This window comes from Chenopodium album, chromosome 26 (genome assembly GCF_948465745.1).
Source record: "Chenopodium album chromosome 26, dcCheAlbu1.1, whole genome shotgun sequence".
Lineage (NCBI taxonomy): Eukaryota > Viridiplantae > Streptophyta > Magnoliopsida > Caryophyllales > Amaranthaceae > Chenopodium > Chenopodium album.
In genome coordinates this window covers 10,715,645-11,004,002 of record NC_137859.1, presented here as the reverse complement: position 1 = coordinate 11,004,002, position 288,358 = coordinate 10,715,645, and the positions used below count along the sequence as shown (strand labels likewise).

Here is a 288,358-nt window from a genome sequence, read left to right as displayed (position 1 = left end):
TCACTTTTGATCTCTGTTCCTCTCTCTTCCTTCACCTTCACCTTCACCTTCACCTCAATTCTCTCTCCTAATTCATGCGATCATATCTCAATCTCTTTCTCTCTCTTTTATCTCTCACTTTTCCATTCAACCGCATTTCACGATCTCCATTGAAGAACCTTCTGATAATCTGATTTCAATCCTCCAATCACCAGCTTCCGAGGTAAGATTTGTAAATTCATGAAATTCGTTGTTTCTTTCAATTTTCATTTTTGATTTTCGTTTTTGAATAGTGAATTGTAGCTACGAGACTCTTCTAATGGAAGCGGCTTTGACCTCGGTTCTTCCGCCGTCGACCGTAGTTTTCCGGCTTAGTGAGAACTCACCGAGGTTGATCTTATGCGGGATGCTAAATTAGGGGAGGTAAATGCTTCTTCAATTTTATTTTTATTGTTTGTTGTAATTTCAACTAAAATCTTAATTTTAAAATAATTGATGTTGATTTTTGTAGTTGTTTTCTCGTTCATACAATTTTTTTTTCTTGTTTTCTTCAGATTTATTGATGGAGCGTCAGATCTGCTATTTCCAGATCTGCAAACTTCGCCTGCCATTCACGATCGGATCACCGGTTTAATCCCGGCGATTATAGCGTCAGTGAGCTCTCTTTAATATCCATTTCCTCAATTTTGTTTATTTCTTTTTCCTGAAATCGCAATTAATATTAGATTAAACGATCTTTTTATCACAAAGCCATTGACCATTGGGAACAATTCTCATATAGCCGAGGTTATCGCGGTGATGTTTTAGCGGTTTCAAGCTGAGAAATCTGTTTGCAATTTGGTTCTTCTCTCTCCTCAAGGTGAGTTATTTGATTTTCCCTTAATTAACGAAGTTAGTTTTTGGTTTCAATTTCGTCGATTTATGTGAATTTATGTGGATGATGCTTGTTCTTGTTGATTGAATCTGTTTCTGAAGTGGCTTTTAGGTTTTCACCCTCCATATAGAAATAGCTTTTGTGGCTAAATTATTTTCTTTTCATTATTAAATCATCGAATATGCGGCTTTCTTATTTTTCTTTATTGAAGCAGCTTCCGAGCTTTTTCTGTTCCTCCATTAAAGCAAATTCTGAGCTTTCCCCTTTATAGAAGCAGCTTACAAGGTAATGTGTTTTTCAATCATCAACTTTCCATTTTAAAATCGGATTTAATCTTTGTGAATTATTATCAGATTTACTTTGATCTTATTTCAGAAAAAAAAATGAAAACCGATTTTATTAATATTTGTGGGTTGAATATTGTAGGGTTCAATTTGATCGAAAATTACCCACCCTTGCCTTCTCTTTTTTGTTTTTTTTTTTAAAAATTTTATTTTTTTACTTTTGAATATTTTAGGGTTCAATAGAAGGGATTAGAAGGCAATGGCTACGTACGGGGGAAACTATATAGGTAATCCAACTTAATTTTTGCTCTGCTTCAACCAATAAGCCTGGAATCCTTCACTTGTTTTTGTAGAAAATCCAAAGTTCACGCTATTCTGATGAAAATTTAAGTTTTAAAGCTTTCCTTCTAATCCCCATTCAAAAAAAAAAAAAAGGCTTTCCTTCTAATCCCTTCTATTCTCCGTTCTGAATTTGATATTTTTGTTTTCAATTTCTTATGTAATTTTGACCTAATTCTATTTTTGATGTGTTATTTTCTGTTCTAGCTATTCAATTATGTTATTCATTTCAATTGTGTCCTAATCCTGTTGGAATTGAAAATATGATTTCAAGATAATTTGGTTGAGTTCATACAAAATAAGTTTTCAATTTTGTTATATTCCTCAATTATATCGCTATTTTGGTCAATAATATGTAGATTTTAATTTGAGATTAATAGAAAGGAATTTAATTTCTTTTTTTTTTGGTTAAAATTGCAGAGGTGGAGACGTTGAGTCAAGGAAAGCAAAAGGAGAAGGTGAACGCAAAATTGATTTTGGTTTTTTTTTTTTATTTTTTTTTTTTATTTTTTTTTATTTATAATTTTTGGTTTTTTTAAAAAAAAAACCTAAATGGATTATAATTTTAATTATTTACTCAATCTTGTATGATGCATATGCTTACATTCTATGATTTAAATTCTTTCTTGTGGCTCTGTGTGTTGTTGGCTTGTTGCTAGCAAATACGGAGTATATATTGTGGTCCATCTGAAATGAAGTATCATAGGCTTTTGTGTTATGACATATGATTAGAATAATGGGAACTGAGTAAGCAAATTAAAAGTTAATATCAATATTATTAGTTGCTTGACACAGTAGGACTCAAGAAAATTTAAATGTTTTATCACTTTATGTTGATATTGTAAATCTAGCATTATCCTGGTATTGGATCAGCTTTAGAGGTTGAAGCTTAATTATACTCATTTTTTTATGGTGTATATAAGAGTGGATAAATAAAACCTAATTAAACTTCATTCTCAAGGTTTGATGCTTTGTCTTCACCTTGGCATTAGGTAATTTGCTTTTCAAATCTCTGCTATATTTGGGCGTTTATGATGCTATAATTTATGTCGATTCCAATAAAGTTTATGGAAAGCCTATTAGCTCAAATGGTAGAGCAATGTGCTATTGCACGTATGTGTAGGTTCGAGTCCTACATAGGTTGGAACTATATATATATAATGATTTAACAGTTTGGACTTTGGAGAGTTCCATGCATGACATGCCCATTTTTAGATGTATAATTGCATAATAGTATAATACGGACTACGTCACAATCTTGATGGGTTAAATAGGAAATGGGGTGTACTCGGTTAGGGGTTACTCGAGAGGTTTAGTCATACTATTTTCTTAGGGAACTTAGAATAATTGTACTATAAAACATACTAATAGATGGGTAAATAAATTGTTATCTTGCAAATAATTTACAAGCTACCTTTGTTGGCATTTTTGAGCTTGTTAGGAATTGGTTACAGGGGGTAATCTCAGCACCCATTAGCTAATTTTAGAGGATTGCAATATTATTAATCTACTCAAATCATTTATAATCACAATTGAACTATTTTTTTTGGGGGAGGTATTATTATGAAGTGGTTTGCATACTGTAATTTAGTCTTCAAGCTTGACCGGTAAATCTCTTATTAGATTGAATTAAATCTTATGCCAAATATCACATTGTACTTAATCATTTACATTATGTTTCGGGGAAGCTTTCAACAGAAAATCAAAGATACCGCAAGAAAACAATTGGAAGTAGGTAAAACAAATCAACAAGAAAAGTTAGCAAGAAATTTGGGGATGTATGCCAAAAAGAGTTGAACAGAGATTATGTAATTTTTATTTTTGAAATGGAAAATCTAACTACTCTTTTGTACTCATATTCCTATAACATTAAGTAAACTCTTGTAATTTACCCTCTGTCCATCGGATCAAAGGACGCACTTTTGTACCTATATTATTCTAAAACCCTTTGTTTTAACTTGAGCATCATAACATAATAGTATATACCAATATTAGTTCATGCTTATTTCTTGAGTAATGAATCATGATCTTACAAAGTTAGTTTTGCCAACTTTCATGCCTTATTTACTAATAATATGCATCATGGGAACACAATATAATAAATTGATCGAGCATAGCAGTGAGCCAGTGATGGAACAAGATAATCTATACACTTATACTAACCCATGAATCTATGATACAATTACCAAAACTTGAGCTATGGAATCACTAACTAACAAACATTGATATCTTCATTATTTCATGAGTAAGTGATGTTTTATGTGTATACAACCACAATGAGAGGAGAGAAATATGAAGATAGAGGAGGAGAGGAAGGGGAGAAGGAGCAAAAGGGAAAGGGAGGTAGAGAAACAAGGGCCAAAATAGAGAGAATCATTGAGAGGGAGAGGGAGAGAGAGAGAGAGAGAGAGAGAGAGAGAGAGAGAGAGAGAGAGGGAAGCAAAGGGTTTGAAGAAAGAGACAAAGAGGGGCTAAGAGATAGGGTAGACCGAAAGATAGAGATATCAGTTCAAAAGAGATAAGGGGTAGGCTAGAAGAAGGAATAAAGGCGGGAGAAAAAAAGTTAGAAAAAATGGGAAAGATAGAAATATGGGTTATGAAGGAAAGAGGATGAGAGAGAGAGAGAGAGAGAGAGAGAGAGAGAGGGGGGGAGGGAACTAGGAAAACAAAGGGTTTGAAGAAAGAGACAAAGAGGGGCTAAGAGGTAGGGTAGACCGAAAGATAGAGATACCAGTTCAAAAGAGATACGGGGTAGGCTAGAAGAAGGAATAAAGGCGGGAGAGATAGAAATATGGGTTATGAAGGAAAGAGGATGAGATAAAAAGAGGCTAAAAAGAAAAATATAGGGATAGGAAAAATACAAGGGGGTTGGAAGAGAAATAAAGAGAGTGATAAATAGAGAATAGGACTAATGGAAAAGGACAAAGAAAGAGTTTATGATATAATAATAAAGAACGAAAGAGAAGGCTCGAGGAAGAGAGAATGAGTAAGTGCGGCCTATAATTTTCAATTATTGTTTTTATATTTTCTCGCTTATTTGAACTCAATTATGTCACAACATATATTATCACACAACAATTTTTTGGTGCAGCAAGCCACACCGTGTGGCAGGGGTTACCCGAGTTATTTTGTTAGTGGTTATCCGAGTTATGCAGTTAGGGGTTACTCGAGTTACTCGGTTAGGGGTTACTTATGGGGTTTTGATAGGGGTTATTCCAAAGTTTCATTCGGTTAAGGGTTACTTGAGGGATTACTCAATCAAGGGTTACTCGAATTACTCAGTCAAGGGTTACTCGAGGAGTTACTCGGTCATAGGTTACTCGAGTTACTCGGTCAGGGGAACTCGAGTTACTAGGTAAGGGGTTATTTAAGGAGTTCGGTCAGGAGTTACTTGAGTAATTCGGTAAGGGTTACTTAAGAGTTTGGTAAGGGGTTACTCGGTCAGCGTTTACATGAGGGTTCATTCAGGGGTTACTTGAAGAATTAGTCAGTCCGAGGTTTGTCGGTCAGGGGTTACTTAAGATGGAGGAGGAGAGGAAGGGGATAAAGGGAGAAAGGAAAAAGGATGTAGAGAAACAAGGGCCAAAATAAAGAGAATCATCGACAGAGTGAGAAAGAGAACTAGGAAAGCGAAGGGTGAAAAGAGAGAGACAAAGAGGGGCTAAGAGATAGGGCAGGCCGAATAATAGATATACCAGTTTAGAAGAGATAAGGGGTAGGCTAGAAGAAAAGATAAACGCGGGAGAAAAAAATTTATAAAAAATGGGAGAGATAGAAAAATATGGGTTATGAAGGAAAGAGGATGAGATAGAGAGAGGCAAAAAAAAATATAGGGGTAGGAGAAATGCAAGGGGGTTGGAAGAGAAATAAAGAGAATGATAAATAGAAAACGAATTGAGAGAAAAGGACAGAGAAAGAGTATATGATTTATTAATGAAGAGCAAAGGAGAAGGCTTGAGGAAGAGAGAGGGAGTAAGTGCGACCTATAATTTTCGATTATTGTTTTATCTTTTCTCGCTTATTTGATCTCAATTATGTCACAACATATATTATCACAGAACAAATTTTTGGGGCAGCAAGCTACACCATGTGGCAGGAGTTACTCGAGCTATTTTGTTAGGGGTTATCCGAGTTATGCAGTTAGGGGTTACTCGAGTTACTCGGTCAGGGGTTTCTTGTGGGATGTAGGGGTTACTCGAGAGATTCATTCGATTAAGGGTTATTTGAGGGATTACTCAATCAAGGGTTACTCGAATTACTCAGTCAAGGGTTACTCGAGAAGTTACTTGGTCATGGGTTACTCGAGTTACTCGGTCAGGGGTTAATCGAGTTACAAGGTAAGGGGTTATTTAAGGAGTTCGGTCAGGGGTTACTTGAGTAATTCGGTTAGGGTTACTTAAAGAGTTCAGTTAGGGGTTACTCAATCAGCGGTTACTTGAGGGTTTATTCAGGGGTTACTTGAAGAATTACTTAGTCCGAGTTTTGTTGATCAGGGGTTACTTAAGATAGAGGAGGAGAGGAAGGGGTGAAGGAGAGAATGGGAAAAGGAGGTAGAGAAACAAGGGCCAAAATAGAGAGAATCATCGAGAGAGAAAAAGGGAGCTAGGAAAGAGAAGGGTTTGAAGAGAGAGACATAGAGGGCTAAGAAATAAGGTAGAACAAAAGATAGAGATACCAGTTCAAAAGAGATAAGGGGTAGGCTAGAAGGGATAAAGGTCGGGTGAAAAAAAAGTTAGAAAAAATGGGAGAGATAGAAATATGGGATATGAAGGAAAGAAGATGAGATAGAGAGAGGAAGAGAAAGAGAAAAATTGGAGCATCGACCATACAAAAAACACAATTTAACCCAAATCTATATGCTCAATGATCAGATCCGGCTAAAACAATTCATAAATTGCAAATATAAATTTATCAATTTAAACATGTATAAAATTTACAAACAAATAGTAGATATGAAGTACAAATGTATCAATTTAAATATGTATATTATCAATTTGAACATGTATAAAATTTTAAGATAAGCTAGGCGAGGCCTAATTCAACTTACAAATCAATATCTTAATAGATGGACCATAAAATCATCTTTTGTTAATTTGGTACAACAAAAACCAATCCATTCCCATAAAAAAGAACGGCCCATAATTAAAATTCATGTTACGACATTACTAATCCATAATAACAATAACATTGTATTTAATTTGTTGATGCAACAAATATTATGTCAAAATACAACAAATTAATTACATATTTACCTTATGAGCTATGCAAATTTATTCCGATTCGCCAAATGGAGCGCGCGCATCGCGCGCGTGGGGGTCGTTAACTAGTGTATATAGAAAAAGTTTTATAATATATACTTCTTATAAGTTGTGCAATCTATATATAAATCAAGACTTCTATTTAAGTTGGAATTATCGATCTCTTACTAACTAATTCACAGACGTAGCAACTAAACTGATGTTTTTTTTTTTTTCTTTAACAAATGAACAACATTTAGTAGAGAAATATTATGATCCATCTTGGAAAGAGTCAAAAACTTCGTACTCCCTTTATGTTGCATTAATTTACAACTTTAATGATGAGATGGTATATAATTAGATAGAATACACTATAATAAATCACCTCTGACGTGTGCCAACTCATGAGGCTTGTCATATAGTATGGTGTTGAATTATCAAAAGATCAAAAGTGGCTTCTTTCAATAGGGAGTCAAGGGTTTTTAAAAAACCCTATCCAGATTTCGACTTGTATAGTTGTATGTATACAATAATTAAGTATGACCTAACTTTAAAATAGACTCGACTTAATCGAACCTAATTCAGATACACAATTTAACACCTTAGTAGTGTAGGGTACGTAGATGCACTTCAATTATCTACGTACCGAAAATATGTGGATTAAGGTCATGTTCTATACAAAGAACTCCACGTATAGGAGTAGAGAGAAGGGTAAAGGAATCCCTACCCACAAACACCCATATTTGGTAGGATTTGAACCCCAAACCTTTAGAATATCATGTAAGAAATAGTGAATTAACACTTTGTTGGTCATATTACTCATATATAGCTTTCAATTGAATTATAATTTTTGAATGTTTGTCCCACATGGTACTAGTAGGAAGAAGAGCTTTTCAACATCTACATGAATTGGATTGGGCCCTTTAAATGGACTTGCTTGAGTGTGTGCTAGCATTTTGGGGTTGTAGTAGTGATGCTTGCTTGTATGTTTTTGCCAGAAAAATAAATAAATAAATGTATACAACTTGAAAGTTGAAAAGCATCAGTCTGATAGGGATACAATTAGTTATCCTAAATAGCTATTACCAAAATAAAGTGTAACCATCAATCTTTGAAAATTTGGGTATAATTGAGAAACAGGTACAACTTGAAAGGCTTTAAGTAGGATCACTAGAACGAACTCCCATGGCGCATATGCTGCCTCTAGTCCAACGTAGAACTCGTGCTAGGCAGAGCCTGTACAGGGGGAAGCAACAGCTCAAAGGATCAGCTAGAGAAACAAGTGCTATGACTTTGAACATATAAAAAAAAAATAATGGAACACATCAGAGTAATAACTAATGGCATACCATTTGAATAAATTTGAGTGCCATTTTTATATGGCTTCAACAAGGCTGTGGCCTTTTCTTGCAAGATCTCCCATGCTACATCGATATGCCTCTCTTCCGTAAGTGGAGCTCCCACAGCAAAGCGTAATACATACTTGCCTGACAGAACCTAAATGTTTGAAGAGCAGTAGAGTTAGGAGCTTCACCAATGCTACCATTACATCTAGCTAATTATGCAACTTAGAGTGGGTGAAATAAGAGTCCTAAATAATCTTAACAAGATATTTGTAAAATAAAGTATGGCATATACATACTGTATGAGAAATGAACATCTTTCCAGTAGAGTTGACGGCTTCCAAGAGCTCACGATTGAGCTTATCACATTGGTTTTCATCTTTGGCAGGAGGCAGCAACCGGAAACACAGTAATGCAAACTTCCTAGGAGTAATCACCTGCCCATCCGAGTTTTTTAAGTTGTTATGTTGGAAAACATATGCTGTAAACATGCTCAGTAGATAATTTAGCACAAACTTGAAAATTTGATGCTAAACTATGCTCAGTGATTAAAACTTTGAACAGAAAAAAGAAGGTACAAAATCAATAATGTAACAAAAGGATTTGTAGTTGATAAAAAACAGTTAAAGAAAAGGAGCAACTTGGTGTAACAGATTACCTCAAATCTCAAATCTTGACGAACAAGCTCTTCAAACCGTTTTGCCAATACTATATGGTTTCTAATATATGATTGCAGACCCTCTTGGCCATATAACCGCATTACCATCCAAAGTTTTAAGGATCTGCAGAAAATTAATCATTACTGTAGTGAAGCCAAATGAATTAATCAATTGAATCGCCTAGCAGTAAATAATGATGCCAGAGTCTCATCATGGGTGTATGTACACTCTATTACCAAGTATATATACATATCTCATACAATAAGTTACAACAGATAAGCCTCATAGTTAATGTTTGAGGCTAACCTGAATCGACGACCAAGAGGAATTTGCCAATCTTTGTAATCTACAACTGTATTTGCTTCTGAAGCCTGGTATTCAAATAGTGCTTGTCAGAATTAGAAAATCATATGTACATCAGCTGAACGCTAGCTATATGCAATACACTATGAACACTAACGCTATGCCAAGTGACAATCCTCATAATTCTGCAACACATGAACTTACTTTGTTTCTCAAATACTCTGGATACGTGGACAAGGATTCAATCAGAGCGCTCCTGTCCTGTAAACATGAAACACTGTAAGACCCAAAGTGTGTGCTGAGAAGATATATACAGTGAAAAATCTTAATGAGTTGAGCAGATATATATGCAAAATACTCCGTATATGAAGCGACTTACCCTAATCCAAAGAGCTGAGCAATCAAAATTTGTAAGGAGCCATTTATGTGCATTCATGCAAAATGAGTCAGCTTCTTCAACACCATCAAGATAGTGGCGAAATTCAGGACATATACAGGCACTTCCAGCGTATGCACCATCAATATGAAACCAAATTCCACTACTCTGTCGACATTTTAAACAAGAATATCTTCTTAAGACACTATGATTAGAACAAGCCTAGTAAATAATTTTATTATAAACTCCTTTATCCATTCATAAAACCCGAGAATCATTAGTTAGTCATTTCAGTATTTTTGCTGATTACATACATTAGCAATCTTTCCTAGAGCAAGCAATGGATCAACTGCAGTTGACGAGGTTGTCCCAATCTATGAACAATCACAATGCTTATTAGTCTTGTGACCAGAAGAAAAATCAGGATATATGGGGTATCAGAGTAATAAGGATTGTTATAATGTTATTCTTACAGTAGCACATAAGAAAAGAGGTATGAGACCAGAAGCAACATCCTGTGATACCGCTTCAGAAAGTACTTCAGGAGAAAGAGCATATTCACTTGATGAATCCGTCTTCAAAATTTTAATGTTTTCAGGATATATTCCTGCAATCTTATACCAGGCAGCAAAGGCAGAACATCAAAATCAAGAATGAAACAAGTGATACATTGAAAATATTTAGTTATATGTTTTGCTAGTGATTACATTTAGTTATATTGTCAACTTTCTTCTTCACCTACTCGAACTTAGGTACTTGTGTTACATTAGGCAAGACTTGTGTATTTCATGTAAAGGATCCAAGTAACATAGCTATGTATTCAACTCTTCTTTAAACATGATCTTATGTTATCATATCGTAATTGCAACATTGACCCTTGAGATCCCGAAAGACAAAATGCAAAATGTAATGGCAATTCAAAGCATTCTTGTTACTAAATAAGATTTGTTTCACAAGTTCTAATAATTAATCTCATTCTAATAGGTTCATCTTTTCACCTACTTCCTCTGTTTTTCATTCTCGAAGCAGTAATATATTCACTGATCACATGTAGAACCAATTCGAAACCCTGAGCACATGACTTCAGACTAAATGACAGAAAGATGAGGATAAGAAAGAGTCAGTTACCAAATACCTGACAACCTTTCTGTACAGAAGCATGAGTTTGATCAGCAGTATAAACAACTAGTTTCCCCAAAGAATCTTTTCCTACTTTTTTTAACATCCGATCACGAGCAGCCACTAACGCAACCAGAACTGCTTCACTGGCAGTCCCCTGTATGACACCACCGCCTTTTCCTGCAATATCATCGGAAGCATCAGTTTACAATGCACCCCACTTTCATGTACAAAATTGATGTCACGTTCTTTAGATGGCCGTGTCTGACACTTGAACACGTATCTGAGTCCAACACTTATAGACGTGAATCAGTTACATAGCATGTAACAGCACTGCATCAGTCAGACTCACCTGTAGAAAGGAAGGCATCAGGTAGCTTAAGCAATTTAGCAAGCCAATCCAGAACAATTACTTCAAGTTCTGTTGCTGCAGGACAGGTAACCCAGCTAAATCCAACAATGTTGACACCAGCACTAAGCATTTCCCCCAGGAATCCGGCGATACTGCTGTTAGAAGGGAAGTACGCGAAATAGCCAGGGCTTTGCCAATGTGTTACCCCTTGAAAAATCTTTGATTTAATGTCTGCAGGATCAATATAATTCAGAATTCACATTGATACAGTCCATTATTATCTGCAAAACATAAGACAGTTTAAATTTGAAGCTGAAATAATGGCCTAACCATTGAGAACATCTTGTAAGGATTCCGGTTGAACAGGTGGAGAGTCCGGTACAAGCTCACGAAGATACCCTGGCTGCATTACACATGAACTCATTAGTCTTGCTGAATCATGCGAGCTCACAATTTTCTACTACATGATACGAGGACTAAAATGAAGACGAAGATTAACAGATATCACCACCATTATAAGACCAATGCAAATTGGCTTAAAGATTTCTCGTTTCGTTCATATTACCTATAAGTATTACTTAGAAAAAATGCACTACAATTTGTTTGTTTTATATACATCTTCATTAGTACTTGTTAGTTTTACACATCAATGCAAAAACACCAATGACTAACACCTAAAAATGTAACCTTATTGATGTCCTTGAATATAGTTGATAAAAACTTAGGGAGTATCATTTTACTATTGTTTTAATTCGAAATAGACAATCTTGAAATCCACTATAGATTTCAACTTTCAGGAACAAGAGACTAGAACAGTTAAAATTTTAATATCAAATATGTTACATTTTGCTCATGACATGTGACTGACCTTGCCATGAACTCATAGGTAAGATAAGATAGTACATTAATTTTACGTTCATATGATTACATACTAGTTATGCTAAAACCACAAAAAAAAAAAAAAAAAAATCGAACAATAATGCACATAAGGCCATGCTGCACTTACTTTAGATACATCCGGATATATGATAAAAGTTTTACAAAGTATAAGGAATTTGAAAAATGCTACATCACCAATAGTGGTACTTAAGTACTCACTAAGTAGTGGAATTGTGGGGACTAGGGAGTAGAAGTTTCAGTGAAGCCGTAACCAAGCCACTTAAACTGAATAAAGCTTTAACGTGACAATTCTTTATTTTTAATAACAAACAGATACAATACTTTATAAAGGAAAAATAATGTTGCAATTAATTAGAAATGAAAGGGAGTCATAACTCATGACTTGAAAATTAATCAGATACAATACATTTTTTTTTTTTTTTTTTTTTTTTTTTTTTTTTTTTTTTTTTGCAACAATATTTTATTTGAATAGAGCCCATTGTCGTGTTAGCGCAGCCCAACTATCTAAGTTGTAGTGCCCCCTCTCCCTATCCAAACTTCGTACAATAATTCATACCCACGATAAAATGTGGGACCACTGCCCACCTGAGCTCTACCACTTCGTACAATTATGGAATTCTTAGTTTATCTTGCACAGTATAAATTTCTAAAAACCAGTCAAATTTTACAATTATTAGCTGAGTAAATAAAAGTAAAATGATTTTAAATATTCTTCATTAATCCTTTTTTAATTGTAAAATATGAAGTTTTATGTTTGTTGATGCACACATCTTATACCATTGATATATAATTCTTTGTTAAGAAAAATATGAAAAAGTTGATATATTTTAAAAGTTTATATTGAGACGAATCCTACATGAACATGACTATATATTTAATAATGTACATATTACAAAGGACGGTTACAAGATTGTGTATTAATAATGTAAGGGTCTGTTCATATTTACTGAATTGAGCTGAGCTGAACTGAACTGAACTGAACTGATTGGAACTGAACTGAACTGAACTGATTGGAACTGAACTGAACTGAACTGAATTGAGCTGAAATGAATATTTTATGTGAGAGAGAAATTAAGAGCTGAACTGAACTGAACTGATTGGAACTGAACTGAACTGAACTGATTGGAGCTGAACTGAACTGAAATTAAGTAAATGTGAACAGGCCCTACATGTCCAAATGTTGCGATTACAAGAATGGAGAATTTAAATGTCATAAAAGCATAATATTAGAAGACAATTCAACGGATTATGTAGCATTTACATCATCAATCTAACTAAATTTAGGAGGTCATTTATTACTCACCAATCACTTGAAATGCAACATGTCAAGTAGATCAAGTTTTAAACAAAATTGGCATTCTCTATCTATCTTAATGCTCCACCTTCCAACAACTTCATCCCAAAATATGTGACATTTCCCCTTTGGTGGCAAAACTTACATATCACAACTTATTACACCAAAAAAAAAAAGGGAATATGAAGGAAATTATGAACATTGTTCTAAAAACGTTACTTTCATAAATTATATTATACAAGTACATTCTATCTAATACTATGTATATAGAATGAATTATATTATCCATGATCAAACAACAAAGGAAGATCTTTTTCACCATTAAGTTTTCCCCTTTTCACAATTATGTTTACTTATGAAAATTAATTTTTATTATTTTCAATAATAAAATACGGAGTCTAAATGTCCACATAGAGTAAGGAAAATAATCAAAGTGCAAATCTTTATCCACCATTAAATTTCCCCTTTTCACAGTTATGTTTACTTATGATTTTTTTTTTTTTTTTTTTTAAAATTATTTTCAATAATAAAAAACGGAGTCTAAATATCCACATAGAGCAAGGAAAATAATCAAAGTGCAAATTTTTATCCACCGAACCACCTATCCCTTTTTTTTTTTTTTAGAAATCTATAAACTTTTACTTAATCACCCTTCAAAAGAATCATTAATTAGCCTTTATTTATTTATAATAATTTAACAACGCTTCAATATTATAAACATGTATCCCATAGACAAAATGAGGATACTACCTATAAAAAAAAAAAAAAAAAAAAAAAAAAAAAAAAAAAAAAAAAAAAAAAAAAAATAATAATAATAATAATAATAATAATAATAATAATAATAAATGAAGGAATAAATTTGTAACTTGGAAGTTTACTGATTTATTGTTGCATGTATATAAAACCTATTTTCACTTTATTTATTTTATTTTATTTATTTTATTTTATTTATTTTCAATTATAAAAACACTTTCAATGTGAAGTCTAACTACTCCACTCACTCTTCCCCTCAAAAAAAAAAAAAAAAAAATAAAAAAAAAATAAAATAAAAAAAACAGATGAAGGCTTAATTAATTTGTGTATCCTTACCTTAAAAAAAGCAATTTAAAAAATTCATGTCCCCATTAATTAAATACATATGTGACAATGACCGAAGAGGAAGAAATGAACCTGAACTTGGCTAAGCACGGGAAAGTTTTCAATGGTCTTGTAGTAATCAGCTACAAAATCCACCATTTGATGTCCATATTCTCTCAATTGCTCTGCATCCATGGCCTTCAACTTTTCTCCCTCCCTATTATTTATTTTCGTATCCATCACCAAAATCGCGCAATCAACAAAACCATATATGTCGTATTACACATTAGTATACTAGTATTTCCGTAGATTAGATCAATGGCAAGAGATGATCAATGATATTCTTTACAAATATTACAAAAAGGTTATGCAAGATATAAGCATTGTAACGATTAATACTAGCTACCTCCGTTCTTTTTTGATTGACAGGTCGGATTTTAACAAAATATGTATAGGAAGGAAAAATAGGGACTTACATTTTAATTTGGTGGTGGACGCCTGGTCTTTTTACTTGTGATGGAATCGAAATTGATTGTGAGCGTTCTGACGCAGGAATACACTCACACCCTTGACACTTTATATAGCAAGATTTTTTTATTTTTTTTTATTTTAATTATTTTTTAAAATTCTTTTTATACAGTATTTATTTTTATGAAAACGATTAAATAGCAACTTAACATCCAAAGTACCAACTAATCCGTTACATGGTGTAACCAAGTCAACATGAATAAATAGTATGGAGTAATTATAATTATAATTGACATCCTTTGTAGCATATTTTTATAAGATCAAATACTTCTTTGATCCTCATCAAATGATCGCGAAAATTGAATAATACTTCGTACTCCATAGTTGTTTTTTTTGAAAGGATAATTATGTATTATGAAATACATGAAATTAATTACACGGTATCAATAATATTATAACTTGGGAGAATGAACTACTGAAGATACAAAAAATGAGAAAGTGGGAAAAGGAAAAAGAGAGAAGAAAAATAAAAGGTCTCCAGTTGCTCGTGGGAAAAGAAGATTAAAAAGTGAGAAATAAAAGGCAAAAAATTACCAGTACTCCGTATTTGTGATTTGTGAATTACAAATTCTTAAATGGACCTGGTTCACACTAATTTATTGTGGACCATTAACATTAGAGAAACTATGGTTGTTTTATTAATATAAAAAAGTCACTATGTTGAAAATAAAAGACATTTTGGTAATATATAGGCTATAAGAGGTTAATTTTTTTAATGAAATATTTTATAAGGTCTTTATAAATAATAAAGGTCACTATGTTAAAATTAGGGTCATAACGTCGTACTTCAAATTCACAATAGTATTAAAGGTTATACAACTTTTAATAAAGCTTACTATGTTAAAAATAAGGTTACTATGTTAAAAATAAGGGTTACTATGTTCAATATAATATCAGTTGCGTGTGTATAAACCTCGAGTCCACAATAATATTATTGTGGACCAGGTCCACGCAAGTATTTCTGTTTGTGAAGATATATAATTACTCTGTATGAAATTGTCGTTAATGACATGAGAAACAAAATTATGCGTATAATTTACTAACTCTGTTTTTTTTAATTATTTGTAATAAAAGGATATAAATTATTTGTAAGAGATATAATATTTCTTTATTGTAAATAATTAAAGACAGAGATAGTTTTTGCGTGTTTGATGAAGCACATAGGTGCGGTGCAGTCTAATTCAAAAAAAAAAAAAAATGACCGTGCACTCGAGCAGTGTATAAATTGTAGCCCGACTTCTGCCGTTATGTCTCATATCTTTCCATAGATGGATCGAATCGTTGACTTTTCTCATTGACTAATTTTGATATTTGTAAATAACAGGACTAATAGCTATCATGTCATGTCATCCTTAATATAGTATGTGACAATCCTTTAATGTATTTAACTATTTACGTACTCTCTTTGCTCCTTTATATTGTGGCTACTATGACGTACAACTTACAACTAACCATACCATTAATTAACTCCAAAATGGCTTGATCGATTATCTTCTAGTAGTTTGGATGAGTCATTAGGACTTAGAAGACATTTCAAATGCCTAATGGTGAGCCGCAAAGAATATATCTCATTTTTCTTCTTAAATCTCAATCAGTCTCTATGTTATAAGGGTTAATTATTTCGTGAATGTTATAGGGGTTAATTATTTCATGAGTGTTATAGGGATTAATCGGTCAGTGTTACAGGGATTACTCGATCAATGTTAGAGTTATTATTTTGTTCTTTTACAAGCGGCCGGAGTATTATTGAAAATTAGTCTAATTAATAACTCTAACATTGATCTTGGATTGTATCTAATTAGTTGAAAATTAATAAAGCAAAGTATGTAACACTGATACAAGTCTAATTAATAACTCTAACAATGATCTATGTAACACTGATACAACAGGGATTACTCGATCAATGTTAGAGTCATTGTTGAAAATTAGTAAAATTGAAAGAAAGGAAAAAAAAAATGTTAATACGGAGTATTATTGTTTGAATCTTGGATAATATTATTAATAATTACTTAATTATTTGTTCATTTTTTAAAAATGAATACTTCATATGTGTCTCAAATTATATAGATACTTTATCTACAATTTTTTGTATGCGACTTGATGTACCGTGCGGCAGGGTTACTCGTGTTTCTCAGCTAAGGGTTACTCGACTTGTCGAGGTTACTCGAGTTTCTCGGTCAGGGGTTACTCAAGTTGCCAGAATTACTTGAGTTTCTCGGTCAAGGTTACTCGAGTTTCTCGATCAGGGGTTACTCAAGTTGCCAGAATTACTTGAGTTTCTCGGTCAAGGTTACTCGAGTAGTTGTCGGGATTACTCAAGTCACTCGGTCAAGTAACCCCTAACTGAACCCTTTAGTAACCACTGACTCAACTCCTTAAATAACCCCCGATCTCGAATAACCCCTGACTGAACTCCTTAAATAACTCTTGACTGGGTAAGTCAAGTAACTCTCGACCAAGTAAATCCAGTAACCCCTAATCGAGTAACTCGAGTAACCCTTGACCGAGTAAACTCAAGTTACTCGAGTAACTCTTAATCAAGTAACCCATAACCGAGTAATTAGAATAACCCTTGACTAAGTAACTCGAGTGAAACACCTATATTATTTTGGCTGGGGTTAATCATACCCTTGATTTTTTAAGATTTTTTGTTTATTTTGGCGTCACACCATTAGAAATGGCAGTGTTTTGAGATTATTATCATGTTGTTCGAGTATAGGGGCGGGTCAGTGGAAGTTAATGAGGCAGAGAAGAGCTGAGAGAATGCTTGTGTCAGAGAGAGGTGGGTCTTCTCTTTTTGGCTTCGCTCCTCCATTGTCAAAGCTCAAAGTGTTATATGTCTTTATCTTTATTTAATTTGGCTCCTTTCCTTCATTGTTAAAGGATAGGAGAAGGTGGGTCTAGCTTCTCTTTAGATCATTTACAAACGTTATTTGACGAAGTGATGATGACATGTAAGTCCACGTCATCCCAAAGGAAGCTGTAATAATTTAACAAAATTTGCTCAAAATCATTTTAACGTTTTGACAGTGAAAATGACTTCGATTATTCCTATGATACATCTTTAAATTATGCTCTTTTAAAAAGTGTTAGTATAATCCATTCACCATGAGCTAAAATGGTCAGCAAAATACTCCACTATGATAACGACCACGTTGTGTGAAACGGCGTATAGTATAAAAAATCATAAAGTAAAAGAAGAGTAGATACGGATTTAGTTCTTGGATACTAATTATTTGTCCCATATAACCATATTCCAAATTTGGCTTGGGCAAATAAAATATCTATAACTCTCTAAGTATTTTTTTTTTTTTTTTTTTTTTTTTTTTTTTTTTTTTTGTGAAAATTCAACCGTACAATACAAACAACAATAAGGGCGTGTTCGGCGCTAGTTTTTCAGTAGCTTTTAGTGGTTTGGTTTGACCAAGTCAAACCACTACTTAACAAAAAATTTGAGTGTTTGGCAAAGTAGTGGTTAGGGTATCTTTTAGTGGTGGAGGTAGCTTTTATGAAAAGTTAGAAAGATTAGCTTTTGGAATTAGAGGTAGCTTTTGAGGTAGCTGTTGAAAATTTAATCTATAATTTTAAAAATAAAATATTGATTTTTATACATAACAGCTAGTCAACCGCTACTTTACCAAACAGTCATATCTAAATATCTTCACAGCTAACAACTTGTTGACAGCTAACAACTACTTAGCTAACAGCTGCCTCTAAAGCTACAGTTACCTTCACAGCTATATTTTACCGAACACGCCCTAAATATAATGAAGAGTGGATTTTTTTCCCCCCTAAACGTAACCTCTCCAATAGTTCAATACTACCTCCATTTCATAAAATCTGTAAGAAACTTGGTTGCACATTCATCAAGACAAAATTTTTTAAGCAAATATTAGTAAAAAAAAAAAAAAAGGAATAAAGCATAAATACGGTCCTTGAACTATTATATAAGGGTAAGTTTTAGTCCCTCTCAACTTTTCCTCTCAACTTTTTATTGGAGAGTTTTAGTCCCTCCCCCAACCTGAAAGGTGTTTTCTAGCCAAAAGTTTAGGACTAAGCTAACTAAAGGGACTATGAGTCAGCAAAATAGTTTAGGGATATTGAGTCATCAATAGTTTAGAGACCATGACTCATTTTTTTTTGTTTTTTTTTTTTTTTTTCAGAATTTTATTTAAAATTCCCAAAACACCCCATTAATAATTTTTTTTAATAAAAAACAAAAACAAAGTTTACTTTATGTTTTGTCAAAATTTTATTTTTCTTCAAAAATATTAAAGATGAAAAATCATATATTCTTACTTTAAAAATAAAAAAACCATGTAATTCAACTCATTTCTTCTCACTGAATTTAATTCAATAAGAAAACCCAGAAAATCTAAAACATTAAGAAAATGAAAAAGAAAAACCCACCCCAACCGCCGGTCTCCAAGTCCTCCCCCGACAGCGAGATACATCCCGACACTCCCTCGTTTGCTGCTGCTCCTGTTATTCCTGCTGCCCCATCCACCACCAAAAACCGCCCTCCACAACCAGCCAAAACCCCAACGAAATTACACAAATTAATCTGATTCGAACCAATCAAACACGGGCAGCAGGAGCAGCAGTGAACGAGGGGACGATTTGAGGGTTTGAAGAGGTTTTCGACTGTTTTCGGGGGGGGGGGTTTCAGCTGTTTTCGACGGTTTTGGAGGGTTATCAGCGGTTTCAAGGTGGTGGCTACGGTGGATTTGGGGGTGGGATTTGGTTTAGGTGGTGATTTCGAGGGTGATTTTAGGTTGGCGGGTTGGTTTTTGGTATTGGAGGGTTCCGTGGCTGGCCGTTTTCGGGGCTTTAGGGTGGCTTTCAGCCGGTTTTTGTGGGGCTAGGGTAAGGAAGAGGGGTTCATGGGTGGGTGGTGGCTCATATGTGGTGGTTTTTTTTTTTTTTTTTTTTTTTTTTTTAAGTTTTTTTCTTTTTATTTTAAAACCAATTATAAGCTGAATTAACAAATTATGTTGTAAAAAAAAGACAAATAATTTAAAGATTCATATTTTAATAAATTTTAAAGAAAAACAAAAAAGAAAAACAAAAAAAAAAGAGTCATGGTCCCTCAACTTTTGCTGACTAGGCTAGGTCCCTAAACTTTTGTCTGGAAAACACCTTTTTAGGTGGGGGAGGGACTAAAACTCTCCAAAAAAGTTGAGAGGGACTAAAACTTACCCTTATAAAATAGTTCAGCTAGGGATCGTATTTATGCTTTACTCTAAAAAAAAAGGGCATGCAACGACGACGACTTTAGAAAAGGAAAATGAGGCTGCGGCGGACTTGCAAGGGTGAGGTGAAAGGGGCGGCGGATTTGCAAGCTAGGGTGAGGTGAAAGGGGCGGCGACTTGATCTGAGTGGTGGTGGTGGTTTCGTGGTTGTGAGAGAAGACAAAATAGTGCTGTTGTTTCTGGTGGTTGAGAGGGAAGAGAGAAAAATTGGTGATGCTGGTGGTGGATGTGGTTGTGAAGGAGGAGAGAGAATGTGAATAAATTAATTTGGATTAAATAGTTAAAATGTCGTTAATTGAAGTTAAGTATAATTTATTAAGGGTTTAACTGTAAATTTTCACAAAATAATTTACTATATTAAGAAAGTTTTTTTTATTGCACATAATGTGTAGCTTCCGTTTTGGGAAAATGTGCATCGTCAAGGATTCTGATCACCACTCATCCTGATAGCAAGGGCAATAAATTTTTTGAGATTTTTTTTTTTTTTTTTTAATTTGTTCTATTAATTGTGATCGGTTATATTGCTATAAATAAATACTAAAGAGATTAAACATGTCACTTTAAGTTTCAATCTATTTTTCTAGTCACCACACACAATCTGGATCTATAAATAATCCACTTTGAATAATAAAACCGGAGATGATGACTTATAACTAACCCTAGTAATAGGCTAGCTACATCAGTTGCTACTAATTAATTTTATTATATCTACTTGTAACAAGCACTTGTGGCAATAATGCAATAGTCATTGTATGACGTACAAGTGGAACATTTGATCATATATACTTTATTCACCTATTAAATAAAAAAAAAAGAAAAAAAAAGAACATTAGGCAATTATTAACCATACTTCACAAAGCCAAAACTAAAACAGTAATAACTAAACCCTAAACTAAAGTTAGAGAGAGCTAGAAACTATTTGTTTACATGAGGAAGAGCAGCAGCAATGGCAACAATGGCACGGCGCCATTGCTGGAGATCGAAAGAGGCGGCAAGAGACAATGGTGGGAGAAGATGATGGACTACAAAGAAGGGAAGGAACAAATATTGTATTCGTTGCCATTGGTGCTAACAAATGTGTGTTACTATCTCATTCCATTGGTTTCGGTTATGTTCGCCGGTCATCTTGGTCAGCTTCAACTTGCTGGTGCTACTCTTGCTAATTCTTGGGCTTATGTTACAGGTTTCGCTTTCATGGTTGGTATTCTCTTATTCCCTTACTTTTTTTTTTTTCCTTTATAGTTGTTACGAAGTATTAATTATAAAAAAGCTAAATTTGACATACTTAGGGTCTGTTCACATGTACTTAATTTCAGTTCAATTCAACTCCAATCAGCTCATTTCAGTTCAGTTTAGTATGATACTTGAAGGTTTAATTCTCAAAATCAAACTTAGTAGCAAATAATTGTGCATTGGAAAAATTAGGAGATGTATATAAAATTTAATGATGTTAATTGATCGACTTTGGTGTTTTTATTTGAAGATTTGAGAAATTGATCAGATACATTTCAATTTTGGACCTTTAGGACAACATTAATTTTAACTCTTTGGAGCAATTTCTTTATTTTAAATTTTTTTCCTAACATCGTTTACATACTAGTAAAAAAGTTCTAATTAGTTAGAATTGGTTTAAGATTATATTTCAGCTGAAGTAATAATTGAGTTTGGATATCTAGGAAGAATGTTTGTCTTCCTAAAAAAAACCAACTAGGAATTAAGAACATCTAAATTATTACTGTATCATGTTATTATTATCACATTGTATAAAATGTGCATGTGCAATTTGTAATCATGTAGGCGGGAACATCCTATCCTATGATTTTTCTTTATCTTAAATTTGTTTGTTTCGTTCTAGCTTGTCTATTTTATGCCTTTAGAATTATACCTACCCCCACTTATAATTATTTGTTTTACGAGTTTACCCATTAAATGCTTATAAAAATCTATACGAGGTATTTCAATTGAGACTTAATTATATGCATCTACTTTATTAAAACTAGTCTAAACTTGTTTTTTTCCTAAACTGAGAGTATGATAACTGTTCTAGCTAGTACCCTCGATAAATTAATGTTTATTTAATTATATGAGAAAATCCGTGATCAATATATAAATTTGCTTAATTTTCTTTGGTTAAAATGTTAATTAATTACTAATTGCGACCATTTTATGAATTATTGTAGCTTGGCTTAAGTGGTGCACTTGAGACACTATGTGGACAAGGTTATGGTGCAAAACTATACAAAATGATGGGAATTTATCTCCAAGCATCATGCATAATAACATTCGTTTTCGCCATAATCATATCAATAATATGGTGGTTTACTGAACCAATTCTAAATTCCTTACAACAAAACCCTGAAATCACAAAACAAGCAGCTATTTTCCTTAAATTTCAAATACCGGGAATTTTCGCATTTGGCATAATTCAAAACATCTTGAGATACCTTCAAACACAATCTATAGTTTGGCCTACTGTTGTTTGTTCCGTTGTACCTTTACTAATGCATTTTGTTATCAACTATTTGTTGGTCTATTACACGACCCTTGGCCTTGGTGGCGCGGCATTGGCTACTTCCATCACATTTTGGATTTCCGTTATTATGTTGCTTCTCTATGTCAATTATAGTAAAGATTGCGAGCATACATGGACCGGCTTTTCTAAGGACTCGATTTGTTATGTTGTTGGCAATTTGAAGTTAGCGTTACCCTCTGCTGCTATGGTTTGGTACGTGGTACATACATACCATTATTGCTTAATTTAATTGACAACTATTTGCTATTGTTCTTATATACGCGATTTCTCATCAGTTTAGAGTATTGGGCATTCGAGATCTTGGTGTTGTTGGCTGGCCTATTTCCAAATTCGGAAATAACAACTTCTCTAATCGCAATGTGGTAAAAATCATCAAACATAGTACACCCTTTTTCTTGATTTTATGTTTACAATAATAATTAATCAAAAGAAATGTCTTTGTATGATTACTAGTGTTAATACAGAAGCAATTGCATTCAATTTTACATACGGCTTAAGTGCAGCAGCAAGGTACTCCCGTTACATGTACTTCGTATATATATATATATATATATTATATAACAGTACATCAATGTTCATTGTTTCTGTAAGTACGTGTTAACATAGTCTTTGATTCTTTGTGGTAGCACGAGGGTATCGAATGAGCTAGGAGCAGGGAGGCCGAGTGTAGCGAAACACGCAATGGGTGTAACATTGAAGCTATCAGTCTTGTTGACTGCTATAATTCTTCTTGCTCTTGGTTTTGGACATGATGCGTGGGCGGGTTTCTTCAGTGACAACACTGTTTTAATGCATTTATTTGCTTCCATGACACCTTTTGTTTGCATTACGATATTTCTTGACTCAATTCAAGGCATTTTATCAGGTATGTACTAAATCATCAATACAAAACTCACATATAATTTGCTTACAAAAAAATTTACATTTACCTTCATCAATTATATGAATTAATGGTTCGTTTTTGATATTGCATTGTGTTTTCGACGATAAATAGCGGTGTGTAGGGGATGTGGTTGGCAACATTTGGTGGTGTACATAAATTTGGGTACATTCTACTTCATTGGCATGCCCATCGCATGCTTACTTGCCTTCAAGTTTGATTTGTATGTCAAGGTAATGTATTCAATTCTCTCATTGTGCACTAAATTATTTGAAATCTCTAATCTATTAACTATTACTAAAACAGAAGATGATGACATAACCATTGTCCACGTGTCACTCTCTTGTTAAAAATTTTCCCGTCTAAATGCAATGATGATGTCATCTCTTTTTATTATTTTTGTTATAGCTATAATATTTAACATTTTTGAAATTTAAATAGTAGAAGCTTCTACATTACAAGTTTACAACTAAAAGCTATCAAATTATTGTAAGAAATTGAAACAAATTTAGCACACTAATAAACGACCTCTTACATTGAACTATGAATTAGACGACGTTGAACATATATTATATCATAATTTTGATGAAAATAAAAAATTTTAAAATTAAAAAGGTATGTAATTCTTATTTATATTCATGTATAATAGTCATTTATATTTAAAATGTACAAATTAATAATAGGTTTTATATAAAACGTGCATTGAACGGGTTCTAACCTAGTAGCTAATAAAGGGCTTGAACAAGGACATATATGTGTATACATTTGTTTATATAAGTGAATGGGTAAATAGCTAACTATATAGAATGAACTTTTTGATTCGTGATCGATGCATGCAAGTATGCAACAACATATTACGATATCTGTACAATATATATATAAAAATAATATAAAAATAAAAATATGAATCATTATTATAGAATGAACTTTTTGATTTGTGATTGATTATTATGAGGTGTGAAATATATTTTTAGAATCATTGAAAACTGAACAAGTTTTTTTTTTTTTTTTTTTTTTTTTTTTAGGGTCTTTGGGTAGGCTTGGTATGTGGGCTGACAGCTCAAAATGGTTCACTTTTTCTTATTACTCGACTTCGGAAATGGACAACAATCGAGCTTTCTCCTAATGTCGAAGATTCAACATTAGTACCTTAATCGGTGTAAATTAATTGAATCAAACCCAACGCATCAAGTAGAAGATGTGAACTTAGTTTTTAGCTCTCAACAATGGCTAGTATGTAGCATGCATTGATGCATACTACGGAGTACGGAGTAATAGTTAACGCACGCATACATATTTTCCTACTGTGATTTTTCTGGACATTGTTTATGCTTAACAGGCTATCTTACATCACTAATCTTAGCAAGTTGAATTTGATTTATGATTTGTCTTTTGCAATTCTCTTTGGTTGAAACAATAATGAAGAAATAGTTTCACGTTCCCTATGACCTGATTTGTTTGCTCCATTCATGAAGAAATAGTTTCATGCTCTCTTTTTAGCAGGTATTCAAAGATTGTTTCATGCTAAAAATGTCACTCTATGTATCTCTCTTTCTTTCTCACTCACTCATACACACACAAAAGCAGTTCGTGATTTGTACAAGCGGGTGTACCATACGCATGGTACATCCGCCTATAAATAAAAGAACATAACTTATAAATTAAAGAACATTACCTAAATCAAAGAACATTGCATATAAATATATTCTTTGAATTTATATAAGGAAATATTGATTTTTACCACCTCCAAAGAACATAACCCTCAAAACCCTAGCCACCACCTAACAGCTACGACCAACCCCACCACCTAACTGCTACCACCGCATCGCACACCATAGCCTCACCGATTTCTACCAATTTCCGACCTCAAACCCTAGCCAACACCCAACAGCTACGACCAACCCCACCACCATACAAACCCAGACGCGAAACCACCGCGACCCGAAACCACCAACACCACCCAAACGTGAATCCACCGTAATCCACCCCAGGCAACCTAACCAGAAACCACGCCACCCAGACGCAAAACCATCGCGACCCGAAACCACCACCACCCAGGCGCGAAACCCACACGAAATTCCGACCAACCGAGGTAGTTGATTTCATTGTTGGTTGGTCGACATGGAAGATCGGGGAAGATGAAGAAGAAACGTAAAAAATGTGGGCCCTACTAACGGATTCATGGACGGAATCCGTTAGTTGGTGGTAAAATCGAATATTTGGAAATTTTGGTGGTGGTAAAGTAAATCTTTTTTTTGGAGGTGGTAAATTCAATTAAGTGATTATTTTGAAGGTGGTAAAAGTCAAAATTCCCTTTATATATAATAATGGGAATATAAGAAAATTGTTGCTATAAAATTTATTAAAATAAAAGAAAATATCATATAAATAAAAGAACATTACATATAAATAAAATAACATTACCTATAAATAAAATAATATAATAATAAAAGAACATTACATATAAATATATTCTTTGACTTCATATAATAATGGACATGTATAAAAATCGTAGTTATAATAATTTATTATACATTTTTTTTTGAGGAAAATAATTTATTATACATTACAAACAAACATAGAGTAGAAAAATTAATATTAAATTAAATGAACAAAGTACAAGAACAAAAATAAAAAATAAAAACCCCTAAAATTTTTTTTCTGTTCACTCTCTTCAAACCTAGCCACCATATTGAAATTTAAGGGCTGCCATCGATATTTATCGATGGTAAGCCCCAAATTCTTCTTTAATCTAATGTTTTTGGCCAATAAAGATCACCATCAATATGGTAATTATAGTCAGTTCCTTCATGTAGGGTTTAGTCAGTCCCTTCATGTAGGATTTAATATTGTTTGTTTGTTTTGTTTTAGTGTGTGCAGGGATACAAATTTGGAAGATTTGTCTTGCAAATTTGTGGAATTGCGCGTTTGTTGGTATAGGAGATGCAGATTTAGAAGATTCGTCTTGCAAATTTGCAGATCTTGATGACCAATCAAGTTATATCTCGATCTTTTGCGACTATACATCAATGGAGCTCCGTGAAGAACGATGCAAATAAATCTAAAATTATCCAGAGCAGTTCAGAAGCGATGCCATTAGTTTAGGGGTATTTAATTCTTGTATTGAGAATTTAGATCTCTTAAGGGATGATTGTAAGTGCCGAATGGCTACGAAAAAAAAAAACAATACATATGAAATAAAAAACATTAAATATAAATAAAAGAACATTACAAAATATGTATAAAAATAAAAGAACATTATTGCATAAAAATAGAAGAGCATGAAATTTGTCCCAATGCTTTTTTTTATTTATATGTTATGTACTTCCGGTGTACCATGCATCTACTATAATATTTTCACAGAAGAGAATAAGAAAACAAAACATTCTATTACTTTTCCATTTTTCCCTTTCATTAATTTCATCCAATAAAATTTATACTACCTCCGTTTCGTATTAGTTGCAACTTTGGAATATTTTATATCTCACAAATAATATCCAAAGTTGCAACTAATAAGAAACGGAGGTAGTATTTATTTTGCTTGACGGATATTGCAAAATTACCTATTTGCACATATGACTTAGGTTCATGTGAAAACCATGTATATGGTGCGAAGACTGCAAACTATTCTTACAGTAAGAACCACACATATAAACAGTGGCGGATGTAGTATTTTTAGTGTGGAGGGGCACTAAATAAAAAAATAAATAAAATGCTTGTATAAGGGCTTTAACCTTAGACTTTTAGTTCAAATTCAATGCATTACTGTTATGACAAAGCTAATTTGATGTTATTTATTGCATTAAAATTGTATTTAACCTATAAATTTATACACACTTAATAAAAAAAAATAAAAAAAAAAATTTGGGGGGCCGCCGGTGCCACCCTGGCCCCTTCATAGATCCGCCAATGCATATGGTATGTGCAATAAAGCTAAAAAGTACATCAAAACTTTTTTTTTTTTTTCCTTTCATTTTTTAACCTTATTACATTCATTTCTATCTTTCCCCTCTTCTTAAAATCAGTGTTCACTCCTATGTTGCAATATTAGGAGACTGTAGGAACTAGAAAGTATATGACAAGTACAAGTATAATTTTATTTTTGTTGATCATGCAATTAAAGTCCAATGATTTTTTCTCTGTTTTTTTTTTTTTTTTTTTTTTTTGTGTGTGGCAAGACTAAAGTAAATGTGTGTCACATGACATGGAATAATAAAATGGACTAGGACAAGTAAAATAAAGAAACGTGAGCATCGTGAAGTAATATTCAATAATTGTTAATGCAGCAAAGAACATTATTAAAAGAGTAAAAGGATGGCAAGGCATGTTAGATACTTTCAATTAAAAGCCAAAACTTAAATGAGGTCTCTCTATAAGCTTTTCACCTTGGTAAGTTTGGCATCAGCAAAAGTGAAAAGCATGTTTGAAAGACTGAATGATTGTATGGCCGGCTTCATAAAATACCACTTCCTTTCACATGCTTGTTAATTAATGATCTTAAAAATTAAAATACCATATACTACCTCTAATTTTTTTTTTAAAAAAAAAAATTGACACGTTTTGACGTTTTACACTATTCACATAATCTATTTTGACTTCGTTTTAGTATTAGATAAACACATAATCTTGTGAGATCTTGTTAGATTCATCTTATCTCAATGTCTATTTTCCAAATATTAAAATTTTATAATTTTTTCTAATACGTAACTAAAGATAGTTACATTTAAAAGTATGTGCTTGCAAATGTTCCTAAATGAAATGTGGCAACTAATAAAAATAGAGGAAGTATTAATCTAATTATTCTTCTAATTTTTTTTCTCTTTTTTTGTTGGCTTCACCACACAATTGATAGTGCTATATATTGTGTATTACTAAAATTGTCACAAAACCACAACTACTTATATTAACCAAAAAAATCTTCATCAGTACTGTCTTAGAGTGTTCACATGGGATCTTTTACCAAAATGGCTATTTTGACAAAAGTATTTACCAAAACAGCTAATAATAAAATTTAATTCCCAAACTAGATAAATTTAATGATTTGAAAGGATATTATTTATTTTTTATATTCCTTTGAACCTATTCGGTTCACTTTTTTTTTTTGGGTTTGCATGATGATGAAGCATTGGATTGTAAGGGATAAAGCAGGAAGATTTATGTCGATGAGTACAAAGGATAATCAAATTAAATTTGGTTCATGTTAGCCGATCCTACTTATGGGATTAAGGCTTTGATTGATTAATCGATCTAATGGTCACTTTCATAATTAAAGACTTTTAAATATTGCAAACAACACCCTAACTATAACCATTAGAGTTACTTTAGATTGAATGAAAATTTTCTTAAGGCCAGCAGGTAATAAAACAATTATTTAATACGTGTAGAGGGAGTTTATACATTAAAAGAAAGAAACCACGTTTTTTTTAATGTTTTACTCTTGCGTTATCCAGGTTTTCTTTGGCACGACAAATAGGAAGTACTACCTCCGTTACAGGTTATGTGCGACGATTTGACATAAAGCAGAGAGGAAAAATGTCTAATCGTTGCACATAACCTGTAACGGAGGTAGTATATATATTGATATTTATTAGAAGAAGAAGTCTGTGTCAAAAAAAAAAAAAAAAAGAAGACAAATAGGAAGTATATATATTGATATTTAAATGTAAACGTAATCCACACCATATATTAATGATGATATTGAATTAATATGTAGAGTTATAAACAACATAATTGATGAAAAAATACAAAAGAAAAATGAAAAGTAGACAATTGTGAGGAATAAAATAAAGTTACAAACATTGTTTCAAAAAAAAAAAAAAAAAGTTACAAACTAATTTGTTAAAAGGAATTCATACAATCTTCCTTGAAAAAGAAACATATCTTACTGGATCATTACGTAAAGAATATGAGCATGCATGCTAAGATCCCCAGCAAGCTAAGGTAGTAGTATATATAAACATGCGAAGGTGAAATCAATTTACTAATCAACCAATTTAATTGCTTTTTTTTTTTCCCTTAAAAAAACCAAATAAACAAACAAACAATTATAAACTGATAATTCATCATGTCATCCATGGAAGACTCCGAGGTGATTGATAGGCGGAAGCTTTTCGTAGCCGCTGTGGAAGGCGACGTAGGCTTCTTCGAGGAAGCACGAAACAACGAGTTAGAAAATTGTGATGAAGGCTACTTTTTGAGGCAAACCTCATCTGATAAGTACAATATTCTTCACATTGCTATCAAATATCGGCAATTTGAGTTTATTGAGAAAGTGTTTGTAGAGGGGTTGTTGCCAAGAGCAGTAACTGATAAGCTGATTTATCAGCGGGATGTTGACGGGAATACCCCTCTTCATGCTGCGGCAGAAGAAGGCTACATCGAGGTATTCGAGAAGCTTCTTGAATATGGAAATGGGCAGCCGGAGGCCAACAAGGAGGCAAAGCCGTTGGATTGGAGAGTCAAGAATGAAGATGGCAACACACCATTGCATGTTGCACTTCTGAAACGCAAGTTTAAGGCTGCTGAATGGCTGGTGAAGCAGCATTCTGAGCTGGTTGTTGTGAACAACAATGATGAGAACACCCCCTTTCATGTCGCAGCAGCATTGGGTGACACCAACGTTTTCAAAGTGCTCCTTAACGAGAGTGTACAATGGCAGCCATGGAGGTTGAAGAATAAAGAAGGCAACACGCCGTTACATGTTGCAATTATCAATTACAGTTGGGCTGAGATTCCTGAATTGTTGCTGGACCAGGATTCTGAGCTTGCTCGTGCTACCAACAATTCTAAGGAGACGCCTCTTCATCTTGCAATTATCAAACTTCCATTTCCGGGTAACTACTCGATCTCTCATCTCTGCTCTTACTAATATAATGTTGGGAAGAAGAAATAATGCCACTGTTTTATGCTCCCTCCGTCTCTTATTGATAGTCCCTTATAGTGAAAGTTCACGGGAATTAAGAAATTTAAATACCTTAAATAAGAAATAGTAAAAATACATTGTTAAGATAAATTTTAAAGGATATGTAAAAAAGTAGAGAGAAAAAATAATAAGAGTATTTAGAAATATGGAAATGCAAAATTTACATAGGAAAGCTAAATTTGCACAAATATTGTTGTAAATAGAGGGAATATTAGTAGAAAATTAATATTAATAATAGATGGAAAAAAACAAATGGGACTATCATTTTGGAATTTAAATTAGGCCATAAAGTACTATATAAGGGACGGAGGGAGTTTTTTTTTTTTTTTTTTTTTTTTTTTTTTTTTAAAGATGCTACTGCTTTATATTAGAATAAGGGGCTGTTCTCACACGTTGAAATTCGGTTCAGTTCAGCTCTTAATTTCCTTCTCTTTAAAATATTCATTTCAGTTCAATTCATTTCAGTTTAGTTTATTTCAATCAATGAGAACAAGCCCTAAGAGGAAATATAAAGGCTACGGCTACCTTGCCTTTTTGTTTTTACAGATTTAATCTTCTTACTTTTCTTCAAGTTACAAGAATCATATATATAGCAAACCATAACGTAACTGAAGAAAATGCTAACAACTTGGCACATGAAAAGCTTTAAACGGTGGACTAATATAATGTCCACTTATTACCATTAATTACATCAAGTTGTGACCTTGAGAATTACTTTATTCAATTATTAATATATACTCTGTATGTTTCTATCTATAGGTCGTACCGTCTCTATATATTTGACATACTTCTTTTTCAAGCAATAAATAGCATAAACCTTGAATTGTCATTATTCGGCTTAGGGGTGCTAAACGAGTTGAGTAACTCGCGAACAACTCGAACTCAACTCAGTCAAAGCTCGGCTTGAGTTGGCTTGACTCAAACTCGGCTCGACTTGAGTTGTTTATGAGCACGAATTGAGCATACTCTGACTCACCTTGTTAAGCTTGTGAGCAACTCGATGATATAATTATTAATATATATAGTTTTCAAAAAAATTACCATGTTTAAAAAAATGATATTTAATAAGAGTTTGTTTGAATTATCAAAAAAGAAAGAGTAAATTTTTTTTTTTTAAAAAAAGAAAACTTATATAAAGTGAATAAAAAAATAATAAAGGTCTATTATTTTAGAAGAACCAAAACGTAAACGAGCATATCTTAAGCTACTCGACTCGACTTAAAACTCTAACGAGCAAGAGTCAAATAAGGCCGTATTGAGCTTAATTAGTAGTGAGCACAAGTTGAGCACATGTAAAAAAATTTCGAGTCGAATATAGCACTTCTAAACTCGTGATCGACTCGCTCGATTAACACGCCTAATTTTTAGCTATCTTGTATTTAATTTAAACTAGGGTAGCTAACGCGCGCAATGCGCGCACATAGCTAGTCAAATCTAGAGACTCTTTCGGCTTGGTCTTAAAATCATAAATTTAGTTGTTGACATATTTAATGACAAAAAAAATATGTAAACAACTATGTTTATGAGTATACTATTATTGGACCCTTATCATGGACCAAAATAAACTGGATTGGGCGTTTTTATAAAATAGAGTGGGTTTTCGAAAACAGAAAGAAGGATTTTAATAAAAACTAACCGCAACACTTGACTTTTCACACTTTCACCTTATTCGTTTATGGTTCGACGTGAAAGGTATTCATCACTGGGTTTGGTTTTGGGGAGACACAAATGGGTGTCTACAATTTTACTTGTATAGTAGTACACAAAACTGTACCAAAACAAAAGATAAAGTGTACCACCAAACCCCTGATTGCCTTCCTATGTGCATGTCAAATATATAGGCCCTACGCGCCTAGATGCACTCATAACTATGTACGCCATATGTTTTCTTTTTTAATGAAGATCATGAAGGTTGATGACGATATTATTTTGGGACCTCCTTTAATTTATTGATGATTGATTTCCCAACTTAATGAAGATTTTAAATATTAATAAAGAATATAATAATACTATACAATATATATAATTTATATTTACCCAGCACGATCTAATAAAGACAAAATTCAAAGAACATACATTTTAATATATATAAGCGATGAACATTATGTCACAGATAAAAGTACATTACACTTACAACCAAAGAACATGAATGTACATTTACAACAGTTTATCAAAAAGATATAATAAAAAATCATTATATGATATAATAGTAGACATATGAAGAAACACATGGTGTTAATAGTTTTTAGTAGTTTACAAACAAATATAGAGTATATCATGTTTTCTGATAAAAAATATTATGTAACAATGTGTTCTTTCACTCTAGGTATATGTTCATTTTGTTTTAACATTATGTTCTTTTTAATAATAGCTATATGTTTATTATATTTCTATAATAATATGCTCTTTTGGCATTTTGTTTTAACGGATGTACAATGCGCTTTGTGGAGGCGCCTTTTGAAACCGGACAGTTTTGCAATGGCTACAATAAAATTGTAGCCACCATAAGAATGAAATCTACACCCTTGATTATTATGTAAATTAGGACCGTTGATTTTAATTGACCATAAAAATATCCAAAAAAATTTCTAAAGTTTTTCATTAATACTCTATACTCCATTGATGATTTTCTGCAAAGTATGAATAACAAATCAATCCACTTAACATGAAATCCATCAATTAGTGCAAGAACGAACATGGAGAATTATGGAGAGGAATATTTAAATAATTACGAACTGTTGTATAATTATCCTATCTGATTTCCATTCGTAAATTATCCCATGTATAAAATTGTATTCGTTTTTGAAGGTCATCGGTTGGCAGTTTTCCATTGATTGTAATTGGTAATACTTTAATCCTATCTATAAGAATTGTTCCTCCATACAAATTTATTGGAGATTATTTAGGTTAATAGGTTAAAGGTTGAATACTTGAACTGCGTAAATGGCAGCGACAGTTTTTTTTTAAGAAAAGTAGTTTTAAGAAAAATTTTATAATTTAGAAGTCAATATATGAACGGACAAGATTAATAATTAATATTTAAACGGTTGAGATTAAAAGTAGTTACAATGGCTACATTTTTTATGTAGCCATTGAACAGTCTTCCTTTGAAACCACCGATTAATTGAAGATAGTGTCAGAGTGATGATAGTTTGTTTTTTATTTTTTTTTCAAGAGGCAATCGTACAAAAACTGGAAGACAAGATTAATCATAGATTCTTGGGGATATCTATGGAGCCGGATCTTGAAAATGCTGTTAAGCATGGAGACGTAGGGTTTCTTAAGGAAGCACGAAACAGAGAAATTGAAAATGGAAACTATTTTATGGGGCAAAACTCTAATGGAGACAATATCCTTCACATAGCAATCAGATCAGAGCAATATGAATTTATGGAACAAGTTGCAAAGATGTTGTTGCCAAGATCAATAATTGATATGCTGATAAATCAGAGGAACAACCACGGTGACACCCTTTTTCATGTTGCAGCTGAGGTTGGCAACGAAGCTATTTTCAAGCTGCTACTTGAATTTGATGAAAGTGGGAAGTGGTATGTCAGAAATTCAGATGGCAACTTGCCCAATCAGGTTGCTGTTTTAAATATTAATTACAAGCTTCAAATGTCAGAAAATAGGTTTGAAGTTCTCCCTCACATAGCAGGACTTATAGGATTGCTCTTAGAAAAAGATAAAAGTGTGGCATGTTGGCATGATGAAGGAGGTTTGACCCCGCTGCATAGAGCATCTTTCATCCCTGATGCTGCTTTCAGTCTGAAGCTCATCGAAATGATACTTGCACATTGCTGGGAGTCTGCAAAGGAGGTTGATAAAATTTTTGGGAAAACCATCTTACATTTTTTGATAAATAGGGTATATGGCTACCATGAAGGCAAAGACCTGCTGCAATTTATTCAACGAATTGATTCCCTTAAGGATGTCAAGGATAAAGAAGGAAACACACCACTAGATTTAGCTTGGATATCCAACTTTAAAATGGCGCGACTTCTATTCCATTCCTCCACTACAACATCTCACGCACAACAACGGATTCATTTTGATCAGGTTAGCTAGCTTTTTCGAGTACTAATATTGTTTCAACATTGCAAAAACCTCTTTTTAGGATGACTATTCAATGGCCACAATAAACTTGTAGCTATTGTAATTAGTTTTTAATCTTGGCCCTATATTTTGAATAATCAATCTTGTCCATTCATCCAATTGACTTTAATTTTTAATAAGAAAAAAATAAAAAAATAAAAAACAGTTTTCTTGATTATGATTAAAAGAAACTGTTTTCAGTTTCTAAAACAAAATACTGCACTTTGCCATTAATTGACGCATATACTTGTAATTTACAAGTTCAAACGATTCTCCCATCTCCATTAAAAGACAATTACTCACCATTATATATTAGTAGGTCCATAATATTTGCATCAGTTTATCAAAAGAATGAATTCCATCAAAGAAGAAAAAGGTAGCAAAATAGAAGTAGATCGAATTAGAAGATAAAAGTTGTGAGATTTGTCTCTAATCTTTAAGAATTAAGAAACCAATCATTTGACATTAAAGATTAAAACAAAAATTGAAAACAAGATAAATTATAAGTTTCATCAATTCATCCTTCGACCAAAATTTCTAGTATTATAAAAGTTGTGAGATTTGTCTCTAATCTTTAAGAATTAAGAAACCAATCATTTGACATTAAAGATTAAAACAAAATTGAAAACAAGATAAATTATAAGTTTCATCAATTCATCCTTCGACCAAAATTTCTAGTATTATAAAATTTGATTTTTTTTTTTTTTTTTTTTTTCTACTCCAAAGTTTATTTTAAAGTCAACTAAATGAATGGATACGATCAATTGTATAAAATAGAGGGTTGAGATTCAATAGTTACAATGGCCACATTTTTATTGTAGCCATTTGAAAACTGTCCCCTCTTTTTATAACAAATAAATTCAAGTTTTTCTGTTTTTTTTAAAACATTTGTACACCGCATAATTGTTTAAATTAAAGGAAATTTTGACAATTACCACCTTCTATTATGTCCATTTTAGCAATTACCACCTTGTATTTTTTTTTTTTTTTTTGAAAAATATCATCTTTTATTTTCAAAAATATCAAAAGTTACCACCTTCTCCACCACATGACGTCATGTGGACCCTACCCTTTACCTTTGATTTCCCTAATTTCAACCCTAATTTGTTGTTAATTTGATTTGCAAAATTACAATCATAAACCCTAAAACGCATTGAAAACCCCTAAATTAAGATGAACAACATGCCTTTCTTTTGGGAATCATTGTCATGTTGCAGCAACCACCAATAATTGTTCGTCAATTTGGATTCAGAAGAGTGAATTGAAGTGTTCTGATAATTTTGGGGGAAAAAAGTGAGAGGAGATATGAGAATCGAGGATAGAATGAGAAATGGGAGGGAAAGGTAAAGGACTAAAGGGTGGGGTCCACATGACGTCATGTGGTGGAGAAGGTGGTAACTTTTGATATTTTTTAAAATAGAAGGTGGTAATTTTTAAAAAAAAAAAAAAATACAAGGTGGTAATTGCTAAAATAGACATAATAGAAAGTGATAATTGTTAAAATTTCCTAAATAAAATTATCATACCTTATATATATTTTTGTTCTGTATTAATTTTTTGTTTATTATTGGTCAATTATTAGTCTAAATTGAAATAAATAGTATAACATGGTGATGACTTGTACAATGTAGATGAAAAAGAAAAGGAGGTGGACATTGGAAGAATACGGAGTAATAGATGGAGTAAATATCCAGACTATAAGGGAGAAAATATCTAAGTTTGGAATAAATTTTTTGTCCTCTCGAGATTCTAAGAGAAGAAATGTGCTTCATAACTTGATGTGCTTAGAAAGAAGAACTCCTATTGAATATGATGAATATTTGGATTTCATCAAACAAGTTGTTGGCATAAATCCGATACTTAGTGCTCAAACAGATATTAACGGGGACACTCCAATTCATATTCTCATGCAAAATTCTCCTGATACAAAGATTCATCGTAGCACTACCCAATCTTTAAATCGATCTGATGTTACATATACATCATTGACTAAATCATCTCTTCCATATGAGTTAATGGTACCAAGTGTGACGGCTTTTGTAGCTGCTCAAACTCTAGCCGAGGAATTTGGTTATGATTTTAAGTATGATGATCCATGGTTGGTACAGAATGTGGAAGGAAATACACCCCTTCATGAAGCACTCAAAGCAAATCATATTCTACCTGCTTTGCAATTGATAAATTTTTATTTGAATACTAGCAGATCAACTTTTGGAATGAGTAACAAACGTAAAGAAACAGTTCTCCATCTTCTAGTAGGAAGCTCCTTGGGTAAGTATTTAATTATTTTTCTTAAACCAAATTACAAATAAAGATTCATCGTAGCACTACCCAATCTTTAAATTCTGATGTTACGTATACATCATTGACTAAATCATCTCTTCTATTTGAATTACTACTACCATGCGTGTTCTCTTTGGACAAATATTATTGCAAATTGGGGAAATTTTGGTAAAAAGTTACCGAGTACTCCATAATCTTAATGGTACTTGAAAAAAGCAAATGAAACTAAATTAAAATTGACCATAAGGGACGAGAGAGTAATAGCCTTCTTTTTTTTTATTGGCTCAAAGTTGATGGTTTTTGTGACGCTCTAAATTAAAATAACTCCAAAAAGCCTAAATTATACTTCCTCCGTTTTCTTTTACTTGCAACACACCTTTTAGGCACGCAATTTTAGAACATGATTAGTGAGGGTAAATGAGCGATTTTATCAATATAATTTTTACACGAAGATTAGAATAGAGTTAAGTATCATTTGTAAAAATTATAATGAATAATTTATCCGTTTGCATTACATAAATTCGACCTCAAAACACGTGCCATAAGGCTGTGTTGCAAGTAAAAAGAAACGGAGGAAGTATAAGCATTAGAATCCATATTTGATTTATATACTTCGTATTCATTAATTAGAGTATATGTTTATTATTTTGCATTTGGGGCCTAATCAAACACGATGGATTATTCAGTGAAGTGGTCGGGAGATGATATAAAGAAAGTGCAAAATGTAAATGAAGAGGCGGCGATCAGCCAAGACCAGGATGGTCTAACCCCGATCATGAGAGCGGTTCAAGTTGGTCACATAGATGCAGTTAAGACATTGGATGATCTTAACCCAGAAGCGTCCAAAATTGTTGACAATAATGGTCAGACACTGTGGCACATGTTGGTGAATCAACCATCATCCAAGACAGAGGAATTTGTTGATGATATTGGAAAAAAACCTCATTTGATAGATCTGTTAAAAATCAAAAACAAGGAGGGGAAAACGCCATTACATCTGGCGCTTGAATCTCGACGCTTTACCCATGCACGTCTTTTTCTCAAGTGCTCATATGATGAATGGTCCCCTGCAAAAAAAAATAAAATGGATGAAGGAACTTCTAGAAATACAAGACGGAGATGGTATCACTTCCGGCGATCGGTTAGCATCTATTTCAGATCTTCCGCAAGATGTAAGTAAATCTATATTCTATACTATATGTTGTTGTTTTAGCATATCGTTGTGACTTGTGATCAACTAGTTAAATTTGGTTTTGAATTCAAGGGTGGTATGGTATCCAAAATAGTACGGAGTAGTACTTTTGTACTGAATTTTAAATAATACGGAGTAGTACTTTTGTACTGAATTTTAAATAAAGAGTATAGATATAATCAATTTGATTAATTGAAAACTATTTTTTTTTTGTTTGTATATTAATTGGTTGATTGTATTGAAGGACATAAATTAAATGAAGTATCCCCTCAAAAAAAAAAAAAAAAAAAAAAAAGTATCTTATCAATTTTTTTTTTTTTACATAATTGAAGTAATTGTTTGCTACTTTTATTTAAGTATATTTATGCTTTATTGATTGATTGATGTTTTTATTATATATATTTTAAGGAAAGGGATGTTTATATCTTTTTAGGCGCAAACCACAATCTCTCCCTTCACTCACCTATATACTTTGGGGTAATTCCAAGTTTCTCTTCTTGATAAACAAGAAGTGTTTCTCATAAGGGTAAATTTGGAATTCTTAGTTGACGGAGTGAACCTAACGTTACCCTCTTTTCAACTTACTCCCTTTTGCAATTCACCCCCTTTTGCAATTCACCTCTGTCGTGACCAAGTACCTAGAATATAGTTCCCACCTCCGGCGATAAATCGTCGACAGCGGGAGCTAGACCAATTAGAGGTGTCGATCAATTAACGGCCAACAGTAGGAGTAAGCTTCAATGGAGGAAATTGAGTTTAAAAGGAGGAATTCGAACTTGATGACGGCTTCAATGGAGGAATTCAAGCTCAATGACAGCTTCAATGGAGGACGGTCACCCTTACCCTTTGGGGTTGACCATGCCATAAATTTTACCCTTTCTTATTGGGTTTTTCGTTTGATTTTGGCGGCGAAGCCGCCTATGTTTTCCACCGATAATGGTGGTTGCCCCCGGTGTAGACGAAAGAGGAAGATGATGGTGTCGGTGGGGACGAAAGAGGGAGGTGATGGTGGAGGTGGAGGTGCTTGTTATCGGTGGAGGTGGAGGTACTTTTTGTCGGTGGAGGTGGAGACAAAGCTGTAATGGACTAATGGAACGCCGCTAACGTTACCGTCTACGTCCTCTTCAGTATTCCACATGACTTGCTTCAATGGAAGTCACAGTCAGCATTTATTCTGCTTTAAAAGCCATTTGTTTACAATTCCCTAGGCATTTTTATTACACATTTGCCACTAGAGAAACACTTCTTGTTTATCAAGAAGAGAAACTGGGGCTCCCCCTATACTTTGATCATTTAAAAGAATAACTTGGATCAATTATGTACATTTAATGCAGTTGGAAAAGCTTTTAAGTGAGGATCCTATAGAGTTGATGGGTTTCCGAAGTGTTTATGGTATTTCTACGGTAGAGATGAAAGACTATGTGAACACGATGGGCGTAATAGCAGCACTTTTGACAACAATAACTTTCACAGCAGCATTCACCGTTCCTGGTGGAGCGGTCCAAGATGATAAAGATGTCAAAGACAAACATGCTGTAGGGACTCCACTTCTTGTTAAATCGGTAGCATTCCAAGCTTTTATGTTCTTTGACATACTGACAATGTGCCTCTCAACAATGGTCTTGTTTTGTCTTCTTTGGATCTTCGCTACGGGAAGTAAACGCAAGTCGGTGATATTAATGGATTGGAAAATTTACATTAAACCACCTTTTATAACACTTTAATTGCAAGAAACCACCTTATAAAAATTTTTTCGCAAAAACACACCTTAATCGTAAATTTTTTTGCAATCACACACCTTTTCCCGGAAATTACCCATTGACTTGGTTTTCAGGGGTTGACTCGACCATGAGACGCCCTAAAACCGCTAACCCTCCCTTTTCCCCAGCCACCCACTTCACGAAGGTACGAGAATTGGGTTTAGGGCTTGAGGGTTGGGTTTAAGGACGGGAATTGGGAAAGGGAGGGGATGAGGTCGTCGGCGACGAAGGAGGGAGGTGGTCGCCGGCCACTGGAAGTGGGTGGCTGGGGAAAAGGGAGGGTTAGCGGCCCGGTTTTAGGGCGTCTCATGGTCGAGTCAACCCCGGAATACAAGGTCAATGGGTATTTTCCGGAATAAGGTGTGTGATTGCAAAAAATTTTACGATTAAGGTGTGTTTTTGCGAAAAAAATTTTATAAGGTGGTTTCCTGCAATTAAAGGGTTATAAAAGGTGGTTTAATGCAAAATTTCCTAATGGATTTTAGCATCTTACTGCTCTTAATATCATTCTACACAACTCTTGTGTCTTTCATGGCAGGAGTGTATGCTACAACCATCAATGTTAAACCTTGGATTGCTATCTACACTTTGGTAATGTGCTTGTCGTTGATGGTGCTCATGCAAAAATATCTTGTCATCAAGTTTCTTGGACCTGTTGGTCCAATTGTGACATCTGCCGCTCGTAAGTATTTTCGATATCTTCGTGATCTTAAATTGTGTAAGAAAGTGAAAGATATGGTTTGTCATGCCTCTAACACTCCTCATCTCGATTGAGCATTCAGACCATTTGATCCTATATGCATGTAACTTGATAGTATGTACATACTTATGCTACTTCTATTTGTTTTTATTTGGGATTGTATAATAATAAGTTTGTAAATTGTAATTGTATTGTATTGTATTGTACTTGTGATACAACATTATTGCTGGTTGTAATCTAAATGTTAGATGGCTTGATATTACGATGAAATTATGTTGCCTTCAATTCTTCTTTCTGAAAAACGTTTGAGCTAGATTAAATAGTAAATTAGTAATAATAAAGAGTAGAACCATAGTTAGAGGCCTTAGCGGCTTAGCCCATACACAAAAGTCATACTTACGGGGGCTCGATCATGACTAGGAGGATCAGCACTCCTTACAGTTAGTTGGTCAGCCAAGTTTAAAAAGTTTAGCACCAAAAATAAAAGTTACTCTTCCGTTTACTCTTTTTCGTTGTTGTTGCTCAGCACTCAACTCTTTATTATCTCCTCATGAGCCCCTTATCTCACCCACCTCAACAAAACTTACTCTTCATTTACTCTTAATGAACAAGCTAAGTAAATGAAGTTAATATCTAAACAAAACCCAAATAAGAATAATAATACGAGACAAACATAAAAGAAACCTATAGGAGTAGCATACATAATCCTTCTTTCATACAAGAAACTATTTTCTATCAATTGGCATGCAAATTTGTTACAATTATTACAGCAATGCTAAACGAAATGTGCTTGTATTTGATTTTTGTAGAATAATTTAGAGTATGAAGACTAATCTCATGGTTGTAAGATTAATTTGCTTAGGTCGGACACATGGCTTTACGTGTCAAGTATTAATGTAATCTTGTAATTTATCTTGTGTGTGTAATATCTTCATGAATCCTATATGTATTGCTTTTGGTTCAATCGGTTTACGACACCAAATGAATACGGGTTCTTGGAATGTGTATTGCACTAAGTGGAAGTTCAAGTCTTTGTACACTTTCATTTATGCAAAAGATTGCCTTTTATGATGATGATGTTTAGCAATGAGTCTAATGTTATGCTCTAAATGGGGGAGGATTGTAGAATAATTTAGAGTATGAAGGCTAATCTTATGGTTGTAAGATTAATTTGCTTAGGTAATGGTGTAGCAAATTAATTGACAATAGAGTTAAAGCAAAACTGACTGATTTGTTTCTCGATCGGGTTGTTGTCATTCGATCGGGCCCGTATGCAGTCATAAAGTAGAAAAGAAAGCTTGCCCGATCAATCGGGTGGTTGATAGCCCGATCGGGCCCGACCTTTTGAGGGGGAACGCTGCTAGTTTTTGGCAGTTACTTTTCTTAATTTGCTTTATGTATAAATCACTACTAGAAAACAGGCAAATAGCGACGGATTGGTTCCGACGGATACATTATTTCGTCGGAAAAGTCAAAATTTCAGACGGATTTTTAATTCGTCGGAAATTTCCGACGAATTCAACAATTTCGTCGCAAATCCGTCGCAAATTTCCGACGGAATAAAAATCCGTCGGAATGGATTTTAAATTCGTCGGAAATTTCCGACGGAATTTTCCGTCGGAATATATATTTTTTTTTAAAAAAAATAAACCCAAATTCTAAAAACCCTACCATCATTTTACGCCTCTTTTCCTCCTCTCTCCTCTCCTTATCCTTTTTCCTCTTCATTCTCCCTCCTGTTCTCCTCTCTGTCGTTCTCTCTCCTCTCGTTCTCCTCTCCTCTCTCCTCCTGTTCTCCTCTCCTGTTCTCTTCTCCCTCCTTCTCCATCCTTCTCTCTCGTTTTCCTTCTCCATTCTCGTTTTCAGCCTCTTCTCTCTGTTCTCTCTCCTCTCTTTCTCCGTACTTTCCCCTCTTTCAACCACCACACCACGGCGTCAACAACAACACAACCACCGTCACCAAACGGTCTTTTTCTAGTAGAACGTTCATGATGCCGACGAGTTTGGTTTGGTGGTGTTCAAGACGCCGGTGAGTTTGGTTGGTGGTGTTCAAGTCGATTTCTCGCCAATTTTTAGAAATAAATGGTTTTTCATGTCAAATTCGACCCTAAAACTTTAGATCTAGAGTTTTCAGGTTCGAATTTGACCTTTAAAACCCAAATTCGAGCCAATTTTGGGGTTTTTTGGGTGAAATTCAAGGTATGTACCTTTTTTCTTACTTATTTTTGTTTTTTGAGATTTTTTTTTAATTTTATAGTGAATTGTGGTTGAATTGCGGTGGTGGTGGTGGACTTGTCGGTGGCGGTGGTGTAGATCTAGGTTAGGGTTTTGGTGTTTTAGGTGCTTGGATCTGGGTATGGGTTTAGGTTAGGGTTTGGCTGTTGAAGTTCGGGTTTAGGGTGTTGGGATTTTAATTTTTTTTTCTTCTTTTTTTTGTTAATTTTTTCGGGTTTCGGCGGTAGTTTTAGGTGGGTTTCGGCGGTGGTTTAGGTGGGTTTCGACGGTGGTTTTAGGTGGGTGGTGGCGGTAGGTCTGTTTTCATTTTTTGTTTATTATTTTTCTTTTTTTTTTTTGTTCAGTTTTCAAAGAATTTTTTGGGTTTTAAGTTTTCATTTTAATTTTTTTTGTTTGTTTTTTGTTAATTTTTTCGGGTTTGGTGGTAGATCTGGTGGTTGTGGGTGGTGGGGTGGTTAGATACGGGCTGGGTGGTGGGGTGGTTAGACACGGGCTAGGTAATTGGGTTGTAGATCTGGTGGGTGGTGGGGTGGTGGTACGGGTTAGGTGGGCTGGTGTGGGGCGGTGGTGGCTGGTGGTTGGGGTAGCTTTTTTTTTGTTTTTTTTTTAAGCATTTTCCGACGGATTTTCCGTCGGAAGTTTTCGACGGAATCATTTTCCGTCGGAAAATTTCCGACGGACTTTTTTGTACCAGAAAACTTCTTCCGATGCAGGAAATCCGTCGGAATAGTATTTCCGACGGAAATTCCGTCGGAAAGGGTCGATTTTCCGACGAGCACTTTTCCGACGACACTTTCCGACGGAATTCCGTCGGAAACCCGATTTTCGACGGAAAACAGGGTGTTTCCGACGAAAAATTTCCGTCGGAATTAAGCTGTTTTCTAGTAGTGAATATACCCATGGTATATGATGAGACATGACGAATGAAAAATTAGTGGAACTACTCTTTTTCATTCTCTGATTTGCTTGTGTACTTCAAGAAATTAGTTGATGTATTTTTTCTTGAGAAAACTTTTGGGTTTGATCATTTTTATCATCATCATCATAAATAACCCAAAGTTTGGTTACATTAGATCACAAACATACTACACTTAGTTGTGATTGTCTTCGTTGTATCTCCTAGTAAATTTCGTGATACCCGGTGTGTAAATTCAGGGTCGAAATATTACTTTAGGAAATTAATTTCTTTCAGGCCTCGAAGTGTTAATTTGTTCAATTCAATTTCGTGTCATTTTTGTGACCCGGTAAACCAATTTCCCCAACAATTTTGGTACAAATAAAAACGTGTTTGCTTGGTAAAATGTGAGATTTATAAGTCTCACATAGACCTGTCAATCGGGTTGGTCAGATGGGGTTCGGATCAGATCACTTCGAGTCACGTGCATGTTATTTCGGATCGAGTCACGAAAGTTTCAGGTTTGGGTTAACCAACGGGTTTAAAACAATATTTTATTTAAATTTTTTTTTAGCCTTATTTTTAAATATTTTTGATTTTTCAAGCTTAGTTTGCTATTATTTTTTCCAATTTTTTAATCAAACATTTTCACCATATTATTTTTAGCCATTACATACTACATAATTTAAACTGTCACTATTTCACCAAAGCTCATCAATTCCTAACTAATAAAAAATGTGAATAAACTTTAAAATAAAATTTCTAATAATTACATCCCAAAATTTTAAGGAAGAGTGTTGAGTAATTAGGTTTTGATGATTGTAAACTAATGATGATTATCTATCTAATGTGTTTGTTAAGTTGTGCATAGAAAGAACAAGTTATACTTGGAATTATATATATATATATATATATATATATATATATATATATATATATATATATATATATATACATATATATATATATATATACATATATATATATACATATATATATATACATATATATATATACATATATATATATATATATACATATATATATACATATATATATATATATACATATATATATATATATATACATATATATATATATATACATATATATATATACATATATATATATATACATATATATATATATATATACATATATATATATACATATATATATATATACATACATATATATACATATATATGTATGTATATATACATATATATGTATGTATATATACATATATATATATGTATATATATATATATATATATATATATATATATATATATATATATATATATATATATATATATATATATATATATATATATATATATAAGGAACCTGAGCAATATATGATAAGCAATAGAGAAACAAGAACAATGATGAGTGTTATGATTGATAAACATGATGATGGCTAAAGGACCATGAAGGTAACTATGTAAATAGGTGTTTGCATATGTTAGCTTCATAAGGTAAGTACACTATGCATACATGAGTTGTATATGTGTAGGAGTATTTACATAAGCTTTAAGTTTAATTAGTTCTCTCACTTGAAGTTTGATTATGACAAACAAACTTCAATCTAATGTTTCTCTTAAGTGTTTATGTGAAGACAGGAACTGACTTAGGTGAAGTCAATGGGTTAGAACATAGAAGACTTCAAGAGGAACAAGAGAGAATGAATGAACCTAAAGCAGGTTCTCCCATGAGAACCAAATCACGAAGGAACCTGAAGGTATTCTCTAACAAGATCCAGAAGGAACTTTCGGCAGGCTTTCCCACGAAAGCCGGAGCATGTTCCCTAACAGGTACATGAAGAGTTCCCTAACAGGAACTTAGTTCCCTAACAAGAACTATCTAAGTTCCCTAACAGGAACTTGCCCCGAGATCTAAAATACTCAATACTACAAGATTCCAGAACAAGAGTTTCAAAGAAACAACATGAAGACGGAGAAATCGAAGCATATCGCTCTAGGATTCATGTAACTATGTTGGACATAAAAGTCAGTCTGGAACAAGTCTAAATACCAACGTGAACTCATGATAGTCAATGAAATTAGAATTACTGACTTGTCAGGAACTCAGAGACTGTTAGAGTTCCTAAACCTAATCGGAACTTAGGTCTGTAAGTCGTTAAAGGTTGCAGGTCGAATTTAATGATATAAATATTTACCTAATACGTGCATATCTTTTAGGGATTTGGTTTTACAGAATAAAAGTATTTATTTTCTAATAAATCCCTTTTGGAAAAAGATAAGTTATTTTTGGAAAATATTTTCAGTAAAATAAGTTTTAAATAAAATCTAATTTTATGGCAAGTATATCTTTTGTTAAAAGATATGGTAATTATATCTTTTGTAAAAAGATATGGTAAGTATATCTTTTATAAAAAGATATGACAAGTATATCTTTTGTTAAAAAGATATGGTAAGTATATCTTTTGTTAAAAGATATATTAGTATATTTGAAAAATATAAGATTTAGATAAAATCTGATTTTATGGTAAATATATCTCATAATTATTGATAGAATATATTCTTAACAAAAGATATATTTTTGGAAAACTTATTTTTGGAAAATATCTTTTATTTCTATCTTTTAATAAAATTTATCTTTTATGAAAAGAATAATTTGGGTGTACTATAAATATGCTCATATGTATTCATTCAAAGTTGAGGCTGATGAAGCTTAGTGGTCGTGCTTAATGGTTTCATCCTTCACCACAAAGCTAAGTCAAACCTCCAGGTCGAAGTTCCAGTTAGGTTCCAGTTATAGTTCGTTCAGTAAGTTCCAGACAGATCTTGAAGTGTCCAGCATATTAGTTTTATCTTTTTATTCATTGATATGTATTTAGAGTTATTCTTTGAGAGCTTGTAATTGGGAAAAAGGGTTTTGAGTGTTTTATGTATTGGGGTGTGAGAGTTCGTGAGGATTCTTGTTATAATTATATTGTAAGAGTGCAATGTGTGAGCTTCTAGGTGAGGCCGATTGGGCTTCTAGTGTGAGGCCGAGTAGTTTTGTACTTAGGTGGTACAAGTATTTAGTACTTTGGCAATACGTGTAGTACTTTGGTGGTACGAGTGAATCTAAATGTGGTGCTTAGACTGGGTAGATTAGGGTCCTATCAAGTAGCAAGTCCAGTGAGGAACTTGTGAAATAAAGGTCCGTGTCTAATAGGTTGTAATTTGGTGTTTGCCCTATTATATTGAAGTGTGTTTGAAATCCCTAAGGTAGGGTCGAGGTTTTACTTCCAGTTGGGCCCTGGATGGTTTCCTCGTAAAATCCGCTTTGCATTGTCTAAGTTCCTAACAGCAATCAGTTTTATATTCCGCGAAAAGTAGGCACTAGGAACATATACAATTCACCCCCCCTCTTGTAGTATATCATCCGAATTAACAAATAGGCTAACATAATTATATGTGTAGAGTATAATATCTCTTGTCTTAATATCAGTAGACCTGTCGATCGATGGTATGCGGTGATGTGAAATATATGGATGCAATTAGTGTGGGTTGATAAATGGTGTAGGAGCTGATTGGTATGGATTTGAACAAGAGTTATATGAGATAGATAAATGAGAAAGAGCTAAAATGAATGTCTGATGGTAGACAAACAATCAAACTTATAATCAATAAACTAAATATTAATTTTCAAATAAATGTATTTAATAAAAATTAAAAAAAAAATAGAAGTAAATTAAAAATAAATTTTAAAAAAAACCTTAAAATTAGGTCATCGGAACGGGTTCGGGTTTGGGTTGGATTTGAGCCACAAATGTATGGGTTTAACGGATTCGGGTTATGGGTCAAAAAACTTTGTTCAAGGCCTATAAAAACGTGTCGGGTTTGGGTCGGATTTGCGAGTCAGGTTGAAAATTGACATGTCTAATCTCACTCTCACATACTGAAACGCTAAGACTTCCCCCTTTAAAAATAGCTAATCCTCCCTCCATTTTTCTTTTATGCGATGTACTCCTTTCTTTAAAAAAAAAAAAAAAAAAAAAAAAAAGCTACATTACTATTTTCGTCGTTTTTTTTGAAAAAAAAAAATTACACTTTCTCTTTTGGAAATCTTTACAATTTCATACTTCGTAATATATCTTTACTCATTACTGGTCCGACTCATTTTTACTTTTCTCGCTCCTTTAATGGTGCTCACATACTTCCTATCACACCACTTTACTTTTTAATTAAGGAAAATTTGATTTGAATAATCCAACCTTTACGTGATTCATTTTTAATAATCCGACCTTTTGATTATACATGAATAATCCAAGCTTTATATTCCATTCTTTTTTATTAGGCCAAGATGACCGGTTACCTGTTCTTCAAGTAATTTTTTTTCTTTTCAGTTTTTTACATAATAAAGGAAAAATAATAAAAATAAAAACTCTTTCTCTCTCCTCCTCCTCCCAGCCATCCTCCACTTCCCCTCTGCCACCCTTGTACTCTTCCAGCCCTTCCCTTTCCTTTCCGCTCTCCTACTCGATCTCCCCATCAACCACCCAACCCCGCTGCGCGAGGGGTTGCGAAATGGATTGCAGTTGGTGGCGATGGTGAGGAAGCAGTGGGGATAATTTGTGACGGTTGCTTGCGGTTGCTGCCGAATGAGGGTTGCGCTTTGCGCTAGTGTAAGGGAAGGGAATTTCTAACAGTGCCAGTGAGAGGGGAGAGGGTTTTGGGTGGTGTCGATGTTTGTGGTGGGGGTTATAGGTTTTCCGGTTACAAGGTGGGTGTTTTGGGGGTGTTTGGTTCTGGGGTGAGGGTTTTTCGGTTTGCGGCCGATTTCTGGTGGGTTGTGGCTGTTTTCGGATGGGGTTGTGGTTGGTCTTCAACTTTCAGGTTGGTTGTGGCCGGTTTCAGGTGGGTTTTGGCCATATTTGGGTGGGGTTATGACCGGTTCCTGGTGGGTTGTGGCCGGAAAGGCAGGGTGGCTGCCTGGCTGGTAAGGGAGGGTGGCCGGAAAAAAGGTGGTGATGGCCATGGTTGCCGGATTTATTGGAGGAATGGGGAAAATTGAAAAAAAAAAACATTTTTATTTTAAAGTAAAAAAAATAAAAAATTTAAAAATAAATGGTTAGACGAATCAAAACACGACACGTGGCGAAGTAACCTAGTGTTGTAGGTTAGTGACCGGTTTGGCCTGATAGAATAGAATGGGATATGAAGCTTGGATTATTCATGTATAATCAAAAGGTCGGATTATTAAAAATGAATTGCTTAAAGGTTGGATTATTCAAATCAAATTTTCCTTTAATAAAACAATCACCCTACCATCTATTCATACACTTTTTATTAACGACTTAACGTATCTACAATCTACCTCACTAACATTTTATTTTATTAAACATTTTAAAACTCTGTGCAATCCCAACTCTAGCTTTAAAAAAAAAAGGAAAACTTTACTTTTTGCAGCCCTTTCTTTTTTAATGTTATATTTTCATTGTTTGACAACATACTCCAATCCATTTAAATATTAATTTTCTCTCCTCTCATAATCCCCATTCAAATCTATCACTACCTCCGTTTCACATTTTTTGCAACTTTTTGAAAAGTTAAAAAATGTATAGCGAACGTTTTTGCAAAAGTTGCAAAAATGTGAAACAAAGTTAGTAATTAAGAAAATCTTCTTCATTAACATAATAAGTTCTAAGTAAAGAAATGTATTCCACATGTTCTAAAAAGTACTCTTTCAACCTTATTAAAGAATTATTAGACTTGCTCTATGAAATTCAATACTCCGTATGGTTGTATGTTTTTCTTACAACCTTAAAAAAATAAGTGTATATATTAAACTTAACTTGGATTATATCTCAAACAATTTTTCTCTATATTTGATAGTTAATTATATAAATTAATAAACACATTTTTAAATTTATCGTGCATGATACGTACGGGTACTAAACTTGTTCATTCAGTATAGGAAAAAAAAAATGCAACAAAGAGAAATGAAAGATGGCATCATATATAGTAAAATCACACCACATAATCCACATCTTAAATAGAAAATACTTCAGTTTATTAATATTAGATCGAGTACAAGCTAGCCCACTTGGAAACCATAACAAAATACTAAATAGATTCGATGATATAAATATACTAAATATACCCCCCACACTAATGCACAAGATATATTAATTTCTTACATTGCAAATTTTTATTTATTAAAATATATTTTTTTTTTGGCAATGTAGAAATAAAGTTGTTGTCTTGTTGAGTTGGTTACCATCACTTATTATTAATGCATGTCTACTTATTTTGGGCATGTAAATTACGTACTCATCGAATAGACAAAGACGATTTTAAACAATTGTATGGTTTTGCCATGGCCACATAAACCTGTATCTCTTCTTCTTATCATGATACAGGGATATCCCATCCTCAGCCCCTTTCCAGATACAATGACGTCCACCACAATATTTATCGACAAAAGATTGATCATCTTCAAACGCTACGATACTTATCCCACCCTTTCTAGGGCTTGTCATGTTACATGTATAGGTAACAACTTTCCACATTTCACTTTTGAATGTAAACGTGAAATTATTCTTCACTTGAACATGTTGAAGCCCTAAATCTTGAAATTTCTTACCACCTCCAGCGCATTGTACATCTATAACATCGCTATTTAATTCATTTTGTATTACCACCCAATAATCTACTGGAAGGAAAAAACCCCAAGAATTCACAAATGGCTGATTTGTGACTCCTAAAGTTAGTATCATGCCGATTATTAGTTTTAATAGTGACATTGTTGAATTGATTTTTTTTGTTTTTGGTTGTGGATTTCTTTGAGTTAATGATATAACAACTTGAGAATATGTAGAATTATTTATAGTGGTTTAAGGCTTTGATTTAAGCAAGGACTTTAAATGGGAAACCAGGATATGGTGACATTTTGTACTACTGTTCACACATGGCATACATATCATGCAAGACTTTGTTTTTTTCAACTAATTAAAGCATAATACTCCGTAACATATTAAATAGAATTAATTTTACGAAGTTATTATGAGTCAGCATAAGCAAAACAAGTTTTAATTAATTAGTACTGTAAATATATAGCTTGATTACGTGTTTACGTCACATAAAAGTCATTTAGAATTAATAAAAATCAAAAGCTTCAAAGACGGTAAATAAAAGAAATAGCTAGGATAAAATAAGTTTAAACGGTAAAAATTAGAGTCGGTAGGTAAAATTAAATTTTAATCAAAATTTATCAAAATATGTTAATTCCTGTGAAATAATTTCTGCTATGTTCAAACAAATTAAATCAAAATTATTTCAATAGATCGGATTCTAAAATGACATTCCCTCCTTCCATATTTGTTCTTATTATGATTTGAATCTTGATACTATTTATAAAATTAGAGAATTCTCAATATATTAAACATATATATGTATAATATAGTCATGTTGGATCTTATGATTTTTTTTTCAATAAATAATTTATTAATAGTCAAATAGAATTTTTGTACTAATATACTACTGTACTAAAGAAATATATGATCATAGACTCATAGTAATACATCCGTATGGAGTAACAAGTATCGCATATGGAAGAAATTTTTAGGGGTTGAGGGAGTATGAAATCAACATTATGTCCATATTATGTATGCTAGCAAAACATTTCAATACTACTATGCAGTGGAAGCAATAAATGACAATTAATTTATAGTGCATCCTCCACGATATGATGACGTACCTTTTTGTTTATTTTAATTTTTTATTATTATCTTTTTCATAATTATCTAGTAGATTATCTTTTACCAAAACGACTAATTTGACAAAAGTATTTATCAAAACGGCTAATTATGAATTTTAATTCCAAAACTAGTTAAATTATTGACTTGGAAGTAATTTAGCGAGCTAATCTTTTTCCTTATTTTGCACCAGTTTTGTTCGGGGTTCACTTTATTGGTTTTTTTTTAATGGTCCGTTTAGCATCGTTGTGGTTTTATGTTTTTTGGTTTTTTGTTTTTTAAAAGTATATTACTTATGTTACATAATAGATCCAAAAATATTTAGATTTAGGGCCTGTTCACATTTACTTAATTTCAGTTCAGTTCAGTTCAGTTCAGCTCCAATCAGTTCAGTTCAGTTCAGTTCCAATCAGTTCAGTTCAGTTCAGCTCTTAATTTTCCTCTCACATAAAATATTCATTTCAGCTCAATTCAGTTCAGTTCAGTTCAGTTCCAATCAGTTCAGTTCAGCTCCAATCAGTTCAGTTCAGCTCAACAGTAAATATGAACAGGCCCTTATTAAAATCATGATAATTTAGAAAACTGACAACAAAAAAGTGAAAACACTTTTTTCTTGTTTCCTGTTTTTGGATTTTAGGGCCTGTTCATATTTACTAAATTGAGCTGAACTGAACTGAATTAAACTGATTGGAGCTGAACTGAACTGAACTGAATTTAGCTGAAATGAATATTTTATGTGAGAGGGAAATTAAGAGCTAAACTGAACTGAACTGATTGGAACTGAACTGAACTGATTGGAGCTGAACGGAACTGAAATTAAGTAAATGTGAACAGACCCTTAGTTTTAAAAAAAAAAAAAAAAAAAAAAAAAAAAAAAAAAAAACTGAAAACCAAAAATGATGTCAAACAAGCCCAGTATTTTATTTTATTTTAATTTTGTTTTTAGGATTTTTCTAAGTTGGAAATTTAACTTAATTTTTTCGTCTAGATCGTATCATCTAAATTTGGAATTTCAAGTAGTATTGTTCGATCAACACTACCGTAAATTTATACAACGATTAGGGTTTTTAAGGTATTGTTCATCTTTTTTATGCCTATTTATTGTATAATCTCTGTTAATGTTAGCTAAGTTGGATATTTTTTAGTTTCATGTGTATAATAAACCAAATTTACACATAGTTACGTGATATATAATGGTAGACAATGTATTATGTTCTCAGTTTTTTTTTTTTTTTTTGGTTAAATGGAAATTTGGAACGATTTTTTGAGTTTTTTTGGTCTTATTTTTTATAAAAATACTGATGCTTGCACCTCTTAACATAGAATTATTGCAAATCTATTATGTTGAATGTTATTTTTCAAATTAAAGGGATTTTTCTTTTTTGGGTGCAAAATAGGAAAGAACCCCTAACAAAACAAAAACACACTAACATAATTTAAAACAAAGAAAAGAAAACAGACATAATAGAAAACAAAAGCACACCCTACGAAAAATAAGCTAGCTACCCTCTCATCATTGGATATCTTAAACTATGGCATTAGATTTCCCCAAAAAAAAAAAAAAAATAAATAAATAAATAAAAACAAATAAACTAACCATTTTTTTTTTCTGTAAAAAAACCCATAAAGTGAACCAAACTAGTTCAAAGGAATACCCTTCAAAAAAAAAAAAAAAAAAAAAAAAACTAGTTCAAAGGAAAATAAGAAATAAATAATTTACTTCCAAGTTAATAAGTTAGCTAGTTTTGGAATTAATATTGATAAATAGCCATTTTTGTTAAGATATATTAGGATTAATATATCTTTGACTTAGTATATATGTAAATATATAGCTTTCCTATTTCGTATCTTAGCATTATTCTGATGTATAGCTTCTCCTTAATTAGTGGCTTTAGTTAAGGATTGTAATGTGTATATATTGACAGCAAGTATAATGAATTATTTACGGAATTAGTTTCCTTCATGGTATCAGTAGTTTAGGGTATTCTTCCGCTGCACCCTACTCTGTTTTTCCGCCCAAATTCATCTCTTCTTCCTCTTCTTTCTCTTCTTCTTCTTCTTCTTCTCTTCCCCTGTTTGCACAGCAGCCATGGCCGCATCCAAAATCAATTTTCATCCGGCCTTTACAGTGACAAACATCAAAAGCAATATTCCTCTTACTCTTGAAATGGAGAACGTCGAATACTCTGCTTGGGCGGAGCTTTTTAAAATTAATGCTCGATCTCACAAGGTTCTTCACCATATCATTACTCCTAAAGAGGAGGTTGCTGCACCTTCGACCGCAGAGGAAAAGGAGTTATGGTCGGTGTTGGATGCTACCGTTCTTAGGTGGATTTATTCCACAATTTCGAAGGACCTTATGCATACAATTATGGAACCTGATTCAACGGCGATGGAGGCTTGGAATCGGCTCCGTAACATATTCCAAGACAATCAAAATTCCCGTGCCGTGACTCTTGAACATGAATTCTCCAACACTGACATGGAGGATTTTCCTAATGTCTCGGCGTATTGTCAACGCCTCAAGAGTCTCTCCGATCAATTGAAGAATGTTGGAGCACAGGTGGATAATAACCGCCTTGTCCTTCAATTGGTCTCCGGTTTAACCGAACCGTACAATGGGGTTGCCACTTTGATAAGGCAAAGCAATCCCCTTCCTCAATTCTACCAAGCCCGCTCAATGCTTACATTGGAGGAGGCAGGCTTGGCGAAGAAAGCTGCTTCGGCGTCGGCTTCTGCAATGATGGTTACTGCTCCTCGTGAAGCTTCTTCTGGGGGAGATTCGGGTCATTCTCGTGGCAAGAACAAGAACCAGAAAAAATCCGGTGGTGGCCGCAAGCAGTCTGGCGGTGGTCGGAGTTCCAGCACCGGCAGTGGTGGCGGTCAGGGCACCGGTGGACAGCAGCCCAGCCGCGGTGGTCCGCAACAGCAACAGCAGCAGCAGGCCTGGGCTGCGCCTCCACCAAAGACTCTTTGTAGTAATAAAAGCATTGAATGTACTCGTAATTCTAGTGCTAATGTTTGCAATTCTTGTGTACTTGGAAAACACGTTAAATTGCCTTTTATGTCATCGAATTCTAGTACTTCTATGCCGTTTGATATTATTCACAGTGATTTATGGACCTCTCCTGTTTTGAGTTCATTGGGTCATCGTTATTATATGCTTGTGTTGGATGATTTTTCAAAATATTTGTGGACTTTTCCCTTAGCTAAAAAGTCAGATGTGTTTGATAAAATATTAGCCTTCCAAGCATTCATTCATACTCAATTTGAACGCCCAATTAAAACTTTTCAATGTGATAATGGTAGGGAATATGATAACGGTCCCTTTTGGGCTTTATGTGAGTCAAATGGTATGTCATTCCGTCTGTCTTGTCCCCATACTTCATCACAAAACGGAAAGGCCGAGAGAAAAATAAGATCTTTGAATAATATCATCCGAACTCTTCTTTCTCATGCTTCCTTACCACCGTCTTTTTGGCACCATGCTTTGCAAATGGTAACATATCTTCATAATATTCTTCCAAGTAAATTGCTGGAATATAAGTCACCTCTCCAAGTCTTATACCAAAAGGAACCCTCTTACTCTCACTTACGTGTTTTTGGGTGTTTGTGTTATCCCTTAATTCCTTCCACTACCATTAATAAACTACAACCTCGTTCCACACCTTGTGTTTTTTTGGGGTATCCACCGAATCATAGGGGTTACAAATGCTTTGATTTATCGACTAATAAAATTATTATTAGTCGCCATGTCGTTTTTGATGAGAGTATATTTCCTTTTGCGGATTTGCATAAACCCAATTCCCATACGTATGAATTCTTGGATGATGGTCTAAGCTCTTATGTTATTCACCACTTGCAAAACAGTTCTGCCAACTCCACGGCCCAGCCCACTCCTCCTTCTCCATGCTCCACACGAACTGGGCCCCTTACACCACCTTCTAGCCCAGTTCGGTCCAGCAGGCCCACTCCCTCTTCTTCTCCTTCTATTCGCATTCCATTTTCTGGTGGGCATAATAGGGCCACACTGGACCGTGGGCCTGTTCAATCAGCCATGGCCCAAGGTGGTCTTACCCAACCAGAAAATTCACATGCCGCTCCTCCTCCTACCACAGCTCCTCCTCTTCCACCGCCACCTCCTCCTAGGATTGTTACTCGTAGTAGAAACGGTATTGTCAAGCCAAATCCAAAGTATAAAAATTTGAGTGCTATGACCTCTAGTGTTACGATATCCCCTTTGCCTCGTAACCCCGTTTCTGCTCTTAATGACCCGAATTGGAAATTGGCCATGGATGATAAATATAATGCTCTTATTAATAATAAGACGTGGGAGTTGGTGCCCCGTCCACCTGATGTTAATGTTATTCGTTCTATGTGGATTTTTACTCATAAAGTGAAATCTGACGGTTCTTTTGAGAGGCATAAAGCCCGTCTTGTAGGTGATGGCAAAACACAACAGGTTGACATCGATTGTGGGGAGACTTTTAGTCCGGTTGTAAAACCGGCGACTATTCGTACTGTTCTTAGCCTAGCTTTGTCTAAGGCTTGGTCGATACATCAGCTAGATGTTAAGAACGCTTTTTTACATGGTGAGCTTCAGGAGACAGTTTATATGCATCAACCCCTCGGGTACCGTGATAAAACTCACCCTGATTATGTGTGTTTATTGCGGGGCTCTTTATATGGTCTTAAGCAGGCACCCCGGGCGTGGTATAAGAGGTTTGCAGATTTTGTTGCTACTATTGGTTTCACTAATAGTAAGAGTGACAATTCCCTGTTTATTTATCGTCAAGGGAAAAATGTGGCTTATTTACTTTTATATGTTGATGACATTATTCTTACTGCTTCTTCTGATACTTTGCGGCGTTCTATTATGTCCCTCCTTAGCTCAGAGTTTGCTATGAAGGACGCGGAGGAAATTATTGATAGAGCAGGGATGGCTTCGTGTAAACCTTCGGCTACACCTGTTGAGGTAAAACCGAAGGACAGTTCTACAGGTTCACCTTGTGCCGATCCTACACTGTATCGTAGTCTTGCAGGGGCCTTGCAATACCTCACATTTACTAGACCGGATATATCATATGCAGTTCAACAGGTTTGCTTACATATGCATGATCCGAAAGAGACGCATATGGCCGCTCTTAAACGGATTATTCGGTATGTCCGGGGCACGATTGATCATGGGTTGCATTTGTATCCGTCCTCTATTTCTTCTCTTGTATCTTATACGGATGCAGATTGGGCAGGGTGTCCAGATACTAGGCGCTCCACATCTGGATATTGTGTATATTTGGGTGATAATTTGATTTCTTGGTCCTCGAAACGACTGGCTACTCTATCTAAGTCTAGTGCCGAGGCAGAATACAGGGGCGTTGCTAATGTCGTTTCTGAGTCATGTTGGCTTCGAAACTTGCTTTTGGAATTACATTGTCCGATTAAAAAGGCGACTTTGGTTTATTGTGACAATGTGAGTGCCATTTATCTCTCTGGCAATCCGGTGCAACATCAACGAACAAAGCACATAGAGATGGATATTTTGTTTGTTCGAGAAAAGGTAGCCCGGGGTGAAGTTCGGGTTCATCATGTTCCTTCAAGGCACCAAATTGCAGATATTTTTACGAAGGGGCTCCCTCGTGTTCTTTTTGAAGACTTTAAAGATAGTCTAAGCATTCGTCCTCCTCCGGCTTAGACTATGGGGGTGTGTTAAGATATATTAGGATTAATATATCTTTGACTTAGTATATATGTAAATATATAGCTTTCCTATTTCGTAGCTTAGCATTATTCTGATGCATAGCTTCTCCTTAATTAGTGGCTTTAGTTAAGGATTGTAATGTGTATATATTGACAGCAAGTATAATGAATTATTTACGGAATTAGTTTCCTTCAATTTTGATAAATAATTTTGTAAAAGTAGTCATCATTTTGGTAAAAGATCTCTAAGTTTGTGCATGTTTTGGTGCTTTTAAAAAAAAAGGATACGTTCTGGTGGATAACCTTGTTAAGTCGAAAGATAACATCATGTTGATGTCAAGCGTGGAATTAAGTCACATATGAGAGTATTTTTGTAACCTCATTTGGATATATATATAAAAAAAAAAAAAAAAAAAAAAAAAAAAAAAAAGCATTTGAGAGTATAATCGAATCTAATTTTTAATGAATTGAATTTATTTATACTGTATTGAATACGAAGTAATTTTTAAAATTTAAAATTATAATAAATGAATTAAAGTATTTTTACTTAGTCTCTCTTAAATTTGTTTCAAGATGATTCTATGGTAGTCAACCTTAAAATGACTACCATTATACTCCCTCCGTTTCAAAATACCTGCTTCATTTCTCCATGTGCGGAGTTTAGGAGAATTGAAAAAAGTACAGTAATAAAATATGGAGGTAGTGAAGTTGGTGGAAGAATAAAAAATTGTAAAAAGCAAAAATAGTGGAGAAATTGGAGGAGAGAGAATATGAAATTATAAAAATTATGATATTTGATGGGTCCACTAGGTGAGAGAAATGAACTAAATATAGAAAAAAACTTTCCAAATAAGGAAATGGAGCAAGTATTTAAAAACGGCCGAAAAAGGAAAGTGAAGCAAGTATTTAAAAACGGAGGGAATACTAATTTTCAATGTCAAAATTAAGTATAAATCATTTCTCTAATTTTAAAATTTTAATTATTAATTTTGAAATAATTTTGAATTTTTTTAAAATAATTTTCCTAATTAATTTTCATAATTCACTTTTTATTATTATTGAAATTAAAAGAATAATTCATCAATTAATTATAATTTGTAAAAATATTAAAAAAAATTTAAAATATGAACAAAATTTATAATTAATTTTGACATAAAAAATAAATTAAAAATCAACTAATAAAAAATTGGTATAATAGTAGTCATTTTAAGGATGACTTCCATAGAATTTTCACATTTTCCATTATCTAAGCAAGATGATTTTCTGCTATTTGATTGTTTTATGTGTGTGTCGGGATACAAATTTAAAGATTCGTTTTGCACGTGTGTCAATCTTAGGGCCTGTTAACTTAATTTCAATTCAGTTTAGTTCAGTTCAGCTCCAATCGGTTCAGTTTAGTTCAGCTCAGCTCCAATCGATTCAGTTCAGTTCAGCTCCTAATTTCCTTCTCTCATAAAAAATTCATTTTAGCTCCAATCAATTCAGTTCAGTTCAGCTCCAATCAATTCGGTTCATTTCAGCTCCAATCAGTTCAGTAAATATGAACAAACCCTTAATGGCCGGATCAAATTTGGTCACTTTTATACACCAATAAAGCTCCGTCAAGAATGATGCAAAAACAGCTAAAATTATTTAGGAGTAGTTTAGAAGTGATGTCATTAATTTTAGAATATTTAATACTTGTATTGAGAATTTTTAGATCTGTTAAAAGATGATTATAGTGAAATCACCCCTCCCTATTAAAAAAATAAATGCTACTTAAATAATACGGAGTAGAAGTATCATTTTTCATTCGCACCAAAAAATAATGTATCTTATTTTCTTGAGACGCCTACTTTTCAATTATTCATTGATCTATTGTGAGACTCTAACACGAACTCCCATCGATTCCCCATCAATTTTCTCCCTTTCCCACAAGAAGGTAGATTAACTATTTCTATTTCACACTTCGGCAATCTTGTTGAAAATTTTAACGAACCAATATAGAACTATGAGACTCTTCACCATCATGTATATTTTCAACCATATACTTTGACTATCTTTTCATCAACCTAGTATAATGTATTATCTCTATATTTTTTTTTACTTGACCCTATTTATCATGTTTGCCAACGAATAACTTTAACCATCAATATTTCTAAATCTTAATAAATTAAAATCATAAATACGTAGTATAAGATATTGTTATACGAGTAATATTTTTCAAGACATAAAATGATGAAAAGTTTATAGAACTGTCCCTCAAAAAAAAAAAAAAAGTTTATAGAACTGCATTTTGCATTCAAAATTTAAAGTTCCTAGCCTCTTTTTTATGAATATATTGCCACGTATTTGATTAATAAAAAATGGATTTATATAATTTCAATTTTTAAAACAAAAAGTATGTAATAAATCATATCACGTATATGGTATATCACCCAAGAAAAAAAAAAAAAAAAAAAAAAAAAAAAAAAAGAGGCTACATGTAGATTTATAAAAAAAAAAATAATAATAATAAAATAAAATGTAAGCATTATTCCTCTAAACTATTTATATATAAAATGCCTCAAATGAAGTCTCTCATAGATTATTCATCTTGATTTCATTTTGGATCACAAAACTAAGCATTATTACTCTAAATTTTCAAGGTTTTACAATTGTTGGTTTGATGCTTGTATGAATTGAATACAAATATGACATAATTAACAATTAACATATATACATCATGTTAATTAGCTTGAAGATGGATAGAGTCTCATGTCATGCAAATCATTAATTTAATCAAGATGAAACAAAATCTATATGATTATCATCAAAATCATCAAGCTTCTTAAGATCCTCCTTATTAGGTGGATACTTACTCCATTCAAACTTCTTGTAGTATTTATGTTTTTGGATATGATACAAGTATATACCTTTCTCGGTTGCTTTCCAAAAACAATGTCTTCCTCCACATTGTCTATCCACAAATTCTACCATGTCTCTAAATGTGTCAAAAACCTTGAAAGCGCGACTAGGGATCATAAGCTCACAAAAGAATGATATCGTCTTGAACATTTTAGTTGTGAATCCGTGTGTATAATTGCTATTTACTGGAAGGCGAACAAGACCAAGATCATCATTCTCTGAATTACAATGGACATTCATAATGCCATTGTCCATTGCATTTTCAATGCTAAATACATATTTTGCAGGACCAATAGTCCATCCTTTTACAAATAAAGGTTGTTTGGATATGAATAAGAATAAAATTGCTACAAAAAGTTTTGAGCTTTGAAGAATTTTTGATGTTTTTGCCATTTGATTTATCAATTTTATGTGCATCATCTAGTCTTTAAAGATGAATTACCACATAGAGATATAGCTTTTATTTGTTGGTCTTTCATTTTTAGGGGAAAAAATTTGGGTTGATGTCTCTTATGACCTGTCATACATTTTATATAAGCACCCTATTTATACGTTGATTAGTAAATTAGCTGGCTAATTAGAAATTGGTGGGTAGCCTACCATTTCTCGTTTACTACTTTGCAATCAAATAGAAAGTTTAGAAATAAAGCAATAATAGGGGAAAAAAGCCCTAAGAACACAAGTATCCACCGAAATACATATGGACTTATGGAGTACTACATCTTCGTAACTTCGTTTCACAATACATGCAGCATTATGTATTCACTTGCTAACTTTGACTATATTTTTAATAATAACATATAAAACTAATTAAATCAAATGTCTATATGTAAAATATTGTTGGATTGATCTTAATGTATATTATCAAAATATTAATTGTTAAATTATTTGTATCACTTAATGTATACAAAATTTAATAGCCAAAGTAGCATGTTGAAAAGTAGAGTACAAAAGAGTGCATGTATGGTGAAATGAAGGTAGTATGAATGTAAAAGCTTATATATACAACGATTAAGCCAATTAGCTTCCGAAGGCCAAAACGAACGATAAATGTAGAACTATCGATGATCGCTGATACGACAGTTAATACCGATGTCGGGCTATTGAAAATGTCGAGTATATATCCGAAAAATGATTACAGTTTTGTTTTACAAAATACAGTATATTAAAAAAAAAAAAAAAAAAAAAAAAAAAAAAAAAAAAACATTATCAAGTTGCACAAGAGCTAATTAAGTCAAGTCAGAGCTTACTCAACATGTGCTCGTCAAATTGTCGAGTCAAGCCAAGTTTGATACTTAGCCAACTCATGTCAAGTTTTAATCCAATTAGTATTATGTGCACCATGGTGCACCTAGAAATAGGTGCACCTGGCCCAATATGTGCCAAACAAAGGAAGCCTAGATAAAAGAAGCCCACAAAATTTAGTTTTTTATTTTTATTTTTATTTTGTTCAAAAAAAAAAAAAAAACTGTCAAATCTATTTTTTTTATTTCATTTTAAAAATTTTCTCTTTTCTCATAAATTAAAAACCTTCTTTAATTAATTTTTTTGTATTTTCTCTCTCCTCTCACCATTTTGCTCTCTTAAAAACCTGCAATCTAACATGGCAAAAGACAAAAAACACACAAAAACACCTTCAAAAAGATAAACATCACGTAAACTTCTTTGATATTCCTACATTTATGTTAAATTTGCTAATATAATTCAACAAATTGTAAAACTGAAACTATATTCTCCTATATATGTCTTTTTGACTTATTTTTATTTGTAGAAAATCAAAATTATATGCTCATATTGAAGAGGATGAAGATGTGTAAGTAATTTATTGTTTAAATTTGCAATTTGATTTTTAATTTTTAGAATTGAATACTATCTTGAACCCTAAATTTTTTGAACAGTACAATTAGTCAAATGTTCAGCGTCTGAACACCAAAAAAGAAGAAATTAGATGATGTATTTAAGAAAAATCAATTGTTAAAAACTTCTGAACCCCAATTACAAACCACTGAACACCTTAAAAAAACCTATGAACCCCTATAAAACTTTTGAACCCCAACCACAAAGCATTGAACACCCTTCAAAAACTTCTGAACCCTTACAAAAACCTCTAAACCCCAACCATAAACTACTGAACACCCTACAAAACCTTTAAACCCTCTACCCAAAAATTCTGAACCACAACCACAAACCACTGAACACCCTACAAAAACCTCTGAACCCCCTACAAAAACTTTTGAACAACAACCACAAACCACTGAACACCCTACAAAAACCTCTGAACCCCCTGCTAAAACTTCTGAACCCCAACCACGAACCACTGAACACCCTTCAAAAACCTCTGAACCCCCCAAAACTTCTGAAGCCCAACCACAAACCACTGAACACCCTAGAAAAACCTCTAAACCCCCTACAAAACTTCTGAAGTCCAACCACAAACCACTGAACACACTTCAAAAACTTTTGAACCCTTACAAAAACCTCTGAACCCCAATCATAAACCATTGAACACCCTACAGAAACCTCTAAACCCCTTACAAAAAGTTCTGAACCCCAACCACAAACCACTGAACACCCTAAAAAACCTCTCAACCCCCTACAAAAAGTTTTGAACCCCAACCAAAAACCACTGAACACCCTTCAAAAACTTCTGCACTTGAAGACACTGCTCAAATTGCCAAATGTGCAGATTTATAAACTATGAAGTAGAGAATGCCAAAATTTTTAATAAAATTAAAAATACATAGATCTAAAACAAAAATAAGTTCATAAGTAATGTATCGCATGTTCAGAATTATAATAAAGATGTTCGTAATTCCAAATATACATGTTATGTATTTACAGAAAACACATCATACGTTCATATTTTTAACTTAAAATGTTCAAAAATACTAAAATATAATCAAATATAGAACTGTTCATAACAAAATACACAATTATCACTAAAAAAAAAATCAAAAGAATATGAAAGCTACATATTCCGAAATTCAAACCTAGGCATGGTGATTTAGATAATGATGAAATCTCATCGGAAAATAATCACACCTTTGCTTAACCACCTTCTCCTCGACGACGACGCCATTTTTAGCTTTACTACTTCATTGTAAAAACTCCATTAACAAAGCTTCAAATTGAAGGTTGAGAAAACAAAATTTGAATTTAATCTATTATAATGAAGGAATTCATTGCATGGAGATCAACAATATGAAGGAATTCAATTAAAAGGATGATGAACGAATTCAAGAGAATGAAAAATAAAATAGAGAGATAAATAGAGGAGAGAGAAAATAGAGGGGAGAGAAAATAAAAGAGAGAAAAATCAAAAATTAGGAAAGTAGAGGAGGAAAGAGAAGAGAGAGTATATTTTAATTGGGTGGTGCACATAGAACTATATGCACCATGGTGCATCTTATAATTTGCCGTTTTAATCAAGTTTAGATGGAGCTAATTTCAAATTACTCGCAAGCTGCTTGTAGTGCCCATAGTTCAGCCCCAAAAATTATGGCCTAACTAGGAAAGGCCCAACATTTCATTCTTTCGTTTTTTCTAAACACAAGTATTTTGGCTTTCCTTCTTCAAGCTTCTCTAATGGCGGCAAAATAATCCACAACCATATTACAATTTATACTCCATAACAACCCATCTCCTCCAATTCAAAGAAATCAAGCTCTCATCAATGGAGGATGAATCAGAGATATACGACGGAATTAGGGCACAATTTCCCCTTTCATTCGGCAAAAAATCAAAACCCCAAACCCCACTTGAAGCCATTCACAACACTACTCGTCGATCAACTTCCGACCAACAATCTCCGGCAGCTAATCCCACCGCCGATTCCTTCCCTTCTCTCTCCTCCTCTTCCAAAGCTTGGATTGATTCTGTCCGCCCAAACCCTAACCCTAAACCCCATGATTCTGAGTCTGATGAGAAATTAGTGGGCCCACCTCGCCCGCCGACTATTGAGGAGGATGATGATGATGGGGATTTGATTGGGCCGCCCCCGCCGCCTTCGGTGGGCTCAGTTGATGATGATGATGGGGAATTGATTGGGCCGCCGCGGCCCGATGAGATCAAAGGGAGGATTTTTGATGAGGATACTGAAGATGAGGATGAGGATGAAGAAGAGGGTACTCGACATCGGATTCCTTTGAGTAATGAGATTATTTTGAAGGGACATACTAAGGTAATGGAAGAAATAATTTTTCTATGCTTTAATTTTAGTTTGTTAATGTTTTTTTATTAATATTTTGATTGATTTTGGTTTGTGTAATATTGGCTAATTGTTATAGTAGTATGATGATTAATTAGCAGGTTTGTATTTTGATTACTTTGATGTTTTGTATGTGAAATTAAGCTTGTTTGGTATTATTGGAAAATTTTGAGAATTATAATTGTAGCTGAAAATGTAGTTAGAAATGGTTTATGGGCGTAGTCGCCTTGTAGCCTTAGTGTTCCAAGGGGGTTTACATAAATGCTGATTTAATTAGTCCATGAATTATTGATAAGTAATCATATTGCTATAATTTTGAGCTGTGTTTGTGGGGGTTTCTTGTGAATATGATTTCAAGATCATGCCTTATGGTTAGTTTACTGCTGGAAATTGTCAAGGGAAAAAAAGGATGTTTTATGGTGATAGTTCCATCAAGTTCCAAGTGTACTTAGAGAGGTTTTGTTTCCAATTTTGTATAAGAAAATTAATCTTTATGCATTTGCCTGATTTATGTAGCTGCATGAAACTGTAAGGGTTATAAGTGTGGGTGGCCTGTTAGGTAGAGGTGAAGGCGGAAGGTTTACTTTAATGAGATTTGAATTGCTATATGGTCGTTAGAGGTGGGTTTATTTTAGCATGAAACTATTGCTGGCTTTGCTCAACTTCAATTGTATATTTTTTCATTCTCCGTTGGCAGAGTAAGCATTGTCATGGTGTAGATCATATATTGATAAAATTAAAATTTATTGAATTGTTGGCAGGTTGTTTCTGCTTTAGCCGTTGATCATTCTGGATCAAGAGTTCTTTCTGGTAGTTATGATTATACAGTACGTATGTACGATTTTCAAGGCATGAAACGGGATTTAGCTTCATTTAGACAGTTGGAACCATATGAATGTCACCAAGTTCGATCACTGAGTTGGAGTCCTACGGCTGGATTCTTTTTGTGTGTTACCGGCTCTGCTCAAGCTAAGGTTTTACTTTGCTCTGCTTACTCTTAATTATATTGTCATTGTTTCTTATATGCTGATAACTCTAATGAGAATACATTCTCTTATGTCAGATTTATGACCGTGATGGGCTTACTATTGGCGAGTTTGTAAAGGGTGATATGTATATACGTGATCTTAAGAATACTAAGGGTCACATATCTGGTATAACCTGTGGAGATTGGCACCCAAATAAAAAGGAGACAGTCTTAACTTCATCTGAAGATGGTTCACTTCGTATATGGGATGTAAATGACTTCAAATCCCAAAAGCAGGTGCTAATATTTACTTGAATTCACGTGTTTGTGTGTGTGATTTCACGTGTTTTACTAGAATGCTTGTTAAGGTGCCTTTTAGAACCCGTGATAGAATATTATATGGTTTCCAACTTTTTGATCATTTTGTTGATATGAATATCCTAGTTGCCTTTTATTCGCACTTTTCCACTTATCGTTCACTCTGCTTTGTGTGCCTAAATTTTTATCAAGTGTTTTGAATCATATTTTACGTTAATAAATTATACTGTAACTTTTTATGTTTTTTTTAAAAAAAAAAAATTCTCATTGGTAGATCATTACTTTTGACCTTTTACATCGGTAGGACGCTAGCCATTTTTTTCATTATTTTTATTTTTTATTTTAGTCAGTAGCCTTGAACTTATTAAATTTCTCAACCATAGCATCAATGGTGGTTTCTTGGTTAAATGTCTGTTGAATTGAACTGTGACTAGTTATAGTTAACTCATTTTCATCCCTACCCCCTCTCCCCTCAAAGCCCAACTTTTCTACCATTAACAAACCTTCACATTCGCTCTACTCCAGCAGAAATACGTTATTTTCTTGTCCACCATCATCTCTTTCCCGTTCCATCACTTGACTCACCAATTTCACCTCCCTTCTTCCTTTGATACCCTTCCAACCACTATATCCACCACCACCCCAAAATCAGTTCTGACTCCTCAAAACCTCAATCTTCAAACTCTCACCACCCTCCTCTATCTAGCCCTAGAAGTCGGAGGCGTTGCCTTAGATTTTGGCATCGGCTTTTGAGTCTGAACTTCTCCTTTTTATATATTTATTGGGTCAAATCTAAAGCTCTGAATCTATTATACAAAAATCAAATGCAAAATCAATAAGAAGGGTAAATTTGAATGATCACTGTCATTCAAGAAGGCAAGATTACAAGAACATCCTCAACAAAAGTGACAAAAAATGGAAAGAACGATCTCCTTTTTTATCGCTCTTCTAGGTAGTACTTTACTTAGTAGTATCAGTCAATATGGGTTTTTTGTCAGTGTTTTTTTTTCTTTTGGTGAGAGATGAAAGTGATGATATTGTAAAGGAGAGGAAGATATGGATACGATTTTACGCATTAGTCTGCAATTATTTTGGCTTTTGTTGGGTGGTCTGACTAGCTAATTGGCTAGTGACGATGGGGGTTTCCAACTTGCGGCAAGGGTTCTGTTGTTTATCGCAGAGGGGTGGAGGTTGAGAGTAAAATGGTTGAATTCAGTGATGTTGAAGCCTGGGTATCAAATTGAGGAGATGAAAGAGAAAGAGCAGGAAGAAGAGAAAAGCTTGAAAAGTCAACCATGGTTAAGTAAATTATAAATTAACAGAACTTTGACCAAAAAACCATCTCAATCCACGGTTGAAAATTTTTATCAGTTCAGGGCTACCAAATATAATTGAAATAGTAATTGACTTCCAATGAAAAAAGTCAAGGGTCACCGGTGAGAATTCCCCCTATCTATTGTTTTCGATTTTGGCTCATTCCTTTTGAAAGATATTATTGTTAATTTTACCTCAATATACAAAAGTAACGTGTTTTAAGATGGGAATTTTGCTTCCTTTGTACAATTTTGGTCCCATGAATTGTTTTATCTGACTAAGAAAAACAACAGTAATACAAATGACCCGATCTCCTTCAATGACACTCAAATAGGAGTAAAGGGCTTATTTCTGATGCATTACTGAATTTCTGAAGCATTACTGTATTTCTGAAACATATGTTGACGGTGATTCTACAGCTTTTATTTGAAACAAGTCTTACCCTTCTGTGTTTTGACTGAAAGCAGATAAGCAGTGTTGGAACCTTTATTTTTGGGGGGGTGGGGGTGGGTGGAAGCGCTGGAGTCTAGAATTTTGGTTTTTGACTGTAATAGACTTTCCTCTGAGGGCTGTCCTTTCTAAAATTAATTGAACCATTATTAGTATTTCAACCATAATATATCATATAATTTGCAAAATAAATAAATATTACAGAACCTTATGTATCGATATCAAAATCTTTTCTTTTGGGTTAAGTGCTATATATCACCTTGAGTTGCCTGATGACAGTGTTATCTTTGCTGTTTTGAATGCCCACTTGTTCTGGCTGCAAAACTTCTAATTTCAGTTTCTTTACCCTCTTGTTGTATAGGTAATTAAGCCAAAGCTCGCAAGGCCTGGGAGAGTCCCAGTTACTACATGTGCATGGGGACGTGATGGAAATAGCATTGCTGGTGGAATAGGAGATGGATCTATTCAGGTACATGTCACTTGCTTGTTCATTTTCTTTAGTCCATAGTTGTGCTCTATGTTTCTGCTGCATTTAATAAAAAATAATAAATATTACTAGTAATTTTTTTATAAAAAAAATTACACTCCTCTTTCAGCATTGTTAATGCTTCTGTAACCTATAGATATGGAACCTCAAGCCTGGATGGGGAAGCAGACCAGATATTCGTGTTGAGAACGCTCATTCAGATGATATTACTGGGTTGAGATTTTCAAGTGATGGTCGTCATCTGTTTTCTAGAAGTTTTGATGGCACACTAAAGGTTATTTATGTTTTACTTGTTTTTATGAATGCTCACCTGCTTTTTCAAGCCTACTGTCTAATTCGTCTTATCCTCATACTTTGTCAAATCGTAAACTACAGGTTTGGGACTTGCGTCAAATGAAGCAATCTCTTAAGGTGTTTGAGGATTTGCCAAACCACTATGCTCAAACGAACATCACTTTAAGTCCGGATGAGCAGCTTATCTTGACTGGTACATCTGTAGAGAGAGATAGCCCTACTGGAGGGTTGCTATGCTTTTATGATAGGGATAAACTTGAATTAGTATCAAAGGTTGGCATTTCTCCGTCGTGCAGTGTTGTACAGTGTGCTTGGCACCCGAAGCTAAATCAGGTATGCTCACTTTCCCACACTTGTTACTTTAATTAATTACGAAGATTACCAATGGTGTGGAAACACTATAAAAAGCAAAACTATAATCTTTAAACCTCAAATATTTGTGCTTTAGGTTTTCGCTACAGCTGGAAATAAAAACCAAGGAGGGACACACGTTCTGTATGATCCAAACATGAGTGAAAGAGGTGCTCTTGTGTGTGTTGCTCGTGCCCCAAGGATGAAATCAGTGGATGACTTTGAAGTGCAGCCAGCTATACACAACCCTCATGCACTTCCCATGTTCAGAGATCAACCAAGCCGCAAACGTCAGAGACAGAAGATACTGAAGGACCCAGTTAAATCCCACAAACCAGAGCTCCCTATGACAGGACCTGGCCATGGAGGGAGGACTGGTACATCTTCGGGTAGCTTATTAACGCAATATCTCCTCAAGGTAAGGATGGCTTCTATGAGTTTAGTATTATTTCAGTCCTTGGCATTTCTGTTTGAGAATCTGACCTGAATTCCCTTTGCAGCAAGGAGGTATGTTGAAAGAAACATGGATGGATGAAGACCCTAGAGAAGCTATACTGAAGTATGCAGATGCTGCAGAAAAAGATCCAAAGTTTATTGCTCCGGCTTACGCTGAGACCCAGCCCAAGACTGTATTTGCAGATTCTGACAAGGAAGATGAAGAATGATGAGCTAATTTATTGTTCTATATCATCAAATGAACGTGAAAAAGAGTACCTTTATTAATCGCCAAATTTTAAAGGCAAATACAAGGCGCTCATAACAACAGGGGTGAAAAAGGGCTCGTGTACTTCCCACATTAACAGATTACATGTGTTCACATTCTGAAGCTTAGCATAGTGAATTGTACATGTTGGTCTTTCTGCACTTTTCAGCCTTGTAGTTGATGTTGTATTTGTTGTAAGAGTGATGAAGAAAAGCAGAGGGTATCATAAAAGCGTATAAATTTGAGCTGCCTATCATAAGTTTAACTTGTGTCTTCCTGATACATTTAGATGAAGTCGCGAATCTCCTCTCCAAAATGCTATGATCTTAAATGTCGTATAATTCAAAAAATGTCGACAGACTGTTACTAACTCTACCAAGTTCCTTTTCTTTATCATTAAAATTCCAATATCAAAGTGATACACTTAATTAAAGAAAGAGTAATGCCTTGTTTATTCTAATTAAGACATGTTATTAATTATACTTTTACAGCTCATGTGGTAGTGTTATAGTATTGTATACCAGTAGTGATTAATTTCAATGTAATGAAGCATCATGTTAATAATCAAGACCATGGTAATGCAACTCCAACTCCATATATGTGCTTCATTTATTTCTATTACCATCCCCTCGAGTGGTAATGGATGGTAATCAAATATTATGATAGAAAATTGGAAAAAAAAAAAAAAAAAAAAAAAAAAAAAAAAAAAAAAAAAAAAAAAAAATATATATATAGAGTTGGATTAACATTATCTAGGCATTGGAAGCAACCCGAACAAGCAGTTACTGTATATTCATATTCTGTCAAACTGATAACCAGGTGTAAGAAAAAAAAAAACCTCAAGATTGCAAATTACACCACATTCAATCACTAAAATGCCCAAAAGTATTCCTCAATCAGTAAGACAACACACCAATATGTGACAGATCAAATCAATTTTATTGGATGGATAAATATTAAATAACATTTACATTAGGTTGAACCACAGGCGCTTGATTGCGGCTCAGACAATTTTCCAAATGAATATAGGGATTTAACTTCCCTGAATAGCATATATGTATACTTGGGCTATGAGACTATGTTACAGATTTTCTTTCCTTTCTTTCCAAATAGCAATAGCTAGAAACTATGCAGATCTAGCTGTTTGTCAACCCCCCACCCCATCAAAAAAGAAAAAAGTGAGAATACAAGAGTAAACCTAACCATGTACTACCTACAAACACCAAGAGACCTATCTAACTGCAAGTAACTGCCTGATAGCTTGACAAGGGAGCATTCAGCATATTTTTCTATCTTGCCTGCTTTTCTGCATCTAAATTATGACGTCTCGTGCTCAAAGGTTGCCAAACGAGAGTCTGATAATACTGAAAACATTTGTGTGTCTACAAACAGCTGCAAAGCCAAAACCAAAGAGCATAAGCAATGGATTATGGATGTAATCGTCAACATAAATATAAATTGACCTTTATAATGCCTGAAAAAGAGAGGCTAAACAATGAAGGTTATGACAGAACTACCAGAACTATGAAACCAAAGTCTATAATAAGATGCAAACTGATTTAATACAAAGGGCTCAAAAGTCAAAAGGACAAACCTTAATGAATGGCCGGTCTCTGCTAGAAAAGGAATCAATAAAACTATCCTTTAGAAGTAGCGAGACCTGCAAATACAACACGAGAATTAAGATCCTTGTTCAAATTATCATTCAACCCTATTGTTCACCCGCCTAACTGCATAAATGTAATAGAGTTTCACTCACTCGATCGTTGTTTGATTGTACACTGGTGATCGTATTGGACCTTAGATCTGCACACAAGGACTCCATGTATCTCTTCATGACGTCTACAAATCGTGTGGCAGCTTCAGCCTGCAAATTCATCTAGAAAATTAAAATTGCCTGTAGAACAAGACACCAATACAGAAGTTTTCATTCTTGGAACCTAATGGATAAAGGTCGTGTACTTGATATGGAGTAGCATGCTAAGTCAATGTGTTCACAAGAAAAGGCTTTACAGCCGAAAGCTCTAGGCAATTACATATGTATAGGGCATAAATCTAAATCTTCTCTCTTCTGTGCCTACAGACATGCAGATCACTGAATACATGTAAAATTGAAGCTAGCAAACATGATGCATAGGTTAGGTTCATATTACCCCTTTGATCTTTTACTCATCCCAATTAATAGGCCAAGGACTATGAAATGAAAAAGAACTACAACTGGCAACTCCAACCCGGCCTATATCACCCATTTATGAGATTTTTATCTTTTTAAGGAAGCAATCAATGAGAATTAGTTTCCATCTAATTGGGGAAAATGAGGATAGTCCTGGATTTCACATTATATATTGAGCTCATATTGAACAATAAAAACGGAAAATTCCCATTATACAGGTGTTTTTTAATTTAATTTATTCTTTTTGCAATCTTGAGACAAGTCCTAAGCCTGATGTTGAGCCAGAAAAGAAATCAAGTATTAGCTGGAGTTAACAGCTGGACGATGCTTCCAACTTCACCCTAGAATCATAGAAAATCCTCAAGCTAAAGAATACTTAATTTGAAAAGTTATCATTAAGTTCCTGGCCTAAACTTAGCCCAACTAATGTTGTTTCAGGTTTATGTTAACCTTATTAGTTTAAAGAAACTTGAAAAGTTTAAATCATGATACACAAAGCTCCACCAACTCTATTAACCGGTACAAATCAAACAATGCAGAACGAATAATATTCAGAGCGCGCTTAAAAAGCTTCTTTTAGTCTCTCTTTGCTAGCTCTGCTTTATTGCCTCTAGCTATTTGCCAAAGACTACCGGCAACTCCCTGACAACACAACGTTAACCCTTGCTTGGTCGGTCTTGAGAGTCGCTAGGCCTTTCTTTTTTCTAGCTATGAGTATGTTCCTTAAACCAAAAGACTATGCAACTCTATTACTGTATCCTTTCCTTTTCATAGCCGGTCTGAAAACTTATTTCTTTAAATACTCATCACTTGATAGATGAACACGAGTTGCTCAATTTACAAACTCACAAAAAATCCTTAAAACATCCACAGGAACTTTTACGGCTATTACTGTGTCCACCTTTTGACGAATACAACTAGGGTGAGGGACTGATCATATGCCCCATTTGGTACCTCATCTCTTCTCATTATTGACACAGCAGCAACTTAGGAAAAAATATTTTAAGCTAAATGGTAAATGATCTACTACGTATTTAAAAAGATAATGTGGTAAGATATAAGGTACAAAGACATAAGATAGGACACAAGACAAGTTTGAAGATCCCCGGCATGTGTGTGTTTTCTATTATTATGACCTTGCATAAGACGAAAGCAAGAATCATATTTCCCGTAAAAAAAAAATCATAAAAAATCATACAAAGTATATATTAAACCACACTTGCTATTTTAGAAAAAAAAGAAAAGAAAAGTGAAAGTACCTGCTCCTCACTGCACTTATATACAGGATGCTTTTCAGCCATCATATAATGACCAGCCAATGCAGTATGAATTGGACGAAGTTCAGAATAGAGTTCCTTTCGTCGAGGAAGCAAGGGCAAAGAACACATTTTTACCTGCATCAACATATTTAAATGTGAAAAAGGACTCCCCATATCAGTGAAATACTGACAACACTAATATCAGTAGGATTGACAAGCATCATGGAATTGGGAATTTGAAGCTGGACTCTCTCTCTGGGTGTTTTGTCAGTATTTTAATCAGCCAAAGTACGCAGTAGTTCATATAAATCATACACTCCATTCCATTCTTTTATTTACACCAATTTGAGTTTTAGTTAATACATTTGTCAACCAAACTACACAGGAGCTTAATTCTATATCAAACATTGTACTTCCACCTGCAGCTTTCACCCAGCACATATCAACACATAGGTCATCGTTGCCGCGAGTAAATGTTATAAACAAACAGCCCAAGCAACAACATAAGATTTTCATGGCTTAAAAACTTAGATATTTCCATTCAGGTACCATGACATGCTGAACACAAATGTAATTGTGTTAACATCAAAAAAAGAGTGCAAACCTGGTCCTTAGCCACATTAACAAAGACAAGATTAGAAGTCTTAATCTTCAAGTCTGCTGGTTTATTCTTTAGACCAACCTGCAAACCAGAATTAATAGAGCTTCATCAGGATGACAATTTGCAGTGTTTGAAGACATGCATCGATCCAGAAAATCAATATCCACACATGAAACTAACACTCTCACCTTACAAGTCAATACATCAAATTCTTCAACAAACCAAAAAAAAAATATGGAGAGTATTGACAGAGGAGAAGCTCCCAAAGAAATAGGATGGCATTCTGTTCTGGCTTCATAAGGATAGCACTCCATACCAAGGCATTATATATTTAGTTCTATAACAAGTGCAAAACAAAGAAAAAAAGTTGTCCCCTAAACAGAAACCAACATCACGTATTAATTCAGTTTCTTAGAACCTCCCCATTTAGTAACTCTCAGAATCCTCTCTGTCACCTTAGCTCATAATAAAGCTAAATAAGTGGCTTTGTCCCATAATAATTGAAAAGTTCGGAAAATACCCCTGAGCTTTGCTTTAGCTACACGCGCCACTTGACTGCCATAATGGCAGCCTCAAAATCTGATATGCAGCCAATCCACAACCTCTAAAGAAAAAAAACCCAAGATTCCTCAAGCAAAACAAACAACCTCCTCTAGAGGTAACTTGCCACATCACAATGTAGAAATACATGTGAACATGACTCACTGGAAGCCCAGCAAAGCATAAAAATTTCTGTTGAAAAACCCTAAGCATGTCGGCAGCATCAATCCGACCCACTGCCACCAGACCACACAAAGTCACTCTCTTTTAAAGGAACCCTCTCCTTCTAAATAAAGTTCGCTACCTAAAAAACTGGAAATTGAGGGGGTTGAGTCAAGCCATTTACAGGAAAAGACCCTAACCATTCTATCCAAAAGAATATTTAAAATATAAAATAAAATAAAAACAATGGACAGTACACATAGTATTATACAAGAAACAGTGTGCCACTGCCAACATGTTTGAGTAGTTTGACATCATCTCAGGGGAGAACTAAGGAAACCCCACGGAAAGGCACCAAACTGAATTTAAGTGCACCACAAATATCATTGCCTGTAAATTATAGCTGAACATCATAACATTTCGCTCTAGCCACAGACCTTAACTTACAGTTAGACATCCTGATATCTTAAAATCAACTTCCCTTTATTCCCACTAAAACTTCATTAACCTCCTCCAATGCACCAAAATGGGTGATGAAGAAACCAACCCAGATCACAAACACCTCGCACCACACACACCTTACAATGTTGAAAAAGATGGTTTCAGATACAGCACTGTACACATTGCGTGCATGTATTAGTCCACAGATTGTTGTTGACCCTACCTAAGCATGTACTCACAATGGCTTTATCTTCCTAAAGACAATGGCTTTCCGCAAAAGTAAGCTACAGAACGAGAGGCAGGTGAAGACTTTTGGAAATGAGAATTGAAAGATGCACAAACCAAAATACAGGAAAAGTTACCTACACACAGATTCCTATCAGAAACTCTGAGAGGAACAAATCTCAATGCTACTCTTGAGGTTTTCCTCAGCCAAACTTCATAAAAAATATATTACCCCCGCACTATTAGAAACTCAAAATTTGAGTCATGATGAACAATTCCATCTCACTATTAAAGAAAGGCATTTAATATGCAATAGAATAAGAAAGCAAGGAAAATAATGTGAAACAGACACACGAGTAAATACATCTAATGATAAAGCAAGACGATGCAATAGTCAATATCAACAAACAGGCACCTTTTTTGGTAACTTGTGCATTCTAATGAAAATCCTGAAACAGATTCATCAAGACTAATTACAAAACTAGAATGTGAAGGCTAAATGCAATTGACTTACAATGTAAGGTACAGGAGCATCAAGAAAATCAAGCATCTTCACGGGGAGAATCTGCAGCAATGATAATATCAGAAAAAACAGCAATTAGATGTGATCCACAACGCTTAGCAAAATAAAATCATTAAATCCCAATATCATGAACTACATTAAGATACCCTTGGTGTTATTACTTATTAGCAATCAACAATAATTAGCTATAAAATGTCAGGATCTGAACAGCACTTGACTTTGCTTGATCTGTAAATAACATAGCTACATGACAGCTAAGGGCATGAGCTTATCTGCCTTAGCCCTCATCTACTACATACAGACACAGATTTCCCAAATTGTTTTTTTGTTCAAAGTTCATCAACTTCAATCCCATATATTTATTACTCCACAATAAATATAATAAAATCTCAGCTTGTATGCCATAATTATTCATAATTTTCATTAAAACATAACTAAAGATATAAATGGTCAAAGGTGGGCCTTGGAGACCAACACAAAGACACAGGACATATAAATTTGAAGAGAAAGAATAGCCATAGAATTTGAGTTCTTGGGAATAGTTTGAAAAGTTAATCATCTTGCAGTTCCACTGTTATGAGATACTTGTCAAGATAATATCTACCATGAAACATATGCACAGCAAATGTTTCCACAGTCCAACTCTTTTTCCCTCGGACTGACATTGTGATCAAATATATGTAAACAGGGATAGATGCAGGAAGATGTTACGAAAGCGAATAATCCCATGGTAAATCACAAAATGAAGTGAAAAAATCACTTACTGATAGAAATAGGCTTTGCCATTCAAATGGACGAATCATAGGGATGATGGACAGCACTACAGCTGACAGAACACCCTGTAAAAGTCAATATAGCAGTGAGGAAGCAGTAACAGATAAACAGCTCATACTTAACAAAAAAAAAAAAAAAAAAAAAAAAAAAAAAAAAAAAAAAAAAAAAAAACCAAGAATATCGAAGAGCTAACTTCTTTGCATTTATGTGATGCCTTAACATCTCAGCGTTAAAAACAGTTGAGACATAGGAGAGATAGAACACACTTTGTATGTTTCTACAGTAAACACACTTCAAACTCAAGAAGACACTTAACATCTCAGGATAAACCACACTAGCCAAGTAGCCATCTAAGAATCAAAAATTGTTTTCTTCCATAAATCCTACTTGTTATATTTCACCTTATATGATGTATCCATCAACCACCAGCAATGTTTACATTCAAATATACAATAAAAAGGTTCACTAAAGGCTTGTAACTTAAATGAGAGAGGGATACACTTTCAGGAAAACCCATTCAAGTTAACAGGTTGTCTCCCACACTCTATCTTACAGGCACCTCACTGGAGATCTTTCCCAGATTGCCCCACACAGCCACTGCAGAATTGACCCAATACATAAAACCTTAAACGGTGGATCCAAAACAGGAAATGAGACTATAGTTTGCAATTAATACTCAACAAAACCTTATTACTACAAATATATATAATGTTAGCACGGTGATTGTAGTTCTCTAGCGTCGGTGTGGAGAAATGATGTAGAATTGTAGATCACTCTAGGCACTGAACTCCTCTCTTTTCAAGTTATCAGAAAAAGGAAGTCTAACCTTGCCCTTCATTTAACCCTTCCAGTACAAAGCCGGGATAGATTCTCACTTCACTACAAAAGCTATTCTAGAAATCCTGAAACTATGTATTATACTCCCTCCGTATTTAATTAATTGCTCCACTTTCCTTTTGCAGACATAGTTAAATAATTGCTCCATTTCCTTTATTTGAAACTTTGAATATTTTACTATTTTCCTCCCCATTAGTGGTCCCTCATATCATATTTTAATATTTTTCGTATTCTCTCTCCTCCCCACTTATACCCACTTTTGCTTTATTAGATTTTTTTTTATTCTTTGACCAACCCCACTTCAATCATAAAACAATACTTTCTACTATTCCTCCTAAAACTCCATGTCTAGAGAAGTGGAGTAATTAATTAAATACGGAGGGAGTACATCAATAACATAAAAGAGTCATTTGAGTAATTACATATTATAAGTTCTCTTTTAGGTGGATATCAAAATGGAAAATTAGAAAACTTGAAGCTGGTTTTATTGTGAAGAAAACAGTCTTGAGAAAAATATTCCTTAAAATTTGACATCATTAAACTATCATTAATTCATTAGATGTTTGTTGTCAAGCCATCATTGCATATGTATCACAATTCCTTCTAGGGCCTTGTCTTCTTTAAAAAATAATTTTCAATAAAAAATTTCCAATTCCAGTAAAAATAACATTTTAGTAAAAATAATTTCAGCTTAGTAAAAATCAGTAACTTTAAAGAAGACATATAGTATAGAATCAATAAAATAATTTCAAATCAGTAAAATTAATTTCAGTTTATTAAAAATAATTTCACTTCAGCAAAAATAATTTCAGTTCAGGCCTTAATATGCAATACTTTTTTTTGTTATCTGAAAACAATATATTCTCCTTTCACAACAAAATCCTAATCAGTAAGTTTGCTTACAGTTTCCTAAGGTGCACGATAAAGTTTCAAGATCAAGTGAGCCAAGAGTCATGATACAAGCCAGTAGAGCTAGACTTTTGCAAAACCAGGTTTGTAATTGGACACCACTCATTAAAGGCACTTCAATCAATCCCAAAATAAAGGGGACAAAGTAGGGAAATCAGAAAGGTTTTATTCTCAAACAAATGAAATTGATAAAATAGAATTTTACCAGATTAGATCCGTATACAACCACTTGTTTCTCCAACAATACTCCAGTAAGCAAAGCCAAGATCTGAAAGATAGATTGTAGATGGTGAAACTTATGTTAAAAATGTATCGGCATTATTTTAAAAATAAAAATAAAATAATAAGATAAAAAATAAACCAAAGCCCCACAAGCGAGGATAAGTCAGCATATACATACACTATCAAGAGAAAGCACTCGACAGATGGTTGCAGTGGTCCAAACAGATAATGCAACAGCTTCCTCTGCAGCTGCTAATCTTGCATTGGCCTGAAAGTCACAACAACACTAAGACAAACACTCCTTGATATAAGCTACTCCTGACTATAAAGTAGATCCATGAAAAAGCATACCTCAGCAGATTTAACTGGATCACACAACTCTATGTCTAACGAAACTTCATCTATACCAAGATCAGAATCCGAACAGCGTCTGTACGTGATGGCTTGCAGATGCTCAAGTGGCTGAAAAATTACTTCGTTCCCCCGAGGAGGAATAGGAAGGGAGCCATAAGTGCAAACTATCTGTAGCAAATCATTCTTATTCTCCTGTAAGAGAGCATACATGAGATCAAACTTCTTTTAAACCATGAAGGACAACTGCCACAGATTACAAGTAAAGGTCTTCTTTTATAGAATGAACAAGGTAAACAAACCTTAGCCCATTCCATACTCATAAAATCGCCTGAGTAATCACTATCCTGGTTTGAAAAACAATCATCTTCATCCATGCTTCTCACTGAACTGTCAAAACAAACCAGTATGATTATAGATTGTGCTGAATTTATGGCAATTTTACCACAGCGGGTATACATGCAAGGACTAACACATGATGCAAGAGAGATCTTGGGAGGTGCATGAATGTTATCAGGATAACCTGGCTTATAGTATCTAACTCAATATTACAGTGTAAGCTGTTATACCTGTACAAAGACAGAGAGCTATTGCTTCTCTCCAGCTTGAGATTGTCAGCCTGGGATGACAAGACAGCCTCAGGTGAGCAAGTACCATTTTCATAATTCTCTAATGGTCTAGCAAAACCATTAGCACAGCATTCAGATGCATCAGAAGCAAGATCATCAGAATCTTGTAGATTTCTTTTTCCTTCCTGATCTATCTCTTTAGAAGGACCAAAATCTGAGGCCTCGCTCGCATTTGATGGAGATAGAGTTTCCCCGATTTTTGAAGACGCAGATGAGATCTCATCTTCAGTTATAATACCAGCAGCAGCAGCGGTGAGGGCTATTGCACTATCAACAGGAATCGCTGATGACATCCACTCTGTTTCCTTAGTAGGTGAGTCAAGACTTCCATACGGTCCCCTTGAAGGGGAGGGGGAGGGAGAGTAGCCACAAAGACTCATTTCATTAACAAATTGCGTTATACGATTCAAACGCTCCTGTGAAATAATACTGCCATAAAAGACAAAGAATTCAATTGCACAAACTGGACAAGAAGAATCCATAGAAAAGAACATGGGAGGTGAAATTGTTCTCAGTTTTCACATTCAGAAACCAACAGAGTCCAGTAGATATATTCTAACCTGTTGAGCATCTCGTAGTGCAGCTCAAAGAAAGGAACTCTAGTAAGCAAACAGTAGCAGCGGGGTGCGGAGACCAGAAACCGGCTGCCTCCAACAGATGGATTACACAGGGGTGATGAAGAACCCAAGATGGCAGGTAGCCTCTGAACAATTTCTGGTACATGCAGGCAAACACCATACAGTGTTCCATTATCTGCAGCCTAATTCAAGATAAGATAACTCAGTATCAAATGTCAACACCCCCCCCCCCCCAACCCCCCACCCCCACCCTTTCTTGTATAACTGACAATAAACCAAAGAAGATGCTTGACTAACAAAAAAAAAATTGGTTCAGAAGAATAAGCAATATACATAGTATAATAAAAACTCAGTACGGAATAATAATACTGGAGATGATAACACTCAAATTTAATGAAATGGAGACTGCAAACAAGATCTTGAACACAATATAACAAAGAAATATTTCAATTGGTAATACGAACATTTTTCAACCTCACATTTGGTTCATCAGGCAAGCAAGTATAAAAAAACCAACAGAATTTTGAGTTCATTTGTGGCAAAGACAAACCAATGCTATAGCTTGTCAGCTAATAATTTCAATTAAGCTGTGTCGTAACTGAAAGTTGTGAAACCTTATTTGTGGCAAAGACAAACCATTGACAGATTCAGGCCAAATTAGTGAAGTAATATTAATAAACAAGGCATGATACGATGGTATCCTGTCAAGTTACTACAATCGCCATTTTTCAGATCATTTCTTCACAAGTAACATTATTATTGATCAAGCATACATACGATGATGCTTTGAAATATTTGGTGGGAGGGGAGGGGGGTAAATATAATTATATATTCAATTTCCAAATTGTAAATTGCATTGTACTTTAACTAGAAACAACTCTGCAAACACATCTTACTTCAGACTGTAATAATTTACCTTCAATGAGAAAACAAATGCCAAATCATCCCTACCCATATGCTCCTGAAAAATAAAAATATTAAATTTAGCTAGGATAGCTTTTCTTTATTGTGCTACATAAACAGTTGCAAATACAATATAAATCAACGTTAAAAGCAATTAAACAAGCATAAATCCAGTTGTAATTCTATCACCCTTCGCACCAATCACCACAGTAAACCTTTGTGGCCATATAATGCAAAATGTGCCAGCATCAAATTTTGGCAGCAGATTATATATGACGAGGAATAACTATTTGTACGCAAACATATAAAACTCTCACTCTCCTCTATAGCTATAATAATATGACTATTCTCTCTTCTGATCTTCTCTAACCCACCTTCCTATTGCTATTAGCCTTTCACATCAACCCTCAAACTCAATTATGAACATAAAAGTACAGTACAACCTTAGCCACATGACTTTATATACATCATCTCATATAAATGGCTTCTGATACTGGAGGGTTGGTTCCCAATATACACACATCTATTACCCATGTTCTTAATAGGACACTAATATCAATGAAAAAGAATTTACTTTAAAAATGAAGACAATCGTACATCAGAGAAGGTGTTCTAGTCTCTCAAGGGATTTGTGAGGGGTAGCCAATTATTTTGCTATCTTTAATATGGTGATAATCCTAAGGCTTAAATGGTTACTTCCAATGGTGGGAAAAAAGTAAAATCTATCCGAAGGCACAGATTTTCTTCATGCAATACTCATTGCATAGCTAATGAGAGATGATTGGTAATGCTAAGCACTGAGGTATGGAAGTGTGATTTATTTTGTATCAAAGTAACCTAGAGGGTTAGTTGGTTTTTCATATAAGGCAATTGGTTTTCATTCTAGTCAGAGCAAGCTGATGAAGGATTGAGTTTTTACTTTAAGGGCTAAAATGAGAAAGGTGATGGGTTGATGACTTAAGGTAAAGATAGGATAGTGTGTCATCTCCCATCTGAATATTATCATTCCATTAAAATGTCAAAATTCATAAATATTCTCTCCATCTAACCAAGAATATATGGATATTCCAATGAAGAAATACACTTTGCTAGGATAAGCGGAAATGAAGAGAAAGAAAGGGGAGGAAACGAAGGAAGAGGGTACATGTTCCCTTGTTTGGATAAGAGGCCGTGGGTAGACAGGAGAGAAATAGGGAGGGATCCATTTTCCCTTCCTCCTTAATAAACACAATCCCTCCAAAATTGGACAGATTTGAAGGGATAACAAAGCTCCACCTTCCCCTACCTTACTTTCCCTTCCCCATCCTTCTCTTTCCCTCATTTTCTTTTGCGTTCTAGATATCTAAATAAAGTGATAGTCTGCAGAACTACCAATTTTATGAAGAGATAGGCTATTTTTTTTATTGTACAATGATTGTGGCATACTGGCAATAGAGTGATAAAGAACAAGAAGAACCCATGAAATGATTGACAAAATGGCAGATATTGAATCTTCCTACTCAAGCCCATGGATGTTGGTAACCCAAGCATATTCTATATTTTTCCGAAAGGCTAGGTTTTAAATGAGTTAGCATGCTAAATTAGGCCATGATAGATTGATAGAAGTCTCTGTGGACAAAAGAGAAATCTCTTTTCACATTTGTCCCTCATCTTCACCATCTTTGAATTTTCATAATCCCCCTTCAAAGCCCGACAAAAAGAAGGATCATACTTTTCAAGCAATTTTTCTTTTCATGAAAAACAAGAGTAGAAGAGAGATGGACTCGTAGATATGGTGGTGGACTTCATTTTCCTAGTAATAGCATAATGGCAATTTGCATGGCATTTATTCATTGGTAACATCTCCAATCATTTACAAAACCTCAAACATGCAACAACCTTTCCCTTTGGCCACTTACAATTGGAATAGAAACTGTCAAAGAGGAGACCTTTGCATGAACAACATATTCGTAAAGGCTACACTACTGATAAAATGCAGAATCAACAACCCTCAGATGCGCTCTTCCCCAGATGTCTGTCTCCTGTGCTTACATGGCTATGAGCCTGGGGGTCGCCTCTTTTTGCATATCAAAGTGGTTAAAGTCCTCTGGAAGACACTAACTGCAATCACAGGTGCTGAGCGCATTTATTCATCTTTTTTACAATAATTCTACTGTATTTAAAGGCCAGCTATGTTACACTTCATAATTTGGTGATTTGAGGTTAGAAATGAGAAAACAAACCTAAGTTCCACACATAAGAATGGGGTCCTCAAATAGCAAGGCTAATGGGGATATTACAGGTGACATTGGTTAAACTTCATTTCACAAAATAATAAATAAAAGATTTTGTAACTAATAGAATGTCAAAACTACAAGAAATAATATAAATTCAGAAATAACCATTAGCCCTTGGAGGCTTGGAGTATAAACGAGTGCATGAGATACCAATTTTCAGTAACAACATAACAAGAATACAGAATCTACCTGCCCATAAACAAGTGAATTCAAGTCGCTCAGGGATGGACTTCTCTCCATTAGCCGAGCCTGTAGTTGAACAAACAAACATATCTTACAAAAGGCACACCAATACTATATAATAAGCAAAGGAAATTCCCATATCAGTACAAAATACACCAGAAAAGCTTAGAATTAGAAGTCATAGTGACTTTCCAATAGTGGCACACTGATGATGATGATAATAGCAAAAGAAAAAATTAATAAAAAATTACCATACAACATCATGAAGAAAACGAATCAAGGTCACTAAAGAAAATTTAATGCTAGTTGACATTGTATGATTCCATCACACATCAACAGAACTTCAGATGAAGGAGATATTCAGCTACAAATCAACAGTGCCAACAATTCAATCTCGCAAGAAGAATAGTGTTGGCCTTGTTGCCTTGCTGCAATGACATTCTCATATGCCTAGTGAAATGGAAACCACACTAACCTCTAAGACCAGGTAGCTATCTTCTGATCATTTATATCCCTCAGCAGACTACCCAAAACTCTACTTCTTGAAATTCAAGAAGCACTTGAATTATAATATCAATAGACATTAAGCTTTTGAAAGCATTAGAAGTACCAAAATTTTAGGCAATAGCAAATAAAATTATAACAGGGCGTCCTCTAAGGGCAATGTTGATAAGATCATAGGTCAAGAGTGTACTATATGTCTATATTCAACTTGTTTTACAACTTTAGTTCAGAGGTCAAAGATAACTGGTTCATAAACAAGTATCAAAATCAGTACATGACTAATTATAGCAAAGTAGTATATAAAGTTTTAAATAAAATATAACTAAAAGGAAACTATTTTCATAGATTAGCATACTGCAAGTTCTGATACAATATTCTAAGCAAAACCAAAGGTTACATTTCGTGAAACCAAACAAGTTGCATTAATTCAGACACAATGCAAAATCAAAATATTAATCATGAGTTGCATGAAAACCTTGACACCTCCGGGGAAAGTAAATGCACATAAATCCTTAACGCGCATAGGCAGTCTCTTCCCATGTGGATATTTAAAAATTATCTGCACGCAAAAAGAGCATCATTACATACAATCACAATCATGAGTTAAACAAGTCCATGCTAATTCAAAAAATGTAGCTTGGACTAGCATTGTCCCAAAATTTCCCTACTTCATTTTTATGGATATATCGGTAGACCTTGAATCTCTACAGGAATAAGTAAGTAATGATACATATCGTTATTCAGGATCAAACCTGAGGATCCAGCACGGGAGATGAGGGACCACGATAATTCATGGATCTTCCATCCAATTCTTCTGATTTAGCCACTCCTGCCTCCCACCTTTTCTTTCTAGCAAAGGCATCCTCGACAGCTTCAAGATTAGCATCAGGATGTAGACCTGTAACTATGAAGTGTTCAAATAATGAAGTGGGCTCCTGATATTGGGTACGATCCTGAGGAAGCCACATGGTGCAAGTTATTTAAGACCAAATGAGAAAGTACGATTAAAAAATACGTCGATGAACAGCATAAGAGAAATACTGAAAACACAGTTGACAACCACCCTGACCAACCCCCTTTACACCGTGAAGGTGGAAGGAACAAACTAGAGCTAAGGACAAAAACATCAAGCTGGCAGCATATTTAATTTTTCAACCTTGCTGACCCTACGAGCAAATCATTTTATCTTTAACTTTCAATCAATACAAGAAAGCAGCATTCCCGTCATAAACTATATGCCCAGAAAAACTCTGCCTTTACTATGGCCAATTCAAATTATTTCAAATAGAAAAGTTAAAAATTCAAGGGGTACATTGAAAACCAATAATAATAAAAAGAGCCATTCCTTTCACCGGATACATCTCCAACAAGTCCAGTACTCACCTATGCTACTTACACCAACACAGCTTTTGTAAACTGACGTGTTTAAAGATAGAGAAAAATGGACATAAGCAGACTCAGATTCAGACACATGCAACAAAGCTCAGGTATAATATTGATTGCAACTTTATCTCCTGATCTCCTTCTATGAAACTCCTACCTGTAAAACTGTGCCTCAAATGTTCATCAGGTTGATCACAAATGATAATTGAGATGTAAATGAACAAGTTGTTACCCCCCATTCCAACACACTCACCAAAATTTCATGCCCTAATACCACCTAATTTAGTGATGACTGATGATTTATACCAAAACCATCTAAATAAAGTACTTGATGATGCAGTTGAGGTTGATATAAGACCTCAGGTCAAACCTGAACACCAAGCACTCTAATTTTTCCATGAGGGGCACTATGATATTTTTCCATGGGGAGCACTATGATAATTTTCCATAATATATTTACCAAATAGGGAAATGGTGCTACGCGGTTACAGACTATACTACTATAGAGTGCTTGAGGATAAGAAACAGCCAACAACTTGCACAAAACTTTGTCAAACTCCAATACGTATAATCTCATATGTGGACATAGCTAAAGTTATTTCCCTCTTTCGATTTCAAGGTCTGTGGACATAGCAGTAAACGTTATACAAGAAAAGCTATCAGATAATTTGAATCTAAGCTGTTCCATTCAAGCTCAACACAAAGGTTACACACCACATTATGTGGCTGATGTAGGCAAGGACAGCTTGTGAGTTTGAATCCAAGAAAGCTCATCAAAACTGAAAAGATGATGCTTTTTTTTCTGGCCAAGCAGAAAAAAAATAGTTGAAACCGTGCAAGACTGTCAAAAGGGGTTCTAAATCTTATTTTAGTAAATGTGAAAGTTGAATTTGGAAAGATATAAAGATGCAACTTAAGATGAAGACAAACCGAGCAAGTTGAAGAAAGACAGAGGGGTCAGCATTATATTCAGATGTGACAGATACGGTGAAATTCTTTTAGAAGACATGCTACAAGATAGAACTTTCATGAGATATAGCATACAGCAACCTTTAAGGGACTTTGAGTCTTCAAAAAAACCAACAATGTGGACACAGGGAAGCCAGATTTTCATGATTTTAAAAGCTAATGCTAATTAGCAACGATTACAATACTTTCAACATGGAAAAGGACAGCAATCACCCAATTACAATTTACAAGGACCATCCACAAGAAAAAGGACTCCAAAGCAAACGTGTAATATGACAATATAAACTTAAAAATACTAATAACATAGACCTTAAATTTTACTGTTGACATTCATAAATCAACAACCAGAAATCACATTCAATTGAAAATGCACAACACAAAAACTTTTCCATAAATCACTCTAACTAAATCAACTTCAAACATTATCCTCTGCACCAATAATAATCTGTCATATGGCTCATACCATAATTTACAAATATTAGCCTAAATTAAATGGGTATTCTTGCTTTCAGAATAAGCTAGTTATAGCAACTAGTCCACCATAAATGCTCTTAGATCCTAAGTGGTAACAGACTTATTGAAATGCAGCGTGAATTAAAATGGGCAAGTGCACACTCATATTAGTCCTATATACTTGCGAAATAAAAATCAAGTGTGGTAACCCCATTGATTGAGCTCCCACCTGTGGTTCAATTTTCATCAACCTCAAATTGAGAGCTGGTATGGAAATATAGAGTGGTTTCATTCTTTAGACCTCGGTTTCCAGTCTTTGACCCTTACCCTCCCATTTGAAGCAAAATCTTTAGAGTCTAGACCTATTTAGTTCCCTCTTCAAAGTGCATCACATAGCAACCATATCTATTTTATAAAGTAAATAACTATCATATACGTACAGAAAGACTTTTCATATAATAAAAATTATTATACAGTATAAACATACTTGGGTATGAAGTTGATACCACTGGCGTTTCTGGTTTGCCAGCACCTCAGGGTTGAAACTAAACTTTCCATTTTCGTACTGTGTATTCCCACCCCACCGCCAAGCTTTCGATATCTGAGACTTTAAGTTTTGGAAACTATTACTTCGCCGGTGTGTATGGTTTACAACTTCACTCTGACTTCGTTTGTGCCCCGTCCAAACGGGTGATGTGTTTGCACTACTCAGGTATTCATTTGCCACCCTAACTGCCTCCTCAGATATCTGGTGCAAAACCCACAGCGGCGAAGATGGACGTTCTTCAGGTACATCAACATCCCCTTTTAACTCCATTTCACTAAAATCTTAGCTCATCCTATGTCATTCATGTACCAAATTCTTCATCACTACCAATATCAATTGGCAAAACCCAACACCATTAAAATCAGCAAATCGAAAATTCCCCCTCTTCAGATTATACCAAACCAAAATCAACAATTCTATGATTTATAGCAGCCCAATTATGCAATAAACAGACCCACCAAATTAAAAAAGCCGATTCGCTTTCGAGTATCTCCAATGATCCTCAAACCCAAACACTGCTCAAACAGAAATTGGACACAAACTTTTACAAAAAATTGAATAAAAAAAAGTTTGTACTTCCTTTTGTAACTTGCACGATCAAATTTCCTGTATGTCAAAGATTAAAAATAACATTGAAATCAACATAACCCAGAAAATTAAAAATTAACTATATACAAAAACTAATAAAAATCCAATCAAACATCCATCTATCTAGTCATTTTCTACATACCCATATGAGGAAATCAAGACATTTAACTTTTCAAAGCAATAAATTATAATAACATGAACAAAATTTGCAAAGGGTACAAATTATATTTTGAAATTAATCACTAAAATCACAAATCAACAAATATTACAGCATTTACAACACCCGCCAAATGAGGAAACCAAAAAAAAAAAAACTGCCCAGGAAAAAATTAACAAAAATGGAAAGTTTAAATTGATACCTTTTTGAAGTTTATTACTAGGGTTAAGGATTATTAAACAGAGATTCAGTTGAGATAGGAAGAAAAACTGGGGAAAAAGTAGGGAGAGAAAAAAAGAAAGAGGGAAGGAGGTAATGGAAAGGTCGTCAAAAATGGAAGGATGTAATAAGTACAGAAAGGTCAAGACTTCAACTTCAGCAATTGAGACCTTTTTTTTATTATTATTATTAGTGTACTCTGTTTTTAATTCGACAATAAACGAGAGTCACAAAAGATAATGATGTTATCGTTTAAGACAGAATACGATATTAAAGGTGTTAATTATCATTTAGGGACAATAAGTTATTGATAATAGTTTGTTGTTGGTAGACCCTTTGAAATTGAGAGAATGTTGTTTTGTGAATAATGGTGATCAAATGGGACCCACAAGAACCAATGTTGAACTTGGTCACTTGGAAAATTGATGGCCACGTAGGAAATTAAAAATTATTTTAGATATTAGGATATTTTGGACAAAAAAAAATATATTGTTGTTGATGATGATGGGTAATTAGTAGATGGAATTGTTGTACTGGTTGCTAAAATTGGTTAAATTTTTGGTACTAAAAAGTTGGATTTAGGTGTTAGAATATGAAAGTCATTTTCTATGTCTAAAAAGGGTTACCTTTTGGTTCAAATATTGACACCTTTGATTTTTCTATACTTAGGTTTTTACTAATGTTGTTCCTTTAAGTTATAGTTGTATACATCAAAATTATGACATACACAATTTCAACTAAAGGAAAAGGAAACTAGGCAAAATTCCAAGGGAAAAAAAAAAAAAAAAAAAAAAAAAAAAGGATAATTTATTTTAAGGAATGAAAAGAAAGACAAATTAATAATATGCTTATACATAGTACAAAGCAAAATATTTATGCAGTTTACACAATTATTAGTATGTTTTCAACAATTTGTTTAGTATGCAAATTTAATGACGATGATGTGTTTTTTAATGCAATAATGACGATTATGGGCGATGGTAATATATACTGATATTCATAATGTATTTTCAGAAATGAGTCTAATGGCCACGTCATGATGTATGCTAGTTTAGCCCAAAATCATGTATTTTCGATTATTCATAACGTACTAATAAAATTAAGTCAGCTCCAATCATTCTTTGTATACGTGATACTGTAAATTATATAATGTTGTAACACTAATGCATGGCGATGAAATTACATCACAACAATATAGTTAAGGACCACGTTCCACCATTTTAGCTCCTAAATTATATGGAAGCCAATGTATAGCTCCTAAATACGGAGTATATTTGTTTTAACATGTTATGTAAACAAGAACGGCAAGATCAGATCTGTTAAAATCAAAACATAGATTTGCATAACATAATCCCAACTGTCTCCTTGAAGAAACCAGTTAATCAAACCATGCATTAGAGATTTAGACCAATCACTCCTAACTAGACAACACACACTTAAAACAAATATTATAAATTTGATGAAATTTCTATTAATAAACATAAAAGTTTGGTGATAATTTGACCACATAATCCATCCAATTAGAGTATAAAATTCATACTAATAAAGACCTAATACCAAATTTAATAATTATTTATAAAATTAAGGATATTCATAAAAGTTGTTCTAAATGCTTTGACCAAACGCAGCCGTACTAAATTAATATTAATAATAAAAATTACTAAAATCAATAAAAAAAAAAAATGATAAGGGAGCAGCAGCTTAGCACGTGATAGAAGCTCCCTTAAAACATGCTTAGCAATAAGGTCTCTAAACAGTAACCGACAACTGTCTAAATTAACCTGTGGGTCCCACATATTTGACTACTACTTCTCTTTTTAATCTGAGGCGTTGGATCAATCTGTTAGATTAAATCACAGCCGTAAGATTATGAAAAAGATAGCAGTTGAATGTGACGCGCTGAAATGGCGAGTGAGAGTAATAAAGGAGCATTTCGTGCGGGAAAATTAACTGGCACATGGCAGTTAGCCGGTTAAATGGGGAATTTATTGGAAACTGTTTAATTCTTATTTGCCTCTCCATTAAACTACGCTGCCGTTTGTGCTTTTTGATCTTTCACGTTAATTTTTTTTTTTAAACGCCGGATTTTTAAAGAAGTTTTAAAACTGCTACTCTGTAAAACGTTTTGCTTTGCGATCACACTTATCTCGTATGTGGACATGATCACATATTCACATGAGCATGAAGCGATACTTGATCGAATCGACTTTTTTTTTTTTTTCTTTTTTTTTTTTTTTAATATTTTACGACTTTACGTGTATTACGTTACTGGACTAATTTAATTATTAATTTTGACAAGTAAATATATTAAAATATTAATCCCTTCATTTCCGAAAAAACAACCCATTTGTTCTAATTTTAGTCTCAAAAAGAATGACCCATTAGTATTAAAATACCCACCAATTTGCAACAATATTTGTGCAAAATTAGCTTCACCATATAAAATTTTGTTTTTCCATATATATTTATTACTATCCCTTTCTACTTTTTTATAAACCCCATGTAAATTGAGTGAGTCTAGGCGCATAGCGCCTATGGGCGGGTTATGTAAATAGGAGGGTAACAGAGTAATTTCCGCTGATTCAATTTTTACTTAAAAAAAAACTGACTCTCTAGTGGTACATTATAATGTACCATTATGCATGTATAATGTACCACTAAAGTATAATTTGTCTGAATAGTATTTTTTGTGGACTACTACGAGTGTAGTGGTACTTTTTACCATCCTATAAGTTTCAACTTCTGAAAAAAGCTGACTCTCTAATGGTACATTATAATGTACAATAATGCATGTATAATGTACCACTAAAGTATAAGTTATCTGAGTAGTACTTTCTATTGCAAAATTGTCATCCTATATACGCTGAAATCAATAGGCGCTATGTGCCAAGACTTAACCATGTAAATTTATCTTTCTAATGTACTTTTTACTTTTTTTTATTGAACTTTATTAATACCCGCGAAATCAACCCAAATGGATCGTTCTTTCGGGGAAGGATGGAGTAATAAAAAGAAATTTAATTTAATAAAAATAATTTTAATTCAAAAAACAAAAAGGTTAATACATAGTGGAGTTTTAGTATTAATAATATTTCAGAATACTTAGGGCTTGTTCTCTTACGTTGAAATTCACTTCAGTTTAGCTTCTAATTTCCTTCTCTTATAAAATATTCATTTCAGTTCAGTTCAGTCAATGAGAACAAGTCTTAATCAATGTAAGGGTCTGTTCTGTTCACCTTATTTTCACTTATTTCAGGTGTAATAAGTTCAGATAAGTTCAGATAAGTTCAGTTAAATTCAGATAAGTTCAGATCAGGTCTAATAAGTTTTAATAAGGGTTAACCAAGTACAAATTACATCTAAAATAAGTTTTAATAAGGTCTAATAAGTTCAGATAAGTTCAGATAAGTTCAGGTAAGTTCAGATAAATTCAGATAAGTTAAGATAAGTTCAGATCAGTGAAAATCAGGTGAATAGAACACACCCTAAAAGTTACTTATATAAAAATTGGTGCTTATTCCGTATTTTTTTTTGAACGGGCGTATTCCGTACTAAATATGGCTATGTACTTCTTTTTCTTCTCTTTGTATTATTTTTTTGAAGTTTGTAAATATCGTTGAAAAATAATAGTTGGACTGTTGGATTGAAATAATCAGACAAAATACAAAGTTATAGAACATGCATACAACAAATGAGATTTTTTTTTTTAATATACTTTTACTGATTAGTTAAGTCAACTAATATTATAAGCTACAACTACCAGCTAATTGTTATTCAATATTGCTATATTATTATATAAAATAAAATAAAAAATTTAGAAATCTTACTCAATATTGCTATATTATATCCGATTCCCTAACCCTTATATCCCACTTCCATTAAGTAATACTTCGTATGAGAGTGTGATTGACTCCATTTGCGAATATTGGTTAGTTCAATATGAAAGCTAGTCAATAACAATGTCTCCAGTAATGGGTGGTTGCAATTTGCAAAGTTGCATTGTTGTGACTTTCTTAGAGTCATGCGTTTTGTGTTTGGACTGACCAAATTTGCAAAAATGAGATGTTGGTTGAAGATTAATCTTTAGCTTTGTAAAATTAAGGATGATGACAATCATATGAATGACTTGGGCTTTTCCAAGACTTTATATATGAAGAGTAACATACAATCTCCACATTGCTCCTAATTTAAAAATACACATTTGTTTTTTTCCCCCCTAAAAGAATAGATATACATTTGCTTTAGAGTAACTAAATTGTCTTTAATCAAGCTCGTAGCTTAAAATCTCAATACTATTCTTATCAAAGTTGAGATTGACGGATTAATAGGGGGTTCATTTAAACATGTTTATCCTTCTAAAATAGATGAACTATATATTTACTTTAAACCTCAATATAGGTCGATTTTGACTAGTTTAACAACTAGCCTTATATGACTCGCTTTCAACTTGATCAAGCCAAGTTAAACATACAAGCTGACATCTTCAATCTTTATAAGTTTGTAAGGTTATGCTTGTTGTTAGAATTCGTTGGTAAACACCTGTTCAATTCAAATTCAGGTTGGATTTCTATTGAGGTGAAGAGATTATCTATCTAACAAAGAAGATTTTTGGTTCAAAGATGGATCAAGTTGTGTCTTTCCAAATTCGATCAAATTTAGGTCTATTTAAAATTAGCTTATTTTGTGAACGAAACCAATCCCAATTGTAATTAGCTTAGGTCGAGTAGGTCATTTTCAATATGCTTTCAGTTCGGTTATCCAACTTATGGTATGATTCAAGTTGTATCGAATCATTCAACACACGTTAGTTTGAATCGATTCAAATTTGCCTGTATACTCATATAGTCATATTCATAAGGTAGATGCCAATATTAGAATTAATTATATAAATATATTGATAGATATAAAGTCCTTAATTATGCTAAACTTAGATCTTAGAACATCATTTTTACTTGGATCTACTACCAAACCACATAGTCACATACCATTGAATCCAGTCCATGAAGTATGCATATAATGATACAACACAAAATGTGATCAACAATATTTAAAAGCCCAATCAATCAAATAAACATTTATAAAAACTTAGCCCAAAAAATACCTAAGATCACGTGCTGATCACGCTAACTATTTTTCTTGTCAATTTTTCGTCATTTTTTTTTCATTGATCATGCGTTCGATTTCACCGGGTTGTACTGAGTCAACACTGAAAAAAACCTCGTGATTTCTCTCTCCTCCCAAATGCAATTTTTGGTACACTTTCAGTTTTCTAGGGTTTCTTCACAATTGAACCCCTTAATTCTCACTCTCTCTGTCTCCTTCACCTAATTTATTCATGGGTTTTTCAATTCTCATAAATCCCACAAAATCCCACGAATTTTCTCCCCCAAATTCCCCCTCTTTGGATTAAATTTTCAATGGACCGAAACCCAATTCTTGAATTGAGTTCTGATGAAGAAGTGGGGTTTGATAATTCATCCACCGCCGACAATTTTGATTGGATTACGAAGCTTCTTGAAGATGATGATCCTGTTTCTGTTGGTGGTATTTTCAACTTAGGTGACGGCATCGACGGCGACGGCGACGGCGACGGCGGCGTATGTGGTGGTGGTGATAAGGTTGTTGTTGATGACGACGATGATGTTGTTGTGGTGGGTGAAGTTATAGTACAGAAGCCCAAAAAGGCTAAAACTTTGATGCCTAGAATTGATGATGATGATGATGATGATTGTGTGGTGTTGGAAGGTGATCCCGATAAGCCGAAAGACGAGGTTAAGGAGTCCGAAGAAGACTCGGATGATTTGCTTATCGTTGGCGAAACGGGTCAGGTATATGAATTTTATGATTTTTTAACATTTTTGTTGGTTGAATTTTGATGTTGGCGTTGAATTATTGAATTAGAGGTTGTTTCATGGGATTTATGCGAGGTAATTATGTTTTTGGTGGGAATTCAGCCTTTTGGATTTTGTAAAAGGAATTTGATGACTAATTAATTTGGTGTTGTAGGTTATAATCATTTTGTTTATCTGACATTTTATTAAATATTTCGAATGTTATCAACATTCAGGCAAATTAGCTGATCGAGGATGTCAAACTTTTGGTAGTGGGTGCTACTTGACTGAATTTCAAGTGTCATGCTACCCATTTGCCATCTGAGTGTGCTTTATTTGGATGCTGTTATGAATCTTATGATTGTCTGAAGATGTCATGATTGCTGCATTACTTGCATAGGAATAGTTGGGGTTTCTATCATGCCCTTTTGTTCCTTATATATTGACGATTGTTCTTGGATTAAACGAAGAGGTCTTTGACACTAGCTTCCGCTTTCATTTAATTGGCGTTTTCTTCAGAGTTCGTTGGGTTTGAGCTAGAATTCTGCATTCTTTTGGCACTGGACTTGTGAATATAATGATAGAGCAATACATTTAATAGAGCAATACATTTTTTGGAGGTTTAGTTGATGGAATTTGTTGGTCTGTAAACTGGTATATATTTCAGCATTGATACTGTTAATGGTGTGCATTTTCTGGATTCAGCCTGTCTCTCTCTCATGTTGATATTATTTGCTTAAATTACTGACAAGAATTACTCTGATTGAATTTTGGTGTTCTTCACTTAGTCTAAATTCTTTTATTAGAGATAGGTTTATAGTGTAATCTGAGGGAATTGTGTCTATTTGGTGGTTTCTATTAGTTGTATCCTTTATTATAAGCTAAGGTATTTTTGATGTATTTTTTTAGATTTTGGAAAGATTATTTTATAACTGTTCTGACAGTGTTTGTGAGTGTAATCAGCTTGCTTATCTTATGTTGATAAATTGTTTTCCCTATGTGGTTTTAGTGGTCTTATGAATTATTTGGTCAAGTTGCTGATGTTATTGTAAATTTGTAATGTTAGGTACAGGGTGTTATGAAACTGGGTTCTTGGGAATTTGTTTTTGTAGCTATGTCTCAATTGACAAATGTCATATGGTTTTTCTGTGCTGTGTTTGGGTGTTATGTAAGTATTACCATGTTATGCTGTTTGAAATCTTTGCATATGCATAGTGGCCCTTATCATCCTCAGCTTTTGGCTGACTGTATATGAAGAATTTTCATAGACTAGTTACCAACACTAGCCTTTGCTGTTATTTTGTTGGCATTTTTGAGAATTTGGTGGGTCCTTTCGAGTGAGAATCATGAATTTCTAAACATTCATGAATTCTATGGGGTTATACTCGACTTGTTTTTTGGAGTGTGTATATATATATATATATATATATATATATATATATATATATATATATATATATATATATATTTTAATTCATGTGGTAAATATTGTGCTTTTTTTGGAGATAGCCTGCTGCTCCGTCCCTCCCTCCCTCCCTCCCTTTGATTGTTTTTCTCTGTTTATATTGCTGACAGAATTTCTCAGTCCAGTTGCTAGTCGTAAATTTTTGCCAGACTACCAATGCTTTATAGTGTGCTGGCTCTTGCAGATCCAGTTTTCAGGCTCATGCAGTTCTTTTCGGAGAGTTGTTGCATTTGGGTACCACATAATAGTGCATTGGTATGCCTTGCACAGTTCCATCTGATTATATGTAAAGCATTGTCTTTTGTGGGGTTTAATTGGCAGTATTATTATTGCTTTTACACTCGCAGCTCCCAATGCTTATGATGTTTGGCAACTATTATTCTCCGTAGTATGTGCTTTGGCGTTGTAAACTTTTAACAAATCATTGCTTTTATTAAAGCTGGGCCATGAAATGTATTGTAGTGAATAGATACAAAAGTGTGGTTGTAGGGAAGGATCTAAAGGAATGACAATCTTTTTGTGGCGTTCTCCATGACGCATAAGCGTCTTCCGTTCTCATTCCCAATGAATAAAATTCTCATGCTTGCACTCTATTGCAGGTTGCATGCAGAGATTATCCTCATCCACGACATCTCTGTGCCAAATTTCCTTTCAGTTCTTCTTCACATGAAAGCCGTTGCGAAATGGTTAGATTACCCTTATGTTTTGTTTTTCTTTTACATTTGTTTGCTCTTCATTGTAATTTTGTGGAGTGTGATTTCTCCTTGATGGAATGCAGTGCCATTGCTATGTTTGCGACTCACTTGCTCCATGTTCCCTTTGGGGCTCTGGAGCTTCAAGTAGTGATCATTGTCATGCTACTGATAAGGAAGAATTCTGGAAGCTTGCAAGGAAGAAATTCAGGCAATTGAAGAACCCTTCACCTCCCATTCCAATTACCAAGCCTGGTTTTGGTTCTTTGAACCAGCTTCCGCAATTGCAACAAATTCCGTCAGGAACTAATTCACTTGTGAGTCCGACATCTGCCTGTGGGGTGCCTTCAACATTTGGCCTCCCTAATATTATTAGGAGTCAGCGATCTAGTATCGCTGTAGCATCAAATAGATTCCAGCCACATCTGATTTCTGGGACACTTCTCCGAAACTGTAACAGTAATACCCAAGTCCAGGGCAATAGAGTGGTTGCTTCCCGTGCTATGTTCAAGAGGTCTGGATTACCAAGTAGACCTGTCGTTACTAATCGGCCTGCTTATCGTGCACCAAAAAATGTTAGTTTAGCGTACCTACAGCATCTGCCAAATCAGCAGTTAACTGAAAACCTTGCTGAAAACAATTCCATTAACTCAACGGTGTCATCACTTCAGTTGGATGTAAATCCCAGTTTTTGTCTGCCAAGCAGTATATCTCCTGGTACATCACCTTTGCATTTGCAAGGATATAGTCAGCCTAGTCCTCATACACCGACTTCACATTTCCATGGAGGTCATTCTGTTGCTATTGCAAGTAATGGCCCCTTTGCTTATACTTCCATGAACCAAACCCAAAATGTTTCCGGTCTGGTTCTTCCTTGTAATACTGATGCACGAAGCAACATTACACTATGCAGTGAAATACAATCAGGTGCTCAGACTATTTCTGGCCCAAACTTGTCCTGCAGTACCCCTGACGTTTTAAGCAGTATAACTCAGAGGAGCCATCCTTCTGCAGAACAAAGTTATTCTGGGCCAATGTTATCATGTAGCGCTTCTAATGCACTGAACACTGTTTCAAAGAGCTGCCAACTGCCTGCAGCAGAGAATTTCGTAGTTCAAGGTGGAGTGCCTGTGCATGAATATTTACCAACAATAGAGCGGAATGTACTGGATAATACAGAATTTCCAGAATTTGATTTTGAGAACTGGGACCATGATGGCAGTGACATTCTTGGTTCACAGGACTCTTTCTTGTTGGATATGAACAACCAAGCTTCAGTGCCTACTCCAGTTGATGCAGGTATGCTCTATATTGATTTCGAGACATCATGGAATGGGTTGGCTCATTCATGACTGTAAGCTTCCATGTCCGCAACATTACTTTATATAAGTAGAGCTGAAAAAATATACCTAGTTTGTATCTAGGGATTATTAGAAGTCAACTGCAGCTGTTTTTGTATAGTTGAACACAGAGGTGATGAACTCGTCTCCTGAAGCCTTTTAAACCACTGTACAGAAGTTTAAAATGCTGGATTAACCTGCCATATGTGTGTGTTAGTTGTTACCTCTGCTTTTGTCTTGATATCTATCTTTTGAAGGCTGAGTTCATGAGCTATTGTAAGAGGCTCAAGGGTCTGGCCAAGTGGCCATTGTTCAATGTCACCCAATTGAAATGTTATATAAGTAAAAACAATTGAAGAAACCGTTGTGGTTACATGATCTGTAGTAATTTTGTGTTGATCACGGAACGAGTGATCTCTTTTGTAATGTTTGGGGCTACCTTGGTGTTTGGTCATCATCATATGCATAAAGCTCTTTCTAAGAACATCAAGGGCTAAAATTTGCCTATAGGTCATTTGTGCAGCAGATTACAAATTGATAGTCTACTTACCCGTTATTGTCTGTCTTGACCCAAGGCTTGTATGAGAACTATTATTAGTTTGTTGCAGAATCATAATATATCTTGGTGGCATGTTACCTTCTCTGTAAGCCGCAGGCTTATTCAACCCATTTATGATATTATTTGGGAGCCTATGCGGCATATGTTAAGCCTCATGGAGTATAGGTCATATGCAATTACGGAATTGATGCATATTTGTTCACTAGAGAGGGGCCTTGTCCAAAGGGAGAACAAGCTTGAGAAAGTCACTTTAGAGTCGATTTTATCTATGGGTCTCTTGTTTTATGTTCATATATGCAATCAGAAGGTTCATGTGGTTGAAGCGTATAACTCAGAGGCAAGATTATATTTTTTAGGGCTTGTTCTCATATGTTGAAATTCAATTCAGTTCAGTTCAATTCCTAATTTCCTTCTCTTATAAAATATTCATTCAGTTCAGCTCAACTCAGTTCAGTCAATGAGTTTAGGCCGTTAATTCTTATTCAGTTTACATCTTAAGTTTTATTATTGAGTTTCTTTTTTTGTTTTTTCCATATGAAGTTAGGATCAAGATTTTTTTTTTTTTTTTTTTGTTCAATATGGTATATATATTGATACTATTCGTATTGATTAAAATAACATGGTAAATTCACGTCTCCTCATCTGAAATATTTTCGGATTATTGAGGACTTGAGGAGTAGAATTAGCCGGCAGTTTATAATGGTTGAAATGCCCTTAAATTTACCTCTTAAGTAGCATCTCTCTTCTTCTGTTATTTTATCTCGTTAATAATTTGAAAACGTTGAACGTTCAAGGTTTTAAGGAAGACTTCGTTTGACTATCATGTTTAAGGTCTTAAGGAAGGACCAAGGAGGTTCAGTCACTAATATTAGTTTTTTTTTTTTTTTTTTTTTTTTTTTTTTTAATATTTAATCTATACTCAGTACTTTTTTTTTTTTTTTGAAGGGAAACCATAGAAATAGCATATATTTAACAAGTCAAACGGCACTTACATAAATCAAGTAAAGACTACAAGTAACAGATCTCACATTAGAAACATATTTTTCTCCTAATCTACTAACTTCTCCACTGAAAAACATATTTGGCACTTAATTTCATCCTTTTTGTATTTTTTATTTTTTAATTTGCTAATAGTTTATTACTATCTTTTGGATATTTTTAATTTTTAATTTTGACTTGATCATAATATGTTAATTAAATATTTCAAAATCAGGGTTTGAGGATATGGATGTTATGCCCTTGTTGTCTTACATTGGTGAGTCGAATTGCCTTCGACGAAGGTACCAAGACTACCAACTCCATGACAATTTTGAAATCGAACTAGTTGATGAGATCGAATACTCTTAGTGGCAAATACATACTTTTCTGTTATTTTCACTTGCCTGCTACTCAGGCCCATGATCCCCACGTAACTCACGACGACTTTGTTTCATTATGTCCACAAGATCTGGTAACTGCATCTATCTAATGATTTGTTCTTCATACGAGAAGATTTCGAGATGGTAGTCATGAACTCATGATCAAACCAAATGAACAAGACTATCACCAAGATAATTTTTATTTTAGTGATTTCTCGGGGCATCTACCTGCTTTGAGTCTTATAGTACCATTTAAGGACTCAAAGAGTCGCGACTTTATATGTGAGTGCCTTAATGTGGATATAGATGATCCTGGTTTAAAATGTGTCTTGTTGGATGTTGAGAAAAAGGTTGTATGCCAAGGACAATATGATTGTATGCCGAATTTGATTGGATATCTGCAGGAACTGTATCAAGAATGTTCTTTTGATTTGGCGCGGTGTTATGGAAGGCTTGTGAAGTCCATGTGGCCTATGGTAAGCAAAGAGCATAAAAGACCTCGTGAGAGGAACGTATGTCCTATTGCTAGGAAATTTAAAGTTCAGGGACCAGAATATACTGATGAAATTAATAGCATGGTGTTGGAATTACAGAAGTCGTGCTATTGAGGTTGGTAAGTCTATTGATGTTGTATCGTTGTTGTCTGGTGAGGGTGATTTGAATTACCTTGTTCGAAATGATGGTGAGCGAGTTGAAGTTGAAGGGGATGTGTTTAGTGGAAAATACCGTTATGATTTGTTGTGTTTATGTGCCTGTCTTTCATGAAGAAGATTCTTCACATAAGTCACAAGGTCTAACAAATGTGTGTTACGAGCTGTATTAAGAGAAACATTATACTGTGCGGATTTCTTGAAGACTGGTGCAATTATTATGGAGCTGATGCCTTTCCGTTTACTGATAAGAAACGGCAGGAAATTTGGTCAAACGATTTGCCAAGATGGGAAACTCCCTCTATGTCAACACTCGAAGGGCTCTAAGGGTGCCGTCCCTCTGATGTTGTGTATAAAATTAATTCAGCAGGTGTCCATGAGCAGGAGATTACTGTCTCGGAACTCAGGGAGAAGGTAGTTGGCTTATACGTATTGAACGATTGGGAAGAATTTACTCCGAGACTCCATGAGGTGTATGAGCAATGCAGGACTCAAAATCTGGCATTTGAGATTGTGCTCATTTACATGCCCTTTGATGACTGTCTTGACCCTGAGGCCCACAAGGCGAATGTAGATAGTATGTTGCAGAAGCTGGGCATATCTGATTGGTGGCGATTGAGATCAGGTTTCGGATGGATGGATATTTTAATTCACTAGAGAAGGCTTTGTTCAAAGTAGAATGGAGATCATGTACTAATCGATGAACTTTCGAAACCTACTTTTTTTTCTTTTCTAACAAACTAAACCAAGCTTAAGCGGTCACGACAACATCCAAAGGCTTTGTAGAATTTTATTTACTGTAATAGTTTCAGTACTTTATTTTTCGGGAAATCGATGAATTTCACAATTTGTGTTGTTCTGCATTAGCTGCTTTGTCAATTTACTGATCTGTTTCAAATTTTGCAATCAATTTAGTTTAACTTACTATACCTTCCTACTGATAAAAGAGCTGTGTTTTGTGGGGTTAAATGTAAAGCATTATCAATTGCCATATGATCACTAGTTCCTGTATCTAAGCATTATTATAAGAACCCGAACTTGATCCCATCTCGAAGAATGCCTGAACCATGAGTCACATTTGCAGCCATTCTAGCAGTTTAAAAGTAATCTGGTTCTGTTTCTTGTTCCGTCGTAGTTAGACTAGTATGCAGAATTGCAGACCGCCATTGAGAAGCATAGTTCCCAACTGATGTTGTATGGGATTATCACCAAAACAGAGAAATTATGGATCCTTATATATTATCCCTTTTCATTTTAGGCCAAATTGAACTTTGAAAAACAGGAATAAATTCGAAAAAATTGGTATGATATTTGCCGCCTCCAATCATCAAATGGACACAAAAAAAGATGCAGAAATCAGATTTACAAGAGAGATGATCATATGTACAACTCAGAACTTGGATAACTCATTAAAATCAGACTATTCTGTTTATTTTTTGTTACAAGAAATATTTCTAATGATGGTTATCAATTAAGAGAGTTCAATATTGAAACAATGCTCAACCAATACAGTTTACTAGGGGCATTGTATGCAAATTCAGAATATGCTGCTTGATTAACTAGGCGCGAATCTACAGATTAAATCTGACTGATTAACTAGGCAAAATGTGCTCTGAATTAGCACGCCGTACCTTAATTAGACCCGTGGTACATAATTAGGGCCTGTTCACATTTACTGAATTGAGCTGAGCTAAACTGAACTGAACTGATTGGAGCTGAACTGAACTGAACTGAACTGATTGGAGCTGAACTGAACTGAAATGAAATTTTATGAGAGAAGGAAATTAGGAGCTGAACTGAACTGATTTGAAATTAAGTAAATGTGAACAAACCCTTAATTAAGTTAATGCAATTCCAAATTTCCAATTAATATATGCTCAAATAATGGGACTTACCATTAGCAATTGATGAAAGTTTCTAAGAAAACACCAATTGAAGCTGAGGTTTGAAAAATGTGGCCTCACTCTTAATTAGCAACATTTTTTTTTATAATAATATATATTAGGAAAAGAGAATTTTTTTTCTTAGATTGTAAGGTTTTTAATTAGTTGATCAAGTATTCATTAGCTTCGGATCGGATAAAAAGTCGTGGAATGTTTTGATAAAATTGCCATTAATAATTAAGGATAATACTTGTATTTATCTTTTGATATAATTTATAGCACCTCTTTTCATCTGTAGGTTATCTGAATAAAATCCTGTAATTTGCTTATGTGCCCATAGTTTAGCGGAAATTCTAGGCTACAAATTTTTTGCCTAAATTTGCTTATATCAAACTTGATTATTTCCGAACCATAATCAGTTTTTAAAATTGTTGACTACTAAAATATACTCCGTAGAAGTTTCTAGAAAAATATACAGAGTAAAACAAATTAAAACCCACCAAATAGATTGAGCTATGTGAGGATATTTGCGAATGAAAATTCATTATCTTTTTTATTTATTTATTTTATTATTTATTTACATTTGACTCTCTAATAAATATTAATACTCAACTGTCAACATAATTATATATTAGAAAATCAAATGTGAAAAAGCACAAATTGAGCCGGATGAGGTTATTTGTTTGGGAATGAAAATTCAAAGCCTTATTTTTTGACATTAACTTCTAAAAAACAAATTAAAATAATATTCTAAAATTAATAACAAATTCTTTCTTTCAAAAAATACTTAACAAATTCTATCTTAAAATATCTATAGGAAATTATATCACAATATGAATTTGATTCTTTAGGATTCCTAGGAAGGTAAACTTTAAATAAATAAAAAAATTTAAAACTTATTAACTCTCTCTTTTCTCACTTTTGTTCGGAAAAATTAGAGGTTTATAAGCTCATTTTTTTTATTTCTTTAAAAAAAAAAAGTTTAATTAGAGCTCAATTAGGGGTTAATTACTTCGAAAATACCATGTTTGAATAATCCGATTCCTCTGATCCTATCTTTGGAGAAAAGGTTAGTCTTTTTTTAATCCAGTTTTATTCTTGTTGTTGTTGTTGTTGTTGTTGTTGTTGTTGTTATCACTCCTTCGTCTCTATTAGTTCTTCCTGTTTTGAATTATCAAAGACAATTAAAGAATAAAAAAAACACGGAGGGAGTAACATTAACTATTTAAGTAACTTCGTTTGAGTTATATTTTTTTGACTTGATTATAATACATTACACATCTTTAAATTGTACTTAAAATCGTGTTTAACGATTAAAGAAATTTGTTTAATTTAGGTATGGATGATAAAACACGGTTCGAAAACATGGAGAATTTCGATGTTATGCCCTTGTTGTCTTGCATTAGTGAGATGAATTACCTTCGACGAAAGTATCAATTATTCGATTTGGTACACCCTTATGAACGAGTTGCAATTGATGATAAGATGCTTAGTGGCAAATACATTGTTTTGTGTTGTTTCAACTTGCCTGTTATAGACTATTACAACTTACACGATGACGACTTTAATACAATCTGTCCACAAGATTTGATAGCTGCTTGTCACGATTTGTTTTTCGTACGAGACGATTTTGAGATGGTAGTGGTGATAAAGCCGAATGAAACAGATGCTTTCCACATATCTAATTTTAATGGGTTCTCGAGACATCTACCCGCTATGTGTCTTGTAGTACCATTCGAGGACTCAAAGCGTCGTGACTTTATATGTAAGTACCTTGATTTGGGTGATCTTGGTTTAAAATGTGTCTTAGTGAATGTTGAGAAACAGATTGTGAGTCAAGGAGAATATGATTCCATGCCGAAGTTTATTGAGTGTTTACAGGATTTGTATCGAGAGTGTTCTTTTGATTTGCCGCGGTGTTATGGAAGGCTAGTAAAATCGATGTGGCCTGTGGTACGCGAAGAGCAGAGTAAACCCTGTGTGAGGAATGTATGTCCTATAGCAAGGAAATTAAAAGTTGAGGTACCGGAATTTCCTGATGAAATTAATAAGATGTGTTTAGAATTACGAAGTTTATGTCCTATTGAGTTAGTTAAGTTTATTAATGTTGTATCGTTGTTGGTTGGTGTGGGTGATTTGAATTACCTAGTACGAAATGATGGTGAGCGAGTTGAGGTTGAAGGGAAGGTGTTTAGTGGAAAATACGTTATGGTTTGTTGTTTTTATGTGCCTGTCTTTCGTGAAGACGAGGGTTCAATGTACATACAAAGTCTAGCAACTACGTGTTACGATTTGTATTCCACAAGAAACGATTTTGAGATGGTAGTGGTTGTGAAGATGAACAAATTGGCGAACCATGAATTGGTTTTCAATCACTTTTTGTCGGGTTTTCCCTCTTCGTGCCTTATAGTACCGTTCAAGGACTCAAAGCGTCGTGACTTTATATGTAGATACCTTGGCTTGGGCATAGGCATAGGCGTTCCTGGCCTTGGCCCGGATCTTGGTACGAGTATAATTCGATGTCTCGTTTTGAATAAGGATGAAGTAGATTTTAGGAGAAACTTAAGGTGTGGATGTCCTAACTTCTTGTGGAATCATGGAGCTGATGCCTTTCCTTTTTCTTTTGAGAAGCTGCAAGAACTTAGAGCGAATGACTGGCCAATATGGGCTACTCCCTCTACATCCACACTCGAGGGGCTATTAGGTTGCAGTCCTTCTGATTTTGTTTATAAGAATAATTCAGCAGGTGTTCATGAGCAGGTGACTATCTCGAAACTTAGTGAGAATTTGGTGGTCTTATGCTTGACTGGTTTTGATACATTCATTCCGATTCTGCATAAGGTCTATGAGCATTGCAGGGCTCAGAATCTGGCATTTGAGGTTGTACTTGTTTATATGCCCTCTGATGACTGTCTTGACCCTGAGGTAAACAAGGCGAAAGTGGATAGTGTGTTGCAAAAGCAGAACATATCTTGGTGGAGGTTGCCCTTCAATAACTCAGTAAGTCGCAGGCTTAAGAGGCTCACCAATGGACCATGGTACAATAATCAGCTAATCATAGTAGGACCACATGATAATTATGTGGAACCGTATGGGGCGGAGATCATAAACCAGTTCGGGATAGATGCATTTCCGTTCACTAGAGAAGGCCTTGTCGAAAGTGGATTGATGAGGCTTAGGGAACTCACCTTGGACTCTTTGTTGGTTTATGGTTCACGAAATTATGTTATTCGAGGAAATTATAAGGTTGCTGTGTCTGAACTCAAAGGCAGAAATATACTTCTGTACCTTGATTATTACCTTGTGGATAACCTTACACTATATCATGAATTATTGATTTGGTATGATGAGATTAAGGCAAAGCATCCTACATTCGAAGTGGTCTTTGTTCGCCTTCAGAGTATGCATACTAGTATAATTGGAGTGGAAGATGAATCTGAACTATCTGCAGTAATGCCTTGGTTAATATGCCCCTTTGACCCTGATCATTCAGCTTCCCTTGCGAAGAAAATATTCTTTAAAGGTTATACTCGCGATACACTCATTCAGTTTGGAAAAGATGGGAGGATTTGCTCAACTCGAGCTCAAGACCTTCTGAGAAAGTATGGATCTGATGCTTTTCCTTTTGGAGATAATCTACGCCAGGATGTCATTTGTGAGCTTCAGAGTTTTATCTACACATTTATCGATATGATGTAGCTAGTTAGTCTTCTTCTATTTAGTTCCATTTTCTTGAGGATGTAATAAACTTCCTCTGCTTGTAGTTATGATATGAACACTTATTTTTAATAGTTTCAGTGATTTTAATTTTGTTCCACTTCTTATGGAGGACCTGTAAGGTTAGCTAGGCTGGCATGGAACGCCTTTTTAACCACTATATTAAACTGAATCCACAATGTTGTCATGACTCTCACCTTGTTGCTAGGTGGGATATATCATATATACTCTCACCTTGTACAGACTCTGATCCGTCCTCAAAGCATCATTATTGCTTTGGTCGCGGAACTTGATTATAATTAATCAAATCCGGCTCTTATTTTAAAAAAAAAAGTATTAGCTCAATATTATTGACAATAATGATAAATCAACTAAATATTTTTAATTCAAGTTGTTTGTGAATGTGCAATTTCATGTGCAAGCTCGACTTGAGTTGATCTTTTATCATATTTACTATGCTTCTGTATAATTGCTTTTAAGTTATTCATCTATTTATTGATTGAAAAATACATTACTGATAAAAAAAATCTTCCTTACTGACCTTATTATAAATCTGCGCCAGCACAAGCTTACCTTAATATTGTCCTAACACGCTCACAGAGTTGCTGCATATCTTGGTGTATGTTTGTCGTTTACGATTTTTCCTAAGCTTCTAATACCCGCTGTTAAGCATCTGTTTGCTAAACAGAGTTTTGTGCTGCTATTTCGTATTAATGTTACTGATTTTGCACACCTTAACTACACTTCTGGTAAGTTAAAGCAATTCTGACGAAGATATAATCAAATAATGGGATTTACTATGAGCAACTGATGAAAGTTTCTGCAAAAACACCAACAGAAGCCGAGGCTTGAGAGAGTTACCTCTAAAGAGTCTTAGCAACAACATAGTAAATCGAATTTATTTATGCTGTTACAAAGTATATCACACTAACGATTGACAGGATTTGGACCGCCAAAGTAGACAATAATTTTACCATGGTCCTGATCGCTGATCTTTAATTACAGCATTATACTATGAAAATTTTACAAAAAACCACCTTTTATAAGCATTTTTTTGCAAGAAACAACCTTATAATTTTTTTTTTTTGCAAAGACACACCTTAATCAAAATTTTTTTTGCAAAACCATACCTTTATGCCGGAAAATAGAGTCAAACCCTATTTTCCAACGTTGACTATGCCATTTGCACCCACGAAACTGATAGTGGAGGGGAGAAGGGTGGCTAGGGCTATAGAGGAGGGTTTAGGGTGGTCAACGCCGTAAGAGGGGGTGTGTTTATGGTGGTCAACGCCATGAAAGGGTGATTTTGTGGGTGGGGCTTAGGAGGGAGGTGGTTTCGTGGGGGCTGGGGAGAGAGGTGGTTTCGTGGGTAGATTAGGGTAGTCAACGCCGGAAAATGGGGTCAAACCTCATTTTCTGACATAAAGGTATTGATTTGAAAAAAAAATTTGATTAAGGTGTGTCAATGCAAAAAAAAAAATTTATAAGGTGGTTTCTTGCAAAAAATTGCTTATAGAAAGGTGGTTTTTTGCAAAATTTCCTTATACTATGGATTATTTGTATACGCTTCAGTATCTGAATAAGCCACAATATTATGTGACTGGCTAAGAAAATATTCACGAAAGAAAATACACATGATACCCTTATTCTGTTTGGTGAAGATGGGCACGTTTGCTTAACTGAAGCTGAATTGCTTCTAACAGATGAAAAACCTGGTGAATTTCCTTTTGCTGATCTATCTAATTATCTACGCTGGGAAGTCTTTACTGATTTCATACACATTGGGTTGTACCACTGTATGTATTTTATGGATTAGGTATTTACAAGTCGTTCTGTTTAGTTCCGTTTTCTTGAGAATGTTATAATCTTCACCTGCTTATAGCTTTGTACCATTATATTATATTTAGCCATCCCTCTTAAATTTCGCAATCAATTTATTTTGATGTAGTAAACCTTCCTACTGATAAAAGGGCTGTGTTTTAACTATTGTGTAAACAAGACATTTTTGTAAGGTAATTGGATGTGGAAGTAACGGGGATGCCCCAATTTCTCAAGACATGACATTTTCGTAAATAGACCAATCATAACATGACACATCATCATGTTATGGTGTCATTTTTACAGTAGAAACATCCTCTTAAAAGCATTGCAAACTGGAGATGCAGCAAAATCTCCAGAATTTAATTTGTAGATGTTTGTTGCTACTTCAATAATCTGATTTGTCCACAATAAGAACATGAACTCGATCCCATCTCAAAGAATGCTTACCTGAACCATGAGTCACATTTGCAGCGAGCCATTCTAGCGGGTTAAAAGTAATCTGGTTATGTTTACATTGTCAACTTAACAGTTTTCTAGAAGCAATGTTCCATTAGTGTTTTTGCAGGGACTTTCATCAGTTAACAGTTATCTGTAGTAAATCCTACTCCAACATTTTATCATACATTTCTTTGTGATTGCTTTAACTTACCACGGGTCTAATTAACAGCTTATACTCTTGGTTATTTGTATACACTTCAATATTACGATTCGAAATAGTAGTTATAGTAATATTGTAGTGGAAGATGATTAATTTGTACAAATGCTATCACACCTTTTAATTATTACTGATGGCCCGGGCGATGCCACGGGTTGCTAGTTTGTACTTGTTGGTTTCGTGTTTAAGTCTTTCTATAAACATTTTTTAGTTGCCAAACTCAATCATTACGTAATGAAAATAAATAGTATGATAAAACACCAATTAACTTATGTTAACTATAATTTTGTTGGACTTGTTGGTTTTGAGTTCAAGTCTTGTTATAAGTATTTTTTAGATGCAAACCTAGGTAACTTGACGTGTGACACATATTAATGATATACTTCGTATCAAACTTAAAAAAAGGTGACACGTGGAACATATTCTGTTTAAGAACCTTTTTTAAATATATATAAGTATATTAGCTTGGACTTTAGTTTTTAGACTTTTCAATTGATCATAATTAATTAAAAAAATCAGCCTAACTATTAGGCTTTTTTATTTTTTTTTTTGTTGGTAATTTGCAAGTCTATCAACATCCAATTGATCATTATTAATTTGCACATACTAGTTACAAAACATCCAATTGATCATAATTAATTTGCAAGTCTATCAAAATCCCCTCAAATAAAAAAAAAATAAAAAAAAAAAAACATTAAATAAAATTGATTGTAAAAAAAAAAAAAAAAAAACATCCAATTGACCAATTCACCAACAACTCAGACAAGTAGTTAGAGAGCAAATGAATTATGAAAAATTGTATAGCATCGTAAGCAAGGGATAAAATATGATTTTAAATTTTTAACAAGTCTTTTTTATGGACGGGATTTTTTAACAAAGTCTTAACTAATTTTCCAGCCTTTAAAATCATATTTTCATGGAATTGCTTATAACTTTGAACAAAACTCGTTGAAATTTAACATTCATTTCAAGTTGAGATGATAGCAAGAAAGATTACACAAGGAAAGTAAGGTGGAGTAAGATCAAAAGTGCACATACTAGTTACAAAATTAAACGTAGGCGACCATATGGTTTCAGAGTAAAGATCGAAGTGCATGCAGTCAGTATTTCAGATAAAATATGGAGTTTAAGTTCCTTGCTGATCATGATACCTTACTCGACGGGAAGCTCACCGCTTTGCTGCAGCTTTCTTCGATGAAGCCATCTTGGATCATACGCCGCCGCCTATTTACGCTGGAAAAAGATGTGAGGTCGCCAGATAGGAGGATATGGTGTGTTCTGGCAGAGTCAGCAGTGGCTCCAACTCCTACAATTCATTGACTTAAAAATGAATTAGGGGAGGTTCGATAGGGGAGAGTGAAACCATGTTATTATCCACGTGTGAGTTATCCCATATTGAGGAAGAGGAGATAAATGACTACTTTATCGGCAACATGACTTTCAATTAAAACTTCTATTATGGGCTTGTTAGTGGGCTTTATTGTCCGGTTTTGCTTGTAAGTGAACTCAATTCTCATCTTATATAATACACTTTTTAAATTTCGGTAAAAAAATTATCCTCCGTTAAATGTTATGTGCAACATTGGAATATTTTATAATATCTCACAAATAATACCACAAAGTTGCAAATAATATTTAACGGAGGTAGTATATAAAATCAAAATCTATATTTTATTTTTTTAAGCCTTATATATCTAGGCATGCATCTACAATATTTATAACCTATTAATTAAGGGTCTCGCCTCTACCATTTAGTTTTCTTTGCTAAACGAAGTGAAGGTGTAGCTACAGTTGATAAGAGGATTCCTTGTACCTCGAACCAAAATGAGTTTTAGGGGGTTTTTGGTTATAGTTATGTATACAATTGTTCATTACCCTCAAAGCTATTCTCGTGGAATTGTTGATGAACCCAAGTTTGTATCTAGAAAACTGAACTCCCCCAAAGGTATTCTCTTTGTCTCTACATTTCTATATGATGAAAATGATTTCAGTATTGTGTGATTAGTAAAAAAAGCTTTTAATTCTATTTCTAATTGTTTATTTGTGTTAGATTATGATCTTTACATGAACTTCTGATTATCTATTGAAGATATATATAGTAGTCTTGTTTGGCAAACTTTTCTTTGTCTGAAGATATAGGAAGGAAATTAATGTACTCCAGTTGCTATTTTTAGAATGTAAATGTTATTAATTAATCTGATGTAAATTGAATTTCCCTAAGTGCTATATAAAGCTGAAGAAGACGAGAAGGATGCCCAAGAGCAGCAAGAAAAAAGAGAGAGAGCTGAAGAACCTCGGAAGTAAGTCTACTTGTCTTAAGTTATTTTTACTCTTTTTTTTTTTTGGGTAAAATGAGTCGAAAGTTGTAAGAATTATGTACAAATGTTTATCTCTACAACGAAAAAAACATTAGCTTAATTAGCTTGTGAGAAGCTCTTCTTGTTCATAAGCCAAAACTCAAAAATTTAAGAATGCATTGGATCATGTGGTCATATATATGAAATCGTTGGAGAACTTGTTGCATTTAGTCTGTTATCGATCTAACAAATGAAATCTAATAAATTTGTACTCCATTTGTGATTAATTGATATATGATACCCATGTTTCTTCTAGTACATTTTCATATAGTGCAAATTTATGATAAGAGTCATCCCTATCGAACAATTATCTATCTACTTCACATCACATACGATTTGACAGTACAATTTCTTAATTTAGCAGGATTGAAGGCAATAATCTCGAGCAAGTTGATGTTTACTCACCAAGGACTTTACCTTCTAAGAAGCTTCCATTCGAGAAAAGTATTAGAAATCTCCCCTCAGCCAAGTTGTCGAGAGCTGAAGGGAAGAAACCTTGCCATGAAAATATAATAGAACAAGGTGAAAGTCGAACACACTTGATCAATAACTAACTCCATCATTTGCTATAGTTGAAACTTTTTTTTTCTTGTTTTCCCTCTAGCTCAACTACTTTAACAGATTAATAATGTTAGTGTGTATACCTATTTATTTTTTTCTATCCTCTAAATTGCATTTTTTCTTTGTTTAACTCATACCAGGCCAGTGTTCGTCTGTGAGATATGAAGAAGTTCCACATGTTACCGCCACCAGCAGCAGGTATACACTGTATTTTGTTGATAGCCTAGCAGCATACGAAGTATATGATAAGATTCACATTTACACTTGCAAACTTTCGTGCCTCTAACCTTGGACCTCCAAATAGCACAACCCTGGGAGTAAATTTACTATCGTGTTCTTTCGTTTACGCTTTGTTTGGATAGCAAAGAAGGAAGGAAAAGAAGGGGAAGGAAAATGGAGGAAGGGAAGGGAAGAGAAAGGGAGGGGAAGGTGAGCTCCATTTTCCCTCCAAATCTCTCCAATTGTGGAGAGATTATGGTTATTAAAGAGAGAGGGAAAATGGATCCCTCCCTCTCCTTCCCCTTCCTTCCCCCAATCTTTTACCCAAACAAGAGATTTTGTCCCCCTCCAATTCTCTTCTCTTCTTTTCCTTCCATTTCTTCCTATCCAAACAAAGTGTTATAGTGTTTCTGGTTCTAATTAGTTGCACAAGACAAATCTATATTGTAATTAGAATGCACTCTTCTCTAGCTTCTCATTGAAGAGCTAAAGATAATATTAGCTCATATAGAATCGATGATGAAATTATATTGATGCAATTGGCCTCCTACTGTTCTAATATGGAAAAACTATCAAATACATTGTATGTGAATATTAGCTGCAATATTATACCCATATTTTCTATAGTATACTTTCAGACCAATGTAATTTATGCAAATGTGGTAAGAGGATCCCTATCAAACAACGATGACAATTTCCACACTTGACATTTCTAATGGTTTAATTGAGTTCCTTATTCATAGGTTTGAAGGCAGTAAATTCAAAAAACTCCCAGTTGAGCAGAGTTTTGAGACTCCCTTGTTAGATGTCAAGTCGAATGCTACAGGGAAGAATCCTTTCCAAGGAACGCTACAACACAAGGAAAGAGGTAGGGAAGGCTTTAAAATCAATAATAAAACTAGGTGTAACATCCTTGATCAACAACACTATCTCATTTGCCTCGATATGACTTGCACATTAACTTGTTTTTCATCTAAATCAACCTATTTCTATTAGCTAAATCGCAATATGCCACTTTGTTTAACACATTGCAGGTCAGTTACATAATTGTATGACATATGCGGATGCTGTACGTAAATCATCTGCCAACCACAACAGGTGTATCTTGTGATCTGAATTGCGTTTCTTTCCTTTATACTACTTCAATGTCAAATTAGTTGCATACATCATGTAGACATTTTACACTAGCTATGTATTTATCAAGTAACCTTATTCACAACATTTTATTTCCATTAAAAAGTTGGTAAAAAGTTATTGAAATGGGACTCAAACTCTCAATGTTATGTTTTTAATAAGATGTGATTTTTTTTTGTTAAGATGGTGTAATTGTGTTTAAACGAAAGTAAAATAGAAATGTGTTACATAATTATGTGCAAAGAATAAATCTTCACCAATATTGTTAGTGTTTTTATGTATTGAACTGAATTTGTTTTTTGTTTTTATGTATTTTCAGCAATTCAAAAGGCCCCTGCACATTGCATGAAGATGATATGCCGAAAGTATGTGACTACAACCTATCAATAACAATGCTTCTTTACTAGCACTATTGTCAAAGTGAAAGCTGTTTTATTACTTGTAACCTGATCTCATATATACTGAAGAAATTTGAATATTTTGATATAGATTTGATAGAAATTGAGAGAAGAAAATTAGCAACGATATTGATAGAGCATGTGGTTGGGAATAAAATGTTTTCCGTGAATACAATTATCACAATTTCTTTTAGCTTTTATTTCTGTTAATAAATTTTCCAAAGATGAAAATAGCTCTCTAACCGTGAAAAACATGTTTCCTTTGTAAGAAATGGAAGCCGCATTTCCCTCTCTCTTCCCTTACACAGTCACACCCCTCTCTCCCACTCGTCTTCACCCTTTCACCCCCATACATTTTTCTGACAACAAATAGGAATTCATTGATAAAATAGAGTCAAATGGCACTTTACAATGCAAATAATTCTTAAGAAATCTAAACTCCCAACACAAAAATATATCATCATAAAGCAAAATACATTGTAGATTCGATGAACAATAGCCTTTAAAAAAACTTCTTTCGAAGCAATGCAATATGTGAGTTAGCACTAATTCGGCTTAAGATCCACTGATGCATAGTCGTCGTATGGATGAAAATACCTGTGTGGTACTCTAGATACTTAGAGAAATTACGAAACCCTAAATCTTCATTCTTTGCCGGACGAATAATCACTAAAACTAATCTTCTAAGCAAACTGCAACTACCCATTTCTAATCTTCCATAAGAGAAGAAAAGAAAATCATACTCCAAACTCCCACAAGCGTTGAGAACAAACCCAAAAATTGGGAACAAAACTCTCATAAGAGCATGCACAATGGTGAAGAAAAATTAAATTCCTCACCACTCTCTCTCTCTAACTTTCCCTCTCCTCCACCTCAGATTTTTTGTGAGGAAATTTTTTTTATCCCATCAATGAAAAAACCAAAAACTCTCTTACCAATCTCTCTCTTACTTTTAACCATACTCATCTTTCTTTCTCTCTCTAACATAATTTATTAAAAAAAAAAAGAAAAAAGGCATAAAAGTCACAATTAGAGAGAATGGGGCCCACGTGAATATTTTTGTGAATAAGTTCACAGTGTGAACTTTTTTACAAAAGTTCATGAAGTTTTTGGTAAAAAATTACCATTGGGATAAAATTTTCCCCAAAATATTTCTTCATGCAACAAATTTTATCACCATTGGAAAAGCTCTAAAGAAAGAAAATGGAGGATTACTAACAACTAAACAATTAAAAACTAAGGAAACAAAGGAAAATTTGGGGCTTACCATAATACCATCATCAAAGAGATGATGGCAGCCCCTTGTGTCTAGAGAGAAGATGAGGGGTTTTAGGGTTTTTTTTTAGAGAGAAGATGAGAGAATATCTAAAGCCTGAAGAGCCAATTTTTATTGAGCAAATGTTTTCACCAAACCAAACAAACCAGTAAAGGAAAATATGAGGGAATTTTCTTAGAATACTCCATACTTAGTGATTGCTACTTGCCTACTTCTAGTTTCTTTTCCTCGTGCTTTAATTCTTCCTCACCTTAATTTCTCCCCTTTCATCGCAAATCTGTTTTTGTTTTCCCAATCATAGCAAAACTATTGCTACAAATAAATCACTCTCATAATCAATTGTTTAGCAAATTTAATAACAATAACATTCTGCTCATTACCACACCAAATGATTTGTCAGACCAGTTTAAATGTGCATGGCTTTCACCACAAAAACCTTTAACTATTCAATACCATATAGAATGAGCCTTCAAATAGAAATCCAAGATTTTATATCAAAGGGCTTTAAGGCTATCTTTAGTTATGTACAAACTAACCAATAATGTGTAACCTAATTGGTTTAACACAAAGATAGAAAGTGTGTAAATCTCTCGGGCAAGTTTAATCAGAACCTGTTACATTAATATCCCTACTCCACATTTGTTCAGTGTCATGGCTCACGTTAGAATATACATGCATTCTTTTGGCAGAATTCAACTTTAAAAAGCTTTTAAATGTGTAAAGGACACTGCAGGAATAATTATTCAAACGAGGAAAATTTGCAAGAAAGGACCATTTATAGCGAGTTGTTTGTAAAAAAGGACCTTATACAAAATAAAAAAGTGGCAGATTTGGACCTTATTTCAAAAAAAAATTGTGAGATGCGACCTTTTGACAAAATCCGGCCATTGACCCTTGAAAACCACCTCCACCTTGCCCCACCCTGACCTTCGAAAACCACCTCCACCTCGCCTAAATCCCACACCGACCCCCAAAAACCACCTCCACCTCACTCAAATCCCACACCGAACCCCCCGAAAACCATCTCCACCAGGCCGAAATCTCACCCCGACCCTCGAAAACCACCTCCACCTCGCCGAAATCCAACACAAACCCCCTTTTTGAAGTAAGGTCCCATCTCACAACTTTTTCTTGAAGGAAGATCCCAATATGCCACTTTTCTTCATATAAAGTCCATTCTCTCAAACTAGTCATTTTAAAAGGTCCTTTCTCGCAAATTTCCTTCAAACAATACAATTCTAGAACTCCTCAGCCTAAAAGGAAGGGAACAGAGTGGCCGGCCGGCTGCATAGCGCATACCCTATGAACAAAATATCAACAGACAAATTAGCAAGATTAACATTCATTGTTGATACTGTAGCTATGCAAACATGATTCGCCAGGATGAATTTGCACCAGTCTCAATTTTCTCACTCTCATTTTCTTCTGGATGGAGTAAACAATGACTTTATTAGACCCCCACAATGATACAAAAAAATATGTGAAAGACCAAATCATTTAGACTTCCCATCTCTACACACACCCATGCCTACACATCAACCTGTAAGAGAAAAATATCCGATCCACCAATCCGTACATTAATAAGCAGGCTTGTAGTGTAGTCATCTTAAACCCATCAATCCATCATTACCATTAAACCTCTGTATTGTGTAAATGGTTAACATTGCATATCTTACAACCCTTCTTAATACACATGTTACCAAGTACCCGAGGCAGTCTCTACTACTATAAGATGGAATAAGTAAATTCATGGAACACATATCCTGAACTAAGTGGTCTAAAAGTTCTAGGGCCAAGAGAGATGGAGTAGAAATAACGTTTGTACAAACCACAAAGCATAGTGAATTGCAATTTAATTCTGTCAAATTTGCACAGAAGCAACCTATGCAATCAGCTTTTTGCTTGAGACTATTTGCTCCTATAAGAATGAGGGGTGTTACCACAATTCCTCTTCCTATTATTGAATGATTTCTGAGACAGTAGCTTCATGGCATTTCTTCTGTCACGCATTACTTATTACTATCTCCAAAAGTTAAGCTCTTTACCTCCCCTAGGATTTACACTTTGGAGTTTGGATGATAAGCAAAAACTTCTATAAAGTAAACAGCCAAAGATTTGACACGGAAGAAAAATCCCAGACTTGCTATTAATTAGATTATACCCTTACGCAAAACAATCAGAAACAAAAAAATTCTCTCTGAAAGAAGTCCAATCACATGTTTCACCATATTGGTGGAATTCCAATAAAAAGAAATTTTAAAAATCACAAACAATCCTTCCATCTTTGTTTAAAAACATGTAATTAGACCAAGTCACCAAAACAGGAAATACGTATACCTGTTCTTTTTCCTTTTTGTATTTCCTTTTCTAGCCTTTAAGCACTGTTCAGATTACCAAACAACATTTCAGAAATTATGTCCCTTTATAACTGACTTAAACTTACAACTTTCACCATATTATAAAAATCTAATCTCCACATATATATATTGTAACATCTCATTATCTTAGTATTACTGCTTGGAATGAAAAGGGCATAAAATAAAGGTCCAAGGCCATTTTTAAAAGCTAAAGGTCTTACCCTCAGCTTTGCCATCATTATCATTGCTGCTATAATTGGCTATATCTCATAATAGCATCCTGCTTGAAATTTGAATTGCTTTACGTTTCTAGCACTATCCCCACTTTATTAACTAATGACTTAGAGATTAATGATAGAATCGACTAACGATTTTTTAAAAGGTGTTGTGGTCATTAACACTGTATGCCTGTATGGAGCTAGTTTGCACCAAGGCATGCAGGACTGACATTTATCTATTCTAAGGTAATCTCAGTTGAGGCTGCATCTAGAACTCAACACCAATAAAAGTTTAGAGTAGGAAAGAGAACGCAAATTTGCACCTAATTCACAGTGTACTAGTCACGAAGCATAATTGATAATAATGCAAATTTTGCAGTAAAATCACAACTACTACCTCCATTAAGTATTATATGCAATTTCCCTTCAAAAAAAAAAAAAAAAAAAAAAAAGTATTATATGCAATTTTTACTAGATATGGATGCTTACTATTATGTGCCACCTTTCCAATCTTTTCCAATTTTAGTAAGTTTTTTACAATGAAATGTCAATATTGCCCTTACTTGATCTAAATCAACTATCTTCATCTATCATCAGAATTTTCCAATCAACCCCAAGTTCTGGAAGTTATTCATCTTCCCCATATTTTCTTCTCCTTTGATTGCTTTCTCTGTATCTCCTTTTTCTTCTCCTTTGATCGCTTTCTTTGTCTTAATCTTCTTTGTTATATGCTTTCCCTCTCTTCATCTTCTGTCATTCTCTGTCCTCATCTTCTTTGTTCTTTGGTTGGTTAATATATTCCAAGATCTACTAAGATTTCCCTCATCTCTGAAAAGTCTAAAAAGATCGATTACTGATCTTGTTGATGCTCCTAGTCAATGCTAAATGGTTGATGTTTCCCAAAATTTACATCGTTGGAACCTTGAAATCGGCGATGGTGGTTAATTGAATTGCCATTAGCGGGCTTGGGTGGGTTTTTTGAAGGCGGTGTTTATCAGGTCGACTTGGTTGGTTTTCAAAGAGAGTGGTTGTCGGGTTGGTTGGATTTTTCGAATAGGGTGGTGATTAATGCATTTAATTTTCTGGCTATGGTGGCTTAGGGGATTTGTAAGGAGGTCGAAAGGAGACGGGTGTTAGGTGGTTAGCGGTGAAGTGGTGGGATGGAGGCAAAATTTCTTTTTTTTTTTTTGTTTGGTTTTTTTTTTAGTTCAATACATTTTTTTGATTATAAATGAATTCTAGGTTGTATGATTTTGATGGTTTTGGTTTATGTTCTTTGATTTCTGATTTTTTTATTTTTTAAGAGGATTTGGATTTGATTATTTATTAATGACATACCCTCCACTTTCTTAAACAACCCTTAAGATTTTTTTGACTTGGAATCCATCCCTAACCCTAAAGTTGCAAATAATACTTAACGAAGGTAGTATAATCATTTCCATTTTTACGGTACATCACAATCACTTGAGTCATTTTACTTAATAAGGCAAAATGACTAGTTTTTGATAACAAAACTGCAAGAAAGAGAAGGGAAATTTCCAATGGTCTCACTCCTCATCCATGTATAAAATCAAATTCCAACAACCTAAAAAATAAATTAACTATATTACACAATACCTCAAAACACAATTGTGTAATAAACTGATATTACTCGGTGTAATAACAGTACAACGAAGGGGAAAACTCAGAAATTTGATTAAACAAATTAATGGTTTTACAACGTTAGTAGTAGGTTTAGCCTACAAAGCTCCAATAGCGACTTTAGGTCACAACTCTCCTAAGAAACTACTCCAAAATTCTGCCTAACTTTCTTCTACTCCTCTCTACCTATTTATACTAAAGGCAATTAGCCTAGCAAACTAACATTACTAAAATACCCATACTACATTTGATGACTACTAACATACTTAAACTACCCATAATACCCTCCCCTAAGTTCATTACAAATTGACCGATATAAGCAGATAAAATAGGCTTAATTAGTTAATTGTAATGGTATAGAGCATAGAGCTCAAAGTAGGTAATGTTCCGTTCATAGCACAATTTTTGCAACAAAACTGAGTAAGCTTACCTTCATAAAGCTCTGATGACCAAGCCTAAGCCCAACGTAGCTTGCAGATCAATTGGAAAAAGTAATCACTAGAATACAAATGTGATTCAGGAGTTGGATCCCTTTCTTCTATAATTGGCAAATTTGAAGGATTTACTTGGCTTGAAGCCTGGAAAAATTGTCATGGCCTAACTCTTAAAAAAACATTAACATTAACACATATATACATATTATGAGTACAGTTTTATCTCAAACAAAATCATTATTTGCTAACTTGGTTGCACAATCTATAACAAATCTGCACAATAAGATAAAAATATATGTACATAAAATCCTTCTAATATATATGTCATGTCAACCTAACAAAGGAGCTCACTAATAAGAATGCCAACCTTGGAAATATAATTTACGCACAGGGAATCATTATCAGAGTAGTAACTAATTAAAAAGGGGAAACTAATGCAACAAATAGGAAAATTAATCTGAGTTACAATTGGTAGCATAAAGCTTACATTGGTGTCATGAAGCAAAAAGAACAAGGCAACTGGTGTGAGCCTCCATGAACGGCATCAGTGAATCAAACACAAAGGAGACTAACACCGGTTTCCCTGTCTTTTGCTTAAAAATCTATAAGCTAGCCAAAAAGTATAGCTTACAAACTTAAAGCTATGTTTAATTCAATGATATATCTCTTTTGTTGATTTGTGGTTGCCCTGGCTATAAGCTATGTTTGATATCACATAGAAACTTACTGTTGAACGGCAAAAAGCACCAAAAGCTGTTGTGAAGACATATTAGAGTTGAGGTGGGGTGCAGGTGGAAAATTGTTATGTAACAGAATAGAAAAGGCAAAATTGAGAATCTAGGCGCACTTTTTATAATTAAGAAATAGACATGGGAAAGAAAATGAGAAAAGCTAGTTCTATTCCAATACTCATATCAAAGAAGGCAATGTCCGCCTTCTTTTGGTCCAGCCACAGTGCAGCAGCAAATATTCTATCAGCTTATTTTTTGACATCTTTAACTAAACTTAGTGATTGATTACCATCAAACTTTTTCTTTTCTCTTGACATAAATTCAGAGCACACAGTGTGGAGGTTCACAACTACAAGTGTCACAGCAAAGGCACCAACATGTTGGACAACCAGCAACTTCACAACTTCAAGTGCTATCGAAGAAAAAAAAAGTGACTTCCCCTGAAACATCTTTTGAGTTCACTTTAATGGTATCTTTCTATTCTCTTCCATTATTCTATTTCTTTTCCCTTCCATTACTCTATTTCTTTTCTCATAATTTATTCATTGCCTCTAACACATAACAATTACCATTTTCTTAAACAGTTGCCAAAAACAGCTTATTATCTTGAAAGAATAAAGGGTAAGTGGAAATACAGCTACAATAAATTCATCATCCACAGCTTGCGACTTTTGAGAGAACCTACCTCATTATCTCCCCTACCCCAATACAATGATAAGGTAAATATTTGGTGATATGATTACATTGTTGCAATCTTGCTTATTTAGCATTCATATTTGTTGTCTTTTTTTTTTTTACAAAACTATAGTAGAACAAGGGTGTATTGTCAAAATTTGTATTTGGGTATTTTACACTGGATTAGTGTTGAATTATGATACTTTTAAGGGACAATGATTAAAAAATAAACTTTCAAACTTGGATCACTCTGGCATAGCTATGATGCCCAGATTCGTACCAAAAAGTCCAAAAACTTCCGGTATCAAAACATCCTCTCTCTTGTAGTTCTCATGCATCTCTTCATCATATGAGTGATCATAGTAAAAAATATACTTCGTAGAAGGCTAGGACAATTTAACCCTAGTGACACTGTAATCTTGTAAGAGGAAACTATTGAGGCAGTAAAAGCAGCATAGGATTAGACATTAGGCTGGTTGAGAGAGGTGAGCCAGGTAACACTACTAGGATAATCAAAGTTGAAGGGAGACATTGGCGATGAAAAGAGGAGAGAATGAGAGAAGAGATTGTTGTTGTCTACACTAGTCTGGAAAAGGTGGTCATAATAAACTCTTAAGCAAACTTTATAATCATACATTGATGTTCTCTCTGTTATTAGAAACATATGGTTTACATTTGCGTATCTTATGAATTACATTTACAACATACACAACACATGGTATTGAACTATTTTATTTTATTTTTTCAAAATGACTTGCTTCTAAGAGTTTTCTCAAACTGTTGGAAATGATTCTAAACCAATGTAATTTGTCTACTATACTGAACTATATAACTAATTTGCTTTATGAACAATCAGATGGACGGGAATATAAAAAAAGATAAGCATTGGAATAAAATGTGGCCGAGTATCAATAATCCAACTCCAAATGGAGCTTTGAGATTAAGAAAAGATCAATGGGATAAACATGGAGCTAAACAAGTAATGTACACTCAAGATGAATACTTTCACAAGGCAGGTGAGCTATACGAGAAATACAACATCAGGGAGATGTTAGATAAGATAGGTACAAATTATTATATATTCCATATTTGTATTTGACACATAATATTATTTTAAATAATTTATAGTTCACTTTCATTTATGTGACACAGCTGAAAAGGCTCATTGGACAAAGAAAACAGTTCCTTGCACAAAGAACACTTCACCTACAAGTTTCGATTGGTGGTATGCAAAAGCAGAGGATGTGCTCCATGGACTGAAAGATGAACTAAGCAATTGTAAGCCTATTTTGTATTGTTTAAAAAAGGACAACAAATGGTTTTTATATGAAGTTCATCTCGTTCTAGACTCTCATCTTGAGATTATTGACTGCCCTGGATCTTGGGCCAAAGGAGGGTTTCACAAAAAAGAGAATATATACTTTTAGCCCTTGTTCTCTCAAAATACTTAAATAATTTTTTTGTCTCACAGCAACATATGTTTTTTTTGGGGGGAAGTTTCATGTAAGTTGCAACACTTCTAATTTTGACACTTTAAAAGGCTTAAATGACTGTTTTCCCTTACTTGAATAATGTTTTCTCTTGCTTCTACTAAATTATTGAGACTGAAGTTTTCCATTCCCGCCCTTGTAAATACTATCGGCTTGTTTGTTAACCGGCAGTAAATTTAAATGCAATTTAGTATGGAAAGCAACCTATGTCCTATGACCTCAATAGGAACACATCTCATCCCAAACACGTGTTTTCTTCATGATTTTCGATTACTACTTGGAAGGCGAATGAAATTTATGAAGAAAAACAGACAATTGATTCCTTGTAAGATCATGGGAATGAACACTAATTTTCTTTCTAAAGTCACATCCTAATTCATTCCTATTACCATTGTCTATGACCGGTTACCAAACGGGCCATAAGTATTCAGTATAAATCGGTTTTAAATTCTCATTAATCTACCAAAATCATTGAGGATAATACTAGGGCATTGAAGCTATTAAACTGCCAAAAACGTAGAAATCACAAGAACAGGATTCAACACAAACAGATAGAATTCTCATTAATCTACCAAAATCATTGAGGATAATACTAGGGCATTGAATTTATTGAACTGCCTAAAACGTAGAAATTACAAGAAAAGAATTCAACACAAATAAAGCATAAACCTAACAACAAAAATCATTAATAGAGTAGAATGTCAATAATTAACTACAAAATTCCACAATAATTGGTTTAATTAACAAGAAATTAACCCGGCAATTAAAAAAAAGAACATAAAAATTCAACATTAATTAAAAAGTACCTAAATGTGATTCAATGTGTTCCATTGCATCTCATTCTTCAACTGACAAACCTAAATTTGATCGGAATCCTCTATTTCCAGCGTTTAATCTGGCTATGGACTGAGGAAAGGTGCACGCGTGAAGCACATCAAGAGCTAAGGTTAGGTCTAATTGGTTTTGGGCTTCACGTTTAAAGTTTCAGCCACCATAGCCCAACAATCAATAAGGTAAATTTTTTTTTTTTTTTTTTTGAAACAAGGTAAATATTTATTGTTTATGTGATTTACTTTTTAATACTCTCCTTTTGTTTCAGTGCCCTAATTTGATTTTTTTTTTTTTTTTTTTTTTTTTTTTGAATTGCTAGATGGAATACTCGGGGTAATGCGGAACTTGTTTGTATGGATGTTTTCTCCCAAAGCATTATTGCTTTGACGGATGGTGATTTAATATAAATACCCTTAACGCTTTTTATCAAAAAATAAAAAATTGAAAATAAGTTCATGTGACAGAGAAGAAAAAAAAAAAAAGTTGAAAATAAGTCTACAAAAACAAGGTCATAGAAATATTATGTTTTACAAATCACATACTCCTAAGTAGTGTATTAATTTTGATCTTTTACACTGTAGACATGTACGAGTAGCTAGTACATATACTTGTGTCAAAAAATGTAGTACGTATACTTTTTACTAGTACTAAACTTCGTGTAATTATTAAAAACATAATTATGAGGATACTCGGCTATGTAAATATATTAAAAATTTAATAGTAAATGAGACAATTCTATTCTATTAACTATTACTAAAACAGAAATCTGCTGACATCATCCTCTCTCTCGAATGTATATGTGTCACTTTCTCATGAAAAATTTTCCCACCAAATGCACTTATGATGTCATATATATTCTTTTTTTTTTCTTTGAGGAATTAGATTTTTTTTTTCTTTAATCATTTTCATTTCAATATTTTGATTGTGTCAATAAATAAATAAATTTTATTTTTGGTTGAAATTTATATATTGATAGCTAGAAATTGGTTTTCATTATTATATTTTGTTACTCATGTAATTAATGATGATAGCTGCATATCTTTTATGATTTAACTTATAAGTATATACAAGAAAATAAAAAATAAAAATAAGTTATTTCATTTCAATAATTTTTGTAATGAGTGCATCGCACGGGTCTAATCTAGTTGGTTAACTAAGATAAAATGTTAATTGGAAAGTGAGGAAGTTGGAAATAAATAATATTTAAAAAGAGAAGGTATTGTGTCAGTTCGGATTTCGTCAATCCAGCGGATTTTTAAGTTGATGATATCTTGATATCTTCTATTGGATATATGATTATATCATATAGCCACTAGTGGATATCATCTAACCATGATATCATATATATAGCTAATAAAGGATATCATCCAACTAATAAAGGATATCATAGACAAAATTATAAATGATACTAAATGAAGCCCGTGCGATGCACGGTTTGTTTGATTTTTTTAAATAATTTTTTAAAAAATTAAATCCTACGTGGCTCTTTAAAACCTCGGGAAAAAACTCCCTTTATATATATATATATATATATATGTGTGTGTGTGTGTGTGTGTGTGTGTGTGTGTGTGTGTGTGTATATATATGTATATATATATATATATACACACATATATATATATATACACACACATATATATATATACACACACACACACACACACATATATATATATATATATATATATATATAGTCAGTAGAGGATATCATCCAGTCATGATATCATATAACCAATAAAGGATATTATATAGCCAATAAAGGAATATCATATAGCCAATAAAGGATATCATTCAGCCAAAAGAGGATATCATCTGGCTAGAGAATATCATCCAGCCAATTGAGGATTGACGCAATAGTTTGTGATTTAAAAATTAGGAATACAACCATATAATGAGATCGTTGCCTATCTTTTGTTAGAGACTTAGAGTGTTTTATTTATTTATTTATTTATCATAATACGTACTTCCTTCGTTTTTATTTAAGGGTAATGCTATATGTAGCCCTAAGGGCTATGCATGAGCATTAAGTACACTCTTGAAAATTGTATAAAATTAGGAATTCATGACAAAAACATGCGCAAATCAGTGTAATTAGTGTTTATATTTTGATGATTTCTTAACTTTTTACGATTTTCTAGTGTAAATTTAATACTTATATGTAGCCCTAAGGGCTATGTATAGCATTTTTTCCTTTATTTAATTGCAATACACCATTTGACATGCACTTTAAAGAATATATTACACTAGGTAAATGGACATATTAATTGCCAAAATTTTACCACCAACAAGAAGAAAGTGATAAGTTGATACGCGATTAAAATGTTATAGTTTAATTCATTCGTTTACTTAGTTTAATAACTTCCTCAAATAGCGTGCCAATAAGGTGTGTTGCTAGCTATGTTACATGGACTCGGGAACGGGTGTCGAACACGGACATGTGTCAAAGTCGGAAGGGTTGGGCTATAGATAAGATTTCGTTTTCGTGTCCGATCCGGCAAGTTCCAAAATTTTAGGACACGGAGACTCTGTCTAATATTTGGACACAGGTATGGGACACGTTAATATGTCACTTAAATTTATATAAATAAATTATATATTACAAAAGCTTTAAATTTTTCATTATTTCTACCCTATTTTTTTTTTTATTATAATTCATTTCTCAGTAAATTCTCCTAATAAATGTCAATCTTCTTATCTGTATCTTCTGCATATTAATGGTGGTATTCGAACAAGATATGTTTTTATTTGTTGAATATTATTAATTTTCTTTAACAAAATTAAATTTATCGTGCATGGCACAAGCCTTAAGCTAGTTCTTATATACAATCGGGTGGCTATGGGCCTGTTCATATTTACTGAACTGAGCTGAACTGAACTGATTGGAACTGAACTCAACTGAACTGAATTGAACTGAAATGAGTATTTTATGTGAGAGGGAAATTAAGAGCTGAACTGAACTGAACTGAACTGATTGGAACTGAACTGAACTGAACTAAACTGATTGGAGTTGAACTAAAATGAACTGAACTGAAATTAAGTAAATGTGAACAGGTCCTATGTGCACAAAAGGTATTCTTTGTTCAATTCATTGCAATAATTAGGAGAAGGGAACTCATTTGAGGGGAAGGTAAAGAAATCCCTTAAAAGAGTACCGTGAGCTTTAATCTATAGAGCATAAGATAGGGATATGAGTTGGGAAGCGATATGATTACAGTCATTACACTATTTTAACTTCGAGAAATTAAATGTGATAGATGGAGCATAGCAAGAATGATCATAAACTTTTTTTGTGTGAAAATTCTATGGTAAAAGGAGTGTCGTTATTATACTATTTTTTTTTATGGGCTGATTTATTATTCATAAATGTTTTTTTTTCCTTATTTTTAAAATTTATTTCTTACCATTTAGTATTTTCATTGATGAATTATTTTTTATTTTACTAATAATAAAAACTAGATTTGTAAATTTTTTTGAGAGAAAATTAATTAATTAGGAAAATTATTAAAAAAAAAATTCAAAAATTATTTCAAAATTCATAAATATTTCAAAATAAAAAAATGAAATTTAAAAATTAGGGCTCGTTTGGCATTGTTGTGGTTTTCTGTTTTTTGGTTTTTTATTTATTATAAGTATATGATATATGTCACATAATGAATAAAAAATTATTTAAACTTATTAAAATCATAATAATTTTGAAAACTGACAACAAAAAAGTGGAAACACCTTTTTCTTGTTTCCAGTTTTTGGTTTTTAGCTTTAAAAAAAAAACTGAAAACTGAAAACCGAAAAAAGGCGCCAAACAAGCCCTTAGATAAATAATTGCAGACTCATCCAAGCATATTATATTGCTCATAATTATTCAAGGCACATAATGATGATTATCGAAAGCTAAATAAATTTTATTAATTTTCATTCAAAGTACATAAAACTAACCATTAACAGGAAAAGGTCCACCGAAGTAAATAAATTTAGCATTTTCCTGATTTGTAACAACAGCATTATACTCTTTATTGTTTGTAAACTCTTCAAGATATGGAGTAGTCACAATATTATGAGCATCATCTACCACTTCGAATTTGCAATACGCGAAATTCTTCTTGTCTGGAAATATATCAGGAAATGTCCCTGCTCCCATAACTGGTGCATCTATAGGTTTTACCGTGCCTTCAGTATATACTTCTCCTCCACATCCTGCATATGTTGCACCATTTGCTAGCCCAACGAATATATCCTTCGGCCAAAACCCGAGTTCAATGTTGTCCTTTCCTCCTTGGAGATAATAATTCCCATTTTTCTCATCCTGGTGAACGTACATATCATATGTGATTTAATTTGTATCATTAGGTACGTAAAAAAGTAACATGTAACCATTTTAGTGAAACAGATAAAGTTTGTCGTATGTGTATGTGTTGTAATCCGTATGTAGAATATATGTACACGTTACCTGATAGACAAAGAAAGAGTTTACGTAAATTGGTCCTGTAATGTTGGATAATGGAGACAGTACTAAGTTGAGGGGAATATCTGGTCTTGTTACTACAAATCCACATTCTGAATCGAAACAATGTTTATCGCCTGCCTGTAAATTGTTCGTGATAAGCTCGTTGATTAGTTGATCACAAAGTAATTTGGATTTTATATTGACAAATGTTGGTAACAAATATGAACAAAGGAAGTTATAAATGAATAAAAAATGATAAGCTAAATAATAATACGAAGTAACATGTTGATATATATCTTACATTGGCGTAAATGAATAACCTTGTTTGATTGTCGCCGTATTTCATTGGATTAACCTTGCATTGGAAAAAATTTAAGAAAATGGTCAATTGATTTTCCATCTTAAATTACTACCAATAATAATGATCATTTTAATTCATGAATAATCAAATTTGAAATTAAATTAGTAAATTATAAAAATAAAAAATAAAAAATAAAAACTTACTGTCCAACCAACGATAATAGCGTCGTCACCACCTCTTAGTATGATTTCAGCAGAAGTATACTGGTTTGGTTTAACTTGTGGGTTCCACACGCTGATTTCTCCTCGAGCTCCATAATATTTCTTTGAAGGATCGTTTTTGCTTTGACCCAACGCAAACTACACATAAAATTCATGCAATGTATAATTTATGACAAACTTTAAAATAAATCGGATGAACAATAACATATACATCTGTTATAAAATTATCTTAAAATGAGCAAAATTTACCCTAATATGAATAAAAGTTACCATGACATAAATAAAAGTTACGGAATATTTATTTATGCTTTGTTGATAAAAGTTACCAAAAAATTGTAATAGTAACCCTTAATTTGATAAAAGTGACCCCCGATGTACAATAAATTACTCGTATTATGCACCAAATGTATACAAAAGTCACTCGTAGTATTACTCATCAAATATTGTAATAATCGATCATCAATTAGAGTAATTTTAGTGTTGTCGGATTGATAATATACCACAATTTTATCTTACAAAGTACCAAAATTAAAACTTTCACGTAATTGATGCATGTATAATTGTTGGGGACGATCTTGTATTAATGTACTTCTTATGAATTATTAGGAATACCAAATACCCCATGTTCTGATAAAATCATACACACTGTATCAAAATAAAAAGGATTCATAGAGATTGACATGGGATCGATATTCGGACTATATATACATAATTAACAGGAATAAGAATAACGAAAGATAAATTATACGAAGTATATAGTACGTAATTTATAAATTTCTTAATAACTTAATCAAATGACGTGTATTATGCATTTAGAGAACAAATTAAAGGGAGTAGATTCATTAAATTATGAAAATATAAGTACTACCTCAATTTTTGTACAAAAAAAATTAAAATAAAGACGTAGTATCAACATTACTTTACTAAATTTTCCTAACAAAAATTAAAAAAAAAATAAAGACCTAACTAAAATTAAGAGGAAAAACTTACAACAGTTCCTGAAACGTCTTGCTCAGGGTATTTCCAATTAGTGTGATTATTATTGACTCTTCTTATAGGAACGGTTCCTGAAGGGCACCCTCCATCCTTAAAACGGAACGTTTTAAGTAGTGACATTTCATTCTTGCTCCAAGAGTTAGCATTGTTGTCAACCACCTTAGGAGTAGAACTCGATCTTGTCTACTCAAAATTATTAAAATATACGTCAAACAGAAAAATGAGACAAATAAACTGGAATAGATGAAGAAAGTACTAATTAAGGATTAAAAGTTAGCATAGCGTACCTCTGGATGAAAATTGTGATTTTTTAAGAGAGGATGATTAAATGCTGGTTGCTTGTAAAAGTCTATGCATTCATATATATCTCCATATTCTGTCTGAAAAATATATTTGCACTTTCTTAATAATAATAAGAAAAATAACCGAGATAGTCAAACTTTGCACACATGTCAACTTGCTAATTTTCTAATTAACTATTCTAAAAAACAAATTAAAAATAGTTATATTATGAAAATTTATATTAATACCTATTTAATTTAACAATATATTACATTATTCATTAAAAAAAATATAGTCAAAGTTAATGAATGAATGTAATAAAAATAACTCTAACGTACTGTATTAACTTTGACTATAATTTTTGGGATATATACATTTTATTTTGGGATAGAGGGGTATATATGAAATTAAGATTTATTTATCCAGTGTAAGACATTTTATTTTTTTACCAGGAAAAGATAAAATTAATTAGTTGATCAATTTTAATTACTTCAAGGATACTAGAATTGTTACGGTTTTTTTTGGAGAGAAAAGCATAATCAATTTAATTTTTTAAGAAGTATGAATACTTTTTCCGTATAAGGTGCACCCAAAGATTATTTTGCTCATATAAAAATTTTTTCATTTAAAGATATTAAATTGAGCAAAAAACTATATTAAATGAGCGAAAAAAAAACTAATACTATGTACAAGTATACATCAAATGAGCAAAAAAAATCATCCTTACATGCACCTTTTTTTTTTTTTTTTTTTTTTTTTTTTGAAAGAATTACATGCACCTATTTCTATGTGTACACAAATTTATATTAAAGGTGGTTTTTTTTTTTAAATTTTTTTTTTTTTATTTTACATTTCAATAGTTTCAAATTTGTTAAAGACCTTGAAAAGTACCTTAATTGTCTTGACAACATGATCCGGTCTATCCTTTTCGAAAATCCCTCTACGATGGGCATTAGTGGGAAAAATTGATAGAAAGAAAAATGAGAATAATGCATACACCAACATTTTTTGTGCTTGAACCATTGTATAACTTGCAATCCTGCAGACCTGCATTGATGTAAAGCAATATTATATTATTAAGTGTATATGACTAAAATGAGCAATGAATTGAAAAGCAGCATTTTGCTACTTGAAGATGATTATTGATTCATATAAGTACCTGAAATAATTAATTACAATCCAACACTCTCACAAAAAAATTCTAAATAATTTTTTGTTTAGAAGCTTTTGGTTGAGGGCTTGAGGCTCGTTGACAAGGCTTGCAAGACTATATATATAATCTGTTTCCCAATTATAAAAAAATAATTTAATTGACTTTTGCATAGGTTTATTTATTTATTTTCTTTACTGATGTATTAAAAAAAAAAAAAACATGTAAAATGATATTAAGGGTCTGTTCACATTTACTGAACTGAGCTGAACTGAACTGAATTGAACTGATTGGAGCTGAACTGACTGGAGCTAAACTGAATTGAATATTTTATGAGAGAAGGAAATTAGGAGCTGAACTGAACTGAACTGATTGGAGCTGAGCTGAACTGAACTGATTGGAGCTGAACTGAACTGAAATTAAGTAAATGTGAACAGGCCCTAAGTAGGTGTTAATATAAATTTTCATGACATTAAGGTCTGTTCACATTTACTGAACTAAGTTGAACTGAACTGATTGGAGCTGAACTGAACTGAACTGAACTGAAATGAACTGAATATTTTATGAAAGAGGGAAATTAAGAGCTGAACTGAATTGAAATTAAGTAAATATGAACAGACCCTAACATTATTTTTACTTATATTTATTTATTTATATTAGCGGTCAGTTATAGTGCATTGGCAATTGTGATAAATTTCAACTTTGTATATGTCTTATTATTTTGAAATGGATGGAATATCTCTCTAAGTATTCTTATTTTGGTAGCATATCAAACTGTACAAATATTAAAGTGGAAATGATCAATACATATCAATATCCAAACAAATCTTGATATTTTACCAAATTTGGAGATAGTTAAACCTACAATAATTACAATAACAGTAAGGAAACAATAATGATAATAATTATTCAATTAATTAATTATAGGTTGAGTTTTTTGTTAATTGGATGAATTAGGGCATGTTCACATTTACTAAACTGAGTTGAACTAAACTGAACTGATTGGAGCTGAATTGAACTGAACTGAACTGAGATGAATATTTTATGAGAGAAGGAAATTAGGAGATGAACTGAACTGAGCTGATAGGAGCTGAACTGAACTGAACTGATTGGAGCTGAACTAAACAGAACTGAAATTAATTAAATGTGAACGAACCCTTAGTTTGGAAGTAAAATAAAATTCATGTCGGCCTCTCAATTTAAAAGATTTGATGTAAGCTTGCAAACACATGACCTTTAAAATGAAAAATGAGGATGTAATAACTACCATTTCAATGTAACATCTATATGTTAAAATGAAGTTTCTGGAGGGTTTTGTATAAAGTTCTTGGATGTTAAATTTAAATCAATTAATGTAAAATTGTTTATTGACTTGGGTGTATTAATATGATGCATAATTGCATATAAAATTATAGTTTTTTTGGAGTAAATTAAAATAGTTGACATAGTCATGAACAAATGCTAAACAATAAGTTAAGTTGAAATGTACTGGTTTCAAAAAAAAAAAAAAGTTAAGTTGAAATGTAGAGGAAGAATTTAAGAGAGAGAATTTCTATTAATATATTTGTTTTGTTTTGTTTTTTTTTTTTTTTTTAACACAAATTAAAACAATTAGATTACTAATTCAATCATACCTAACATACAACTAAGGTCCTGTTCTCTTCACCTTAAAAAAACAATATTAAGTAAAAATAATTTCACTTCAGTAAAAATAAGTTCAGTTCAGTAAAATTAATTTCAGATCAGTAAAAATAAGTTCAGTTCAGTAAAATCCAGTTTTCTTAAAGAAGAATCATAATAGAAAATCAGTAAAAATAATTTCAGTTCAGTAAAATTAATTTAAGTTCAGCAAAAATAATTTCAGTTCAGTAAAAATAATTTCAATTCAGCAAAATTAAGGTGAAGATAACATGGCCTAAAACCCCTATGGATACATGAAATTCGATGTAAGCTCAAAGAGTAATCAAGATAGTTAACACGATCCAAATAGCAACCAATCAAGTTAAGTGGAGGAGGAAAATCTCATAGAACATCACAATGAGTTGGGTTGATCATCACTTGCTACTTCTCTAGTTCTAAAAAAATTCATGTTCTCTTTATATCGTTTGCCTAATATTATTAAGTAAAATCCAAGCTCCAACTATTAATAACAGCTCCAAGTACATTGTAAAACGTGAATTTATCTAATAAGAAATTTATAAATTCTTCACTTTATTAAAAACACTAAGGGTCTGTTCTCATTGACTGAACTCAGCTGAACTGAACTGAACTGAACTGAACTCAGCTGAACTGAACTGAACTGAAATGAATATTTTATAAGAGAAGAAAATTAGGAGCTGAACTGAACTGAATTGAGCTGAACTGAACTGAACTGAATTTCAACGTAAGAGAACAGGCCCTAAGTAGATCTATATATATTTTGTTATCCCTCAATATATATATATATATATATATATATATATATATATATATATATATATATATATATATATATATATATATATATATTGTTACATTAATTACTTGAAGAAGTTTACATACATTCCTAGTGAAGAGTTTTTCCAAGAACGAAGGGAGTAGCGACATCTATAGAAATTAGAGAGAAAAGGTTACTTTGTTCTCATAGACTCAATAGGTATTTATAGCTAAGTGCTGCTAAGTGATCGGCACAAGCCTTCATGGCTTACATAAATTTCAGAAATGGAACGGTTGCTTTTGGTGGTTTGATTTAGACCCTGTTCTTTTGAGCTTCTGGACAGAGCAGAGCAGGGGTCAGCAGAGCAGAGCAGATTAAATTTCAGAGCAGAACCGAGCTGAGCAGAGCAGAGCCGAGCAGATTTCAACATTATTATTAATACTATTATTATTATTATTATTATTATTATTATTATTATTATTATTATTATTATTATTATTATTATTATTATTATTATCATCATCATCATCATCATCATCATCATTATTATTATCAACATAAATATATGTGTACCATATTTAACATATGTTAATAGTAGAAAGAAAAAAGACAATGGTTTACTTATATTTATTTAACAAAAATTTTAAAATAAAATAATTTAATGAGTAATAATGAATTTACTTATAAATTTGTCTTAATCATATATTTTTAACACTAAAAACAATAATGATATACAAAGTACTACTTGAAACATCCTCTTTTTTTTTTTTAATTCCTAAATTGTATGGAAAGATTTGTAAAATAATTCAACTCAATGAACTAACCATCAATACCCAGATAAAATGTTCTTATTAAAAAAAAAATACCCACATAAAATGTTTCTACACATTGTGATTCTAATATCAAATATTTATAAAAGAAATTGTTATTAATTGTTATTATTATTATTTATTTTGAAAGAATTGTTTGAATTATTAAATATTTTTATTGATAATTATTATCATTAATTATTATTATGATTAATAAATATTAATTATTTTTAATATTAATAATTATTAAAATTATTTTTAATATTAATAATTATTATAAATATTCAGAATAATAAAATATTATCATCAATACAATATTATTATTATTGAATATTAATTATTAATATTGTTATTATTAATTATTGTTTGAAAATAGAGTAGAGCAGAGCAGATTTCTTTAGAGCAGAGCAGAGCAAATTTGATTTGAGCAGAGTAGGGCTCAGCAGAGCAGAGCAGCTCTAAAGAACGGGGCCTTAATTGGTCTTTCAGTTGTTTGATATGACCACGATTAGGTTAAGCATAGGTCTTAGCAAGGATATCCCACAAACCTTTTGATGTTTTGGCAAGGGACATGAGAGGGACAAGGTTCTGAGAGAGTGTGCCAACAAGTGCACCAAAGATTAGTTTGTCCTACCTAACCCAGAAAGCAAATTCCGGATTTGGAACTTCTTTCTCAGCTAGGGGTGTCCATAATTCGGATAAAAACCGAAATCCAATCCAATCCAAACCGAATTATCAATTCGGATCGGATCCAAACTTTAAATCGGATTGGATCGGATTGAGATTCTTTGGAAATTCAGATTTTCGGATTGGATCAGATTTACCCTAATTGGATCCAATCGAAACCGAAAACCGAATTGTAAAATTAAGCTTGTATAAATATGGATTTCTTTATTTTTTGAAGTTTAGCTCAAATACTTACTACTACAAAAAAAAAAAAATTAGGGAGACTTTGTATTAATTAATTAATGATTTGACGTTGAACTATTTATTTTACTCATTATTTTAAAGACTTTTATTTGTATTAAAGCTTTATTTTTATAATTGTATTAGGAGCTAAAAAATAATGTATTATAATTCGAATTTTCAGATCGGATCCAAATAACCGAATTTTAATTCGGATTGGATCAAGAGATAAATTAGATCGGATCGGATTGAAAAATTGAAAACCGAATTATATTTCGGATTGGATCGGATTTGGACTAAATCCAAACCGAAAACCGAACGAACACCCCTATTCTCAGCAACAACATTGGTGGCAGCAGGACATGGGTGGGATCCATCAACATATTTAAAGAGATCGTGGCCAGACCTCAATCTGGGTTTTCCATGACAACTAGTCTGTGGTTGAAGTTTGATGGTGTTGTGGATGTTGAGAAAGATGAAAGGTTTGGTGGGGTCATTGCCATTAGGAATGTGAGACGTGGAGATGGTGTTGTCAAGATTAGCCATTTGAGTGAAATGATTGTGATTATTTAGGATCAAGAATCTGATACCATATAGAAATTAGAGAGAAAGAGTTACTTTGTTCTCGTAGACTCAAAATGTATTTATAACTAAATACAAACTAGGTCAGGCAACTAGCATTATGTTAGTTGGTTATAACAAAAGCTATAAAGTAGGATACTTATCCTTAGAGCTATACAAGATATATACACTTAACAATAGAATAAATATTAAACAATATTCTACAGCTAGATTATAGTAGTATCCTTATCAACATCCACAACAACTAGACTAAGGGCATGTTCACATTTACTTCAGTTCAGTTTATTTCAGTTCAGCTCCAATCAGTTAAGTTAAGTTAAGTTCAGTTCAGTGCAGCTCCTAATTTCCTTCTTTCATAAAATATTCATTTCAGCTCAGTTCAATTCAGCTCTAATCAGTTCAGTTTAGTTCAATTCAGCTCAGTTCAATAAATGTGAACAGACCCTAATTAGAGTGAATACAGATACAAGAAAAGATCCGTATTTTTCTCCCCACCACATTTTCAAAGTCATTACATAGTTAAAAGTAATTCCTTAAATATAAATAATCATTAGAAATCTATGTTCATAAATTAAAATCAAAAAACTTATTTTTGGTCTAAGATGTTACTGACATACAGTCAACGTTCTAGCAATGTTAGTTGGAGTTGAGATAAGTTTAAATAATTTGTTACACATATTAAAAAAAGATAAAAATAAATACAAATTAAATTTGAATTATTTAGCATGGGAGAAACAATATGTAAATCCAGAAAAATCTATCAATAAAGATCACACAAACTTATATTTGACAAATGTACATTCACATAATATATGCATGCAATATTTGTGCAATATGACAATATGAATTTGCTTTTATATATTTAAATCATTCTAAAGTGTATATTGATATTATTATTTTTTTACTAATTTATAGTAATAAATTTATTTACATTTGATTAAGAATAATTAAATTCAATTAAATTGATTTAGACCTACTTGTTCAAAAGCTAGCTCCACCACTGAATGTTGGAGTATAAATTTCAATCCTTAGGTTGATTGTGTAAAGCTATATACAGAAACCTGAAACCGGCACTTATTGTTGTAATAAGTCCATTAGCTCTTAGCTTAGGTAGTTAGGGTACTTTTCCAGCAATTTATCCTTAAAACCGGCCATATACAAAACAAGATACCATTTGTTAAAGAAAAAAATCAACTATACATTCCTTGTGTTAAGTAAGTAATTGATATAATTAAGTAAGTAATTGAGTCATATTCCTTGTCTTTTAACTTTTAAGCATGGTATGTGAGTGTTTTTTTTTCTTTTACAATGGTTGCAAATGATTTTCTAAATTTGTAGTAACTCACAACCTCAAGCTCGAAAACTTAAAATTTAACTCAAAAAAAAAATGATAGTTATTAAAAGAGGTATCTGTATATAATGCTTAAAATAAATGAGATAGTCAGCTATAAATAAAAAATACTATACAAGTTTGTTGCAATACTGGAAATGTCAAATTGATGTTGACTAGTCTGCAAATTATTACTCCGTATAAGAGAATGAATGTGATCAATTCTAATAGACTTTTTAATACAAATAAAAGAAGTTTAAGACGACAATAATAAAGACTGACTTAACTTAGAACAACAAATAAAATTGCCAATCTACTAACGGACTATTGTTAAAGAATGTTTTTATTATTTAAAGATATACAAAAATAAAAGTTAGTATAATTTTGTTAGGAACTACCCATAAATGGTCTGACTTGTGAATAACTGCACGAAATTTTTTTATTTGTAAAAAACAACTACCCCTAAATTGTAAAAACTTTGTCTAGCACTTCCCATGAACTATTTTTTCATCCAATTTTGCAGTTTATCATACCCCCAATTACGTTTCCCCATTCATATTTTGTTTATCGTCCAATCATCTTTATTCTCCTTTCATCCATTGTTCAATCTCCTTTCACCATCTTTAGGTTGACTTAATCGAATCTTATTGCTCTTTTTTTTTTTCTTCAATAAATTAACAAGTCAAGCACCATATTTGGTGGGATACCTCAATTGCATTTACTTGAAAATTGTAGAGTAAAGTGGTAGGATGAAATTAAATAGACATTTAACAAATGAAAATTGAAACATAATTAGATTAAAAAAAAAAAAATCATTATCCCAAAAATATCAATCTTCTTATTCAATTATAACCCTAAATCTCATAATGCAATTCCCCCTAATTTAATTGAAACCCTAAACCCTATAAATTCAAAACCCTTATTTTATTGAATTTATAAATCCCTATATTTGATAATTGATTTAAATTAATGCCCCTAAATCAATACATAGCAAACGAATTAAAACATTTACTTTAAATATTTGCAGAATTAGGTGAGTAATTGTCTTCAATTGCTAAAATCTATGGTTCTTGAATTTTTTATCGTGTTTGGGGGAAAAGAACAACAATTCGACTTTAAAATAGGAGAGAAGAAGTGATGTAGTTAGGGACACATAACTTTTTTTTTTTTACAACGATCCAAAAAGGAGGCTAGCTCCCAAGCAATTGACTCAACATTACAATGAGAAAACTTAACTCTCTTAATTAAATCAATACACAAACTAAACAGGGGATTAGGGTTACAAACACTATAAATTGCTTGACAATGCAAATAAGAGGGAGGAGAAAGTCCATCACTGGACTGACCATAAGTTGTTCTAAACTATTGATCTCACAAACGACAATAGTTGATGAAAACTGTTAAAATGTAGTGCTAGACAAAGTTTTACATTTTAGGAATAGTTATTTACGAATAATAAAATTTCGGCTTGTTATTCACAAATCAGGCCTTTTATTGTTGTTATTCATGTCAAATTCCCCTAAAAAATAAACACAATCTTTCAAAAAAAAAAACCAGGTGTACATAAAACTAGTGAATGGCGATAAGTCGGTAACAAATCAGAAAGTAATTTGTTACCAAATTCTTTCACGTGTTTGGTGCTTCCAGTTGGCAAATATTAAGACAAACATTTTTCTCTCTCTTCCTTATACTCTACTTTCTCTTTCTTTCATTTTCATCTTATTTTCCCTTAATTTTTGAGATTTAATTTGATTTTCAACTCAGATGCATTCTCTTCTACACAATTGTAGGTGTTTTATGAGTTTTTTGAGCAAGGAGTGGAAAGAGAAGATTTGAAGTCAGAAGAAGGTGAAGTGAGCTCTAATTCGAAGAAAGAATCATCGTCATCATCGTCGCTTAGCTCGGTAAGATGGTCGGAAATGGTGGAATCGGCAATTGTTTCAGCGCTAATTGGCGTTGCTAGCAGAGAGAGAATTCGAAGATTTGTTAATGGTGGAAATGTTTAGTTTTGAGGAGAGGTAAATATACGGGATGAAAGTAGAGCCATTGAGTTAACTTTTGCATTTTGTGTTTATTTTTTTTATTTTGATACTCTGTTTTTGTGAGAAAAAGGGTCACTTTTGTGGAAAAAAAAGGGTCACTTTTGTAAGAAAAAGGGTCACTTTTATAAAAAAAAAAAGGATCACTTTTCGCAAAAATATTTGATGTATAATAAAATTATTGTTACCCGGAGCATGTAGAAAGACTTGAAAAATAAAATTTAATAACATGATACTAGTAAAAAAAATCAGACCAAGGCTGCAGGTGTGCACAACTTTGGGTCAAAAAATTTATGTCCAAACCCGCTATCTTAAACCCAAAAACAAACCATACTCGAAATTTGAGCCTAAAAAACTTGAAGCCAGAACTTTGTTAAGAAACTTATTGCTCAACAATGGCGTTGTGGCTAGACTCAAATTCTGAACCCCAAACAGAGAATGAAAAGGCTGATTTAGCCGCCATTGCTGCCCTCAAAGTTTCTACTGCTCTTGAACTTAAGGTTCTTTCTCTTTCCCTCTTTCTACCCGTTTCTTCTTTACTATTAATTCTTGTAATTTCAAACTTTATGTTGCAGATTATTTTTATACTTGAATGATTTATGCTGAATATATATATATATATATATATATATATATATATATATATATATATATATATATATATATATATATATATATATATATATTTTGTTGATTTATGTTCTGAAATTAAATACCCAGTTAGTATTAATTCATCTTCAACTACTTCTCTAATTGATCTATTTGTTGTTTGGAACCTTAGATTTCTAATTATAATTGCCACTCCCATTGTTCTGGTTATTGTCCCAAAAAAAAAATTAAAAAAAATAAAAATAAATAAACTCATTCAGATTACCATACATATTGAGATGGGAAAACTAAAATCATTCAATTCATGCTTGTTTTGTTTTTGTTGTACTTCTTGTGCATTGAAAAATGTGAAAATTGGCCTAAAACGATGAATATAATTCCCAAGGATCATTATTTTTATGCTATATTTTCTGTTGGGTGTTATTTAGGATGAGGGCAATGAGTATGTTAAGAAGGGGAAGAAGCATTACAAGGATGCTATTGATTGTTACACTAGAGCTATAAATCAGAAGGGTTTAGGTGAATCAGAGACATCGGTTTTATTTGCGAATAGAGCCCATGTAAATCTTTTATTAGGAAATAACAGGCGTGCTCTCGAGGATGCTGATCAGGCCGTTAAGCTTTGTCCGACGAATGTTAAGGTTTGCTACCCCCTTGTTTGTAGAAATGTTTGAAAAATGGGATTTGCTTGCTGAAGCTGATGACATATTGTTTAATGTATTGGACTATAGGCAATATATCGTGCTGCTAAAGCTTCGTTTGCTTTAGATAAGTTGAAAGAGGTTATAACATATTGTCAACAAGGACTTGAACTGTCCCCTGAGAATGATGACCTAAAAAAGCTGGTGAAGCTAGCTAGTGGGAAATTGGCGGAACGTGAGAAGCATGAGGCTGAAGTTGCCAAAGCTTTGAGAGACGCTAAGGTATACAGTTATACCTGTTTTTTTTTTATAATGAAGGGGTCTTTTCTGAGTTGGCAGATTCTTAATATCGAATGTGCAGGATCTTCTCTCTACCTTTGAAGATAGAGGATTGAAAATTGGCAAAGCAATGTTTCGTGAACTTACTGGGCTAAAGAAACCAGTTCTAGACAAGAGCAAGATTCTTCATTGGCCAGTGGTTCTTCTCTATCCAGAGGTTATGTCCAGTGACATAATTGAAGACTTTTGTGAGACAGACATGTTTTCATCCCACCTAGATATAATATCCTTTGTTGCTTATATTTGTTAGTTTGTTTCGTTTCTAGTTTTCTTTTGTTCATATTTAATGCATAATATAAATCCATGATATTGGGACTTGTCAATTGGCATGATATTTTCATGGCAAGTTCATCACATTCAAGTCATAATTGAGGTTTTGGAGGATGGATCATTTGTGGATACACTGGTCCTTTGCCTTGATGTCTAATGGGGGATCACTTAAGTAATATACCTGATATTTCTACGGATGCTGCCATATTTTAATTTTTATTTTGCGAATCTTTTTCTCATTTTTATATTTTGGAATTTCCTTAGCATAGAAACATGTTTTCAGAAGACTCTCCACCTCTGCCGTGGGATAAGGAAAATGTGTACACTCGTGAAAATATTGAATTATACTATGAGGTAATCTTTCTTTCCCCTGAAGAACATTAGAATAGTTGCTTATCTAAAATTTGGTCCTGTCTTTTGTTTTGGTTGTTAATGGAAAATTTGGATTGTATCTCTGGTTACTCAGCAAACTTCAAAATATTTATTGAAATTATTTGACATTTTGACAGAGTAAATATGCACCATATCGTACAATTTTTCTTGAGAGATTTTTAGTTTTCCAATAAAGTTCTGTAAAGTATCTTCCTGGAATTGGCAGAAGGTCACTACATTTGGTACTATGTGGGTATTTTCTAGCTAAGGTTTTGATTTGGTACTCTATTCTTAAGATGCTCTACAGAATGTTTGTAGAGGAATTGAAACTATGGAGGACTGCTGCATAGCAAAGTGACAACCAGTGGATTAACTTTACATAGATCTATAATGGTTGGTCTTGCATACGTGTCCTAGTATAGTGGTATCTGACTGACTGTCTAATGGTACTTTTGTCTGTGCTTTTTCCTATGGTGAAATACGGATACCAATGACTGATGTTGTAATCCTTAGGTTGGCTCATCAGTTTGCTTGTCAAAGACACACATTTTGCATTATCTTTTGGAAGGTACTCCAGGTGCTGGTGCAGTGAGCATTGACGAAGAAAAAGATTCTTCAAATTATGGTAGCCCTTCAGGTATTGTATAATTTACAGCTTATCTTTTGATTATCTGAATAAAGTAAAATTTTACATACTAGATCAGCAAATATGTCCGTAGTTTGTGTGCTCAATTAGTGCTAGAATACATCAGCTAAATCCTCGAACTTTGTGCATAGTTTATCATTGGTACTTTGCTAACTAGGGATTGAAATTGCCTACGATTGTGCAATGGAGATGTAGGTTGACTGTTTGAGTTGATTTCTTTGAACTTAAAGCATTTCCTTATGAAAATGGTTGTTCAGTTTCTTTGGGGGCTTCAGAATGTCACTGCAGTTTAGTGCTTTCTTCCCCTTTAAACATCCAATTCGTGTTTCTATCTGATAGCTCTAATGTCACACTTCCTCAACAGTGTTTTTAGTCACTTTAGAAATGCTGTCCCTTTAGCTTTTGTAATTGTTGGGATTTTGTAAGATACAGAAAGCTTATGTCAGCCATCTTCAATTATGTGATTACTTGCCAGGTAAAGGCCCTTCCAGATGGGTTAAAGTCAATGAAAAAAGGACACTTCATGATGTTCTGAAGGAACCAAATCTTGTTATTCCTGGCATACCAGGTACATTCCTTACCATTCTTCTACTTGCTAAATTTGTTTCAAACATTTGAGTAAAAAGAATTGGGGTGGCAGTGCGTAAAAATCTGTATTTGAATGGCAAAGAGGGTGAGAAGGCGGGTTGCTGCTAGCATAAAAATCAAAACTTAGCGTTTTCTTTTCCTTACCTTTAAGCTTTAGCTAATTCATTGTTGGTACATGCAGTTTTTTACATTGTGTCTAGAAGCTCCACCTTCTACAACAAATTTAAATCTGGCAAATGGGCACTCCCTCAGGTGCCTGGTGATACTGCCTGAATTAGACTATTTTCCAGTTGATTTACAAGGTCTGAAGAGCTGCATTTCTTTTAGATGGATCATTACATTTGACTATTGAAGTAGCAATGCTCAAGGAATCATGTATGAAGATGACAAAAGGCCAACCATGTACCAGTGCAAATGGAGTTATGATTCTTAACTAGGTATTACTTAGGCGGTGCCATGGATCATTGTATGTAACATGAAAACACAAATTTCTTTTTAAGTTTTAGAGATATGCTATCAATTTTTTATTTTGTTGGTGTAGGTACTCAATGCCTAGGTAAGAGGTTTCAAGTTCTAGCCCTATTTTCTTTCATTAAGTGACTGCATAAATGATAGTTTGTTGTCAAGTTTTGAAAGTTGTGTAAAACCCTCTCCAGTCACCATGAAGGCTTTTCTACATGTACTAAGGATTTAATGAGATGCAATACCCGATTAAATGCAGAAAACCTTCATGAATGCTTGTGTATATATATGAATGAAATTTAGTGAGAAAAGTAACTGGCTAACCGAGTATATGTATGTCATGAATTTAGTTGAGCTATTTTATTAGTGGCAGTATTTTATTTCTGTTTATTGCGCTTATGTCTACAAAAATTTGGATAAAGGCATCAAACCATCAACATAGCATGACAGATATCCTGGCATTATACAAAAAGTACTAATTTGGATAGTGTGTCTCAAAATTCATCAGGATTTCTTGGTTTAAAGCTGTAGCAAACCATCGTAACATTGTTAAGCAAGATTCACGAAGAGATAAATTTGTGTTACCCGTGCCTGTAATTTTATAACATACGGAGAAATAAATTAGTTCATGACCTTCTTATTAAAGAGTGATAGTATTGTTGCAACTTGCAAGAGTTAAATTGTACCATCATGTTTCTATCCAGAAAGAGTAGCAAACCATGTGAAAGATGTAACATAATAATTTTGGACAAATTGAACATTTCTGGTGCAATCACCTAAAGTTTGTGTTTAGATAGTATACAATCAAATGTTTCTATCGCTCAAACAAGATGCCATTAAAGAAATATGAAGATCAGCACCCTAGTGAAAAGGCGAAACACAGTTCAGTGCTTTCCTCCTTTTTTGATGACAAGTACCTATCATAAGAGATGAATGAAAATTGTTAGATTGAAGTTGTTTCCTGGTCTTTACTTCAGCATAAAACATAAAAGAAGAGATGAATCAGCAGTAGCCCAGTGTCCAAACAATGAAGATGTGTAAAATCAACTAACAATTCATCCTAATCCCTTGCAGAAAACTGCCAATGTCTAGTAAGTACCTGAGAAATATTGGAAGCTAATAGCAAAGGGAAAAACAAATAATTTGAGTGCTTTTGTGGCATTGCTGAATACACAAATGACAAAAAGTTGTGACCTTGAATATTCTTCCAAAAGTTCTGAGCTAAAGCATAATGACGAAAAAATATAGATGATATCGTCATAACTTTTTCAATCCCAGACTGTATATATGAACATCATGACACAGAGAGAAGACTCGTTCATAAAATGATAGAAGAAATGGGAGAAAGGCAAATACAGTATGTGTTAGTCAATTCATACAAGCAAACCACTGTTCTACTCTTATATGTATAAGATTAGACACATACAAACAGACTAACTCTTCACATAGGCAAGCAGGAAGTACAGGATAGATCAAGCAACAGTACCTACTAATTGGTGAACATCGTGTTACATCACTAAGCTTTACAAAGGTAAGGGCCATTTGTCCGGACTGATCAATTCAAAAAGTAGAGCCAGGTACCAGTTGATATTTGTGTTCTACTTGCATCTTGACCCCAAAATATTACGAGACCTAGCTAGCCCCAGATATCCAGCTGAAGTGGAAAGACTCAAAGCCTTTTATACAGTGGCATTAATGGTTGAACATGAGATTTTCTGTAAATTGCTAGTAACTATGAAACTGAAGTTTACAAAAGATATGCATAACACCACCCCCTTCCAATTAGGCAACCATTAACTGATCTCATAGTGCACAAGGTCAAAAATCTCAAAATTGTGAATACACAACCATAGAACATGTGACAACAGAGCTCCAGGGGAGGGGAGGTCACTGGTCCTTGGACAAGTTTCATGAAATTGTAAGCAAACTAGATAAAAACATTCAAACCCGGCACAAGGTAGCCTTTACTTCCGAACAAGAAATTAAAGATCCAAATAAGTACTCGGACATAGGTTACATAATCTCACCCTCCCTCAACCCCTAATAAGAGTGGACGTGAAATCAATAAACAAAGAATGACCTAAAATTATTTGACAATGAAGGGCAGAATAGAGTATACATGGAATTCTAGAAGCTGCAGAAATTCAGAAACCTTACCCATTAGCCCTTGCCCATCTGGAAAGTTGGTATAGCTGCACAGTTTCATTTGAAGCATGGCACGCCAAAAGTAGATAGTTGCGAGGCTGTACCATCCATGCAAACCTCATGAATAATGCAGAGTAAACACACATTGCTGCAGACCGGAAAATGACAACATAAAAATCAAATTATAATGAAATACACTTGAAATCTTAGAATCAACAATGCAACAAAGCCAGAAATGTCAACCTGAAGTCATGTTGCCTGATATCTTTTCAGGGGGTTTATTCATGTCCACAAGCCCCTATATACTCCAGCAATCACACAAATAATTTCATTGGTAAACTTCAGATAAGAAACGCGTATAAAATTATTCTTAAATCTGAAGAGAAAATGTCAACAAGTCCAAAACAAAAGTTTAGAAGCATACAGCGACAACAAATCCCCAATTCGCAACAGGCCCCCAAAAATGAGTTGTTTTAGGACCAACAGGGCTGTTCAAAAACGCACGGAATGTAGAAGCCATGAGTCCCTGTACCAAGTACTCCCACAATTAGTAAGATGTGTTAACATCAAAGAGTTACTTGTCTAAATAAGAAAGTCTAAAGTGCCACACTCCATCAAGAAACACTGACCACAAGATTGAAAATATGTAGGAAAAGTCTAGTCCCACTATCTACAATTTATCCATCAGACACCCTCTTTCATGCTTTTCCTGCATCAAGTATTCCTTTCCACTTCCTTTAAGTGACGAACAGATTTAAATCACATATCCAGCATTGACCGGAAACCCGAGAAAACAAAAATGAAATTGAAAAACCTAGTTCTGTAGTAATTCGATTACACCACACCTTCCTATAATCATAATCTCGGATTCTCGGATACTGGCAATAAGGTACACAAACACACCAATTCTGAGTTCACTACAAACTCAATCAATCAAACTCAGTGATTTCACAGCTAATAGCCTAATTACACCCCAATTTTCAGCTTGTTGTACTAAATTGGACCCAAAACCATCTAACTCCAATAGAATCATATATCCATCCAAATGGAAATATTTCAAGAATTAAAATATCACACAATATTATAATTAAAATTCCCACCCACAATTTTGTCTTGACAGAAGTATAATATTAATCAGGTATAATAATCAGATTATGCTAAACTGCTGATTCATACATACCAACTATTTCCTAAATTAGATTGAAAACAATGGATTTTCAGACAATAAAATAGTCAAACTAAGAATAATTTTCCCCTTCAGAGATAGAAACAGCAAAGAAGCAAGAAATGGTTAAAATTACAGAATATAAGACAATTCCCCAAAATATGATAAATATGACCATCAAGTATCAAAATATAACATCAATTTATGATCATACACAAATTATCAATAATTAATTATTACGGTACATTTTAGGAAAGGGGTAAAAAATCAACAAAATTTAAAGAAAAAGATAGTGATGATGAGAAAAAAGTAGAGAAGAATTGAGATAAAGGCTTTACCGAAGAGTTGGATGAAAGATTGACGAAGGAGCAGCAATGGCGGAGAAGAAATGAGGGGAGAGAATCTGAGAAATGGTCTTTCTCTTTTTCTCTGGAAATTTACTTTCTATTGTTAAATAAAAATAAAAAAATCCTTGCCAACATACCGCCCCGATTAATCTTAAACTAGTGTGTGTCCCCGGCGATACCCCAGATCGCTAATTTGTACTTCTATAATTTTGTTCAACTATTGTATAGCTAGTGTGAGATTTGGGCGTTGTCTCGGATGATATGGTTTTATTTTTTTTTTACTTCATATATATTTATTTGCCAATCTTGTGAAAAATAAATACTAGTAAATTAAATAACCTCTAATTGAAAAGCAATTTATAATGTTAAATATGTGAAAATTTAAAACACTAAGGGCCTGTTCATATTTACTGAACTGAGCTGAACTGAACTGAACTGATTGGAGCTGAACTGAACTGAACTGAACTGATTGGAACTGAACTGAACTGAATTGAGCTGAAATGAATATTTTATGTGAGAGGGAAATTAAGAGCTGAACTGAACTAAACTGATTGGAGCTGAACTGAACTGAACTGAACTGAAATTAAGTAAATGTGAACAGACCCTAAAAGTTGGTTGAGATGGTTAGTTTGTCGCATTTATTTCTTTGAGGTTGAGGGTTCGAATCTAGATAAAACCATATTTTAATATATAGTATGGATAGTTTATCTAGTGACATTTCTTAGAGCTGGGCATCTTGCCGTGTCGAGCCATGCCAAAAGGTGGATCGTGCCTTGATGGGCCTGAGGCCATCAAATGGCACACCAGTCTACGGCACGGCACGACCCACATGCCTGGCGGGCTAGATCGTGTCAGGCCGCAAGCCACCCCATTATTATTGTTGTTGTTGTTGTTATTATTATTATTATTATTATTATTATCAATTAATTAATTTTAATATATTTGTAAATTATAGTTCTTTATATTATCATGGTTCTTTTTATTAATTTTATTTTTTTAATTTTTCTTTTTTATTGTTTTAATACTTGTATTATTTATAGTTTTTTTTAGTAATTATTTTTATTATTATGGGTCGTGCTGGAGGGCCAAAAGTTCGTGCCACCTGCGGGCTCGTGCCGAATTTTATTTTTTTGTTCACGGCACGGCCCACGGCCCATTCCTCGTGCCGTGCTGCTAACGTGCTCGTGCCATGTCGGGCCACTACCGTACCGTGCCAATATCACGCGGAACAGCCCGATCCATGCCCATTGCCCAACCCTACATTTCTATAAACAAATCAATAAAATATCTTAGTTGGCAATGACATATTTTCAAATAAATCAATATTTATGGAATTTGTATTTAATAATAATTGTTTATTTACAAGAATGTCACTAGATAAATACTTTTTTGTGGTTTCAAAAAAAAAAGATAAATACTTTTTTGTTTATCCTGAAAATGAACTTGTATTTTCTCACCGTTAAAAGGAGCCACAATATATCTTCTTGATAAACATATGAAGCATAATATTTTTTGGGGGCAATTTTGTAAAATCTAGAAAGTTGTAGGTGAACTAATTGAGATAGTGGTTTTTTTTTCGTAAATACACTATTTTAAGTAGTGATTTTGAGTAAAATTGCTAGTATTTCATTCAATTAATAAAATCACCTATAAATAATGCAAAAGTCATGTATTGTCATTTGATAAACAATTTAGGTTTATTATAAACTTCTTGTAAAAAAAAAAGGTTTATTATAAACTTGAATTTTTCTACAAAGACCTCTTTATCATTTTTTTTTTTTGGAAATTTTGTTAAAATCATCTTATAAAAACCAAATTTTGTTGAAAACTATTGTATAGTTTTTTTTTTTTCAAAACACACCTGTAATAAATTTTTTTTGTCAAGTCACACCTGTTTTAAAATTTTTTTTGTTAAGTCCCACCATTTCCCCGGGTTTCGACTAAGGCCTTGTTTAGTACACCTTATTTTTACTTATTTTAGAAAAAATAAGTTCAGATCAGATCAGATCAGAAAATATAAGTTCAGATCAGAACATCGTTTTATGTGCGGTTTTTATCGCTAAATATCTTTAACTTCGTACTGAAAAAATTGTAAAAATTACATATTAATAAATATCACATTATTACGGATTTAACAAGATCTCACTTGACATATTTTTTTTCTTATAGATTATCGTACACTTAAGGTCAAAGTTTGGTCAAATCAGACAATCAGATCAGATCATCAAAAATAAGGTGAACCAAACAAGGCCTTAACAACTTACATTTCCGGCGTTGACTAACATGTGCACCTCACGTGACCCACTTTTCTTTTATTTTCCCCCCTTTCTCTCCATTCATTCCCCTCTTCGTCACTCCTCTTCATCATAATTTGGTTTTTATAGTCTAATTATATAATTGCACGAAAATATAAGTGACGAAGGGAGAATGAATGGAGGAAAAAGGGGGAAACATAATAGAAAAGTGGGGTTAATAAGTGGGTCACGTGAGGTGCACATGCTTATTAACGCCGAAAATGTCAATCAATAGTCGAAATCCGAAAAGAGGTGGGATTCAACAAAAAAAAATTTAAAACAGGTGTGCTTTGACAAAAAAATTTATAAGATGGTTTTCAACAAAATTTGGTTTTTATAAGATGATTTTCAACAAATTTTCCTTTTTTTAAAAAAATTAGTAAAATTAATCCAATATTAGCAAAAAGTCACAATGTCTATGAAAATTCAAATTTAAAATATACTGTATATAACATATTAAGAGTCTGTTCACTTCAGCTTAATTTTAGTTCAGTTCAGCTCCAATCAGTACAGTTCAATCAGTTCAACTCCAATCAGTTCAGTTCTGTTCAACTCCTAATTTCCTTTTCACATAAAATAATCATTTCAGCTATTCAGTTCAACTCCAATCAGTTCAGTTTAGCTGAGTAAATGTGAACATACCCTAAATCAAATAAAGATCCTTCACCCGTTTGCACTACACATGCAAAAATAAATACGATTGAATCACATTCTCCTAACTTCTTAGTTTGGCATCACCAGTTAGATCATTCTAGTTCAACAATAATGTGAAAAATAATTGAAAATTTTAGGTGAACGTTCATTGAAGAAACCATCAGAATCTTCATAATATTGTTACATGTATTGCTTGCTCACTAGGCAGGTTAATACTTCAGCCACCACCAGGAAAGATAACTTTTATGAATATCCTGTCTCCTTGCATTGTGAGTTTGTGACCAAGCAAATCAATGAGCTTTTACCATTCAACACAAATATATAGGCATATGACTTGTTTAAAAACAAAGAGGAGAGATTTGAGAGAACCATATAATGATGGGATTTATAATGTACAAATATATAATTGATAGGGTTTATTTAACTTTAAATAAACTCTAGACAAAAAGTACTTCGGATAGATATAATATAGAATGGACATCTACTGATCTACATATATAATACAAGTACAATATATGTCAATTATAAATATATTCCATAACAAAATAATACAATATTTTCAATTTTGCAATATATGTCAATTTAGTAATAGACTTCTTAAGGTAAGTGTCACTTTTAGAAAAACCAATGGAGTTTTTTATTTTTTTTATTTTTTTATTTATATTTTAATATTACTCATTTATATTACTCTTAAGATTTTTACAAATTATGTCATGCAAGCTAAGTTTTGTTTCAATATGAATTTCAAAAATAACAATTTCAATTCACGTGATCGATTATTAGAGTTAAGCACAAATTTAGGTACTCAATTCTTCCTTTTTTCACCGTTTAGGTACTGAATTTTTTTTTGCTTTGCTTTTGGGTGCTGAATACTGTATTCCGGCCAAAAAAAATAATTCAGCGTAAGAATTTAGTACCTTTGGTTAAAGAATTCAGTACCTTGGTTAAATGAAAGTGGGCCCCACCCGATTAAAAAAAAAAAAAAGCGCGGGTCACCCTATTTTTTTTCCCCTTTCTTATTCTTTATTCCCCTTTTTGCTCCCGTTATTCTTTCCATTTCTGGAAATTCTGCTGTATCATTCGAAGAACACGAGCAAGGTTGGGTTCGATTCTGGGGAAAACGTCACCAAAAACCGCCATTTTTTTGAGGTAACCTTAATTACTCATGGATTATGTTGTTATATTTTGATATAAATTTTGAATTTTTTGCCCATTTGTTGATGTTATTTGCGACCTAGGGTTTTCGTATTTTTGGGGTTTTTTTGAACAAATTGATGATGTCGATTTCTTGTGTTTTTTGTGTTAAATTTGTTGCTTTGTTGTTGTTTGTTGTTGGATTAAGCTAGTGGTGTTGTTGGATGTTGATTGCATGTTGTTTAAATTGCGCAAGGGTTTGATTAGTTGATGTGTTTTGCGTAGTAAAACAGGAGAGGTTTTGGTGAAATTGTGTATGTGTGATTGATGGTGTTGTGTGTCCATGATTTGAAGCTTACTGTTTATGTTTTTGCAATTTGCAGGAGGCTGATTTTGTCTTCACAATTTTTTTCCTTGTCCTGGATCAGTCTTGTGATGATAGCATGTGGCTGGTATATTGAAGAAGCAACAGCAAGGGAACAATTGAAGAAGCAGCAGCAGGGGTAGAATTGAAGAAGCAACAGCTACTGTATTTTGTTGTTGTTGTTGTTGTTGTTGTTTTTTTTAAATCTGGGAAAAACGTTGTTGAAGAATTTGTGCCTAAATAGACATGGTGAATGAACCTGTTTTGATGATAGGTGTTGCTGGTATACTGCTACTGCTGTGCAGAAGGGAGCTTGAGAAAGAAGCAGCAGTTTTTTTTTTTTTTTTTTTTTTTTTTTTTTTTTTTTTTTTTTTTTTGAAAATTGAATCAGGAAAATTCGTTTAGAATGAATTTTGGTTAACAAAACATGGTGAATCTTCCTATTTTGATGCTACTGTTTTGCTGGTGCTTTCATGGAATTTTTTGGCCAAGTTCATGCCCCTTTGAATAGAGTATAACGGCTAGTTTTGACTGTTAGTTAATAAAAATAATTTTTCTTTTTTAAAAAAAAAATTAATTTTTTAATTAGGTATGGTTAGTGGTGAGTTAGTTCACCTGAAAATCAATTTGAGTACCCAAAAGCAAAGCAAAAAAAATTGATTACCTAAAAGGTGAAAATTAGAAGAATTGAGTACCTAATTGTACTCTTAACTCCGATTATTATTATTATTATTATTATTATTATTATTATTATAGCACATCAAAAAATAAAAATGGTAATAACTAAATCTTCAAGACTTTAATAAAATAATACAGAGTAATAATAAACGGAGTAACTAATTTAAAAAGTGAGTAATAATAATGAGAAAATTATGCACTTGATATGGTCAAATTTTGTAGAGAGTAATCCGTAGTGTTGATTGAATAATTCATCCTGAAGCTGAGTTAGCTGTAACCATCCTTGCCTCTCAGTCGATTTCAATTCTGTTAACTATCTAATTGTCTATCACCCAACTTTTAAATGATTCATAATATGTAGATTTGTTAATTAGAAGTTTAGAACTATTGAGTGAATTTAACATGATTATTTTTTTATTCTTTGACTTGATTTGTTGAGTTTCAATTTTTATTCGGTGCAAGATATAATTTTATTAAAAACTATCATAAATTTCAATGTAAGGAACAATATTAGCCAAAAATACCTTTATATTAATCAACCATGATATTTTTTTAGACCCAAAATCGTATAATTAATTGATAATGCATGTGACCAATACAGATTAGCCTAACATACTACAACAATAGGAGTATCGAACTATATATACAACTTGCACGGTTGCACCATATACCAATAATCAACACTCATATGACATCTAAACATAGTACTAATATTAGTAAAGATTCTCAATCAAAACACTTAATTTTTAGTTGGCAAGAATCCTCACAATCACATAACATATGATTCCATGAATCTTTGACCTATTATTAACCCCTCCAACAACTCCCAGATCCTTGCGCCTCCTCCTCCTCCTCCTCCTCCTCCTCGGCTTTCGCAATGGCGACGCCACTCGGGTGCTCCACCACCATCCTCTCCCCACTCCTCAACTCCTCCGCCGCAGCAGACTACATCTGCCAACAACTCACCACCAACACCGCCTTAACAACCGATGCAACCACCGCAATCAACGCCGTCTACCTCCTTTTCTCAGCCTACCTTGTCTTCTCCATGCAACTCGGCTTCGCCATGCTTTGCGCTGGCTCAGTCCGAGCTAAAAACACAATGAACATCCTCCTCACCAACGTCCTTGACGCCGCTACCGGTGCTTTGTTCTTCTTCCTCTTCGGTTTCGCCTTCGCTTTCGGCTCCCCATCAAACCCTTTCATAGGGAGCCGTTTTTTCGCGCTTTCCACAATACCAGATTTTCACCAATCTTATGATTATAACTATTTTCTTTTTCAGTACTGCTTCGCTATCGCTGCAGCCGGGATTACTTCCGGCTCGATAGCGGAGCGTACTCAGTTCGTATCCTACTTAGCCTACTCGAGCTTACTAACGGGGTTCGTGTACCCCGTTGTAGCGCATTGGTTTTGGTCTAATGATGGGTGGGGGAGCGCCTTTGTGGCGTCCGAAAAGCTTTTGTTTGGGACGGGGGTTATTGACTTTGCCGGGTCAGGGGTGGTGCACTTGGTGGGAGCCGTGGCCGGGTTTTGGGGGGCGTTTATTGAAGGTCCGAGGATTGGAAGGTTTGATCATAAAGGTAAAGGGGTGTCACTTAAAGGGCATAATGCTTCATTGGTTGTGTTAGGGACTTTTTTGTTGTGGTTCGGGTGGTACGGGTTTAACCCGGGTTCGTTTTTGACCATTGCGAAGGCGTATGGCGAAAGCGGGGCGGTGTATGGGCAGTGGAGTGCCGTAGGGAGGACTGCTGTTACTACTACTCTTGCGGGTGCAACGGCTGCCCTCACTACTTTGTTTGGAAAAAGGTAATTTTTGAGACATTATTTTGAGCTGTTTTAATATTTTTTGGACTTGTGTTTCTATAAATAAAATTTACAAGAATAAGGAGATTTCATGCCAAATTATTATGTGCATATATTAATGATGATTAGGCAATCAACCTATATGAGGTAAAATATCATGCGTATGCACTTATATATATCCTAATTGATGCATCTTGCCATCTTGGCTGGAATATTTTAATTACGCTGGACAACTAACTTTTATAGGTTTATTAAATGTTATAACTATTCACAATTTGAGGGAATCGTCTAAATTGTTTCTAATGTACAAGTATATGAATGAAAAAAAAAAAAAAAAAAAAAAAAAGAGTTTAGTCATCAAACTTTTATAAGCTATAACATAAGGTGAGTGGAAGAGATTAAATATTGTGAGGTTAGAAGAGTACGATATTAAAAGGAGTTAGTAAAAATAGTTTACCATAATTGCTATGTTAAGAGAATCATAAAAGTGACAAAAACATAATATGTTTAGAACATGTCAACACAAATGTAATACAGTGTACTCTGTATTTGATAACTTTGTAAAGTAGTGACTATCACTTCATATAAATTAGTGTTTTCTCCGCCAATTTCCTAATTTTTATTCGGTTGCTTTATATACATTTTTCAATACACTATTTTAATCATTAATACAAAGTACTTCGTATATGTTAGTATGTACTTGTATTAATTACAAATTAAGCTGCTATAGTTTGTACAAGCCTCTGCATTGCCTAATTATTGACTTATTATTATACAGGATACTAGTAGGACATTGGAACGTAACCGACGTATGCAACGGTCTACTCGGGGGATTCGCCGCCATAACAGGTGGTTGTGCAGTGGTAGACCCATGGGCAGCCTGCATATGCGGCGTGGTTGCAGCCATAGTCCTAATAACATGCAACATCCTAGCTGAAAAATTCAACTACGACGACCCCTTAGAAGCCCTACAACTCCACGGCGGGTGTGGTACATGGGGCATAATCTTCACAGCCTTGTTTGCAAAAAAAGAGTACCTACAAGAAGTGTATCCGGCACGCCCTTCCACCTCCTACGGCCTTCTAATGGGCGGTGGGGGCCGGCTCTTGGCGGCCCATGTAGTACAAATTTTGACCATATGTGCATGGGTTAGTGTAACAATGGGAAGTTTGTTTTATGTGTTGCATAAGTTGAGATTATTGAGGATTACGTCGGAAGAGGAGATGAATGGAATGGATCTTACAAGTCATGGTGGATTTGCTTATAATGAAGATTTTGATGAGAAGACGAAAAAATGGTCATCTTATATGGGTGGAGATGATCCTCCTAGTGTACAATTCCAAGCTTGATAAATTATGATCATAGAAGAAAAACTTTGATTTGAATTATTATGTTAATTGTGTGTTATATTTTGAATTTTCTTTGGTGATGAGGTTTTTGAAAAATTATTTGATTCGGGGTTGGATTGAAGCATATTAATTTAGATTTGTTAGTTTTATTCTAGTTGGTGTTAATGACATACAATATCTCCAATTCATTAAAATTGTAAGTTTGCAACCATTTATGTATAGATATATATGAATTACAATTAGTCGTTGTATGACTAATAATGAGCTTTATCAACTCTGTTTTCGGCTATTGTGTATAAATTGAAACATGTATTTTGATTCAAATGGGTAAACAAACCAAAGAGAAGAAACACAAGCACACCTAACAAAACATAAAAAACCAAACTAGCTAAAAACTACCTATGGAGGGACAAAGCGTGGCAATGACACACCCCTGTTATCCTCCTCTAAAATACGACTTAAATCTACGGGAACATCATAAATAAATTCTAATTGAGAGTCTTGAATAGCTCCGTGGTTTGTATAATTATAAATTAAAAGTGCACAAAGCAAGTTTTGTGCTCATTTGCTTTTTTCTACAAGTGATCACTATTTCCCACCTTCATAGTGTGGCTCATAAGCTTGATCACGGGGTGCTCTTCCTCCAATCTTGTGGGATCCTTGTAGCCCTCCATATCTTGTTAAAGAGGTGTGTTAATCAACCAATACCAATCTTATCTAAACACCAGCACAAATATATGGGTAAACCATTAGGGATAACCGCCTTCTTAGGTTTCATTTTCTTTAGTGCAATCTTCACCTCTACTCTCATAATGCTTTGCACATACTCCACGTTGATTTCTTCATCACTCACAAAGGAATCTCCTGTGACAACTCCTTGACTTCCATTAAACAATCCATCAAAGTGCCCCTTCCACATGTTCTTAATGTCCCCATCTTGTACTAGAATAATTTAATTCTTATCTTTGACACACTTATCATGCCAATATCCTTCCTAGGCCTTGCCTCTTGTCTTCTCTTTGCCATCTTATAAATGACCTGTTCTCCCTTCTAAAGATAAGCTTTTCATAAACCTCCAGATAAGCCTTTTCTTTTGCTTGGCGAACAGCTTCCTTTACCTTACTCTTAGCCTCCTTTACGCTGCAAAAGTTCCATCGCTCTTACATGTTCCAAATTTTGATATCATTCCGTTTTTTTATTAACTATTTCTACTTTCACCTCTTTATTCAACCTCGAAGTATATCTCTGCATCAAAGTTCTCCCCCTTGATTCCCCTAAGAACTTTTTGACCACCCTCAAGAAACATATCTTCATTAGTAACCAAATCATGTCTAGATCTCATTCTCCATCCCGATTCGTCTCCAACCCTAATTACTTTTTTTTGTAAAAAACTTAGCATTTGCAATCCCTTAAATTCCATTATCTATCATATCCTTGGCTCCTCTAGTCTTCCCTTATTAACCGCCTTCTCTATCAAATGAATAGTCATAACCAAAAACTAGGTGACCACAATGTCCTCTAGGATGACCTTGCAATTTATGAAACTTTTTTTTACCCGTGCTCCTTGTGAACAGATTGTCTATTTGTGTTTTCAATTGCTCCACTCAAGATTGTTAATTATAAAGTGAGAATCCCGCTTTTCAAACCAACTATTAGCCAAAATTAAGTCATATAAAATCTCATACAATAATTATGTGTAATATAATATATACGTAGTTGTGTTAATTATGTGTAATATATGATATACATAATTTCATGTAATTTGTTAATTTATAAATAATTTCACGTTATATATTTTTCATTGCAATAACATTCGTAGTATGATAATCTATTGTTAAAGTAGTATTGAGATTAACTTTATTCAACTTCTTGCCAGCACAGTAAATGTAGTCCGCAGTGGCCTTATCGATGTTATAACAAACAAATACTATATATTATACAAGATTTACTGAAATCTGAAATTAAAATTCACAATATTTGAAATCAAAATTCACAATATTTCTAGAGCTTGCCCTAGAAACATAAATGACAAATACATGACAATTTCATTTTCATCATGTCTTCCTTTGAAAGCCTTTCGATTCATCCATGGAAGACGAACCTCATCCCCATAACCAACATCATTCCCGATGACATTACCAATACTACAACAAACCCCAACCATACCACCATATCAGGAAGTTTCGCCGCCGAATTTGACAAAAAACCCAAAAAATATACTACCTCCGTTTCTTTTTAGTTGACATGTATTCCTTTTTAGGAAGTTTTTTTTTTAGTTGACACGTTTCCTATTAGGGTAACTTTTTTGCCTTACATTTACAAGCTACCTCACTTGCTTTTTCATTCTCTCTCACTCTCTCTCCTCTCCTTAATATATGTGTCTAATCAAACGTGTCAACTAAATAGAAACGGAGGAAGTATAAATTAAGGGTATAGTTAACCCCAAATGGAAGGTTTTTGCCATTGTTTGAAATTCTTCCCTCAATTGTTGAAGAAAAATTCAATTTCCATTGTTCAAAACTGCTCAAAGTTCATGGTTGAGGAGAGAGAAATTAAGAGTAGTGGGTAATTTTTTACCAAAAAGACCAAATCATATTGAGAAACTTGTATTTTCTCATATTTCTGCATCCCAAATATATGTAGTATAGACCTCGAAATGTAAGACGAGTTGCAGAAACTTGAAATTTGATTAAGTTGCAGCACTTTATTGAAACTAGCTTAATACCCTCATTAGTAATTGCCCTCTAAAAGTCTATTCTCTTCAACTTAATTTCAGTTCAGTTCAGTTTAGCTCCAATCAGTTCAGTTTAGTTTAGTTCAGTTCCTATTTTTTTTCCGATCCTTCTCTCATAAACAATTCATTTTAGCTCTATTCAGTTCAGTTCAGTTGCGTTGAGTTCAGTTCAGCTCATAATTCATAAATCAGAACAAGCCTTATATTAGCACACAATATCAACATTAACATTAATACAAAAACTTAGGGCCTGTTCATATTTACTTAATTTTAGTTCAGTTCAGTTCAGCTGCAATCAGTTCAGTTTAGTTCAGTTCAGCTCTGATCAGTTCAGTTCAGTTCAGTTCAGCTCCTAATTTCCTACTCTCATAAAATATTCATTTCAGCTCAACTCAGTTCATCTCTAATCAGTTCAGTTCAGTTCAGCTCAATTCAGTAAATGTGAACATGCCCTTACTACGAGTACAAAACAGGGAAAAAAAAAGAATTCACCAACAATGATTCAACTTAAGAATTTGCATGTTGTTGTTACTAAAAGTCAAAAACAATGCTAAAGTTTGGTCGCATAACTTGGGAATATCAGTTGGTGTTAGGTTTTTTTTTTTTTTTTTTTTTTTTTTTTTTGACAGGGTGTTAAATTGTTAATGACATGTGTATAGGATGAATCTCATTATATATAGCACAACATAAGAAAATTTGTGAGGAATGTCCTTTTAAGTGGCCGACCTTGTGAGAAAGGTCCTTTAATGAAAAAGGTGGCACAAAAGGTCCTTTTATCGGCATTGGTTGTGAGGTAGGTCCTTTGACCAAACTCCGGCGTTGACCAATTTTTTCCAGCTTTTTTTTTCCCCTTTCCCTCATTTCCCTCGATTTTCATTTTCCCCCTTATTTTATATTTCCCTCCCTTATTTCCATTCAACTATTCTGACGTGACTAGTAGCTACCCATTAATGGCGGTTCACTGTAGAAGGAATCAATAGCGAAATGTAGTCTGGCCGTAGATTAACCCCACAATTTCTTCATTAGGTATGGCTTTAACTCTCTCTCTATTCTGCCTCTTTCAAAGTAGGAAAATTTTTCAAAAAATTGCTAATTTGGTTTGTGAAAATGATGAAGAGCAACCCACAACGGAAAAGCAAGTCAAAACGGAAAAGCAAGTCCCCACATCTTTTCATTCACGCGCATAACTAGACTCGCGTTGAATGGCTTTAATTGGCCTATTGTAATTTTAGGGAAAAGAATAGAAGATTTGGGGTTAATTTTGGGAATTTTTGACAATTACCACCTTCTGTTTTGTCCATTTTAGCAATTACCACCTTCTATTTTTTTTTTTTTTGAAGATTACCACCTTCTATTTTCAAAAACATCAAAAGTTACCACCTTCTTGCCCCCCAACTACCACGTGACGTCATTTTGATCTCATTCTTTCCCTTTCTTCCCTATTTCCCTCACATTTTTCATTCCTATTTGGATTCTCATCTCCTCTTTCACTTTTTTTTCCCCAAACCACCAATAATTGTTCGTCAATTTTGATTTGGAGGAGCGAAGTGAAGTGTTTTTGATTATTTAGGGGAAAAGAAGTGAAAGGTTGGATGAGAATCGAGTTAGAAATGAGAAATGTGAGGAAAATAGGGAGGAAAGGGAAAGAATGAGCCCAAAATGACGTCACGTGATAGTAGAGGGGCAAGAAGGTGGTAACTTTTGATGTTTTTGAAAATAGAAGATGGTAATTTTAAAAAAAAAAAAAATAGAAGGTGGTAATTGCTAAAATGGACATAACAGAAGGTGGTAATTGTCAAATTTTCCTTAATTTTGTTCTGAAATTAGGGTTTAATAATGGGGGAAAAATGAAAATCGAGGGAAAAGGAAAAAAAAGTTTTTTTTTTAAAGGTCATTTAAGTGGTCACGTGCTGTGTACGAGACTTTTTTGACCTAGAAAAAATTGGTCAATTTCGGAGTTTGGTCAAAGGACCCTCCTCACAACCCAATGCCGATAAAAGGACCTTTTGTGCCACCTTTTTCATAAAAGGACCTTCCCCACAAGGTCGACCACTTAAAAGGACCTTCCTCGCAAATTTTCCTTATATGGATTACAATTAGTCGATGTATGTCCTCCAATCCAGCTAATGTGTTTGTCTTAACACTCATAACACTTGAATTTATTTCGCTAATCACAAATAAATAATTCATCTAATTATACAAATTTCACGGGATATATTGAGATATGTATAGCTATTCTTTACAACAAAAGCTGCACTGTTTCTCTAATCTCTTAAAACAACGGTCTGCTTTAGTTTGTTTGGATGCTAAAATACACTTGATTGATGTCGTATGCTTAACAAAATAATGACAATTAGCTTAGCTTGTTTCTGAAATTGGGGCTTGAATAGGGAGCTTCTCCTTCTTTTTACTTGCTGGGTATAGCACATAATGTTGAATGATGAATAGAATGTCGAAGAAGATCGAAACCTGTCAGTCACAAAACAGTAAGGTACAAAGAGTTGAAGATAATATGCACACAAATTCTAACTACCAAATGTTGAAAATTACTGATAATAATGATTGTATTCTTCATTCGAGTTTAATTTTTGGTGTTTAGAGAGCCACAAGGGCAGGAGTGAGAATCGATCCCAGAATCTCTGAGAATCGGGAGGGAAGCTCTAACCACTTGAGCTATCCCTCACTCTCTTCATTTGAGTTTAATTAAACATAATAAATTATGTGGGTTTTAAATTAGGGTGTAGTGAAATTTAGAAGTAAAATAAAAGAAGTGATCATACCAAAGATAGTAGAGTTTTTCCAATATTTCCATAGAAATTGACCCATGATTCTGCAAGAAAAGATCATACTGAACGTTAATACGAAACCACAGAGATTTAACAATCAGGACTAATTACAGTACATGGCGCGAAACCAAAACACCTCATGACTTACTCTGATCAATAGATTGCATAGCCATTTGACCATAATTTGTCACACCTCCCAGCAAATCAAGTAAAATATTTCCAATGCTGAAACCATCAGTGCTTTTTAGTCGAAAGTTCATGACAGCCTGCATATAATTGATTTACAATTAACATTAATCTTCGAAAAACTGCAATTTGAATAGAATTGTTGATATTGTGTAAGACAGAGTTTAACAATATCACAAGTCATTAGTAAGTTGATAAACCAAGAAAGGATTAAGGCGACATCATGATTAATTGCGAAAGAAGTATATAAATACTGACCTGTGGCACATATTTGATGACTGTCATAGTAACCTGAATAGTGCTGCAAAATAATAGAATGTGTACATGTTATAACACCATTAAAGGAAAATAAACAGATGTACATGTTGAAAAAATCAAGTTATAAACAAATGAGAACATAGTAGCTTGTCATCTTACTTGAAAACATTGATCAACCAGAGCCATGAATGTCTGTGAATGCCTACAAATACACAAACCGCGGCAGAAAACCATATGATGCAGACAATCCCAATTGCAATTTTCGAAAACCTCTGATTTTTTCTCTGCATGTAAACCAAATGTTATATTTTCAAATATTTGGTTTAACAACAAAATCGAGCACACTGCTAGTAAGAAAAGGGTAAATCACATATTACTGTTAATTTTTCGGTCATTTACCTCATAGATGAAAATCTGAAAGAGGGTAAATGCAGTCAAGAGGACTGCATGTGAAGAGAATGCAACATCATTTGCAGCTACTGGTATCATCTGTATACAATATTAACAAAGGTTTACATTATTACATAAGATGGGTGTATACAATAAGACCGCGACAAAAGTCAACTCTTATAAATCGATTCTACTTGAGGTCCCCTCGGCCTCAGTACCTCATGACCTAGCCCATCAAGGTCATATCAATCGTTACAACTTATAAAATGTCACTTTTACACCCGTCTTACACAAGAATGCAACTACTTAGTACCTATAAAATCGACACTGTCTAAAAATGTACGTTTATGATCAAACTTACACTCCACTTGTATGAATAATTCTAAAAACAGGGCTAAAGTGAGTTGCCTAATATGACTTGGAAAACAGGGAAATTAATGATAGTGCCGACAAAAAAAAAAAAAAAAAAAAAAAAAAAAACAATGAATAAAAAAGCTTAATGTTTCCTCGGACTTGCGTAGAAATTTTGTAGAAGACTTTGTATTTTAGAAGGCTAGATTTATTTACAATGGATTTTACTAATAGAATTTAATTTAGAAGGTTAAATAGTTATTATAGTTATTTATAAATTATGTAACAATTTCGTAGATCTAGCGGTTTTTATGTTTATTGTGTGGCTAGAGCCTTAAGCTACGAGTATTGGTTCAAGATCATGCAATAAACAACGCGAACAGAAAAAAAAAACATAGGAGAAAGGAAGAAGAAGAGGGAACAAGAATACAAACCTCATTAGACCCATACTTGTGACGATATTGAGCCTGAACAGCCGCGCTAAAGAAGAGGACCGCATTGTATATCAAATACGATGAGTGTTTCGTCAAGTTTAATAGCACAAAGTCGAAATTTAGTCCCACCACACTGCCAAATAAACATTCATACAAAAACATTAAGAACTTTTAGAGACGAAGAGAGTATTGTTAAAGCTCGAATGTAACATACAAATAAATAAAGATCATGAAAATAAAAAACAAACCTTTTTCGTTGAAAATTCAGGATAACTTGAGGATAAAAACTAATAGACCAAGCAACAAATGCAACCCATCCTAAAACTTCATACAAAACTTTAAGTTGCATAGAGTGCCACTCTCCCATCTTTTTATTTTTTCAAAAAAGTTAAGGTTCTTTGATTATTTTGTTGAATACAATATAATAGAGTAGAATAATTTATATTTATAAGTAAGAAAATGAGGTGACAATAAATGCGAGGTTACAGAAAAAACAAGAAATAGGGGGTGTTGGAAAAAAGGTTTCAATGAGGGCAATGTTTATTTATATAAAGATAGATGCTGTTTGTTACGATTATGATCCGTGATTATAACAGAAATATGTAATGCACTCAGACGGTAATATGGGCATATGCAACCGTCATAAGTTAAGTTAAGATATTTATTTACCTATTTTTTTTGCTTTAATATTGTCAAGAACGATTGGACAAGATTGGTCTTAAAAATCAACCCGATTCGACTCCAATTCGAGTTAGGAGAAACTCTAGAGTAATAACTAATCATATAAAAGATACTTTCACAATTGGTTAATGTCACAAAGTTAGGGCCTGTTCATATTTACTGAATTGAGCTGAACTGAACTGATTGGAGCTGAACTGAACTGAACTGATTGGAACTGAATTGAACTGAACTGAACTGAATTGAGCTGAAATGAATATTTCATGTGAGAGGGAAATTAAGAGCTGAACTGAATTGAACTGAATTGAACTGAACTGAACTGATTGGAACTGAACTGAACTGAATTGAACTGATTGGAGCTGAACTGAACTGAACTGAAATTAAGTAAATGTGAACAGACCCTTAGTTGTTCACACACACGAGTCAATAAGTTTGAAAATTCAATAAAACTTCATATTGAAGGACATTATCTAATCATAATCAAAGGTTCTCAAAAAAAAAAAAAATCTAATCATTAAATTTATATTTTAATGTAAGATTATGTAAAGGCAAAAGTTAATGAGCGTTTGATAAGTCAACGTCGATAGGTGTAATTAACGTTCATTTTAAGTAAATTTTTTTTTTAAAAGTAGAATTTTAAACTTAAAATGAACATTAATTACATCTATCGAGGTATGATTTTGTCATGCATTTTTAAATTAATACCACTTTACAAAGTATTTTAAATGTTTATCAAATTCATCTTATATATAATTACAGAGTCAGTTAATGAGGTTTCTCCAAAACCTCAATCCTCAACTCTCATGAATTTTTTTTTTTTTTTTTTTTAATTTTTTATTTATTTATTTTTTTTTTGTCATAGCTTCAATTAAGTAACTTCCACGTCATCATTTTTTTTATAACTTCCACATCTCCTGTTGTTTTACTTTCTAAATATACATTCTACGAATACACTGTACACTCTAGTACCAATTAATTGTTTACTTAATACTTGAACTTTTTTCGTGGAGCTACTTAATACTTGAACTTAATTGCATGATATATTAATTTTCTTAAACCTATCAAGATTCGTTAGATTATACTCCGTAAATTGAATTTTTCCATAATTAATTTAAGTAAAGTTTGATGTCAATTACCCATCAAATTCCTATACTACTAAAGCCAATTTGGATGGGATCAAACTTCGCCATCATTTGATGCCCGTATCGGTACTAATCTGGCCTACCCGGTATGTGATTGGCCATAATTTAGAAAAAGTTGGTCACAAACAGATAAACAAGTGGAAAAACTTGTTCAATCTGTTAACAAAATTTGGCAGATGCACTTTAACTTATTTGATTAGTCAAGTCAACGAAGTCAATCACATAATGCGATTACACAGTGCAAGTTACATGACACCAGCATGTTCGATTGTTCAGCTGCAAATCATTGGGTCCATAATCTTTTGTAATAATTCATAATACTCCGTATCATATTATGAAGTAAACCTCAAACGGTAAGCAGATGGGACAGACACTATGACGACTAATTCTAGATCGAGGGTACCAACACATGAATCAAGGATGAAATATGTTACAGATGCTGTCAAAAGCTCAAAACATTCAATTGTATAAACTGGCATATATTGCCCTGAAAATTGCAAACTTGCTTTATATTTAGGCTTCGATAATTAGGTGCTGAAAACTCGGTTTAAAAAGGATGCAAAGATACCTTAAAAGGGTTCATCATGTATCGTTTTCCCCTGTTTTGTCTCTTACATCACCCAGAAAAACATATGACAGCTAGGGTAGGAATCATAGAAAATCATAGCCATGCCACATATATAGTGATTCAACGGTTGATTTATTCATGAGCTGCCAACACACATCGGAGACAACCACCTTCGTGCATGAGATCAAAAGCCTTGTTGATGTCTGTGAGAGTCAAGCTATGAGTTATGTACTCATCAACCTTGATCTCCTGCAAAAATGCACAGGTGAACAGATATTGAGAAGTCTCACATCGGAATAATGAACCTTTATCTTTAAATAGGTTTGTGAAAATATCAAGTACTTGGTTAAATTTATTTACTCACCTTCTTTAGGTACTTCTCTACAAGCCAAGGTACTTGAGATCGGCTCTTAAAACCACCAAAAGCTGTTCCCTTCCAAACACGACCAGTGACCAGTTGGAAAGGACGAGTAGAAATCTCCTGACCAGAGGCAGCAACACCCACGATAACAGATGTTCCCCATCCCTGCACAAATTTTTCCCAAGCAAATGAGAGAGATCTTCAATCTATATACCTGTAAGGCTGTGAGTAGATGGCATGGAAAGATAAGACGCAATCGAGCTGCAAACTTACTTTATGGCAACACTCCAAGGCAGCCCTCATCACTGAAACATTTCCGATGCATTCAAAGCTGTAGTCAACTCCTCCATCAGTTTGATCCACAATCACTTGTTGTATGGGTTTGTCATAATCCTTTGGATTCACAAACTCTGTAACTCCAAAATTCTTGGCTGCAACATTGAATTTGGGAAAAAAAAAAAGATGAGAAGATTTTGAATTAGTGTTATCTAAAAGATGAGCTCAATAATTCTTGACACTGTACAAAGGTTGCAATATAAATCTGCACAATGTATTTTTAAAATGCCATGCAAAGGATTTAAGTTTGGTACCACGGGTTGTATAAAAAGGTATACAAAAAACGAATGGGCAAAAAGCTATCCATCACAAGGAAAATTAGAAGTCTAAGAAGATCGCAGATACTGCTAAAAATCTTTCTGGAAATATAAATTAGCACAGTTTCATTAACAGACAAAATTTAGAAAGAAAGCAAATTACTGGGAGAAATGCATTCACTCCATACAGAAATCAATTCAACCTCGTGTACTCTCTTCCAAATTTTCCTTTAACATAGAAGTAGGAAACAGGCTGCACCCCTGCTAAGTATACCTTAAGGGTTAAGGCTAAAGCCCACACTCATGACCAAACAATAGAACACCAAATTACCATCAGAACACCAAATTCCAGGAGAAAAGCAAAATATATTGTACATTAGCTATTTACAACATCATCCAAAAATTTAATTACCGTACCTAGCTTTGCTTCAAGTGTAGTAGAGAAGAGGTCTTAAAAAGACAACCAACAAAATTTTCTGAAAGATTTAGGATACTGCTTCATGATCAGACATCAAACTTCCAGTGACATGTAATCGCATCATAAAATATATTGAAAGATTGAAGCTATTGGAATGTAATTATATAACATTTTACCTTCCTCTATGGAATGGAATAAAGAAGGCTATAATGGGAGGAGTGACACGTCCATCGAATTTGTGTAAAAGAAAACATAGGAATGTCTCGACACACTGGCAGCAATCAAATGCTTTTAGATCATTTCATTTAAGAATGTAATCATTTACCCCTATGCCTCAAAGGAATCTCACAGAGTAAAAGCACCACTATATATGCAACAGGATTGGCAAATAAGTGGATGAGATATTGACAATCTTCTGGACTAAAGAATGAAGACAATACCTACATCAAACTTCTTGGGATCAATATCAACACCAATGATCCGTGAAGCACCTGCAGCCTTAGCACCCTCTGCAACCTGTTGATGCAGTATCCAGTTAGATCATCACATCATCAGTTAGGAAAGAGCAAAACTCACTAAAAATAAAAATAGAGGTTCACTGGAAACTTACAGCAAGGCCTACAGTTCCAAGACCAAAAATAGCAACATTGGACCCTGGCTCTACCTTTGCAGTGTTCCAGACAGCTCCAAGACCTGCAGAAATGTCAATAATATAAACAATGAGGTTTCCCCTCTAACATGGAACCTAGAGAGAGATTCAATGCATCAATTACAAAGATAGCAACAAGCATCACAAGAAGAGAGGGGGTGGGGGTGGGGGTGGGGAAGGTATAAGCCGTATAACCAAGTATTTTCAGCATAAAGTCCTGAAAAATCCATGTAAACATCAAAAGCACTATAACAACCCCTAGTGAATAGAAAAACTAATGGATTATAAATGGTAAAGCTAGCCTAAATCATAACAAATAACACAACCCCATAAGAAAAAATTGTATCTAATGATGTTCAGTCAAACGAAGGCTAGGATTTGGCATTTTGGCTAGACTTGCTAATTGCTATTGTTGGCAACTTTTTATATCTAAACAATTTTGTTAACTTCCTACCATGTGAAACTCAAATTTTCTTGTTATGTCTTCTAAATTCAGTCAGGAGATTATGAAATACGTGTACATCATAATTATCATTAAAATTAACAAGAGTTGTCTTCTAAATTCTGTCCCAATATGAGACAGTAAGTTAAGATGTTATTCGTATAGTGACAGAAATATATACTACCTCCATTTCATATTATTTGCAACGATTTGACATAAAGTAAAGAGGAAAAATGTCTAATCGTTGCAAATAATATGAAACGGAGGTAGTATAAAATAAGTCAAAAATAAAAAATAAAAAAATAAATTAAAAAAAACTAACTCTCATTAACCAACAGATCAAATTAGATATGTAACAAGAAAGAGCATGTAATGCTAGTTAATGGTAACTAGCAAATAATAAAAGTATCTTACCAGTAGATACACCACAACCAAGAAGGCAGACTTTGTCCAAAGGAGCTTGTGGATCAATTTTTGCAACACTAACATCATGTACAACAGTGTATTGAGAAAATGTCGAGGTTCCCATGAAGTGGTAAATAGGTTTCCCCTTGACAGAAAAACGACTCTGGCGGTCATTCATCATAACTCCAGCTCCAGTAGCTGTCCGAATTTTTCCACAGAGGTTTGTCTTTCCTGACTTGCAGAATTTACACTCTCTGCACTCAGCTTGGTAGCATGGAATAACATGATCTCCAGGCTTCACTTCTGTTACACCTTCACCAACACTCTCCACAATCCTGCATTGATAAAAATTCAACCGAAATTGGGTTACAACCACTTTAGAGAGATTAATAAAAAATTCCACGAATTTTTAAAAGTACATACCCTGCAGCTTCATGACCAAGGATACATGGGAAGAGACCTTCAGGGTCCTGCGACACCATAAGTTTATTTAGATAACAATTATCAAAGACCATATTATTAAAAATTAAGTTTTGTGCACTGTGCAAACGACGCAGGACTCTTCAATAGTGACTGAGAACCATAACTATCCAGCCCAAATTACCAGAGTCCAACTCTTAATGATCCCTGAGTAAAATTAACTATCAGACATTTCATAGAAGACCCTCATACGTTACTAAATGTCCTAAATCATGAAATGTCAACAAATTGATGCCCATATATTTTATACTTTCAAAACATTTGGTTGCATTGGACCACCAATTCCATGAACATAATCCAAGTTTTCTTACAAGTAGATTCCAAAATACATTGACATATAATTGCATGCAAAGCATCAAATGATATCCCCTATTAGTTGGGTTTTCCCAGTGACAAATATTAGGACTAAGTGAGTAGAAAAATAGAGGGAAAAACTTCATAAAACAGCCATAAGTTATTCTATTAATCCACCTCAATCAATTTTTGACCCCAAGTTTGAGTAGCATAGTACCTACTAAAATTTTATCGGAATCGCGATACAAATTCAAGGAAGGCAGCATATTTGACAAAGGTTTCGAATATTCAAATCAAAAGCTTAGACATTTCAAACCAACATCGCCAATTTTGAAATAATTAAAAAATACCCTAAAAAATTAATCACCAACCATGCAATATTCAATTGGAGAAATCCAAATCCGTCAGCATAATCAATAAACTCCAAATTACAATAAATTCAACAACAAAAACCCTAAATTGATGGATGATTAGAATCAACAAAGAAGATAGAAAATAGACCTTGCCACTCCAAGTGTAAGCATCGGTGTGACAAAGAGCAGTGAAGAGAATTTTGATTCGAACTTCGCCGGCTTGTGGTGGCGCAACCTCGACATCTTCGATTGAGAGAGGTTTGTTGGGTTCCCAGGCCACCGCCGCTGAACAATTGATTTACAGAGATCAACACCATTTTCAGCCATTGAAATGCATGAATTGTGCAGGATTGCAAGGAGGAGAGGAGAGAGAAAATACCTTTGCATGTGATGACTTTGCCTTGAGTGTCCGCCATTAATGAAGAGTTGATTGAGCTCTGAGTTTTTGTGTTTGTATGGTGAAAATAAAATTGATAGTCGTGAGAAATGTGGAGTATATACGAGTAAATAATGTGGGAGTAGTACTAGTGACTAGTTAGTAGTGGACTAGTGGGCACTATAAAGCTATGTTTTTTATGGTTATGGTCATTTTCAAATTTTGTGGAAGTTACAAAAATGTTAGGTGGGAGGGGTGTCAATGCGGATGTCCGAATCGGGTTCGGTCAGGTCAGGTTAATGTTTTTTAAGTTCAGTCATGTTAGATTTTTAAGTCAACGCGAGTCGAAATCTGAATTGGATATTTTTTTAAGTCGATTTTGAATCGGATCAAGTGTAGATTTGATACCTCCGTCAAATTAAACCCAACTTCATTAGGGCTAGTATCATGAATGAATCAATTTTTTTTGGGTAAGAGTTGAATTTCTCGGATCAAATCAAGATGGATATTGTTCAAGATAGATGGTATTTTGGGTCGGAATTGCCACGAATGTAACATGAATGCAAATTAGAGGTTGTTTCCCCATAAAAATAAAAAATAAGTCCTTATCTATCGGCAAGAATCATGTGCCATCAAGCATCAACCTCATGGTGTATTCAGAAATTTCTTTATCATCTGTCATAGTTCCTACATAATGAACTCAATTATCCCTCATTAAACTTGTCGAGCATTTAAAAATCTCTTTTTATTGGTTTCAAAAAAAAAAAAAAAACTCTTTATCATCTGTCATCTTGTTTTCTTGCTTATCAAGATTTAAACATTTCTCTTTAAAAATAAAATTAAATATTAATGTATGGGGACATTGACGAATGATAATATTGTATTCAATAATTCAAAGACACTCTGAACATCCAATAGTTGGCATTTCCTATTCATTTTTACAGACAATTAATTAATCAAATATTCTGATGGACATAGGCATCAAATCTCTCAATTTGATACTTCGTACCAAGTTCTCCCTTTGCCTAGAAACAAATCAAACTATAATAGCAGATGGAGTACAAGTTTTGAAATTTCTTCAAATAAAAATGCTCAATTCTTAAATTAGTAATAACTTGTGTCAAATTCTCCTTAATTAGTACTAGTTTACTAAGATTGAGTAATGGAAGAGTGTAAGAATAATCCAACTTACAAGAAGACAGACCACATCTCCTTGATTACCTAATACTCCTATGCAATAATAACAAAGGGCTTGAACAAACTACACTTTTAAACAAGCCCTACATCATGTGCTTCAATTTAAACTTTAAAGCATGATCATGTGCTCTCTATGATGAGCCCCATGATCATCCAATGGACCGAGAATTCTCATTCATCTGGCAATTTACAGATTTTATAGGTTTTACTGCCTATTTTGCACTCTATACCACTGAATTTAGCAGTGAAAACCCGCTTCTGTAATGAATTCCTGCCATCAGGATGTTTCTTAGCCTCTTCTACTACTCTTTGCAGTAAATCACTTGTATCACCAGACGCCCATGTTAATGATATATGAGGTCGAGGATCCTGCAATACATATCCAGCATCATTAGGCCATTAGCTCATCAAAAGAAAATATATTAAGAGAAAGCCTAAGACTGCACATATCAAGCCTTGTAAACTTATAATGAACATTGACTAAATCAAACCTTGTAAAATTCAGGAAGATTGTGGAGCCTGTAGGCTTCGTTAACAGCTTGAATCTGCTTTGTTATCTGTAACAATGAAGACAAGGTCAACGCTGCCTCTATCATGTGAAAAAGGCAACTAGCTAATGGAAAATACAGATCAATTCCTCGGTTGAATTACATCAATATAGTTTCAACAACCAACAATGTTGTGTCTATCGAAATGAGTACATATCCTAAGTTAATTAAGATAATTAATTCATTGTTTGCAAGCCAAGAATGAAAGGAGTTGAAGCCACCATATATGTTTTCCACAGCTCAAACAATGCACAGAAGAATTTGGCCTTCAATCATAAGTATATAGACATATAGATTAACGTCTAGTTATTATCCTTAACAAACTTAGGGCATCTTCCAAAGGAATGGATAGCACGTAGAAACTGTTATGCCCTCTACTACTTCCAAACACAACAGCAAGTAGATGAAAAAACGAGAAAAACCATAGGGGGTGATAAACGAGGGCAATGTAAAGTGAAAACCCACAAAAGGAAAGGTTTATAAAAAGAGGGCTAAGGGGAGATATAATGAGAGGAAAAACATGCCAGTAAAAAACAGGGGGAAAAGTTTGAGAAAACCTATACAAAGGAAAGAGTAAAACACAATGACTTTAGGTAAAAGAAAAATGTATTCCGTATATATCTATAGTCATGACATGTCCTCCGCATAGATTTTCTCCCTTCACTCTACTCTATCCAACAATAATATTTTCTCAAACCCCAAAAGGCACATATCACTTCCCTCCTCCAAGTTTTCTTAGGTCTTCTGCTACCACTCACGATCCATCACTTTACCACTCTTCAAGCTTCCTTACCATAACCTTACTCGATCTCCATCTTACATAGCCAAACCACCTTGGGCAATTCTCCCTCATCATGGTTTCAAATTTCAATAGATTTCAACCTTGTCTTTCTAATATGTCATTCCACAGCCGATCGTTTCTTTTATGGCCACACATCCAAAGCATCATACCTATCTCCACCAAACTTCTAACCACAGCTCATAAATTTCCTGGCATCCTAAATCTTTGTCTAGAGAAGAAAATAGGCATATAGCATCCCAAATAAAGCTACATACTCTGCATAGTTCATAATAGGCACTTGTCCAAATCCTAGAATCCATCACTTGAACTAGATGAAAAAATCCTCATTCATATCATCAGCTAAAGGATTCTGGCTTTTCCAATTTGTCTTAGGTAAGAAAATTTTGATTGATAGATGAAACTGTAACTAAAGAGGGGAGCCAGAGCCCATTGGTATCATGCAAAAAGAACAAAACAGCCTTTAAATAACATGTTAGATTAGAGACAACCCCATGAACAAGAACCAAAATGAAGCTAAGAAAATAAATACCTATCCCACAAAGCGGCTAGACTGGACAAACAATTAGAGCACCTTTCCATTCCTATCCAACCAAAGCACCCATAAAACAGCAAAGAATGCATACTACCTCAAAATTCTAGCCCTACACACCTCCCAAAACTCAAATTAATGACCCTGCAAATTATCTAACAATAGGTGGACTTGTCCACCTTATCCCAACAAACGCACAAGTCTCTTACATAGATAAGTCATCATATCACCAAACAAAACCAATTGATTTCACCACGAAAATGCCTTCTCCAGTCCTGTACAGGATCACAAGCCTTGAGCTTCCCAAACTAGACACCACCAATAGATAAGTCATCACATCACCATGCAAACCAATTGATTTTACCATCCAAATTAAAGATACACACGAGAAAACACCTTGCAAAGCCTCCAGTCCCGTATAGTCTCACAAGCATTGAGCTTCCCCAAACTAAACACCAAAACTCATTCAATGAAGCAGCAAATGATAAAGAGCAATAAATAACAATAAGAAATCAGGCAAAGGTAACTCTTATTATTAAAATGCAAGAACAAAAGAATTTCCTCACCACTAGATACACAACTGACAAGACAAAACCTAGTAAGACCTCTGAACCTACAGCTTGTCACAGGTATTGAACAAAACTAGATAGTCACATAAACACTTTCATGTGTTACCTAGGCCATCCAACCAAAAGAAGAAAATGAGCAATGCAGCAATTTAAGAGCCTCTAAGCGTGGCAACAGATAGAATGACAGAGGAAGCAACCAAAGTATCAATTGACCAAGTCTTCCTGTCCTGGGCCTCAGCCAAGGAGACAGTCTGAAGGATAGACAATAAAATAACAAGTTCCCTAAATTACCAATCAAGAAGATTCTTTCTAAAATGAATATCCCACGAAGATATAGTCTACTGCTCCATAAGAAAAGGAAGATAGGATGGAAAGTAGACAATCCACAAAATTAATGAATAGTAATCTAAAAGAGCACTCCTTGCCTCCTTTTAGTCCTCTGTCCAAGAATAATATTAAATTACTGAATAGTATATATAAGTTATGCCAGCCCACCGTAAAGAATAATGTACGCACAAAATTAGAGAGAGACAGCCAAAAAAAATAAAAAACAGCAGTTAATAGTACCTCTGGCAAACCTCCAGTGGTGACTTCTAATGAAAGAAAGGCCCGCGTATGATCGTCATTGACAAAAACCTCCCATTTATTGAAATCAATCCAATACCTGACCCCAAAAAAAAAATCAGATGCACATACTCAAGAGGACAATTACAACAATGTATGCATATTGTGCAAGAAAGAACACTAAACAAGAAATAAAAGGCTAACCGTTTCTGAATTTGCAACTTTTGTCGAAGCATGGTGACCATTGAATCTATTTGATGCACCCTGATAGGAACAGTTCTTCCTAAACTAATATGAAATTCTCTCCCTAAAGCAATGTCTTCAAGCTTCTGATCATCATTTAAAATATTTTTAAGTGGGATGTCAGCATCAACGACATGTAGACCAGGAACATTTGATGAAACTTTTTTTATGAACTGGGATGCCTCTTTCCTTGCTGGTTGTGGTATAAACACTACAAGAAAGTTATTCTATTTTGAGTGTCAGTAGTTACTTTCAAAAATGAAAATTAGATATACAATTATAAAAAAAAAACAAAAAATAAAAACCAATGAGATGCCTCGCATAGTCGCATGTAGGACCTTAGACAGCAAAGAATCATTTTGTAACTGATTACTAATTTACGAAATCTACCACTGGCTAAGCAGGCAACTAAATCATACTTTCCATTCTGTACACCCAGTAAAGAACCATTTACATAAGTCTATGGTGGAAACACAGGGAGCAATACAAACACTAGTTCAACCTGCCCCAGCCTCTCAGAAGGTGAAAAACTGAAAATCATACATCATGTGGTTTACTTAGCCCCTAAACCCCTTAGAGAACAAGATTTAAAGTGTACTTGAATTGTACTGGTTACACTTACCAAACACGGCTTTTTTAAAAAAGAACAGTGTTACACTTTTATTTTTTGGAAACAACACTCAATTCCAGTAAATTTGCCGTTTGAAAAGCAAAATGCCTTTTGTTTTCACCCTCATTTTTTGTTGATTTTGTTCAATTTTTGCTGGGTTTTTTTATACATTATATTTTCGTCAAATTTAGGGGATTTGGCTTTTGATTTTGCATATTGATTGATTTTGTGGTTAATTATCATACAATTATTAACATATTTCATGAAGAATAAATCATATCTCCAACCAATTCACAATTAGGAATAACTATCACACAACTTGGAAACATTTAGCCAATATACTCAAGAAACATCCTATCCACTCCCTTCCAACCCCTCAGAACTGATTACCATGAAAAAAAAAAAGTAAACCCCCATATGGTCTGGATTACCTAATCATTCGTCAGCGGCGATTATGCAGCAATTTAGCAACCCCACTATAAAGCTATTCCTATACATGTAATATTAAGCAGTAGTTTCAATTTAGTATCAAACCTTCAACATCCCACTTCACAACCAATCAATCAATACAAATAATACACAAAATTAACAAATGCGAATCATACGCAAGTTATAAAATGTACCTGGGATGTAAACATGTACAGCATAGTTGCCTTCTACATGGGGAAAGCTCCGAACCCTTGCGGGTTGACCCGTTTGCAAGTTATCAATTGTACCTTAAAAAGAAGCAAACAAAACATCAAACACTTGGTGGGCATAGTTTAATTTTGACCCAATTTGAATTAGCAGCATACATTAAAGAATAGAAAGGTTTGGAGAGTGGGAGAAGAGGAGGGGTTTTGCTTACCAAGGAGAGAATTTGGTGGGGTGAGGAGAGATAGTGGAGGCGGAGGAAGCGGCGACGGCGGAGGCGGCGGATTCTGGGGCGGAATTGAGACTGGTGTTGACGAGTTTGAGTTTGAGTCGTCTAAGTCCGAGTCTGAATCGCCGTAAGATGCTAGCAGAGCATCCATGGTTGGTTGCCAGTTTTCAGTTCTTCTCACTCAAATGACCCTTCTTTCTCAAAAAGAATTGATGTTTTTGGAGAGGTTATATTTGTCTTTTCAAGATATTAAAATTTATATTTTTAATTCATAATAGGTACAAGACCGAAAAGCAAGAAGCAAAATAAACAACGCAAAATCCTCAAGCAAACTATCTACAAAGGGACAAAGCGTGGTAAAAGCACACTCCGAGAATCCTCCTCTAAGATAAGACTAAGTTCTAATGGGGACATTATTTATAATTTCTAATCGAGAGTCTTTAACAACTTCACGATTGACCAACCAATCAGCTGTACGATTCCTTGTCTAAATACATGAGCCACCTTAATCGCTCACCGTGTATCATTTAGTAGTTTTTGGCCGTAAGTTATATCATGGATATATTTACCCGGGGGCACCTCTTTCTTTTGTAAAGTTTGTACACAAGCAATATTATCAAGCTAGACTTCTAGCCCATCAAAAAAAAAAAAAAAAAAAAAAAAAAAGCTAGACTTCTAGGTGCTCAATCTGTATATTTTATGCTAACTCCAAGCCTCTAATTAAGGCCATGTTTTTTGCCCCTATAAGCTATGCGATACGCGATGCTAGCTGAAAAGGTCAAAACAAAATTTCTATTAGAATTAGCCGGGCCTGAACAACCTTTCATTGCCCCATCACAGTTGAGGGTGTACCGACCATACTCTGGTGCTCTCCAAGTGATAAAGGTTTGGCTTATCTATTTTTTGCACCCACTATCTTCTCTAATACTCTATAAACATTGGTCAAAGTGATATACTAAATACGTATATAATGTAAAATTCAAATTAGACATTTAAAAACACATAGTGGATATAGTAACTATTTATCTCAAATTCTTAATCAATTTAGTTTAATTATCCTTTTTTTTTATCGAAAACTTAATAATCTCTTAAAACCAAATAACCAATTGGGTAATTCCACAAAAACTTACCAAAATCAATTCCAAACAGAAAAAACCTCCCCTACCCCTATAAATACAAGGGTGAAGAAAGAGAAACTTCAAAACCCATCTAACATCTTCTTCCCTCTCTCTTAAAATCCAGAAAATCTCCCTCTTTTCTGCAAATCTACAATGTCAGGAGAAGAAGAAGAGAATGCATCAGAGCTAAAACTTGGCGAAGATTTCGTCAAAGCAAAGTGTTTGATGAATGGAGAAGTAGCCATGATTCTAGAACACAGATTAGAACAATTACAGCAAGTTTCAGATGATCCCCTGAATCAAATGCCTCAAGTTTTCGAGAAATCTCTGCAATATGTAAAGCGATTCAGCCGATACAAAAACCCAGATGCTGTTCGACAGGTTAGAGAGATTCTTAGTCGTCATCAATTAGCCGAATTCGAGCTCGCTGTTCTTGGTAATCTTTGCCCAGAAACTGTTGAAGAAGCAATTGCTATGGTACCTTCGCTTAAAGATAAAGGAAGGGATCTTGATGATGAAGCTATTGAGAAGATGCTTACTGATCTTGCTATGGTTAAGAAGTTTGAGTGATTTTGGTTTCTGGGTTGGTTGGATGTTAGGGTTAGGGTTTCTGGGTACCGCGAATTTGTCATCAATTTTTAAAATTTGGTGTTTTTAGGATTGTTAATTGAGAATTCTAATGCTATGTATTGTTCAATTTGATGAGAATTTGATGGTAGTAAATTGGTAATTGATGTGTTTGTTATGTGCATATCAAGTGTTTGATGAAAGTCCTTGCTATGATATTGAATATATGATCGATCAAACTTGTGATTCACTCTCATTGATCATTCCTATGTGAATTTTTGTGTTTGTTCGTTCATACTTGCTTGCCGGATGTTTAAAACACGATTTTCGGCATTGCCTTCTGGTCATGTATGCAAAAGTTTATGAACATTAATATAATGTAAGGAATTTTGAGATGGTTATTATAAAGTTAATAAATAAAGGGCACAATACTTTTTTTTTTTGAAAACAAGGGCACAATACTTTTCATTGATCATGTATTTGCTAGAAGCTAGTTTAGTCATTCTGCTTGTTAGAAAATTAGGTTTTTACTTTGCACTGTGGAAGCCTTGTAGTCTGCATAACAGAGAAGCAACGCCTTGTATGGTTTTACCTTACAAGATTCAGTCCAAAATTCCGAATGCAATTTGTTTGGCTTCGACGTAGAATGATTGTTTGCCAGTTGCATTATGTTGCTTATCAGCTTATATGTTTATAAATCTTACATGGAGTACGATTAGTGTGTTCAAGCTGAACCTGATCACTCGAATGCATTCTTAAATTGTCTACAGTTTGAGAATTGCCAAAATGGCACTAGGGATCTCAATGCAGAAACAAAAGGCCTAATGGGTGACTTATATTCTGAATAAAAATCAATTGCGGCGAAATTTCTAGTTATTCTTAATCCATCTGCTAATGACATCGAATCCATCACTAACTAATCCATATACTTTTCCTATGAGGCTTCCATTTTCCTGCAAACATATAAGTCTGAATCATCGCTCAACATCTGTTATCATGCTTCGATTATAATTACTTTGGATGGGAAAATTCACATCTTAACTGGTAAAAGTAATTGCGATCACACTGCATTATTTTGCATCCCTGTATCAAATTGGACTGTTGAACTACTGATAGATGATCATATTTACATCATCTTAATATGACATAAAAACTAATACACGAGTTAGTCTGCCTGCGTAATAATACTTGAGGGCTGCAAAATGAATGCTACTTCCCAAAACTTATCTCACTCATCAGCACAACCCCTCATCATTGTATAGAACATAACATTTGGAAGTTTGAACCAGTTAAATGAAGTGAACAAAGTGTGAGACCAAAAATACTCAATTTCTAAAATACTCAACTTCATTTGTAATTTTCATTCTAGAAGTCAGAATTTCCCTCAAAGGACTCAGCAGGAAGACGAATGCTCCCTTCTCATGTTAGTACAAACAAGTAAAACAGCTAGATTATCCTACATAACTGAAAATGACTATCTAGTACAATCATACAGCTGACTACAAGGAGAGAACAAAAGAAGAAACATCTCTACCACTCTTGCTAAATCAAAGGAAAGCAAACACCTTAAACTCACTTAATGCATAGGAACATAAGACCTTCATGCTTGAGTAGCTGATACCTTTTGAGCAACCAATTGGATCTCTTTTATCCTCTCATCAACTATTTGAAGCAGCTGCTGCTCTTGCTGTTTCTTTTGATCCTCATCAAGGACATCAACATCAACGTGACCATCTTCACAATCTTGAGGCTTGTACATAACAAATGCATCTTCTCCAAAGTCATTTGGGGTGTCAATTACCTGTTTCCCTTTAGTCCCTGTGTCCTTACCAATCACGCTAGCTTTCACTTGATCTGTGATGAAGATCCTGTAGTTCTCCATGTATTTGTCAACTGGATTAAGGGCAATATACAGAAGAATCTCCCAGCATTTCAAAAACTGCTTCTTATTGATTTTTAAGCTCTTCCTCACTTCATTAACAGCTGTTAATGGTGGAAAGAGCTGAGAAGACTGTGTTCTCTTTGACAAATTGGCTTCTTTTAGATGTGTAACAGCATTATCAACTGCAGACTGCACAGCACTGCAAGTGAGCAGGCGTGGTACATCGATGTAGTACCGAACACGTTGTAAGGTATCCACTGGTTCTTCAACTGTCAAGTCATAGACACTCTCAGACATAGCAGCATTGTTGAGTACCTCCAAGAGGCGACGTCCATACCCTTTCTGTTGATAAGGAGGCAATACAAGTATCTGGGATAATAATATAACATGTTGAGTCAGTATTGACAATTTTGAATTGGTCTAGCTCTTGCCAGTTAATGGTGTACAAAATAAAAGAGAAACCTGACTAAGTCGAAGCCGTAAAGTATCAGGATAATGGTAAAAACGATAAGCAGCTGCAAAACCAAGCAATCTACTTTGGTCTCCTTCTGGGTCAGCTATCTTCTGAACAATGACATACATCTCCCAACATGAATCAGTAACATCAATAGGATTGCTACCTGTTGCCCATAGAAACATAACAGATTATACTCCACATATGAAAACTAATCAATCAAAATTCACAAAGACAGCAGAGCAAGACAAAGATAAGATTACCATCGACAAGTAGAAGAACAAGAGGCACTAATCGGCTATAAAGAAGCCCAGCAGACATGTCACCCATGACAAAGCGAATCACCTAAGAGAAGGTAAATTATAATATTATATAACATTGAGAAGGCTGTTAAGGCAGGATAAAGGAAATGCATGTCAACAACAATGAGACATAGGATCTGACAGGAGACAAGTGGGGGAATCCAAAAGGTGTTAAAGAAAGCATGGGATTGACAGAGAGCTACACGAAAAAACAAAAAACATAGAGAAGATACTAAAATAAATTACCCTAGTTAAATTGTACAAATCAGTTCCTACCTACCAAGGCCTGGGTTAAAAACTACCAGTACACGATCCCAACTCCCCTGTGCTTTTACCATTTATTTGTCAGACACATTGTGAACAGCATTGAGACTACTTCAGCCATTACTTATGGTTATAAATTCACAACATTCAGCTGAGAATCGCTAAATGCAAAAAGTGTACCAAACCAATCCGAAATGCAAACATAGGGAAATTTAAACAATAAAGATCCTTTTATGCAAACACAGGGAGATTTGAACAATAAAGAACCTGTGTATCAGTAGTATATGCATGGGAATGACCATTGCCATCAGCGGTATTTTGAAGCAGTACTTCTCCCTTGGAGACAACTGAACTGAGATCATAACAACATGAGACGGACCATTAAAGAACCGTATTTCCCAATCAAATAATGGAAGACAGTCTTGGAGAAATTTTCCATATTTCAACGCAAATGAATAGTGCTGCTTAATAGATACCTGATGTAATGCTTTTCTGTTGTGAAAGTTTGAAAAAAGTCATCCTTTTTCTCAACAATATTTTCAGCAAACATATCCTGTGAAAGAGAATCAACATATTAAACCAAATAGTTACACAAGTGCCATTGCTTCTCAATAAATACAGTGAATAATACCTGAAGAGCAGCTTTTAGGTCTGTAATGCCTTTCCCTTTCTATGAGCAAAGCAACAACAAACCAAGATACATAAGAGAGTATAAAAAATCACATGTGCTACAACAAAAGAGTTTCAAAGCCTAGTTTTACTAAAAAGATTTTACAGGACTTACATCAGATGAGCTCTCAAAAGTGATATCTGTATACACATGAAATGACACACTGCTAACCCAAATTGTAATCTACAATAAAAGGTTGACAAAGATTTATCAGAAAAATTGAAAACATTGCAAATAATGCTAAACAAACAGCAGGTTAAAAGTTCTCACCTTTAAACCTTGGTAACCATAAATTTTCCCATCATCATCAAAAAAGTGATTCAGATCAAGAGGATCAATCTGATAGCCAGTCCCAGCTTCTGCCTCATCTTTGCTGCCAACTAGAATTCACAAAACAAAGGAAACGGACAGTTCAATCAAAGCATGTCATAGACTCACAAATACTGAATAAGAGAGTGTAGGTATTCATGATTAAAAAAAGTCTCAAATTCTAAAAATGTCACCAATCTCGCCATTAATTAATTGGTGTTTTAAACTTTTAACAGTCCAACATGGTACATCAAATATTTGGTTAATGATGCTATCATAATTATGATGAAAAGTTCCAAAGCTTTATTAAATTACAGTAACCCAGCTTTTCATTAGTTATTCAAAATCTCATTCTGTCAGTGAGTAATAATGAAGAGACAATACATGCAAGTAACAGCAGTTGTAATTTCATCAAATTTTCCAAAAAAAACTGCAGGCAAAGACAGTTGTTGACAATATTTTTTTAGTTAGACAATTGTAGTACTTGGCAATTTTTACGTCTGAAAAACTCATTTGCAGACTTATTTCTGGCCTAACCAGAAGTTTGTTCTCTTATTGCCTCCATTTCCTAATCAAAACTAGGATATGGCTATAGTCGAAAATATAAAGGGTATATGACTTGCTTTTTGAATGACGACCTATCATGCTCCAAATCTCCAATCTTTAGAAGATAATAGTCAGTACATTAATATCCAGTGAATCTGGTTCTAAATTTTGGGTTAAACATGTAATGTATCTAAGGCATTCTTCCTAATAGAAAATAAGATATAGTGCTTCTGAAATTTATCAATAGATTCTTCTTTCTTACAGAAATAAAGAGATCAAGTAAAACCCTGTACAAAACTCCAGTGAATATCATTCATTAACAGAAGTCTTCCAGTCATTCTTTCTACACTCCTCTTTACACACACTCTACAATTGTATTACATGTGAACCTTTCTGCCAAAACAAAAAGTAAGCCCTAAAGTTGACTACTTTACAACTTCTAAATGTGCTATATGTCAGACAAAGCTAAGCAAAATAAACTTATTCACTCAGGAAGATATGAATAGTATGTGAAGCTAACTAAAGGGCATAAGAGAGAGTGGCACCTGAATGAAGAAGCATAAGAAAGACCAACCAATTATACAACTGTGGTTAAAGCATACTAGTAAACAGTAGGGGGAAAAATCACTCCTCATTCAAAAAGAACAAAGATTACTGGTACAGTGAGCCTAAGTAGAAGGATGAACTCCCTTTCTAAGCCCTTTATATTAGGATGAAAACATTCTACAGATTGACTCCTATGTATTTGATTTGCAGATAAAAACTTCAGAAGATGAAAATAACTATAAGTCAAAATTCTACATCTTCTAAAAGTAATGCCTTCCAAATCTAATTTCGAAATAAGTTTGTTAGCATAAATAAAGAGATATGGCAAGCTCTTCATACCAAAGGAGTTTGGATATGTGGATGTTCCCTAATCAAAAAAGGAGGAAGACATACAATTTACCCATCTAGGTGAAAGGCATAGGAAACTAACACCTATGTATGACATTATTAAAATTTCGTAATCTTGAGAGCAAAAACAAGGAATCTAGAGCAAAGGGGATAATGGAACAAGAAGACACAATCAATTTGATCATATCATTAATACACAGAGTGAAAGAACAGTTCATAAAATTTAGAAAGAAAGATAACCCTTCAAAAAAAGGGTCATATGTTTGGTCAACTTATTGACTTCTTTAATAATTATGCCTATGGGCCAAAATCCATTCAGGAAGTTTTTAAAATAAGCTTTTAACACTCTAGAGAGAAGATTTCAGCCCATACAAATACGAAGAAAAAAAAGATATAACCTTACAATACAAGCTAATTTACACCTACAAACACTTAAAATTCGTCTAAAAAAAGCTGGCACTCTTTTTCTTTTAGCCTCATGCCATCTTGGTAGCAACCTACACAATCAAATGTGCTTTTGATTTCTCAAGGCTACAAAAATCTTTTTGATTTATGAGTACATAAGTTCTTATCAGCAGCATGATCAAGCAATCATCACTATGATTAAATTGATTATTTTGGTACAATAGGCCTTAAAAGTGCTGAGTTCACTCCCACTATTGGTAAAAATTGTGTCCTCGGACTCAAAAGTGTTTGAACCCAGACTTATCTCTAATATGAAACCAAGTACATATTCAGAGACTGAGAACTAAAATACCTAGCCAAAAAGCAAAGTAAATAGTGCTTATTTTTAAAGGCTATAACCACAAGGCTTAGATCCACCAACTAGTCCCAAATAAGAGGCAATTGTAGAGCACACATCATGGAGTACTCTCTTATCATCAAATGTTGATACGAAACTAACGAAAGCCCAGCAATGGAGATCAGAGTGCATATCCAACCCTCTAGGGTCCTTATTGCTCTAACACTCTTCAAAAATGAAGCCTAACACATCAAAATGGCGCAAAGTTTACAGGAAGATTACCCGTAACTAACCGACACTGTTCTCTAAACCTAAAACAACCTCCAAAGCCTAAAATTTCTAATAAGCAAAAACCCAATTCATAACCTAACTAGGAGTATAACACGACTAATTCCTTAAAATTCGTCAAAATAATCAATTTCAAGCCAAATTAGCAGCCGTATCACAGTTCCACTCAACTCCTCATACAATATTTTCCATAAAATTGACTGAAAACCCAGTTCAAAAAAATTAAAAAAGGAGATAAATTTATCAAAAAGAAGACAAATTAAACATACCCATGAAGATTTGAATGCACTCATTTGCTTCAACGCCAGTATCTTGAATTTTAAAAATTGAGAAAAAAAATCAGTGAAAATTACATTAAATGGTATCGGAAAATAGAGGGGCAATTAAGGGAACAGAAATGCGATTGAGCTTACCGATTGGAGCAATAGCAACTCGGCGTTTCTTCTTGGAATCGGAAGTTGAATCGGTGGATTGTTGGTGTTTTTGCCCCATTTTTTAGGGTTTCTGAGGTTTTTGGGGGATAAGCGGGAAAAATGGAAGTGATAATCTTAAGGCAGGCGGGAAATTATCGAGCAAACACTGGTATCACTTTACTTATATGGTGTACGAACTACTTATTTATGCAGCATGTGTATTGCACGTGACTTCAAGTACATTTTTTTTTTTCTAATAATCCGATTATGTTCGAAAAAGTTAGGGCTTGTTTGGCATTGTTTTTTATTTTCAGTTTCCAATTTTTTTTAAAACAAAAAACCAAAAAAGGAAACAAGAAAAAGGTGTTTCCACTTTTCTGTTGTCAGTTTTCATTTTTATCATGGTTTTAATAACTTTGACTAATTTTTAATTCATTATGTGACATAAATCATATGATTTTAAAAACAAAAAACCAAAAAACAGAAAACCACAGTGATGCCAAACGAACCCTTAGTTGTTGGATTAACGGTTTGTTCTCATACAATTATTTTTAGTTCAACTCTAATAAGTTTAGTTCAGCTCCTAATTTTCTTCTCTTATAAAATATTTATTTTATTTTAGTTCAACTCTAATAAGTTCAGTTCAGCTCATTTCAGCCAATGAGAACAAGCCCTAAGAATGTTGTTTAAAAACAACAAAGTATAAGCATATGTTAACTTTGAGAAATAAAGTTGAAAATTATGTATGTCAAATTGTCAATCACTAGCTTTAGTTGAGTAAAGTAACGAGGCATTTGTGTGTTTAAACAAAAAATACTCAACGTATATACCTCGTTACGTGTGTTTAAATCAACATTATTGAATCTGAAGATTGACCTAAAAAGGCATGTAAAAGGAAGCATTGTTATTTTTTTTGTTAATTTCGAGCTCAATTTGGACTCAAGGCCTGTTCTCTTACGTTGAAATTCAATTCTGTTCAGTTCAGTTCAGTTCAGCTCCTAATTTCCTTCTCTTATAAAATATTCATTTCAGTTCAGTTCAGATGAGTTCAGTTCAGTTTAGTTCAGTTCAGCTCAGCTGAGTTCAGTTCAACTGAGTTCAATCAATGAGAACAGGCCCTCATTGTAATTAATATGACTCATAAAATTTTACCCAAGCAAATCTCGCGGCAAAAAGAACAGTTACACGCAAATTGATATATTATTTAATACGCAAAACGAGATACTTATGTTATTTGTTGTCAATTTCGAGCTCAATTTGGATACTTAGGATTAAAATAACTCCCTAAAACTTTAACAAAATATTTTTTTTGGCATTCAAATCGAGATAAAATATTAATGGATGATTAAGTGACTAACGGAACCCTAGCTGAAACTGTTAAGTGATAGCAAAATCTCTTTTTTATTATTATTTTTTTAAAAAATTTTGTGTGTATGTGTGTTTTTGGTGGTCGTAAAAATAAAATTTAAAGTGATACTTTTAAATTGTAGTAAAAGTCAAAATTTTCATAAGTAAATGCCATACATAATTGTTAATGAGGGCATATATGATATCATCAAGCTTAATTGCTTAAAGTTGGCCTTCAAGGCATAAGATTGATCTCATTTACATTATTTGTCCTTCATGTTTTTAAAACTAAAGAAAAAAAAGTACTACAATCTTTTAAAATGGATTCATATTTCATAGCCTAGAATTTGTTTATCATGATTAAATTATTCCACTTTGTAAATTTAGTAGAGTATCAATATTCAATACAACCATAAAGATGGTCAAAGGACATATTATAACGCTTTATCTTTAATTATCTAATTGTGAAATAATGTCGTATCCTTAATTACGGGATCAGAATCACGTGATATTTAATTTGATCTTATATTCAAAAAAATATATATGAAACCTTTTTTCTATATAATTTTTATTTTTATATATCAATTCACTAAATAGTCAACATTTGACCCAATATAAATGCCATAGATATTTATAAAATGGCATTAATTTATTCTAGAATTTCTTTTACGTGTCCATATCATTCATCAATGTTCAAAAACTAGGTGCAAATTATTATTCATGGTCAAAGATTAATAATCCTCCATGTGAAAAAGGACAAAAGTAGGATGTAACAACTACCAAGTCAAGCATATATTAATGGTGTGACTATTACACCTCTTTTACACCCACTTACACCATCACTCCTCTTCTTTCTTCTTCATCTTCATCTTATCTCAACCAAATAAGCTTTCTTCTCAAACAAAAATCAAAACTTTAATCTAAGTTGGATTTATTATGGCAGCTAATCAGTCCAAATCAGATGATTCCCTAGAAAACTTTGGAATTATTGTTGAAAAAAACCCTTCTGAATCAAAATTATCTGAGCTAGGCATTAAATCTTGGCCCAAGTAAGTTTTTGTCACTTTAATCCTTTGATCTCATCTCTTTTAAATAAGTTCTGTAGTTGTTTATATTCTCGGAAATTTATGACAAAATCACGCGTCATTCTGCTTGTAGTTACTGGTCAGCACATTTAAACGCACTAAGATTGATATTGTTTTTGTTTTAATAAATATTAATTTTTCTTATTGTATTTATTTACATAAGTTAGGTTTCAGTCTGGAGAGAAAATTTTCCTAACTACGGCACATCTAATCATTTTTGTTGATTGTTTATACAAGATGGGCATGTTCACCTGGGAAGTATCAGCTGAAATTTGATGCAGAAGAGACATGTTATATGGTGAAAGGCAAAGTAAGAGTATACAAAAAAGGGTCAACAACAGAAGATTATGTTGAATTTGGAGCAGGAGATCTTGTTACTATTCCTAAAGGACTTAGTTGCACTTTTTTTTTTTTTTTTTTTTGAATGCAAGGACTTAGTTGCACTTGGGATGTACTTCTTTCTGTTGATAAATATTACAAATTTGATTCTTCTTAATTTGTCATTTAATTTGCTCTTAGAATTAGCTATCTTGTGTCCTTTATAGTTTAAACCAATTGTTATATATTTAAGCAACAAAAACGTGCTGAATTATTTGAGAATCCATTGTCAATTCATACTTGATTTTCTTTAAATTGTCTATTATTATGGTCAAAATGTTTGAATTTATTGCTTGCTCTCTCTAATTTCAATAATTATACCCCTTTTAATATAATTCTTAATTTATTGTCCACGTCATCGAGATATATTAACATATTATATTTAATCCTATATTTAATTAATCAACACAAAACACTAATTCATTTTGCGGATTCAAATTAAGGTAACTGTTAATTCAATTACCGAGTTAGTGAAAAATACAATGTCCATTTCCAATTGAAATGTTGGTTTTATCTTCGACAAAACCACTAATTGTTCGTTTTATCTTGGACAAAACCGCCAAGTGATGAGCTAGCAATTTGGTCCAAAGTAAGAGTATAAGAGTATCTCCAATGGTCTAAAAAAAACCTGCTTGCAAATTAAATTAAATTATAATAATTGCTAAGAGCAACTTTAATGGTTAATATAGCTAGAAACTTGCTTGTAATTTTCAAAAGTGACTAGCTATTAGCTTGACCATTTGAGCTAAAAAAATACAATTAGCTTGGCCAACCATGCTAATTTGCTTGAGAAAAAAGTTTCTAAAATTTTAATGATTAATATACTATTATAATTAAACTTTTAAAGATAATTGAGAAAGTTAAGCTCAATTAAATAGCAAGCCATTAGCTAACCATTGGGGCATAAAATAGCTAAACAAAAAATTAGCTTTAATCCTACATGACATGACAAACTTATTTAAGGATTAGCTTACCATTGTATTGATGATAATAATTTATTATTTTAAATAATTATAATAATTATTAATATTAAAAATTATTATAATATTAATAATAATTAATATTTATTATTCATAATAATAATTATCAATAATAATAATTAATAATTCAAAATATTAAGAATTATTATTTAATAATATTATTAATTAATAATTTCTAATAATTATAATAATTTTTTCAAAAAAAATAATAACAAATAATAACAAATTTTTTTTTGAAAGAAAAATAATAACAATTTCTAATATTTACCGAAAATAATAATAACAAACGGTTAATATTGTTTTTTAGGGAATAGTAATACTTAATTAATATACGGATAGTAATAATAATAAAATATAGTAGTAGTAGTAGTAGTAGTAGTAGTAGTAGTAGTAGTAGTAATTTAATAATAATGGGAAAATACAAGTTAATCTGCCAGATAAACGAGTTTTTGTTAATCTGATGGCATTTTTGTAAATATATTGAAAAACAGGGTCATTTATTCAGTACTTTTGGTGAGCTGTCCAATTACTGTTTGGTTTTTGCTTTTACTGTTTGGTGAGGAAATTACACATGTACCCCTCAACTAGTATATGAAAAGACGCATATACCCCTCCACTGCTACTTGAAAAGAAAATTATACCCCCAGATAAACAAATTTTGTTTATCTGGGGAGTTGACTGGGTATCCCTCAATAATAATAATAATAATAATAATAATAATAATAATAATAATAATAATAATAATAATAATAATAATAATAATAATAATAATAAATAATAATAACAATAATAATAGTAATAGTAATAGTAATAGTAGTAATAATAATAATAATAATAATAATAGTAATAATAATAATAACAACATTAATAATAGTATTAATAATAATGCCGAAATCTGCTATGCTCTGCTATCCTGAAATTTGATATGCTCTACTGAAATCTAATCTTCTCGATCTGCTCTGCCCAAAAGGTCAAAAGAACAGGGCCTTAGTGTTCTGTAGGTCAATGTAATTGTAAGATGTGTAAATTTTTTCAAATAATTTTATTTTGCTGTAATTGTCTTAGCTCGTATTAATTTTGATAATCTTCTATTTATGGTAGTAATAGAAATTACGAAAATGCAATGATAATCAAGTAAAAATTCTCTTGTTTCAAAAAAAAAATGTAAAAAATTCTCTTTTTTTTGGGCAAGAAAGAAATGATAGTTTAGAGACAACGAATTGTTCCTTTATTTTGTCAAAAAAAAAAAAAAGAAAAAAGAAAAGATTTGTTCCTCTATATAGTTTTTTTTTGTTTTTTTGTTTTTTTTTTTATAACTATATAGCTTTTTATTAATAAGCAACCTTATGATAGAAAGAAACAATGAAAATGAAGAATTAGGGACGTGTTTACACTGTCCTTAAAGTAAATTAACCCCCCCCCCCAAACTATGATTGCTATGGGTTATCGATTAATATGCTTTGAAAAACAATCATATAATAACTAATATATAAAGCTAAACTTTTAGTCAGGCTACGAGACAACGACACTTGGCATTCCAAAAATTTCGCTAAGTATCGTGCCATGTAGATGTCAATTAATTATTAATATGACACGTATGATTTAGCGATTGGGATCCAATGAGAAGTTTCTTATGAGAAGAATGATAAGGGTTAAATGTGCATATATTTTGAACTAAATGTGCAAAAATTTTATATTAAATGTGCATAATCTATTTTTGACCTGCTACTTTTTTACAAGTTTATGGGAAAAAAGAAACAGTGACACATGGCGTTCCAACTTTTTACCAAGTGTCGCGCCACGTTGGATAAATTTAAATAGATTTTATAAGATAAAATCATTAGAACATTAGTTTAGAAATCTATTAGATGAAGCCCGTGCGATGCACGGTTTTGTTTGTATTTTTTAAAATAATTTTTTTAATATATATATTTATGTACTAAAATTTGTTATATATTTAGATAAAATTCCTAATATCAAAAGATAATGTTTATATTTTATTAATTTAAACTGGGAAAACTCATTCGCCAATTTTGCTTATGTGTAATTTAAATTATTTTATTCTAAAAAAAAATTAATAACCTCGTATTTAATTGGCTACCACAAAAATTTATTATCCTACATGGCGCGCTGAAAAAATTAAATCCTATGTGGCTCTCTAAAAACCCAAGAAAAAAATCCCCTCCATTAGGGTTTTAGGATAAAATTGTTACGTTAGGGTTTTATTTTCGATAAAATACCAGGCCAATATTTCAAATGTACAAATTCAATTATAATTTTATTCAAAAAATTATTAGATTATAATACTAAAAAATTATCATAAAAATTTATTTTTATATCATAATATTTTTTTTGAGCGAAAGAAGTCGTTTAAAGCGTAAAACATCCATTTATAATATATACCAATCGGTTAAAAATTTATACTTCACAATCCAATAGAATTTTAATACTATGTAGACCTGTCAATTAGGTTCGGGTCATGAATCATCTCAGATTGGGTCTCTTTAGGTTACGAGTCAAGAAATGTTAACCCTTGCCCAAAGTTTTGGGTTCGGGTCAACCCAACGGGCTTTGAACATTTATTTTATTTAATTTTTTTTTGGCTAATTTTTTTTATATTTTTAATGTATTTAATTAAATCGAACATTTCCACCAACATTATTATTTGTCATTACATGCCTTCTAGATAGCAAATTGTCACAAAAGCACATCAATTCATAACTAATTTTGTATCAATGATTTGTTAAAATTTGACATATAGATTAAAAATTTATCTTAAAATTCAATAAACCCAGACACCGGACGGATCACAAAACTAGTTATTATATATAACCGTTCTAAAATTCAATAAACCCGGACACCGGACGGATCACAAAACTAGTAATTATATATAATCGTTCTCTTGAGTCTTAACATGTAACTAGCCTTTCCCTAGATGTTTAGAGATTACTTCTAATTTTTTTTAGATTGTCAAGTGGATTATTAATCTATAAAATACCCATAAACGGACAAGTATGATAATCAAGTGATTATTAATCCACGAGTAAAAAATTCAAATAACATATATATTTTAGATAAAATGTTTTATTTTAATATTCAATAGGAAAATTTGTTATTATTAATCCCAACTTTGGGCCATTTACTTTCATAAATCCCAACTATCGATTATTGCACTTGGGAATAATCCCAACTTTAGGGGGCGTTTTCTTTTATCAGGTCAAATGACCAGTGACCTATTTAAAAGGTAATTTTTTAAAAAAAATTTGTTTCTTAAATATCACATGTCGCAATTTCATTGTTCAAAAAAGTTAAATAAAAAAATTAAAAAAAAAAAAAACCACACCCAACCACCTTCATCCCACCGCCTCCCCCTAGCACCCACCGAAACCACCATCTCCCTCCCCAACCTCACCGAAAACCATCGAATTTCCCCTAAACTACCCGCATGCAACCTCGCCCCCTTCCCCCAAAACCACTCGCAACCCCACCACCTTTGTCGAAAACAACCCGCAAGCCACCATTTTCATACCTACCTTCTCCCAAAACCACCGCAACTTTACTCCCTTTCGCCAAAAACACCAGATCCCCATACTTAATCCCTAAAAACCACCTCACCCGCTCGTTTTCAAGGTGATTTCGGGTGTCGAAGCCGCCACATCCTTGATTTTGGGTGGATTCTAGGTTTCAAGCAGCTGAGTTCTTGGTGGTTCTAGGGGAGGATATCGGTTTCTGGCAAGGGTAGGTAGAAGGTGGTTTCGGGTGAGGGGCTAGTCAGGGTGGTGTTTGCGGTGGGGTTGGCTGGGTAGTTTGATTATTATTATTTCATTTTTTGATTTTATTTTTTAAAACTTTGATTTTATTTTTTTTTTTTATTTTTTGGACAAATCACGTGTTGACACATGTCCAATAACTTGGAATAACAGGTCATTGAATTGACTTTTGTTAATTGGTTTCGGCCAAATGAAAGAAAATGCCACCAAAAGTTAAGATTATTTAAAAATAACCGATAGTCTAGATTAATGAAAGTAAATGAAGATTAGTTAGGATTTGTAATACCCCTCATGGTTGCTTTAAAAAAAAGAGTTTGATATACTACTCATATCAACAAGATGCATCTTCCTTTTAGGAAGCTCATTTGCTAAGAATACTCCATAGTTAAGCATGCTTGGCTGGGAGTAGTCTTGGGATGGGTGACCTCCTGGGAAGTTTTCCTGGGGTGCGCATGAGTGAGGACAAAATGCGCCGGAAGGACTCGTGTTGCTCTGTGAGGACAGTTGTTGGCCCTCGATGCGCATTTCGTGACAATAGGCCCCTCCCTAATTTGTTTGGGGTCGGGGTGTTACAAGGATTGATAATACGAGTAACAAATTTTCCTATTCAATAAACAACCCGAGCATCGCACGGGGCACAAAACTAGTTTGAATAGATAAGGAAGAAGTTAAAAAAAAGTTATCATAATCAATTATCTGTTGGAAAGTAATCACTTACACTCGCCCCGATCAGGTCAATCCAGCCCGATCGGACAACTCATCGAACAAAACTTAAACTTAATTCATGTCCAATTGGGCTAAGCACGTCTGATCGGGCCATCAACCATTTAGAAAAAAAGTTTGCTTTCGCGTCCGACTTAGCCCTATCGAGCGAGGAAGTATTAATTTTTCTAAATATTTGTTTGCGCTTGACCGGGCAAAGCCCACCCGATCAGACCCGTGGTCATAATCCTTGACTTAGATTAAAAGATTATTATGCTCCAAATTTTAAACTTATATACAATATGGGAGTTTCTTCCCAACATCAAATTAATTAGAATAGAGTAAGCTAATTCCCTCTATTCAACCAATGTGTGATTTTCTTCCCAACAACAAATTTTGGTGAGCTTGACTCGTTTGGTGATATCTTGGCGAGCCAATGTTAGTGAGCTTGACTCATTTGGTGATATCTTGGTGCATTGTTTGGAGGAATTGGTAGTTGATTTGTATTAAAGTTGTCTTTACCTTGGGTGGTTTGTTGGTTTAGCCGTTTAGGCGCAACAAATGGTTCTTTGAACAAGTTCGAGAACCAGATGGTTTGCTCCTTGATATGTTGTGTAGAATAGTGGCTGACTTTGACGTGTACTCATAAAAGATCTACGGGAAGAGCAAAAACCCGAGCCCAGCTAATAGAGTGGTATGGACCCCGCCCCCTCGGTAACTTAATTAAGATAAATGTTGATGCTTCTACTAGTGAAGAAAGCTGGATGGGGTAGTGGCGAGAAATAGCAAGGGAAAGGTGTTGTTTGCGACTGTGCGAAGGGGGAAAGCTCTATGGGATCCTTTTATTGATGAGTGCAGAGCAGCTTCCTTTGGTATCAAGAAGGCAAAGGCATATGGCTATGGCAGTGGATTATTGAATCTGATTCCCAGATTTTGGTGCCTAGACTCTAGAATAATTAAAAATTCCTTCTATTTTGCTTTAAGTGTATTTTTTTTTTTTTTTGGACAAAGATCAACTCGAAAAGAACAAAGTACAACTAAAACTAGAAAGAGTAATGAAGCAACTGTCGTGTCCTAGAACGAGAGGCTAGGCTATGAGCTGGGAAGACCACATCCCGATAAACCTTCTGGATATGACAAACTTGGAAGGACGGAAAGATATCCTGAAGTTGTCGAGTAATCCAAACAGTGGAAATATCCTTGGAGACTGCACTCCGGATATTTGAAAGGGAATACACGCAATCTGTTTGGAGGAGAATATGAACAAAGCCTCGCTGAATCGCCATTCGAAGAGCTAAGAGACAAGCAAGTAATTCAGCTTGAAAAGCCGAAAGAGTGAAACAAGCACGAGTCGCACCCCCCATGTTAGTTGATAGTGTTTTAGCTGATCTTGTTTTATGTAGTAGTTGCTTTTCTTTTCTTAGTTAATCACATGTCAAGAGGGATGGGAATTTCATAGCCCACCATCTTGCCGAGTTAGTTTCGTGTGGTGTTGAACAATGCTGGGAAAATCACGCTCCGTGTGAGATTTCCTCCTATGTAGTCAAATTTCCAATAAGAGGCCCCAAGACGTCCATATTATATATCAAAGATCAGGAAACGTGTAGTAAGTTCTAGAGCTCTAATCTCTAGGAAACTCTTGTACATAGCCTAAGTGCTAGATTTTGTAGCATTTTTCAAAATATTGTATATTTGAGTCTAATTGTATAGAAGTTTCGAGGAGGTTAGCTTCTAGGCACCTCCATTTGAAAAGGTTAAGAAGTCTTTAGAATGTGAAAGTACTTGGGAGACTTATAAATAGGGAACTTCCCCTTGTAAAATGTATACACACTCTCTCAAGGAACATAAAATTCTCTTCTTAACCTTATACACTTGTGCATCTATTTTTACTTTCAAACTTATCTTTTGTTGCATAATTTGCTTATAACAATCATCGGGGTTAGCTTTGACTAGCATCTTATGGGATGGAAGTTAGTGGACACTCGTGCAAAAGACAAGGGTCTCAGCACGTGACATCAGGCCAACATTTTTAAAGGTGATGTCAAAAATATGCACCCTAAGCAAATGAAATATATTGGCTCTAGAGTCTAGACTAAATGTGCTAATAAGTGGTACATACCCGTGTTATATGTATCCTTATATAGCATGGTAAATTCTAAAAATGATATTAACTTTTTATGAGAAAGTAAAAATACCATTAAGTGAATTATCATTAGATAGTGTAATGATACTATAATACCTATTAATGGTATAACTATGTATATTTTTTTAGCTGTCCAAATAGAATTTTATGGATTATGTAGATTTCAATGTACTAATTTAGAATCTAAACTAATAGTATCATTAAAACTCCAATGCTACTATTATGGTTTGACAAAGAGCATGTTCCACAAAAAAAATGCTTTACTCTATGGAAAAGAGCATCCATTAATTTTTAATAAAATTTGTATAGTTTTAAAATAAAATATAAAAAATCAAGATTATATACAAAATTAATTTCAAAGATAAAGACTAATGGAATCAAAAAGAGTGAACTATTTTTGGATTTAGTTTTCAGCAGTGTAATTTCTTCTTAATGAGAGCCCTTTTCTTATATAGAGTGGTTATCGTAATATTAATAAAATTTATATATAAAAAAAAAGTTATTGTACTACTACCTATTATGCCTTATTTTATAATAAATCCTTGAACTCATTAAGCTGATATTATTTATTTATTTATTTAACTAAAAAAACCCCAATTTTTAAGGCTTGTTTGACATTGTTTTTTGTTTTCATTTTTTTTTTTTTGAAAACCAAAAACAGGAAGCAAGAAAAAGGTGTTTCCATATTTCTGTTTTCAGTTTTCAAAATTATCATGATTTTGATAAGTTTGACTAATTTTTAAATCATTATATGATATATAATATAATTTTAAAAAACGGAAAACCAAAAAACAGAAAATCAAAACGATGCCAAATGAACTCTAATTTAAAGATTTGTTTTAATTCCAGTAATGATTTTGGCAGTGGAATTAAATTTTAGTTACTTTGTTTCATTTCGAGTTCACTATTCTATTAATTAACATCAAATTACAAAAGCAAGAGCAGCCATCGGACTTGTTCTCTTTAATTTATTTCAGATACGATCAGAAATATTCTGTTCAAACCAGATTAGAACTTTTGATTATCAATTACTTAACGTTAAATATCGTTAATTGCGTATTAAATAATTTATAAAATTACATACTTGAAAAGTTAATAATGAGACGAATCTAACAAAATCTATTTTGATGATGTTTTTCTTGATTGATTAGTATTAAAATGCGGTCAAAGTTTAGTCAAAATTTTAAATTAGATTAGACCAGACCAGATAATAAAAATTCAGATCGGAACAAGTACTTAGCTGTGCACACACATTGAATTCAAACAAAATAATTCATAAACTTCTAAACAATATCTTCATATTATCAATAGAAAACCAAATAGGATTCAAGCGAATCTGAATCGTCTCTAACTGTCATTCCCTTCGAAAATTGCTAGGGTGTAACAGGAACCCTAATGGAAGACTTGTAATAATATATACACAAAACAGTAACAGCAAAATTGAGGGTAATTCCTACATACACAAATGAATAGAAATAATATCCAATTCAAAGAAAGTAAAAAACTACCATGTGGTTATATACATTGGGCAGGGATGCCGCTGCAGGATCTCTTATTCAAAAACTTTCATTTACCAAAACTTTGTCTGCTTTAGATTTGGCAGGTCCCCATACACGAACGGTGTGATCATCACTTGCCGAAGCCAACATATGAGGATTTTTAGGGTTCCAGCTTACACTGTTTACAGTCATTAAATGCCCAGATAAAATTGCAATTGGTTCAGGCTTCCGACGATTCCATATGTAGACCTGCAAATCAGAAAATAAACCTTAGATTTCACGTCTGGTTCTTCTTTCACAGAAAGGAAAATAAGGATTTAGACCATTCTAAATGGCAAGTAGATCACAAAGTCTGTTGAGCACACAGACAAAGTAAAAGGAGGAAAAGTCTGGATGTGCTGTTCAGCTACTGATATATGGTGTATGGAAGTTCTCACGAAGGACACGTTTGGATTTCAGTAACTTGGAAACTCAGAAGGAAACCCCCTTTAAAAAGCTCAGCAAGTTCAACCCTTCAGTATAATTATATTTTATAAACACAAAAACCTTTTCTTTCTAAATTATCTTTAGAACCAAACTATACTTTTACTTCCCCAAGTATTTCACAATACTTGCTGGAGTCTTCAAATTTATTACCTGACAGCCAATTACCAAGGTTACCATGTCAATTTTGGTCCTAATCACGAACTATTGGCATATAGAGTAACACTTGGTTAAATCTTATATAATGTCCTTTATCCACTAATCTTATATAACTCAACCAATTGCTAATCTTGTGTTGTACAAGGGATCAATTTTCCTAATAAATTGCTAAATACTAGAAAATCCATTATGAAAAGCAAAACATAAAGGGGTAATATCACCTACTTCAAAGATAGGATAAGGAAGACGAAAAAGGAACTTAAGGGCCAGAAAAAGAATGCAATACCTCTGAATTCTCACTACCACTGGCAATAAATGAACTGTTGAAACCACCAAAACAGGACCTTATCACATACTGGTTTTGCTTGTGTCCTGTGTACTTCAATGGTTTCCTCCATTTTCCTTCTACATCCCATAAATGGATCTCTTGACTATTAAGGTTAACAATGAAATACTTGCCATCTACTGAAACTGAAAGTGATGTAATTGGATGCTCTTCTGATATCACATGCTCAGCATTTGTTACCACATTCAGTATCCGAATATCCTTGTCTGAGAAAACAGTGATGAGATGGTTTCCATCTGAGGTCACTGCAAGATCTAGCACCTTGGGCATCCTCGCTCCTCGCCACGCCCTTAACTCATTCCCCTCACAGTCCCACATGCAGATTCCCTTTTCAGTATCAGAACTTCCGCACACAAGCTTTTTCGAGTCAGGAAACCATGCACATGAGCTTACTATGAAACCATGATCGCCAAATGTGCGCTTACACACACCAGTTTCTACATCCCATAGCTTAACAACTTCTACATTGCCACATGTAAGTAACATAGTGTCATCAGGGCTCCATGCTACAAAAGATATTGCCTTTTGGTGGCTCTGCAATGCATGTTTTACTGTGAATTTACCGTCATCAACCACCTACAAAAGTTGGATAATCATCTATAAACTACTTAGAAAATAAAGATCCCTTACAAGCAGAAAAGAAAAGTTTTTCATTTCAGGTGAGGCAGCATTGCATCTTCCTTCCACTTATAGTTAGAAGAGGCATGCCCTAGCATCAACTGATAATTGGTCATCGGATTCACTTGGAAAGTCTCAGATCTATGCACGAAAAGAAATCAAAATAAATGGAACTTCAAGTTACCATCTAACCAAATATTAGATGTAATGAAGTTACAAATGAAAGCAAGATACCTTCCATATAATAGCAGTACAGTCCCTTGATGATGAAGCCAAGTACTCCCCACTATAAGAAAATTGCACAAACCATACCTCATTCTTGTGGGCGGTAAGAATCTGCAAAATCATTTTAAAAAATTCACTGCTTGTTAGTTATTATGTAATAATAAACTAAAAATAGATAACTATACTTATATATTTTTCAAATATGAAAAGGCTTGTAGGGTCACAAAGACACTTAATGCGCACGTCATATATTTAAGAAGCTAGTAGCTGACTGGCAGCACTTGTCAGAAAGCAGCCAAGCATAGGTTCTATGATCACCTATGTCTTTGTCTCTAAGTTAATGATCCGCTAAAAGTATTAACTCCATCATGCACTTCTTATGGTTACATTCATCATGAAAAAGGAAATTGACAGCTCTTACGCTTTACAGTAAGGGAATGCCAATATTGCCAATTCAATTAATTAAGGATGAAAAACAGATTTATGAAGTGATCTAAATACAAATTCTTTCTTTTGCCTGGCTCAAATAATAAGATTTTATATATAGATAACAAAATTCACCTCAGAAAATGAATTACCATACCTTTGGGCCTCTGCCAAGCAGAAAGGTCAATTTCCTAAGACCTTCAATGAAAAAATTTTAACAGAATAACCTAATTGAAAGTTTTGACTTCTATTATCCTATTGAATTATTCTAACGTCATATAGAATAGCACATTGACTCCCATTAATAACAGTATAGGCATCAAATGCTTTCCTACAGAGCAAACACATCAATTAATAAAGGACAACCTCTCGGAGTTTACAAATATTTTTACAGCTATTTGTACTTTCGTAGTAGTCACTCTGGTCAGCGGAAACAGTTCAGAATAAATCAGGTAAAAAGACTGAGCAAAACATCCTTATAAGGTGGCTGGAAAAGTACTTCTATTGAAAGAAAGCAGTACTTAAATCTGCATCAAATGTATCTAGACAAGTTCAGACTTGCTGAAATACAATTTCCAGATATGATGTAAATCTATCCTATATAGTAATTTCACAATAGTTTAAATGACCCAGAAAGATCCAATTCAAGCAGTACCCAAGATTTCAATCCAGAGCTTCAATCTGTGAATAGAAATTCAGCTGTGTCTTCAACAAAACCAAGTTTTCATTGGCATTTGGCAACAATTCCACAGCAATGCAACAGGAAGTTCAGCTGGTTATCATCAATTTCTATAATACAAAGAAACTAGATACCATGCGCAAGTGCATCAAAACAAAAATTATCACTTGGAATTGAATATGGATTCATCCCTCAATTAATATGATATTCAAGTCCAAAGTCAACAATACACAGAAATAGCATCACATATTGACATGCATAAAAAATCATATCCTCCTATAACCCACCTAACAGAGAAAGTAGAGCTTCAGAAAATAAACAAGCAAAAGTAACACAATGGGAAGCAAACAGTAAAGAAAGAAGACACCTGAAGGATTGCTCCTGTCATTATACAAAGACCATTGATACACTGAAGGATTGCATAAAGAGCCAATGAACGAGAGAAAATAGAGCATAAAGGTTAGTGATACAAGTTAGCACTAGAGTTGATTTACCAAACTTCCCAGTCATCTAAAGGGCTAATGAACAAGAAAAAATAGATCATAAAGCAAACCTATCTCAGCTGGGCTCCAAAACATTTGCAATCAGATGATAAGTTGATCTTCTAAAATAATTACATTTAAAAGGTTGGTGAATACAGGATTGTGATCAAGCGCCTCAACGGTTCAGGACATAACCTCTAAAATGCTGCTACCGTCTTGGTCATAAAAGATACAAGAAAAAAGGGTAAAGGCACATGTTGATCTCGTTAGGGGGTGGAAATTGGCAATTTACATGCATCAGCTTCAGTTATTCCCACTAGAATTCAAAACAACATACCATCTGAAATAATAAGCCATTAGACCTCTCTGTCAAAATAATTGCCACTAGTTCACTACAAAGATTGTATGCTCAAATTTTTACCACACAATCAGTTCCCAAAAAAAGTATTTTAATTGATCTCTTCCACAGCAGAAAAAATGAAAATTCAAAAAGCACCAGCCAATGATGATTTATGACAAAGATAAGGAAGCAAGAGCACTTGGTATATTGACAATGGTCAATTGGTCGGACTCTTGGTCCATATGTAATGGTCAAACTTGTATATTTGCCTTTCCCAGAGAATAAACAAACCAAGAACAATCAACAGCAGCACTTTAAATTTTTTATACCCAAGTAATTAGCAATAATTTTTCAAGTAAGAACACCAATACCAGGTCTCATAAGATATAGATAAAAAAGTAAACTATCTGAAGCTGTATAAATGTATACAATCAAAAGAATTGTTTAAAACATACTTCAAATGTACAATTATAAAAGCATTCTTATGTTCTCTTTTACATCTTCTTAAAAAAGGAAAGGTAGGGTTTCATCCACCTTCAAACTGAAATGATGAACATATAGTTAGAAATGAAAAACATTTGAGGATCCACGGGTAGAATTTAAAGTTTTTTCATTAAAGAGAGCCAAACCACCAAAGGTATATTTCAGCTATGACGAACAGTCATAACTTAATTCCTTCTTCCTCCCAATTTACTAACAAGAAAAAGGGGCCTGTATGGAACTATCAAAGAGATCACGTCTATCCTTACGCTGTCACGTCTAATAGCAAGATCATCATATTACCAGATTTACCACATGCTCACTGTATCTACAATACGAATATTATATCTGAGAAGTTTCGGTTTTTAAATTGTTAAGCCTTGAATTTTCTGAAGAAAAAAAGTAATAATAACCAATACACAAGTCATCTAAAATTTATTCATTCAATGTATCAATGACCAATATGTGGAATCAGACACTCATAAATGATTCCAGTCTCCATATTACTTCACTAAGTACACTCCAACCAAGGTTCACAGAATCACTGTTAGTCCAAAAGAAATACCAAAATCTTTATGAAAAAAAAAGCATAAACTAAAACTAGTTACTGATCATATATTGTAATATTGCACAAAAATACAATTTAGCAACATCACACAGCAAGAAAATTAGTAGTCAGTTTACAAAATGCTTTAACTAATTGCCTATTCTATAGCTCATAAACAAGATACATCATGCTAAAATGCAACTCAATGAAAACATATATGCAGCTCAACATTAAATGCACCACTTGACCATTGGGAAGTAGGCACTATCAAAATTCCCTACTTGGAAACTGTCAATACGTTAAGAGAGAGAGAGGGGGGTATAACTCCATATAATGATAAATGAATAATAATACTCCCTTTTAAACCTCATGGACAATATGTCAATGCCTCACGGGCCGTGGTGCTCATACAGGATCTGGAATATGATAAGCCAAAAACTGCCGAAAACTACCTTTTATACACTCAATAGTGCAGATAATTACATTTAATAAATATTCACAGACATGACTACCTTTATAGTCTAAAAAGACAAGAAATTGCTGCCACTTAACCAATTAATTGATCATCCCATTATGCCCTTATCTTATTACTCCTAGTTCGACCTAAACACTCCCAAATCACAACATCATTTCTGTTATCCCTTTCTCTAGTGACCTCATCCGCCTATTTCCAAGTTCTTCTCGGTTCTTTAATTTACTCTTTACTTCTTTAGCCATTAAAATTGAATCAATAGATCCACTTGATTGAAGGGAGGAAAAAAAAAAGGGTAATATCTTGCAATGATTTTATGTTTTATTTTCCTAATAATTGGGAGGATGTAGTTACATTTATTTTATTTGATTATTGATAACTTGAGATTGAAAATAAAGTTTCACGTGAAACTACAAAAAAAGACAACCTTTGGCATGATTGTATGAAAAAGACGGATAAATATGAAAATAAAAGGAACTACTAGGGTAGACAGTGAGTCAAAGTCTTGCATTTTTTAGATTAGAAACGCTATGAATTTGGGTCTTATTCAAATGGATTGCAAAAATGTTTAATGCATGTAAGGTTGGGTGCAATTACGAGAGCAAAGGCAGATAGGGGGGAGGTCAAAAGATGGGAAGCCGGGAAAGGAAAAATCTAAAAAGTCAATCAGTGAAAATAGGATATGTGGCCATATCACGAAGCTAGACAAATCTAGTACGTAGCAGCAAATTTCTTGTTGTTTTGGACTTAAAAGGAAGCTATTTAAGTGAAAAAATATAAAAGGTAGTTGATTTAAAAATAAATATATACATAAATATAAGGAAGTTTATGGCATTCATTTATAGGTACTTTCTCACACCCCATATAAATGGATTCTAGTAATGAACCTTCTATAGCTCCCATGATTCTTCTTCCATCTTACTTGTCCCTACTCAAAATCTAGCCAGACGTACATAAATTCTGTCAAAAGCAAGGGTTGAAACTCCTGTATTTTGTTGTATTGTTTCCTTTGACATTTCTCAATAACCAAAAAAAAAAAAAAAAAAAAAAAAGAGTAAGCCACACCTTACCCCTAAAGCTGAGTATAAACTAAAATTCAAGAAAAGAGATGCATATTGTGTATACATAGTTGAGTATTACATTGCTCATGTCCAAGATCATTTAGCTCAGCCTAGCTCGCAGCTTGAGCTCATAATCAACCTTGAGCTAGGTCAAGATCAAGTGTCTGAGCTCAAGAGATTTCTCAAGCTCAGCTTGATATGGATGTATGATTAGAATTGTTATTCATCAGAGCTCATACACAAAAACTTCACTCATCCTAGTCAAGGTCATCTATATTAGCATTGAATCAACTGAGATGATTGTAAGTCTATCTAAGACAACAACTTTGAACTTTTCTTACCTCGTACATGTCCCTGTATTATCAAATCAAAAGGTTTATATACATTTGATTGATAACACCCCAACAATTGGACAAAAATTTTTAAAAGGTCTTAAATAGGACTACAAAATGAGCCACGGAGTAATTTCAAAAGATCTTTTTCATGATCATGGACCAGCTCGTCATCCAGCTAATTGATAAAAACAATTGAGCATAAATGAAGGTGACCAGTCTGACCACTATGTTCAAGTACAAGCTTGCTCATAAGCTTCAAAATTGTTTAAGCCCAATTCCTTTATCAAATAAACAAACACAAAGGACTTCCAAAGGCATGAGACATACAGGCACTGATCGTCCAATGAGCAAATTAATTCTACTATGCACCTAATAACAGTTCCATTGTATTGCCCAATCCAATTCAGAAGCAGTACATAGCTACACAACAATAAAAATTATACCTTCAAGTATACAACCAGCTATAAGCTTGAAAAGTATACAAAAAGAATTTAAAAATCTTTTACTTTTCACCTTAAGAAATAATCTGGATTTTCCAAAGTAAGAATTACTAATCAAAAACAGCAGCTAGAGCCACACCTGGAGAGTCTCGTTTGGTAATTGATCTCTACCACAGCAATGGTCCTCGTAGATGGAAACTGCACCTGAGACATTGTGGTACAAGCAAGAGTCTATCTGGGAAGCAACAGTAGTTTCAACCAGATGCTCCAATCTTCTTTCAGGCAGTGTAATTGGAGGGGGCAACAAATTCTCTAACTCAACCAACAATTTTTTCCGCAACTCATAAACATTACCATTCGTCTCAACGACACTTGTGTCTTTATTAATAAGCATATCAAGAGCAAGGTTATGAACCTTTTCTGTGCCCAATTTTAAGGCAGAAACTCGTTTTTGTAGAAAAGCCAATGCTGTTGAGTCATCCCCATGACTTAAACATTCCATGATATACTGTCTAATTACAAGAAACAAGGCCGAAGATCGTGTCTCATCACTCAATTCCTTAATCCCATTAAGAAACTTTATACATTCATCCCACTTAGAATTCAAAATCTCCGACTCAATAACTTCAAACTCTTTCGATTTACACGAAATACCAGATTCCGACTCTAAACAAGAAGCAGACTTGGCAAACCCCAATGACAGCAAACACTGAATAATAATCCTTACAAACTCATGCTTCCTTATCAAAGCTTTCGAACCGAGCACCCTAGAAGATGTATCATTTTCCGTTTTCATTGAATTCTTGCAAATCTTTCGTCTTTTCGGTGAACTTTCCCTTGTCCTACACTCAAAAATACCCATTTCCACACCTGGCCATCAGTTTTCTAATTCTCCAAAGTCACTTCTACCCAATTGCACATTCCCATAGATATCAATGAAACTACTCCTACCATATAATTAACAAATCCAAATGCCCAAACAATAAAAACTCAAACTCTTCACCTGATCAAATTGCAATAAACCCAGAAATATGATGAATAATAGAACAACCCCAAATCAAAAAATGCCCAAAATACTATTAAACCCCGCAATTAATCAACAAAATTCATAACAATTACCAAAAATCTCAAATACCCAGATAGCAATCAACCCAGAAAGATTACAGCTTTCAATCCTGAAACACAAACAAAAACAGAATTAAACATAAACATAATTCAATACTTCAATTATATACCATAATCATAATCAATAATTCAATACTATAATTATATACCATAATCATAATTAGTAAATTACATAATAAAACTTCGACCCGGAATATTCTTGTATGAGACTACATTAATACACAAAAGTTAAAGTAATTCATATTCGGGAGGAAAAAAAAAAAACTAACCTTGAATGTTAATTGGGCAGTTAAAGAAATTAGGTTTTGTAAATTAGATTTTCAAATTCCAAAAAAAAAAAAAAAAAGGAAAAAACATTTTTTTCTGATTCAGTAGCCCACAACACAAAAACCAGGAGAGAGAAAGATAATGAGATCGTTACCTGTGGGTGACCATTATTTTTTTTTTTTTTTGACACCAAAAAAAAAAAAAAAAAAAAAAAAAAAAAAAAAATTAATGGTCACCCACAGGTAACGACCATTATTAAATGACAGCTGTGTTTGGGGGTGCCACGTGGATGTAGTATCTAGACAGATTAAAACGGCGTCGTTTTCAAGTCGCGTGTTCTTCACTTTCCAAGAGTCGCGTGAAGATAGGAGACCTTTCTTACCGTGTAAAAGAGTCAAGAAAGAAGGTCAAACTTATAGGAAGGTGGGGTCCACGTGATTCACCAACGCGTATCTAATTTTGATTGTACTGGAATAATTTGGTGGATATATTACATAATATTGCCAAATATATTTTCAAGATATAGTATAAAACAAAATTCAAGTACTAATAAACTCATTTTATTATTGTTTGTCTCCTATGTTCAAGCATATTTTGTCAAATTATTTGATGCATTTTTTGTTTTTTAGTTATGTGATGGTTGTGTTATTGAATAGGAATTGATTGATAGTTGCACATTGTTAGATTAATTACTACTCTTATGCATTACGGAGTATTGTTTATTTAAAAAACAATTAATACTCCATAATGCAAATAGTTAACGAGGTATCACTATATATATATATATATATATATATATATGTTTCAAAATAAATATAGAGTGTAATAAAATAAGGGTAATTGTGTATTAGATTATCTATTGCATGATGAGCTACCTATATGTAACAATATAGCTTTAAAGGTTTGAAATGGTTACAATGGTTGGTGGAAACAGATAGGAGTGATAATGAAAGTTGTAAGGATATAATAAGATGTATAAAATGAATGTGCTCACGTTTTAACCTTTTAATATAGTGTAGTTGCTCACGTTTTAACCTTTTAATATAATGTAGTTAAAAAAAAAATTAAGAAAAAAAACAAACGGACAAAACCTATGCGGAAATTATGAAATTGTTCATTGATATACAAGTGAAAAAAAAACGTTTCAGTATAGTAATTTGAAAATAATAAAGAGGCAAGAATTTACTTTGAATTTTGTTTGTAATAATGCAATATATACAATAAAAAGGACTAGTCTAGCTAACTGCCTTGGTATATAGGTCATTTGAAGTTTGTGAGCCATTGCTTATTGTTATCCATAGTTTCATGATAATTGCCAAGCTAAGCTATGGGTAAATTAAACCAACCATATATAATATAATTATATATTGATGAGTTTCCATTATTGGAAAAAATTGGGTTTCAAGCTATTTCAAATTTAATATATGTTGCATGCATTGATTGATTGATAGCATCCAATTATTCTTGTTCAACTTTTCAAAATTAATATATATATATATATATATATATATATATATATATATATATATATATATATATATATATATATGTATATATATATATATATGTGTGTGTGTGTATATATATATATGTATATATGTGTATACACATATATATATATATATATATATATATATATATATATATTCTTGTTCAAAACCTATACATACGCCTAAGTTAAACCTTGTTCAGTTCACCTTATTTTTACTTATTAAATATGATCTGAACTTATTTTTTCTAATATGATTTGATTGTTTGATTTGACCCAATTAACGATGTTATATGTATGATAAATTATAAATAAAAAATATATCAAGTGTGGTCTTGTTAGATTCCTAAAAATGTGTATTTTACCAATATGTAATTTTCATAACGACATTAAAGATATTTAGCAAAAAAAATCACGCATAAATTGATAAAATATATTCACAATTTGTTTTTTCTAATATGATCTGGTCCAAACTTTTTTTTATCAAATCTGAAATATGTAATAATTAAGGTCTTGAATTAAAGGTGATCTTAACATGACCTTAGATTGACCTAAGTTAATGAGTTAACGATATTCAAGACTCTCTTTTATATCTTTTGTTGATTGTGATGTATATGTAGCATGCATGTACTGTCATAATAAAGTATGAAAAAAATATACACTTCAAATAGTAAGTCACAATAATAATGGTTGTTCAACCATATTGAATAGGGATGTCATAACCTAAAAATAAACAAAAACAATCCCTTTATCATAGTTGTGTATGTAAGGGTTATATACACCTTTATCTAGAACAGAATGAATCACATTCATCACAATATAAGTATCTTTTTTTTTTTCTACGGTAGAATTGACGAGAAAATATTGGAACAATAATCCATAACCAATATGAGATTTCTCCAACGATTGCTAAAGTATTGAGTTTTTTTGTTGTTGACATCTTTTTCAATTCAACCTCTTAAAATTTGTCAAATTCAATCCAGCAACTTGAGGGGTCATTTGGTTGGGGTTATTCAACAAAGGGAATGGGAATCAACTACAATAAATCCCTTTATTGATGTTTGATAGACAAAATCAATCATTCCCTTTACCCCCTCCCATTACCCCATTCTCCTCTATCTTCATTCCCCACCCCCTTTCCCAAGGGAATCACCCAAACCCCCAAATTCTTCTTCAGCAACTACCTTGACCAAATTTCTAACTACCTTGACCACCATTGAAAACACCAACTGACCATCGACACCACCGCCCAACCACCAAAAACATCGGCCAGACAACAACACCACCTCCTAACCGCCACCAGAATCACCGCCTAGCCACCGGAAACATCGCCCAAACACTTACCACCGCACAACCACCATCCTTCCCCACCGAAACCACCCAAAACCACCAAGGAAAAAAACCAACCCACACCCAAAACCACCCTTGCCTACCGAAACCACCAAAAACCCTCCCGGAAAAATACTCACCCTCCTCGAAACCACCCAAACCCACCTGAAAATAACCTTACACCCACCACGTTAGCCGCAATTACCCTCAAAAACCACCATGATGAAAACAACCAAAAAAACCCTAACCATCTCAATAAACAACCCAAACCACCCCGTAAACAACCAAAACCACCCCATAAACAACCTCAAACACCCAAATAAACAACCCTTAACACCCTAAAAACTAACAAACTACCAGATCTACGAAAAAAATAAAAAAAAGAGAGAGAAGAAGGATGGCATGGGTACGACAGTGGGTGTCGGCGGCGGGCGGTGGCAGTGTTGGAGGCTTGAGGACTAACAATTGCAATGGTGGTGGATGGTGCTTCATATTTGATTCCCATTCTTTTTTAATAAAACAAACAACACATTATAAATAGGGGATTTGCTTTCCTTTCTCTCTCATTCCCTCTCCTAATGTGTTTCCCTTTCCTCTCTACTAACCAAACGGCCCCTGATTATTTTCCCATTATTATAGGGCCAAAACAACCACTAACTTACTCAAAAATGCTCTCTACAATAACAGAGCTTAAAGACAAACATCAAATGGTCTAGCAACCCAAAAAACAAAAATGCTGACATAGATGGATATATTGCCTATTTCTTACAAAAATATAGAGCATGTATTAACATGACAAATACCCAACCTTATATTCACCATATGATAACAACCTGAAACAAATACCCGAGTTTCAACTTCCAACGAAAAAAAAATCCATCTCTGTGTAAAATGTTGTAGTTATATGACTTATGTCTCATCTTTGGACTTTGAAAAGTGAATATATTTTGCATACATGTATGTCGAAGTGATTTTGTGACATACACAAGTTATTATGATATCCTTGAATTCCAAAAAAGAATGTTGGTATCTCCCAAATAGTTTTATTAGTATTACATAGTAAATTTTAGAGTTTAGTGGTTTTAACAAGTGGATATCAACCATAGGATAGTTTGAAGAGTGTCACCACCATGTAGAAACTAAAACCCTTTTAAAATGTAGTTCAAATAATTTGAAAGGTAACAATCACAAAAATGTAAAATAATTGTGAATCTGTGATGTAAAACAGAATTGCAAAGTCTGTAGTTTTATTTATTTATTTATTTTTTTCGAGGGCTATAATTGTTAAGATACACATTCATTATGAACTTTAAATAATTAAGAAAGAAAATCTTAAATTGTATTCTTGATGAAATAAACAGTAAGGACAAAATTCCATTAAATTATTTACCAAATGCATCATCTATATTAGACAAGGGCGTAAGTAAGAAAATTAACATATACATATATATAATATAATAGCACGATATAATCCGACAAAAACTCAATCATTTCAAATCGAATTTTCTAAACATAAGAATTTTTCACTATCCACCTACGCCGTAATATTCTTACAAGGAATCAAAACTAAACTTAACATATATTATAATCCACCAATCCTACATACAAAAATTTTCCACTATCCAACTACGCCGTAATCTTCTTACAGGGAACTAAAACTAAACTTAACAAAATCGAAATCCACCAAAACACGAGCTAAATCTATACCCATCCATCAATCACCTCAACAATTCTCAGTCTAATCTAAACAACAACATAACAAAACAAACCCTATTCAAAAATCAAAATCCCCTTAAAAACAAAAGCGGTGTAACACACACAACCCACAACAGCGCGTGGGTAAAAAATGAAGTAGACTACTGTGAGACTAACTGACAGAGTGAGTGACCTTGCAGCAGCCACCCATCAGCAATAAATACCTTCACTCACCTCACTCCTTCACTTCTTCTCCTCTCTACTCCATTACCAGATTCTCCACTTTCTCTCTCCTCCATTTTCTCTCTCTTCTTCTTCCGCCATTGTTGCGATTTCGGTGTTCTTCATTTGCGGATTTTCAGGCGCATTTTGTGGATCTGCTGGAGGAGTTTTAGTTTTCGTTTTGGTTTTGGGGTTTATTCAATTGCGCCGAAATCGAAGTTAGGGTTTTTTTGAATTTGGATTTGGGTAAAATGTGGTGAGATAAACCCTAATTTCAATGGCGGTGTTGAGTTTTCGTTGTTGTCGGTGTTGGAATTTTGGATGTTTAGTTCAGACATTGCTGGAATTTTTGAGATGACTGTTGTTTTGAATTTTGGACTGGAATTGAGTGTTATTGGTGGTGGTGGAAGATGCAACTTTCAGTGATGTTTTTCCTCTTTGTTTCGATGTTCTACCTTGCTGATTTTTCTCAAGGTAATTTGTTTGGATTTTTAAGCTTATTTTATTATGAATTTTGATTTGGAATTTGTTTGAATTTGGTGTTATCTTTTGTTTGTTTGTTGGATTGGATGGATTATGGATGTTGAATTAATGTTGGGATTTGCCATTTGTGCTGAATTTTGTTGTTTAGTACTAATGGTGGTCTAATTAAAGTATTAGTAGGTTGTTTGTATTATTAATTTGGTGATGCTAAATTGGCTTATTTTGGGTTTTGATGGTTAATTTGATAAAGACGGCGATTTTATGTAAGTATTGAAGTGGAATTGTGATGAGTGTCCCGCGAAAGGATGTAATTTGTAATTCCATTATGGAGGGAATGCTAATTTACTTTTGAGGGCTATTTGATGACTAAACTACTTGTCAATAAAGTAAGTAGGTAGATTTGCTGCTGTAGGAAGCTGTCATTTTGTGAGAATCGGTCTTGGAAATAAGTGTTATGGCTTTTCGTTCTTTTGAGTTCCAATTTCAGGAATTTTGGATTGTGTGTAGAATGCAAGTTGTAGCAGATAGATGGCCCAATTGGGTATGGGAAATGAACAAAAGTATCTAGATGATTGGCTAGGATGGGATTTTTTATTATTTAATAACATAATTTTCGTGATGTAAATTGGTATGAGTTTGGTTTTAAGGGCGAGTTTCAACATTTGTAATGTCTCAACTTGAAATACGTGGTTAAAGGTTGAAGTTATATCCGATTAGCAAACAGAGAAATGATAAATTTCTTACCCAATTGACATGGGGATAGTATAGTGTAACAAAATTTTCTTCACCGATCTTATGCAGATTTTGACTGCCCTTGTTAAAAACCAGTTCAGGAAAACATTAAACACACACATTCTCTAAAATACTTTAAAAAACCCAATGGAGCATATGTATGTAGTTTCCCTGTAACTACTCTATTTGCACGCATTTGTTTTAGAATCTAAATATAGAATTATGGATGTTAATAACGAAAATGGAAAGCCTAAATCCACCGATTCTCTTTCTAGCCCACCCATTTATACTTTTTAATGCCAAAAATCAAGTATATTTTTCTAAATATTGCAAAAGACCTGTTCATTCCTTACCCAAAAAAAAAAAAAAAAAAAAAAAAAAAAATCTTGAGAACTTTTAATTCTCTTATGAGTATTTCTTAAAACATATTTATATTTCTTATGAATTCAAATGTTATATGACTAATATCTCGTGCATTGCATGAATATACTCTAGTTTTAAAAGTAATCATTTTCTGTCCTAATAATATGTTGATCTTTAAGTTTCATCATTTACGAACACATTGAAAGTTTGGTTTCACTATTTCTAATATTCAGCTATTCTCAATTCAAGTTGTCTACCCTCTTCCTTAGAGTGAACCAATTAATTTTCAATGATGATCTATGAGGATTGGATTGTTAATAGGCGGTCGCACACCTAACAAAAATAAAAGCCTAACTAATCCCCCTAATTATGTAGTAGGGTAAGTTTGGGGCTGATTTCACAAAAAAAGGTTGGACTAAATATTGGAGTTCTTTGAATCAGAAATTTTACAATTAGTTTAATTAATCAATAATTGGGCAAATAAATATGAGCAAATTAATAATTCTATAATAAAGAGTTAAAAGTTAAAACTCTAAAGTTAAGTATTACCATTAGTAGGAATTTACACAAGGTAAATCTCTACCCCACATAAACATGCTATTATATGAAAAAAAAAAAAAATAAGAAAAAGAAAAACGAGAAGAATGCGCAAGCGCCCTATATAATATCATGATTTAATTTTGCTTAATTAATGAATTCTATAATAATGCAATTGTACCTCGTTTCATGGGTTCATCATTCATGTATATTATAGACATTAAGCACGTCATCCAAAATTCCTAATAATTTATTCTACTTATTTTCATAGGGAATTTCATGTCCTTACAGATTAATTACAACCATCTAAGGGCCTGTTCTCTTACGTTGAAATTCAGTTCAGTTCAGCTCAGCTCCTAATTTCCTTCTCTTATAAAATATTCAGTTCAATTCAGCTGAGTTCAGTTCAGCTCAGCTGAGTTCAGTTCAGCTCAGCTGAGTTCAGTCAATGAGAACAGGCCCTAAGTCTAGTTTTCTTTGATAAATTGATCTTACGTTCAAGTCAACAAATATGTCTAAACTAGTACTGATTAAATTGCACAATTAATGATTCGTTTATGCAAGAATATATGATATAATTTAATTAGGGATTTAAGAGGAATGATTATATATATTATTTCATGATAAGGCTCGACCAATAATGATAAATGACTAAATATAGGAGAGCATACGATAGATAACGAATTAGGACGTCATTTAAACTTATTGTGCTATCAATTGTCCTTATAATGTACAAAAGGAAGCTCTAATTATTTGACATCTTTATATCTGAAATCTGAATGAGATCTTTATTTTAGTTACAGTTCCATTAGATACCTGTTACCATAATGGCTTTTTTTTTTACCTCTCTCTTTAATGATCCATCTGTGGTTTATCTATACACATTTTAGTATTTGATAGGAGATTTGTTAGACCTATCTACATCGTTCTTCATCAAATTAAACTAGAAAATTTTATGCGGTGAAGTGAGGGTTTGATAGTGAGAAAATTCTATATCATTTGACACCAACTTCTTTTCTTGATCTTTATATTTATCTAGTTATCCTAATGTTCTTATTTTTTGCGTATGTGGACTTTGTCCTTGTTTGGTTGATTGCAAGTAGCCCTAGAATTTTGGAATTCCATCAAAGAAACGAAAGTCACATTGTTTGGCAACTTAGGTTGTCCAAACTCTATGAAGTGTTGTTCTTTAAGTGATCAAAGCATATTGAAGATTGTCCAACCAAGCTGTTATTTTTCCCTACTTGGTAACACATTGATTTTGGAAAAGCTTTTTAAGCAATAATTTTGGTAGAGGAGACTGATAATGAGTTTGCAAGCACGACATTTCAAATTCTAAAAATTAAAAGCTTTATGTAATTTTGTACCTATTATAAGACAACTGCTAATTGCTACTGGATAATTTTACAAAACAAGTTTTATGTAACCACTATTGCAATCAGGCAATCAACTTTACAAAAAGCTAGTCAAATCAATTTATATAATCTGCCCTACCTAACAAGTAAAAATAGTATCCAAACATGACCCTTTCATAATAACTTTTTGTGTATCTCCATGTAAGTTATATCCTTGTTATGTTCTTACAAATTTAACTTCATCTAGATGTAATTAATCTAGGACAGTCAAATTTTAAACAAGGCATCAATTCTTAAAAAATAGTACGCCCTCCATTTCTTAAATTCTTAGAAACGTACCCAAATACTATAGTCTCGATAAAAGAGCTCTGGTCGTGAATTCTCACTAATATACAAGAAGATCACCTTCATATTTCATGTAGGGCCTTTTCAAAATTGTATCAGTTCGTAGTTTCCAAGAAGTATATTTTTTTCCTAAAACGATATTAACGATTAAAAAAGCGCATTGAAAAGTCTGAATTGCAGATGGGTACATCATAGGAAAACAGAGGGAGTATTGTTTTGTTTATAATGTCATCCTGTTATAAAAGAACTTCACATACCTAACTTAGATTATTTTTATGTTTCAGTTCTCTACTTACACAGAGTTTGAGGTATTAGTTTGTCGCACCATACAACTAGCTTAAATTGAATATAATGCATTTGTTGGGCAAACCTTAACTTTGCTTTTGGACTAAAATTATTAACATACCTTTTCTTATTACATTAACTGCAACTTGTAAGCAAGATCAGTCCTGATATGAGTTATTTTATTCAAATTTAAGCTATTGTTCCCTTATTTTTCACCACGAAAGAAATTTTAATCGTTTTTCTTAACATTATATTTATTTTATTTATTAATATTAATTTGTAAATTTGAGCTAATCTTATGGCCTGTAGTTGGGCTTACTTGCGGTAAAATATTTCATTGTATCTATGAGTTTTGTTTGGTTGTCTTACTTCCATAGAAAGTTGGACTCATTAATCAAAATAGTGTTTTCAGATTTGTGTTGCTTATATCCAGTGTATTAATGTTGATTGTCACTTTCTCTCTCTTGCCTTCATACAGGATTCAAGTTTGCACACATATACTTATCTCCTCTTGCGCTGCCTAGCCAATTTTTATTAAACAGAGAAGTCTCACTGTCTGAAGGTGATCCCTTTAGCAATTTATGTCATTATCATGTTTAAACGTTGCTGTCTTTGATATTTGTTATGAAAAATTTCATCTGCATTCACCGCCGAGTTTTGCAATTGAAGTTGTTGCTACTCTTTAATGCCTCCCTTGATTTTTTTTACGAGTTTCCTAGTTTCTATTATGTTTATGGAAATAATTAATCATACTATAAAAAGCCACAAGTCTGAGTTGATTAAGGTTGAATTTGGGTTGGCTTTGACTCATATCACATTTCCGAAGAATAATTTTGAGCTAAATGTTTCAATATGATATACTTTGTTTTCTAGAATAGTTCCTAATCCAATGGAAGTGTTTAAATTCTGTAAATTACAGTATTACAAACTGCAACTAATAATTAGGGAGTATTTGGACTCTAAATTTAGATGGCTATTTAAAATTTGTCTAGTTTGGTAGTTTTTTATTTGATTAAAGTCTTTTTAACAACTTCCTAAAATTATTAAATGCATACTAGCTTCGTCTCTTAATGTTAACATTTTGTTTTTTGTTTTGACTATATTAACAAACTCTGTTTTGATCATCATTTGTAAAATTTATAAGTTAGTCATGTGGGATCTTGTTAGATTTGTCTGAATATGTATTTTCGAAACATCAATTTTCTGTTTTTATTTTTTTGTTTTTAAAATTTTACAAGCACCCTTCTAAAAGAGAGAGGAATGAGGTTCTTCCTGTCCTTAATTTGATTCCTGATGGTTAATGTGTTATTTTCAATATGTTAGGGAGAAATTAGTAAGGAGAGAATATGCAATGCACTCATGCACACACACACATTAGGGAGAAATTAGTAAGGAGTGAATATGCAACACACATGCACACACACACACACACACACTCTCTCTCTCTCTCTCTCTCTCTCTCACACACACACAAACACACACACACACACACACACACACACACACAACCTTACCTTTTTAGCAGAGGGAGGTTGTTCCTGCTTAATTTGCTCCATGGTCGCTAGAGTATTATTTCCAATTTGTTCTGGAGGATAGAAGGGAAGAATATGTTAGCTTCTGGTATCTGCGTTCGTTATGTTTCAATAACTTGATATAGTTAGGGGTGTTTGTTTTTGTTATAAAAACTCAAACATCTTTATTTAATAAACATTTACTATAGACTGTGTTAGATGATTTAGCTTTTGATTATATGAATAATTCTTGTACAGAAGTTTCTTTGAAATAATTTCTGCTATCTAATATTGATTGCAGCCTATTCTGGTGATATATTATCATCTCCAAGGGCGAAGAGATCAATTCGGAAGACTAAGCCACCTGAAGGGCCTTCAGCTTCACCCTCGCCCTCGCCATCTCCAGCATATCAAGGTTTTTATACTGAGTCTTATACTTAATCATGCTTATGCTATATCAAAGTGACTCGGGAGTGGGTTATTATTATGCTATTGTGAATTTGTGACCCTTACTCCTTTTCCAGGACCTTTTGCCGCTCCTCATCATAGACCCACCCCAAGACGTCGTGGGCATCATAAACCTAGGCCCTACCTCTCCTCTCCACCCCCTGCGGATGCACCAGGTAATTTATTAGCCATCAAGTATTGTAAGGCTGTAAGTTAATGGAGTAATCTGTATTTAGGTGTTCGTCAGTATGGTTGATAAATTGTTCCTATATGACCAGTCAAAAGCATTTAGCAAAGTGCTGCTATGGATCAGAAGATTAGTGATTTTTAACTTATAACTGCCACATGCCACCAGCGTCATGTTGCATCTGCTATATGTAGAAGGCACTAAGGCAGATGTTTAATTTATATGTTCTTGGTAAAGATATAAAGATCTCAGCCACAATGAAACCATATATGGTGGTTATGTTTGCTTCCAGGGGAAAAGAGCTGATATGTTGAGATTTTTGGGACAATTCTAATTTTTGCACTCTCTACGTTTTCACAAACTGCTTCCCATATCCTATAGATCCCCATACCAAGGAAAATGATTGAACTAGTGCATGTGGGTACTTTCTGGTTAATTTTGTAGGAATTTAGAAAAAGTTAGAACTTTTATTGACTTTAGAGAGTAAATGTTTGTCGACTCTATCCTAGACTGTCGAGGTGTCAGATAAAAAGTATTTTCATGACTGGCTACATGAACTGGAGACGTACAAAATCTTGATTTTTTTGGGTTATACTCCGTACTATACTTCTTCCGTTCATTTTACTTGACCTGTTTCATTTATCACGCATGCCAGTGCATAACTTTAATCATCAATAACTTCAAATCTTGATAAGTAAAAATTCTAAAAAATTAGATATTATAATAGTATTTTTTTGAGACAATTCTAATAAGATCCCACATGAATATGATTTTCCTTACATAAAACACACAAAAAGAATTTAAAAGGAGGGGATGTGAATAATGTAAAAGTCAAAGTACGTCAAGTAAAAAAGAACGGAGGAAGTATGTTGGAACTGGTTTACCTTGTCAATGTGTAAGCTGTATAGTCACTGCATGTTTGTTGAGCATCAATTTTGTCCCTCTGCATTCTTTTTAGTTATTTTTCCGCCTTTCAGTAAGTGACGAACTGTTGTTGCTGTTTGGACTTGCTATAATGAAATACTCCGTGATTAGATAATAAGGACATGATGATGGAACTATGATGCATGACAGGCCGTACCCTTTATTTCCAGTTAAATGTCATTGTGGTTGCTTTCTCCTTCGTTGTTGGATTGAATACCATTTAAGATTTTCTACCACATGTTATGTTGCAGATTGTGGACAAACATGCTCTGATCCATATACTACTACTCCCATTGGAACTCCTTGTGGGTGTGTGGTGCCAATGAAAGTCAGGCTTTTGCTGAGTGTAGCTGTCTATGCTCTCTTTTCTGAAGTAAATGAGCTAGCAAATGAGATTGCATCTGGCACTTATCTCAATAACTGTCAAGTCATTATAGTAGGTGCAACTGCTGATTCGCAGAATCAGGAAAGGACAGTAGTTGATATTAACTTGGTTCCATTGGGCGAAAAATTTGATAACACCACCGCTGTATTGACTTCTGATAGATTTAAGCATAAGAAGGTTCATATAAATAGAACTCTTTTTGGTACCTATGACGTGGTATATGTGAACTATCCAGGTACTTTTCCCTTACTAAGAGCCATATTAGTGTTATATATTCTGCAGTGATGGTTTCTGAGGAAACTGTTTTAACAGGGATTCCTTCTCCTCCTATGGGAAGTCCAAGTGAAATTCTTGGGGATGGACCTCCACAATATCCAATTACTGCTGAAGTTATGAAGAAAAGGCGGAATTTAAGTTCCAGAGTTGTGTTTGTTATTGTTTTTTCTGCATTGGTTCTGTTGGTGGCTTGCTTCGCAGCAATTGCTGTGTTCATCAAATGGAGAAAAGCTAAGTCATCCAATGCAATTGGACCTGTATTCACACCTTCTATCAATAAGAAATCTGGTAATTTTTTAGAATGATTTTTCAATGTATATAGTTATACTTGTATATCTATTCCTTTTTCTTTTCATGGTTTCACAGCTGTTTAAAACCTTTATGTTTACAAGTGATTAATCTATCTACTCTAGTGAGACTAATAATATATATAATTTCCACTGGCAATCACTGCTACCTGTGTAATTTTGATGAAGGGCTTATTGCTACTTGCTTATTGACTAGCCTCTTTCTCCTATTGGAGTACTGGTTTATTGTTATTGTTTACACAGAGGGTTTATTTTCTTACATTTACTTCCTCTGCTTCTGAAAGCTCTTAACATTTACTATTTGCACGCAAATTAATGTGATTGGAGAGAGAGTGTTGATGTTGTGACTTGATGTATGAAAAAAAGTGGATAAAAAGAGTGTAAAAAGGTAGGTAGGTATAAAAATAAAGGCAGATAGAGTATAGAGACATTGAGAGAGTGAGTGAAAGGTGTAAATATTGTGAGATATGAGGGTCAAGTGGTAAGAGATTTCCCAAAAGTGAAAAAAAAAAAAAAAAAAGTGGAAGTTAAGAACTTTTTAAGAAAGAGGTAGTATTTATCAATATTTGAGGGGAGTTAACAGCTGAAGTTTTTGACTCGAACAGAGGAGTACATGCATATTCAATATACTGAGTTTATAACGCTTTAGCAATTGAAATTGAGATTGTAGACGATCAATCTGTTTTAGCTTAATCATCACCTTGAATGTCCATTATACAGTGAACAAATTATATATTGGAATTTTTTCAACAATTTAGAACTGATTGTGGCAAATGCTATTGTTTACCTGGAGTCATTATAACTTAATTGCTATTGCTTCCTAATATGTTTAGCTTTTCGATCTGCTTGTTTATATGCAGGTGTTGGCTCAACTTTATCGAGCAGCATCGCAAGCTCGACGTCCATGTCTTTGTTTGCATCAATTCCGACTTGTGCACTCTCTGTAAAAGCTTTTTCACTTGTTGAACTTGAGAAGGCTACAGATAAATTTAGTTCAAGGAGAATTCTGGGTGAAGGAGGTTTTGGACGCGTCTATCATGGCATCCTAGAAGATGGAACTGAGGTTGCAGTTAAGTTGCTTACTAGGGATAATCAGAATGGAGATCGTGAATTTATTGCGGAAGTTGAGATGCTGAGCCGATTGCATCACAGAAACCTTGTGAAACTTATCGGTATTTGCATTGAAGGACACAGACGCTGTTTGGTGTATGAGGTTGTTCATAATGGCAGTGTTGAGTCTCACTTGCATGGTACAGTTTCTTTTATCAGCATTCAAGTTTATGTCTATTCTCTTCCTACTAAGGGTTAAGGTTTCTGTCTCTTACAGAGGAAATGACCAACCCAACCCTTGTGTGGGATTGCTTCCTTTGAGCTATATGTGTTTAGGTTGTGATTCCTATTAAAAAATTTGCAGGTGTTGATAAGTTAAAGGGGCCTCTAGATTGGGATGCGAGGTTGAAAATTGCTTTGGGTGCTGCAAGAGGATTGGCATATCTGCACGAGGATTCTAATCCTCGAGTTATTCACCGGGATTTTAAGGCCAGCAATGTTCTGCTTGAAGATGACTACACTCCAAAGGTGTCAGATTTTGGATTAGCAAGAGAAGCAACAGAAGGAAGTCAGCATGTATCTACCCGTGTCATGGGAACTTTTGGGTATGCACTATTTTCCTTGTGTAATTAGTGTTCTAAAATTCTGGATCAGCTTTTCCTTATTCCTGAGCCGCATTATTGAGGATAAGATTATTCAACCAAAAAAAAAAAAAAAAAAAAAAAAAGAAAAAAGAAAGATTTGATGTCATAGTCTTACCACTTATGTAAAGCCACTACTCTGACTTCTCTCTGTGTGAAAATTGATTGTCACTTATGACTGTCATTCTCTGTTAGGAAAATCCCTCCTTGTCCATGTAACTTGAGTCCATGTGTTGGAATTTTGCATAGACTTCTTATCAATCACCCAGCCTGAATAATTGTTGTTGTTGTTGTTTTTTTTTTTTTTTTTTTTTTTTTTTTTTTTTTTTTTTTTTTTTTTTTTTTTGCATCTGAGTTGCATCGTATATTTCAACAAAGAGAAGTCTATGCATTCAATATAACTTAGTGTCATAAGTAGACGTTTCCTTGCTAACTGAGACTGGGTACATATGTTTCATTCCTTCTCCAAAATCCATGATGTATAACAACCAATGGGATGTATGGTGCTTTACCACTGCATTACCAGAAAAGATTGTTGCAATTAACGCTTGATCCGGTATGCATGGACTATCTACTACTCCGTACTTCACGATATATAAAAAGCGTAGGCATGAGTGACTTAGTTATCTTTCTCCTTCAGAAAGCCAAAATAAAGTGAATCTATGATTCTGAAATGCCATAATTCTGCACTTGAATCATTATGTTTCATATTTGGATGCTCTCATACACATTATGAATGTACTCCAATACCTGGTTCTGTTGGTGTTGTATCAAATACTGTTAGGTCCCTCATTTCATGAATTTGTTGTATATTCTGATTTTCTTCCTGACGCTCATGAGGTTTGATGTACTATATTATGACTGTGTATTTGCAGGTATGTTGCTCCTGAATATGCAATGACTGGGCATTTGCTTGTGAAGAGTGATGTTTACAGTTATGGGGTTGTTCTATTGGAGCTTCTTACTGGAAGAATGCCTGTGGATATGTCCCAGCCTCAGGGACAAGAGAATCTAGTAACATGGGCACGGCCTCTTTTGACCAGCAGAGAAGGCGTGGAGCAGTTGGTGGACCCTGCCTTGGCTGGAAACTATAATTTTGACGATATGGCCAAGGTTGCAGCGATAGCTTCCATGTGTGTCCATCCAGAAGTTACTCATAGGCCCTTCATGGGTGAAGTCGTACAGGCTCTTAAACTGATCTACAATGACAATGATGAGACCTGTGAAGATTGTGGTAGTCTAAAGGATTCTTCTGTTCCAGATTTGGATTCCAAGAGTGATATTGGACCGTCAGACAGCGGCTGGTGGAATGCAGGTGGTGCTACACCACGTTTGATTTATGGACAGGCTTCATCATTCATAACCATGGACTATAGTTCTGGTCCCCTTGACGAGATAGATAACAGACCATTATCAACTTCAAGTTTGGGCGGAGAACGGGTATCTTTGCCCATAAGTCATGGTAATAGATCTGGTCCTTTAAGAACAATTAGAAGCAAGCCATCATTCTACCGATTGAAAGGGAGTATGAGTGAACATGCAGGTTTCCTCTCTAGACGAGGCCGGAGTGATGGCTTTTGGGTTTGAGGGTTTTATAATGCAAAAGAAAAGGTTTTTCCTAAATGTACAGTTTGGAGGACCTGATTGTCGCAGAAAATGGTATTTCAGGTTTAGCTAGGATAGGAATCTGGTGTTGTTGTGTAAACCATATTTTGAGGAAAACCATGGTTTTCAACTTGGAAATCAATTCATTACCATACAAAGCTGGCATTTGTAAGTCGATTGGACCCTCTTTGAAGTATATAAATTTCCATCTTATTATTCTTGATGATGTTGATGTCCCTAATCCGTGCTTGGTGGTTGTTTGATTGCTTGGATTTTTGCGAGAAAGTCTGAATTGCTCTGTTTTATTTGCTTTATTGTTGAGTCGTTTAGCCTAGGTGTTGAAATTTCTGCAGCAATTTGACAAGTATTTACCAGCTTCAACAGGGCATAACTTTAGTAGGAATTTTTTTGGCTTTATTATGAATAATCAATCCTGTGATGCAACAATGTTTTGGAACTGAACCCTGCTTAATTAGGTGATTGCAGAAACTTCTGATCATCCTGCCCTGCATAAATTCATATTATTATTTCTGCTAAACTGTGTAACTTAATTGAGGAACAAAGCTTGGCTGCTCAGAGACCTTGTATAGTTGTGTTGTGTTGTTTTGAAACGTGAAGTAGCTACAAAAAATTTTAAAATTTCTATAATCACTCACTTCAGAGTCCAGCCTTCCTTTTTTTTTTTTTTTTTTTAAGTATCTTCCTTCCTTTGTTCTCAAAGCTCCAATACTGCCCCTTATTTTTTCTACACACCAGACATCCACTGTCTGCACAAGAAAGCACCAACTCCTGTAAACTCGAAAGTTTACCTCTACCAATCACTAACGAATCACCATACGTTAGAGTTGGCTACATGAACCAAGGTGTCATGCCAAGGAGTCGCTCACATAAATCCTTCTCCGTTTCTCCTCTACTCCAATGTTATTCGATATTGGAGACTTGTTTCTTTCATGTCCTCGCACGTGATTTATAGGACGTTTATAGAAAAGGGAAAAAAAAAAAACAGCAAATGAATTGAAGTCAAGTTAATATCAAAGTAGTCGTAATCTTAATTGCTTTTCTAGGTATATAGTTGGTACTATTTTTCTCCTTTGTATATCAAAATATTTATTACAACTTGAGGAGTTTGATCATCAATTAACGCTCTCAAATAGACCATCTCAAGTCGAGTTAGTTTTGACAGCTATACTCCCAAGGAATACTCAAACTGAGCATTAATTAAAAGTCTCCCTAAACAACAGGGAAACCAACATTTTCCAAATTTTTGTTTCATAACAATCAAAAATCTAGTTGTAGAGATAATGAAAGCAAACAAAAATACCAAAATATGGACCACAACATAGCAAAAGATGGCCAAAAGAGACATTATTTTCACCATTAAAACAAAAGCCATAATCCAAAAACAACCAAAAAGTCCCAGCTTTCATTGATAGTTTCACTAGTATATAAGCTTGGAACTAAAAATAAAATATAATCTAACGGCTAAAAAGGCGTTTACAAGCTCTCACAACCTTGGACCCCACATGTCTTCTTCCATAACTATCTTGGTTTTTCTTCATAGATCTTGTTTCTAATGATCCAATTCTTTCAAAGTCATAATCTTGATTATCATAATCATTATCATGATGATTATTATTATCATAATCATCAACATTTATTGAAATGGGTTGATCATAAATCCTGCTATACTTATCAGAATTAACAGATGAAGATCTGTTAATTGAAAATGCTCTTTTCACTGCTGCTTGTATTGCTCTTGTACTACTCTGCCTTTCAAGACTAATATTCTTATGATTACTATTACTATGATCAACATTGTTGTTCTTCTTTTGGTAAGAAACTGAGCTGTTTCGCTTCAAAACACCACCATTCGATTTCGATTTTTCACCTTGATCATTCCCATCTTCATAATCCTCTGTTTTCCCTAAGAAGAAAGATTCATTCTTCTTATGATGCAAACTATCATCTTCATGAACAATAATTCTGGGTTGTTTTTCTTGTTGTTCATGAATTTGGGATTTTTTTGTAGATAATAATTCAAAATCTGTATCAATAAAAAGGAACTCTTTGTTGGATTTTGATCTTGAGATGAATGGATGATTTCCCTTGATTTTTGAGTACCCTTTCATTCTTTTTTTTTTTTTCCCCCTTTTTTTTTTTTGGGTTAAGGGGTTTTTGATTTTTGGATATGATTATTTTTTGGTGATGAAGAAATGTAGGGTGGACCTAAATTTGTGGGAAATATGAAGGTGGTGGAGCAAGTGAAACTGTGCAACAGCTGTATTTTTGAGGGTGGACTGAAACAAAGATGCTGCAGGAAAAAAATTATATATATACTGAATTTCAGGGGATGGAAATGAGGGAGTTAATGGTAAAGACATGGGAAATTTAAATAAGTTGAAAGGGGGAACATATTGAGTCATTGACAAGTGACAACAATTACAACAACGGTAGGAATGGGATGGTGAGAATTTGTATAATCGGAAAACTACACGTCTTAGATAAGGCGGGCATATAAAAACTTATCATAAGTAAAAAAAAATTAGTCTAAAAAAAGTATAAATAAGGTGTCTACCCCTTATAATTTGAGTAGTAATAAATTATTGTTATTCCGTCTCATACAAGATTATAGGAAATTTGTATGTATATCGAGGAGAAGAGAGGAGAGGAGATCGCATCGAATTAATCTAATACACATGTAATGTCTGAGATCTTTATGGATTCCTTGACTTGTCCTAGTATAATAATTCAATAGATGGAGATCGACTCATCCAACTTGGGATATCTGTCCATACAATATTTGTTTCCTATAACTATAATACAGAGTATATTACTATGATATGATTACTCAGTGAATTCCACTCTCTGTTTAGATATTAAAGGCATGTCGACTACTTTGAGATCTTTAGAATTTTTTTCATGATCTTTAGTAATAAAATAAGTAGATAGTATACAGAGAGTGTTAATTATTATAAATTATAAAAGGTTAAAACCAAGGTGATGAAATTTATTCAAGGAACGATTAGATAATGTGACAACTAATTCTAAACGAAAGAAAATTGTAATGACTAACTTTTTCATGGACAATGAGCGATCTTATCTTGGAATTGGTCAAACCAACAGGTTTTGAAAAATTAAAGGATAAAACTATGGATGAAAGAAATTACAAGATAAAACAGTAATTGACAACTAACAAAATGTAGGGATTGATGTAGATGTAGCACACCACTAGTCCACTACAACCTTACATTTTAGATTTTTGATTATTAATTTACTCGTAATTATTTTAAAAGTCTCCTTAGAACGTTCTAATTACTCATAACTACATAAGTATTATTTTAGGTTTTACGTGCACTTGATATTGGATGCAAAATCTATTGTTACCATTTTGGACTGCTATTCATAATTCCATATTGTATTTACCAATAAGTGGTTCTTAATTGTTTTTTACACTTGTCAATGCATAGTTTCTATAATGAATATCTCTGGTCATCAATATGTCAAAATAACAAAAATAATACTCTGATTTTTTTCTTAGAAAAATACTCTACATATCGAGATGAAGTTAAATCGCCAAATATAGGGAAAGTAAAATACTCAAATGTGAATTGTGCAAAAATCAAATCATTGCAAATAAAAATAAACAGAGCAAATATATGCAACGTATGTATCCAACAAACAAATGACATCAAATTCAATAATACATCGAATTAACAATGACATAGTAACACGAATATGTCTACTACAACAAACTTCACAATTACTCGTAGGTAATCTTTCTGTTTATTTTTAAAGGTAAGAAGAAAGAGAATCAGTTGCGGTGAGAGATGAAGAAACTCCCTCAAATGAGTCCCGTGAGATTTAATCTCTATACCAGGAGGTGTGGTAAATACCTACCCCACAACCTCAACCTCGGGTATCTAACTAAATATACGACAACATTATAGGCATAAATAATAATTAAAGGATTCATTTCCCTCAAAAGGGTACAAGGACAAACTAGCCATTTATACCTAAACTCTCAATTTTGTTGCTACATCCAATAATTTCCAAGTTGGGCATAATTATTGACTACACAAGTCAAACAATTTGACTAAAATGGATCAAACAACTGTAGATACATCACACATGCAAGAGGTGGCATACGCAGAAAAGAGTAGCACGCAAATTCATGCATCCGTACACATCATTACACGAATACCAAAGTCACATGTGCACAGAGTTGCTCCAAGTGTTCCATGCAACTCAACTTGAGTTAGATCTGTGTACTTCAACTATTCACACACGAGAATGTACATACAGTAACATTCAGAAATGTTGTTTACTCACTAGTCACAACTTCCTCTGTTCGAAACTAGTTGTCACGTGATCAGTGAAATTTAATCAAACTAGCAACATGACAATTAAATCCTTTGGAAGAAGTAACTGAGGTTTGTGTAGATCATCAACATCTAAGATTCAGATGGCATAAAATGGGAAATCAGTACACGAGCACATGCAGAAATTGTGGTGTTCAGCCACCAAGAGAAACAAAAAGAGACAGCTATAGGGGCAGAATCAGTTAGCTGTCATGACAGCCATGTTCAAGCCACCCGAAAGACGTAGGTTCCTCTTACCATCTCCGAAGATGGCTCACAACTCCCTCAAGCATAAAGGATATACAGAACCCCACAATTTTAATGGTATATCTAGATGTAATTTTTTCACGGACTCTTACCCAACCCCACCCCCTCCCAATAGTCCCAAATGTGTCACGTGAATTTGGGAGGATGTAAAATTACATCCAGATGTACTATGGACAACTGATAAAAAAAACCTCGCATTTATATATTGATAATTAAGAGAAAAAAATGTTACAAAGATGGAAAAACCTAGGGGAGTGAAAAATAAAATTGGCATTCATTAATGAACTCCAAAACTATTATTAGAGGCAAAAAATTCAATTCCACTGATCAATTTTATGTCAATTTTTTTTTCTTAGGGGTTGGGGGAAGAAGGTGAAAGAGTGACCAGGACATATTAAAGGGCATTTATCATCCTTTTCATCTCGGCAGATCTGCGGGGATCCGGATCTTCGATGGCCCTCTCTGTCAGCACATGTTTGATCCGACACATGGACTTTTTTACCTGCACTCAAATGAAGGTTAAATTATTAGTGACAAGTAAAATGCAGAAATTGCAATCTTGTGAAATATAATGTTGTATGGTGGGTGTTTAACGATAAAAATACAGAAAAAGAAAGTTCCACATACAGACACTAGTACAGCACATAATAAGGACATACTGAAAGTAAAAACACTATAGTGAAAAGGATAGACCAAGAGGCCCTAGAAAAGAATCCTAGTAAAGATTTTAAAGTCTCAAATAAAAATTATAGACAAGAGAATAGCAATCTAACAATAATTAGGTTTTCATATCACATGTGAAGTCTTGCATACATCAATAGAGCACAAAGCAAAATATTAGGTGACAATATTCAAGGAGCACACATTGAATGGCTTCAACAATATAATTACACCATTCTTGCAAAAGATGCAATGACAAGTAAAACAATAGTCCCCTGTCCAGAAATAATGGTCATTATATTTATTAAAAATTGTCACATTTTATCTAATATGGAACTAGATTCTATGGAGTGATGGAGATAGGAATATTGGATGGAGAGGAGGCAACTACTATAAAGGGTATTTACTATTTAGTGAATTCAAGAAGAAATTCAACCATGTAAAAAGCACAAAGAATATTAAAATATTGTCACGTTTAAAATTTCCCTCCTACTCTCGTAGGCAGCAAAGAAAATGTAGAAATACCAAAATGTTGCAAAGCAATAAATAGCCTAAGGCTAATGATATTAATGGTAACATTCTATGCTAATCCATGTGAGGTATAAAAGCTTACTGTGAAGCATTGAGCAGATTATTCTCACCTTTTTCTTAGGAGGATTTTTAAAGAACGAGAATATTAGAAGTTTGGATACTGTCGGGTGGATTAACATTAAATGTGGCTGCTAGCAACTAACTGAACTTATGCCCAGCCCCTAATTAACATTTTCCTTCAATGGCCTCAAGAATCATTGAGTTTGTAAGCCATACACATGCTCTCAGTGTTCATCAATTTATGTTATGTGCAAACCCAATTTTATGCAATTTAAAACTTTCTTCTATGGCCTAGAAAGAGTACAGGACTGAACCTAATTTTAAAATGCAAATCACAACTGGTTAGCGTCTGCAACTCTGCACAGCTGATCCCTACAACTGAAAACCCACCACACTATCATGATTTCATGAAAGAATTCACACTAAAAGACAACAGGTTTTAACACTAAGACAGTGGGACAAAGGAAGAACATGACAGATAGTTTATACACTTAAATATAATTGTAACCTTAGTAGCGCCATGCCATCATGTGATGTTAAGAAAAAGAAATAGAGAAAAAAAAAAAAACCCACGTACAAGGCCCAAAAGTCCAAAACAGAATGGAACCATGCAGATCTTCCCAATACATTAAGCAAGGATACTTTAAATGCTGGTAGCTTACAAGGTTATTTTAACATTTAATGGTACTCAAGTCTTTAGGAGACGGTCTCCCGACAGTTAAGACTAGTTAGGCATCTTAGTTATAAAAAGCACGCTTTGCACTAGGAAGTCTAGCCGCGAGACAAAATGCATTGGCCCTGTAAGGCATAGCACATTATAGAAGGCAAACGCCTCACCACATCAAGAAATAAATAATTATAAAAAAAAATACATAAAAAAAAAGACCAAAATTAATTAAAATTAAATCCTAAGTAGCCTTCAAGAGGCAAATTCAAGTAAAGAACTTCAATTTATTGCATGAATATACTACTAAATGCCTTATATTCACCACCAAAAAAAAAAAAACAAAAAAAAAAACAAAAAAAAAAACAAATCAGTAACGTATCACAAGTTGGGAAGTGATAGGTGAATTAGTTGTTGCTGGTTTTGAAGAAGTTACCGGCTAGACTTCTCTAGATTTTGTTGTTGGCACTATCTGCCCCAGTGGTCATCTCCTGTTAAATGTATTTAAATTAGTTCATTTTACATTTGTACTCTTCTGAAAGTTATCTCTCTCTTGTTCTTTGATCTCCTCCTGTTCCCTCTTACCCATCACCAAATTAGTAGAAAATAAAACAACCACGTACAAAGCCTAAAAGTCCAAAACAGAATTTACCTATAAAACTTTTTTTACAAAAAAAAAAAGGAAAGAAAAAGTGTTCCTCAAATGCGAAAGAATTAGCCTCAGTACGACTTGTGGCTTTTAAATCCAATGACTATATATTTAGATTCCTATGAGCTCTAACACCCAATCACCACAGGATCTATGCTACATTTTAATTATGGTTGCATTAACAGCTCACTTACACACAAGCTGATATAGCGGCTGATTCCACTTAATCAAACCTATGAAAATTCTCGTGTCTACATCTTTCTTAAAATAATCCTTGGCAGAAACAGGACAACAAAACCACAGTCACACATCAGTAAAAGCGTATTGCCAGATGTATGTTCACAAAAAATACCCAAAATAGCATTGGCTTTGACTCCTAGTTTCCAAACTAGTAACATCAGATTAAGTAGGAGAATTTCTTTGCTTAAACTAGGAAGTCACTTTCACATCAAGATTATCACAAGAGTTTGGCCATAATTACCTTTGATATACGTTCAGGATTAGGAAATCGCAGGTTTTGAGCATTGAGCATCTGCCTCTGTGTCATTAGCATATTTCTCTCCTTCAACAGTACATACCAAAGTTTATGGAGATCATCCCAAGACTTGAGGCGCAATTCAGAAGCTTTCCAACCACGTCCTAAGATCCATTCATGATTTACTTCAGTCAGATATCATCCAAGTAAGCACTATTTACTCACAAATACAATTTAAATACAAATACAGATCACTTTGTGACTCACAAAGTTTAAATAATACCAAGAGGATAATCAAGTAATTAGTTCTGTAGAGAAACATTACGGTGGCATATGGTTGCAGTCCATTCAGTGCCAGATAGGAAAGAAACCATAATTTCCTAACAATCTATCAATTATAAAAGTTTGTACTTTTGTTATCCATGGAGAACTCTATTCCCCTTGATTAGAACCCTACTCAAACCTCACCACCAACCTCCCACCCTCGGCACATAGAATGAGGGAGATCACAGAATTGCTGGTTTGATTGAGCCAACACTCAGTACCAACTTTTGATCTCAGCCATCAACCATGAAGCCCAGCTACTGCCAGGACTTATACTACAAAAACCATCTCATCAACATAGTCCAAAAGCTAAGGAGGTGCCAAATATAGTATTTCTATGGATAGATGAAATCACAGAGGACTAGAGGAGCCAATTTCAATTCAGCTGGCATTGGAGGAGAGGTGGGGAAAGTTTGCACTTATCTTGCAAGAAGAAGTGAAAAACAGGGCCATGGAAACTACATTGGGGCACCAACAAGGATAAACAAGCTTGCTGATGGTGGGTGAATCCTCCATTAAGACCATTCTTAACTGTCAATATGTCATTAAGCTCCACAACATTACTTCTTTCATTACTTCATCTTTCTTTATCTTTGTCGAAAAATATATTTGTCTAAAGGTTCAATGTCATGCATGGAATACTGATTAGGGCATACAAAATGATGATTTGTTTCCAAAATGATTGAAGCCAAGGTTGTACAAAGTAGGATTACACATTAATTGAAATTATTGAGTATGTATTTCTGTCACTAAATAGTTGTACCATTATAACGCGTTCAAGCCTAAGCGAGTAAGGGCCAACCCCCTTTACACTAGCAAAATCCCACAAACCTAATCTTGGCAGTTGTATAAGCAGACCGAATTCCATGAAGAGGAACTTAATAAAAGTAATTTTATCTCACCCCACAGCAGACAAACTGCAAGTGAATTAAATATAAAATGGGAACCAACCATTACCCCGTATTAGAGATGACTACATCATGAATTAGCTTTCTCTGGCCTCAACTAGGATCAGTCAGCTACATTGAAGTGCTTTTTTATTCTTAACAGAATCACAAATGGGGGAGAGGTTGCTTTTTATAGATTTTTTTTGCACAAGATAGGAGGTGATCAACGGGTACAGTACTTCTTGAGATCTGAAGGAGTCAATTCCAGTACTTCAGTGTTGTTTCACAGTCTTAAACGGTTGCATAGAGCAAGCTAGCTTTAAGAAAAACCTCTTGAAGTCTAAAAGTGAGATGTTCTCGTTTTAAGACGAGATAATAGTTAGCAAAAATCAATAGTCTAATGAAGCTAAGTGAAGTGCCAAACTGCCAATGGACAGCTTTAAATAGTTTGGGATGCATCACTTCAACGGTTCTACCCACAAAAAATATAATTGCTTGTTTTACAACTTATAAGGAAATATTCTCATATGAATATTCTGAGATAGATCACTTCTCTAGTAAACGCTGTATGAGATACAAGTTCACATCTCTAAATGGATTAAATCTCTAATGTCATTTCACAATAAAACATCATTTCAATTATAGCAATTGAAGCTCATAAACAAAGTCTCCCCATCCCCACCCGGATAAAAAAGCAAGAGCATTATATATGTTCATGATTCTAAACAAATGCAGACACAAGCATACCAGCACACTCTCATCTATCTATCAGAGACAAATAAATAAAAACCATTAACCACAGACCAAAGTATTTGTCATTATTGTCAATCGTCGAGGTTTTACGGATCCAACTGTGAAAATTGCATGCCATGTCATACCCTTCTCACAAATTCAAGCATTTTTCCATTTATCCAAACACACTAATGACATACATCATCAAATTAAACAAACCCATTCAGTATTTTTGTTCAAGCAATTATCAACTAAACAACAAGCAGTGTTTCTACATTTAACAATCAACAACAAAATACCAAGTCAACATAGTTAGCCAAAACCTCAAATTACAAAAAACCAACTTTGTCAAAAATCAAATGGGTCATCTTCTCATTATCATATATCATAATACAATCAAAATTACAAGAAATTAATTAATAGTAAATTATAAAAACGGGGGAAAATTAAACGCACCATAAACAACACGTTTATCATCATCAGTTGATCTATCAACCTCAAAGAACTGCTCAAGAGGATTACGCACTGATGTTGAAGCAGCAGCTGCTCCACCTGCACTTGTATGTTCGTATCTTGCAGCTGCCGAAAAAATTCTCCCACCAATTTTTCGCAGAAACATTTTCGAAGATAAACCCTAATTACAGATTGTAATGCAACGAATTCAGCAACTTTTTTAAATTGAAAAAAATTGAGAAAATGAAGATAATTAGAAGAAAATGTGAAGAATGTTCGAGTACGTGAGAGAGAGAAAAAGAGAAGTTTACCGGCGGACGGCGGTGTTGACGGCGGTGACGGCGGGAAGTGAGAATGAAAAGAGGAGTTTTAGTGAGAGAGTGGGAAATTAACACGATTGCGGCTTCATATTTTTATTTCATGTCTGTTTATGTTTTGTGTTTTTTTTTTTTTGGTTTTTTTTTCTTTTTTTTTTTTTTTTTTTTTTTGGAAATTGATAAAATTAATTTTTGAAAATTGATATGAAAATGGTGATAAAGAAAGGTTAAAAAAAAAAAAGGTAAAATTATACTCATTGACACCAATTTTAGATCATGTTGCTAATATTAACACCAACTTGTATCCCTCGTTGAATTGACACTAAGGGCTTGTTCTTAGTTTAGTTTGGTTCAGTTCTGCTTTAATCAGTTCAGTTTATTCCGGTTTAGTTCAGCTCCAACCAATCTAGTTCATTTAGTTTCTAATTTCAGCTCAGTTTAGTTTAGAACAGGCCCTAACTTCCCGTCCAAAAAATATATATAAAATAAAATTAAAGGAAAAAAATTGACACTAAATTGCTAAAAAATAAATAAAAATTGACACAAAGGCATTAAACACTCGGGTATACACCATATCAATCATTTGTATATTTTTTTTTCCTTAATGATAATAAGAGGATTTGAACCCCAAACCACTTACAACAAAATTGACTCTTTAGCCATCTAAGCTAATTATCAAACACGTTATAATTATGAAAAAGAAATATATTTAACTTTAAACCATATGGTTTAATTATTACAAAAAAAATACACATATTTATTTCCTACTTCATTCTTTATTCCCTACTTCGTACTCCGCACATTAAAAAGCGTTCCTAAACCTCTTATTACACATATTACTATTTAACCATCTAAGCCAATATCAACTATGTTATTTGTATAAAAAAAAAATTCATATAAGTGCAAACCACAAGGTACAATAAAAAAATAAAAAAAAAACTTTAAATGACAATTGCAGTTTTGAAAAGCCTTCTAAAAAATTTATTGATTGTACGTCTACAACAGTAGCAACTCGGGGCAAAGCCCGGGGTCACTCACTAGTGAATGTTGAAAGGGAGTTTTATGTTTTTATGTGGGTTTAAAGTTAAGTAGAAGTGTAGAACGGTTATTTGATGTCATTTATGTCAATCTTATTATTTTTGTAACAAGTTGGTGTCAATCCAACGAGTAATATAAGTTGGTGTCAATAATTATAAAATACCACAAAGCTGGTGTCAATCAGAGTAATTTTGCCAAAAAAAAAAAGAAAAAAACTTATTTTATGAGAAGATAGTGAATTTTTTTTTTTTTTTTTTTTTTTGACAAAGAAGATAGTGAAATTATGGTGAAAGGAAAGTGTAATTTGAAATTGTTTGAAAGAGTTGCATTGTATTGGATTTTTTTAATTTTAAAATATAATTTGGGAAAAACTTGGAAAATCTGAGGATAAACAAAATATTTTAAACATATAGCTATTGCAAAATTTGATGGTTACGTATTATATAAGGTTAAGTATAAGGTCGCTAAGGAGAATTGTGATATGAAATTGAAATCAAAATAGAACTCTCATATTGAACAAAGGGAGTCATCAAATGCTAACATGCCTATAAGGAGGGAGGAGTTTGCCAAAGTATCTCTTCATTGGAGAAATAACATATTATCAACAAGAGGTGGTATACTGCCATACTGATATTAAGAAAATAGTGTATATCTTTAACCATAGTCATAATATCACCCCATAACCAAGCAAAGGTGGAGTTGGTGGGGAACTCACCTTATGATTTTGATGTCACGAGTTCGAGCCCCACCAACTACAAAATGATTGGGAGTAGAGGGATTCTCTTACCTCCCCCCTCCAAGGAACCTCCATGTTAATTATCCTCTAACAAGAATAAAAGAAGGAAAAAAAAAACATGACTTGTACTTGAATTTTCTTTAGAGGGAGCATAATATTACAATTTCCAAAAGAATTATCGGACTTAGGAGGAATATCTTAATTTCATTTTAGCGGTATGCTTCCCGAAAAATTGACTCATTTAATATATTTGTAATTCAAGATACTCCTTATTGTTTAAGGTGCTATAAAGTTCAAGTAACTCACAAACTCTGGCAAAATATTGTCCATATATGTGTACTATAAATTACAAAAGCATATACTCCCTCCATCTTTAAATAATAAAAAATTGTAAAAAGCAAAAGTAGTAGAGTAATTAGAGGAGAGAGAATATGGAATTAATAAAATATGATAGTTGTTGGGTTCATTAGGTGAGAGAAATGAATTAAATATTGTAAAAGCTTTCCAAATAAGGAAATGGAGAAAGTATTGAAAAACGGCCGAAAACAAAAAGTGGAGCAAGTACTTAAAAACGAAGGGAGTATCGATACGAATTTAGCAGGACTCGACAAGATCTGAGGCAGAATGTTAGGTGAGCATCCGTACCCGTAAAAACAAATAGGAGTCAACTGGGCATCAACAGCATCATCCTCATTCACAGTCAATCAACAACACACTGTCTGTAAACTAAAAATGCTGTCAACTTCCAATTTCATCTCTCCCCAACAATGTCCAACTCCATTTCCATCTTCTTCTTCTTCATTTCTTCGTTTCCATTTTTCTCTCCCCTCAAAAATTACCAGGTTTTTAAATTTCTTTTCCCCCTTTTGCATTTATCTCAACTTTTATCAAAACGCCTTTCATTTTACATTAATCACTGATTTTTTTTTTTTTTTTTTTTGGCAGGATCATGATGTCTGCTCATTCTTCAAATTCTCCGCTTCCTGATGATCGCATCGTAGTGAGACCCTTTTGTTATTTTCCTATTGTTTATTAAAAATTTGATTTTTTTTAATTATTATTATTATATATTTTTTTTATGTAATGGTTGAGGCTCAATATTACAAACTCATACTGGTTAATATTGATAATTGTTAGTATACTCTATTCGGATTTAATTGTCACATTGTTAATTCAACTTAAGTTATTATAGATAGTGGTGCAATTTCATCAATGATTCAAAATTCATCCTAAATCATTTGAAAAATCTTTTAATAACAATTGTCACCTCACTTATGATTTTGGAAAATTCTCTTTGTTTTGTAAATTAGATACTTAGATGTGATGATATGGAGTCATAATCTAAAAATAACAAATATAACTAGTAGGCTCATGCAATGGATTGATATATAAAAAAACTAGTTCGTGGGTGTAAGACTTAAGAGTTAAGGTTCTAAGAGTAGAAGGCAACTTAAGTTCGTAGCTAGGTTGGGAAGGAGTCGCAACATCGTCTACAAAACAAGGAATTTCCACAAGCATAAGCAAGAGAATAATGATGTTATTGGTGGATTTTTCAAGATGATTTTGAGGCATGGATGGGGTTGCTTCAATCTTTGCATACACATACTTAAACTATGTAGTAGTTACTTTTCAATATACATAAAAAAACCAACTATTTGAGGTTCTGATTTGTTTTGGTTGCATTAAAGGGTTTCTTGAAGATTTTGAAAATAGTTTATCAAAAGGTACTGCTGTACTAGGAGTCATAGGAGGTGACAAGGAAAATATCACAAATAAAAGGCTTTAGATTAGTGAAAACGGAATATGAATCCATGGCTATTATTAAAATGATGCAATTGCGGCTTATGGCAGGTGGGGTGTGGGGGTGCAACAATGGACTATCTGTTAATGGTGGATGGCTTCCCTAAGCCTGATGAAAAGATCAGAGGCACTTCCTCCAAGGTACATTATTGTGTATGACCCAAATGATTTGTTAATTTGTTCTTAGTATACTGATTTAGATCATTAAAACATATATATTTCAAAGTTCAATGATAATTGTTTAATTACATCCGTGCAAGTTCTATTTTTAAAGACTAAGTAGAAGATATATTTATAATGTTTGGATGATGTGTGATGAGACACGGACGTTTAAATGATGATATGAACAAATTGAATTGATTAGATTAAGTTGTTGAAGGAAGTTGGGATAATATTGGAAGTGGGATAAGTGGTAAAATCAAAGGCGGAGGAGGAGGGGTTGGGAATGGAAGAGCTGAAGATGTTGACATGTCGGATAACTCTATCATGCATACGAAACAGCGTATAACTAGCTACTGGCCATCTTTAGAACACATTGCCTTTTAAAGTAGTTTTTAAGACACAAACATGCAAGTGGACATGAGACAGTGCCATCTTTCCATTTAGCACACTGTCGCTCCAAACTAGTATTCGACAGTAGATCGTCATTTTGTGGGTCTATTGCGCTAGACTATTATATGATGTGAGAAATGTGGACTTCAGACTTGGGGAGGGGGGTCTAACTCTATTTCCAGGGAAAAAAAAAGGAAGTAGAATAAACTTGATCCTCAAAGTTTATGGTTCTTCATTTATGTCAAGTGAGACATCTTATAAATAACTTCTGCATTGAAATTTGGTAATTTAGTTATTAGTAGACCTTATAATATTACATTTTTGTAGGTTCAAGGGGGCGGCAATGTTGGCAATGCTTTGACTTGTGCTGCTCGTTTGGGGTTACGGCCTAGAATAATTGCCAAGGTCAAGGTCTTCCTGTGTTGTAGCTAAAAATTTCTTCTTCTTTTGTGACTTTCAATAAAAATTGGGAACCTAGAACTCGAGATATATTTAATTCAAATGAAGAACTCCTGAAAATTTGTTGGTTTATGTACCTTAATTGCTTATTAGGTTGCTGAAGATGCTGAAGGAAGAGGCATACTAGAAGAGCTTGAAGCTGATGGTGTGGACACTTCTTTTATTATGGTGATTACTTGCTTTTTGTAACTGTAGATGCTCCGGTTTAGATATTAGGAGATTAAAGGTATAAATTAGGGAGTTTATAAGCAAGTGCTTTATTACTTGCAAATGTGATTCTGCTAGCTTCAGTCGGAACTCTGGTTGAAAAGTATGTGAATTCTTTTAGGCCTCAAAAGAAGTGTATTTACTTTTAAAAGGTATTTCTCACTACTATTATCTTAAACTAAATAGTAGCCCTGTAGATAAATTTGCATTCTTTGTTGGATATAAGGCAATTCCCACGAGAAATCTGCAATAAATTGATGTTAGGGGAAATTCCCACGAGAAATCCTATATTCTTCCATGATGCTAAACTGCTCAAACTATGATAATTCATTGTAGAATCATCAACAGTTGTCTGACAATTGTATCACCTTTATGTTCAATATCATTTCTATGCCTTTACTCTCTATCATAAATGTTACATTTTCTTATGTGTCAAAGAGTCGTATTTTAAGAAATATTCATTCACCTATGCAGGTTTCTGAGGAGGGTCGTTCTATGTACAGTTATGTGATTGTTGACAGTAAGATGTGAGATTTCTGTTTAAAATATTTGCATCTTTAGTCAATTTCTCTTGAACCATGACCATGAATATTATTTTTGATTTCTCATTCATATTTTTCTATTTATGCTTCTTGCCCATTGTTTATTTTCCCCCTAAGTTTATCGTCATCCTCATTTTGTCTTTCAATTGCACAGTTTAATTTGAATCTCATTTTTTGCTTTTGTTATTGTCATAATTCCACCTTGACTCATGATTGAACGTTAGCTTTTTCAAATGCGTTGAATTTATACTTATTGTGATGCTTCTAGGAAAACCCGGACTGCTATATACTATCCAGGATATCCTCCCATGACACCTGCTGACTTTTCCGGCTCTAGTTTATCTTCTGCTTTAGATGGTGCCAACCTTGTGTATTTTGATGGACTCTCACTTAAAACGGCTTCAGCTGTGGCAATAGAGGTAAATATCTTGTATTTTTCTTTAATTTTCTCTTTGCTTAGTTTCCTCTCATTTGTCTGTTTAGTATATGTGCTTAAGTCAGAGATATACTGTCATTCTCATCCTTACATTTCTTATAATACTTTTGCCTATTGCAGCACTCCATACTCCATAGAGGCTGGTATTGTAAACCTAAATACTCTGTAAATTTGTTTGCCTAATTTTCTTGGTGCAGTGGCTTACCATATTTTTGTATAACGTTGTGCTCTGGTGTCCAGATTCTAATATAGCGATAAGAGACTACCTATTATTACTATTACTTACGTTTATGTTAGGCCTTGAGTTCTAGAATATCTTAGTCAAAGATAATCCTTAATTTTGTAAGGCACTTATATGAAGATACTGTGGGTTCACCAGCTGCTCACTTTTAATGACTCAAAGCAAATTCATCTTAAATGATAATGCATATGGGTTGGGCACTTGGTAATGGTAGGTTGGTAGCAATGAAAATGTTCCTAACATATATGTATAAAGATACAGCGATGCCTGCATATTTGAATACATGTTTATTTTCATACATAACTTGTTGTCAACTCGATGTCCTGTAAACATCTTGTCTTATTTTCAGTTTTGTTTTCAATTTTTCATGTAGTGTCGTGATCTCTCTTTCTCTCTCTCTTTCACACACACACATACTCGCTTGCTCTTTCTCATGATTCCTCCTGAAGGTTCTGGCAATGAGGTGGATGGTTTTACTGATGTTGCTGTGAGTTTCTGTTGCAGGCACGTCGTAGAGGTATTCCAATTCTGGTTGATGCAGAAATGGGAGAAGAAGGGTTTGATAATCTTTTAAAAATGTCAGACTATGCTGTTTGCTCAGCAAAATATCCTCAGGTAAGACTAGCTTTACCACTTACCACAGTTGCAGCTTCTCTCCTTTGTCCTGCTGAAGATGAACTCCTTTTTACCTTTCTTAGAATTGTAACAAATGACTAACTGAGAGAGCTAGAGTGAGTGATGTAATAGATAATATTGAAACGAATTACTAGGGCAGACATTCCTGTGTCTTACACATGGAATGCTAAAAAAGGTCTTGAATAATCAAGAGTTAAGATATTTTTGTTTCCTTTAGTTGGGAAGAGAGAATTGGGATTAAATTAGAGACGAGAGCATAATTTCTCCCCTTTTATTATTAATGTGGGCCGAGGAGTACGAACTTTACCCATTGCTGCATATTTATTTGGATTCAGTAATTATGTGCTGCTTTAAGGATTTGATGCTTTACATTGATCAGGTTTATTGGCATCTCTCATTGCCGCTTTGATATGTGAAGAAATAAGGGTACTTGTAGAGCTTGAATAGTGTTCTGTTCTTGTAATTTGCACATTGTACTGAACTGTATTATATTATCTGAGGCCTTTTTGGTTACGTTTCCTCCTAAATATCCTCATTCTTCTCCAAAATGTTGATGCATTCTTGCTTCTACCGTAAAACAATTTGACCATCAATGTCTCACTGGAGTTTCACTCTCTTTTATGAAACATTATCATTCGTAAACTCTATCTTGACACTATATGAATAACACACTGCTTTGCTGCTCTTGCTGTGATAGGCTTGGACAAATGCACCATCTATGGCAACTGCACTTGTTTCTATGCTAATAAGATTGCCATCATTGAAATTTGTGATTGTTACCCTTGGTGAAGAGGGGTGCATAATGCTACAGAGAAGTCATAAAGGTGAGGAATACAAGAGTCACTTGCTACTGTTTCCCTTCATAGCATTACAAATATATATATATATTGGTATCCATATGTATGTTTACAATCTTGATCTAGTCACTATCTAGATGCATGAGCTGTATGCTGTGTTTAAGAAGATTATTTTTGCTTGCAAATGTGTTAATTAAATTGAATATGCATACGGTGTCATGGATACCTCATTGAATTTCTCTCTGCAGCAGATGATGCTCAGTTAGAAGAAATGAATGCGGACCAATGTTTAGCATCACTAAACAAGAAAAAAGACAGCCGTAAAACTTATCCAACATGTATTTCATCGGTTAGTTTTTGTCTTCTGATATGTGTTTACATTGTACTTCTTATTATCAACCAATTTTTTGCTTTTTTTTTTTTGTATCATTAAAGAAAGGGATTGGATTTTACAAATTAGGTTGTTTTATGGACCATGGTTTAGGGTTATCCTTATCTGGAAAATCAATATACTGATGATGTCATTAGTTGCCATGTTTTGTCTGTTAAGTTAGTTCAGCGTTATCTTTATTATTATTATTATCGCGCCGATGCTTCTTGAGATTGGTGGAAAGCATTGATTTTGGTGTAAAGTATCATGTTCATCTTTACCTTTCGAGTAATTTTTAAGTTAATCTTGAGCTGAAGAGCTGTATATTGAACAGAGAACCTGATGGTATTGCCATGACATTGTCCTTTTCACTAGAGAACTACAGTTTTACTGCTTCACTCTCATGTTTGATACTTATATTTTCTTTTTCTGTTTGTATGCATTCTGCTTCGCCTCCCAGCCGGTTTTAAAGCTGGAAGCACCTGGACTTGGAACACTGAGTGGAAGGTTGCTAGTGGGAACAGCTGAGAGAATACCACACCTGGAGCTAGTTGATACAACGGGAGCTGGTGACGCTTTCATTGGAGCAGTTCTTTATGGTATGTTAAATAATAGATCTCTTGCGTAGTATTTGAGAAACTTATATGCTGATGGATATGTCATTTAGAAGATGAAAACCAACCTTTAGAACTGCTCCAAGAAACAAGACAGTAAATATGAGAGAAAAGTTGGAGGAGAGCAGATGCTCTGAAAGACTGAAACTCTTGAAAAAATTGTTCAATTCTTCATCTCTTATCTCTCATGCCTGCCTTAAACTGCTTGAAAAGCTATGCAACTTTCTTTGCTTTTGTGATCTATTTTTTATTATGAAGTAATATCTTGGCCTATGAAAATGATTCATTAGTAGCGTAAACCAGTATGCCACATTGGTTCTTACTTCCTAGTTAAAACAAAATGGTGCAGAAGAAGGCAATCTGTATCCTTCTTCTTGTATCCATCATAAGAAACAGACTGACTAATATTTGGAAGACCTTGTGACTGCTAAATAAGTGCACATGTGAATAATGTTCAAGATTCTTGTATCACTTTTCTTCGTATAAAAAATCGGAAGGCATTTGCGAATATTTTGCATTAGGTGTTTCTCTCGTAAGGAGGGCCTCCTAATGTTTCTTTTTTCCTAGCATTAAAAAAAAAAGTGTTGTTGGCTGCAAGCTTGTCAAGTTGTCAGCCTTGAAAATTGAACAATGTTCCTCACCTCATTTTTGTAGGTATGCTATAACCTAAATTTTGGGGAGAAAAAAAAAAAAAATCCTATTTGCGATAGTCAACTACATTTAACTCTTCCCTTGTTTAGTCTCACCGAGTTAAGGCAAACTTTGCATGAACAACTGGATTAATATCTGTTGAAGAAGGCTTTATTGGGTTTTGCATATACATATTAACTGGCTTGATCTTAGAAACTTGATGTTTAAGGTAAGTTGCCTGAAATGGTCTTTCCCTGCAATTCAGCAATTCTGATACCAAAATCGCTTGCTTTGGAGTTTGGGCTAGTTAAGCTAAATATCCGTAGCTATATATTTTGTCTGGAGTAGGATTGCACTATATAATCAACACCCATCTTGCTTTAGGTTGTGGCTCTATAGTATGATTATCAGTGTGCTCTGTAGATTAATGTTTCTGAAATATGTAATGTCTTACCCCAATTAAGTACAATCAAGTTACTAAATTGTTTTTGTTTGTAGCTCTGTGTACAGATATGCTCCCCGAGAAAATGCTGCCATTCGCTGCTCAAGTGGTGAGTGGCACTTCCATCGGTCCATACTAATTTTGTAGTTAGGATTACTAGGTAGGGTTTGTCATTGTATTTTTGTTGAGAAGAAAAGTGTATGTTATGACTCTGCTTGAGTGGTATCATCACAGGCAGCTGGCTGTTGCCGAGCATTTGGAGCTCGGACAGGTCTTCCACATATTACAGAGCCACGCCTGCAACCCTTCCTAGATCAGAATCCAAGTACATCACCAGCACAATGAAATATAACTTCAGGCCTTCAACCAATTCCCTTAACAGTTGGTTTGCAATACCTGCCCTGCACCTTTTGTATATTTTGCTTGTTAAAGCTAAGCACGGTTAGTATGTATGTATGTACATTCCTCCCAAATCATCCTGGCTAGGTTGTAAATTTTTCAAGACTATGTATTGGATACATAAATACTTTGTAATGTTGTATATTGATGATCAATAGGGTCATGTTCAATTTTAAAGGGAAATACATCAGGGTTTGTTGTTTTTATGCTCAAGCGAAGTCATAAGAAGTCACTTTGTACTGTTTTTCTGGTATGTTCTTATACATTATACTAGTGATTTTTTCGGTTCAATTGAAGCCTTTCCCTATTATGATTTACATGCCTTTCTAGATGCATTATGAATTTATGAAGGTGTTTGATCCTTTTAGGGTTATTAATCAATTAATCGATCAAAGGCTTAATCTCATAAGTGGGTTTAGGGTTTGTAAGGAGATTATTAATTATAAATTCGGTTATTTTATAAGTCGTGGTGCTTTGCTTGGATCAACCATGATCTGACGTGGGCCATGTATTTGGGTTAACCAGGTCATATAATGTGGCTGACCAAGGTCCAAGGGTAGTAGTCTACGACGGCATATAGGATCGTTCTCCATAACCTATTTATCTAACAAATAAATAGGGTTATGTTTATACTCAATCAGTTTTAGTGTTACAATATATATTGAGAGCAATACTACCATAATAATTACTTCCACCCTAGTTTTGGAGTCACGCTTGAGGTTCTTGATTTCCAAGAAATACGACGCTTAAGGGAAAACACGCGTCAAAGGTATTACATCTATAAGTCCCTACACATATATAATTTTTATGCTTTGATCGAGTTTGCAAAGATTTATCATTGAATAATTTTCACTTACACAATGAAATTACACATTGCTAGTATGTTTAATGGCGGACAATTATGTTGTGCACATAACTTAGTTGTACTGAAACATTAAATACTCTAATGTAATTTAGGGTTTTAGGGGATATGGTAAATTTGTAGAATTGTAGTACTTCGTATATATCAGCTGCAAAATATTAGCAATCAATTTCTTGTTTGACTTTGGTATTCTGAAGTTAGATGCTAATTGAATTAATTAATATTTCGTATGAATCAATTTGATTGATAATTTAAACAAACATGCTAAATTAATATGGCAAGGTTTAATTAATTAGGATATTAATTTCAGGAGATGTGTTTTGCTAGATGTGTATATCTATTTTACGAGTTGTATATTAGGGATAGTTTTGTTAAAAAAAAACTACTCCCTCCGTCCCTAAATTACATTCCTCTTTGGAAATTTACACGGGAATTAAGGAGGGAAGAATAAGACAAATAACAATAATTAGATAATGTGATGGGAAGTACAAAGATAGATTAGTTATTACTCATGACATGTCATCAATCCTTGCAAAAAAAAAAGGACCAATCACATGCTCCTAATTGAAAATTTTTAACCAATCATATTCATTGGAATTTGGTACAAGAATTATGAGTGAGATTAGGTAAGGATGAGTGAGAAAGCATTAAATATAAAACAGAAAAAGAGAGTTGATTTACTAAAAAAAACTTACCATAAATAGAAAGGAGGAATGTAATTTTGGAATACCAAAAATAGAAAGGAGGAATGTAATTTAGGGACGGAGGGAGTAGTCTTCTGGCCCGTGCAATGCACGGCTTGTTCATAGAAAATTGCATTGAGAGATAAGTGAGAAAATACCAATAAATAATTATGAGTGTAATATGTAATTAAATGAAAACATAATTAAAGAAATAAAAATTTTGGGACTTTAATTGAAATGATACTTAATAAGTTAATAGAAAGAAGATGGAGGGACTAAAATCAAAGAGAAAAATTAAAAAGGTTGAATTAAAGAGGGGAGATGAAGATGATGAAGTGTTTAATGAAAGAGTTAAGAAAAATTGTATAATCAAAAATAAAAAATGTAATACGACATGTGGCACATTGAGTTGAAGAAGAAGATTGGGAAATGTAATAGAATAATGACACATTTTTTTTTTGGTTTGCTTTTTTAAATACTAAGTATAGATATAGATGTATTCTTCTTAATCATAGTATCCTATTAATATTATATTTGTATTGTTAATTTGTTAAAAACATCAACCAATTTTTGTTGAACTGAAATTATTTTTATTGAACTGTTATATTTCTTCTTTGAAGTGAACATGGCAATACCAAATTGAGAGCTTCCATTAGACGTGCTCATCATAATCGCCGAAAAAATAAGATACTATGAAGATGTTGAGGCCTTTGCAGGGGTTTGTACTTGTTGGAGACGTGCAGCAAAGCTTAGTTAACGATCATCATCGACAACTCAAATTCCGTGGTTGATGCTAGCACAACCACCTTATACTGCTAAGCGTTTGTTCTATAGTCTCTACAATGCCAAGGTTCGTCGTGTGGATTTGCCCACACCACCTATACCACCTACACCACCACCATTTAGTATCTTGTACGATGAATACTTATTGAGGCAACTTTATCCACCCAAGGATTGCAAAAAAATTAGAAAGAGTGATTGGAGGTACTTCTCTTCGCGTGGATGGTTAATTTGTGTAACGCAAATCGGTCTAAACATCAGTCTGATGCATCCCTTATCAGGGCAAATAGTTCAGACCCCTGTAATAACAGAAAACATCTTGCGTTTGATGGATCTTTTATGGCATGATCGGAAGTATTTACATATGTTCTACAAATTCGCGCTGTCAGAAAGTCCATCAGTAACGCAGGACTATACTGTTGCAATGGTTATCACAAATACTCTGGCTTTCTGGCATAGCAGTGATTATAAGTGGACTGCAGTCAACACTGTCGACAGTATACCTTATCGCAGTGCATACAGGGATGTCACATTTTATAACAAGGAATTATATGCTGTTTTTCATCCTAATGTATATGATCCTGAATATATTAATCATGTTCAGGTAATGGCTTGTGGGAAAACTTGCCCTTGGACTCCAAGGTTAGTTTCAGAGCTCCGAATTGCAAAAGACAGTTATGCTAAAAAATACTACTTGGTGGAATCAGATGGCATGTTGCTACTTGTCTGTCGTTACACGAAAGTGGTTTTCGATAAGAAACAGACAATAAACACCTACAAGACTATATGCTTTGATGTGTGGGAGGTGAATGTCATGGATGGGTTGCTAACAAAGGTGAATGACTTGGGTAATAGAGCACTTTTTGTAGGGTTTAACTCTTCTTTTTCTGTGGAACAATCAACTTCAGTATTACCTTATAATTGTGAGGCTTGTGAAGCTAATTGCATTTACTTCACTGATGATTGGCTGGAATATTATCATCTAAATGAAGGCGGACGTGATATGGGAGTTTATAGTTTATCTACCAAAGATATCTTTGATTGTTATAAAGGTCCTTCGCGTTTCAGTGTATCTACACCATCCTTATGGGTCGAGACCCCTGGGGTTGTTCATTGGCCCAGTCTTAAAAAACAATAATCAAATTGTGTTCAATATTGCAATTCATATTATTGTTATTATATTAGCAAATGATATTGTGTTTCTTTAATTATTTTTTTTTACTCAAAATTATAGGCATCATTTTATATTTTCTAATACTAAAATTTATTTATTTACATTTTGTATATTTAAAGTGATATCTTAATCTCTATGACTTGAGGATTAAAGAGTGAAGGGACAACTAGTCTCCTAGTCCCTCCATCTCACCTCGATGTAACGAGGGTTCGATCCTTAACTCCAATATCTAACTTTATCTCTTTAATTAATATTTTATTTTTTTATTTCAATTTGTTTCCAATTATGAGTACTCCGTAGCCGTTACGGAGTACATTATTTTTCACAACAAAATTTCGATAATTGACAACAACAAAAAAATGTGGCTAAACTAGCATTTTCTCCCTTGGCTCTTTTCATTGCAATCTTCTTGCACAATAATTTATTGCAACTGGCAGAAAAATTCTCTCTTTTTCTCTGCCTGTCTAACAACTCCCAAAACATAAAATCCAGCAAAAATGTTAACTTATTTCACAAATTCAGTTCCCAACACTTCACTCAGAATCCCCCACTTTCTCTCTCCTCAAGCTCCCACTTCCAATCCCAGGTCAAATTTCATTCCAATTGTTCGCTTTTAATTTCCTTATTTCAATGAATTTTGTGAATACCCATTTATTAAATCAGCAAAAATTGCTTAAAAAAATTCAAACTTTGCTGTTTATGCAGGGCAAAGATGATGTCTTCTTCTTTACCAGAGAATCGCATTGTTGTATGTTTTTCACCTTTATTGTTTTGTCCTATTTTTTTGGGTGTGTATGTTAGCAATATTAATCTGGAAATGATATTGTTTGACTAAGACTGATGCGAATGTTAGCAGCTAGGTTGTGGAGGTGTAGTTGTAGACTTGTTAGCTGCTGTTGCAAGCTATCCTAAGCCGGATGACAAGATTAGAAGCACCAATTTTCAGGTATTTAATAACCTTTTTTATGCAATTTTTTATGACTTGTATATTTATGAATGCTAAAATGTTCCCATTATTGAAATTGTGATCATGACTTTGGTTGATTTAGTGATTTACTGTTGAATAATGTTATGGATTGTGGAGTTATGGACTATGGTAAGACTAAGATGTAATTAACTTATAACTGTTTAAGGATAAATTTGAAGTTGGGAAGTATGTCAAGTAATTAAATTTATGGACAATGAATTGGTCTAATTGATGTAGATTGTGGGATTTAAATAAAGTAGTATTTCTTATGCTTGATTAGTTGGTTATAATTGGACAGTCTATGGGAACTTGGGAAGTCGATTTTCTGCAGAATGGAGGGAATTAAATTATATTAGAGTAGAGGGTAGTATTGTAGTAGATTAGTGTTAGTATAACCCTTTTTGTGAACAAATTGTGCTAGTCCTGGAATATTAAGTATGGAAATGAATTAGTAGCAAGCACTTGAGACAAGTTGATCTATACATCGTCCACACTTGAGTTAAGCTGCTCATAGAAGATAGAACGTCTTGAGCAAACTCGAGCTAACCTAAACATATTACATCCAGGACTAATTCTCAATTAATTTCTCTGATGCAATAGGGAGCTTTGAATTTTGACTCTGTGAGAAATCAAAAGCAAATTTCTGGTGTCCCTATGCTGGGTATATCCTAATTATTTTCATATTTATTCACTCAATGGAAAACATATCACTCCAATACTCCATTAAGCAAAGGATAAGTCTGGGAATGTATGCACTTATTTTATTCATCGCAAAAGTTGAAGTTACAATTTTTTAGAATATTTTTAAAAGATGGTACTTGACGGTCAATAAAAGTCAACAGACATGTGTTGAGTGTAACCACGATGATGGTTTGCTCCATTGAGGGCTTATTTGGTAAGGCAAGCGTTTATGACTTTGAACCATCATAAAAGTGATTACCAGTCATATATACGGTCTATTGCATCATATCTTGGTTTCTAGGTGCTTGTTTTCACTCCTTGTTTAGTGTCTGAGCTTTTGTTTATTTGTTATTACATTGCCCAGACTTTGCGCAGAAGAACATTCAGATGCAACTGCAATACTTGTTAATACATGGCAGTCTAAATGGTGTTTCAATTAATCTCTATATTCAGCTTCATTTTGCTTTCTCATATACAACAATTTTGTCAAGGAATTGTTTCTTGCAATGATTGATTCTAAAATATTATACGAAGTGTCTATATTAAAATATTTCACTACGTTAATTTTCCAGTTGATACTGTTGTAAATGCACTGATGAATATTTTCATAGGTTCAAGGAGGTGGTAATGCTGGAAATGCCTTGACATGTGCTGCTCGGCTGGGGTTACATACAAGGCTAATATCCAAGGTCTTTAATGTTCTTTTGCTACATTTGTCTCATTCAAACTGTTGTTTGTATTAGATTAGCTTAGCAGATGTTTTATCTTATCATTTATCTTATTGCATTTGTATCACTTTATTTTTAGATTGCTGATGATGCTCAAGGTAGAGGAATACTAGAAGAGCTTGAAGCTGATGGTGTTGATACTTCTTTCTTTGTTGTAAGCTTATTATTTTGCTACTTTTCAGTTTCTTAAATCGAGTGTTCCGGTAGTAAGATAACTGCTGCATACGAGTATGAATAAAGAGACCCATAAAAATAATGGGTAGTTGGATCATAGCTTAATATGAAGGGTCAATGGGTGCATTTCGTTGTCTATACAGATTGAAGCTGATACAATTAATTGTTACTGCCTTTTAACTGATCACCTTTTTGCTTGCTTATAATGTATTTTGCTATTGTTGCATAATAATGAAGAATATGATCTGCATGAATATCTAAGTGAATCCAAACTGCTTATGCAAACAATTTTTTGCTATATTTATTTATCATTTCTTTCCCCTGTTATCCTTCTAAACTCAATTTTAGATTAACATCAACATTGGCCCAGTTAGTCAGTAGCTCTATAGAGGCTCTGTCAGGAGTGAGTAAAGGTGGGGGCTGGGGGCTTTTAAAGGGAGCCTTACCACTTCAGTAATGGAGAGGTCTTTTTTTTTTTTTTCTACGACATCCTTGATCTGATTTTTGACTTCTCTAATGCGACTAAATGATGCTAATTCACATGAAATAAGAAGTTCAAAACTTCAAATAACTCAATGAGCCATTTTAAATTAGTCCACCAAAATTTGAAGCCGGAGAATAGTAAATTTTTTGGCTCTATAGGAGATAGACTTGTATCATTCTCAGTTCTCACTACAAAGGCTCCTAATTCCACAGTGTTTCAAAATGTTAATGTTTGATGTATGCAATATCCCCATGCATCTATTGTTGCTCTTCTTGAATGTTTGAAATGGCTCAAAGAGTTCTTAGATAGGGGTCATAGATACAAGGTGCAAATGCACACTTAGGTGGTACATGCTTCATCAAAGATTTTGTGTAAGAACTGCCTGAGTGAAATTTTACTACGCCTCATGAAAATGCCTCGCCAGGACTTTCTAAGTGCTTGGGCTGTAGAACCTGGGCATAAGCGTGCCTTCTCAAACACTGTTCAAATCTTAAAAAATTTAATGAAATAAAAAACAAAAAAAGTTTTCTGTAAAGGGATGAGGTTTTTTTAAGGGTTCAATTGTTAAGCAGTTAAGGTATCAGTTTTTTAATGGTTTTGGTGAGAACTGAGAAGGGTGAATAAGCTATAAGCCTGTGAATATATGGTGCTATCAACTATTAGTGACCAACAAAGAATAAGCCTTAGCTTCCATCGTCATCATATTTACTGTCAGTATACTTCACACAAAAGAATTGTCCTTTATAATCCCTCATGCATTTCTGTCCCATTTTGTTTTGGGAACTTTTATATATTTTATTTAGCTATAAGTATGCTTTCTTTCCAATCTTCTTCTGATAAGTTGTCCAACCCAAGGGTAGTATAATACAATCATTATCAGAGGAACTAAAAACTGTTTTCGTTTGTGCTCAGTTGTTGAAACTCCCTTTAGCCCATTATATCTTTGGAGACTCGAAGTACAAGTACCAGCAGCTTACATTGTTTTCTGATCCAGTATAGGTGTCAGTTCTAGTCTTGTTTATTTATTATCCCTCTGTTGAGGCAATCCAGGGAAAAAAGTAAAAACATAATCATAAATCTAGGCACCATTTTTTTTGGGGGTTTTGACAAAGATCAGGTGTCTTAAAATTCTGGGTAAAGAAGTTCAGAGTAGTGTTTGTAGCTTCTCATGCATACAGAATCACAGAGATATCCTGGGGTCGTCTTTTTCTAATTTTAATGTGATAAGGGTTTTCCTTGATTTCACTTTCTAGAAACTGCAGAACTTTTAGTCCTTTGTTCTGTAACTCCCCTTCTCTTGAGTCTTGGCTGTTGGGGAATGTTCCCTTAAATCATGATTATAATTTAAATCTTCAATACTGTGCTATGCTTGTACAATGTCCTTAAGTTCATTATACTCCCTATGAAAGTACTAAGAAAACTATGTAAGCCATTCTAAACTGTATCTGTTTTTCATACCCCTTATTTCTGCAGGTCTCTCCAGAGGGTAATTCACCATTTACCTATATCATTGTCGACAATGAAACGTGAGTTCTACCCATAACTTTTTAATCTGTTGGCAATTTTTGTTTTGCATATTAGGAGAAAACAGAAAAGTTGACTTATGAAGTACCAGCTATTTTGTATCTATAGTCTGACATAAACTTTGTAGCTTTTTATTTGGTAAAAAAGGAGAATTAGATTCTTCATTCCTTTCTGAATCCAAATATAATTCTGAATGTTATATTGCCTATAGGCTATAAGTATATAGTGATGATCAAATTGAGCAATAACAAGATTATTTGCAGTTTTATTTTTTGTCTGATTATATAAACATAAATGACTGAGTCAGCAGAAAATCTTTGTATACGTTTTATGTATTAAAGTGCTTTAAGTTGTAATATTTACTGTAACAAATATCTAAGTATCCAATTTATTGATTTTTCAGGAAGACTCGCACGTGCATTCATACTCCTGGGTACCCCCCATTGGTACCAGAAGAACTCTCCCAGTCAAAATTAGAATCTGCTATAGATGGAGCAGGGCTTGTATATTTTGATGTTAGGCTGCATGAAACTGCTTTAGTAGTTGCAAAAGAGGTAATTACAAAATTGTTTTGTTTCTAATTCATTCTTGACCTTATCAATGGATTCTGGAATGTGGATAGTCAGCCTTGTGCTATTCAGTTACAGGGACAGAGCATACTTTTACTGGAACTGTGGTCCTGAAAGAGGTTTTGGCTTGGTTTACTTCATACTAGTAATGTCTGTTCACAGTGTTCTTTATTCAGATGTTTATTTTATTCTATTCATTTTTTTTTTTTTTTTTTTTTTTTCCGTCCCACTGTTTATGGAAGCACAATGTGCTTTTTCAAACTTAAGGATATCTTTATTCTATACCTAACTAATTTAGTGTTCCAAATGTTAAGATCATTGATATATTGGGCTCTACTCCTTCAAAAGCCTGTTTAAAATTTAATAATGGTAACTAAAAGGTCTTAGGATTTGTATTTCATAAGGGTGCTTATTAATAATTTAATCAGGTGTTAGGTAAAGATATCCCTTCTATATTTGTTACATGTCAGTCAATAGGCACATGGCCTATGTGATATCAAGTTGAATTTTCAGAGTGATATCACACATCGTAACACATGTAATGCTGATGAGCTGCTTCCAGATAGATTTAACGGGGGTATCATACTGCATTTACAGCCACAGCTCATAGAACAATGATATGGTAGGCTGTATTAAACATATCTTTGTTTTCCATGCTGATGGCAAATTAACAACTTTCTGTGGCTTCTGAATAGACCGAGCTACAAAAGGTGGGGTCATATGTATTTTTACTACTTTCTTGAGGATACTTGCTGCTTAAGTTCTACTGTAGAGCTCATTTTACTGTCATAGAAATAGGCTATGGCAATTTAGGAGGGTCATGGATTTGTTTATGTGCTACATCTTTCTGAAGTAGAATGTGATGTAAAGACTGTTTTTTCTTAACTAGCCATCCTCTCCCATCCTCTAAACTCTCAAAAAATTCATATAAGATGAATGAAATCAACATTTCATTGTGTCTGATCTGTTTCCAGCGCAGGCAACTCGTAGAAATATTCCTATTCTAGTAGATGCAGAAAAGAAGAGAGATGGGCTGGACGAGCTTTTGAGTTTTGCCACTTATGTGGTGTGCACTGCGAAATTTCCACAGGCAAGACTTGGGATTACCCCCCACCCACCCAAAAAAAAAAAAAAAAAAAAATCAGGATTTATTCTGCTTGACATTGACATCTACTTTAAAGTTTCTTGTTTGAGGTTATTAGATTATTTATCCGGAGATTTCCTGCATCCAATTTTACAGGTATGGACAGAAGCTTCTTCTGTACCAACAGCCCTTCTTTCCATGCTGTTGAAATTACCTAAAGTTAAGTTTGTGATTGTGACTCTTGGTGAAGATGGATGTATCATGCTTGAAAGAAGTCACAACAGTGAGTCTTTTCTTTCTTACATTTAGAACAAATCTTCATCAATTGGGTTCATGAAAATGAATTCTAATGATATTAGTTTAACCACCATATAATGAGACTTGTGGCTTTCAGCCTTACACTTGTACTATACATCATGCAGAAGCTTCAAATTCAGAGGAAATGTGTATTGACGAAGTTTATGAATCTCTGAAGCAAAAGGCACCCAATGACGATTCCAAGCCAACATGTGTTTCATCGGTATCAATAATATTTCCGTTACACAAAACTTTATGCAATTGCTTGTCATGTCTTTTTTATTTATTACTTCCTCCTTTCTTTTATACTTGACCTGTTTCATTTATCACATTTGTCAATGCATAATTTCAAACATCAATATCTTTAATTTTCAATAAGTAAAACTTATATAATATGTATATTATCAAAGTATTTATTGAGACAGTTCTAGCAAGATCTCACTTGACTGTGTTTTTCCTTAATTATAACTAACAAAAGACGGTCAAAGAGAACATGTGAATAGTGCAAAAGTCAAATTAGGTCAAGTAATAAAAAATGAAGTATTTTGTTTGTTATTGTTGATGCACATAGTAATGCCTGCCCGGCTGCCCCAGGTCCACCTTCAGGCCTTGGCCACCTTGCTACTTATTGAACTACCAAAAGTACGATATATGCTCCTGCTATCTGTGGCATGACTTAAGTCTCAGCTTTGCACAGTTTCCCTGCCCTTCTGGCAAACTTCTTGCGTTGGCATAGTTTGACATTCACCTGCTTCTGCAATCTCAACCGTCCAAAACCCCAGTATCTCTGTCCTGCTTGATTTCAGGATTCAATTTCTATCCCCCAATTGTTTATTTGGGTTAGGACCTCAAGTGGAGATGTGGGGATGCCTGCAGCTCAGATTGGCCGTAGTTAGAGATGAACAATGCATTGTACATGTGTTAAGCAAATCATGAAGTAACCCATAAAATTAAAGGGCAGATCTATCATTTTGTGCTGAGTAAAATTGGCAGTGTATTATCAAAGCTCCATGACAATCTTAAGTTAACTCAATACACTAGTACTCTCTTTTGCATGTAGATATTTTCAATTCAAGGGTGATATCTGATAAGAACTCTTTTGTCCTCTGTTGTGTCAATTTCCAGTCTGTGGTGACATTGAAAGCAGATGGGATTGGGACACTATGTGGGAGGCTACACGTGGGGACAGCTGAAAAGATTCCACCCTCTGAACTCGTTGATACAACGGGTGCTGGAGATGCATTTATTGGAGCAGTTCTTTATGGTATATATCTGATACTTATACGTATTTATCTATAAAAGCAACTTCATTTGTCATCTGGGTCATTCAGCTGCATTCTCTGAGTCTGCATTTGTATTGCATATCAGTATATGCACACTCTCATACATGCCCATTCTTCCAATTAACTAGTAATCTGGACTTTCTGGTTTTATATGCTGGAAACTACTGTGACCAGCTTTTTTAAGTTTCAAAATGTAAAGTAGGACATAAGCTGAACAAACATGTGTTATTGAGTCACTGAGGAACATTCTCTCCAAACCCCTAGCATACTGCAATTTGTCTCATTCATCATAATGCAATATGATTTAATACATAAATATGCGTTATACTAATTTTTTCTCACAAATTTACAGCTTCATGTGTGAAGTTGCCTCCAGAGAGGATGTTGCCGTTTGCTTCGCAAGTGGTAAGTAGAAAGACAGTTACTTGGACTTTTCATGTTGTCTTAACAATTTAATATCTGACTCGTTATTTTGTGTCAAAACATGGATAAACACATCTGAAATTGGTAGACTGACTATTGATAACATAGTATACCAAACAGACAACTTACATGCTCACCCTGCATTCCATTTCTCTTACTAGGCTGCCTGTAGCTGTAGAGCATTGGGAGCTCGGTCAGGTCTCCCCCGTCACTCAGATACTCGTCTTGCACCATTCTTACACGAGGGTTCAGAAATTGCTAATCTGGTGCCTTGAGTGTCCATAGCAAAATTGGTATATACCTTATTACCTTACAAGAAAATTTGCATTTCCACCCTGTATAATTTTGTAACTTGCCCGAACTTGGCATTTCCACCCTGTATAACTATGTTGTAATTTGCACTTGCCCCAAATTGGCATTCCTAATTACTGACTTCTGTTAATGCAACGGCTGATTATTTTATGGTGATCATCTGTGCTGCTTTTGTCAATTCTTGTACGTTTTTTTGATATACTACGTACTTATTTTGTTCTTCGTCATTATTTGTTTGAAGCACTACCATTTCTCTTTTGAATACTTGATAGGGATCGTGTCAGACCTTTCTAGATCTACACTAGGAAGCTCTTTGTTTTTTTTGTTTTTTTTTTCCTTGTTAAATTGTAATTGCGAATTTGTGAGTTTCACTTGTATCTTAATGTATAAACTAGCCAGTCTATTAAGATAGCATACTCGTGTTGTCTCCCCCTTTATGCTACAATTTCTATCTGCAATTCGTTCGCAAAGGGCTTACATCAGAACTCTAAAATTAGTCCTGCTGATGTTTTATTATTGCTTGATTGCCTTCTATGTGACAGTCTGCTCATATCTTTCCTTTACAAGCTATCAGTACTTAAAAAATTGAAATACTTTATGCCTGGTAATTGAGGTGTGTTTTCAACTCCTTAGATTTGTGTCCCAAAAAAAAAAAAAAAAATAAATAAATAAATAAAATAAAATAAAAAAAAACAATAATATTTTGGCCTAAAAGATGCAGAAAAATAAATCAACCAGCTTGAATAGCAAATTTGGTTTCAGACCGAGGCGGCATTCCAAATTCCAAAGCCCCGCATGGATAGATAAGGCACTAAGAAACTAGGCTATATATAAGCAGGGTTATTTTACTTGCCACAAGGAATATGTTCATCTCTGCATAATCCTAAGCAGGCTAAGCCAATATTTTTCTGAAACAGAATCACAGCAGTTGCAGTTGAGCATGCAACATTGCAACTGCCTGTGATAAAAATCATAAAATAGACCTCGCCTGCTAACAAAGTTCTTTGGTGAATTCTACATAATGAAGCAGAAAAATATACTGACAGTAATCATATATATAAACCAACTCCCAAATTGTTAGTAACACTAAGTTACCACTTATCATACATGCACTAGATGTCCAAAACTGATCAGTTCAGTTTTTTATCGCAACACTTCTTATATGAAATCTATACCAGACTCTTTTAAATACTAAAGGAGCATAAATTTTCTTGAGAACAGACCCATAAAACATTATCTGAAAGCACAGGAATGTCGAAACACAATATGTTGGCTGAAAGATACGAAAGCTCAAATTCCAGCAAGCACAAGGGAGAGAACAGGAGTACCAGAAATCTGAATTGACAGCAAAACTCAAAACTGTAATACTAATACTACTGTCAGTATGAAATCTTCAAACTCATACTCATAACTCATATCAATGAAGGTCTATTTATCATTTCCTCTACTTGCTCTCAGTTTAAGCATAACATTACCTAAAAGCATAATTATAATTACATACAATATCTAGGCAATTAGTACATCATTAAACAAAAGCCACCACCAACCACAACTAATTCTAAGTACTGCCAAATTACAAAATGATAAATAATAGTCAGCTTTTACCCTCATCTAAATTAAGGCTATATAATATCCAGATTACACATTACAAAATAGCTAAACATCATCAGTTAATTATCACCTAGCCAAATGTTCTCACAATAAGCTGTCTGCCTTGGAAGGCAGCCTTCTGAAGAAGCTGAAGACCTGCGGCGGCAGTTTGCTCCTGAACTTTGGTGGCCTGAGATAGTATATCCCCCACAAAGCAACCACTGCCTTAATAGGAACCATGTAGAATCCGATGGCAGCAAACAAGCACAGTATCACAAACAAGAAAGTGGCTCTTGGATCCCTCCAACTCAACAATCCCTGAAATCGCTCTCCTTGAGTTGCCATATCTCCTACCACAGTTTGTATCCTCCCTGCCACACTTCGAAGCCTGTCATACCTCATCCTCACGAGTTCTGAGTTCCTGGTTGAGGGGAAAGTATCAAACTCTTCATCAAGTTCATCAGGGTACACGTTTTCAGCATGTGAAAGCCTTGTGTCCATATGAGGAGGATGCCGGGGCCTAGACCTGTACCTCCATATTCCTACAAGTGCCATGTAAATAAGCATTGTAGGGATGATGAGCTCCGGAAAACTGACCAGCAGAAGGTACACCAACACAAATAAGGAAGAGTAAACGGGTCTCTGCCAAGACCGGATTGCCTCAGCCCAACGAGCCATCCCAATCACGCCTGAAAGCACGTTCATCAGCCTAAAGAAGTTGGCCTTGCTCTTCCTCATGCTCCACATGTGAGAGTCGTGATCAAGCATGTATTCCACCACCTCACGGCCCAGAGCAGGCTCTGCTCGGCTGAATCGAGCAGTTACAACATTCATAGCTTGGTACCGGAGACTCTCTAGTTGGTTCACTGATAAAGGGTTCACATAATGCATCTTAGGAAGCAAAGGCATTGCATACATATGAAGCATATTTCCCATATTTTCACAAGAAAATCTCACAGCCAAGTGAAGCTCCCCCATTTTCTTCACTCCAGAAGCATGCAAAATCAAGAGAGGGTAAGAATGAGTATACACTCTATCAGTTTCCAATGTAGAGAGCCTAATTCGAACCTTCCCAATACGCGAATCTCTTGCTCCAGTCGCAGCAGCAATGTTCTTATCAAGCCTGCAGTTATCAAACACACCAACTGTAATCACAGTGCAAGGATCAAACACCTCCCAAGTGTACTGCTCATTCCATTTAGGCGAAAGTGAATCCACCACAGTCCTTGTTCTAACCCATTTCTGACCATATTTCGCCACACAATAAGCATCCGTCGATCCCCCTTTACCTTCCCTAATCTTCATTGGCATAAGCCCTGTTGCCCCTAATATCCCCATCTCAAGAACACCAATATGAGGCTTCCAAAGCTGTTTTGCAGTAGGCCTAAGGTCACTGCTATACATCGTCGCCTCATCTAGAACATGGTACCCTCCATCCAACGTAGCTCGAATATGAATCCTCGACCCAAACCGACTCTTGGAAGGATCAGAAGGGTTACTGAATGCAAAATTCTGATTGTCAACATGGTACCACTTAGAGGGAACCGTCTTATCATCCCACCTCCTCTCAATAGCCCCCAACGGAAGAAGCAATCTCCCCACAACCTCCTCACGCCCCGGCATTATACGATCCTCAACTGATATCAACACATAGTCCTCCAAAGGCTCCGGAACCACAAAGATCAAGTCCTCATTCCAAAAAGGGTTAGACACTGCTCTATTCGCACCAGCAGGCGAAACCTTAGTCCTCAAAACCTGATTCCCAACCTGAACCTTCACATAAAACTCCGGATACCTCATTATCGAACCACCCTTCTCCCCCAACACAATATCCTGCGCCTCAATCACATTCAACCTCAAGTACCACAGCTTAGGAGACAAGTATATCTTCGACTTAATCGAACCCAACCCATCAAGATGAACATTGGCCGCTTTCGAGTGCCACGCCTCAGCAAAAGCCTCATCAGCCTGTGTCCCAAACCAGATAGAAACCATAACCTCACCCGCCTTCGATTTATCCCCTCGTTTATCCTCCATCCTAAGCCATTGCGGCGCAAGCTGACTATCCGGTGGCACCCTCTTCGGCACCTCATTCAAATCAAACCAAACCCGCCCTATATACTCATCCTTCTCCCTCTCTTTAACAAACACTTCCACCATTGATGACTGAATACAATCCTTAGAAAACGCGAATACTTGATCCCATTCAGCATGATTATAACTCACCCTTTTCGTAACCCCTTTATAATTCCCCAATTTAACCTCACATATCACCTCTCCTCCACCAAATAAACTCAACTCTCTTGCTTTCACAACCTTGACATACAAATACTGCATTTGCTCAACCAAATCATACGTCGAACTCGTCTTATCCTTACTCTGTAATCCCCCTCCTAAATGAGGTCTCGTCTCCTTCAACGAATACTCATTTGTCATCAACATCCCATTTGGGTAAATCCCCAAATTACCCCTCCCACCATTTCCAACCATTGGTGGGTCCTGAAGGGTTGTTACGACAACCGGCTTCATCTCACTCATCTCCCCACCTTTCTGCTGAACTCCGCCATTGTTAACATTACTATCCCCAACTTGATTTTGCGCCGCCATTGAAGAATTTCCCCCTTTTTTCTTTCCCTTAATATGATTTCCATTATTGATGTTGTTATTATTGTTATTGTTCTTGACATTGTTACCCCCAACAATTTGCACGTTATTCTCGCCACCATTCTTCTTCATAGAATTGTTATCACTAGAATTGTTGTTGAAATGGACGAGTTGTTTGGTGTTAACAACAAGGTCATTACGACACGAAACGTAAAGCTTCAAACTAATCTCACCCCTAACATGAGAAAACAAACTCCGCTTATCAAGGCTATATAACTGCGCCATTTCTTCCCCTTCCTTGGCCACGCTCGAACCCGAAATCCGAACTTTACCCAGAAAATTCCTGCTATTACTGGACCTTTTCTCGTTGAAAACATTCACTTCTAAAGTCCTATAAGGCAGATTAGCAGCATCATTGAGATGAAAAACAAGGGTTTCATTCCAAACAGGGTTTAAATCTTTGAATTTAACCTGGGTTTTTAACCTCTGGTTTTCAAATTCTACTTCTACAAATGGAGATGATGAACCTTCTCCATCTTTTGGCATTAAATTATGGGCTCCAATTACTTCTACTATGAGTTTTTCTTTGTTGTTCATCTTTTTTTTCTGGGTGTTTTTTTAGGAGAGAGAAAATGAAATGGGGGTGTTTTTGTTGGTGTAACAGAGGAGGAGAGAATGCTTGTGACAGTAGAGAGAGAAAGAGGAAGGAGGGTAGGAGAGAGAAAATGGATGGGATTTTGAAAAAAATATTTGGAGTTTAAACTGTTAAGTACACGCGCGAGGCGCGTGAGATAGTTGGAGGACCAATGGTAGTAGAGGAAGTGTACGTTTTGTGTGTGAATGTAGTTGACATATTTTGTGGTTTGGTCTTTGGTCATAGTTACTGTTACTATGTTACTCGTATTAATTGCTGTGGTAATTTTTAATTTTTTTTTTTTTTTTTTTTTTTTGAGAAAAATTGCTGTGGTAGAAAAAACAAATTACACATTATAACTAATGTGGTTTTTCTACCATTCATTTAGTGATCTTGACTTGTAATTATAACTAATGTGCAACAAACAAATTTTGTAATGTAATATGTGATAAAATTAAAGAATTAATGGTCAAGATTGTACAACGACAAACTTATTTAGTCAAACTGTTACAATTAAAAACTAACGAGGGGAGTAAAATTAATATGCTCTATGACTGTATTAATGATACTCCATATGAGATTGGCGGTTTAAAAAAGAAAAACCACATGTACAACCTCTTTATATGTTTATTTAATTGTTTTTTTTTATCAATATAAAAATGAATTCAAAATTAAAGTTATAAAATCATATAGAGTAATAGAAAAGTTTGTTTATAAGGCATTATGTTTACATAAGGTTTACTTTAAAGTATTCAATTAAAATCCTTATTGAAGCTATAATTACTTTAAACAAGCTATAAAAATTACTTAAGTGATTAAGTAAAGCTATATGTTAATGATGGACTAATAATGGTGCCATAATACAGTCCATTTGTGCATGAAGTACATACAACAATTCACTGTTTTTCACTTTTGTTCTCTTTTTTAATTCATTATTTCCTTAATAAGAAAAAGGGAGTGAAAGAAGAAGATTACAAATCTGTATAAGTGTAGAAAAATCCAACTGGATAAGCTGATTGGACCAATGATACTCTAATTAAGTTTCTAAGCTTTTTTTTTCCTGACAGCCTAGTGCAATTATAGCGTGAAGAAAAATATATTTATTGTACATTTAATTTTATTTCTACGAGGAATAAACTGCTTCTTTGATCACAATTAGAATGTGAACTCCTAATAATACTGTTTTAATCCTAACGACTCCTATTTCAAATTCTTAATGTTTTTAAACTTTTCAACTTTGGTATTAATTCTTAGGTATGTTATCTTTAGCTTAATTTCAGTTTAGTTCAGTTCAGGATCTAATTCCCCTCTCTCATAAACAATTTATTTCAACTTTATTCGGTTTAGTTGAGTTCGGTTCAACACAATTCAGTAAATCGGAACCGGCTCTTAATCTTCCGCTTGTTATCCTTTTTTTTTTTTTTTTTTTTTTTTTTTTTAAAAAAAATCAAATGACAAAGTTATTTTTTTTCTTCAAAATATCAATTCATTTATATGTACTCTGTAATTCGTAAAAGATAATCAAATTATTAGTGAAATTGTGTTTGACAAATACTACGTATAGTTCAAAGAGTGATGAATATCAACAGTTACAATTTCCTAAAATTACTCCCTCCGTCCCAAAAAGAACGACTCATTTGGCCAAAACTTTGTACCAAAAAGATTAAAAGAATGACCCATTTGCATTAAAACACCCACTAATTTGCTACAATATTTGTGCAAAATTAGCTTTCCCATATAAAAATTTGATTTTCTATGTTATTCTATTACTTTCTCTATCTATTTTTTTACAAACCCCATGTAAATTTATTTTTCCAATATACTTTTACTTCTTTTTACTTAACTTCCTTAATACTCGCGTAGTCAACCCAAATGGGTCGTTCTTTTTGGGACGGAGGGAATAATATTTAAAACGGAGTACTCTTTGTTACTACCTCCGTTACAGATTATGTGCAACGATTTGACATAAAGTAGAGAGAGAAAATGTTTAATCGTTGCACATAACCTGTAACGGATTTAGTATTACGGAGTACATGTATTTGCATTGATGACTAGTGATGTCATTTCAATACTTGGGTCAAACTCGGTGAGACTAGATTTGGTTTAATTTAAATTCAAGTAATATTAGTACGAGTAGTAAATTATAAGTCGTAAATCTATACAAGTCAAAATTTAAACCAAGTTTTTTTTTAAAAAATAAGTCTGATCAAATTGTATTGATAAGATCAATTTATGACACCTAGTCACCTCTATCGACGACACAATAGTTTGATTAGAACAAAACCAAAAACCTTCAAATCTGAAATGCAAGTACCATTGCGTTCAAATTTAATTTCCGACGTATTAATATCATGAATAAATAAAAATCCGAAGTACTCGTATATAACAGTAATAACACAACTTACTTACACAAGTAGTGAAGTACTCTCCTAGAGTACAAAACTGGGTAAATAGTTGATACTCAATAAAATCTGTTGCATTCCCTAATAAATGCATGCAAAAGTACTTACTAAAGTAGTCAAGTAGAGAAGGAAGAGATTAAATGCGCGCGTGGTATGAAGAAATAATAGAGTAGAAGAGGGGAAAAGGAAGAAGACAAAGCGCGCGTGCTAGAATCTGCAGAGAATCCAAAGAGGGTACATAGTACGAGGGTCGAGGGAAGGGCGTTGTTATATTAAAAGTGACAACAGCAAAGAGAAAGAGTTTCTGGGTTTTGGTTTTTGGTTTTGATGTTGGGATTGTCTTTTCAATGACTTGGCCTATTTTCGAGATTTTATGTTTGGTCTGAGCTCTCTCGAGGCGCGTGTTTTACGGACCCCCTTTTTTTTTTCCAACGGATACTATCCGAGCAAACATTGGGACTCCTTTTGTGTTAAAACTGTAGGTCTATTGACTACATCGTATATTAAATTTACCTTTTTAGACAACTTGGTTAAAAAAAAAAAAAAAAAACCTACAACAGTTTGGTTAATTTGGTGGATAAATAAGAATTTGGTGGATAAATAATCTCATGCCACAAAATCATTAAAAAAAATAAATTAAATTGAATTACAAGTGATAACGTGGTTTAATAAATATAATCTCATATGACATTTTGGACGAAGAAACAAAGATTTATCTAAGTACGTGCTTTATTATATTGCATATCGTAGATTATAGACATTTTTTTTAAAGGAATGGTCGTGGTTAACTTGGTCATGGGTTACTCGATCAGTCAGGTGTTACTCACTCGGTTTGAGGTTATTTGATCAGGGGTTATCCGGTTGGTCAAGGGCTACTCAATTAGGAGTTATTTGATCGGTCATGGGCAATATTATTAAAATCGCGATTCTACTTTGAATCGGAAAAGGCTATAACTTGGTCATGGGTTAATCGATCAGTCAGGTGTTACTCACTCGGTTAGAGATTATTTGATCAGGGGTTACTCGGTTGGTCAATGGCTGCTCAATTAGGGGTTATTCAGTCGGTCAGGGGTTATATTATTAAATTCACGATTCTACTTTCAATCGGAAAAGACTATCAAAATCGAATCGTAAAATCGTAAGATTCTACCAACATGCATAATCAAGACGTCATATCTAAAGTATTATTTTCAATACAATTTTACTTACGTATTTTATTTGTCTCACTTATAAGCTTAAATATACCCACACACACTCCTAGTCCCTAAGGACATAGACAAGCATAACATGCTAATACAGTCTATCAAATCCATCATGCATTCCTTAATTCTTGTTAATAGAGTAATTGGGCCTAACACTTTGGAATCTCATATTTATAAAATTCTTTTATAGCTTCAGGAATGGACTGCCCATTTACCATCTTTGCCCAATACTCTCCTGGGCCTTTTCTCCCATTTACTGAGTGCAAGCTGTCCATCATTGTGTAAGTACTCCCTTTGTCCCAAAAAGAACGACTCATTTGGGTTGACTACGCGGGTATTAAGGAAATTAAGTAAAAAGAAGTAAAAATATATTGGAAAGATAAATTTAAATAGGGTTTGTAAAAAAATAGAGAGAGAAAGTAATAAAATAACATGGAAAATCAAATTTTTATATGGGGAAGCTAATTTTGCACAAATATTATAGCAAATTAGTGGGTGTTTTAATGCAAATGGGTCATTCTTTTTGGGACAAAATTTTGGCCAAATGGGTCGTTCTTTTTGGGACGGAGGGAGTAAAAAATAGGGACAATTTGGGATATATGGTAAAAATTTACTTAATAAAAAAGGAAAGTAAGAATGTAATTTTGAAATGCCCAAAAAGGAAAGTAGAAATACAATAAAGGGACGAAGGGAGTACATATATTCGTATAAAGTACTAAGAATTTATTTATTGGGAATAAGTAAATTATTTTGTAAATAGCTAGGAAAAGTTGTTTGGGAAATATTAAAATATTTTGGATTAATGGAGATACATAGTTGCATGGAAAATATGCATGTATGAGGAGCTGAGATGTGTAAGCAAATAATTATGTTAATCTAAAAAAATATTGAAATGTAACTATTAAAGGGAAACGTCTAAAATGAAAAACTGTAACCTTCTTTCAGAAATATAGGGAATACTTTGTATTTAATTGCCCTAAGGCCTAGGGGTACGGTGTTCAAAAACCCGTCTGAACCAAAATAATAGAGATTGAAATAAGAATCGGTCTGGTCATTGGATCGAGAAATAAATTTTTCCGGTCTTCAATATGGTCATTGGATCTCTAGTTCTTAAAATTCAAATTTTTGTTTTAGTTCGGTCTATAGAATCTTAGACCAATAAGGCGATAAACAACTCTAAATGTTTAACCCACCTTCCTTTACTCTCCTCTTCTTTTTTTTTTTTTTTTTTTAATTTTAGAAATGTCTTTTACTCCATCATCTTATTCCCCCTAATTTTCTAATTCTTCTACTAAATAAACAAAAAATAATTCAAATCCCTTACCTTACTTTCCTCTTTCTACACCTTAACAAACAAACAGTAAAATTAATTCATTAATAAAAACGGAAATATCAATGAGAATAATCAATTGATTTATTTACCCCTTGATTAATACCCTTGACTAAGGGCTTGTTCTCTTCAGATTAATTTCCGTTCAGTTCCTAATATCATCATCTCATAAAATATTCAGTTCAATTCAGTTCAAATTAGCTCATTTCAATCAATTAGAACAGCTCTAAACGCCCTATAATTGCCAAAAAATAAAATGAAAAAATTTAATAAAATTATATCTTTATTTCCAAAAAGAGCGCGAGTCAGTGGACTGATATATCATCATACATTCTACCGCTCAAAAACCCACTTCAATTTTCTTTGCTCTCAAAAAATACAAAAGAAAAAACAAAAATTCTGTGTTCTAAAATCTTCCAAGAATTGTAAATTCAATGGCAAGCAAGAAGAGAAAGATGGAGGAAGACGATGACAACACTGATCAAGAATCTAAACCCACCAACTCTGCTGTAAGAATTTGACATTTTCTACTCTTGTTATTACAATCTTGCTGTTTTGCTTTGATTATCTCTATTATTTTCTGCAATTTTGATTTTCTGGGTTGATTGTACATTCTTTATAGCTTATTAATGGCAGATTATGAGAGAAAATTTAGTGGGTGTTTAATAATTTGGTTCATTCATTTTGACATTTCTACTCTTAGTATTACAATTTTGCTAGTAGTTTCTTTGATTATCTCTCTATTATTTTCTGCATTTTCGATTTTCTGGGTTGATTATCATTCTTCATTGCTGTTTAATGGCGAATTATGTGAGAAACGTTAAGTGGGTGTTCAATTTATTGGTTCATTCATTTTGCCACTAGAACAATATCTAGGTATTAGTTTTACTGCTTAATATATGAATCTTGGTTTTATATTATGAAATTGATTACTGTTTTCTGATTTAATGGGTTAATTATTACTAAATAATGGTTGATTATGAGGAAAAAGTAAATGGGTGTTTAGTTTGTTGGTTTGTTCATTTTGTCATAGTGTAGAGCAATTTCTGGGTATTAGTTTTACTGCTGAATACACGAATCTTGGTTGTACATTATGAAATTGATTACTGTATTTTGATTTAATGGGTTTATGGGTTAATTGTACATTCTGAATTACTAAATAATGAATGATTAAGAGAAAGAAGTATATGGGTGTTTTGTTTGTTGGATTATTCAACTTGGCATGTCTTTATTTGTTGGATTTGTAGTTGTTGATTTACTTGAATTACTTGCTGTCTTAATTTGTTACATTTGAAATAGAAATCCGAAGCTGGTGAAGATTCTGGTGTAGAACAGGCACCACAGCAGCTAGTGGCACCTACAAGGTCTACAACAAGTATTCAAGTCTCATCACATCAATTGTCGCCTCGTTCTGCTTCTAATCCAGACCCGTTGCATCAGTTACAGCCTATTCGTGGTTCTCTGAAACAACCAAGATTAAGTCCAAAACCTGTCATTGATCGAGAATCAACAAAGAAGCTTCTGAAGGATTTTGATTCCCTAAAATTATCTGGAGTATCAAGTTCACCACCAAGCCTAAAGCTTCAGCCATTTGATGCTTCTGTTACTGAGTCGGGATCTGTGACTGTATCTCCTGATGCAGGTATGCTTGAGAGCCTTTTGAAATTTTATATTCGCCTTACTACTGATCTCAGGCTGTCACGGCTTTATGTAAGGTTTATGGTTGACAGGATATGGTGGGTAGCTAGAGATTTATATTTGTTTTTAAGCATGTACATATATACATATATTTTACTTCTTGGGGTCTGTTTGATAGTTGATCTGTACTATTATGTACCTAATTGCTTTCTACAGGTATACGCGTTGGTCTTAAGAGAAGCAGAAGTAATTTAGCTGATAATTTGCCCTCAATAGCTCCTCAAGATGGTGAAAACGAAGGTGGTTCAGATGATGCAGAGGTGCCTTCCGATCTTTTGTCTCCTACTGGTGAAGTTGGTTCAACCAATGCTGAGATAAATTTGAGGCAAAAACGAAGGAAAGAATCAGAAGAAAATATGCAGAATTTGATTCCATCAGTTGATCCATTGCCTTCTACTGGTATAGTTATTCATGAGGGAGGTGAAAGTACTTCAACTAAGGTTTTGCTCTCGGGAGCTCAAGATGGTGAAAACAAAGGTGATTCTGATGATGCAAAGCCGCCTTTTGTTCCTCTGGCTCAAGGGGGGCACAAATGATGGCGGCAGCAATAGCCGCGGAGGGTGTAGCATTCCATTCAAAAGTCTGGTCACCTCCGACTCGACTAATGGTGTAGGCGGTGACATTAGTCAGTATGGAAAATAAAGCACCTAGCCCACCAACACGAATCGAATTAGCGCGCACTGCATTGATTCCGGCAGAGAGTGTTTTGTGGCGACGCCCGGCCTTCAGAAAGTGGTACACTGATCCGCCCGTCAACCCGCACATGAATCCTATCCCCACGTCTGTTGGTAGGGCAGCGATACCCTCGTCCGCCGGCGCCAGAGAACTATACATATTGGAAAAGTCTGGAGATTTTTCTGGACAACAAGAATTCATCACGATTCAAACAAAAATTATAATAAAACTTGTTTATGTTACCAATATGTATTTTCTCAATATTTATAGCCGTCAAGATACAACCTATTTAATTAATATAAAACTCTATTATACTGGTATATAAACTTTCCTAATCATAAACTATATCAAATTCCCTTCAAAAAAAAATAAAATAAATAAATAAATAAAGTACTACGTATATCAAATTATCATAAAATTATCTAAATAATACTTTTCCTAATCATAAACTATATCAAATTACCATAAAATTATCTAAATAATACTCCACTTCTTTTCTAATCATAAACTATATCAGTCATCAGTGAAAGCAATGTATGCATTATGAATGAATGAATGAATGATGCATCTTTTTCTGGTGTAAATCTCAAAACACAACTACTACCTTTGTTACTTGACAATTCAATCCGAACCTATCTTATGTACTCATTGTCACTTGAAAATAATTAGGGATTCACAATGAAAATAAAATCTATAATACAAGAATTTATCAAGTATAGGCTCTATAGCTCATTCATTGCACAATTTAACTAGTTGAAAATTAAAACAAAATTTAATGTCATAACAGATTTAAACAGTATAATGCAAGGATACTATATATTGATATTTAACTAGTCAATTCATTTCTTGCCGAGCTAGTGTATATTCCGTAGGGGTGTTAACAAGCCGAGCCTAGGTAGGCTCAGTTCAAGCTCGAAACTCCCAGAGGCAAGCTCGGCTCGGCTTGACTCAAGGCTCGATCAAGACTTGTTATTCCCAAAATTAGCAAGGGCCAAATGGCGTCCATTGCCAACTTACTATACAGTGTAATCCGAATAGACAATCTACCGCTAAAAAAACACAATTTAAAATTTGTTGCACTCAAAATACACTAAAACCTCTGTTTTACAAAATAAAAAAAACCGAAGAAAAATTCTTTGTTTCCTCTGCTTAGTGAAGACTGATTAAACCCAATCATTTTCATTTTCGAAGATTTTAAGCGCCATGGAAAGCAACAAGAGAAAGTTGGAAGAAGAAGACGACAACAATGATCAAGTATCTGAACCCATCACCTCTGCTTTAAGATTTTTCTTATAAATTTTGCAGTTTTTCTTCAATTATTTTTTGCATTTTCGACTTTCTGGGTTGATTAGACGTTATGTATTGCTTATTAATGGGGGATTATGGGAGTATTAAAAGGGTTTCAAATTATTGTTTCATTTAACTTTGTCATACCGTAGAACAATTTCTTGGTTTAAATCTTGTTACAAATTATGAAATTGATTACTGTATTCCCTTTTTCTTGGTTGTTACAATTTCTGAACTAGTAAATAAAGGTAGAACAATTGATTACTGTATTCCCATTTTATTGATTTCTGGGTATTTCAGTCGAATGCAATGGAAGACAAGAAGAGAAAGTTGGAAGAAGATGATCACAACAATGATCAAGTGTCTGAACCCATTACCTCTGCTGTAAGATTTTTTACTTTAATTCTTAGAATCAAGTAAGAATTTGATATATGAATCTTGGTTAATTCAACTTGTACTGCTTAATACAAGTATATGAATCTTGGTTATGCATTATGAAAGTTCTGTTTCTTCCTTTGTTTGATTGATTACTGCATTTCGATTTACTGGGTTATTTATATTATACCTTCTTAATTACTCAATAATGGAGGATTAAGTGGGAAAAATAAAAAATAAAAAAAAACGTAAATGGGTGTTGAGTTTGATGGATCATACAACTTAGTATATAGTAGAACAAATTAAAGAGACATATACACATGCTTTTTCTTCTTGGTTGGTTTGTACTTATTGATTTTCTTGAATATCATGTATTAAGTGGTTGTTTGATTTCTGGGTATTTTAGTTGAATCCTGTAGTTATTAGTGAAGCTGGCAGCGGAAGCAGAACAGATGAAGATACTGGTGTAGAACAACAGCAGTTAGTGGTAGCTTCTAATCAGTCCTTATCATATCAGTTGGCGCCTGGTTTTGATCCTATTTTCAATCGTGCCCCGTCGATGTATCAGTTGCAGCCTCATTTTGGTTCCCTGAATCAACCTGCATCAAGTTCAACTCCTTCTTTTAATCCAGGCCAATTGCTTCAGCAGCCTCATCATGGTTCCTTGAATCAACCAGGGTCAAGTTCAACTCCTGCTGTCTATCTAGCCCCATTGTATCAGTTGCAGCCTCATAGTGGTTCCCTGAATCAACCTGCATCAAGTTCAACTCCTAGTTTTAATCCAGGCCAATTACTTCAGCAGCCTCGTCATGGTTCCTTGAATCAACCAGAGTCAAGTTCAATTCCTGCTGTCAATCTAGCCCCATTGCATCAGTTGCAGCCTCCTCGTGGTTCCTTGAATGAGCCAGAGTCAAGTTCAATTCCTGCTGGCTATCTAGTCCCATTGCAATACTTAATGTGGCTGACTTCGCAGCAGGTTTGTCTTTTGAATCTTGACACAAGATTATTAAGGAATGAAACAATAATGTTGCGGAAGTGAACATGAATGAAGAAACAAGCTTATTTCTGTATGAACATGTGTAGTTGTTATATGCAATGCAAATATTTGAAACCTTGTCACACATGAAATTCGGGAAACTCTAATTTATACTGGTATATGCAATGCACTTTCCTGTCACTGACGAAAGTTGTTAGAAGTTTATTCGTTGAAATGGATTTGATCATGTGCTACTTTGTATACGAAATGCACTAATGTAAAAGGTTTGCTGAGGATAATCCTATTCTGATACTTTCTTGTGTTTGCAATGCCAGTTTTCGAATCTATCTGTTTGGGATAGATACATGCTAGGTCTAGTATATGGTCTCTCAGGTAATATTCAAAATCTGAATGCTGAGTTATATGCTATGAGGGCCATGGGGCAAACAGTTGGTTCAACAAATGATCTGCCCGCGGGAGCTTTTCAAGGTGGTGGTAACTACAGAAGTCAACTTCAAGCGATAAATGCTGAGTTAAATTTGATGCAAACACAAAGGAGAGAATCAATGGAAAATATGACAAATTGTTTAGCTTCAGTTGATCCAATGCCTTGTATAGTTAGTTCTCATCAGGGAGGCGGAAGTACTTCAAGTAATGTTTTGTTCTCGAGAGCTCAAGATGATAAAAACAAAGGTCATTCTGATGATGCAAAGCTGCCTGTTGTTCATCTGGATCAAGGAACTAGGAGTGGTCCTGGTTCGACCTCAGGGAATGTCACTGCTGGTGGTGAGTCTGAGGGACCGGTCAATACAGCTGCAGGGGATATGTTATCTGCAACTGATGCAGATGAAAAACAAGGTGAGGAAGAGAATGCTGATACTTCCCAAGATGGAAACACTGGAGGAAGTTCAAGTGCGCGATAATGTTTCAGAAGATGATGATATTGAGGCTTTCTTTGGTTATCATTTTCACTTCTTTCAATTTTGTAGCTGTATGATGTCTTTAACCGAATTCATAAGTGTATATAGGAGAGTATAAAAAGCAAGTGGTAATATAGTGTATAATACAGGGTTTGTCTAGCATTTACATGATATTTTACTGGAAATAGGCAGGTGTTATTAGTATTGTTGTTTGACAAGGAATAATGAGTCTTTTACAATGTAATACATAGAAAAGTATACAAGGGTGTACTCAATTAGCATACACCGAGTTCCTGCCTTTGTTTAAACATCAGTTACATTCGTCTTTGCATAATTTCTGGTTTAATTTCCTTATATTATAAATCAGTGAAAGCAATGTATGTATGCCACTTTTTGTTTGTCTCAAAACATAACTACCTTACCCTCATCGAGATTAAGATTGAGAATGATGAGCAAGGCAAAAAGAAGTTAGAGAGGATTTGTTCGTTTATGAAAATCTTCTAGTAAAAAACTAATAACAACCAAAAGATACAACTAACATACCAAGTATAATTTAAACTGTCTTGTATTATTGAAAAACAAACATCTAATCCTTTGGATTACACAAATTTAAATCAAAACATGAAATGTATCATGATTTAGGAGACTCAACCCAGGTAAATGGTGTATATTTGTCAACATCTGATGAATGACCATTGTAAAAACGACGCTCAAACTTGCTCCTTGCTAAATTGTAAACACAATGATCTCTACCATCACGTCCAGGTCCCTTGCACTTACCATGCCCTTGAATATCAACAAAGTAAACACAATTAGACTTAAAGCCATTGGCAAGAGAAGGAGATACCTCCACTGAAAAGGAAGAGTTATTTGGACCTATGAAAAATGCTCTATTTCCCAATCTTGACACTTCCTTGACCTTTCCATTATCAACATTCAACTCAAGTAGCTCAAATCTTGTAGTGCATCGCCGTTGTTTAGAGTTCATCTCAAAATATCGAACCACTTGACCTATAATCAACAATTGGCCTTGAGACTCCACCAGGTGATAGAAGCAATAATTACCAAGTACGGTGATCAAGCCATTTGACTTGGGTTCTTGCACATGTCTGTCATAAGATAGATTAGTCACAACTCGAAAATGAGGACTGCCTTGGGCTGTCTCAAATTTCACAACCCAACCATAAAGATTTGTGCCATAAAACTCTCCTTGGTAAAAAGTTATACCAAGGCAACCCGAAAAAAGAAACTTTTCAATCGAGTCCAGGCTACATGCTTCCAATCCAAAGTATGGAGCAGGAGCATATGGATTTGTTACACGAATCCAACTAGCATCACCATTCCTCCAGTACAGCAGATTCGAAGGAGGCGGAGTTGTGCAAAGAAACTCAAGGAAGGCTACAAACACAACGAAATCACTAGTGGTTAAGGGGTTGGCCGATAAGGTGAACTTACAACAATTTGCAACATGATAATAGTTATGAATTCTTGGGAGCTTTATTATGGCATTCGAGTAAGGGTTCAAGAGAGATACATGGCCTCTGTCCGATAACACAAGCAACCACCCATTCGAAGATAACAACCTTTTTGGGTCTCTTATTTTTAAAAAATAGTTAGGAAGGTTAACGTGATAAACCATTTTCTTAGATAAGCTGTACAAACGATGCCTGCTTGATGAATACTCGTCTTTTTCATTTTCTGTCTCCAATGGCCACAATTTTTTTGTAAAGTCTCAAAGTCTTCGTAGAATTCCACATGCTCTACAATTTTAGTCACTATCTCTTCTACCAAGTTACCCCAATCTCTCATCTTTGATTCACACTTCAACGTACTCAAATCTAATAACAATCCAAAAATTTATATTTGCAACTATATAAGTGATTATACATAAAAATAGATAAAAACCTCACAATAAATAAATAATCAAGAGAAACACATTAAAAGGACAAGCACAATATAGTAAGCCAGGGGTGCTAGCACAATAGTCACAAATAGTCATAGCAAATTAAAGCATATGTGTTCTTCCATTCAACTCGAAAACTATCAGCACACAAATTTAATCTAACTTTGTAGACCATGATTGCCATTTTATATTTATATCTGCAATCAGTTTCGTAAAATTCTGTATATGTACCTGGATACAAAGGATATTTTTAGCTAAAAAAATATCGAATGAGAAAAAAAAAAAAAAACACACCATTGGGTGTACTTGCTTCTATGTGCATCCGGAGTGTATATAAAATAAAAAGTTTTGCCAATTTAAAACAAACATTAGAAAAATCTGAAAACTTTGAATTAAAAACGAGCAAAGACGAAGCAACTATTGGCAAAGATAATTACCAACGACTTAAAAAGTAGGTTGTTTTTGAATCCTGCTCCACTTTGAGCCCTTTAATTCCTATAAATGCAAACAATAATAGGGTCTTAACATTAAAGGGTTAAGAGCTTATCATAATTTAGGGAGAAAAGGTCCAATTTTATAGTGCCATACACAACATTAAACTCACAAGAAATTTAGGATAAAACGGCTTGATGAGCCTTTACCATTAAACACATATATATAGGCTTACAATATTAATTTAACTTGCCAAAACTCCTAACAAGATATATATGCGAAAATATTCACAAAATATATCTAGCTCAACATAATTATATCCTAAGTCCTAACATTAAACCCAAATTTCATTCAAAATAATATCTTCTCAACCAACAAGTGAATAAAATAAGTGTTATGATATTCTATAACCTTAATTAATACGGAGTAATTATAAAGTACGATGAGATTTTTTTTTTTTTTTTTTTTTTTTTTTTTTTTTTTTTTTTTTGACAGTGAGTACAAAGAAAATAAACAAACAACTTAGAAAGACCAACAAAGAAACTCCCGAGCACGAGCTTTTCCAGCCAACCAATGCGCTGGGGAAACCCACGACCTAGGAACCTTTAAAATCTTAAGTATGATGAGATTTGAATTTACAAACAATACTACAATTTTGATGATCAGATTTAGATATATAAACAATACTAGAGTTGATTCAATAAACGATAGATTCTCGTGGAAAATAAAAAACATCATCGTACTTGGTACCTCAGATTTAATTAATTTCTTGCAATAAGCATATATTGAGCAATTTTACAAACAATACTACTTACTACATGATTTCTTGTAAGACAATAATTTAAGTTGATTAAGAATATCTTGAAATTCGAACAACCATCATCATACCTCAGAATATGCTTCAATGGAAGATAAATATATCGCCTCTTGGATTTGTGGAGTGTATGGAAAACTTAGGACCTATTCTGATTAACTGAGCTGAACTGAACTGAACTTATTGGAGTTGAAGTGAACTGAATTTTTTATGAGAGAAGGAAATTAAGAACTGAATTAAATTGAACTTATTGGAACTAAACTGAACATAATCTGAAAAGAACATACCCTTAGATAAAGAAAAAGAGGACAAATTTTATTTTTTATATTTTTTTTCCACGTAATCAATAATGGGCCGGAAAAATCAGAAAATATAAGGGCTATTTTCACTAACAAGTACGAGTAACAACATCAATAACTATATACTAAAAGACACAACAGCAATGACACGTGTCATCTTCCGGTGTGTGTGTTTTTTTTTTTTTTTTTTTTTTTTTTTTTTTTTTTTTTGAAAAAAATTATTTAAGAATCAAATCCTTTACATTTATAAAGTATAATAGAAGATTTGATGCGTCTTTCCAAAAAAAAAAATATGAACTTAAATTAAGCAAAAAAAAAAAAAATTCTTATCATATTTGTGACATATGGAGTATTTATTTTAGGAAAGACATACATTATATATGTACGTATTATATATGTTGTACGTAGTACGTACTACGTTTATTACAATATAAGATTATATATTTTCTTAATGGAAGCTAAGCTAATAAATTAATACTATACTATAATCAACTATGGATACTTCAATAAACTTGCCAAGACTGGCACATGTTGATTATTATTAGTGTGATTTTTTCTTGCCAAATTTTGTTGTTCCATTCAATTGATATGAATATAACATACGAAAGTACATTTTTTGTTTTTTTATTTTATTTATTTTTTTTAATATAGTGTTAATTTTAAATAGTTATTAGAAATTATAATATAGTGTTAATTTTAAAAATTACTTATTAAAAATTACCGTGCAGGGCACGGGAGCTAACCTAGTTAACTCAATAAGTGAGTTAATTGTGGCTTTCAAAAAAAATAAAAAATGAGTTAATTGTTGAGCCCTACACTCTAGTTTAGGGTCTTCAACCTACATTCCCATACAAAAAGGTACCGTTTAGCCTCCCACTAACTATACTCACCTACTACAGTAATAATCCATATCCCACATACTAAATTTTTTTTAAAAAGATGAACCACCTTTCAAATTCTCTCTTCATCCTTTTTCTATCGTTATCATTTTGGTATGCCTATTATTTTTTTCCCTTGATTTAGCATAATGAGTGCGGTTCCCATTGGTTATGCTAGGTACATTGTTGAAACAAATCTATGAGTGTTGGTTATACGCCAATTATGTAGCTAATTAGTTAATGTTCCAAATACTAATTATGATTGTAATTTGTAATTATTTCTCTTTTTGGTACCCCTAAATTCTATGTATATAATTATTAGGCTTGTAATGGTAAGGTTCTCTTAACCAAATGGTTGTATTCTTGTATACCCTCCTCTAATGTAGTTGATAAAGTGGCTAATCTTAATGTAGCGACTAACATTATGAAACGGGGTAAAAAATTATAAATTTATTTATTCTTATTTTGAAAAAGAGCGAGAGCAAGTGTATATTAGTGACTAGTGAGTGATATGGACTGATATACCGTGAATTTACCGCTCAAAAACCCACTTCAATTTTTTTTTTTTTTTTGGCTCTCAAAAAATACAAAAGAAAGAACAAAAATTCTGTGTTCTAAAATCTTCGAAGAATTCTAAATTCAATGGCAAACAAGAAGATAAAGATGGAGGAAGACGATGAAAACAGTGATCAAGAACCTAAACCCACCAACTCTGCTGTAAGATTTTGACATTTTCTACTCATATTCTTACAATCTTGCTGTTTATCTTTGATTATCTCTCTATTATTTTTTTTGCAATTTCGATTTTCTGGGTTGATTGTACATTCTTTATTGCTTATTAATGGAGGATTATGAAAGTACATTAAGAGGGTTTTAAAATTATTGGTTCATTATTTAGTCACTAGAACAATTTCTGGGTATTAGCTTTACTGCTTAATATATGAATATTGGACATTGGTTTTATATTATGAAATTAATTACTGTTTTCTGACTTAATGGGTTAATTATAGTACCTTCTGATATACTGAATAATGGTTGATTAAGAGAAACAAATTACTGTTTTCTGGTTTAATGGGTTGATTATACCTTCTGAAGTACTAAGTAATGGTTGATTAAGAGAAAAAGGTAAATGGGTGTTTAATTTGTTGGAGCATACTGTAGAACAAATTGATGAAACATTTGCTGTCTTATCTTTGTTGGATTTTCAGTTATTGATTTTCTTGAATTACTTATATAGCAATTATAAAGGTTGTTTAATTTCTGGGTATTTCAGTTGAATCATGTAGTTGTTGATGAAGTTAAAACCCGAAGACAAACTGAGGAAGATACTGGTTTAAAACCTGATGGTAATGAGAAACAACAGGCACAACAGCAGCCAGTGTCAGCTACAAGGTCTAAAACAAGTAGTCAAGCCACATCAGATCAGCTGTTGCCTCGTTCTGATATAGATCAACCAGGATCAAGTTCGGATTCTGCTTCTAATCCAGACCCATTGCATCAGTTGCTGCCTCATCATGGTTCCCTGAGTCAGCTGAGATCAAGTTCAAAACCTGTTATTCATCCAGCTGCAGCAAATGAGTTTCTCTTGCATATGGATTCCCTGAACCTACCTGGAGTATTAAATTCACCACTAGGCCGCCTAAAGATTCGGTCACTTATCAATGAGTTGGGATCTGTGACTATATCTCCTGATGAAGGTAGATTTTTTTAATATTTGCCTTAAAATTGATCTGAGGCTGTCATGGCTTTATGTAAGCTTATGCTCGACAGGATATGGTCGTAGCTAGAGATTTATATTTGTATTTAAGCAAGTTTGTACATATATATGTTTTACTTCTTGGGATCTGTTTGATAGTTGATTTGTACTAGTGTTCTCTATACTCAGAAAATCTATTGAATATGTTCTTTTCATTACTGGATACCTAGTTCTTTCTACTGGTATAGGCGTTGACACTCATAAGAGAAGCAGAAGTACTTCAACTAATGTTTTTCACTCAAGAGCTTCTCAAGATGGTAAAAACAAAGTTAATTCTGATGATGCAAAGGTGCCTTCTGATTTTTTGCCTCCTACTGGTAAAGTTGATTCAACCAAGGTTTTTCATGGTCGTGGTGACTACAGAAGTCAAATTCAATGGATAAATGCCGAGATAAATTTGAGAGTATCAGAAGAAAATATGCAGGATATGATTCCTTCAGTTCACCGATTGCCTTCTACTGGAAGTACTTCAAGCAATGCTTTGCTCTCAGGAGCTCAAGATGGTGAAAACAAAGGTGATTCTGAGAATGCAAAGCCGCCTTTTGCTCTTCAGGATCAAGGAACTGGGAGTGGTCCTGATTCGACCTCAGGAAATACCACTGCTGGTGATGAGTCCAACAGACTGGTCAGCATAGCTGCAGGGGAAGTGTTATCTGGAACTGATACCGACATATTAGAGTCTACTACTGAATCAGAAGAAATACAAGGTGACAAGGAGAAATCTGATGCATCCCAAGATGACAACACTCCAGGAAATTCCAGTGCACGATAATATTTCAGTAGAAGATCTTGAGGCTTTCTTAGGTGATCTCTTTCACTTGTTGGAACCCTAATAGGTTGATAATATTTCAATTTTGTAGCTGAATTTCATGATGTCTTTAGCCGAATTCATACTGCTCTAATGCTAGCAGATGGAATTGGCTGAAATTTTTTACAGAAAGTCATAAGTATATATAGGAGAGTATACAAAACTAATAGTACAGTACATAGTACCGGATCTATCTACCATTTACAGGATTTTTTACTGCAAATAAGCAGGTGTTTTATTAGTACTGTAGTTTGTCAAGGAATAATGAGTCTTTTAGAATGTCATACATAGAAAAGAAAACAAGGATGTAGATAATTCTCTATCAGCATGTATGGTAAAGACTGAGTATTATGAAATTTGCTGTTGTCCACCCTTGCATAATTTGTACCATTTATTTCCTTTGTTTCGACATCAATTACGTACACCCTTGCATAGTTTCTGCCAATTGTTTCCTTATACTATAAATCAGTGAAAGCAATTTGTGGCTTTATGCATTATGAAATGATGCATCTTTTGCTAGTCTCCATCTCAAAACACATCTACTTGAAATTTCAATCCATACTTATGTACTTATTGTTACTTGAGAATACAATGAAAACAATACATCATGTTTAAATCTGCAAATTCATGTTAATGGAAAGATAGGTCCGTTTGGTAAACCAAATGATAAGTTTCTTGAAAAATACAGGTTATTAGTCTTATTTTACATGATAGGATGTGTACTCAAGCCATTAATTTGTATATTTCATACCCTGAAGCATATCTTCTTAGCCTCACCTTCTGTGTACAATTGTACATGCTACTGAAATGTCGAACACCTACTACTTTGTAGTACTTGGCATTGATCTCCCCACCATTGCATTCTAACTTTAGTTGTGCATACTTTTCGCTCCAACCCAAGAGTCCTCTAGGGGAAGGGCAAGCCACACACTGGTTTTTATAGCAAACTCCAAAATCGCCACATTTTTCAGGCATCTGACATTCTGTTGCTCCTAATTAATCACCCGGCACTGGTTCACCCTCGAAAAGGGTGATTCTTTAATACAAGAATATAACAAGTATAGGCTCTAGCTTCATGCATTGCACAGTTTAAAACAATACTTAATGTAATACTTCAAAACAGATTTAAGGAGTATGCTGCAAGGGATATTATTGTTATTTAACTAGTTAATTAGTCAATTCATTTCTTGACGAGCTAGTGTATATTGTAGGGGTGCTAACAAGCTAAGCCAAGCCTAGGTAGGCTCAGTTCAAGCTTGAAACTCCTAGAGGCAAGCTTGGCTCAGCTCGACTCAAGGCTCGATCAAGGTTCCATTGCACTCAAAACACAATTTAAATCCGTAAAGACAATCTACCGCTAAAAAAAAAAAAACACAATTTAAAACTTGTTGCACTCAAAATACATAAAACCTCTGTTTTTCAAAATAAAAAATACAAAGAAATTTTTTTCTTTCTTTCTTTCCTCTGCACTTTAACTACATTAAACACAATCATTTTCATCTTCGAAGATTGTAAGCGCCATGGAAAGCAACAAGAGAAAGTTGGAAGAAGACGACGACAACAATGATCAAGTATCTGATTCCATCACCTCTGCTTTAAGATTTTCTACTCATTTTTGTAAAAAATTTGCTGTTTTTCTTGAATTATTTTCTGCATTTTCGATTTTCTGGATTGATTAGAGAAGTTCTACAATGTGCCGTATTGCTTATTAATGGTGGATTATGAGAGTACATTAATTAATTAAGAGGTTTTAAATTATTGTTTCATTTAACTTTGTCATACTGTAGAACAATTTCTTGGTATAAATCTTGTTTAAAATTATGAAATTGATTACTGTATTCCAATTTAATGGGGTTTTTTTTTATACCTTCTCAACTAGTGAATAATGGTAGAACAATTTATTATAGTGGATTGTTTGATTTCTGGGTATTTCAGTCGAATGAAATGGAAAGCAAGAAGAGAAAGTTGGAAGAAGATGATCACAACAATGATCAAGTATCTACTGTAAGATTTTCTACTCTTACTCTTAGAATCTTGCTGTTTTTCTTAGAATCAAGCAAGAATTTGATATTATTTTTTGCATTTTCCATTTTCTTGGTTGATTATAAAATTTGTACAGCTTATTAATGCGAGAGAATTAATTGGGTGTTTAATTTATTGGTTCAATCAACTTGTCATATTTTAGAACAGTATCTTGGTATAAATTTTACTGCTTGAAATAAGAATTTTGGTTACATACTTCCTCAATTTGATTGATTACTGCATTTGATAATCATTCAACTTAGCATGTTGTAGAACAAATTAATGAGACATGTATACATGTTGTTTCTTCTTGGTTGGTTTGTAGTTATTGATTTTGTTGAAATTCATGTTTTAAGTGGTTGTTTGATTTCTGGGTATTTCAGTTGAATCCTGTAGTTATTAGAGAAGTTGGCAGTGGAAGCAGAACGGATGAAGATACTGGTGTACAACAACAGCAGTTAGTGGTATCTTCTAATCAGGCCTTATCATATCAGTTGCCGCCGTCGATGTATCAGTGGCTGGCTCATTTTGGTTCCCCGAATCAACCTGCACCAAGTTCAAATCCTACATGTAATCCAGGCCCATCGCTTCAGCAGCCTCGTCGTGGTTCCTTGAAGCAACCAAGGTCAAGTCCAATGCCTATGTTCGATCGAGCCACACTGGATCAGTTTCAGCCTCCTCGTGGTTCCTTGAATCAACCAAGGTCAAGTTCAAAGGCTGCTGTCAATCGACCCCAATCGCAGCCTCGTCGTGGTTCCTTGAATCAACCAAGGTCAAGTCCAATGTCTATGTTCAATCGAGTCACATTGGATCAGTTGCAGCCTCCTCATGATTCCTGTAATCAACCATGGTCACGTTCAAAGGCTGCTGTCAATCGACCTCAATTGCCTCGTCGTGGTTCCTGGAGTCAACCAACGTCAAGTTCAAATGCTGCTGTCAATCAACCCCAATCACAGCCTCGTCGTGGTTCCTCGAATCAACAAGGGACAAGTTCAAAGCCTCTTTTCAATCGAGTCTCATTGGATCAGTTGCAGCCTCATGGTTCCTGGAATCAACCCAGGTCAAGTTCAAAGCCTGCTGTCAATCAACCCTCATTGCTTCAGTTGCTGCCTTCTGGTGGTTCCTTGAATGAACCAGGGTCAAGCTCAACTGCTGGTCTCAATCAGGGTCAAGTTCCTTGGAGTAATGAAGCGCAACAAAATCCCCTTCCACCATCTAGGAGTACTCAAGAGCCTGACCTTCAGTTAACATTGATGACTTCGCAACAGGTTTGTTTTTTATTCTTCAATTAACCAGATCTTTGTTGGAATTCTAGTAGAGATAGATTTCTGTATGAGCATGATGCGTAGTATATTGTATGCAATGCACCAATATAAAACCTATCACTCATGAATTTCCGGTAACTCTAATTTATACTGGTATATGCAATGCACTGTCCTGTCACTGACGAAAGTTGTTAGAAGTTTTTTCGTTGAAATGGCCTGGATTTGATCCTGTGCTACTTTGTATATGATGAAATGCACTAACATAAAAGGTTTGCTGAGGATGATCCTTTTCTGATACTTTCTTGTGTTTGGAATGCCAGTCTTTGCATTCAAGAATTTGGGCTAGATACATGCGACGTCTAGTGGATGGTCTCACAACTTATATTCGAAGACTGGATGATGCGTTAAATGGTATGGAGCAAACAGTTGGTGCAGCCAATCATTGGCCCGCGGGAGTTTTTCAAGATTATGTCCAAGGTGGTGGTGACTACAGAAGTCAACTTCAAGGGATAAATGGTGGGTTAGATTTGATGCAAACACGAATGAGACAAATAAGGGAAAATATGGCAATGGTTTTTCCTACAGTTGATCCAATGCCTTGTATAGTTAGTTCTCATCAGGGAGGCGGAAGTACATCAAGTAATGTTTTGTTCTCGAGAGCTCAAGATGATAAAAACAAAGGTCATTCTGATGATGCAAAGCTGCCTTTTGTTCTTCTGGATCAAGGAACTAGGAGTGGTCCTTGTTCGACCTCAGGGAATATCAATGCTGGTGATGAGTCTGAGGGACCGGTCAATACAGCTGCAGGGGATATGTTATCTGCAACTGATGCAGATGACAAACAAGGTGAGGAAGAGAATGCTGATACTTCCCAAGATGGAAACACTCGAGGAGATTCCAGTGCGCCATAATGTTTCAGAAGATCAGATGATGATATTGAGGCTTTCTTTGGTGACCATTTTCACTTCTTGGAATCTTAATTGGGTGATATTATTTCAATTTTGTAGCTGTATTTCATGATTTCTACAACCGAATTCATACTGTTCTAAAGATGTCAGATGAAATTTGCTGTAAATTTTAACAGGAAGTCTTAAGTGTATATAGGAGAGTATAAATAGCAAGTAGTAGTACAGTGTATAATACAGGATTTGTCTAGCATTTGCATGATATTTTACTGCAAATAAGCAGGTGTTATAAGTGTACTCACAGTAAATACTCCAAGTAAATACTTGATGACTTTTGGTGTAATGCATCTTCTCATATACTTAGGATTGTACCTGTTGATATTCCTAGGTTGTAATCTATATATTTGATGAATGAGAATATGCTAGACAAGGAGTTTCACACCATCTTACAGTCTAGGCTAGGGCCAATATGGCCCTTTTTTTATAATACTTTTTTTTTTTTGGAACACCTAAAATTTAGTTTATAGTCATATTTTTGACTCAACCCGAAAAGCTAGTTACTTTTGATCCGAAATAGCGGGTTTGACCACAAGTTTTTTTGGCCAAACTTGGTTTTAGCTTGACTCAATTGTTTAGCTCAAAATGAGCCAACTTATTTCACTAAACTCGGCCCATGATTAAGTCTAGAATAAGTCAATTCATTTCTTGCCAAGCTAGTGTATACTGAAGGGGATGTTCACGAGCCAAAACCAAGACTAGGTAGGCTCAGCTCGACTTGTGAACATCCCCTCAGTATACACTTGGTTAACTCCTAATTCCTAAAGGCAAGTTCGTCTCGGCTTGACTCAAGGCTGGAGGCACGATCAAGGCTTGTTAAGCCCAAAATTAGCATTTAGCAAGGTGTCCAATCCATTGCCATTGTATAGCATATACTGTATGGTGAAATCTGTATAGATATTCTACCGCTAAAAAAAAAAAAAACACACTTTAAAATTTTTTGCACTTAAAAACATTAAAACCTCTGTTTTTCAAAAATTAAAAAACGAAAGAAAAATTCTGATTGTAAATTCCATGGCAAGCAACAAGAGAAAGTTGGAAGAAGATGACCACAACAATGATCAAGAAGATGAGCGCAACAATGATCAAGTAAGATTTTGATCATATTTTCCACTCTTATTATTAAAATCATGCTATTTTTCTTAGATTATCGATCTTTTGTGCATTTTCCATTTTCTTGGTTGATTATACAATTTGTACAGCTTATTAATGAATGATAATGCAGGAAATGAAATGTGTATTTAATTTATTGGTTAATTTCTTGTCAAAAAATTAATAATTTATTGGTTAATTCAACTTGTACTGCTTAATATATGAATCTTGGTTATACTTTATGAAATTCCTGTTTCTTCCTTTGTTTGATTGATTACTGCATTTCGATTTTCTGGGTTTATTTATATTACCTTGTTAATTACTCAATAATGGAGGATTTTGTGGGAAAAAAAAGTAGATGGGTGTTGAGTTTGAATAAATTAATGAGACATACACATGCTTTTTCTTCTTGAAATTCATATATATAACAGTATTAAGTGGTTGTTTGATTTCTGGGTATTTCAGTTGAATCCTGTAGTTAATAATGAAGTTCGTAGCCGAAACAGAACAGATGAAGATACTGGTGTAGAACAACAGCAGTTAGTGGTAGGTTGTACAAGTAATTAAGCCTTATCATATCAGTTGGCGCCTCGTTTTGATCCTGTTTTTAATCGTGCCCCTTTGTTGCAGCCTTATCTTGGTTCCCTTAATCAACCAAGATCAAGTTCAAATCCTTCTTTTAATCCAGGCCTATTGCCTCAGCAGCCTCGTCATGTTTCCTTGAATCAACCAAGATCAAGCTCAATTCCTGCTGTCAATCGAGCCCCATTGCATAAGTTGCAGTCTCGTCGTGGTTCCTTGAATCAACCAAGGTCAAGGTCAAGGTCAAAGCCTGTTTTCAATCTACCCCCATTGCTTCAGTTGCTGCCTCCTCGGAGTTATGAATTGCAACAAAATCCCCTTCCACCATCTAGTAGGAGTACTCAAGAGCCTGAGCCTGAGCCTGAGCCTGAGCCTGACCTTCAGTTAACATTGATGACTTCGCAGCAGGTTTGTTTTTTATTCTTGACACAAGCTTATTAAGGAATTAAACAAATTTAACAGCAGCAGATCTATGTTGGACTTCTAGTAGAGATACATTTCTGTATGAACATTTGGGAAACTCTAATTTATACTGGTATATGCAATGCACTGTCCTGTCACTCACAAAAGTTGCTAGAAGTTTTATCGTTTTAATCCTGTGCTACTTTGTATATGAAATGCACTAATGTAAAAGGTTTGCTGAGGATAATCCTATTCTGATACTTTCTTGTGTTTGCAATGCCAGTCTTCGCAACCAAGTTGGGTTAGAACCTTGCAAGATCTACTAAATTTTATCACAGCTTATATTCAAAATATGAATGCTGATGAATTACATCCAAGCGAACTTCAATGGATAAATTCTGAGTTTAATTTGATTCAAACAAAACACGGAGAATTTTTGGAACATATGGGAATGTCTTTACCTTCAGTTCCAATGCCTAGTATAGTTGGTTCTCATGAGGGAGGCGGAAGTACTTCAAGTAATGTTTTACTCTCGACAGCTCAGGATGATAAAAACAAAGGTCATTCTGATGATGCAAAGCTGCCTATTGTTCTTCTGGATCAAGGAACTAGGAGTGGTCCTTGTTCGACCTCAGGGAATATCAATACTGGTGATGAGTCCGAGAGACCGGTCAATACAGCTGCAGGGGATATGTTATCTGCAACAGATGCAGATGAAAAACAAGGTGAGGAAGAGAATGCTGATACTTCCCAAGATGGAAACACTCGAGGAAGTTCAAGTGCACCATAATGTTTCTGAAGATGATATTGAGGCTTTCTTTGGTGATCATTTTCAACCTCAGGGAATCTCTAACTGAATTCATACTGTTGTAATGATGTCAGATGGATTTTGCTGAAAATTTTAACAGGAAGTCATTATAGTATATAGGAGAGTATTAAGAGCAAGTAGTAGTACAGGATTTGTCTACCATTTACATGATACTTTACTGCATACAAGCAGGTGTTATTAGTATTGTTGTTTGTCAAGGAATAATGAGTCTTTTAGAATGTAATACATAGAAAATAAAAATACAAGGATGTAGCTAATTAGTTAATGTTCCAAATGCCAAGGGCACTTTAATATGGAGATTATTCAATTTTGGCACCCCGCATTTCCCAACTTAACAAAGACATGAGTAATTAACTAAATACAACAGTATACAAGAAGTGACCCTTATTGTGAAAACTGCAAAAGTATCAGCTAAACTCCACATAGTTCAGCATATGCATGGTACATTACATTAACTATAGCAATAAACAATGTTGCAAAATTGAAATCTGAAAAAAGTTCCATTGAGGGCTCATAGTAATTAACTAAGGCCACTAAGAATACACGACACAAACTATAAAGTATAAATGACGAAGCAACGAAATCCGGTAATAAGTAAAATTATTATCCTAAACTGTCATAAGGTATAAATAACGAAGCAACGAAATCCGGTCATAAGTAAAATTATTATTCTATACTTTCTTCTCATCTCCTCCGGTCTCTTACCTTTTCACGCATCCCTAACCAAACGCCTCCTAATTTAATTGAAAAAAAAAATCCGACCCGATTAGTGTGTAATAAAATCCATAAATATTTTTTATTACTCAAAGACAAATATTCAATTCTCTTGCTCTTTTTTTTTTTTTTTTTTTTGACGGCACAATTCTCTTGCTCTTAAAAAACATTGAAACCTCTGTTTTTCCACACACCAAAAAAAAAAAAAAAAAAAAAAAAAAAAAAAAAAACTAGTGTAGTTTTATTGAATATATATAATTTAAGATGATTTCAGTATATAAAATGGACTACATATATATCAAGATGACAATAATTTATGAAGTGAAATATGGAGTAGTATAAAGGATTAAAGGTAGATGTCAATAATAGAACCTTTTAATTGTATTGAATAGAGAGTTATAATTCAAATGACAATATAGTTTATTACAACTGCACTTATAATATTATTAATTTTAATTGCCTCATAATATAGGAACAACTGCACTCACTTCTTCCAAGTGCCTTACAAGAGGATATACTTAGACAAGTACAGTACATTCTTATAAAACATTGTTATTTTCTCACTATGACCAATTATTGACCATAGTACATAGTCAATACATACGTGTTGCACCCCTAAAAAAAATCTTGTCAAAAAAAAAAATATAGAACTACTTAAGATGGAAAAAATGCTACTTCGAAAACAATAGGATCCTAATTTGTTAAAGAATAGACCTCCCAAGAATGCTTCGGCCATACCAATGCAAGGATCAATCAAGTATGATCAAGAGTACGAAAAATATTCCAAGAAAGAACTAAAGCCAAGAGACAATAATCTAAGACTCTGCTGAAGAAGGCGAAGGCAATGGGAGCACAGGTCAAGATTGATCACCTTACCAAGTCACGAAATAATTACATTACAAATTTAAAAACAAGAAGTTTAATCAAGGAACGACTTAGCTCAATGATAAATATTGCAATGGTAGTTGGTTTTCTTCTAGCCTTATACCTCTCGAGTGACTTGTAAGATCATCCTTGGTTTGTTGAATATATGGTCATTTTTATCTATAAACTCATGGAAACAACTCCTCAGGAAGAGCTCAATGATAAATATTGCATCAATGAGCAGCATTTCAATTAAATAGGTTTATAGTCTCAACATAACTTTGGCGAACTACCTCTTCCCATCCTCTTATAACTTTGGCATAATTTTCTACTAACTTGTAAGAAGTGGATCGTTGATGAAAAGGTTGCAAGTACCTCAAATTTTGTTCTTGGATAGCCGAAGTAGACTGGATCAATTGACACAAGCAAAGGTCGATAAGCATCCTCATTTAAAATTTGAGGAAAATGTTGCAATGATTCAAGCTTGTGCAGTAATAAATTAGACACCCATTTGCTAGCTAAGATCTCCCATGCTTTCCTGTATTTTAGCCCCTTTTACTTTTGATCAACCTCTACATTTGTAAATAAGAGGATAAAAATATAGGACAAATTTGATAAGAGATGTGGATATATCAATTAAAATGCAGATAAGTTAGAAATTTGTGTGATTTTTTGTTGAACTTTATGTAGAGGTAATTATAAATTGATAGTGAGCAAACCAGTAAGCCTTTATGCAAATCAAAAAGTAGAAGTGATTACAACTGCATTAACAATATATGCACCTAAGTCCTAACAATATTTGGAATATACACCAACACCAACACCAACACCAACACATACAGTCATACAGACAGATTCATCCCATATCGAACAAATGAATGCTATGAATTAACTCATAAACCAGTTAAATTGCTTATTGAGCAAATTAATGCAATCAATCAACTCATAAACCAGCCTTAATAAATTAATACACACATTCAACCCATTAATTGAAATAACATATACACATTCAAGTTTGTATATTGGTAAAGCGAGGAAGCCCCAATTAATCTCAAAGATAAATAAATCAACAACGGGAAATTAAAAACGCGCGTATTTGTATATTATTATACACCAATACATCAATTATTCAAGTGGACCCCACAAACACATTTGTTTAGTTCAATAAACCTTGTGCTGGGAAGAGAATTACTCCTCTCTCTTCTGAGATCTCCCTGTAACTCACGGCCTCACTCCACCAGCAGCTTCCCTCACTCCACTAACGGCGACTACTTCCCTCACTAAGCTACCAAGGTAATTTAATTAACAAAAAACCTAGTGATTTAATACTCCCTTTATGCTTTCCTCTTTTGTTATTAGTACTAATTTCAATCAGTTAATCGGGTTTTTAGGTTTGATTTTCGAAACCAATTTCTGGGTTTTGTTTTAATTTTTCTTAAAAATAATGGGTTTATGCTTTTTCAACTGTTAATTAAGTGCTGTTCTACTTTTGCTCCATTTTAAATTTCGATTGTTCTGCTTCATTTGAAAATTCTGTTGTTGTTGATTGGAATGTGGAGGAATTTTAATTTATGAAATTTCTGTTCTTGTGCTCTATGTTGGGAAAATTTTCTGTTTATGTTGATTTAGTCTGTGAAAGAACTTGTGATTGAAAATAATATACAATCAGTTTTATTTTATCAACAAATTTACATTCTGAAATATGTGTTGTAGATGGATGATGCTGCTACTGTAGAATCTGCTACCCCAAAAAGTGAGGAGCATGCCATAATTGAAAAACTACCCGTTACAAAAAAAAGGCCTTCAACCGCGACTAGTGATGGAGCTGATAAAAAAGGTAAGAAGAAAAGATCTTGGCTTTGGGATCATTTTGATTTGATAGTAAAAGATGGGAATAAAAGATCACAATGTATGTATTGTGAAGTTGATGTTTGTGGTGACTCTAGAAGCGGTACAAGTGTTATGAGAAATCATTTAGAAAGGTGTAAGGAATACCCCCCTAATGTTGACAAATCCCAAAGGCTTCTTGCTTTAATTCAGCAAAGTCAGCAAATATTAGGAGATGCTAGTGTAGGTGATAATGCAAGTGGGGAAAAGAAGGGTATATTACAATTCAGGGAGTTAAGGCAAGAGGAGGGTCGAAAAGCTTTTGCTAAAATGATAATAATGGATGAATTGCCTTTTAGATTTGCTGATCGCGAGGGTTTTCGCTACTTTATGTCTGTTGTTCAGCCAAATTTCATTATCCCCTCTCGTTTTACCGTAGCTAGAGATTGCTATCGTGTGTTTTTAGATGAAAAAAAAAATCTGAAAAGTTATTTTAGCAAATGTTCTTCTCGTATTTCTCTCACTATTGACACATGGACCTCTTGCCAAAATCTGTCATACATGTGTTTAACAGCCCATTTCATTGATCACAATTGGAACTTGCATAAAAAAATTTTAAATTTTTGTCCAATTAGTGGCCATTCGGGTGAGGCTATTGGTAAAGCGGTTGAAAAATGTTTGCTTGAGTGGGGTATCACTAAGGTAATGACCATTACCGTAGACAATGCAAGTTCAAATGATGTAGGGGTCCAATATTTGAGGAAGAGGCTACTAAGATGGAAAGATGGGACTGTTTTAGAGGGTAAATTTGTGCATATGCGGTGTGCAGCTCACATTCTTAATTTGACAGTAAGAGAAGGTTTGAAAGAATGTGATGAATCAATAAAAAGAATACGTAATGCTGTCAGATTTGTTATATCTTCCCCTGCTAGATTGCAAAAATTTAGAAATTGTGTGAATCAAGAACAAATTGAATCTAAAAGCCAGCTTTGCTTGGATGTTGAAACTAGGTGGAACTCCACTTATTTGATGTTGGAGTATGCTTTGATTTATCATAAGGCTTTTGATTTGCTTGAAAATTCTGATGGCGGGAAATTTTTTTCTGAGTTAACAAAGATGTCGGGTGTTCCTACTGATATGGATTGGTATCGTGTTGCTTCTTTTATTCCCTTTCTTAAGATTTTTTATGATGCTACTTTGAGACTATCGGGATCTTTGTATGCTACTGCTAATGTGTATTTGTTAGAACTTGTGACAATTGGCAAGATGATAAAAAAGAAGTGTGAAAGTGTTGATATTGGTGAAAAGTTAATGGCCTTTGGGATGAAGAAAAGGCATGACAGATATTGGGAAAATGTGGATAACATTAACTTGATGTTGTATGTTGCTGTTGTGCTTGACCCTAGACGTAAAATGCATTATGTTAAGTGGGCTATTAATGATCAATATGATTCTGACAAGGCCACAAAGTTGTATAATATGGTGATGGAAACTTTGACTTCTTTGTATGAACATTATGCTGCTATACAATCTCAAAATGTGCCAAATGTTTCTGAAAATATTGCTTTGACTTCAAAAGACTTGGAAAATTATAATGATTGGCATGCTGTTGCTGATTATGAGTTTGAGAGGGATATTGGTGGACGAACAGTTTTTGACAAAAAAAGTGATTTGGACAAGTATTTGATGGATGATAGAGAGCCAAATATCATTGGTAAGAGTTTTGATGCTTTGGGATGGTGGAAAAAAGGGGTGGAGAGATATCCTATAGTTGGTCTTATGGCTAGGGATGTATTAGCCATTCCGGTTTCCACGGTTGCATCGGAATCTGCATTCAGCACCGGTGGAAGAGTACTTGATCCATTTCGTAGTTCTGTTTCTCCACATATGGTTGAAGCTTTGATATGTGCACAAGATTGGATGCGCACTACACGTGGGCCCCTTATGATTGAAGAAAGTATCGATGACATTCAACAAATTGAAGAGGGTAATACTTTTTCCTTTTTTTTATTGAATTTTTAAACTTAGATTGCCATGTGAAATTTGTTTTACTAATGTATTTTCATCGTTTTATTTGTAGAGTTGTCGTCTCTTGTTGATCCGCCTTCGGTTTCCGTTGTTGATGATTATTTTTAGTATTAGAAGGTAATACTTTTTTTAGTTTGAATATTTTAAAAGTTATAGTTTAATTTCTGCATTTTTTTTTGTTTTTATTTATCTTATCATTATCTAATATTTGGTTTTGTAGAGTTGTTGACTTGCCGTACACTCGTACCTTGTTGATCTGCTATCGTTTCTGGTGTAGATGACTTTTTTTAGTGTTAGATAATATATACGAAGTATATGCACTGTTAACATTTGGACTTTAAGTCTTTAATGTCTTTGGACTTCAAATTTTGCCATTAAAAAAACCACGTAATTAAAGTTGTCGAATACTGGATATCCAGACTATCCGATCTGAGTTTGTATTTGGACTTAAAATTTTGCCATTAAAAAAACCAGCTAGTAATATATTCATAGAATGAGTTTGTATTTGCGATTCATGTTTTCTGTATCAAGAGATTCTTTATCTATTTCAAAGGTTGTCTAGGCAAGGGTATTAAACAACTAATGTTCAGGAGTTCATTCCTGTATCAAAAGCCCAAATTCTGCTTTGATTTTTTTATTTTATTTTATTTTTTATTTCTTATCATTGGAAAAGTATCTGATATCTTTCCCATGATCTTTGTCATGCTTCCAGACTTTGTCGTCTTCATGCAAGCCGCCTCAAACAACTAGCTATGCTGTTGGGGTGTTGTTTGGTAAGAAGGTATGCTTTTTCTACTTATGCTCTGGACTGTTTTCTAACTGCACTAGGTTTTTTTAAATGACAATTTTGGAAGATATTCATCGTCTAATTTATCCAAATAAGACACTAGGATCATGTTTGCTGTGGATTGCTGTTTGGTTTAAATTATTACTTGTAAGAAACACAGATTCATTTTTATTGATGGTAGTGAACCGTAAGAAAAATGCTATGCATAGCTTCCTAGCTCCTGCAGCTAGCTATTCTACTGGAATCTATGCATAGCTCATGATTTGAATAAACTTGTCTATATTAATCTTTTTCTTAAGATGGATTATCATTAACAGCTTGTTTGGATGGAGAGAAATAGAGGGAAGGGAAGGGGAGGGAAAGGAAGAGATGAGTTTTCCTCCATTTGGATAGCAAAAATGGGAGATTGGGAGGTGAGGGAAATGGGAGGAAGAGAAACGGAAGGAAATTATTTCCTTTCACAATTAAGAAACAAATCTTTCCAAATTAGAGAAGATTTGGAAGAAAAATTCTGCTTCTACAGGAACAAATCTCTCCAGCACCTATTGTTTGTCGCCTACACCACAGGCCATGTCATCTTCTGGTGCCATGTCACCTTACAAAAATTGATTTTCTGGAAAAAAAAAAGGTTTTGATATTTGGAAATCAATTTTTAGAAAATTCAGTCTTCTTATTCTAAAACCAACATTCAGTAATTTTTGTTTTGATTTTCGAAAATCAATTTTCAGAAACTTTTGTTTTAATTTTTAAACATCAATTTTTAGAAAATTTGTTACTTTGGAAAATTTATATACTACCTCCGTTTCACATTTTTTGCAACTTCGAAGAGTGCACGGACTCTTAGGCAAAATTTGTTTGTGAGTGTAAGATAGAGAGAGAAAATTAAGAATGCATGTGATGAGGAGAGAGAAAGAGAGAAATGACAACCTAAAAAGGAAAGAAAAGATTAGTTGCAAATAATGTGTAGCATCCAATTTTGGCAAAAGTTGCAAAAAATATGAAACGGAGGTAGTATAAGAATTTTATATTTCCAGAATATTATATTTTGAAATTTTGATATGTAAATTATTGGTTTTAAAAATTGAGAACTTCAACTCATATTATCACAAGAACAAACACATTAATTCAGCCATGGGTAAAATTCACAAGAACAAGCAAATTCCCTCACTCTCTCTTCATTTACTCTGTTATCTTAATGAGGGATTTTGTTTTCTTCACCCCTCCCCTTCCTTCATCTTCCTTCCCCTCCCTTTCCTTCCAAAAATACTATCCAAACACAGTGTATGTAACCAGGCAACCAGCAGTCCTGGACATTGATCAGTGCTAGTGATGTTTATGATATATAGAGAATTAGAGATAAATAAATTGTGGCATTAATAGTTATTACTATGGTGTATCTTTTAAGAGTTTTAACCATATTAGGATGAGCGCAGTGGTTACTTGGACTCTGCATTTGCGTAGGCTCCTTGCCGTGTAGTCTGCTATCAGATTGGTGACTTGGTGTTTGTGCATATATTATTATAATTTGATTTTACGAATTTTCTCTAGCTGTTACATAGACTTTCTTTATCCCAAAGTTATAGGCTGCCTTTAACTTTCAAATTTTGTAGACTTTGGCCATTAATTTCTCAAACAATAAATTAATCTACAATGTAAACATGCTCTCACTAGATTATTTCAACAAATATTTTAATTGTAAAAAATTATTATAAACTCCTATATGACTTAATTTCTTGGAATCAAATAAAGTTTTGCTCATCATATTTATGTCTTAAAGACGTGATATAATTTTAAAGCAAGGTCTATTATTTTTTTTTTATTTATTTTGCAGCTATATCGGAACCCCATTCATGCAGTTGTGCAGCTGCAACCAAACATTACTTTTAAAGAAGGATCTAATAAGTGTTGTTGCTGGGCCATCAAGGAAGGAGGTACTGATTTATATTATTGTATGGTAGGTTGACTATTAGGTTCTTTCAGGCCCAAAATCCTGCTCTAATTTGCATGTATAGAAGTATAGAACTATAGACTTTGGAATGTTTGTAGTATAAAAAAAATTATTGATATATTTCACCTGCTTTATTTTGTCCTTTCTTTCTTTTTGGAGAATCCAGATGGTTTTATGTGTGCTGTGGAGAGTACATATGTAGATTCCTTAGATGTGTTAATTCGGTAAAGGAGCTTATAACTTTTGTCAAAGAAAAAACAAGTGATTATAATTATGGAGTTCTTTAGTTGAGGATGTTGGTTTCTGATGCTTCTTTAATTTTCAACTATATGGTAATGAGGTTAGGTATGGTATTATTGGTTTTGAGGTTGGTTTTCGGAAAGGATTGGATGGGTATTTAGATTTTAATGTCAAACCCATGGAGTACTAAAAAGTTTGGTGTTTGAGGCCATCTTTTTGTGCTTGTTTTTTTTTCGTTATTCCGTATTATTATAA

General features: G+C 33.8%; 23 protein-coding genes and 2 long non-coding RNA genes across 32 annotated transcripts; 12 read left to right on the top strand and 13 right to left on the bottom strand.

The window, feature by feature from the left end:
• Positions 1-7,591: 7,591 nt before the first annotated feature.
• Positions 7,592-14,710, bottom strand: LOC145616303 (phenylacetaldehyde synthase-like). Its single transcript, XM_081671003.1, has 14 exons — positions 14,613-14,710; positions 14,230-14,353; positions 11,196-11,268; positions 10,866-11,096; positions 10,530-10,693; positions 9,868-10,008; positions 9,709-9,768; positions 9,398-9,562; positions 9,223-9,279; positions 9,022-9,086; positions 8,715-8,838; positions 8,356-8,493; positions 8,063-8,210; positions 7,592-7,949 (listed from the first exon to the last, which is right to left on the bottom strand). Coding segments are annotated over exons 1-14 (1,503 nt in total). The 5' UTR covers positions 14,615-14,710; the 3' UTR covers positions 7,592-7,938.
• A 5,226-nt stretch (positions 14,711-19,936) lies between these two features.
• On the top strand, positions 19,937-24,680 carry LOC145617915 (protein DETOXIFICATION 19-like). Its single transcript, XM_081672684.1, has 7 exons — positions 19,937-21,113; positions 22,097-22,641; positions 22,725-22,811; positions 22,903-22,959; positions 23,076-23,314; positions 23,444-23,562; positions 24,355-24,680. Exons 1-7 carry the CDS (start codon positions 20,844-20,846, stop codon positions 24,481-24,483), a joined length of 1,446 nt encoding a protein of 481 aa, XP_081528810.1. The 5' UTR covers positions 19,937-20,843; the 3' UTR covers positions 24,484-24,680.
• Positions 24,681-29,326: 4,646 nt separating this feature from the next.
• LOC145617829 (uncharacterized) lies at positions 29,327-38,020 on the top strand. The gene is made up of 4 exons (XM_081672581.1): positions 29,327-30,162; positions 33,427-34,310; positions 35,978-36,617; positions 37,316-38,020. Exons 1-4 carry the CDS (start codon positions 29,394-29,396, stop codon positions 37,807-37,809), a joined length of 2,787 nt encoding a protein of 928 aa, XP_081528707.1. The 5' UTR covers positions 29,327-29,393; the 3' UTR covers positions 37,810-38,020.
• An 11,701-nt stretch (positions 38,021-49,721) lies between these two features.
• Positions 49,722-50,171, bottom strand: LOC145616792 (uncharacterized). The gene has a single exon (XM_081671519.1). The coding sequence runs from the start codon at positions 50,169-50,171 to the stop codon at positions 49,722-49,724; it is 450 nt and encodes a 149-aa protein (XP_081527645.1).
• A 13,025-nt stretch (positions 50,172-63,196) lies between these two features.
• LOC145618661 (uncharacterized) lies at positions 63,197-69,522 on the top strand. Of its 2 annotated transcripts, XM_081673436.1 has the most exons (8): positions 63,198-63,885; positions 64,674-64,886; positions 64,976-65,176; positions 67,323-67,430; positions 67,585-67,722; positions 67,824-68,075; positions 68,191-68,511; positions 68,594-69,522. In XM_081673436.1, exons 1-8 carry the CDS (start codon positions 63,379-63,381, stop codon positions 68,756-68,758), a joined length of 1,905 nt encoding a protein of 634 aa, XP_081529562.1. In that variant the 5' UTR covers positions 63,198-63,378; the 3' UTR covers positions 68,759-69,522. The 2 variants fall into 2 exon arrangements, with proteins under 2 accessions (XP_081529563.1, XP_081529562.1); XM_081673437.1 differs by lacking the exon at positions 67,585-67,722 and having other exon boundaries at positions 63,197-63,885.
• Positions 69,523-69,714: 192 nt separating this feature from the next.
• On the bottom strand, positions 69,715-87,343 carry LOC145618660 (uncharacterized). Of its 2 annotated transcripts, XM_081673434.1 has the most exons (19): positions 87,186-87,343; positions 86,179-86,844; positions 83,639-83,839; positions 83,362-83,445; positions 82,389-82,448; positions 79,937-79,981; positions 79,003-79,202; positions 78,383-78,871; positions 78,116-78,203; positions 77,814-78,008; positions 77,641-77,730; positions 77,446-77,508; positions 75,485-75,559; positions 74,712-74,762; positions 72,833-72,910; positions 72,229-72,363; positions 70,556-70,663; positions 70,391-70,456; positions 69,715-70,188 (listed from the first exon to the last, which is right to left on the bottom strand). In XM_081673434.1, exons 2-19 carry the CDS (start codon positions 86,506-86,508, stop codon positions 70,114-70,116), a joined length of 2,433 nt encoding a protein of 810 aa, XP_081529560.1. In that variant the 5' UTR covers positions 86,509-86,844; positions 87,186-87,343; the 3' UTR covers positions 69,715-70,113. The 2 variants fall into 2 exon arrangements, with proteins under 2 accessions (XP_081529560.1, XP_081529561.1); XM_081673435.1 differs by lacking the exon at positions 87,186-87,343 and having other exon boundaries at positions 83,639-83,784; positions 86,179-86,311.
• Positions 87,344-92,374: 5,031 nt separating this feature from the next.
• Positions 92,375-96,733, top strand: LOC145618240 (uncharacterized). Its single transcript, XM_081673013.1, has 3 exons — positions 92,375-93,030; positions 95,098-95,184; positions 95,277-96,733. The coding sequence occupies exons 1-3, from the start codon at positions 92,620-92,622 to the stop codon at positions 96,540-96,542; spliced, it is 1,764 nt and encodes a 587-aa protein (XP_081529139.1). The 5' UTR covers positions 92,375-92,619; the 3' UTR covers positions 96,543-96,733.
• Positions 96,734-113,580: 16,847 nt separating this feature from the next.
• LOC145617492 (uncharacterized) lies at positions 113,581-121,636 on the bottom strand. Its single transcript, XR_014107745.1, has 3 exons — positions 121,471-121,636; positions 117,765-117,912; positions 113,581-114,418 (listed from the first exon to the last, which is right to left on the bottom strand). It is a non-coding gene; the product is annotated as an uncharacterized LOC145617492 (long non-coding RNA).
• Positions 121,637-125,423: 3,787 nt separating this feature from the next.
• On the bottom strand, positions 125,424-128,789 carry LOC145616791 (protein neprosin-like). The gene is made up of 6 exons (XM_081671518.1): positions 128,628-128,789; positions 127,742-127,834; positions 127,449-127,637; positions 126,441-126,596; positions 125,940-126,074; positions 125,424-125,795 (listed from the first exon to the last, which is right to left on the bottom strand). The coding sequence occupies exons 1-6, from the start codon at positions 128,787-128,789 to the stop codon at positions 125,424-125,426; spliced, it is 1,107 nt and encodes a 368-aa protein (XP_081527644.1).
• An 8,496-nt stretch (positions 128,790-137,285) lies between these two features.
• Positions 137,286-141,178, top strand: LOC145617830 (uncharacterized). The gene is made up of 8 exons (XM_081672582.1): positions 137,286-137,468; positions 138,006-138,218; positions 138,309-138,500; positions 138,580-138,782; positions 139,103-139,181; positions 139,713-139,836; positions 140,321-140,413; positions 140,615-141,178. Exons 1-8 carry the CDS (start codon positions 137,364-137,366, stop codon positions 140,704-140,706), a joined length of 1,101 nt encoding a protein of 366 aa, XP_081528708.1. The 5' UTR covers positions 137,286-137,363; the 3' UTR covers positions 140,707-141,178.
• A 328-nt stretch (positions 141,179-141,506) lies between these two features.
• Positions 141,507-144,666, bottom strand: LOC145617990 (mitochondrial pyruvate carrier 1-like). The gene is made up of 5 exons (XM_081672768.1): positions 144,544-144,666; positions 143,465-143,566; positions 143,284-143,338; positions 143,053-143,188; positions 141,507-141,812 (listed from the first exon to the last, which is right to left on the bottom strand). The coding sequence occupies exons 2-5, from the start codon at positions 143,558-143,560 to the stop codon at positions 141,749-141,751; spliced, it is 351 nt and encodes a 116-aa protein (XP_081528894.1). The 5' UTR covers positions 143,561-143,566; positions 144,544-144,666; the 3' UTR covers positions 141,507-141,748.
• A 5,887-nt stretch (positions 144,667-150,553) lies between these two features.
• LOC145618210 (ammonium transporter 1 member 1-like) lies at positions 150,554-152,828 on the top strand. Its single transcript, XM_081672990.1, has 2 exons — positions 150,554-151,482; positions 152,258-152,828. Exons 1-2 carry the CDS (start codon positions 150,554-150,556, stop codon positions 152,826-152,828), a joined length of 1,500 nt encoding a protein of 499 aa, XP_081529116.1.
• A 4,912-nt stretch (positions 152,829-157,740) lies between these two features.
• LOC145617874 (cystinosin homolog) lies at positions 157,741-160,462 on the bottom strand. Its single transcript, XM_081672627.1, has 8 exons — positions 160,216-160,462; positions 159,968-160,100; positions 159,192-159,281; positions 158,952-159,076; positions 158,793-158,835; positions 158,497-158,614; positions 158,343-158,392; positions 157,741-158,031 (listed from the first exon to the last, which is right to left on the bottom strand). Exons 1-8 carry the CDS (start codon positions 160,332-160,334, stop codon positions 157,921-157,923), a joined length of 789 nt encoding a protein of 262 aa, XP_081528753.1. The 5' UTR covers positions 160,335-160,462; the 3' UTR covers positions 157,741-157,920.
• Positions 160,463-162,206: 1,744 nt separating this feature from the next.
• On the bottom strand, positions 162,207-174,618 carry LOC145617699 (alcohol dehydrogenase class-3-like). 2 transcript variants are annotated; one of them, XM_081672437.1, is made up of 10 exons: positions 174,611-174,618; positions 166,730-166,785; positions 166,499-166,635; positions 165,647-165,693; positions 165,233-165,558; positions 164,338-164,420; positions 164,168-164,243; positions 162,990-163,147; positions 162,720-162,881; positions 162,207-162,604 (listed from the first exon to the last, which is right to left on the bottom strand). In XM_081672437.1, the coding sequence occupies exons 2-10, from the start codon at positions 166,764-166,766 to the stop codon at positions 162,488-162,490; spliced, it is 1,143 nt and encodes a 380-aa protein (XP_081528563.1). In that variant the 5' UTR covers positions 166,767-166,785; positions 174,611-174,618; the 3' UTR covers positions 162,207-162,487. The 2 variants fall into 2 exon arrangements, with proteins under 2 accessions (XP_081528563.1, XP_081528562.1); XM_081672436.1 differs by lacking the exon at positions 174,611-174,618 and having other exon boundaries at positions 166,730-166,887.
• On the bottom strand, positions 167,660-172,831 carry LOC145618083 (uncharacterized). The gene is made up of 6 exons (XM_081672866.1): positions 172,636-172,831; positions 172,412-172,504; positions 171,140-171,389; positions 170,939-171,035; positions 168,415-168,480; positions 167,660-168,292 (listed from the first exon to the last, which is right to left on the bottom strand). The coding sequence occupies exons 1-6, from the start codon at positions 172,799-172,801 to the stop codon at positions 168,095-168,097; spliced, it is 870 nt and encodes a 289-aa protein (XP_081528992.1). The 5' UTR covers positions 172,802-172,831; the 3' UTR covers positions 167,660-168,094.
• LOC145617700 (DNA-directed RNA polymerase II subunit 4-like) lies at positions 173,849-174,508 on the top strand. Its single transcript, XM_081672439.1, has one exon. The coding sequence runs from the start codon at positions 173,922-173,924 to the stop codon at positions 174,336-174,338; it is 417 nt and encodes a 138-aa protein (XP_081528565.1). The 5' UTR covers positions 173,849-173,921; the 3' UTR covers positions 174,339-174,508.
• A 1,027-nt stretch (positions 174,619-175,645) lies between the features above and the next one.
• On the bottom strand, positions 175,646-181,244 carry LOC145617718 (histone acetyltransferase type B catalytic subunit-like). The gene is made up of 10 exons (XM_081672459.1): positions 181,100-181,244; positions 180,956-180,997; positions 178,178-178,287; positions 178,022-178,090; positions 177,869-177,907; positions 177,714-177,790; positions 177,505-177,589; positions 176,935-177,016; positions 176,680-176,837; positions 175,646-176,586 (listed from the first exon to the last, which is right to left on the bottom strand). Exons 1-10 carry the CDS (start codon positions 181,176-181,178, stop codon positions 175,936-175,938), a joined length of 1,392 nt encoding a protein of 463 aa, XP_081528585.1. The 5' UTR covers positions 181,179-181,244; the 3' UTR covers positions 175,646-175,935.
• Positions 181,245-183,275: 2,031 nt separating this feature from the next.
• Positions 183,276-184,120, top strand: LOC145618505 (uncharacterized). Its single transcript, XR_014107926.1, has 2 exons — positions 183,276-183,495; positions 183,769-184,120. It is a non-coding gene; the product is annotated as an uncharacterized LOC145618505 (long non-coding RNA).
• Positions 184,121-192,779: 8,659 nt separating this feature from the next.
• Positions 192,780-213,652, bottom strand: LOC145616599 (WD repeat-containing protein WDS homolog). Of its 2 annotated transcripts, XM_081671350.1 has the most exons (7): positions 213,550-213,652; positions 213,353-213,478; positions 211,838-211,908; positions 200,236-201,271; positions 194,844-194,945; positions 193,932-194,567; positions 192,780-193,252 (listed from the first exon to the last, which is right to left on the bottom strand). In XM_081671350.1, the coding sequence occupies exons 4-7, from the start codon at positions 200,956-200,958 to the stop codon at positions 193,061-193,063; spliced, it is 1,653 nt and encodes a 550-aa protein (XP_081527476.1). In that variant the 5' UTR covers positions 200,959-201,271; positions 211,838-211,908; positions 213,353-213,478; positions 213,550-213,652; the 3' UTR covers positions 192,780-193,060. The 2 variants fall into 2 exon arrangements, with proteins under 2 accessions (XP_081527476.1, XP_081527477.1); XM_081671351.1 differs by lacking the exons at positions 211,838-211,908; positions 213,353-213,478; positions 213,550-213,652 and adding an exon at positions 201,491-201,637 and having other exon boundaries at positions 200,236-201,099; positions 201,216-201,271.
• On the top strand, positions 205,993-217,880 carry LOC145616598 (receptor-like serine/threonine-protein kinase ALE2). The gene is made up of 9 exons (XM_081671349.1): positions 205,993-206,697; positions 210,802-210,885; positions 212,136-212,249; positions 212,359-212,457; positions 213,644-214,012; positions 214,090-214,341; positions 215,222-215,611; positions 215,776-216,016; positions 216,928-217,880. The coding sequence occupies exons 1-9, from the start codon at positions 206,634-206,636 to the stop codon at positions 217,637-217,639; spliced, it is 2,325 nt and encodes a 774-aa protein (XP_081527475.1). The 5' UTR covers positions 205,993-206,633; the 3' UTR covers positions 217,640-217,880.
• A 4,657-nt stretch (positions 217,881-222,537) lies between these two features.
• On the bottom strand, positions 222,538-228,126 carry LOC145618233 (uncharacterized). The gene is made up of 4 exons (XM_081673005.1): positions 228,029-228,126; positions 227,721-227,898; positions 225,328-225,485; positions 222,538-222,784 (listed from the first exon to the last, which is right to left on the bottom strand). Exons 2-4 carry the CDS (start codon positions 227,881-227,883, stop codon positions 222,677-222,679), a joined length of 429 nt encoding a protein of 142 aa, XP_081529131.1. The 5' UTR covers positions 227,884-227,898; positions 228,029-228,126; the 3' UTR covers positions 222,538-222,676.
• Positions 228,127-230,495: 2,369 nt separating this feature from the next.
• Positions 230,496-238,153, top strand: LOC145616584 (uncharacterized). 4 transcript variants are annotated; one of them, XM_081671337.1, is made up of 13 exons: positions 230,496-230,650; positions 230,754-230,805; positions 231,660-231,749; positions 232,488-232,565; positions 232,713-232,787; positions 233,301-233,353; positions 233,637-233,787; positions 234,550-234,660; positions 235,379-235,505; positions 235,727-235,827; positions 236,309-236,447; positions 237,591-237,643; positions 237,769-238,153. In XM_081671337.1, the coding sequence occupies exons 1-13, from the start codon at positions 230,541-230,543 to the stop codon at positions 237,877-237,879; spliced, it is 1,251 nt and encodes a 416-aa protein (XP_081527463.1). In that variant the 5' UTR covers positions 230,496-230,540; the 3' UTR covers positions 237,880-238,153. The 4 variants fall into 4 exon arrangements, with proteins under 4 accessions (XP_081527463.1, XP_081527462.1, XP_081527461.1 ...); XM_081671336.1 differs by having other exon boundaries at positions 230,754-230,808; positions 235,730-235,827; XM_081671335.1 differs by having other exon boundaries at positions 230,754-230,808.
• Positions 238,154-240,268: 2,115 nt separating this feature from the next.
• LOC145616790 (uncharacterized) lies at positions 240,269-241,396 on the top strand. Its single transcript, XM_081671517.1, has one exon. The coding sequence runs from the start codon at positions 240,269-240,271 to the stop codon at positions 241,394-241,396; it is 1,128 nt and encodes a 375-aa protein (XP_081527643.1).
• A 416-nt stretch (positions 241,397-241,812) lies between these two features.
• On the top strand, positions 241,813-250,136 carry LOC145616408 (uncharacterized). The gene is made up of 13 exons (XM_081671120.1): positions 241,813-242,018; positions 242,138-242,180; positions 242,289-242,378; positions 243,692-243,769; positions 243,888-243,962; positions 245,940-245,992; positions 246,394-246,544; positions 247,539-247,649; positions 247,800-247,926; positions 248,066-248,163; positions 249,066-249,204; positions 249,576-249,628; positions 249,808-250,136. The coding sequence occupies exons 1-13, from the start codon at positions 241,930-241,932 to the stop codon at positions 249,919-249,921; spliced, it is 1,221 nt and encodes a 406-aa protein (XP_081527246.1). The 5' UTR covers positions 241,813-241,929; the 3' UTR covers positions 249,922-250,136.
• A 1,280-nt stretch (positions 250,137-251,416) lies between these two features.
• Positions 251,417-254,749, bottom strand: LOC145617854 (FT-interacting protein 3-like). Its single transcript, XM_081672609.1, has 2 exons — positions 254,258-254,749; positions 251,417-254,182 (listed from the first exon to the last, which is right to left on the bottom strand). Exons 1-2 carry the CDS (start codon positions 254,747-254,749, stop codon positions 251,654-251,656), a joined length of 3,021 nt encoding a protein of 1,006 aa, XP_081528735.1. The 3' UTR covers positions 251,417-251,653.
• Positions 254,750-288,358: the final 33,609 nt, after the last annotated feature.

What these genes read in the sequence shown, in the direction of transcription:
- LOC145616584 (XM_081671335.1), top strand. Translation starts at nt 230,541, where the DNA reads ATGCTGTCAACTTCCAATTTCATCTCTCCCCAACAATGTCCAACTCCA. An exon ending in CATTGGAGCAGTTCTTTATG is followed by an intron (nt 236,448 to 237,590) that starts GTATGTTAAATA and finishes TTTTGTTTGTAG; the next exon opens with CTCTGTGTACAGATATGCTC. An exon ending in TGCCATTCGCTGCTCAAGTG is followed by an intron (nt 237,644 to 237,768) that starts GTGAGTGGCACT and finishes GTATCATCACAG; the next exon opens with GCAGCTGGCTGTTGCCGAGC.
- LOC145618660 (XM_081673434.1), bottom strand. Translation starts at nt 86,508, where the DNA reads ATGGAGTTAAAAGGGGATGTTGATGTACCTGAAGAACGTCCATCTTCG. An exon ending in GGTATCAACTTCATACCCAA is followed by an intron (nt 83,840 to 86,178) that starts GTATGTTTATAC and finishes TGGCTTCCTCAG; the next exon opens with GATCGTACCCAATATCAGGA. An exon ending in GAGACCGGCCATTCATTAAG is followed by an intron (nt 70,189 to 70,390) that starts GTTTGTCCTTTT and finishes TTGGCTTTGCAG; the next exon opens with CTGTTTGTAGACACACAAAT.
- LOC145617915 (XM_081672684.1), top strand. Translation starts at nt 20,844, where the DNA reads ATGAGGAAGAGCAGCAGCAATGGCAACAATGGCACGGCGCCATTGCTG. An exon ending in TTACAGGTTTCGCTTTCATG is followed by an intron (nt 21,114 to 22,096) that starts GTTGGTATTCTC and finishes GAATTATTGTAG; the next exon opens with CTTGGCTTAAGTGGTGCACT. An exon ending in AGTTTGATTTGTATGTCAAG is followed by an intron (nt 23,563 to 24,354) that starts GTAATGTATTCA and finishes TTTTTTTTTTAG; the next exon opens with GGTCTTTGGGTAGGCTTGGT.
- LOC145616599 (XM_081671350.1), bottom strand. Translation starts at nt 200,958, where the DNA reads ATGGGTATTTTTGAGTGTAGGACAAGGGAAAGTTCACCGAAAAGACGA. An exon ending in TACCAAACGAGACTCTCCAG is followed by an intron (nt 194,946 to 200,235) that starts GTGTGGCTCTAG and finishes ATGATTTTGCAG; the next exon opens with ATTCTTACCGCCCACAAGAA. An exon ending in GTACTGCTATTATATGGAAG is followed by an intron (nt 194,568 to 194,843) that starts GTATCTTGCTTT and finishes CAACTTTTGTAG; the next exon opens with GTGGTTGATGACGGTAAATT.
- LOC145618083 (XM_081672866.1), bottom strand. Translation starts at nt 172,801, where the DNA reads ATGGATGCTCTGCTAGCATCTTACGGCGATTCAGACTCGGACTTAGAC. An exon ending in TGTACATGTTTACATCCCAG is followed by an intron (nt 171,390 to 172,411) that starts GTACATTTTATA and finishes ACTTTCTTGTAG; the next exon opens with TGTTTATACCACAACCAGCA. An exon ending in AAGTTGCAAATTCAGAAACG is followed by an intron (nt 171,036 to 171,139) that starts GTTAGCCTTTTA and finishes TTTTGGGGTCAG; the next exon opens with GTATTGGATTGATTTCAATA.
- LOC145617854 (XM_081672609.1), bottom strand. Translation starts at nt 254,749, where the DNA reads ATGAACAACAAAGAAAAACTCATAGTAGAAGTAATTGGAGCCCATAAT. An exon ending in AGAATGGTGGCGAGAATAAC is followed by an intron (nt 254,183 to 254,257) that starts GTGCAAATTGTT and finishes AATCATATTAAG; the next exon opens with GGAAAGAAAAAAGGGGGAAA.
- LOC145617718 (XM_081672459.1), bottom strand. Translation starts at nt 181,178, where the DNA reads ATGGGGCAAAAACACCAACAATCCACCGATTCAACTTCCGATTCCAAG. An exon ending in ACCTAAAAGCTGCTCTTCAG is followed by an intron (nt 177,791 to 177,868) that starts GTATTATTCACT and finishes TCTCTTTCACAG; the next exon opens with GATATGTTTGCTGAAAATAT. An exon ending in TACGGCTTCGACTTAGTCAG is followed by an intron (nt 176,587 to 176,679) that starts GTTTCTCTTTTA and finishes TTATTATCCCAG; the next exon opens with ATACTTGTATTGCCTCCTTA.
- LOC145617830 (XM_081672582.1), top strand. Translation starts at nt 137,364, where the DNA reads ATGGCGTTGTGGCTAGACTCAAATTCTGAACCCCAAACAGAGAATGAA. An exon ending in CTACTGCTCTTGAACTTAAG is followed by an intron (nt 137,469 to 138,005) that starts GTTCTTTCTCTT and finishes GGTGTTATTTAG; the next exon opens with GATGAGGGCAATGAGTATGT. An exon ending in AAGCTTTGAGAGACGCTAAG is followed by an intron (nt 138,501 to 138,579) that starts GTATACAGTTAT and finishes TCGAATGTGCAG; the next exon opens with GATCTTCTCTCTACCTTTGA.
- LOC145616792 (XM_081671519.1), bottom strand. Translation starts at nt 50,171, where the DNA reads ATGTCACTATTAAAACTAATAATCGGCATGATACTAACTTTAGGAGTC.
- LOC145616598 (XM_081671349.1), top strand. Translation starts at nt 206,634, where the DNA reads ATGCAACTTTCAGTGATGTTTTTCCTCTTTGTTTCGATGTTCTACCTT. An exon ending in TGTTGAGTCTCACTTGCATG is followed by an intron (nt 215,612 to 215,775) that starts GTACAGTTTCTT and finishes AAAAATTTGCAG; the next exon opens with GTGTTGATAAGTTAAAGGGG. An exon ending in CGTGTCATGGGAACTTTTGG is followed by an intron (nt 216,017 to 216,927) that starts GTATGCACTATT and finishes GTGTATTTGCAG; the next exon opens with GTATGTTGCTCCTGAATATG.
- LOC145618661 (XM_081673436.1), top strand. Translation starts at nt 63,379, where the DNA reads ATGGAGGATGAATCAGAGATATACGACGGAATTAGGGCACAATTTCCC. An exon ending in ACTTCAAATCCCAAAAGCAG is followed by an intron (nt 65,177 to 67,322) that starts GTGCTAATATTT and finishes CTTGTTGTATAG; the next exon opens with GTAATTAAGCCAAAGCTCGC. An exon ending in TAGGAGATGGATCTATTCAG is followed by an intron (nt 67,431 to 67,584) that starts GTACATGTCACT and finishes TGTAACCTATAG; the next exon opens with ATATGGAACCTCAAGCCTGG.
- LOC145616303 (XM_081671003.1), bottom strand. An exon ending in GCTCAGCTCTTTGGATTAGG is followed by an intron (nt 9,280 to 9,397) that starts GTAAGTCGCTTC and finishes TCATGTTTACAG; the next exon opens with GACAGGAGCGCTCTGATTGA. An exon ending in AGATGTTCATTTCTCATACA is followed by an intron (nt 8,211 to 8,355) that starts GTATGTATATGC and finishes TCAAACATTTAG; the next exon opens with GTTCTGTCAGGCAAGTATGT.
- LOC145616408 (XM_081671120.1), top strand. Translation starts at nt 241,930, where the DNA reads ATGTTAACTTATTTCACAAATTCAGTTCCCAACACTTCACTCAGAATC. An exon ending in GCTCCCACTTCCAATCCCAG is followed by an intron (nt 242,019 to 242,137) that starts GTCAAATTTCAT and finishes CTGTTTATGCAG; the next exon opens with GGCAAAGATGATGTCTTCTT. An exon ending in AGCCAACATGTGTTTCATCG is followed by an intron (nt 248,164 to 249,065) that starts GTATCAATAATA and finishes GTCAATTTCCAG; the next exon opens with TCTGTGGTGACATTGAAAGC.
- LOC145617990 (XM_081672768.1), bottom strand. Translation starts at nt 143,560, where the DNA reads ATGGCTTCTACATTCCGTGCGTTTTTGAACAGCCCTGTTGGTCCTAAA. An exon ending in ATTGGGGATTTGTTGTCGCT is followed by an intron (nt 143,339 to 143,464) that starts GTATGCTTCTAA and finishes TGGAGTATATAG; the next exon opens with GGGCTTGTGGACATGAATAA. An exon ending in ATCAGGCAACATGACTTCAG is followed by an intron (nt 143,189 to 143,283) that starts GTTGACATTTCT and finishes TCCGGTCTGCAG; the next exon opens with CAATGTGTGTTTACTCTGCA.
- LOC145618210 (XM_081672990.1), top strand. Translation starts at nt 150,554, where the DNA reads ATGGCGACGCCACTCGGGTGCTCCACCACCATCCTCTCCCCACTCCTC. An exon ending in ACTACTTTGTTTGGAAAAAG is followed by an intron (nt 151,483 to 152,257) that starts GTAATTTTTGAG and finishes ATTATTATACAG; the next exon opens with GATACTAGTAGGACATTGGA.
- LOC145617874 (XM_081672627.1), bottom strand. Translation starts at nt 160,334, where the DNA reads ATGGGAGAGTGGCACTCTATGCAACTTAAAGTTTTGTATGAAGTTTTA. An exon ending in CTGAATTTTCAACGAAAAAG is followed by an intron (nt 160,101 to 160,215) that starts GTTTGTTTTTTA and finishes TTTATTTGGCAG; the next exon opens with TGTGGTGGGACTAAATTTCG. An exon ending in TCATCAAATATGTGCCACAG is followed by an intron (nt 158,615 to 158,792) that starts GTCAGTATTTAT and finishes AATTATATGCAG; the next exon opens with GCTGTCATGAACTTTCGACT.
- LOC145617699 (XM_081672437.1), bottom strand. Translation starts at nt 166,766, where the DNA reads ATGGCGGACACTCAAGGCAAAGTCATCACATGCAAAG. An exon ending in CAAAGTCATCACATGCAAAG is followed by an intron (nt 166,636 to 166,729) that starts GTATTTTCTCTC and finishes TCAATTGTTCAG; the next exon opens with CGGCGGTGGCCTGGGAACCC. An exon ending in CCTTGGAGTGTTGCCATAAA is followed by an intron (nt 162,882 to 162,989) that starts GTAAGTTTGCAG and finishes AAATTTGTGCAG; the next exon opens with GGATGGGGAACATCTGTTAT.
- LOC145617700 (XM_081672439.1), top strand. Translation starts at nt 173,922, where the DNA reads ATGTCAGGAGAAGAAGAAGAGAATGCATCAGAGCTAAAACTTGGCGAA.
- LOC145616790 (XM_081671517.1), top strand. Translation starts at nt 240,269, where the DNA reads ATGCTAGCACAACCACCTTATACTGCTAAGCGTTTGTTCTATAGTCTC.
- LOC145617829 (XM_081672581.1), top strand. Translation starts at nt 29,394, where the DNA reads ATGTCATCCATGGAAGACTCCGAGGTGATTGATAGGCGGAAGCTTTTC. An exon ending in TATCAAACTTCCATTTCCGG is followed by an intron (nt 30,163 to 33,426) that starts GTAACTACTCGA and finishes TTTTTTTTCAAG; the next exon opens with AGGCAATCGTACAAAAACTG. An exon ending in TCTAGTAGGAAGCTCCTTGG is followed by an intron (nt 36,618 to 37,315) that starts GTAAGTATTTAA and finishes TGGATTATTCAG; the next exon opens with TGAAGTGGTCGGGAGATGAT.
- LOC145616791 (XM_081671518.1), bottom strand. Translation starts at nt 128,789, where the DNA reads ATGCAGGTCTGCAGGATTGCAAGTTATACAATGGTTCAAGCACAAAAA. An exon ending in ATCACAATTTTCATCCAGAG is followed by an intron (nt 127,638 to 127,741) that starts GTACGCTATGCT and finishes AATTTTGAGTAG; the next exon opens with ACAAGATCGAGTTCTACTCC. An exon ending in ACTCTTTCTTTGTCTATCAG is followed by an intron (nt 125,796 to 125,939) that starts GTAACGTGTACA and finishes TACGTTCACCAG; the next exon opens with GATGAGAAAAATGGGAATTA.
- LOC145618233 (XM_081673005.1), bottom strand. Translation starts at nt 227,883, where the DNA reads ATGTTTCTGCGAAAAATTGGTGGGAGAATTTTTTCGGCAGCTGCAAGA. An exon ending in TGATAAACGTGTTGTTTATG is followed by an intron (nt 225,486 to 227,720) that starts GTGCGTTTAATT and finishes AATGGATCTTAG; the next exon opens with GACGTGGTTGGAAAGCTTCT. An exon ending in ATCCTGAACGTATATCAAAG is followed by an intron (nt 222,785 to 225,327) that starts GTAATTATGGCC and finishes ATTTGAGTGCAG; the next exon opens with GTAAAAAAGTCCATGTGTCG.
- LOC145618240 (XM_081673013.1), top strand. Translation starts at nt 92,620, where the DNA reads ATGGACCGAAACCCAATTCTTGAATTGAGTTCTGATGAAGAAGTGGGG. An exon ending in TCGTTGGCGAAACGGGTCAG is followed by an intron (nt 93,031 to 95,097) that starts GTATATGAATTT and finishes ACTCTATTGCAG; the next exon opens with GTTGCATGCAGAGATTATCC. An exon ending in ATGAAAGCCGTTGCGAAATG is followed by an intron (nt 95,185 to 95,276) that starts GTTAGATTACCC and finishes GATGGAATGCAG; the next exon opens with TGCCATTGCTATGTTTGCGA.